Source organism: Chiloscyllium plagiosum, unplaced genomic scaffold, assembly GCF_037043375.1.
Source record: "Chiloscyllium plagiosum isolate Xiang-an unplaced genomic scaffold, Cpla_swu_hap1 HiC_scaffold_17, whole genome shotgun sequence".
In the NCBI taxonomy this organism is placed as follows: domain Eukaryota; kingdom Metazoa; phylum Chordata; class Chondrichthyes; order Orectolobiformes; family Hemiscylliidae; genus Chiloscyllium; species Chiloscyllium plagiosum.
In genome coordinates, this window is record NW_028270155.1 from 474,190 (window position 1) to 762,547 (window position 288,358).

The following is a 288,358-nucleotide window of genomic DNA, read 5'->3' on the forward strand; positions in this document are numbered from 1 at the left end:
ACTATATTCATTTTCAATGGCCAAAATTGGCTAGCGGACTTATGAGACCATGCCTTCTACAGTGTGACAGTACAGAGAGTCCAGATTCATTATGTAAATGTAAGGAAACATTGAGGACCACATGGAGGCTCAAGGCTGCCTGAGTAATTTCACTGTTTTACTCAATGTGTAGATAAAAACAAGTTCATTTGGACAAGTTTAATTATCCAAAAGACCTTCCTTCCCAGTGGCACTGGTCTGCTGCAAGCATAGATATGTACAGTACTTTAGCACAAAGTTTTAGAATAACATAATTAAAGGAACAGTTTCAGGTCACTTACCTAGTTTGCTGGTTTAAGTGACAATACTGTGCTCATTTCAGTCCTCCTGTTCCAACTGCAAAAGTGGGAGGAATGCTGCCCCAGGATTGGAAGATATTACACCAATTACAGGAATAACACCAGAACCAGCTAGCATCATTTGTTACCAAGATCTTTTAAATCAAATTACAAAACTATATGCTCCAAAATTAAAACTGTTATCTTCACAGTAAAAACAATCAAAAAATTGTGAAGTTCCAGAATAATAAAAAGGCACATTTGGCAACAAACAGCAATATTGGGAGATCTCTGTTTCACAATGTGACGCTGAATAACATACATTAGATTCCTCCCATTCTAACAAGAGCTCTGGCCTCCCACCAGGCCTGATCTTTTTGCTTTTGCAGGTTACATTTTCCAAGATGCAGCAATGGTCTTTGGTTTTGATGAATGCATGAATCCAAAGATTTTTCCTGGCACTTCATTATTCACACTAGCAGTCCCATCCGGGTCACTTTGGCTGAGAGAAATGAATGTATAACAAAGACAGCAGGCTTTGGACACGAATGCAAATCCAGATGCTGGAAAAGATAGAAAATTGTGGGTTATTTACAGAAAACAGCAAAGATTGAAATCTACAAGAAAGCAAGAAAAGTTGGGTGGAGAATGATCAATACAATTACAAAACTGTGTAATATGTACAAGCTATTTCAGCCCAATCACTCCATACTGGCATTAATGCTCCATCTAAGCCTCCTTCCACCTTTCCCACTTTGCATAGAACATAGAAATGTACAGAACAGGCCCTTCGGCTCATGATGCTGTGCCGAGGATTAGTCCTAATCTAAAATAAAATAACCTAACCTACACACCCCTCAACTCACTGCTATCCCATGTGCATGTCCAGCAGTCGCTTAAATGTCCCTAAAGACTCTGCTTCCACCACCACAGCTGGCATTGCATTCCACGCATTCACAACTCTCTGCGTAAAGAACCTTCCTCTGACGTCTCCTCTATACATTCCTCCTAATATCTTAAAACTATGACCCCTTGTGCCAGTCAATCCTGCCCTGGGGAAACGTCTCTGGCTATTGACTCTATCCGTGCCTCTCATTACTTTGGATACCTCAATCAGGTCACTTCTCTTTCTCCTTCTCTCCAGCGAGACAAGTCTGAGCTTACTCAACCTTTCTTCGTAAGACACGCTCTCCAGTCCAGGCATCTTGGTAAACCTTCTTTGCACCCTCTCCAAAGCCTCCATATGTTTCCTATAATAGTGATGAGAACTGGACACAATATTCCAAGTGTGGTCTCAACAGGGACTTGAAGAGCTGCAGCAAAACTTCAGGACTCTAAACTCTATTCTCCTGTTAATGAAAGCCAAAACACCATATGCTTTCTTAACAACCCTATCCACTTGGGTGGCAACTTTGAGGAATCTATGTACTTGCACACCCAGATCCCTCTGTTCCTGCACACTGCCAAGAATCCGGTCTTTAATCCTATATTCAGCATTCGAGTTAGACCTTCCAAAATGCATCACTTCGCATTTATCCAGGTTGAACTCCATCTGCCATTTCTCAGCCCAGCTTTGCATTCCTGTCTATGTCGCGCTGCAGCCTGCAGTAGCCCTCTATACAATTAATGGCACCTTGAACCTTTGTGTCATTGCCAAATTTACTAACCCACCCCTCAACCTCCTCATCCAAATCATTTATAAAATCTACAAAGAGCAGAGGCCCAAGAACAGAGCCCTGCAGGACCCCACTCATCACTGACCTCCAGGCAGAATACTTTCCATCTACAACCACTCTCTGCCTTCGGTCAGCCAGCCAATTCTGAATCCAGATAGCCAAATCTCCTTGTATCCCATACTTCCTGACTTTATGAATGAGCCTGCCATGGGGAACCTAATCAAATGCCTTGCTGAAGTCCATATACACCACATCCACTGCTCAACCTTTGTCGACCTGTCTTGTCACCTCCTCAAAGAACCCAATAAGATTTGTGAGACATGACCTGCCCCTCACAAAGTCATGCTGACTGCCTTTAATCATGCTATGCTTTTCCAATTAGTCATAAATCCTATCCTCAGAATTCTTTCCACAACCTTGCTGATCACAAATAGAAGACTGACTGGTCTGTAATTGCCAGGGATTTCTCTATTCCCCTTCTTGAAAAGAGGAACAACATTCACCTCCCGCCAATCCTCTGGTACTACTCCCGTGGAAAGTGAGGAAGCAAAGATCTTCGCCAGCAGCTTAGCAACCTCCTTTCTCGCTTCCCAGAGCAGCCTAGGATAAATCTGGTCTGGCCCTAGGGACTTAGCAATCTTAATGTTTGCCAAAATTTTCAGCACATCAACTTCATCAATCTTGATCTGGTCAAGCCTGTTTCCCAGCTCCTCAAAGTTCTCATTCACAACAAAGTCCCTTCCCTTAATGAAAACTGAAACAAAAAACTCATTTAGGACTTCCTCTATCTGCTCAGACTCCATGCACAAGTTCCCTACACTATCCCTAACCGGCCCTACCTTCTCCCTGATCATTCTCTTATTCCTCACGTATGAGTAAAATGCCTTTGAGTTCTCCCTAATCCGTCCTGCCAAGCCTTTTTTGTGTGCCCTCTTGGGTCTCCTCGGTCCATTACTGAGCTCCTTTCTAGCAAGCCTGTAATCCTCTAAAGCTGTGCTAGATCCTTGCTTCCTCCACCTTATGTAAGCTGCCTTCTTCCTTTTGATGAGAAGCTCCTCTGTTCACGTCATCCAAGGCTCCTTAATCTTACCCCTTCTTACCTGTCACAGAGGAACAAATTTGTGCATCACTCGCAACAACTACCCTTAAACAGTCTCCACATGTCTGCTCTGCCCTTTTATGTGGAACAATTGCTCCCAGTCTGTATTTCCCAATTCCTGTCTGATAGCGTCATAGTTTCCTTTTCCCCAATTAAATATCTTCCCTTGGTAACTGCTCCTTTCCCTCTCCAAGGCTATGGTAAATGTGAGGCAGTTGTGGTCACTGTCACCAAAATGTTCTCTCACTGTAAGATCTGACACCTGTCCAGGCTCGTTGCCGAGCACAAAATCCAAAATGGCCTCTCCCCTTGTCGGCCTGTCTACATACGGAGTAAGGAAATCATCCTGAACACACCTGACAAAAACAGCTCGATCCAAACCATCTGCACTGAGGAGGTTCCAGTCAATATTGGGAAAGTTGAAATCACCCATAACAACAACCCTGCTACATCTGCATTTTTCCAGAATATGACCGCCTATGAGTTCTTCAATCTCCCTACTGCTATTAGGGGGGTCTGTTGAAAACCCCTAATGCACTGACTGTTCCCTTGCTGTTCCTAACTTCCACCCATCCTGACTCAGTAGACAAACCTTCCTGAACAACCTTCCTTTAGTTTCTGTAGCTGTGATGCACTCCCTGATTAGCATTGCTGCACCCCCTCCTCTTTTTCCACCCTCCCTGTTCTTTTTAAACGTTCTAAACCCTGGAACATTTAGCAACCCTTCCTGCCTCTGTGAAACACATGTCTCTGTTATGTCCACGACAAAGTCCCAAGTACTGATCCATGCTCTAAGCTCATCACTCTTATTTCTGACACTCCTTGCATTAAAACAGACACACTTTAACCGATGCCTTTATTTCATCATGTGAAAAGCCTTCCTGATAGATTCACTACATCCTGTCACTGCCCCATCTACAACTACTCCCCTCTCAGATATGTAGCTCTGATTCCCACACTCCTGCCAAACTAGTTTAAACCCTCCCGAACCACACAAGCAAATCTCCCACCCAGGACTCTTGTTCCCCTCCAGTTCAGGTGCAACCCGTCCTTCATGTACGGGTCCCACTTTCCCCAGAAGGTATCCCAATGGACTAAGTATCTGAAACTCTCCCTCCTGCACCAGCCTCGCAGCCAGGTGTTAACCTGCACCCGCTGACTGTTCCTCATCTCACTATCTCGTGACACTGCTAACAAACCCGAGATCACTACTCTACTTGACCTGCTCTTCAGCTTCCAACCTAGCTCTCTGTAGTCACTTTTCAGATCCTAAATCCCTTTCCTAGCTATATCATTAGTGCCAAAATGTACCATGATTTCTAGCTGCTCACTCTGCCCCTTCAGAATCCTGTAAACCTGATCAGCGACACCCCGGATCCTGGTACTAGGGAGGCAACATAACTTCTGGGAATTCAGTTCCTGACCACAAAATCTCCTGTCAATCTGTCTAACTATTGAGTCCCCTACCACTAGCGCTTTTCTATTCTCCCCCTTTCCCTTCTGAGCCTCAGTGCCAGAGACCTGACAACTATGGCTTTCCCCTGGTAGGCCATCCCCACCAGCAGTATCCAAAACAGTATACTTATTGATGAGGGGGACATCCATAGGGGATGCCTACTCTATCAGTTGGTTCCACCCCCGACTGTAACCCAGCTGTCCTTATCCTGTGTCTGAGGAGTGACCACCTCCCTGTACATCCTCTCAATTTCTCCCTCAGCCTCCTTGCTGATCCGCAGTTCATCCAGCTCCAGTTCCCTAACTCGGTTTTTGAGGAGCTGGAGTTGGGTGCACTTCCCGCAGATGTCCATAAAAATGATGGAAATGACATCACCAACCCAAGGAAGCCCAAACACAAATAGAAAGCGGGCTACATCACCAGTGCTTCATCCTGAGGCTCACTGAAGATGTTACCTAGTATGGTGATGAAATGTCTGAAAACAAACCTTCCAGCTCAGCAAGCAAACCTACATCCAGGTCTTTAAAACAATGAGAAAGCTTGGTAAGGCCAATACAGACAACAAGCTTCCATTCGTGAAGCAGATCTGAACCAGCAAGTCACAGAATCCCTTCAGTGCAGAAAGAGGCCATTTAGCCCATTGACACTCCACCAGTCATCCAAAGAACACCAACCCAGACCCACCCCCTCACTCTATACCTATAATCCCATCATTTCCATAGCTAATCCACTGAACCTGCACATCTCTGGACACTACAGACAATTCAGCATGGTCAATCACCTCACCTGCACGTCTTTGGACTGTGGGAGGAAATCCATGCTGACACAGGGAGAATTTGCAAACACTACATAGATAGTTACCCAAAGTTGGAATCAAACCTAGGTCATCTGGTGCTATTCGGTAGCAATGTTAACTACTGTGTCACCCAATCAACATAAATTAAACATAAATCAATCCATTCAAGAATTCACAGGAACATCTTTACCCAGAGTATGACAACGATTAGCACAGGGATTGCTGATGTAATGGCACAGATACACTTAATGGAGAAGTTGGATCTTTTACGTTTGCCTGAGGGACATGTGGATCAATCTTTCTTTCCATGATAAACCAAACCTTACATTCCAACTTATGTTCATGGTGCCAATTTGCACTTAGTCTCTAAAGTGCTCCACCTCTTATCTGTTCCAATGATAATGGTTTAACAATGACCTATTTGCTTGAGCTCAATGAGCAAGTGTTCCTTATAATAATTCATCACTGTACTCCAGATAATATCAACTCTCATACTGAACTCTACAGATTTTCAGAAACTCCTCAGAACTGTGCACAAGCTTGCAAATTTCACTGACCGTTTGTGTCGGCAATTGTTCCTCCAAGCCGGTTAGGCCATATCATACCCCCACTGACGTTTCACGAGAGTTCCCATCTTTAGGGCATGAATCACTGGCTCAGCCAGCATTACTTGCCCATCCTTACTCAATCTTGAGAAGGTGGTGGGGAGCTACCCTTTAGAACCACTTGTATAGGATATCCCCAATGCTGTTAGGGAAAATTTCCAGCTTTTGGAAGGAATAGCAATACATTTTCAAGTCAGGATGGTGTTTGGCTTGGAGAGAATCTTGCAGACACTGGTGTTCCCATCTGTCTGCTTTCTTTGAGCTTCATGATGGTAGCGATTGCAGGATTGGATGGTGCTCGGAAGCCTGAGTGAACTTTTTACAGCACATCTTGTATGTGGACAAACATATGGCAATACATTGTGATTAAATGTATACACATTGATGTGAAAAACAGAACGGCAGATTATTTAATTGGTGATATACTGGGAAATGTAAATGTACCATTACATCTGGATGTCATTGGTCACTAGTCACTGAAATTAAATACAGTCAGGTGCAGCAAGTAATAGGAAGGCAAATGGTGTATTGTTGTTCTTTGCAAGAGGATGAGAGTTCAGAGGAAGGGATGTCTTTCTGTAGTTATGCAGGCCTTGGTGAGACCACACCTAGAGCAGTGTTTTGTAGTCTCTACCTAAGAAAGAATATTTTGTCATAGGAGGAGTCCAGTGGAGGTTGACACTGTGGGTGTCATGACTGTTCAACAGGGCTTGTATTAGAGTTTAGAAAAATGAGAGGGAGTCAGATTGAAACAAACTTCTAACTAGTCTGGACAGGTTAGATGCAAGGAGGATGTTATCTCTGGTTGGGGAGTCTATAATCAAGGATCACAGAGGGCATTCAGTACTGAAATGAGGAAAAACTTCTTCACTCGAAGGGTGGTCAACGTTTGGAATTCTTTACCATGGAAGATTGTGAAGGCCAGGTCACAGAGTATATTCAAAAAGAGATTAATACGCTTTTAGATTTTAAAATGAATCAAGGGGTTCTGGGTGAATGCAGTAATATGGCATTGAGATAAAGGATCAGCTATGATCGTATTGAATGGCTAACAGCTGCTGCTAGTTTCTAATGCTGTAGATGGAACACTACTGCCACTGCATATCGTTGGTGAAGGAGTAAATGTTCGTGGATGTGATACTAATCAAATCGGCTGCTTTGTCCTGAATGGTGTCAAGCTGGAGAACACTTTTAGAGCAGCACCCATCCAGGGAAGTGGGAAATATTCCAACACTCTCCTGACTTGTGTTTTTTATGGTTGATGGAAAGGTTTTGGAGAGACCAGAAAATTGCAGAGAAATTGAACAATTGTTTTGTATATGCTTTACCAGCAAGACACACATTTTCACACAAGTTAATACTGGGGCTAAAAAGAGTCAGGAAAGTGCCAGGTAATGACAGTCTCATGAAGAGACTGTCACTTCTTCACATTCACTGGCATTGCCATCATTGAATACGCCTATCAATGCGCTTTGCCACTGAACTGGAACAGCCCTGTGAATATTGTCACTGTGAAGAGCAGGGCAGAAACTGAGAATTCTATGGTGAGTAAATCACTTTGTGTGTCTCCAGGATTCCAGGCTTCTGACCTGCTCTTGTATCCATTGTATTTATACAGTCAGTCCTGTTTCTGATCAATTGTGACTTGTAGAATGTTAATACTAGGGGATTCAGTTTTGGGAAAGCCCTTGAATGTTAGGATTAGATTGCTTCTTACTGAAGATGGTCACTGCTGCACTTGGGAAATGAATGTTACTTGCCATTTGTCAGCCCAAAGCTGAATATTGTTCAGGTCTCACTGCATTTGGATATTAACTGTTCAATATCTGAAGACTCACAAATAGTGAACATTATGCAATCAGTGAACATCCCAACCTCTGACCTGATGATAGAGGGAAAGTCACTGATGAAGCAGCTGAAGATAGTTGGGTAGATGCCAGGGTTGGAGCTGTACTGGAACACCTTTATGAAGAGTGTTTCAAGTTTTGCAGCACAAATCTGCCATATTATTGCCACAAAGCTGCATGGCTTCAATCAGCTGCTCCAAGAATCTGCACACAGCAGGCATCAGGGTCCTGCCGATCTGAGAGATTTTGGCCAACAAAATTTTCCATAAATGACCTTTCCTTCTGGAAAAAACTCATCCATAGGATATGTCCTTTCCTGGATAAGGCAGCAGTTACTGCTCTTCCTTGAATGCAGTGAAGGAAAATGATGGTCACCTGTATTCTTGAACCATTGCTGTGCTTGAGGTGCAGGTACAGACACAATGCCCTTAAGGAGGGGAGAGAATTGCAGGATTTTGACCCAGTGACAGTGAAAGAACACCAATATATTTCCAAGTCGGGACGGTGAATGGCTTGGGGGGAAACTTGCAGGTGTTGCTTTCCTCATGTATCTGTTGCCCTTGTTCTTTGAACATAGAACATAACAGCACAGTACAGGCCCTTCAGCCCTCGATATTGTGCCGACCTGTCATACCAATCTATAGCCCATCTAAGCTACACTATTCCATGTACGTCCATATGCTTGTCCAATGACAACTTAAATGTACTTAAAGCTGGTGAATCTACTACCATTGCAGGCTCTCCCTGTTCACCCCACCTAACCCTCTGATTATCTTATATGTCTCTATTAAGTCACCTCTCAACCTTGTTCTCTCTAACGAAAACAGCCTCAAGTCCCTCAGCCTTTCCTCGTAAGACATTCCCTTTATACCAGGCAACATCGTAGTAAATCTCCTCTGCACCCTTTCCAAAGCTTCCACATCCTTCTTATAATGCGGTGACCAGAACTGTACACAATACTCCAAGTGTGGCCGCACCAGAGTTTTGTACAACTGTAGCATAACCTCATGGTTACAGAACTCAATCCCTCTATTAATAAAAGCTAAAACACTGTCTGCCTTCTTAACAACCCTGTCAACCTGGGTGGCAACTTTCAAGGAACTGCTATACCTCCCACAATCCCATTCTTCTGCATTTTGTACAATATCCTACTGTGGCAAACCTTAACGAACGCCTTGCTGAAATCCATATACACCACATATGGATTACTCTCATCTACCTGTTTGGTCACATTCTCAAAGAACTTTTGGAAGGTGCTGTGAATGAGCCTTGATGGGTTGCTGCAGTGCATCTTGCAGATGGTGTGTACTGCTATGTTGAGTGTCTATGTCAGAAACAATGACTGTGGAAGGTGGTGGAATGGGATGCCGAACAAACAGATTTTATCCTGGATGGCGTGGAGCTTCTTGCGTCTTATAAATGGATGACAGACACTGGAGACACACAAAGTGAGTTACTCACCAAAGAATTCCCAGTTTCTGCCCTGCTCTTCACAGTGACAATATTCACAGGGCTGTTCCAGTTCAGTGGCAAAGCATATTGATAGGCGTATTCAATGATGGCAATGCCATTGAATGTGAAGAAGTGACAGTCTCTTCATGACTCTTTTTAGCCCCAATATTAACTTGTGTGAAAATGTGCGTCTTGTTGGTAAAGCATATACAAAACAATTGTTCAATTTCTCTGCAATTTTCTTATTTTCCATGATAATTTATTTCATCTCTGCCTTTGAAAGATCAACAGTTATTTTAGCTTTCAAATTACTTGGAAAGATTTAGGGGAGAGGGCAGCACGAAGCAGAAAACATGGAGCCGCCGGTCTCATCCTATGGAGGAATTAAAGTCAAAAATCAGATTTTACAAAACTATACTCACCAGCTCTCCTTCTGGCCCCCCAAAGTCCAAATAAAGCATCCTGATCCCATCATCAGCCGACATTTTCAATCTTTCAAATGGATACTGGAAAAGGGGGCTGGATGAACCTCCAGTCGAGTTGTTGTGGGACATCACAAAACCACTTTCATAATGAATGACCAGTTTTACGTCCTGTCCATTCCAAGTACATCCTGCTTAAAAAATATATAAAATGATCACTGCAGGTCTTGTTTTTGACAGTGTCAATGATCAGACATCTTGATCAGTTCCTGGGGTGGACTGTGTGGATTCAATAGCTAAACAGGGATAATTACATTGGCTCCTAAATTATTAAACTTACTAGATGGTAAAACTTAAGTTAGTTATCAAAAAAACAAAGGGATGGTTTAGAGGAATTATCTTACATGAACAGCTATTCAAATAGAGTTATATAGTCATACAGCATGATCCAACCTTGCTGAACCTTCCAGCTCAGCGAGCAGATCTACATCCAGAACCTCAACCTGAGCGACAAATCTTCTCAAAGCTCTCTAGTATGGTCCAACTTGCTCAGGTCAACCAGGCATTCTAATCTGACCTAGTCCCATTTGTGAACATTTGGCCCATATCCCTTGAAATCCTTCCTCTTAATTTACTCATCCAGGGGTCTTTTAAACATTGTGATGGTACTCACCACTTCCTCTGGCAGCTCATTCCATACATGTACCACCCTCTGTGTGAAAACGTTGCTCCTTAAGTCCCTTTTATATCTTTCCCCTCTCACCCTAAACATATGCACTCTTGTTCTGGACTCCCCCACTCCAGGGAAAAGACTTCGATTTACCCTATCCTTGCCCTTCATGATTTTATAAACCTCTATAAAGGTCACTCCTCAGTCTCTAACGCTCCAGAAAAGAAAAGTGCCAGCTTATTCAGCCTCTCCCTATAACTCAAACCTTCCAGTCCCAGCAATATCCTTGTAAATCTTTTCTGCACACTCTCAAGTTTAACAACATCCTTCCTACAGCAGAGCAACCAGAACTGAACACAGTATTCCAAAAGTGATCTCAAAAGTATCCTGTACAGCTGCAACATGACCTCCCAACCCCTATACTCAATGTTATGACCAATGAGGGAAAGGACACCAAATACCTTCTTCACTATCCTATCTACCTGCATCCCAAAGTCTCTTCGTTCGGCAATAATCCCCAGGACCCTACCATTAACTGTTTAAGTGTTGCCCAGGTTTGTCTTAACAAAATGCAACACCTCACATTTATTGTAATTTAACTCCATCTGCCATTCCTCAACCCATTGGCCCATCTGCTCAAGGTCCTATTGTATTCTGATATAATCTTCTTCACTGTGCACAACACCTCCAATTTTGGCATCGTCTGTAAACTTACTAACCGTACCTCCTATACTCATATAGAACGTAGAACATTACAACGCAGTACAGGCCCTTCCCCCCTCAATGTTGCACCATCCTGTGAAACCAATCAGAAGCCCATCTAATCTACATTATACCATTGTCATCCATATGCCTATCCAATGACCATTTAAATGCCCATAAAGTTGGCGAATCTACAGCTGTTGCTGGCAGTCCGTTCCACGCCCCTACTACTCTGAGTAAAGAAACTGCCTCTGACAGCTGTCCTATATCCAGCACCCCTCAATTTTAAGCTATGTCCCCTCATGCTAGCCATCACTATCCTAGGAAAAAGACTCTCCCTGTCCACCCGACCTTACCCTGATTATCGGATATATCTCAATTAAGTCACCTCTCAACCTTCTTCTCTCCAACGAAAACAGCGTCAAGTCCCTCAACTTTTCCTTGCAAGACTTTCCCTCCTAACCAGGCAACATCCTGATACATCTCCTCTGAACCCTTTTCCAAGCTTCTACACCCTTCTCATAATGCAGTGACCAGAACTGCACACAATACTCCAAGTGCGGCTGCACCAGAGTCTTGTACTTCATGGTTCCAAAACTCAATCCCTCTACTAATAAAAGCTAACACACTGTACACCTTCTTAACAGCCCCATCAACCTGGGTAGCAACTTTCAGGGATCTATGTACATGGACACCAACATCTCTCTGCTCATCTACACTACCAAGAATCTTACCATTCGCCCAGTACTCTGCATTCCTGTTACTCCTTCCAAAGTGAATCACCTCACACCTTTCTGCATTGAACTCCATTTGCCATGTGTCAGCCCAGCTCTGCAGCTTATCTATGTCTCTCTGTAACCTACAACATCCTTCAGCACTATCTACAACTCCACTATCTATTAACCCACCCTTCTACACCCTCGATCCAGGTTGTTTACAAAAATGACAAACAGCAGCGGACCCAAAACAGATCCTTGCGGTACACCACTAGTAACTCAACTCCACGGTGAACATTCCCCATCAACCACCTTCTTTCCCATCAATCTGCCTTCTTTCAGCTGGCTAATTTCTTGTCCAAACCACTAAATCATCCTCAATCCAATGCCTCCGTATCTTGTGCAATAGCCTATTGTGAGGAACCTTATGAAACACCTTACTGAAATCCATATACATCACATCCACCTGTTTGGTCACCTTCTCAAAGAACTCAATAAGGTTTGTGAGGCACGACCTGCCCTTCACAAAACTGTGCTGACTATCCCTAATCAACTTATTCCTTTCGAGATGATTAGAAATCCTCTTATAACCTTTTAAAACACTTTACCCACAACCGAAACCAGGCTCACAGGTCTATAATTTCCAGGGTTGTCTCTACTCCCCTTCTTGAACAAGAGAACATTTGCTATCCTCTGGTCTTCTAGTACTATTCCTGTAGACAAATGATGACAAAGATCAATGCAATCTCCTCCCTGGCTTCCCAGAGAATCCTAGGATAAATCCCATCCACATCTAGTGCGGTTTGAAAAATCTAGGATTTTAACCCAGTGACAAGTGAAGGAACTGCAATATAGTTCCAAGTCAGAACAATGTGTGGCTTGGATGGGAATTTGCAGGTGGTTGTGCTCCAATCTATCTGCTTCCTTGTCCTTCTAGATGGCAAAGGCAACATGGTTTGCTGCAGGGCATTTTGTTGATGATACGTACTGTTGTCACCATGAGTCAGTGGGGATGAATGTGGATGGTGTTTAATGGGATGCCAATCAAGTGGGCTGCTTTGTCCTGTATGGTGTTGAGCTTAGAGTGTTGTTGGAGCTGCATCATCCAGGCAAGTGGGTTGGGAGGTTGTTCAACATATTTGACTTGTGCCTTGGACAGATAATGGAGAGACAGGAGGCAAGTTACTCACTGCAGAATCCTTAGCCTCCGACCTGCTCTTGTAGTGACAGTATATATATGGCTGTTCCAATTCAGTTTGCGGTTAACAGAAACTCCCAAGAGGTTATTAATAGAGAATTCAGCAATGAAAATGTCTCTGAATATAGAGGAGTAAGGGTTAGATTCTCTTACTGGAGTTGGTTATTACCTGGTCTTGTGCGATGCGAATATTTCTTGCTATTTAAAGATCAGCCTGAGCTTGAATATCGTCCAGGTCTTTCTGCATTTGGACCTAAGCTGCTTTCATATCTGAGGAGTTGAGGATGATGCTGTACATTGTGAATTCAGCAACAGACATCTCTACTGTTGGTCTTATGAAGGGAAAGTAATTGATGAAGCAGCTGAAAATGGTTCAGCCAAGATCCTGAAGAATTCCTGCAGAGATGTCTTGAAGCTGAGATGACTAACCTCCAACAGTCATGACCATCTTCCTTTGTATCAGGAACAACTTCATCCAGCGGAGAGCTTTCACCTCAATTCAAAATGGCCTCAGTTTTGTTATGGTTCTTTGATGCCCCATGGGGTTAAATGCTGCCATGATGTCAAGGGCAGTTATTCTCACATCACCTCAGGAATACAGCTTTATGTCCATGGTTGGCCACAGCTGTCAGGAGAAAGTGGTCCTGGCAGAAGCCAAACTAAGTGGTGAATAGTAGGTCACTGACAATGTTATCAAACAGGAATGACGCCTTCCATCACGTTACTAATAATCAAGAGTGAACTGATGGGGCAGTAATGAGTGGAATCTGTTTTTTCTGTGGACCAGATATCTCTGGTAGTTTTGTAACTGTTCTAGAAAAGACTGGCCAGTGACAAGGCCAGTTCTGAAGCATGTCTTCAGTACTATTGCTGAAATATTGTGAGAGCCCAAAGTATTTGCAGTATCCAGGTCTTCAGCCATTTCTTGATATCACGTGAAATGATTTGAATTAGCTGAAGACTAGCATGTTACGATCAGTGCTGATAGCACAGCAATGAGTTTGCCTAGTTTGTCGTCTACAGTGAGGACTTTGAGAGCTCACGCTAATGCCAAGTCCCACACCAGGACAAATAGCCAGATCTCATTGTCAGCTGCCTTCATGGTTGCACACGATGAAGATATGCCTCCTGTGGTGCATTTGTTTATCATGACATTTAATATTTTAAAACAATTATGACATTTTGTAAACTGTAAACTGAAAATGCTCGACATTTTCATGTCAGTTTATATGAGTTATAAAGTATTAATATACAGAGTGAGGAACGAGAGAGTTGATAAGAGACAGATAGAGTACACAGGTCAGAGAAAGTTTCTGATTATTTGTGGTGCCTCTTATTAGCTTATCCAAATTACTAAAGTTACCCAAATTTAAAAAGAGGAGCAAGGAAGTACAGACCAGCGAGTCTGACTATTGACAGTGGAGAAAATGCTAGAGTCCATTATCAAGGACTTTATAGCAGCGCACTTGTGGAATTACACACAGTATGGATTTACAAAAGGGAAATCGCACTTGACAAATCTAATAGAATTCTTCAAGGATGTAGCAAGTTGAGTCGATCGGGGGAAACCAGAGTACATAGCTTTTTGGATTTTCTGAAAGCTTGACAAAGCCCTGCATAATAATATGTAAAGTTAAAGTGTTTGGGATTGGGGGTACTGCATTGAGATGAATAAAAAATGGTTAGGAGACTGGAAAGAGAAGGAATAAATGGGTCTTTTTCTAAATGGCAGGCAATGACTATTGGTTGTTACTAGGAGACAGCTATGCACAATATAAGTTAATGATTTAGATGAGGAAACTAAGTGTAATACCTCAAAATTTGCAGATGACACAAAGTTGGGTGGGAGGGTGCGCTGTGAGGAGGATGCAGAGATATTGCAGTGTGATTTGAGTAAGCTCAGTGAGTGCACAAATGCAGTACAATGTGGATAAACGTGAGGTTATCTAATTTGGGTACAAAACTAGAAAGGCAGACGTTATTTAAACAGCTGTAAATTGACAGAAGAGAAATGTTTCAAGAGACCTGGGTGCCTTTGTGCATTAGTCAATGCAAGTAAATGTGCAGGTGCAGCTGGTAGTAAAGACAGCAAAACGTGAGAGGATCAGAGTTCTGGAACCAGGATGTCTTTCTGCTATTATACAGAGCATTAGTGAGGCCACACCTGAAATACTGTGCGCAGTTTTGAGCTCCTTATCTGACTAATGATATTCTGGCTTTGGAGGGAGTGCAGCAAAGATATACCAAATTGATTCCTGCGCATGCAGGACTAACAGAATCTAAAGAGAGATTGAATCAATTAGGATTATACCCACTGGAACTTAGAAGACTGAGGGGGATCTCAGAATCTATAAAGTTCTAACAGGACAGACAGGTTAGATGCAGGAGGATGTTCCTGATTGTGAGCAAGTCCAGAATCACGGGTCATAGCTTAAGGATAAAAGGTAGAATATTTAGGACTGAGAAGAGGGGAAATTTCTTCACCCAGAGAGTGGCAAGCCTGTGGAATTCTCTACCAGAGAAAGTGCTTGAGGCCAAAACATTATGCGTTTTCAAGGAGGTAGATATAGCACTTCTCGCTAAAAGGATCAAGGAAAATGGGGATGAAGGTGGGATGTGGGTATTTAGCTTGATGGCCATTGTTATGAAGGTGTAGGTGTGTACTGTACCTTTAAGAGACAGGGGAGGCTAGCAAGGACTGACCGAAAGCACAGAATGTGCTGAACAATTTAAAAATGTAACATTTGGTTGAAACAAGTTGCTGGAGTTGCGATGCCACAGAACAAATTCAAATTCAGTTTAAATAATGCTCCAGTTACCAAAATCCAATTGAATTTGAATTTTACTGTTTGGTATGTCATCAAACCAATTAAATGATCCGCTGTTTTCAGGTATAAAACTAGACAACTTCAACAGTTAGGGGGAGAACAGTCAAGAGCACCAATAAACAGACAGCTAGCTGAATAGCTCTCTAAAAGGTATCTTTAAGAAATCCGTGCAGCAGAACACTGAAGTCAACCTAGAGGAACTGACAGAGAATGTTCAACATCCGAAGATGATAACTGGGTTTGAACTGATTTTTGCTGTAAATTTAAGAGGAAATTTATTGGACCAGTATTGTAGAGGGGGAAGGTAAAAGATAAGTTTAAGAGAAAGGAATTGTAAAAAACTGTTGCTTTAATGTTCTCTGTGGGAGTTAAATAATAAAATTGTTAATTTTTAATTTGAATAGTGACACCTGGGGTGGTTCTTTGCCTCTTGAAATATAACAGATTATGGTGAGAGGTGAGCTTTTCTGTGTGCCAGGTTTAAATTAGCTGGGGGGGAGGGGCGGGCCCATGTTGTCACGGTTTGGAGGCTCTTGTCCAGGATTTCAACAGTTTGGGGACTCTTGTCTGGGATTTGAACAGATTTAGACAGATCCAGTCTGAGATTTGGACAGATTTGAATAGATCTGGGGTACGAGAAAAGCCCAGTAGACTTAAACACTGGCCAGTTAGTCGGATGCTGCGTGATCTGCTGTGTTTTTCCAGCACCACTCTAATCTAAACATTGACCGGTTCGTGTCCTAGATCGCTAAATAAAATGTAGACTCAGAGTCATAGAGATGTACAGCATGGAAACGGACCCTTCGGTCCAACCCGTCCATGCCGACCAGATATCCCAACCCAATCTCGTCCCACCTGCCACACCCGGCCCATATCCCTCCTAACCATTCCTATTTATAAAGGTGAGACAATTTGTGTAATTTCTGTTACTTGTGGTTGATTAAATTAAAAGTGAGAGATTTAGCTCTTAAAATGGCTCAAGAGGTTCTGGCATTTGAAGATGATTCCCAAATTTGCCAAGCAAGTTCAGAAAGAAAAGACCATACCCCTAGAATTACCAAAGAGGTTAGAATTGGGTTCAACTAAGGACAGAAGTAAAGCTGAAATTTTAAGGGTATTACTCAAACACTTAGGTGTGTCAGAGAATCAGACAAGTGCAACAGAGTTAGAAAACTTAAATTACAATTGAGGAAAATGGAGTTAGAAGACAAACAAAGAGAGAGGGAAGGAGAGGCAGAGAGAGAAACAGAAAGGGGGTGCTTGGGAAGAAGAGAGAGAAGATTCTTAGCTGAGCAGATAGAGAGAGAATTTGAACTTGACAAGTTGTGACTTAGGTTAAAATCTTCGAGGGTAAAGTGAGGGCTGCAGATTCCTGAAGAAGGGCTTATGCCCGAAACGTCAATTCTCCTGTTCCTTGGATGCTGCCTGACCTGCTGCGCTTTTCCAGCAACACATTTTCAGCAAGTTGTGACTTAGTCAGCAAAATCAAGTTTACAGGATGGAAATTAAAAGAGAAGGTAGTGACATGTAGAAATATGTCAAAACTCTGCCACATTTTCATGAGAAAGATGTTGAAGCCTTCTTTATTTCATTTGAAAAATTGGCTAGGCAGATGGAGTGGTCTGAGGATTTATGGGTAATGCTAGTTCAGACTAAACTGGTAGGCAGAGCTAGTCAGGCATTTGCCACACTGTCAGATGAGGGGTCAAGAGATTATGAAGAGGTTAAACAGACTATTTAAGCGCTTATGAATTGTTACCAGAAGCGTATAGACAGTGGGTCAGAAACATAAAGGAGGAACCAGATCATATAAATGTTGAGTTCGAAAAACTTAAACATAGTCATTTTGATAGAAGGGTGCGGGCCTTAAAAATATGTAAGGCCTATGAGGCTCTAAGAGACATTATTCTGCTGGAAGAGTTTAAAAACTCACTTCCACAGATGATAAGAATTCAGGTGGAGGAACAAAGTTCAGGAAGTGAGAAGGGAGCAGAATTAGCAGAGTACATGTTGGTGCACAAGACAAGCTTCCTGTCAGAATTTCATTCAGTGAGGGATAGAAGTTGGGAGCAGGGGAGATCCTGGTAAGAGTTTACCACAGGTTAAAAAAATAGCCCAAGAGGGTGAAAAGCCTCAGGTGTTTCCACTGTGGTAAAGTGGGACACAAAGTCACAGTGTTGGTTGTTAAAGAAAGGCACTGTGGGAAAAGATGTGGTAAAAGAAGCTAAGCCAATGGCATGAGTGAAAGTAGTAAAGGAAACCCAAGAGCAGCTGAGGAACTGCAGGGCAATGCACAGCCTCGCCAGTGGCAGGGTACGCAGTTAGTGCCTGATCTCCATAAAGAATTCACCTCTGTGGGTAAATTTTACTCAAAGGACAGGGGAAGAGGGCAAGAAGTTGTTACAATTTGGAGAGATACAGGATCTAACCAGTCTCTAATAGAAGGAGATGAGTGAATTTGCAATCTTTCTGATCTGAGTGTAGTAATTTGTGGGATAGATGGACAGAAATTTGGCATTCCCACATATAAGTGCTAATTCAAGACTGGGCAAGTAACAGTGGGAGTGATTGACAGAGTGTCAGTTCCAGTAATTCAGTTTGTTCTTGGGAATGATTTAGCAGGGTGCAAGGTGGGGGTAACACCCCTTGTTGAGGAGAAGCCCAAGGAAGACCAAGAAAATGAGTTTAAAGAAAAATATCTTGGTATTTTCCTAGACTGTATAATAAGATCCCACTATCATAAGGTACAGCACGAAGCAAAAACTAAAGAGAAAGATGAAGGAGTTGAGGTTTAGTTAGCGGACACCCTGTTTGATGTAATGGGCAGGAAAAATCTGAACAGGCAGACAGTCAGACAGAAGTGTTTAGTCCTGAAAACCTAAGGGACTGGCAACAGCAAAACAAGACGAAAGAATATATCTATGTGGATACATACTCCAAAAAGGAGGCAGAAAATACTCCTGAGAGTTATTTTCTGAAAGATAGAATCCGAAGACAAAAATGGAGACCATGACAGGTTAGTGCAGAGAAGAAATAGGCTGAAGTGCACCAGATTGTCTTGCTGGTAGCATACATACAGGTAGAGTTACGGGTAACACATGTAGGAGGTCACCTAGGTGTACAAAAGACTCAGGCTAAGGTAGGAAAACATTTTTATTGGCCCGGAATGTGGTTAGCTTTTGCTGTACATGTCAAATGGTAGGTAAGTCACAGGTGGTAATAAAACCAGCATCTTTGTTGCCAATTCCTGTATTTGAAGCATCTTTCGTGCAGGTTATAATCGATTGTGTAGCTCCCCTCCAGAGAACTAGAAGAGGGGAAGGACTGGAGAAACAGGCCTTAGTTGCTGTCCAGCAGAGTGAGAAATCAAATCCAGATGTTGTGGATTTTGACATATCTCAAAAAAGTGTTAAAAATGAAGAAGTTCTTGAGGAGTGGGACAGGATGGTATGCTATCTGTCTCAGGAGCAAAGAATGCATTTGAAAGATTTGCTATTGTAGGAATCAGATGGGAAGGGCTAATGCTATCATACATGAGGTAGACACAGGGAATGCTATTCTGATTAAACAGCACCTCTATCGGTTTAATCCTTTCAAATCCAGACAGATCCAGAAGTGATCCTTGCTCGACGAGGATATTATCAAACCAAACCAGAGCAAGTGGAGTTCGCCGATCGTCTTAGTTCCCACACCAGACGGGACTCATTGATTTTGTGTGGATTATTGGAAGGTCAACAACATTACAAAATCAGACTCCTATCCAATTCCTAAATTGAAGGACTGCATAGAGAAAGTTGGACAAGCCAGTTACATCACCAAGTTGGACTTACTGCGTGGTTACTGGCAGGTACCTTTATCAGAGACAGCAAAAGAAAGTTCTGCATTTGTAACCCCAAATGGGCTATATCAATTCAAAGTGATGCCCTATGGAATGAAGAAAGCACTCACCACATTCCAAAGACTCATGAACAGAGTTGTGGCTGGGCTAACAAACTGTACAGACTATTGATGATGTAGTGATCTTTAGTAAGCCCTGGAAAGATCACATGATACAGCTGGCAGAACTCTGAACGACGAGAAGCAAAACTGGTAATAAACTTAAACAAAACTGAATTAGCAAAAGCAGAGGTGATGTTCTTGGGATTTAACATCGGTCATGGAAGGTTGCCATCGATGCTAGTGACATCGGAGTTGGAGCTGTACTCCTACAGGAAAATCATGATGGAATCGAACTGCCGGTTGGTTACTTTCCAAAGAAATTCAACATCTACTAGAGCAAATACTCCACAATCGAAAAAGAACTATTGAGTTTGGTACTGGCCTTACAACATTTTCACATGTACGTCATTTAAAGACAAGAACAGAAGACTATTTCGATGGAGTCTTAAGTTACCGACTTTTAATTTACAAATCGTATATGTTGCGGGTCATAAGAATGTAATCGCAGATGTGCTATCACAGATTTAACGGAAATGGTATTGGTGAGATTGGTAGCTATTCAATGTTATATATATGTTGGAAGAAGTTAATATAAACTTAGATTAAAGTCATATATCATGGTAATGTGGTTAAGAAATCGAAAAAATCTCAAGCCATCTTTTCATTATGATGGTTCATTTTTTCTTAAGCAGAGGTATTGTGAAGGTGTAGGTGTGTACTGTACCTTTAAGGGAGAGAGAGGAAGCTAGCAAGGATTGACTGAAAGCATAGTGTGCTGAACAATTTAAAAATTTAACATTTGTTTGAAACAAATAGCTGGAGTTGCATTGCCATGGAACAAAAACAAATTCAAATTTGGCCAGTTTAAATTATGGCTCAGATCCAAAATCCAATTGAATTTGAATTTTACTAATTGGGGTGACATCAAACCAATGAAATTATCCGATGTTCTGCAGTATAAAAGTGGACATTTTGAACAGTTAGGAGAGAACTGTAAAGAGCACCAATAAACAGACAGCAAGCCAAATAGCTCTCTAAAACGTACCTGTCTTTAAGAAATTTGTGCAGCAGAACACTGAAGTCAACCTAGAAGAATCTACAGAGAATGTTCAACATCTGATGACGATAACTGGGTTTGAATTGATTTTTGCCATAAATTTAAGAGGGAAATTATCAGAGCAGTATTGTAGAGCGGGAGGTAAGAGATAGGTTTAAGAGAAAGGAGTAGTAAATAGCTGTTGTTTTAATGTTCTCTGTGGGACTTAAAGAATAAAACTGTTAATTTTTAATTTAAATAGTGACATCTGGGATAGTTCTTTGCCTCTTGAAATAACAGATTACGGCATGAGGCGAACATCTCGGTCAGATTTAAATTAGTAGAGGGGTTTACCCCGTGATGTTATTGTCATCCATGGTCGTGTTGACCGGTACAGCAGGTTCAAGGGCTTGAACGGCCTACTCATACCTTCTATGTTTCTATATCTGTCCTGGTTCTATCGTCAGAGTCATACAGCACGGAAATGGACCCTTTGGTCCAACCAGTCTGTGCCGAACATGAGACCCTTCCTTTTTCTGACATATTAATTCTCATACCTTGAGAAACAGGATATATTTTCAAAGTTTGCATGTAATACAAAGCTTATTGTTTGGAAACTGAAGCAGATAGTGCAGAATTTCTAAAATGTCAGACAAGTTGGTGGAATGGGCAGACAGGCAGCAGAAGAAATTCAATATACTTAATTTTGATGATAAGGAACATAAAGGGCACAGCTCTAAAGGGCACGGAGCAGAGAGACACGAGTTTTATATGTAGAAGTGATTACAGATGATAGAACAGGTTGACAAAGTACTTAATGCTTTATTTTAGGATATAAAGTAAAAGGACAAGATGGTTATGTTGAATAATGTAAGAAACTAGTTCAATCTCAACTGGAGGTTGTCCCCCGGTCTGGGCACTACACATTAAAATGGATGTGAAAGCATTTGAGAAAATAGGGAAGATTCACAAAGAATGATTCACAGGATGAGGAATATCAATGATGAAGATTGACAGAAGTAGAACTTGCTCCTTTGGTCGAGGAGTAGGTGTCAGAGATATTCAAACTCTGAAGGGGCGTGGACAGATAGGGAGAAACTATTCCTGCTTGTCAAAGGATCTAAAAGAGTACAGAACAAAGAAAATTTACAGCGCAGGAATAGGCCCTTCAAGCCTGAGCCCATCCAAATCTACTGTCTAAACATGTCACCCAACTCCTATGTATCCCTCTGCTCCCCAGCTACTTGTGCATCTGTCCAGAAGCATCTTAAATGAATCTACCGTGCCTGCCTCTATCACCTCTGCTGGCAACGCGTTCCAAATACCCACCACCTTCTGTGTGAAGTACTTGTCGTGTGTATCCCCCTTAAACTTTCCACCTCTCACCTTCAAAGCGTGACCTCTTGTTATTGAATCCTCCACCCTGGAAAAAAGCTGGTTTCTATCCACCTGATCTATATCTTCATGATTTTGTAAACCTCAATCAGATTCCGCCCTCAATCTCCTTTTTTCTAATGAAAACAAACCTAACCTACTCAACCTCTCTTCATAGCCAGCACCTTCCATACCAGGCAACATCCTCGTAAATATTTTTCGACAGTGTTCACTAGAGAAAATGAAAATGTTGGCGAGGAAGATACAGAGATACTTGAATCTAGACTAGAAGAGATTGAGGTTCACAAGGAAGAGATATTAGAAATACTGCAGTGTGTGAAAATAGACAAGTCCCCTGGGTCAGATGGGATCTACCCTCGGATCCTCTGGGAAGCAAGGGAAGAGATTGCCGAGCCTTTGGCATTGATCTTCAAATCATCGTTGTCTACAGGTATAGTGCCTGAGGACTGGAGGATAGCAAATGTGGTTCCCTTGTTCAAAAAGGGTCGTAGAGACAACCTTGGTAATTACAGACCAGTGAGTCTCACTTCAGTTGTTGGTAAAGTGTTGGAAAAGGTTATAAGAGATAGGATTGATAACCATCTAGAAAAGAATAATCTGATCAGGGACAGTCAGCACGGTTTTGTGAAGGGTAGGTCGTGCCTAACGAATCTTATTGAGTTTTTTGACAAAGTGACCAAACAGGTAGATCAAACCGATTGATGTGGTGTATATGGATTTCAGCAAGGCGTTCGATAAGGTTCCCCACAGTAGGCTATTATACAAAATGCGGAGGATTGGGATTGTGGAAGGCATAGCAGTTTGGATCAGTAATTGGCTTGATGAAAGAAAACAGGGTTGTAGTTGATGGAACATGTTCATCTTGGTGTCCAGTTACTAGTGGCGTACCGCAAGGGTTGGTGTTGGGTTCACTGCTGTTCGTCATTTTTATAAAGGACCTGGATGTGGGCTTAGAAGCGTGGGTTAGTAAATTTGCGAACAATACTAAGGTCAGTGGAGTTGTGGATAGTGACGAAGGATAGAGTAGGTTGCAGAGAGACATAGATAGGATGCAGAGCTGGGCTGAGAGGTAGCAAATGGAGTTTAATGTGGACATGTGTGAGGTGATACACTTTGGCCGGAGTAATCGGAATGCAAAGTATTGGGCTAATGGTAGGATTCTTGGGAGTGCAGATGAGCAGAGAGATCTCGGTGTCCATGTACACAGATCCCTGAAAGTTGCCACCCAGATTGACAGAATTGTTAAGAAGGCATACAGTGTTTTGGCCTTTATTAATAGAGGGATTGAGTTCCGGAACCAGGTGGTTATGCTGCAGCTGTACAAAACTCTGGTACGGCCACACTTGGAGTATGGTGTACAGTTCTGTTCACCGCATTATGAGGAGGATGTGGAAGCTTTGGAAAGGGTGGAGAGGAGATTTACTAGGATATTGCCTGGTATGGAAGGAATGTCTTACGAGGAAAGGCTGAGGGCCTTGAGGCTGTTCTTGTTAGAGAGAAGAAGGTTGAGAGGTGACTTAATAGAGACATACAAGATAATCAGAGGGTTAGATAGGGTGGACAGGGAGAGCCTTTTTCCAAGTATGGGGACTGCAAACACGAGGAGACGCAACTTTTAAGTGAGGGGAGATAGGTATAAGACAGATGTCAGAGGTAGTTTCTTTACTCAGAGAGTAGTAAGGGTATGGAATGCCCTGCCTGCATTGGTAGTAGATTCGCCAACTTTAAGTGCATTCAAGTCATCATTGGACAGGCATATGGACGTACATGGAATAGTGTAGGTGGGATGGGCTTCAGATTAGTATGACTGTTTGGCGCAACATCGAGGACCGAAGGGCCTGTACTGCACTGTAACGTTCTATGTTCTACGTAAACCTTCTCTGCATCCTCTCCAAAGCGTCCACATCCTTTTAGTAATGTGGCGACCAGAACTGTACACAGTATTCTAAATGCGGCCGAACCAATGTCTTGTACAATTTTAACATGACTTGCCAGCTCTTCTACACAATACCCCGTCCAATGAAGGCAAGCATACCATATGCCTTCTTGACCACTCTATCCACTTGTGCAGCAACCTTCAGGGTACAATGGACCTGCACTCCCAGATCTCTCTGCTCATCAACTTTTGCCAAGGCTCCTCCGTTCATTGTATAATTCGCTCGAGAATCAGTTTTGCCGAAATGCATCACCTCACATTTGTCTGGATTGAAATCCATCTGCCACTTTTCCGCCCAACTCTCCAGTCTATCTATATCCTCCTGTATTTTCTGACGGTCCCTTATGCTTTCTGCTACTCCACCAATCTTTGTGTCATCTGCAAACTTGCTGATCATACCAACAGTTCCCTCTTCTAGATTATTTGTGTATATTACAACAGTGGCCCCAACACTGACCCCTGCGGAACACCACTGGTCACCTTTCTCCATTTCGAGAAACTCCCTTCAACTACTACTCTCTGTCTCCTGTTGCTCAACCAGTTCTTTATCCACCTAGCTAGAACACCCTGCACACCATGTGACTTCACTTACTCCATTAGTTTACCATGGGGAACCTTATCAAACGCCTTACAAAAGTCCATGTAAATGACATCAACAGCCCTTCCTTCATCTATCAACTTGGTCACTTCCTCAAAGAACTCTATTAGGTAAGGCACGATCTCCCCCGCACAAAACTATGTTGCCTATCACTGATAAGCAAACTCTTTTCTAAATATAAATAGATCCTATCCCTCAGTACCCTCTCCAACAACATTCCCACCACCGAAGTCAGGCTCATTGGTCTGTAGTTACCCTGAATATCCCTACTACCCTTCTTGTACAGGGGCACATGAGCAACCTTCCAGTCCTCCGGCACCTCACCTGTGTTTAAGGATGCCACAAAGATATCTGTCAGGGCCCCAGCTAATTCCTCTCTCACCTCCCTCAGCAACCTGGGATAGATCCCATCTAGCCCTGGGGATTTGTCCACCTTAATAACCTCTAGCCTACCCAACACATCTTCCCTACTTATGTCAACATAATCCAGACTAATCAAACTTCTATCTCTACACTCATCATGTTCCTCTCCTCAGTGAACACTGATGCAAAGTAATCATTCAGAATCTCACCCATTCTCTCAGGTTCGACACACAGCCTTCCTTCATTATCTTTTAGTGGACCAATCTAGCAAGCGGGTAACTTTCTCTAGTTACCCGCTTGCTTCTTATAAAAGAATAAAAGGCTTTCGGATTCTCCTTACTAAAGCTATTTCATGACCCCTTTTAGCCCACTTGATTCCTCGTTTAAGACGTGTCCTACTCTTCCGATATTCCTCTAGGGCCCGTTCTGTTCTTAGCTGCCTAGACCGTATGTACGTTTCCCTTTTCCTCTTGGCTAGTCATAAGATTTCTCCTGTCATCCACGATTCATGAATCTTGACCTTCCTATCCTTTGCCTTCAATGGGACATGCCTATCCTGCACTATCTTTGAAAGCCTCCCGCATCTCAAATGTTGACTTCCCTTCAAATAGCTGTGTCCAATCCACATTTCCGAGCTCCTGTCTAATTTTGATATAATTGGCCTTGGTCCAGTTTAGTACTCTTCCCTTAGGAACCACTCTCTTCTTTATCTACGAGTATTCTAAAACTTACAGAATTGTGATCACTGTTCCCAAAGAAATCCCCCACCGCAACTTCCACCACCTGTCCTGGCCCGTTCCCCAGTACCAGGTCCAAGATGGCCCCTTCCCTCATCAGACTCTTGACATACTGCTCTAGAAAACTCTCCTGGATGCTTCATACAAATTTTACCCCATTCAGACCTCTGACGCCAAGTGTATCCCAGTCAATGTTGGGAAAATTAAAATCTCACATCACCACTACCCTATTGCCTCTACATCTTTCCATAATCTGTTTATCTATTTGTTCTTCTACCTTACGCTCCCTGTCGGGAGGCCTGTAAAACAGCCCCAACAATGTAACTGCACCCTTATTTCTCAGCTCCACCCATAATGCCTCACTACCCAACACCTCCATAGTGTCCTCCTTTAGCACAGCCGTGATACCATCCCTGACCAGCAATGCAACTCCAGCCCCCCCTATACTTCCCTCCGTCCTGTCGGAAACATCTATATCTTGAAACATTTAGTTGCGAATCATCATGCCCTTCCTTCAACCAAGTCTCTGAGATTGCAATAATGTCATACTCCCAGGCACCAATCCAAGCCCTAAGTTCATCTGCCTTACACAATATACTCCTTACATTAAAGTAGATGCATTTCAGGCCACCAGTTCTTTTGTGTTCACCTGCTCTCTGCCTACTCTTCCCTTTTTTAATGCTATCTTCATGATTCTCAGTCTCCAGTTTCCACCTCGCTGCCTACTTGTTTTCTCTTCTGGATCCCAGTCCCCTGCCACATTAGTTCAAAACCTCCCCAACAGCAGTAGCGAAAACAGGTGTACAGTAAATGACAAAAGCCACAAAAGAAAAAACTTCTTTACATAGTTTCTGGTCAAGATTAAGAATGCACTGCCTGGAAGTTAATGGAGACAATTTCAATTGGGGTATTTAAAAAGGCAGTAGATTCATTTGAAAAGAAAGATGTTCAGGGTTACAGGGAGGAGAAGGACAATGGTATGAAATGGAATGCTCATTTAGAGAACCGGTGCAGACATGCTGGACTTCTATATTGTGACAATGCTTCGATGTGGTGAAAGTGATCAGCACCTCCAAGAGAATGGAGTCAATAGCTCGTTTCATGCACAAAGTGAACATGGGGCATGAAGGAGAGCACCAGAGGATTAGAATAGGGCAGGAAGGGGGACTCGGCACGATGGCAGCGATTCTGTAGAACTGCTGTGGACAGCTCTGCCTCACAGCCAAGGCATACTGGTGTTTTTTGCCATCCCTGGCCAACTTATGTGGTGGAATTATTAGTTTAAAACCTTACAGAACACATATTTGGTCATATTTGGGAGTGGGAAGGATGCCAAAGGGAAAAGGAGCAAGTAAACAGCAGCAGGGAGGACACTCCCCTGCAGCACCTACCACACCAGAGACTGCAGCAGCAGCAGCCTCTCCTGAACCCCCGGGGACCTGACAGACTCACAGGAATTGGCTGCGGCGATGGAGAGACTTACCTTGAAAGTTGGGGCTGTGATTGAGGAAATCCGTGGGGAGATTTGTGCCCAGGTCCAATCCATCGCATCCATGCTGCAGAAGCATGAGCAGGAGATCCAGGGCATTGGGGAGAGGTTGGAGGAGGTGAAGGGTCGAACTAAGGCCTCGGAAGCTGCGATGGAGTCCTCATCCAATGGGATCCAGGTGCTGGAGCGAGAGGTGCAGACCTTGCGAGACCATATCGACGACCTTGAAAATCAAGGTCAGAGGATAAATCTCCGAACTGTAGGGCTCCCTGAAGGTGAGCAGCCAGTCAGCTTCTTTGAAAGCTGGCTGCTGAAGTTTTTGGGCCTTCACATTTGAGTCCAGCAGGCTTCAGATTGAAAGGGCGTATTGGGTTACAGTGCACAGGTCAGGGCCGGTGCAGCGTTCCCGCTCAGTCCGAGTGCACTTCCATTCATAGGGACAAGCAAAAAGTCATAGAAGCTTCTAGATTACTGGGAAATGATCCGCAGGCACTGCTGTACAAGGGGTAAAAAATAATGTATTTCTAGGATTCCTTAGCAGCTTTAATTCGAAAGAGGAAGTCCTTCGATGAAGTTAAAAAGAGGCTGAGGAACCTGGGCATCCAGTACTCCATGAGATACCCCGCAGTGCTCCATTTCAGCCACAAGGACTCAGTTTATACATGAGACTCAGCGGATAAAGCTAAAAACTTTGTAGACACTTTAAAATAGACGGACTGGCCTGAAGAATACGGTTAATGTTTGTTCTCTTTTCCTTCTTTCCCCATGTTTTCCCTTTGTTTTATTCCTTTCTTTCTCCCTAATAATTTTGATTTTGGAAAGGGGGAAAAAACTTGGAATAAGTTGTTCCTTTTTTTTTTAAATACCTGGATTTTCTGATGGGAAGTTTTGTGGATGTTTTGTTGTTTCTCCCCCTTTTTTTGGTTTGTTGTTTCTCTTTTAGTCACAAGTCGGGGTGACATGAAGCCAGGGATGGGTGGAGTGCTCATCCTGACTTGGTCTTTTTTTTCTGTTGATTTAAGGATCATCTCCTTGTTTTTTTTCTCTGGCCTAAGGCTGGGGCACAGTGCGGGTTTGAAGGAGGGGATGGGTAAGGCGAGTGCTCCCTGTGGGCAGGGGGAATGAGTCCTCCATTCAAGATTTTATAGTTGGTTTTCTTTGTAGTAATAGTTGTTTATAGTTATGATAGAGTAGTTTTTGTATATATAATTCTTCGACTCTATGAATCGACGCTTTGTAAGCAGGATTCTCCCTCCCAGGGGTTCAAGGGTGTCTCAAAGGGGATATGGCTAAGTGTCTTATTAAATGGTGCAGCTGGGACATTAAGGGAAGTCATTTGCCTGTTAAAAGGAAAAAAAGTGCTTTCTAGCCTTAAGGGGGAAAGGGTTGATATCGCTTTGTTGTGGGGAAACCCATCTTGACAATGGGGAACACCTGAAATTACAACAGGGGGGTTATGACAGAGTATTCTTTTCTACTAAAAGTTGGGGAGTGGCGGTACTTATCCAGAAAAATCTTCCGTTCACATTATTAGAGCAGGTGAAAAATGAGCAGGGACAGTTTGTGATACTTAAAGCCCTGACACATGGGGAGGAATATGGCATTTTAAATGTCTACTGACCTCCATTGCATCCCCTCAAAGTTTTGATTAATGGTTTCTCTAAGTTGACTTATGCGAGGAGTTGAGGCTGGTGGATATTTGGAGACGTCTTCGCCCTACCAGCAGGGACTTCACTTTCTTTCAAACCCACATAAATGTCACAGGAGGATTGACCTCTTTCTGGCTCCCTTGGCCCTTTTGGATTAGATTATGGGTTGTAAAATTGGAAATATAGCTACCTCTGATCACGCAGTAGTATATTTGGAGGTTAAGGCCAAGAGTGGAAGGACTAGGTTTGCGGCACTGGCATTTGGATCCACTACTCCTTAAGGATTCCAAATTTGTGGAATACCTCATGAAGGAGTTTCAGGAATTTTTGACTATCAACTCAGACATGGCTAGTAGTCAGTCTATGCAATGGGAGACTGCTAAGGCCTTTGCTAGGGGCTTAGCTATTTCCTGTTCACCTAGCCGGAAACGACAGAAGGAACAGCAGCGTTTACTCGAGACGCGGTTGAAAGCCTCAGAGGTGGCACATTTTCGCGGCCTTCGGTGACTAAGCTACAGCGGATCATGGCCCTTCAGGCTGCCTTAAATTCAATACTGACACAAACCACAAAGAAAGAACTTGCTTTTGTTAGACAAAGGCTGTTTGAATATGGGGATAGATTAGATTAGATTAGATTACAGTGTGGAAACAGGCCCTTCGGCCCAACAAGTCCACACCGACCCGCCGAAGCGAAACCCACCCATACCCCTACATTTACCCCTTACCTAACACTACGGGCAATTTAGTATGGCCAATTCACCTGACCCTGCACATCTTTGGACTGTGGGAGGAAACCGGAGCACCCGGAGGAAACCCACGCAGACACGGGGAGAACGTGCAAACTCCACACAGTCAGTCGCCTGAGGCGGGAATTGAACCCGGGTCTCTGGCGCTGTGAGGCAGCAGTGCTAACCACTGTGCCACCGTGCCACCCACAAAGCCCATAGGCCAGGGAAGTATTTAGCATACCTGACTAGGAAAAATCGTGCTCCCCAATCCATTACTGCAATCAGAGACAGCGCCGGCATCCTTACATACGATGCTAAAAAGATTAATGAGGCTTTTCGGAGCTTTTAGTCTGAACTGAATCGGTCTGAAGGTTGCGAGGACAGGAGGGCTAAAATGAGACCTTATTTTAAGAACCTGGATCTCCCAGGGGTGACCTTGGAACAGGCCTCTCTCCTTAATGCCCCTTTGACAGTTCAGGAAATACAGGAGGCAACTAAGCAACTTTAGAGTGGGAAAGCACCTGGCCCGATGGTCTCTCGGATGAGTTTTATAAGGAGTTTATAGGGATTCTGTCAGGGCCGATGTTGGAGATGTATAATCACTCACATATGCATGAATGCCTACCACCATCTTTGAGAGAAGCTAATATTTCCTTAATTCTTAAGAAGGGGAAGGTTCCTTAGGATTGTGCCTCATACAGGCCCATCTCTCTATTAAATTCAGATTTCAAGATTCTGTCCAAGATCCTGGCACTGACATTGGAAAGGGTGTTGCCCCATATTGTTAAAGAGGACCAGACAGGCTTTATAAGGGGCCGTAGGTCCTCTAATAATATTAGAAGTTTGCTAAATATAGTCCAAATTTGTCAGCAATGATCGATTGAGGGGTTGGTGATTTCCTTAGATGCAGGGAAGCATTTGACCGGGTGGAATGGCCATATCTTTTTTAGAACAGTTTGGGTTGGGTGGGGTCTTTGCTAGGTGGGTGGAGGTTTTATATCACCACCCCCTGGCCGTGGTCATCACCAACAGGGTGAAGTCTGGGAATTTTAGGATTGGTAGGGGTAGTCGGCAAGGCTGCCTCCTCTCACCATTGTTGTTTGCGTTGGTGATAGAGCCACTAGCAGAGGCCATTCGTCAGAACGTCCACATAAACGCTCCAGAAGCAGGATCGAGGGCACACAAGATTACACTGTATGCAGATGATGTCCTTCTGTTTTTGATCGAACCCAATGACCTCCGTACCCCATTTGATACAACGTATCAATACATTTGGGGCTATTTCAGTAAATAAGATTAACTTTGCAAAATCACGAGGCTATGCCTTTGGGGAACCTTAAGGATGTGCCAGAAGTTGAAGGTGGCCCTCAGTTCCCTTTTAAGGGTCACAGGCAGGGTTCCGGTACCTAGGCATTTTTAATACCCCCAAGTTTGATCTGTTATTTCGTACTAACTTTGCTCACTTGTTCGACAATATTATTAGGTGAGATATCCAGAGATGGGAGGCTCTTCCAATTTCATGGCCGGGCCAAATATCTCTCATTAAGGTGAATGTTCTTCCTCTTTTGCTTTAACCCATGCGTATGCTTCCTATAGTGTTTCCCAGGTCAATGCTGTGGAAGCTTATGGAATGGTTTGGTTCCTTTGTCTGGCAATAGTGGGCAGCCCCTCATCAAATTTACTAAATTGCAGTTGCCTCGAGGGGGAGGAGTTGATTTCCCAGACACCAGGAGGTATCAAACGAGTTCCCTGCTGTCCTTTGTCTGCGATTGGGTCGGTAATGATCCAAACTCAATATGGCTGGATATTGAGGCTCCCAGGCAAAGTGCCCTCTTATTAACCTGTTGTTCATGGATAGGATGAGGCCAGTTATGGACCATTGCCAGAACTCCATTGTCATTAGTACAGTCAAGGCATGGAGGGCAATGTCAGAGTGAGGGTTGTTTATCCAAGACTTCACCACTTACACCTATAGTTGGCATGCCAGGGTTCCGACCAGGGATGATGGACTCAGGGTTCAAACCATGGGCAGCAAGAGGAGTTTCTAGTTTGGGAGACTTGGTTGAGGGGGAGATTATGATATCTTTTGAGCAACTGAGATTGAAATACGGGTTACCCAGCAGAGATCTTTTCCATTTTTTTTCAGGTTAGGGATTTCATCCAGAAAAAGACTACGTTTCTCGCTAAGCCCTATAAGCCTGAAACATTACACAAGCACCCTTTCGGTTAGTGCCCTCTATCGCCTGCTGGGTGGCAGGACCTGGCAGGATAGTAACTGGTTATGTGAAGTCTGGGAGCAAGAGCTAGGAGTGGAGATCTCTTCTGAAACATGGGAGAACATATGGGAGAATACTCGAAAGATCTCAATCTGTAGTAGGACATGTGCTACACAGTTAAAAGTTCTGCACAGGGCTCATCTGGCGCCAGACTGTCTGGCTAAGTTTAAAAAATGGGCATCTTCAGTGTGCCCCAAATTAAAATAAGTACAGGTACTCTTACCCATTGCTTCTGGACATGCCACAGGCTCCGTGTTTATTGGAGCGCTGTGGTGGGAGAGATAGGGAGGGTTTTGAGGACTGAAGTCAAAGTAGACCCAATATCTCTCCTCTTAGGTCTACCGAATTTACCATCTTTAGACGGGCATGGGAAGTAACTATTTAATATTCTTGCACACTGTGCAAGGAAGAATATTCTGATTAACTGGATGTCTGAGAACCCGCCGGGCTTGCTGAGACGACAGAAATTAATTATGGAGCACCTTCCCTTGGACTCTCTTTTTGTTTACAAACATGGTGCAACACACAACAGACCATTTTTTATAAGACATGGCAGCCCTACTTGAGTTATTTGGATATAGATTTGTCAGTTATCTTAACTAGGGCGTTTGTTTAACCAGGATGGTTAGGTTTGTCAAGCCCTGGGCCCTGGAGGGGGGTCTCCTGACTTAATACGGTATATATACAATGCTCCCGTTCTTTTGTTTTGGAGCTTTGCGCTGAGCATAGCTGTTCTGTATTCTAAGGTTTTTTTTTTATCTATTAGTTATTTACTGATTTATTGGTGTTGCTTTGCACAATGTTAGGGTTTGTTTTGTATTATAGGGTAGGTTAATAGTTCGCAGACAGTAGTTGTAGAGTAATTTGAGGTTTTTCTTTTTATTATACTGATATTTGTTATTGATTGTACTTTTCAATAATTTAAATGCTTGTAAAGTTAAAAAAAATTTGCTAATAAATATATTTACAAACCAAAAAGGGCAGAAGCATCTGAACAGAACAGATAGTGACAAAGGAGATTATGTGCCCTTCACACTGGAAATGAAAGTGGAAGAGGAGGAATTTGATACAAGTCAAACATGAAATGTGGAATTGAGGCGACGTACTGGCTTGACTAATTCATTGGTTACTAAGTGGAAAGCTAATAGACTTAATGGCAAATGATCATAAGAAGAAATAGAAATAGAAGGGCAGATGAGCTTAGGGAGGGAATTACAGAGCAGAGACCATACATCACCAAAAAATGGCTCTATTAAAATTGGGGTCTGCTCAAAAATCCAGAATTACTGATATGATGGACAAGAATTTCAAAAATGGCTCCTGGCTTAGCAACTTCTCAACATTAATCACAAAGCAGTGGTAAGCAGGACCTGGTGCAAATTAGGACTGCAGCAGCAATAGTTTGAATGAGATAAGCTTGACACAATGAAAAAGATGGGAAGCTGATCAGGAAAGTATTGAAATAGTCAAATCTCAATATAACAATGGCATGAACAAGGGTTTCAGCAGAGCTGTGAAGGTGGTGAGGAAATGCAAGGGAGGTAATGGTAAGCAGTGTTGCTGCTGGAGAGGAATACAACATCAACAGTACAACAGATGATATTCTCTGTGACCTGTAAGATCATTTGATTAGATGCTTCAGAGATTATGAAAACTGCTTTTATCACAGCTTTCAGTACACAAGATAACTCAAAATAACACTGCCTGTCATTAAAGTAAAACCTCCACTGAATAATTATAGCTGAGATCAAATGTCCTGAGGTTCAGAACTCATGCACAAAGACCCACTCACCAAACCCACACACTAGCCTTGTCGCCATGGTGATACGAGAACACACCCAAACCTCCCACACTGATGAAACACATGGTGATCACCACTCAGAACACATACCCAACGTCACCTCTTTAATCAGCTCCGAAGCACTATGGCAGCCTTGGACAAGCATCCGTGTCCATGTTGACAGATCCCGGTGAGTCTCCACACGGAAAACATGCATTTCAATGCCTTGTCGTGACCCAGTTCTTGTCGCAAATGATAGATCGGAACTAATGCTTGGGGATCCTCGTGCTGACCCTGAGTGAACCAACCTGAGAAACAGGGAAAGAAAAATGGACATCAACATAGCAGAAAGTTAAGTATCTTAGACCAAACCATCTTCAGCTGTTCACCAATGACCCACGTTCCAACATAAGGTCAGGAATGGGGATGTATGCCAATATATGAACCACCCAGCACCATAATCAGGTACTGTAATAGTCCTTGGTCATATAGAGGCACATACGAAGTAACATTCATGCTATACAATTGCTGGACAATGGGCATCACTAAAAAACACTAATCTGATCGCTGGCCCTTAACATTCATTGGGATTACCATCACTGAATCCTTCACGTTCAACGTTCTGAGGGTTATCATTGACCAGAAACTGAAATAGGCAAGTTACATAAGTATAATAATCCAATCTGCAGAGAATAGAACTTTACAGTTTAGCGAAAGTAGGAGTTCAGTGAAGGGAGGGTGCTATTTCTTGTAGTAGGCTTTGCATGGTGAGGAAGGAGTGGTAACATCCAGTGTCAGACACAGCCCAAGTGTATAGCTCAGGGACTTTATAGGCAGCATGGAAATTCAGTGCAGAGGGGAAGAGATGCACTTTACTTGCCTTTTTTTGGACTCTTAGTTTGGAATATCATTTTTAAACAGGATAAATTCAAGTCCAGGATTGTGGGCCCAGCATAAAACGAGTGACACAGGAAAACTGGAAGAAGAAACAAGGTAAATGAGCTTGTACTATAGATTGAAATTGGTGCATATGCTGTTGTGGGCATCACAGAGATGTAGTTGCAAGGGGATCACGACTAAGAACTAGTGGGCAGCAAAGTGGCTAAGAAGCTAGCACGGCTGCCTCACAACTCCAGGGACAGGGGTTCCACTCTAGTCTTGGGCAACTGTTTTTGTGGAGTTTGCACATTCTCCCAGTGTCTGCGCACGGTTCAGCAGAGTGCTATGTTTTCTCCCACAGTCCAAATATGTGCAGATTAGGTTGTTTGGCCATCGAAATTGTCCAGACTGTGGTTCAGGGACGTGCTGGATAGATGGGTTAGCCATGGCGAATGTGTTGTCAACAGTACAGGGTAGGGGCTGGGTTAGGTGAGATGCTTTTTAGAGGATTGATGTTGATTTAGAACATAGAACAATACAGCACAGAACAGGCCCTTCGGCCCACGATATTGTGCCGAACATTTGTCCTAGTTTAAGCACCCATCCATGTACCTATCCAATTGCCGCTTAAAGGTCGCCAATGATTCTGACTCTGCCACTCCCACAGGTAGCGCATTCCATGCCCCCACCACTCTCTGGGTAAAGAACCTACCCCTGACATCTCCCCTATACCTTCCACCCTTCACCTTAAATTTATTTCCCCTTGATTTGATAGGTTGAACGGCCTCTTTCAAAATTTCTGTGGGAATTTTATGTTTTTTAATATCCAAGGATACATGTTCTATCAAGAGGATAGGCAGCAGTGGTGGGGCTGCTTGCTATTAGGAAATAACATTAAATTGATATGAAGAATTAATTTAGGGTAGGACAGTGTAGAATTTGTATATATACATTTGAAGAACTGGAACAGAGAAAAGACCCGGATGGGAGTTGTACACAGGCCTCCTAGCAGTAGACTCAGATATACATTACGAAAACAGACCCTTCAGTCCAACTTGTCCATGCCGACCAGATATCCCAACCCAATCTAGTCCCACCTGCAGCACCCAGCCCATATCTCTCCAAACCCTTCCTATTCATATACCCATCCAAGTGCCTATTAAATGTTGCAATTGTACCAGCCTCCACAACTTCCTCTGGCAGCCAATCCACACACGCACCACCCTGTGTGGGGAAAAAATTGCCCCTTAGGTCTCTTTTATATCTTTCCCCTCTCACTCTAAACCTAAGCCCTCTAGTTCTGGACTCCCCCACCCCAGGAAAAAGACCGTGTCTATTTATCCTATCCATGCCCCTCATGATTTTACAAACCTCTACTGTATAAAGTCACCCCTCAGCCTCCGACGCTCCAGGAAAAACAACCCTAGCCTATTCAACCTCTCCCTATAGTTCAAATCCTCCAACCCTGGCAACATCCTTGCAAATTCTGGATTAGTGGCGCTGGAAGAGCACAGCAGTTCAGGCAGCATCCGAGCAGCAGTAAAATCGATGTTTCAGGCAAAAGCCTTTCATCAGGAATCATTGTTTTTACCTAACATCCTTGCAAATGTTTTCTGAAGGCTTTCAAGTTTCACAACATCCTTCCAATAGAAAGGAGACCAGAATTGCATGCAATATTCCACGCCTAACCAATGTTCTGTACATCCAGAACATGACCTCCCAATGCCTGCACTCAATACTCTGACCAATGAAGGAAGGCATACCAAACGCCTTCTTCACTATTCTATCTACCTGCGACTCCACTTTCAAGGACCTATGAACCTGCAGTCCAAGATCCCTTTGTTCAGCAACCGTCTACAAGATTTTTTTTTTTAAAAGAAGCTTGTGGTAGAGGGAACAGGCAATTCTGGATTTGGTGACATCTAACGCTGCAGACTTAATTGGGAAGCTTAAGGTAAAGGAACCCCCAAGAGTGCAGTGACCATAATATGATGGAATTCAGTTAGCGAGGGAGAAGCTTAAATCAGATGTAATGGTATTACAATTGAGTAAAGATAATAAAGACATGAGGGAGAAGCTGGCCAGAGTTAATTGGAAGGGGAGCCTAGCAGGTAAGAGAGTGGTGCAGCAATAGCAAGAGATTCTGGAGGTAATTCAGGAGGCACAGTAGAAATTCATCCCAAGGAGTATTGAATCATGCTAAGGGAAAGAAGGCAACGATGGCTGACAAAGAAAGTCAGGGACAGTATAAAAACAAAAGAAATAGCATACAATGTGTTGAAGACTAGTGGGAAGCCTTTAAAAGCCAGAGGGCAACTAAAAATAGCAATAAGAGAGGAGAAGATGAAATATGAGAATAAGCTACCCTGTTACAAAAAGATGATTGTAAGTGGTTTTATTGATATATAAAAAAGGTGAGAGAGACACAATTGGATCACTGAAAAATCAGGCTGGAGAAGTGGAACACTGCACAAAGAAATGGCAGAGGAATTGTACAGACACTCTGCATCAAACTTCATGGTGGAAGACACCAGTAGCAAACCAGAACTCCAAGAGAGTCAGGGGAGCAAGAAGTGAAGAGATAATGCTAGGGAAGCTGAAAGGTACAAACGTCTGGGAAGGCTTTGATGTTGATCTTTCAGGAAACATGAATTATAGAGGGTGCCAGAGAACTGGAACATGTCTAACATAATACCCCTGTTCAAGGGGAGGCAGACAGAATATGGGAAATGATCTGACCTCAGTTGTTGGTAAGGTTTTAGACTCTATTATGAAGTATGATAATGCAGTGTACTTGGAAGTGCATAGTAAATTAGTGCTGAGTCAACATGGCTTCGTCAAGGGGAGTCGAGAGTGTGGTGCTGGAAAAGCACAGCAGGTCAGGCAGCATCCAAAGGGCAGGAGAATTAACGTTTTGGGCATAAGCCCTTCATCAGGAATGAGGCTTGTAGGCCGGGGGCATGCTGAGACTTGAATGGGGTGGGGGGTTGCTGGGGATAAAGTAGCTGAGAATGCAATAGGTAGATGAAGGCGGGAGAGAAGGTGATAGGTCAGAGGGGAGGACTGAGCGGATAGATGGGAAGGACGATGGACAGATCAAGAGACAGCGCTGAGTTGGAGGCTCGGGTCTGGCATTAGGTAGGGGTATGGGAAATGAGGAAACTGGTGAAATCCACATTAATCTTGTGTGACTACAGGGTCCCAAGGCGGAAGATGAGGCATCTTCCTATCTGACCTATTACTTTCTCCCCCACCTTCATCTACCTATGTAGTTGTATCTAAATGCACATAGCAGCCCGAATAAAATTACTGAATTAACAGCACATATAGAGACACATGGATATGATACTGTGCCAATTACTGAGACGTGACCACAAGGAACGCTTCATCAGAGCTGAGGGGAAATGTATGCTTGCGCTCTCTCCATAGATGTTGCCTGACCCGCTGTGATTTCCAGCATTTTTTGCTAATAGTACAGATTCCAGCATCTGCAGTAATCTGCTCCTGCTTGAGGTTTTTGTTCATTTTTGATAGTAAGGGAAGCAGTTTGCCATTTTGGTACTGAAGCAACGTTTACACCAATGGTGTGACTAGTGCATTAGTGGGGCTTAGTTATCAGCATATTCCTCCTGTCACATTTATTGCACTCTTCAGACCTGGTTGCTAGCAGTGGGTGACTCTGAGTGGGCGATGACCACAGGTCTCTGTTCCATGGGACGCTGTTGTAAAGCAGCATGTCTTTATCAGTAAGGACGACCACCACCGGCTTCCAGTGCTGCCTTCCACCTTCAACTTTCTGCTGCAAAACAAAGAAAACCCCATTGCTGAATAAGCACGAGATCCTGACTTTGCAACCTAACCCACCACCCAAACAGGACTACACACTGTCTGGGAGCTTCTCTCCCTAACTGTCAGGCACTGGGAAATCTAACACTTGTGTACCAAGGCACTGCTCTCCTCAACACAAGAACACTGTAGACTGAATCCTCAGACACCAATCAGTTCTCAACCCCATCATAGGTCTAAACAGAAATGAGCACAGCTGTAATGGGTGGAGCTTGGAATCAAGGGCCAAGATGAGAGCACTTCTGATGGCAACACACACATTGAATTATAAGACTTTAGAAAGGATTCAGAAAATATTTTAAGAACATTCCAGAGCTGGGATCTTCAATTACATGGATAGAATGGGGAAGCTGGGGTGGGTCTGCCCAATGAGAAGGCTGAAAGGAAACTTGATGGAGGGATGAGAATAGAAAGAAACTGTCACAATTAGCAAATGGGTACCAACTTAAAATGACTGACAAGAGAAAAACAAGACACTTTTTTATGTTAGTATCTCAAGCATTCTGCCTGTGGGCATGGTGGAGGCAGATTCAATTAATTTTAGAAAAGGTTTTGGATAATTATCTGAGGAGAACAAAATTGCAAGATTATATAGAGAGGGGTATTAGATGAGCTGCTTCTGTAGCCAGTTGGCACAGACACAACAGGCCAAATTAGGAAATAAAATTAAATTGATATTAAGAATTAATTTAGGGTAGGACAGTGTAGGATTTGTATGGATACAGGAATGAAGAGCATGAGTAGACCATTCTGTCCTTCAAGCCTGCTTTACCATTCAATAAGATCATGGTTGACCCCACTATTATCTCAATTCTCCCTTTCTGTTTGCTTTCTCCCATAACCCTCAAATTCCTCGATCATCAAAAATCCATCACTCTCATTCAAATCAATTGATTGATTCAGCCTCCATTGCTCTCCAAGGGAAAAAAAAGAGATTAATAAATCTTCAGAGGAAAAAAAAATCCCTTTTCTATGTTAAAAGGGAGATCTCTTACTCTTAAATTGTGTTGCCAGATTTAGTTTCCCTTACAAGAGGAAACATCCTCCAGGTATCCAAACTATGCAGTCTCCTTAGAATTTTATACATTCCAATATACATTTTCAAATCAAGCAGAGTCAGCATGGCTTTATGAAAGAGAAATTGTATCTGACTAATTTATTGGAATTTGACAGGAAATCACAACCAGGGTAGATAGAGGGGAATCAGTAGATGTGTTGTATTTGGACATCCAGAAGGCATTCAATAAGGTCCCTCACAAAAGATTAAGCCATAAGAACCCACGATGTTGGAAGAACTACATTGGAGTGGACAGAGAACGGCTCATTGGCATGGAGCAGCAAGTAGGGATAAGGGGCTCTTTTTCAATTTGGTGAACTTTAACCAGTGAGATTCCACAGGGATCAGTGCTGGGACCTCAGCTGTTTATAATATATATTAATGACTTGGAGGAGGGAAGTGAATGTATTGTAGCCAAATTTGCAGAGCAGAAAATTAGGTGAAAAAGCAAGTTGTAAAGGGATACAGAGTTTACAGAGAGATCTTGCTAAGTAGCAAAAAGTTAGCAAATGGAGTGTAATGTAGGAAAATGTGAAGTTTAACCGTGTTATTTAAATGCAGAAAGCTGCGACACAAGCTGACTTGGAGGGACTTGTGCATGAAATACAAAGCTAGCACACAGGTACAGCAGGTATTCAGGAAGGCTAATGGAATATGGGTCCTTATTTTAAGGGGTTGGAGTACAGAAGTTAGGAAGTCCTACTACAACTGCACAAGGTGCGAGTGAGACCATATCTGCAGTTCTGTAAGCAGTGTTGATCCTCTTATTTAAGAAAAAGATAACATTTCATTGGAGGCAGTCCACAAAAGGTTCATGAGGATGAAGGATTGCTTTACAAGCAAAGGTTAAACAGTTGGGACTGTACTCACCGAAGTTAAGAAGAATCAGGGTGATAGAGTCATCGAGTCATAGAGATGTACAGCATGGAAACAGACCCTTCGGTCCAACTTGTTCATGCCGACCAGATATCCCAACCCAATCTAGTCCCACCTGCCAGCACCCGGCCCATATCCCTCCAAACCCTTCCTATTCATATACGCATCCAAACGCCTTTTAAATGTTGGAATTGTACCAGCCTCCACCACATCCTCTGGCAGCTCATTCCATACACGTACCACCCTCTGCGTGAAAAGGTTGCCCCTTAGGTCTCTTTTATATCTTTCCCCTCTCACCCTAAACCTATGCCCTCTAGTTCTGGACTCCCCGACTCCAGGGAAAAGACTTTGTCTATTTATCCAATCTATGCCCTTCATAATTTTGTAAACCTCTATAAAGGTCACCCGTCAGCCTCCAACGCTCCAGGGAAAACAGCCCCCGCCTGTTCAGCCTCTCCCTGTAGCTCAGATCCTCCAACCCTGGCAACATCCTTGTAAATCTTTTCTGAATCCTTTCAAGTTTCACAACATCTTTCAGATAGGAAGGAGACCAGAAGTGCACGTAATATTCCAACAGTGGCCTAACCAATGTCCTGTACAGCCACAACATGACCTCCCAACTCCTGTACTCAATACTCTGACCAATAAAGGAAAGCATACCAAACGCCTTCTTCACTATCCTATCGACCTGCGACTCCACTTTCAAGGAGCCATGAACCTGCACTCCAAGGTCTCTTTGTTCAGCAACACTCCCTAGGACCTTACCATCAAGTGTATAAGTCCTGCTAAGATTTGCTTTCCCAAAATGCAGCACCTCGCATTTATCTGAATTAAACTCCATCTGCCAATTCTCAGCCCATTGGCAAATCTGGTCCAGATCCTGTTGTAATCTGAGGTAACTGTCTTCGCTGTCCACTCCACCTCCAATTTTGGTGTCATCTGCAAACTTACTAACAGTACTTCTTATGCTCGCACCCAAATCATTTATGTAAATGACAAAAAGTAGAGGGCCTAGTACTGATCCTGTGGCACTCCACTGGTCACAAGATAGAGAATTCTTAAGGGGCTTGACAGGATAAATGCTGCGAGGTTCCAGACTCTCCCAGAGGGCACAGTCTCAGAATAAAGGGGCACCAATTTAAAGCTGAGTTGAGGCAGAATTTCTTCTGAGGGTTCACAGTCTTTGGAACTCCTTGTCACAGTAGCTGTGGGGCCAGAGTCCTTGTGTATATTTAAGACAGACAAGTTCTTGATCAAGGGGAAATCAAGGGTTACAGGTAAAAGGCAAGAAAGTCGACATGAGAAATGCTGGATCAGCTTGATCCAGTTGAAAGGCAGAGCAGGCTCATGGATCCAAACCATGTTTTCCTGTTCCTAATTTTGATGCTCTTAATGAGGTCCATCTTTCATTCTTCTAAACTCCAATGGATTGGATACAGGGCCAAGTTGCTGGTTGTTTCTTTAACTTTTCCTTGCTTTACTCTCTCGGCTTCTGCAATGAATACCCCCTCACCTTTTCAGGAGAAATAATAACAATGGTAATATCACTGGATTGATAATCCAGAGGCCAGAGGAATGAGGGAAGCAAAGGTTTACTGGAAAGAAGGAATGGAAACAGATGAATATTAATAAACAAGGGTTGTAGAAACCAGTGCCACTGAAAGCTGACATAATCTACATCCCTAGGTACTAAATGTAAGTGATCACAGAAACAGTAGATTCTGGAATTGTTCTGGTGGATTGGAGAGTTTGAAGAGTAAACTCAAATGTTTATCGCACAGAAGGAGGGCACTTGCCCCATTATGCCTGTGTTAAAGATCTGACGACCCTAACCCATTTTCAGATGGCAACGAGTATCCAAATAATGCTCAGAAGTTAAGAGTTTCAGTCCACCCTCTCAGGCGGTAAGTTCCAGACACCCACCACCCTCAGTAAAAAAAAAAAATGTTTTCAACTGTCTTCTTAGCCTTCTCTGTCTTAGCTTAAATTTATGCCCCCGGTAAGTGATTCCTCTACTAATGATCGTGTCCCACCTCCTGAGGTCCACACACAATCATTGCTGCCTCAACATATCCAATCTTCTCTCATAGCTTCTTCAGGTTTCCTGCTAAAATGACTGAACTGACATTTTTCTTCAGTTTATCATGACTGATGTAATTGTAACCCAAAATTATGCACCCTCATTATACAAAGAAGTGGTCGCATTGGAGAGAGTGCAGAAGCGATTTACAAGAATGGTTCCAGAAATGAGAAACTTCAGCCATGAAGGAAGATCAGAGTTGGAACTGTTCTCCTTGGAGAGAAGGTCGAGAGGAAATTTGGTAGAGCTTGCTAAAATCACGAGTGGATTAGACAGAGTATCGGGAGAAGCTATTTCCTCTTGTAAAAAAGGAAAATTAGGGGGCAGAGATTTAAGCCACATGCAATGTGATGTGAGAAAAACAATTCACAAAGCAAGTTGTTCAGGTCTTGAATGTACTGCCTGGAGATGTGGTGGAAGCAGATTCAACTGAGGCATTCAAAAGGGAACTAAACATTTCTTTTGGATAGTAAGAGTGTGAAGGGATATGGGGAAAAGGCAGGAGATTGACAGAAGATAAGAGAGGTAGTGCAGGCCCCCATTTGTGTGTGCATGCCACTGTGTCAAATGTCTTGGAAATCCGTGTACTCTAGAAAATTAAACACTATTTCCCCATTAGAAATCTATGCTGTCTATTCCTTATCAACCTACCTTTTTCCATGTTATTACTAATTCTACCCGAAGAATTGTTTCTAGAAATTTCCCTGCCACCGAAGTTAAACTAACTGGTCTACAATTGATGGCATTTTTGAACAAGGTTGTAATATTTGAAATTCTCTAGTCTTATGGCACTCTTCTAACAAGTGCAGGAAGACTGAAATATTATTGCCCCCACAATATCTATCCTCACTTCCTTTAAAATTCTCAACCTAACCGTAATAAGAGTACCACTTGCAACAGCTTCTATTCCTGTTCCTGCATACACCGTAAAGGATTTACTGTTACCTCCCTTCTCCTTCTATTTCTTATTTCAGTCCCTAATCTCCCAAATTCCTTTCACTGGTAATCAACATTCCCTTTAGATTTTTCTTCCTCCTGCCTGAACCTCCCAGCTCTATGCTCAGAAGTGGCTTATGGAAGTACAAGTTATGCAATGGCATGATGACTGCCACATTGGGGGCTTTCCAATGATTCAGGGGACTGAGCAACTTAGAGGGAATGCTGCTGACAACCATCTTGAAACTAAATCAGACCGCTTCAAACCTTGGAGTCACATATGCAGAGCCCTTAAGAGGAAAATAAATAACCAGTGGTCAAGGGCCACTGCTGCACTAGCAACCCACAGGAAAACAAAAGAAAAAAAAAAAGAGTTCCAGCAAGCAGATTCCATGGAGTGAGGATAAAAGCAAGGAAGCTGGTTTATTTCCACTGCCAGACACCAGAGGGACAGAGCAGATAAACACCAGTGTCCTGCTCCCATTCTACACTGGTATCACCTCAGATACCCTACCAGTAGTCACAGCCTGCTTCCAAACTGGCGCATTTATCAATGTGAATTTGAAGTGTAACACAAGGTAACCCAGAGTCAGAATATAGTAGAACAGGACTGTATTCAGCCAGTCATGTTGCTAGGTTACTGGAATAATGAGGTTCCCAAGCAGTAATACTATATAAACCAAGTCATGATTAGATGTGGAAACAGGCCCTTTGGCCCAACAAGTCCACACCGACCCGAAGCGCAACCCACCCAGACCCATTCCCCTACATATACCCCTTCACCTAACACTAGGGGCAATTTACCATGGCCAATTCACCTAACCTGCACATTTTTGGACTGTGGGAGGAAACCGGAGCACCCAGAGGAAACCCACGCAGACACGGGGAGAACGTGCAAACTCCACACAGACAGTTGCCTGAGGCGGGAATTGAACCCGGGTCTCTGGCGCTGTGAGGCAGCAGTGCTAACCACCGTGCCGCCCACTCTCCAACTTCAACCTAACACACATCTTGACTTTAGAAGCCAATAAGTAGCAACCTGAGAATTCTCTACCTGCTCAGCCAGCCAGCCAATATGCTGTATGGCCCTGCCACTTGGGTTAAGCAGCCCATTCAGCTCCAACAGTGCCTGAGGGATCAGCGCCGTGATAGTCGTGTGAATGGCTGTGAACCAAGCATGTGTAGCAACAGCATCCTTGCTCCGCAGAATGATTACATGCCTGCCATCAGGGGAGTGCAGTTCAAATAACCTGTGGGAATGACAAATAGGAAACAGAGGGTCAGAACCAGAAGACAGTTGCCTGTTTTTCTGAATAAAAAGAACTTAAAACAATAAAATATTCATGCGTGGCACAATGTGTATCAGTGTGAGAATGGGGGCTTGGGTACGTCAGAGCATGGTCTTATCAAGTGTCTTCTGGAAATCCAAAAACATAAAACATAAGTATAGTAGTAAAACATTCAGTCTGTCAAGCCAGTTCTGCTACTCTGTACAATCACGGTTGACTCTACACTTCAATGTCTTACTCACTCCATTCCCATAACCCTCCACGGAACTGGTAATTAGAAATCTATCAATCTCTTCCTTAAGTGTACTCAAAGACAGGGCCTCTACAGCCCTCTGAGATAGAGGGTTCCAAACACCCATAATAAAACAAAATCTCATCTGGATGCAAATAGCAGTCTCCATATTTTTAAATTGTACTCCCTCTACGGCAAGAATATCATTCCTGAGATAAGGAGACCAAAACGTCTCAGTACTCAAGGTGCAGTCAAGCTCCCACACAACCAAAGATTTCACTATTTCTACACTCAAATCATCTTGCAATGAGGCATATATTCCAATAGACTTCCCAATAGCTTGCTGCTGCATGATAGCCTTCATTGACTTATCAACAGGGATACAAAGGTCACTTTGCATACCTACACTTTCAACTTGTTACGAGTCAAGAAATAGTTTGGGCATTTCTGATACCAAAGTGACTCACAACAACTTTGGTTGACACAAAAAAATGGGAACAGGAATAGGCCGTTCAAGTCTGCTCCACCATTCAATATGATCATGGCTGATTGTACATCACAATACCCTGTTCCTGCTTTCACTCCATACCCTTTAACCCCCTTAATCCAAGGAACAATCTACATCCACTTGTTTAAAGCATTAAATGTTTTGGTCTCAATCACTTTCTGTGGTAGAGAATTCCACAGCTTACCTCCCCCCACACCTCTCTGGGTGAAGAAATTTTTCATTTCAGTCCTAAACAGAATACCCCATATCTTTAGACTGGGGCTCATAATCCTGGACTCCCTTGCCATGGGAAATATCTGTCGTGCATTTACCTTATTTAGCCTGGTTAGATTTTTATAGGTTTCCAAGAGATTCCCCCAACTGCTGCCCCCTCCCCCAATTCTTCAGACCTGTCATCTAGAAATCAGTCTGGTAAACCTCTCTTCATAGCCAGAACAGTCTTCGTCAGATAAGGAGAATAAAACTCCACACAAGACTCGAGGTGTTAATCACCAAGGGCCCGCATAATTATTTTTATATTCATTCGTGGGATGTGGAAGTAGCTGGTTGGGCCAGCATTTATTGTCAGTCTCTAGTTATCACAAGGTGGTGGTGAGCTACCAACTTAAATGTTGCAGTCCATGTGTTGTAGGTAGACCCACTTTGCCCTTATGGGGCTTAATTCCAGAATCTTGACCCAGAGACTGTGAAGGAGCAGCGATGTATTTCCATGTCAGGATGGTGATTGGGTTGGAGGGAAACTTTCAGATGGTGGTGTTCCCATTAATTTGCTGCTCGTGCCCTTTTAGATGAAAGTGGTTGCAGGTTTGGAGGGTTCTGTCTAAGATGCTGTAGGGCACCTTGTAGATAGCAGTGTGTACTAAGCATTGGTGGTGGAGAGAGTGGTGCTTATCAATGTGGTGGCAATTAAGCAGACTGCTTTTTCCTGGATGGTGTCAAGCTTCTTGACCGTTGTTAGAGCTGCATTTATCTCGACAAGTGAGGAGTATTCCATCACACCTGACTTTTGGAGTAAAACATTCATGAGCCTGTAGCCCAATCCTCTCACTCTGAAGGCCAACATACTATTTTCCTTCTTAGTTGCCTACTGCACCTACATGCATACATTCAGCAACTGGTGCACGAGGATAGGTTTTCTTGCACTTCCCCAAGATGTCAGAGTGTCCATTAGACCATATGAAATAAGCACAGGAGTAGACTTTTCAGCTCCTGAGGCCTGCTCCATTATTTAATGAGATCATGGCTCATCCGACAACCCTCACATCGACTTTCCTGCCTTTTCCCCATTAAACACTGAACCCTTTACTGATCAAGAATCTCCCTCAGTTTTAAACATATGCAAGCACTCAGCCACACCAGCTCATAGTGGCATGGAGTTCCAAAGACTTTCAAACTCCAGAAGAAATCCTCATCTCAGTCTTAAATTGACAGCCCTTTATTCTGAGACTATGCCCTTTGGTCCAAGAATCTCCCATGAGGGGAAACATTCTCTCATCATTCAGCCTGTCAAGCTCCTTAAGAATCCTATACCTTTCGATGAGATCACCCCATTCTTCTAAGTTCTAATGGGCAGAGTCCCAACCTGTTTAACCTTTGCTCATAAGACATTCCCTTCATAATAGGGATCATCCTAGTGAATGTTGTCTGAACTGCTTCCAATGAAATGATATCTCCCCATCAGTAAGGGGACCAAGAGGAGGTAATGACCTAGTGGTATTAATCACTGGACTACAAACCCAGAGACGCATGTTCTGCGTACCCTGGTTCAAATCACCTCATAGCAGGTTGTGGAATTTGAATTCATTAGAAATCTGAAATTAAGAGTCCAATGATGATCATAAATCCATTGTTAATTTTTTTTTTAAATCCACTTGGTTCACTAATGTCCTTTAGGGAAGGAAACTGCTGTCCTTACCTGGTCTGGCCTACATGTGACTCCAGATGCACAGCACTGCCCTCTTGGCAATTAATGCTGTTCTGCCAGCAGTGCTCTCAGCCCATGAACAAATTTTAAAAACCTGTTCACAGCATTCTGTTGCACCTTATACAGTTGCAATAGGAGTTCCCTATTCTTACATTCCAATCCCCTTGAAATAAGGACCAACATTCTATTAGCCTTCCTGAGTGCTAGCTTTCTGTGTTTCATGCACAAGCACCCCACAGTCCCTTTGTGTTGCAGCTTTTGTCCATTTAAATAATTCTGTTCTTTGTTCTCATGTCTAAAATTAAAAACCTGACATTTTCCCATATTACACTCCATTTGCCAACTTTTTGCCCATTCACACAACCTATTAATATCTCTAAACTACATACCTCTGACAAGTTGCCTTTCCACTTGTTTGTGTGTTGTCTGTAAATATGGCTGCAGTACATTTACTTCCTCCCTCTAACTCATGAATACATGTTGGTCTACACAGAGGTCATAAATGTCTACAAGATCCTTTTCTCTTCACCCTTTCCCAATCCATCACCTATAACAAAATACAGTGTACTAATCTCATAGATAAAAGCAACATGTGATCTGGTATCAACTGCCACTTGGAGAATAAAGATACCATTCTCATGTGTGTAATCTCTCTTGAAAGGCCTACATCAATTTTTAGGCTATGTGCTCCCTATACCACCCCTATTTCGAGACTCTTTTTCTCTCCATTTACACTGGTTTAAACATTTAAAGGTAACAAAACAATCATCTCAATCTAAGTTTCAGGGAATGCAACTTATGTTGTATGAACTTTCCTTGTAATTTAATCCAGAATCCAAGTATTATTTAGTAAACAAATTCTACTCTCTCTAAGGTCAACATCTCATTCCTGAGGTTTAGTGGCCAGAACTAGTCAGTGACTCCCAGTGTGGTCTTAACAGAGCTTTAAAGCATGACTTCTATCAATTTGTACTCCATTCTCTAGATTTAAATGTCAGTATTCCATTCATTTTCTAAATTATTTCTGTATATCTTCATGATACTTTAATGTTTCATGTACCTGGACCCCAAAAGACCATTTGGGCCACCAATATTTCTACCTTTTAAATGACTTAGTAAACATCCAAAGCGGATGACTTCACACTTGCCAAATTGAAATTCATTTACACAATTGTGATCATTCATTTTATATCTCTTTGCAACTTTATGTTTCTATCTACTGCTTACAATGTTATATTTTCTATCCTTAAAAGGAAAAATTTTCTTCCATAAAACCATGCTAACCTTATGGAATTGTGTAATGTTTAAGTGTGGTATTACAACAAGCTTAATAACAACATTTTCTGAACAATTAATATTATTGCCAATTGGCCTGTAGTTCCATTTTCTATTAGTCACAATGTAGCTGCATCAATGACAGAACCAGGGGTGGGATACATCATACAAAAAAACAGAATGTAATCTAGCTCATACATTTCATCAGCCTAATTGAAACTGACATTTTTGATCACTTATTGTGATTAAGCATTCAACCTGCTCTCTGGATTAGGCATGCTCAGACTCCTTGTGATGTAGCACATCTTCAGCGGAAAAATCTTGCTGTCTTTGGCACTGTGATTTGGAGAACTGGAGCCAGCAGCTCCGAGATATGGAGAATGAGGAGGTAGACTATCCCATGCCAGGTCTGCTATCAATGAGGGCTTTTTCAAGTATGGCATCACTTCCTGGATATAAGTGACTGCAAGAGAAAGGTCACAGATCAAGCACAGGCAATAATTTAAACCATTCCTTTCTCAATTCTGCTGACTAAAACAGTGAGAGCAAGTGAACATTTACAAGGTGCTATTTCTATGGAAGCTACGGCGGCACGGTGGCACAGTGGTTAGCACTGCTGCCTCACAGCTCCAGAGACCCGGGTTCAATTCCCATCTCAGGCAACTGTCTGTGTGGAGTTTGCACATTCTCCGGTGTCTGCGTGGGTTTCCTCAGGGTGCTCCGGTTTCCTCCCACAATCCAAAAATGTGCAGGTTAGGTGAATTGGCCATGTTAAATTGCCCGTAGTGTTAGGGGTAAGGGTAAATGTAGGGGTCTGGGTGGGTTGCGCTTCGCCGGGTCGGTGTGGACTTGTTGGGCCGAAGGGCCTGTTTCCACACTAAGTAATCTAATCTAATCTAATATAGCAAATATTTATACACAAAATTTTCCCAGTGCAAACAAAATGCTACATTAGATGTTATCAACATTGTTCAATCAGGACAGGATGTAGCAAGAGACAGATATAACCGCAAAGTCCAATTCTGACAGCATTCTCCATCACCAGCACTATTTCAACCTTCAATGTTTAAAACTTCACATCTTTGTTTAAGTGTGCTCTGCAGATGTCTGAATCCCAGCTACACACCAATAACAATGGAAAACAAAATAAGGCAGCACTGCACTATCAGAAGGGCAGCACAATGCTGCATCATTTTGCTGGGCCTTGGAAAGCAACATTTGCAGAAAGAGGTGGAGGAACGGGCTACAAATGTTTGGGGAAGGGGTGCCCACGAATGAAAGGAGGACTGTGTATGAAATGGGGGGCTGCCATGACATCAGGCGAAATTTAATGCCAAGTGAATGAAGTTACTTTGGTCCTGACAAAACCTCAGTTTTGTTCAATCACCAACAAACAAGGTAAAGGTCAAAGAATTGCAATCAGCATATCAAACAGGATGAAAAGCAAGAGAAGCCACTGACACCTCTGAACTGTGAATCGAGTTGCTACTTGACCAGCCTTTGGGAGCGGCATGGAGCCAAGGTACATTATACAAAGTTACAGGATTCACAAAAATAAACCAGCAATAACTACACATATGGTGACAGCACAGGAAATATCTGCTCAGTTTGCTTTCAAATTTATCCTAGCAAATTAAATACCAGTTAGAACAGAGAGCTCTGTATAGTAATTAATAAGACTAAAACCATGTTCATTTGAGGAATGTACTTCAACAGGAAGTGATTAATTATAGGCTGAAACAGTCTAACATGCATTTACAAAAAGTCTTCAATCAGAATACTTTTCTGTTGGATGCAAGAGCTTAGAAGGCGCAGATGCTAGCTCAGTTTTCAGATACCACTGCGCTAGAAATAAAGTGATAAAGATTAAATTACAACAGAAATAATCCACAGCCTGTTCAGAGTCTAAGGGTACAGAATAGGTCTTTTAGGACAGAGAACGAGGAAACATTTCACCCAGAGAGAGGTTCGTCTGTGAAATCCTCTGTCACATGAAGTCGTTAAGACCAAAACATTGAAAGTTTAAGAAGTAGTTAGATACAGTCCTCAGAACTAAAGGGATTAAATATAGGGACAATGCAGGAACAGGATAGGATACGGAGTTGGGTGATCAGCCATGATCACAGTGAGTAGCTGAGTGGACATAAATGGACAAAAAGGTACAGTTAGTAAGTTTGCAGATGACACCAAAATTGGAGGTGCAGTGGACAGCAAAGAGAGTTACCTCAGATTACAATAGGATCTGGACCAGATGGGCCAATGGGCTGAGAAGTGGCAGATGGAGTTTAATTCAGATAAATGTGAGGTGCTGCATTTTGGGAAAGCAAATCTTAGCGGGACTCAAACACTTAATGGTAAGGTCCTAGGGAGTGTTGCTGAACAAAGAGACCTTGGAGTGCAGGTTCATAGTTCCTTGAAAGTGGAGTCGCAGGTAGATAGGATAGTGAAGGCAGCGTTTGGTATGCTTTCCTTTTTTGGTCAGAGTATTGAGTACAGGAGTTGGGAGGTCATGTTGTGGCTGTACAGGACATTGGTTAGGCCACTGTTGGAATATTGCGTGCAATTCTGGTCTCCTTCCTATCTGAAAGATGTTGTGAAACATGAAAGGGTTCAGAAAAGATTTACAAGGATGTTGCCAGGGTTGGAGGATCTGAGCTACAGGGAGAGGCTGAACAGGTGGGGGCTGTTTTCCCTGGAGCGCGGATGCTAAAGGGTGACCTTATAGAGGTTTACAAAATTATGAGGGACATGGATAGGATAAATAGACAAAGTCTTTTCCCTGGGGTAAGGGAGTCCAGAACTAGAGGGCATAGGTTTAGGGTGAGAAGGGAAAAATATAAAAGAGACCTAAGGGGCAACTTTTTCATGCAGAGGGTGGTACATGTATGGAATGAGCTGCCAGAGGATGTGGTGGAGGCTGGTACAATTGCAACATTTAAGAGGCATTTGGATGGGTACATGAATAGGAAGGGTTTGGAGGGATATGGGCTGGGTGCTGGCAGGTGGGACTAGATTGGGCTGGGATATCTGGTCAGCATGGACGGGTTGGACCGAAGGGTCTGTTTCCATGCTGTACATCTCTATGACTTTATAAATGGGGCTTTTCTTATTCCTATTTTTAATGTTTCTATTAAGCCTAACCACACAAAATCAGCATTGATCCTTGCTTGAGCACATAGTTTCAATCATTTATCCTGCTTCCATATCCTTTCCCAATCCAATATTTAACCTTATTTCCATGTTGACATTTTCTGTCTCAGTACTGTTGTCTGAAAATAGCAATATGCCTGACAAATGAAAAATATGGGAGACTGCATAAGATCCTGAGAAATAACAGCAATCCCCACTCAAAAAGATCATGGCCGAATTGCTCTCGGCTTCAATTGTACACTCCCATCTATTTTTCACAACCCTCAAAAATATAACTCAGCTTTGATAAATTCAGATTTCGGAATCATTATGGTTCAGAGGAGGTTATTAAGCTCTTCATGTTTTCACCATCTCTACAAATGAACTTGACTAAAGGGCATTTTGCTGCATTTCCCATGTAATGTTCATCTCATGACCTTGAACAAATGTGTATCCACCAGTCAGTGCTATTTCTTCTAATATCAGATTTACTTTTTTTGCAAATCACTTGACAACTGTGCCCTCTCAACCTGTCTAGAACACAGTAGTACAGCACAGGAACAGGCCTTTTGTAACAAAGTATCATGATGCTGTTCTCAACTAATTAGATCTGTCTACACATGGCCCACGTCTCTTTATTTCCTGCCGGTTCACATGTCTGTCAAAATGTCTCTTAAACTTTGCTATCATTAGATTAGATCCCCTACAGTACGGAAACAGACCCTTCGGCCCAACAAGTCCAACCCGACCCTCCGAAGAGCAACCCACCAAGACCCATTCCCCTACCTTGTGTTTACCTATGACTAAGGCACCTAACACTGGGCAATTGAACATGACTGATTCATCTGACCTGCACATCTTTGGAATGTGGGAGGAAACCCAGGCAGACACGGGGAGAACGTGCAAACTCCGCACAGACAGTAGCCCAAGGCTGGAATCGAACCCGGGTCCCTGGCGCTGTGAGGTAGCAGTGCTAACCACTGAGCCATATCTGCATCTAACACCTCCCCTGGAAGCACATTGCAGGTACCTACTAAAACACTTTTGTCCTTCTCACCATAAACGTATGCCCCATAGTATTTGACATTTACACCCTGGCTCACTGACTATCCACCCTACTCTGCATCTCAATTTTTATATACTTCTATCAGATCCAGCTTTTGAATGTATCTCTCTCAACCCTTCCTCGTCAAATGTTGTAATTGTATCAGACTGATCCACTTCCTCTGGCAGCTCATTCCGTACAAAGACCACCCTCTGTATGAAAATGTTGCCTATTAGGTCCCTTTTTTAAAAAATATATCCCCTCTCACCTTTACACCTATGCCCTCTAGTTTTGGACTCTCCTACCCCAGGAAACAGACTTTGAGCATTCACTCTATCCATGCCCCTCATGATTTTATAAATTTCTATACGGTCACTCCTCAACCTCTGACGCTCCAGGGAAAATAGCCCCAACCTATTCAGCCTCTCCCTATGTCTCAAGCCCCCAACCCAAGCAACATCCTTGTAAATTCTTTCTGAACCCTTCCAAGTTTGAAGACAGGTTGTGCCTGTTGAAGCTTAGGAAAATGAGAGATTATGTCAAATTCTGAGGGATGTATGTCAAGATGATGATATTTCTTGTAGGGAAATCTTTAACTAGGAACCCCCAACCCTGACCCCCCACCCCCCAACCCCACTCCGTCAAAATCCCCACCCCTTGCCCCCGCCCACTCTCCAGGGCAGCCAGACTGGACACCAACAACAAAACCGCGGCTGACTTTTGGGGAGTAAGTCTCCAAATAGAGCGAGCGCACACCCACAAACAAAAACACAACTTTTTACTGCAAACTTTTGACAGGTTCCACCTTTGCCCTGTACTGTTGGAGAGATTAACTGGGGAAGGGGGGGGGGGGTTAGGGTACACACCTGGGTAGAACTCCAGGGAAAGTATGTGGGGACAGAGAGAGGGCGGGAGGTCAGTCACTTGGAGATGGTGCCTGGGCTCCCATCAATCCAGGACTGTTCTCAGCAGCGTTTCAGTAAGCCGAGATCACTTTTAATCACTGTAAACAAAAGACACGATCAGTGTTGGAAACACATCTTTGATGTAATGTTTCAAGATCTCCTTCGGATAATCTGATATTTGAATAATCAAGATTCCTCTTTAATCTGTCTGTTCTTGTATTGTATCTCAGCTAAAATAAAAAGGCAACTATCACCGTGCCTTCTTAACCATCTTTTCTACCTACCCCACTACCTTCAGGGATCTATGAAATGCACAAAGTCTCCGAACGTCACTATGTTCCACAGTCTTACCATTCAGTTTAATCTCTAATCTTGCACCCTCCCCATGTTTCCTCTGGGTGCTCCAGTTTTCTCCCGCAATCCAAAGATGTGCAGGTTAGGTGAATTGGCCATGCTAAATTGCCCATAATCAGGGGTAAATATAGGGTAGGGGAATGGGTCTGGGTGGGTTACTCTTCGGAGGGTCAGTGTGGACTTGTTGGGCTGAAGGGCCTGCTTCCATACTGTAGGGAATCTAATCTAGTTTCCATGTCACCCACAAACTTATGTCTAAATCATTAACATACACCAAAAACAGCTAGGTCCACAGCACCAAGCCCTGAGCAATCGACTAGAAACAACCTTCTACTCACAGAAATATCCCTTTCCCATTATAGTCAGCTTCCAGCCTGCCAGCCAATTTTAGATCCAACATACCATTTGTTTCAGATCTCATGATCTCTTCCCTGACCACCTGCCATTAACTTATCAAAAGCCTAGCTAAGATCATGCAGACATACCAAATGATTACACTCAACAACACTCCAGGCTACCTCTTCAAAAAATTAAAATCAAATTTGTCAAACACAAGCTTTTGCTAATAAATCCATGTCACCAATCCCTGAATAACCTGTTTCTTGCGAAGTGCAGATATATTTTGTGCCTCAATTCTTTCTAATTGCTTCCCCAGCACTGGGATAAGACTGGCCAACCTGTAATTTCCTTGCCTAACTTTTCCTTTTTTTGAAGGGTGGAACTACGGTCCCGTTCCTCCCTCAAAGCAAAACACTCAAGTGACACAGTATGGTTTTACCTCCATTTTTATTCCAGGTCCTGGAGAGTGAGAGAACAATTGCCCATGTGCACAGGGCAATGAGTTCATGGTATTCTCTGGAATACCAGTTTCTCAATTAACTATATAGTCATTTTACAGGGAGGAGCATCCAGATAAGGCAACACACATTAATTGGGTGACTGTTACAAATCAACGAGTATCAATAGTAAAGATTAAGCTATCTATTGTTATATAAAGAATAACTGACTTCACATAATGAATGCCTTTCACCTTGTTAAACTGACCTCACAAACTGAATGCTACCTCATCTTGTTAAATGCCTCTACATAATGAATGCTTTTCCACCTTATTAACCCATTACCCATGTCTTCAGCACCCAATTGTTAACCGCAAGTTCTTATCTGATCTGAGCTGTGCTCAGCTGAACCTCTTGTTTCACAAAACTCAGAACGTAATGCTTTCCCTGCCTGCTTATACCTAATGCACATTCTCATTCCCACCTTTTATCATGAGAACCAATGGCATTACCAGCTTTCATAAGACTCTGACAGCCAATATTTAAACAAGTTATCGATAGTATACAATGATTATAACAAAAATTATTAGTTTGTTACAGTAAATAGAATTTGAAGAATTCTCCCATGTGGAAAAAAATTCCACCAGCAGAGTTCTTAAATCCACAGTCCTTAGCGACCACTCCATCCCCTCCAAGTCAAGTGAAAACAAGCCAAAATCTCCTTTAGTAAAGTTCAACCTGAAAACAAAATCCAGTCTGTCCTTGTGCATCACTCCACGGAGAAATCTGATTTCTTGGATAAGGGCAGTTAAATACTTCACAAAACTGACGAGACTTCCATCCTTGCAAAGATGCTTCAGGTGCAGGACACCAGTGCAACAGCTGCAACTGCAGGCAAGGAGAATGCAGCATTCCTTGCTGCTTCTGCTTCGACTCTGCTGTTAAATGTAACAAAGCCAATTGGCTGCTGTGATGTTAACTTGATCAGTGAACCTTCATATTCTTTAAATGATTGAAAGACAAGGCAAAGTTCACGTGGTTTAATATCCGTAGGAAGGCCACTGACAAAAAGTGTACTGACCTCCTCTTTATTGTCGTTAGCTTCTTCACTTTTCATGCTCATGACTGAGGAGCTGATTGATCAGGTTGTGGAGGGGTGGGCGGTGGTCCAAAGGTGTGCTTTACAAGTGAATGGAGAAACTCGAAAGACTATGTTAGCTGCTGAAAGTATCTTTGCATTTCCTCTCTCATTCCCTCCTTGCGAGGGTAGTTATCAGCAGGAAGACAGTCACACATAACTACATTAAATTGTAGTTCTTTGAATATTAGAAGTCTGTTACTCTGTTCACTATATATGACATTATCAAATTTTATGCAATCCATTAACTTCTAAATTGCACTGCCTAATCAATTCAGTCAATTATAAACAACAGTCAATGGTCCTAAAATCAAACCCTACGGTGCTTCATTCAGGTTATTCAAAAATTATTTTCCTTTAATAAATTGATATTTGGCTAATGCGAAAGCAGTCAGGAAAGGTATTTCAAAAGTCTGGTACAGCAAGAAAACAGCAAAAATGTTTCCTGTGCTTTAGCAATTGAAAAGGCAGTTCCAGTTCAGATTTAAATCTTAAATATTTGTGGGAAACAAATGCTGAATGTTTTAAAATATGTTCTCCAAATGAAACTTCCCAAATAAAAACAGCCGAAATTACAGTTGCAATTTTGGTAGAGATCAACATTCTTGAAGAGGGGGCAATGAAGTCTTAACAATAATTAACAGAACTGAAACAGCTCAGCCTCAAGTTCTAATATTCTCTAGAAAATCTTAGCAAAACATCAAACAAAAAACGCACTCTTCTTTTTGTGAACACTTTGTATTAAAAACACAGCAAAGTTATTTTAATCGAATACTCTCAACTGGCTAAAGCCATGACTTCTGACCCAACTGTTTTTTTTTTAAAAACAGGCATTGTAAAATTTCAAACAAATCAGGGGCTCAAGGCACTCAATTTGTTTTAAAGTTACATGTTTGATAATTTTAAAAAAGGACATAATGTTGTACAATTTAAATTTAAAAACAAAATCTGCCCCATTACATAGCCCACAAAACACACTGAATGGAGATCCTAATTCAAACAAGGAAAAACACTTACTTAAAAGGTTTTTCCTGAATCAGGATCTTAAACCAAAAATTTTAAACATCAAACATTCTCAGCACAGCACAATTTACAATGAAATGTTCCTTTTTTAAACCAAGTATTAGCACAACTTAATTTCAGTGTTTTCTCTTTTTTTTTTGCATCCTCTCATTGAAATTACACTTATAAAAAGAGAATGCCCTTGTAGTGGACCACATGAAGCCACAATCCAAACCACACACCTCCTCCAGAACAAAGACTCTGAGCCTTTCTTACTTTACTCTTCACTGGTGCTTGAATCCCACTTAAACACAGAGAACCCGAATCCCACTTAAAAAGCGAGCTCGAAGCTCACTTACACACAGAAAGCTCGAACCTCAGCACAGTGAGAGTACTTGAACCTCAAATCAACCCACCCAGTAGATTCAAACCCCAGTACCACACAGAGGCCTCGAACTTCAATCACACCCCCTTCACCACAATGCAACACAGAGGACTCTAACCTCAACCAAACCCACCCCAGGGGGCTTGAACTCCAGTACCGCGCAGAGGACTTGAACCCCAATTAATCCCCTTCCCCACAATGCAGCACAGATGACTTGAACCTCTGTCTGCCAGTACGCTTGCGAAACTGTCAGTCAATTGAACTAATTACCCTTCCGTAGAATAGAGAGCAATTGACGGGGGGGGGGGGGGATCGTCTCTGCACACAGGAATACCAACATGGACCAATGTTTAAAATCTTACCTCGTGGGCCCATTCGTCACGTGACACCGATGTTCCAGGCGGCCGCTGACACCATCCGATCGTAACTATCCGTTTGGATCCCACTGACTATGCCAATATTGTTGTCCCATTTCCCCCCCTTAGTCAAAGCAAAACGCTCAGAGACACAGTATAGTTTTACCTCTCATCTTTATTCGGGCTCCTGGAGGGAGAGAGAATGATTGCTCATGTGCACAAAGACATGAGTTCATGGTCCTCTCTGGAACAGCAGTTTCTCAATGAACTATATAGTCATTTTACAGGGAGGAGCATCAGATAATGCAACATACATATTAATTGCAATGGTCACCCAAATAATAAGTATCAATGAATAAGTGACTTCAAATAATGTATACTTTTCACCTGGTTAAACTGATGTCACGCACTGAATCTTGTTAAATGGCTCTACATAATGAATACTTTTCCACCTTGTTAACCCATTATGCTTGCATCCAGCACCGAATTGTTAACTGCAATCTCTTATCTGATCTGAGCGGTGCTCAGCTGAACCTCTTGTTTCACAAAACACAGAACTTAACACTCTCCCTGCCTGCTTTTACCGAATACACATTCTCATTCTCTTCACAGTCACAAATTTGATCTGTACTTTTGGTATTTCCTCACTGACTGCCTCCAACTGCTCTGACAGTTTTATCTGCAAGTTGCAACTCCCACCCCACCATTGCCAAATTGATATTATAGAATCATACAGTAGAGAACAGGCCCTTTGACCCATCAAGCCTGCACTGACAAAAAGCTACTATAAACCTACACCAGCTCCATTTTGCAGCACTTGGCCCATTGTTGGTATGATCAGCAAGTTTGCAGATGACACAAAGATTGGTGGAGTGGCAGAAAGCATAAGGGAATGTCAGAGAATACAGGAGGATATACGTAGACTGGAGAGTTGGGCGGAAAAGTGGCAGATGGCTTTCAATCCAGACAAATGTGAGGTGATGCATTTAGGCAAGACTAATTCTAGAGCGAATTATACAATGAATAGAAGAGCCTTGGGGAAAGCTGATGGGCAGAGAGATCGGGGAGTGCAGGTCCATTGTACGCTGAAGGTTGCTGCACAGGTGGATAGAGTGGTCAAGAAGGCATACAGTATGCCTGCCTTCATCAGACAGGGTATTGAGTATAAGAGCTGGCAAGTCATGTTAAAATTGTACAAGACATTGGTTCGGCTGCATTTAGAATACTGTGTACAGTTCTGGGCGCTACATTACCAAAAGGATGTGGATGCTTTGGAGAGGGTGCAGAGAAAGGTTACGAGGATGTTGCCTGGTATGGAAGGTGCTAGCTATGAAGAGGTTGAGTAGGTTAGGTTTATTTCCATTAGTAAAAAGGAGATTGAGGGGGGACCAAATCGAGGTTTACAAAATCATGAAGGGTATAGACAGGGTGGATAGAGACAAGCTTTTTCCCCCCCAAGGTGAAGGTTCAATAACAAGAGGTCATGCTTTCAAAGTGAGAGGTGGAAAGTTTAAGGGGGATACATGTGGCAAGTACTTCACAGAGAGGGTGGTGGGCGTTTGGAACACGTTGCTAGCAGAGGTGGTAGAGGCAGGCATGGGAGATTCATTTAAGATGCGTCTGGACAGATGCATGAGTAGTTGGGGAGCAGAGGGATACAGAAGCTTCGGAATTGACCGACAGGTTTAGACAGTACATTTGGATCAGCTCAGGCTTGGAGGGCCAAAGGGCCTGTTCCTGAGCTGTAAATTTTCTTTGTTTTATTATCTTGGTAAAATTAAATTTCCTCAAGTTGAATTTGAAAACAACAGAAATGCAAAATTAAGAGTCCAATGATGAATCTAAAACTAAGGGTTACTGTTTAAAACGGTCACCCATTTAAAATAGAAATCAGACAAATTTCTTTGCTGATAGAACTTTGAGTCTTTGGCCTCTCATCCTGAAAAGATGAGGAAATAGAGTTCAAAGTTTGAGAGAAAATTTGTAGCTCGGGTGCTCGTTGTTGTGGTTCTGTTCGCCGAGCTGGGAATTTGTGTTGCAGACGTTTAGTCTCCTGTCTAGGTGACATCCTCAGTGCTTGGGAACCTTGGAAGTAGAGTCCTTGAAAATGTTTAAGGCTGAGATTGATAGATTTCTGTTCAATGGGTTAATAGGTTACCAGGGGCAAGAGAAAATGTAGATTGACGATTACCATCAGATCAGCTGTGATGTTATTGAATGGAAGAGCAGACTCATGAAGTTGAATAGCCTAATCCTGCTCCTAATTTGTCCATAAAGAATTATATTGGTAGATTTAGATATTAAAAAAAAAGACAGGCAGCGGCTCAAGTGGAATATAAACTTTAGCACCTCCAGGTTGATTGCTGTATATTGTTTTATGCAATACATTTTTCCCTTAGGGTGTAGGTTTGCTCGCTGAGCTGTAGGTTTGATATGCAGATGCTTCATTACCTGCTAGGTAACATCATCAGTGGCGACCTCCAAGTGAAGCGAAGCTGTTGTCGCCTGCTTTCTATTTATATCTTTCTCCTGGATGGGGTTCCTGGGGTTTGTGGTGATGTCATTTCCTGAGGGGTTGATAGATGGTATCTAGATCTATGTGTTTGTTTATGGTGTTGTGGTTGGAGTGCCAGGTCTCTAGGAATTGTCTGGCATGTCTTTGCTTAGCCTGTCCCAGGATAGATGCGTTGTCCCAGTCAAAATGGTGGTTTATTTCATCCGTGTGTAGGGCTAGGGAGGGTCATGTCTTTTTGTGGCTAGCTGGTGTTTGTGTATCCTGGTGGCTAACTTTCTTCCTGTTTATCCTACGTAGTCTTTGTGGCAGTCCTTGCATGGAATTTTGTAGATGACGTTGGTTTTGTCCATGGGTTCTACTGGATCTTTTAAGTTTGTTAGTTTTTGTTTGAGAGTGTTGGTGGGTTTGTGTGCTACTAGGACTCCGAGAGGCCTTAGTAGTCTAGCTGACAATTCTGAAACTTCTTTGATGTATGGTAAGGTGGTTAGGGTTTCTGGCTGTGTTTGGTCTGCTTGTCGTGGTTTGTTCTTGAGGAATCTGCGCACTGTGTTTTTTGAGTAGGTAAAAACAATGACTGCTGATGCTGGAAACCAGATTCTGGATTAGTGGTGCTGGAAGAGCACAGCAGTTCTGATTTCAAAGCTTCTTGGATGCTGTGTTTTTTGAGTATCCGTTCTTCTTGAATACGTTGTTTGGTGGTTTTCCTCTGTTTTTTGAAGTTCGTCTGTGCTGCAGTGTGTAGTGGCTCGTTGGAATAGTGTTCTGATACAGCTTTTTTTGTGTGTATTGGGATGGTTGCTGGTGTAGTTAAGTATTTGGTCAATGTTTGTCGGTTTTCTGTATGCGCAGGTTTGTAGTTCTCAGTTGTCCTTTCTTTCGACTGTGACGTCCAGGAATGCGAGTTTATTGTCGGTTTCTTCCTCCTTTGTGAACTTTATGCCTGTGAGGGTGTTGTTGATGATGTTAAATGTCTCTTCTATCTTGTTTCGTTTTGTGATGACAAAGGTGTCATCCACGTAGTGGACCCAGATTTTTGGTTTGATGGTTGGTAGGGCTGATTGTTCTAGTCTTTGCATTACCGCTTCTGCTATGAATCCTGATAGCGGAATCCCATGGGTGTGCCGTTGGTTTGTTTGTAGACTATGTTGTTGAAAGTGAAGTGGGTGGTGAGGCACAGGTCCACTAGCTTCATGATGTTTTCGTTGGTAATGTGATTGATGGTGGTTGGTGTGTACGTGATGGTCTCTTCTAAAAGTGTGGTAAGTGTTTCCTTTGCTAGGTCGATGTTGATGGAGGTGAACAATGCTGTTACATCGAATGAGATCATTGCTTCGTCTTCCTCTATTTTAGTGTTTTTGATGATTTTTAGGAATTCCTGGGTGGAGTGGATGGAGTGCTGTGACTCTTCTACTAGGTACTTCAGTCTTGCGTGTAGTTCTTTGGCCAGTCTGTAAGTTGGTGTTCCGGGTAGTGAGACTATGGATTTTTGGTAGTCCGTAGAATCGTGGGGTGTTGGTCCCGTCGGGTTTCATTTTCTGGAATTCCGTATTGTATAATTGTCCGGAATTGTGTAATTTTCTTCGGAGATATGTAATTTTGTTTCCTAGTTGTGGGGTCGGGTCTAGCGCCACCTTTTGGTAGGTGTTGGAGTCTGCGAGTAGTGCATTGGCTTTCTCGATGTAGTCCCTTCTGTTCAGAAAAAAACCACCACTTCGACTTGGACAACACATCTGTCCTGGGATAGGCTAAGCAAAGACATACCAGAGAATTCGTAGAGGCCTGGCACTCCAACCACAACGCCATAAACAAACACACAGATCTAGATACCTTTGAGGAGAAAGTGAGGTCTGCAGATGCTGGAGATCAGAGCTGAAAATGTGTTGCTGGAAAAGCGCAGCAGGTCAGGCAGCATCCAGGGAACAGGAGAATCGACGTTTCGGGCATAAGTCCTTCTTCAGGATCTAGACACCATCTATCAACCCCTCAGAAAATGAACAGGAAATGACATCACCACAAACCCCAGGAACCCCATCCAGGACAAACATATAAACAGAAAGCAGGAGACAACAGCTTCGCTTCACTTGGAGGTCGCCACTGATGATGTTACCTAGCCAGGTAATGAAACATCTGGATATCAAACCTACAGCTCAGCGAGCAAACCTACACCCTAAACCTCAACCTGAGCTACAAACCTTCACAAACCTTGCACATTTTTCCCTGTTGGATCCTTAGGTTATTCTAATCACTTCTTGGTTTAGTTTAGATTATGCTCAGTATGAACTGGTTGGACCAATGGATCTATTTCCAAGCTCTATGACTTTACTTGTCATTCCTGACAACGCCCCTCCTCCAAGTCCCTCCTCCCTACCTTTTATCTTCTCCTGCTGAACACTCTCTGCTCATTCCTGAGTCTTCTTCTTGACCTCTCCGCCTCCACCCTACTCCGACCTATCACCCTCACCTTGACCTCTTTCCACCTATCACATTTCCAACGCCCCTCCTCCAAGTCCCTCCTCCCTACCTTTTATCTTCTCCTCCTGAACACTCTCTGCTCATTCCTGAAGAAGGGCATGTGCCCGAAACGTCGAATCTTCTGTTCCCTAGATGCTGCCTGACCTGCTGTGCTGTTCCAGCAATAAAGTTTCAGCTTCAGGAAGATACACAATGCTCACAAATTCTACGTGTAAAGCTAAACTCGAGAACAACCCAGCTCACATCAGCATTTGCACAATGTAAACCAGCCCAGAAGCCAGTTCAGAAACGTGTCAAGGCTTCATCCCTCTATACTCAGATAGTGACAACACATCGCCTTCAAATTAAGATTTGAATAATTAAATTATCCTTTTACTTCTTGTGGAAGAGGACTCTGCAGACCACTCTCTTCCCGGGGATACACTCCCTTCTCACCCCATCCACGACGATCCGGACCCTCACCCGGAGCCCCCACCCCAATCCCTCGCTTACCCTCCAGGGTCACCTCCCTTCCAGCCTTCTTCAGGGCCTGTACGGCCTGGTCGTGTGTCGCCGCCCGGAGGTCACTTCCGTTCACCGTCAGGATGGCATCTCCCACGAATAAGGCGCCGGTGCGCTCGGCCGCGAGGCCCCGGAATATCTTGGAGATGAGGATGGGCATTCGGTTTTCGCGGCCGCCCTTGATGCTGATACCAAGGCCACCGGCTTCCTGCTTCACCACCCTCACGGTACGGACCTGCTCGGTCAGCCCCGGGCTCGGTTTCGGGCTGCCGATCTCCGGAGGTACAAGATCCGCGGCACCTCGGCCCGAACTCCCGGATCCAGGCCCCGCCGGGCTCATGTGGACTGGACCCGGGCTGGAGCTCCGTGGCCGCGGGGAACCATTGGACAGACCGTCCCAGTCCCCATTCTCCGAGTCCTCGCTGGTCAGCTTCAAGCCATCAGCTCGCAGCTCGGCCACGACCCGGAGCCACCCGCGGTCCCGGACGAAAAGCTCGAGCGGCCCGGACCGAACCGACAGCCCCGCCGCCATCGCCTCCAGCCCACTAGCCAATAGGAGCAGGGCACCGGGCGGCCAATGGGATTAGTGCATTGGTCAGCCAATGGGGTTAGTGCACTGTCAGCCAATGGGAATAGTGCACTGGCCGTCCAATGGGAATAGTGCACTGGCCAGCCAATGGGGTTAGTGCACTGTCAGCCAATGGGAATAGTGCACTGGCCGTCCAATGGGAATAGTGCACTGGCCAGCCAATGGGAATAGTGCACTGGCCAGCCAATGGGAATAGTGCACTGGCCAGCCAATGGGAATAGTGCACTGGCCAGCCAATGGGAATAGTGCACTGGCCAGCCAATGGGAATAGTGCACTGGCCAGCCAATGGGAATAGTGCAATGTAGACAATGGTAAAAATCGCACAAGACCCAGTTACAGTCCAACAAGTTTATTTGGCAGTACCAATACAGTACTTGCTTTCGGAGCACTGCTCCTTCGTCAGCTATCTGCTGTTGCGTGATATTTAACTTTGTTAATCCAGTCCAACACCCACACTTCCACATCACAGCCAAAGGGAAACAAACCAAAGAACTGCGGCTGCTGGAAATCAGAAATTGCAAGACACACTTGGCAGGTCTGACAACAGAGTCATAGAGATGTGCAACACGGAAACAGACCCAAGTCGTCCATGATAACCAAATATCCTAAATTAATCTCGACCCATTTGAGACCAGAAAACATGGGAGCAGAGATTAGGCCATTCAGCCAATCAAGTGGGCGGCACGGTGGCACAGTGGTTAGCACTGTTGCCTCACAACACTAGAGACCTGGGTTCAATCCCCACCTCAGGCGACTCTCTGTGTGGAGTTTGCATATTCTCCCTGTGTCTGCTTGGGTTTCCTCTGGATGCTCCGGTTTCCTCCCACAGTCCAAAAATATGAGGTTAGGTGAATTGGCCGTGCTAAATTGTCCGCAGTGTTTGGTGTAGAGGTAAATGTAGGGGAATGGATCTGGTGGAATGCGGGTCGGTGTGGACTTGTTGGGCTGAAGGGCCTGTTTCCACGCTGTAAGTAATCTAAAAAAAAAGTCTACTCCACCATTCAATCATGGCTGATAAGTTTCTCAACCCTATTTTCCCACTTTCTTTCCAAAACCCTTGATCCCCTTTACAGTCAAGAACCTATCTCCGTCTTAAATGTACTCAATAACCTGGCCTCCACAGCCTTCTGTGGAAGTGAATTTCACAGATTCACCTCTCTCTGGCTGAAGAAGTTTCTCCTTATCTCTGTTCTAAAAGGCCTTCCCTTTACTTTAAGGCTGTCCTTCAGATATTAGTCTCTTCAACCAATGGAAACATCTTTCCAACATCCACTCGTCCATGCCGTTCAGTATTCTATAAGCTTCAGTTAGATCCCCCCTCAACCTTCTAAACTCCATGGAGTAGAGACTAGAGTCCTCAAATATTCCTCATATGTTAAGCTGTTCATTTCTGTGACGTGACTCCAGGGTCAGTACATCCTTCCTGAGATATGGGGCCCAAAACTGCAGACAATACTCTACATGTGGCCTGACTAGAGGCTTATAGATCCTCAGAAGGACATGCCTGCTTTTATATTCAAGGCTTCTTCAAATGCTATAGGAAGGATAGAAAGGGAAGCAAAAGAGGAGGGGGAGTGGCATTTTTGATAAGGGATAATATTGCAGCTGTGCTAAGGGAGGATATTCCTGGAAATACATCCAGGGAAGTTATTTGGTTGGAACGGAGAAATAAGAAAGGGATGGTCACCTTATTGGGATTGTATTATAGACACCCCAATTGTCAGAGGGAAATTGAGAATCAAACTTGTAAGGAGATCTCAGCTATCTTGTAAGAATAATAGGGTGGTTATGGTAGGTGACTTTAACTTTCCAAACTTAGACTGGGACTGCCATAGTGTTAAAGGTTTAGATGGAGAGGAATTTGTTAAGTGTGTACAAGACAATTTTCTGATTCAGTATGTGGATGTACCTACTAGAGAAGGTGCAAAACTTGACCTACTCTTCAGAAATAAGGCAGGGCAGGTGACTGAGGTGTCAGTGGGGGAGCACTTTGGGGTCAGTGACCATAATTCCTGTTCCGTCACTATTTTAAAACTAATAGAATTATTGTTTCTGGCCCCAAAGTGCTCCCCCACTGACACCTCAGTTACCTGCCCTGCCTTATTTCCCAAGAGTTCTTGCCTAATACCGTAAAAATTGGCCTTTCTCCAATTTAGAACTTCAACTTTTAGATTTGGTCTATCCTGTTCCATCACTATTTTAAAACGAATAGAATTATGGTCACTGACCCCAAAGTGCTCCCCCACTGACACCTCAGTCACCTGCCCTGCCTTATTTCTGAAGAGTAGGTCAAGTTTTGCACCTTCTCTAGTAGGTACATCCACGTCCTGAATCAGAAAATTGTCTTGTACACACTTAACAAATTTCTCTCCATCTAAACCTTTAACACTCTGGCAGTCCCAGTCGATGTTTGGAAAGTTAAAATCCCCTACCATAACTACGCTATTATTCTTAGAGAGAGCTGAGGTCTCCTTACAAGTTTGTTTCTCAATTTCCCTCTGACTATTAGGGGGTCTATAATACAATCCCAATAAGGTGATCATCCGTTTCTTATTTCTCAGTTCCACCCAAATAACTTCCCTGGATGTATTTCCAGGAATATCCTCCCTCAGTACAGCTGCAATATTATCCCTTATCAAAAAGGCCACTCCCCCTCCTCTCTTGCCTCCCTTTCTATCCTTCCTGTAACATTTGTATCCTGGAACATTAAGCTGCCAGTCCTTCCCATCCCTGAACCATGTTTCTGTAATTGCTATGATATCCCAGTCCCATGTTCCTAACCATGCCCTGAGTTCATCTGCCTTCCTGTTAGGCCCCTTGCATTGAAACAAATGCAGTTCAATTTATTAGTCCTACCTTGTCCTTGCCTGCCCTGTTTGACTCACTTCTGTTCTCAGCTGTACCTGTCTCAGATCGATCTCTTTCCTCACTATCTCCCTGGGTCCCACCCCCCCCCACCTTATCAAGATTCTGGAATCCATTGTGAAGGATGAGATTTCTTAATATTTGGAAGTGTATGGTAAAATAGGGCAGAGTCAGCATTGATCTATCAAGGGTAAGGTCATGCCTGACAAATTTGCGAGAAATCTTTGAGGAAATAATCAGCAGATTAGACCAAGGAGAACCAATGGATGTTACCTACCTGGACATCAAGAAGGCCTTTGACAATGTGCCGTGCAGGATGCTACTGAGTAAGATAAAAGTAAATGGTGTTAGAGGCAGAATGCTAGCATAGATATAAGCTTGGCAGAAAGCAGAGAGTAGGGATAAAAGGGGCCTTCTCAGGGTGACAGCCAGTGGCCAGTGACAAGTGGTGTTCTGCAAGGCTCAGTGTTCAGACTACAACTTTTCACTTTATGTATAAACGATCTAGATGAAGAAACTGAGGGCATTCTGGCTAAGTTTGCAGATGATACAAAGACAGATAGGGGACAGGTAGAATTGAGGAGGTAGGGAGGCTGTAGATAGATTTGGACAAGTTCGGAGAGTGGGCAAAGATGTGGCTGAGGGAGCACAACATGGGAAACTGTGAGGTCATGCACCTTGGTAGGAAGAATAGAGGGATGGACTGCTTTCTAAATTAAGAAGTCTGGAGTGCAAAGAGACTTGAGAGTTCTAGTCCAGGACTCTCTCAGGGTAAGTCAGTAGTTAGCATGGCAAATTCAATAGTGTCATAGAGATGTACAGCATGGAAACAGACCCTTCGGTCCAACCCGTCCATGCTGACCAGATATTGCAACCCAATATAGTCCCATCTGCCAGCAACCGGCCCATATCCCTCCAAACCCTTCCTATTCATATACCGATCCAAATGCCTCTTAAATGTTGCAATTGTACCAGCCTCCACCACATCCTCTGGCAGCTCATTCCATACATGTACCACCCTCTGCATGAAAAAGTTGCCCCTTAGGTCTCTTTTATATCTTTCCTCTCTCACCCTAAACCTATGCCCTCTAGTTCTGGACTCCCCAACCCCAGGGAAAAGACTTTGCCTATTTATCCTATCCATGCCCCACATAATTATAAGGTCACCCCTCAGCCTCCGACACTCCAGGGAAAGCAGCCCCAGCCTGTTCAGCCTCTTCTTGTAGCTCAGATCCTCCAACCCTGGCATCATCCTTGTAAATCTTTTCTGCACCCTTTCAAGTTTCACAACATCTTTCCGATAGGAAGGAGACCAGAATTGCACGCAATATTCCAACAGTGGCCTAACCAATGTCCTGTACAGCCACGACATGATCTCCCAACTCCTGTATTCAATACTCTGACCAATAAAGGAAAGCATACCAAACACCTTCTTCACTATCCTATCTACCTGCGGCTCCACTTTCAAGGAGCTATGAATCTGCACTCCAAGGTCTCTTTGTTCAGCAACACTCCCTAGGACCTTACCAATAAGTGTATAAGTCCTGCTAAGATTTGCTTTCCCAAAATGTATCACCTCGCATTTATCTGAATTAAACTCCATCTGCCACTTCTCAGCCCATTGGCCCATCTGGTCCAGATCCTGTTGTAATCTGAGGTAACCCTCTTCACTGTCCACTATACCTCTAATTTTGGTGTCATCTGCAAACTTACTAACTGGACCTCTTCTGCTCGCATCCAAATCATTTATGTAAATGACAAAACGTAGAGGGCCCTGCACCGATCCTGTGGCACTCCACTGGTCACAGGCCTCCAGTCTGAAAAACAACCCTCCACCATCACCCTCTGCCTTCTACCTTTGAGCCAGTTCTGTATCCAAATGGCTAGTTCTCCCTGTATTCCATGAGATCTAACCCTGCTAATCAGTCTTTTGAAAGCTGATTTGAGGCAGATATTCACAGGTAAAGGGATGGCTGGAAAATGGGAAGCCTTCAGAAATAAGGTAACAAGAATCCAGAGAAAGTATATTCCTGTCAGGGTGAAAGGGAAGGCTAGTAGGTGTAGGGAATGCTGGATGACTAAAGAAATTGAGGGTTTGGTTAAGAAAAAGAAGGAAGCATATGTCAGGTGTAGACAGGATAGATCGAGTGAATCCTTAGAAGAGTATAAAGAAAGTAGGAAGAGGGAAATCAGGAGGGCAAAACAGGGACATGAGATTGCTTTGGCAAATAGAATTAAGGAGAATCCAAAGGGCTTTTACAAATATATTAAGGACAAAAGGGTAACTAGGGAGAGAATAGGGCCCCTCAAAGATCAACAAGGTGGCCTTTGTGTGGAGCCACAGAAAATGGGGGAGATACTAAATGAATATTTTGCATCAGTATTTACTGTGGAAAAGGATATGGAAGATATAGACTGTAGGGAAATAGATGGTGACATCTTGCAAAATGTCCAGATTACAGAGGAGGAAGTGCTGGATGTCTTGAAACAGTTAAAGGTGGATAAATCCCTAGGACCTGATCAGGTATACCCGAGAACTCTGTGGGAAGCTAGAGAAGTGATTGCTGGGCCTCTTGTTGAGATATTTGTATCATTGATAGTCATAGGGGAGGTGCCAGAAGACTGGAGGTTGGCAAACGTGGTGCCACTATTTAAGAAGGGTGGTAAGGACAAGCCAGGGAACTATAGACCAGTGAGCCTGACCTCGGTGGTGGGCAAGTTGTTGGAAGGGATCCTGAGGGATAGGATGTACATGTATTTGGAAAGGCAAGGACTGATTAGGGATAGTCAACATGGCTTTATGCGTGGGAAATCATGTCTCACAAACTTGATTGAGTTTTTTGATGAAGTAACAAAGAAGATTGATGAGGGCAAAGCAGTAGATGTGATCTATATGGACTTCAGTAAGGCGTTTGACAAGGTTCCCTATGGGAGACTGTTTAGCAAGGTAAGATCTCTTGGAATACAGGAGAACTAGCCACTTAGATACAGAACTGGCTCATAGGTAGAAGACATAGGGTGTTGGTGGAGGGTTGTTTTTCAGACTGGAGGCTTGTAACCAGTGGAGAGCCACAAGGATGCCACATAAATGATTTGGATGCGAGCATAAGAGGTACAGTTAGTAAGTTTGCAGATGACACCAAAATTGGAGGTGTAGTGGACAGCGAAGAGGGTTACCTCAGATTACAACAGGATCTGGACCAGATGGGCCAATGAGCTGAGAAGTGGCAAATGGAGTTTAACTCAGATAAATGTGAGGTGCTGCATTTTGGGAAAGCAAATCTTAGCAGGACTTATACATTTAATGGTAAGGTGCTGGGGAGTGTTACTGAACAAAGAGACCTTGGAGTGCAGGTTCATAGCTCCTTGAATGTGGAGTCGCAGGTAGATAGGATAGTGAAGAAGGTGTTTGGTATGCTTTCCTTCATTGGTCAGAGTATTGAGTGCAGGAGTTGGGAGGTCATGTTGTGGCTGTACAGGACATTGGTTAGGTCACTGTTGGAATATTGCGAGCAATTCTGGTCTCCTTCCTATCCGAAAGATGTTGTGAAACTTGAAAAGGTTCAGAAAAGATTTACAAGGATGTTGCCAGGGTTGGAGGATCTGAGCTACAGGGAGAGGCTGAACACGTTGGGGCTGTTTTCCCTGGAGCGTTGGAGGCTGAGGGGTGACCTTATAGAGGTTTACAAAATTATGAGTGGCATAGATTGGATAAACAGACAAAGTCTTTTCCCTGGGGTCAGGGAGTCCAGAACTAGAGGGCATAGGTTTGGGGTGAGAGGGGAAAGATATAAAAGAGACCTAAGGGGCAACTTTTTCACGCAGAGGGTGATACGTGTATGGAATGAGCTGCCAGAGGATATAGTGGAGGCTGGTACAATTGCAACATTTAAGAGGCATTTGGATGGGTATATGAATAGGAAGGGTTTGGAGGGATATGGGCCGGGTGCTGGCAGGTGGGACTAGATTGGGATATCTGGTCGGCATGGACGGGTTGGACCGAAGGGTCTGTTTCCTTGCAGTACATCTCTATGACTCTATGTTGTAGAACCTACAAGTAGAAGAGATAAGGTTATAGGCTACTGATGTAGTGAGTGGGAGGAAGACATTTTATTGACATAGCGAGTGGTAACAACATAGAACCTGTTGCCTGTAAGCATGGCAGAAGCAGAATCAGTGACGTCAAAAGTGAATTAGATACACACTAAGAAAATAAAGTTATGAGGCCACTTCAATCAAATCAAAGCATTAATTAATTGGATTGCTGAAGAGATTCAACATGGAGTTGGTGAACCAAAGTTAACAGGAATTGAACAAAGGAATTAGTGCTCAAAGTGTGTTAATATGGACTTTGCAAGTTGAATGGTCCTCTTCAGTACTTTAAAAACTATCGAAGGGTTGGCTAACTTAGTTAGCCAGATAGAAAGTTTGTAGTGCAGAGTGACACCAACAGCGCAGGTTCATTTCTCATGGTGACTGAGGTTACTACACAGGTCCCACTTTCTCAGGTTCACCTGATGTGTGGTGACCCTCTAATGAGACAGCAGCCTATGGTCCACTAGGATTATGGCAACGTTACCTTTTACCGAACTCTCAATGCCTATGCAGTCATAACTTTTAGATTGTAGCCTGTCTAAAGCTACAATATCTATCATGGATGTTCTACTCCCATCATGTCTTCTTGGCTCCCTGTTACTTAATGCATTGCATTTGAAAACAATGGATGTAGATTTGCTCGCTGAGCTGGAAGCTGTTTGAATGAGAAAGCAGGAATTATCAGCAGGAATTCGCCCGAAGGCCCACTGAAGATGTTACCTAGAAGGGTGACGAAACATCTGGAAATTAACTTTCCAGCTCAGCAAGCAAACCTACATCCAGAACCTCAACCTGAGCTACAAATCTCAAAACTCACTAAGACCTATGGGCGCAATACATTTGAAAACAATGTTCCGACATTATGTGGCTTTTCCCTCCTGATCACAATCAACACCACCTGCCCAGTCATCCAGAAATCTCTACCTCATTATCCATTCTAATGTTGCAGCACATCTAGTTTGTTGCACCTTCTCTCCCACTTCACTTTTGGCTACAAACACCAATCAGGCTTTATTGTCATTTGAGTCCCTTAATCTAAAGTTTCCTTAAATCAATACCCTGAATTGAGTCCTCCTATTCCAACATTTCACTTTAACAGCAAAAATTAATTTAAGACAGTCTGGCTTCACTTTACAGGAAAGCCCGTTGCACTCACACCACTGGAACATACCATGACTCAGCTGCATTATTCCATAAGCTTGGTACTGCTGTGGAATGGTGTGCATGAACAGAGTTCAGGTTTCAATGATGGATTTATATTGCACCTTTAATTCAGGCGCTGCACAGAGCAGAAAAATAAGACATAGCATACATACATCATCCTGTGACAAATACATTAAGCTGGTTTAATTTGAATTGACATAACAAGTGAACTTTGTAACTCCTCCACAACACCCTGTAATACAATGGGACACTTGGAGAGATTTCATTGGCAGGATTGAAAGGTCATTCAGAGTTGATTTAGTATCCTTGCTCCTTTAGACTAAATTCAGACTATTTGTGGGAAGACAAAGTGGATCAATATTTGCCAGTGGCCACATACGTTGTTTGAGTTTGACACAGCATTTATTTCAAATAAAATATTACAGGTTTGTAACTCCAATGTAACATTTAGAGGACAATCCAGGGAGCAATCTGGAAGATCTTAAAAAAAAATAAAAGGGAACCAGCAGTAACTTGATTCATTTACGTGGCAAATTTCCTCTGTCGGACTGGTGCAGGTAATTGCATATTGATCTCCATAACAGGACGTTCCACCACCACAAGGCAACCATCAAACAGAAGTTCAACGTGCATTAGAGGCTGCAGAGAGAGAAGATAATGTTCAGGGGATCTGACCATATGCAGAACACATCTATAGTTGAATGCAAAACATTACTCCAGAACAAAAAAAAACAAGATACAGGACAAATACCAATTCTTTGGCTTGTGTCTGTCTCAGAACAAACCTGTCTCTGGACCACGATTGTGTCTTAGTTTCAGAATAACCCTGGATGGTGCCTAAAATAGACTTCAGTTCCCTTTGTTCAGTGTGGAACATTGAGTCAGTAGGTGGTAAAGGGAAGACAAATGGAGACACTGTTCTCTCATTCCCCAACATAAGTTATACCAAACTCCAGCTAATTAGAGGAATAAATTACTAAAGATGCTGGAAATCACAGCAGATCACACAACATCCATGGAGAGAGAACAAGCTAATGTTTCAAATCCAGATGACTCTTCATCAGCAGAAAGGTTTAGTTTTGTGAAACCTTCAAAACAGGAAAGTTTGGTTAGAAATTTGAAAGTTATTATAACTGAGAAAGCTTGGGCTTTCAGAATGTTTGTTTTGCACGGTCCATTAGTTGCATCAGACAGTCCCTTAAAGACTGATGTGCAACTGTGCAGTGAGTGGACAGGGAGCATGAGATATATAGTTGTCTTTCACAGAGGTTCGTACTTAGGACTATTTCAACTTTTGATATGTACTAATGATCTAAGCATATATATGGCATAAGTTCAAGATTTACAAAATAATACATTTCTCGGTCTTATGTCATGAACAACAGACTTTAGGAAGATTGCAGCTCAACACTATTTTATCAAGGAGGAGAAAGTGAGGTCTGCAGATGCTGGAGATCAGAGCTGAAAATGTGTTGCTGGAAGAGCGCAGCAGGTCAGGCAGCTTCCAGGGAACAGGAGAATCGACGTTTCGGGCATAAGCCCTTCTTCAGGATTCCTGAAGAAGGGCTTATGCCCGAAACGTCGATTCTCCTGTTCCCTGGATGCTGCCTGACCTGCTGCGCTCTTCCAGCAACACATTTTCAGCACTATTTTATCAAGGGCAAGATTGGATGGACAACAAACACTGGGCCGGTAAGTAACACCATATACTCTGAAATTTTTTTTAAAATGACCCACAAAAGTTAAGAGTTGAGAAATGATTTATTTTTAACAGGAATTAGAAGTTGCAATAGAAAATAAACGAAAATATAAACTCCAATTATGCTGTATGACTCTCTCTCTATCCGGTGTCTTTCACAACCTCAGATCATCCTAGAATGAAATACTTTGAATTGTGATTTTGGAAACATGGCAGCCAATTTGGGCATAGCAAAAAATCCCACAAACTGTAATGTGATAATGACCAGATAATTTATTTTTATTGCATTGATTGAGAGATAATTATTGGCCAAGCCGAGAGATAACTTAGGAGATGTACAGCACGGAAACAGACTTTGGTCCAAACCCGTCCATGCCGACCAGATATCCCAAACCTCATCTAGTCCCATTTGCCAGCACTTGGCCCATATCCCCTTAAACCCTTCCTATTCATATATCCATCTCGATGCCTTTTAAATGTTGTAATTGTACAAGTCTCCACTACTTCCTCTGGTGGCTCATTCCCCACCCTCTGCGTGAAAACATTGCCTCTTAGGTCTTTTTAAGTTTTCCCCCTCTCACCCTAAACCCATGCCTACCAGTTCTGGACTCCCCCATCCCAGGAAAAAGACTTCCTCTATTTATCCTATCCATGCCCCTCGTGATTTTATAAACCTCTATAAGGTTACCCCTCAGCTTCGAACGCTCCAGGGAAAACAGTCCCAGCCTGTTCAGCCTCTCCTTGTAGCTCAAATCCTCCAACCCTGGCAACATTCTTGAAAGGATTCAGAAAAGATTTACAAGTTTCATAATATTCTTCTGATAGGAGGGAGACCAGAATTGCATGCAATATTCCAAAAGTAGCCGAACCAGTCCTGTACAGCCGCAACATGACCTCCCAACCCAAAGACTCAATGCTCTGACCATTAAAGGAAAGCATACCAAACACCTTCTTCACTATCCTATCTACCTGCGACTCCACTTTCAAGGAACTATGAACCTGCACTCCAAGGTCTCTTTGTTCAGCAACACTCTCTAGGACCTTACCATTAAGTATATTAGTCCTGCTAAGATTTGCTTTCCCAAAATGCAGCACCTCACATTTATCTAAATTAAATTCCACCTGCCACTTCTCAGCCCATTGGCCTTTCTGATCAAGATCGTGGTGTAATCTGAGGTAACCTTCTTTGCTTTCCACTACACCTCTAATTTTGATGTCATCTGCAAACTGACTGACTATACCTCTTATGTTCACATCCAAATCATTTATATAAATGATGAAAAGCAGTGGCACACCACTGGTCACAGGCCTCCAGTCTGAAAGGCAGCCCTCCACCACGACCCTCTGTCTTCTACCTTCGAGTCAGTTCTCCCTGTATTCCATGAGATCTGACCTTGCTAACCAGTGTACCATAAGGAACCTTGTTGAACGCCTTACTTAAGTCCATATTGATCACATCCACTACTCTGCCCTCGTCAATGTCTTTGTTACTTTTTCAAAAAACTCAATCAAGTTTGTGAGACATGATTTCCCACGCACAAAGTCATGCTGACTATTTCTAATCAGTCCTTGCCTTTCCAAATATGTAAACCCTCAGGACTCCCTCCAACAACTTGCCCACCACGCGTATCAGGCACACTTATCTATAGTTCACTGGCTTTTCCTTACCATCTTTCTTAAGTAGTGGCACCAAGTTAGCCAACCTCCAGTCTTCCAGCACCTCACCTGTGCCTATCGATGATACAAATATCTCAGCAAGGGACCCAGCAATCACCTCTCTAGCTTCCCACAGAGTTCTAGGGGACACCTGATCAGGTTCTGGGGATTTATTCGCTTTTATGCATTTAAGACATCCAACACCTCCTCCTCTGTCATATGAACATTTTTCAAGACGTCACCATCTATTTCTCTGTTCTCATTCAAAATACTGTCATTATGTACTCATAAGAGGGCAGAGGAGACCTCTCCTTAACATGTCATTCAAAAGACAGCAGCACCCTGAGAACTCTACTGAACAGTCAGCCGAGACCTTTGTGCTTAAGTTCAGAAGAAAAAAATTGAAACCTTCAAAGGGGAGAGTGCTACTAATGTTTCAATTTTAAAAGGTATGAAGGAATTGAAAGACCGGAGGGTGAACACAAATATTTGAAGTTGGCAAGACAAGTTGTTTTAAGAAAAAACACATTCAGGATATTTACCAATGACTGACAAAGCAAGAAAGTATTGTTTAAGTAAATGATAGAACTTTAACAATCAATAGCTAGTCCTCATCTGAAGTACTGTTCAGTTTTGGGCATCACATTCTGGGAAGAAAATCAAGACCATGGACTGGATGCAGAGCGCCAGCAATGAGAGACTGCAGAATCTGGGATTGTTGTCCACCATGTACAAAGATTAAAGGGTCTCAATGGCACGGACAGAGGACAAGAGCAGCTCACATCTGAAACATCAAATGGCCAGTTTCTGTGCAGGAATGTTGCCACGTCCCTTAGATTTTACCTTGAATTTCTTACAAATTTTGAATGCATGTTCCTCAGCTTTGCGGGCTTTTCCAGAGAGACGTTTCAGGATCGATTGGTTATGAAGATTTGATTGTTCATTTGGAAGACGCTGGGGGGGGTTGGGGGGGAGAAAAAGATCACCAGTAGTTAATCTCAGAAGAATCTCAAAGTATAACAGTAAGTAAACAAGGTGAGGAGAAGGGGGAAAGTGTGGGCAGGGAATGGGTGGTCAGGAGATTATATCCATGTATTCAAGAGCTGCAATCTGCTGGTTTGGACTGGGCAGGGCGTTACTAGTAAGACTGGAGGCTGCATATTCTGGCTAGGACACTTACCAACAACTGGTCAATAATACAGAACATGTATGTATCATGAAGGATAATCTGTGTGGTCAGTTTAGGGTTAAAGGTCACGTGTGTGACAGGCGTATCCCGTTCAAGCCAGTGTTGGTGCAATCCCTGTTGCTGCAGTGCACGACTCCACTCAGTGTACTTTTTCTCACTGATGCTGAATTCAAAAATCTGAGAAAATAAAAATGTGGATCATCATAAATGGTGATTCAGCCTCTTGGTCTGTCAGCCCTTTGGTAGATCTATTCAATTATCATCAACACCTCTCAACTCTCTTTTCTGAGCTGTGTGAATCATTTCACTTAAATTATAACCTAGTTCCCTTCTGAAAGTTCTCATTGAATTTGCTTCTACCACCTTTTCCATTTTAGGTTTCAACTCAGTATGTAAGATAATGTTTCCTTAAGTCAACTCTGATTCTTTTGAGAATAATCTTAAACATGCACCCTCTGGATCCTTCTGCCACAAGTAAATTTCTCCTTATTCATGTTATTCAAAATGTTGGCTACTCTAAACGTATTTCCTCTCTGGACAATGACCCTGAAGAGTCTGTTTCTGTGCTGTACATCTTTATGACTCTATGACCCCAGCTTTTCCAGTCTCTTCACATTAGCTATTCCCCTACCTCTGGTGCCATTCTGGAACTCCTTCCCTAACAGCATTCTGGGTTTACCTACACCATGTGGACTACAGCAGTTCCAGAGGCAGTTTGTCATTACTTTTTCTGGAGCAACTAGGGATGGGCAAAAAGTACTGGCTCAGCCAGTGATATTCTCATCTCATCAATTAATTTTTAAAAATTCAAATACATCTTCTCTGCATCCTCTCCAAGGATTTGACAACCTTCCTGAAGTATAGTGCCCAAAATTGGACACAATACTTCAGTTGAGGCTAAATGTTTTAAAGAACTTCATTGTGGGCGGCACGGTGGCACAGTGGTTAGCACTGCTGCCTCGTAGCGCCAGAGACCCGGGTTCAATTCCCGCCTCAGGCGACTGACTGTGTGGAGTTTGCACGTTCTCCCCGTGTCTGCGTGGGTTTCCTCCGGGTGCTCCGGTTTCCTCCCACAGTCCAAAGATGTGCAGGGTCAGGTGAATTGGCCATACTAAATTGCCCATAGTGTTAGGTAAGGGGTAAATGTAGGGGTACGGGTGGGTTTCGCTTCGGCGGGTCGGTGTGGACTTGTTGGGCCGAAGGGCCTGTTTCCACACTGTAATCTAATCTAATCTAAAAATCTCCTTACACTTCTATTCAGAAAATCCAGGATTCATGTCTTTACCTTCAAAGGTTCATGGCATTCTTCCAAAAAGCTGATGTCCAGAATTAGAACAATACATACAGTTACGGTCTAATAAGCGTTTTGAAAAGATTTAGCTGAACCCTTTACTTCCGTATCATGCCATTATTACTATCCTATTGGCTTCTTTTAAACAGCCTTCCCAGCTTGTTCTACCACCTCAAGGGGCTGCTGTCCATCCACCACCAAGTCTTTTAAAGTTGCACTTTATTGTATCACCTCTCCACATTCTTCTGCCCAAAATGCATCACTGTATAGTTTCCTGCAATCAATTTCATCTGTCACGCATTTCCTGTCTTGATTGTCCATGTCCTCCTGAAGTCTGTTACTTTACTTTTTTACTGTTTAGAACATTTCCGAGCTCAGAGTTGGAAATATTTTAAATTATACCCTTATAATCATGTCCTGGTCATTAATAGATATTAAGTGGAGCAATATCCTAATACTGAACCCTGAGGAACACTTTTCTTTCTGTTCCTTACCAAATGTAGCATCTACACAGTGCTGTTCCCCATCATCCTTTTAATTTGTGGACAGAGAATTTCCACAGAAATCTGAGTACAAAATATGATAGCAAGGTCCATAGTTTGGATTATTTCACAGTGCTGACAATAAGGTGCAATGTTAAATACACTTTGCTCCATTGGGTCATACCTGGTGATCTGTGTGGACAACGATCAGATTGTTGGTATGTGGATTAATGGCAATAGCAGTAGGGAGATGATTATAGACTGGAACTGTGCAGTGATTCTGGAAGGAAGAGGAATTCATCAGTGCAAAGAACCAAAGGCCTGACCAACAGACACCCCACTATCCTCCCAGGCCAACATCATCTCTTCCTCCCCTTCCTGCTCCCATTTGATGCCACACCCTTTCCTCCCTCCAGACATAACTTCTTTTCAAATCCCATGTCAACAACTGATAGCCCCTGCCTGAATACCTCTGTATGCGAGCACCAACCTCAGCTTTACCCTCACTCAATCCAGACCCAGCATTACCCCAACACACTCACACCTCCAGACCCAGCAATGCTCTCACTCACCCAGAGCGGCATCACCCTTTATCACTACCTCCTAGCTTTTGTATCTATATCCCTTGATTTTCCATCGGTATCATCCCATTCCCATTGATAGCAGATGTCACCATCTGGGCCTTGAGCTGTCTGACCTTTGTGACTGGATTTCATCTCTATCATCTCAATAACTGAGCATGGTTCGCTGCCTGCCCTAGGCACTTACATTTATCTGAGGCCTCTGGTTCCTACCTTTAGTTGCTTCAAATTATAGACATTGATTTCACAGTCATAATTTGCAGCTGCCAGCCAGTTGCCATCAGCACTTGCTGCCAACAGGTAGACAGGTTCGTGGGAATCTACAATAGGCAAAAGAGATTCAACAGCTATTCAAGATAAAAAGCCCAATGATAGGTATAAATAATTAAAACACAAGTAAACCAAGAAGTCAATTGAAGAAAGACAGAATCTCTTTAACGAACACAGTGATTCAGTGCACTGCAGCACAATGAGTATCAGCATCCTCAGGAATTGCATCCTAGTTACAATCAGCAGCCTCAGGATCTACGTCCTAGTTAGTTAGCACCTTCAGGAAGTGAATCTCACCGAGATTCAGCATCATCAACAACTGTCTCCCACAGAGAGCCAGCATCTTGAGGAATCATATACCAGTCAGGGTCAGCACCTTTCAGTCCCTACTTGCTTCAAGAAGGCCACCATGATCCCAGTACCATAGAAACCTCACGCAACGTGCCTCTAACCTCCATAATTATGAAGCACTTCGAGATGTTAGTCTTGGCTCATATCAACTCTAGTCTCCCAGCTTGCCTTCATCCCTTGCAATTGGCCTACTGCCACAACAGGTCCATGGCAGAAGCCATCTCCCTGGCCCTACACTCATCCCTGGAACATCTAGATAATAAGGACACAAATATCAGGTTTATACTTGTTGACTACAACTCTATCTTCAACATGTAATTCCAATCAAACAAATCTTCAAACTCTGATGCCCAGGGCTCTGCTCCACCCTCTGCAATTGTATCCTTCAACAGACTGCAATCAGTGAGAATAGGCAACACCGCCTCCTCCAGGACAATGCTTAACACCAGTGCCCCGCAAGGTTACTTACTCAGCCCCTTACTATATTCCCTGCACATATCTGAATGTGGTCAAATTTTGTCCTAACTAAATGTACAAGTTTGCCGATGATACCACTGTTGTAAGCCAGTTCTCAAACATGATGGGACAGAATACAGGAAAGAGACGGTGTGGTTAGTTGTGTGATGCAAAGATAATCTTTCTCTCAATGTCAGCAAACAAAAGAGCTGGTCGTTGACTTCAGGAAGGTGGAGGGCACGCCCCTATTGATTTCAATGGGGCTGAGCTGGAGGCAGTCGCAAGCGTTAAGCTCCTAGGAGTGACAATAACTAACTGTATCTCCTCGTCCACCAACGTTGATGCGATGATCAAGAAAGCACAACAGCACCTCTACCTTCCCAGGTGGATAAGGAAATTTGGCATTTCATGAAGTCGCTTACCAGCTTTAATCGATGCACCATAGAAAACATTCTATCCAGGTGCATCACAGCTTGGTAGGGCAAGACAGTAAGAAACTACATAGTGTTGTGAACAGAGCCCAGTCCATCATACAAGCCAGCCTCCCATCCAGTCGCTCCTTGGGAAGGCAGCCAACATAATCAAAGACCTCTCCCACCTCAGTTACAATCTCTTCCATCGGGTAAAAGATACAAAAGCTTAAACACATGTACCGACAGATTCAAGAGCAGCTTCTTTCCCAATGTTATTAGACTTCTGAATGAACTGCTCAAATTTCAAATTTAATGTCGACCTCACACTTTCACCCATAACATTGAATTCCTCACTCTGTTCTATTACCATTATGCATTCTGTATGGTATGATCTGTCTATACTACATGCAAAACAAAACTTTTCATGGTACCCAGGTACATGTGACAATAATAAATCAAATCAAATCAATTTCCCAGTGAGTGTCAGCACCTTCAGGAATTATCTCTCAGTGGAAGTTGGGAACAATGCAGGAAAACCCTGACATTATTCTGTCCACTGGATGTAGAATCCTAATTACCATGGAATTACACACTAATTAATTGTACAGAAGGAACTATCTTGACACTGTGGTGAATGACTTAACCAAAAGTGGACAAGTTCCTATGACCAAGTTTAGAGATCACAATTTTTACATCTGAACACCAAGCTATTGACTGATTGCAATGATTGGTGGCATTTTGCAGAGGAAAACTCACCAGACTTAGGCGTGAGAATGTGTCCATGCTTGGAATTAAGCATCACCAGATCCACAACCTGGATATGACTATGATCTAAGGCAACAAACAGTTTGGTGGAATCGGCAGAGAACAACAACTGATGAGCTGGCTGCTGCACCTTCAGAAATCGTGAAGCCTGCAGGAAGGGAGAGAGACAAAATGTGATTAAAAAACATGTTAGCAACTGAAAATCATTCGTACACAGGCCAGCTGGATCACCCCATTTCACTCCTGCATCCTGATCTTGCTTTCACTTACCCACATGCATGCACATATCATAAACATCCAAATCCCCATAACTCAAATCACAGGAAGAAAACACACCTTCCACTATTAATCCCTAGTTTACAAACCCCTGGATAGCTGACCTACCGCATGAATTATGACACTGTCATTTTCATACTGTACTTGATAGAGACGGACTCTGCAAATGTTTGAGAAAGCAATCCAGGTTCCACATGGAGACAGTGCACAGCACCGAATGTGATCACAACCCTATAAAAGAAAAATAACAAAACAAAATCACTCATTGGAGTAGAAATTCATTGGAGAATGAGTGACGATTATAGTGACACATGGAGATCCCGAGGAGAGTTGTGAGGGCAGATGCAGAAACAATGTTTTCACCATGAAGGGATCCAGAGCGTGAGATACAGTTTCAAAAGATGGGGGTATCCCATTTAAGATGGAGATGATGTGGAATTTCTTCTGAGAAGGTCTTTAGTTTTGGAATGTTTTTTCAGAGAGCTGATGAGGTTGGGTCATTGAATATATACAAAGCTGAATTAGATTTTTGATCTGCAAGAGAGTCAGGCAAGAAAGTGGAGTTCAGGCAATATGAGATCAGCCATGATCGTTTTGAATGGTGAAGCAGATTTGTGGGGTTAAATGGCCTACTCTTGCTCCTAATTCACGTGATCATCTGACCCCAGTGTTTCGGGGCTGACTCACATAGTAAGCCCTGCGTACATAAATCGCTTGTACAGTGAGGCCTTCTAGCTTCAATTTTAGGGGAGAAATCAGTCTCTTGTAATGTGAGCATGTTGTTTATTAAATAGGAACACAAAGGTGTACAGCCTTGAGGCTCGTTAGACTGGACAGAGTTTAAAACTTCCACCGCTAATATCAACATCAAAAACCTTCAGTTCCTCCCACACACCTTGTTCTTTAATTGCAATAGTTTCTCTGGCTTTTTGCTGATTGGAAGGCTATCTCCAGGAATCCCTGCATACAGTGAGAAACAGAAAAATCACATGAGATGAAATGAAAACAAGTTCACATAGACTGGAAATAAACATCTGCACTCAAGTCTGCACTAAAATCACGTCTCATTTAGACAGATCCATGGGCAGCACGGTGGCACAGTGGTTAGCACTGCTGCCTCACAGTGCCAGAGACCCGGGCTCAATTCCCGCCTCAGGCAACTGTCTGTGTGGAGTTTGCACATTCTCCCGTGTCTGCGTGGATTTCCTTCGGGCGCTCTGATTTCCTCCCACAGTCCAAAAATATGCAGGTTAGGTGAATTTACCTAGTGTTAGGTGAAGGGGTTAATGTAGGGGAATGGGTCTGGGTGGGTTGCTCTTCGGAGGGTCGGTGTACACTTGTTGGGCCGAAGGGTCCGTTTCCACACTGTAAGTAATTAATCTAATCACAACAGATAAACTAGTATCAAAATGGGCCAAGAGGCAAATGTATTTTTAATGGTGACATAAGCAAACCTCAAGGCTTTAAGTGTATCGAAGGTGCAAATTGTATGGGATATGTATTCTATTAAAATTCATTTCTTTTTGTATCCAATTATAATTATAGAAGCCATCAATAAAAGTGCTCACAACACAATTGAGTTCAATGTAGAATTTGGAAGCAAAAAACATGAATCTACTAAAATTTTAGACTTGATTAAGGCTGATTTTAATACACAGATTATTCACATCATTTACTTGGATAATGGCATTGTAACTCAGAGAACCAGGTATGTAATGGTTGCTGGGTGGTTATTTTCAAAGTTGTCTTGGAATAAGAGTAGGTTTGATGCAGGGCTTTAAATACTGACTCAAAACAGTTTGGTAGTTACAGCTAGAGTCAGACACAGGAAGAAGGGCTAATGCCCGAAACGTCGATTCTCCTGTTCCCTAGATGCTGCCTGACCTGCTGCGCTTTTCCAGCAACACATTTCCATCTCAGACACAGGAAGACAGTGAAACAGAGTGAGTCAGAATCAGGCTCAATACAAGGTAAGTTCTGTTAGTGGTATGCTGAGAAGGCTATTTATTTGATGTAGATGTGCCGAGAGTGAATTCCCAACAGCAACTGGCTGTATCTGTGAAGTGAGAATCCAAAAAAGTCCTGGGGGTCGACGGTTGGTGCCACTGAGCAAGATCAGAGCTCAGGAAAAGAAAAAAATCCAGGGACAGGACTAGCTTGGTGAAGCTAACTGTATGTGAAAAGCTGGAGTTGTGTCTGTGAGTAAATGCCAGATTCTGCAGTTTTCAGAATTTAGGAAAATACAGTCCAATAATTCAGGGCACTCCGAAAGACTAAGACTATTCTCTATAGAAAAGAATAGGTGACCATCATGGTTTTGACAAATGGAGAAGACAGAAGGGTCAACTGTTAGAGAACACAAGTATAAAGCAGTTGGTAAAAGAATGGGAACTGAAATGAAAAAAAAAACTCGTGATTTTGTTTATACTATCTTTAAGTGTGATGAAACCAGACTCAAAAGAAGTTTGAAAGGGAAGTGGATAAATTCTTGAAGGGACAAATTTATACGTTTATAGTTTTCTGGATATCATTTTTTTAAAAACTGACAAAAACATGATTTGGTCAATGGACTCTTGTTTTATATATTCTACAACTCCAGTCATGCAAAAACTTTTCATAATTTTTTAAAGTTACTTAGATCCTCCCTCCGTAATACTGCACCAAGAACAACACCCAGGGCATCAACAGGGCAATGTTGCATGGTAACATTGTACTCAGGACATCAGTTAACATTATGCCAACTATACCAGTGGCATTCAGCACTATTGCTGTTTTACTTCAGTTTACTATTGTGCAGTATTGCATTTCCAATTCGTCAGTACACTGTTCTTTGTTAAGTGTCTGGACAGCAAGTTAAATTTGCATTGTTCCTGAAAGCTGTTTATTCACAGCACACTTTATAAAATATAATTGTTTACCTGAACTCCCTGGGCTGCCCAATCGCCACAACTCAAGTTGGTCTGGGAACTGAAACAGGAGTAGATTTGCCTTCCGGCTGCAACAAACCAGGTTTCGCTGTGAAGAGATCAAAGGATTGATTTGAAGAGTTATTAAGACCATAAGAAATAGAGGTGAAAGTAAGGCCATTTGGCCCATCGAATCCATTCTGCCATTCAATCATGGCTGATGGGCATTTCAACGCCACTTACCCGCACTCTCCCCATATCCCTTAATTCCTTGAGAGATGGCTTGGAGAGGGTGGACGCTAGGAAATTGTTTCCGTTAGGCGAGGAGACTAGGACCCATGGACACAGCCTTAGAATTAGAGGGGGTAAATTCAGAATAGAAATGCGGAGACATTTCTTCAGCCAGTGAGTGGTGGGCCTGTGGAATTCATTGCCACAGAGTGCAGTGGAGGCTGGGACGCTAAATGTCTTCAAGGCAGAAATTGATAAATTCTTGATGTCACAAGGAATTAAGGGCTACAGGGAGAATGCGGGTAAGTGGAGTTGAAATGCCCATCAGCCATGATTGAATGGCGGAGTGGACTCGATGGGCCGAATGGCCTTACTTCCGCTCCTATGTCTTATGGATTAAGAATTTATCAATCTCTGCCTTGAAGAAATTTAACGTCCCGGCCTCCATTGCACTCCGTGGCAATGAATTCCACAGGCCCACCATTCTCTGGCTGAAGAAATGTCTCCTCATTTCCGTTCTAAATTGACCCCCTCTAATTCTAAGGCTGTGACAATGAGTCCTAGTCTTCCCGCCTGACGGAAACAACTTCCCAGCATTCACCCTTTCTAAGTCATGCATTATCTTGAAAATTTCTATTAGATCTCCCCTCAACATTCTAAACTCTAATGAATACAATCCCAGGATCCTCAGCCATTCATCGTATGTTAGGCTTACCATTCCAGGGATCATCCGTGTGAATCTCTGCTGGACATGCTCCAGTGCCAGTATGTCCTTACTGAAGTGTAGGGCCCAAAACTGGACACAGTATTCCAAATGGGGCCTAACTAGAGTTTTATTAAGTCTCAGTAGCACATCACTGCTTTTACATTCCAACCCTCGAGATAAATGACAACATTACATTTGCTTTCTTAACCATGGACTCAACCTGCAAGGCAACCTTTAGAGAATCCTGTACTAGCACTCCCAGATCGCTTTGTACTTTGGCTTTATGAATTTTCTCACCGTTTATAAAATAGTCCATGCCTGTGTTCTTTTTCCCCAAAGTGCAAGACCTCACATTTGCTCACATTGAATTTCATCAGCCATTTCTTGGACCATTCTCCTAAACTGTCTAAATCTTTCTGCAGCCTCTCCAGCTCATCAGAACTACCTGTGTGTCCACCTAACTTCGTATCATCAGCGAACTTCACCAGAATGGCCCCAGTCCCTTCATCCATATATAAAGTGAACAGCTACAGCCAAAACATTGAACCCTGCGGGACACCGCTTATCACCACCTGCCATTCCGAAAAAGAACCTTTTATCCCAACTCTCTGCCTTCTGTCTGACAGCCAATCCTCAATCCATACCAGTAGCTCACCTCGAACATCATGGGCCCTGACCTTACTCAGTAGCCTCCCATGAGGCACCTTGTCAAAGGCCTTTTGGAAATCTAGGTAGATAACATCCACTGGGTTTCCCTGGTCTAACCTACTTGTTACCTCTTCAAAGAATTCTAACAGGTTTATCAAACACAACTTCCCATTACTAAATCCATGCTGACTTGTTCTAATTTGGCCCTGCACTTCCAAGAATTTAGAATCTCATCCTTAATGATAGATTCTAGAATTTTACCTACAACCAAGGTTAGGCTAATCGGCCTATAATTTTCCATCTTTTGTCTTCATCCTTTCTTGAACAAGGGGGTTACAACAGTAATTTTGCAATCATCTGGGACTTTTCCCTGACCCCAGTGATTTTTGAAAAGACTCCGCTATTTCTTCAGCCACCTCCCTCAGAACTCTAGGATGTAGCCCAATCAGGCCACAGATTTATCAATTTTTAGACCTTTTAGCTTTTCAAGTACTTTCTCTTTTGTAATGGCTGCCATTACCCAAATAAAGGATAGTCAGCATGGTTTTGTGAAGGGCAGGTCGTGCCTCACAAACCTTATTGAATTCTTTGAAAAGGTGACGAAGGAGGTTGATGAGGGGAAAGCGGTAGATGTGGTATATATGGATTTTAGTAAGGCGTTTGATAAGGTTCCCCATGGTAGGCTACTGCAGAAAATACGGAGATATGGCATTGAGGGTGAGTTGGAGGTTTGGATTAGGAATTGGCTGGATGGAAGAAGACAGAGGGTAGTAGTTGATGGCAAAGTTTCTTCATGGAGTGCCGACACTAGCGGTGTTCCGCAAGGATCTGTTTTGGGACCATTGCTGTTTGTCATTTTTATAAATGACCTGGAAGAAGGGTTAGAAGGTTGGGTGAGCAAGTTTGCGGATGATACGAAAGTCGGAGGAGTTGTTGACAGTGAGGAAGGATGTGGCAGGTTACAGCAGGATATAGAGAAGCTGCAGAGCTGGGCAGAAAGGTGGCAAATGGAATTCAATGTAGCTAAATGTGAGGTGATTCACTTTGGGAAGAATAACAAAAAGATGGGGTACTGGGCTAATGGTCGGATACTTGGTAGTGTGGATGAGCAGAGGGATCTTGGTGTCCATGTACACAGATCTCTGAAAGTTGCCACCCAGGTAAATAGTGCAGTGAGGAAGGCATATGGCGTACTGGCTTTTATTGGTAGAGGAATTGAGTTCCGGAGTCCTGAGGTCATGATGCAGTTGTATAAAACTCTGGTGCGGCCGCATCTGGAATATTGTGTGCAGTTTTGGTCGCCATACTATAGGAAGGATGTGGAGGCACTGGAACGGGTGCAGAGGAGGTTTACCAGGATGTTGCCTGGTATGGAAGGAAGATCGTATGAGGATAGACTGAGACACTTGGGGCTATTTTCATTAGAGAAAAGAAGGTTTAGGGGTGACTTGATTGAGGTGTACAAGATGATTAGGGGGTTAGATAGGGTTGACAGTGTGAACCTTTTCCCGCGTATGGAGTCGGGTATTACAAGGGGGCATAGCTTTAAATTAAGGGGGGGTAGATATAGGACTGATGTTAGGGGTAGGTTCTTCACTCAGCGAGTCGTAAGTTCATGGAATGCCCTGCCAGCAGCAGTGGTGGACTCTCCCTCTTTATGGGCATTTAAGCGGGCATTGGATAGGTATATGGAGGATAGTGGGTTAGTATAGGTTAGGTGGGCTTGGATCGGCACAACATCGAGGGCCAAAGGGCCTGTACTGCGCTGTATTGTTCTATGTTCTATGTTCTACCCCTTGACTCTCCTTAATTATTGGGATATTACTCATGTCTTCCACTGTGAAGACTGACACAAAGTAAGTTCTTCAGCTATTTCCTGATCTCCCATCACTAGCCTTCCTGCATCAATTTGGAGCGGCCCAATCTCTACTTTTGCCTCTCGTTTGTTTCTTATATATTGAAAGAAATTTTGCTTTGACTGATTTTACAAAGCACTGTCCACAAAATATCAGGTAACACTCGCGCTATTATGGGGAGGTGACAGCCTCGTGGTATTAGTTGGACTATTAGTCCACAGATCCTGGTGTCGTTCTGGGATCAGGGTTAGAATTCTGCCATGGCAGATGGTGGAAGTTGAATTCATTAAAAATCTAATAATGACAATGACACCATTGTCAATTGTTGGAAAAACCTATCACTAATGTCCTTTAGACAAGGAAACTACCATCCTTCCCGACTGTGACTCCAGACTGACAGCAATGTGGGGTTGAGACTTAATTGTCCTGGACAATTGGGGATGAGTAATAAATGGTGGTCTGGCCAGTTATGCCAACATCCCTTGAAGAAATAAAAGAAAAAAAATTTCTGCTTTTTGTTCCCCAATTCTTCTGAAGGTTGTACTCTAACTGGAGTTGTGTCTGACCTCCTACAATCTTAAACTCAAGTTGAGTCATAATGGCACAGTTGGAGGCATTAAATTCATCAACTCAATATCAGCTCTGCACAGCAAGCCAGTCTCATTCTCTCACTCAATCCCTGCAGTCTCACAAATTTATTTCCTTTCAGTGCCCATCCAGTTTCCTTTCGATATAATTGAACCTCTCCCCATCCACCAATTCCATAGGCAGTGCCTAATAAGCAGCATGTTCCGGTAAGTTACTGGTTGCTGTTTAAAGAAGGTAATTTTTACATTGTCCCTTCATCTCTTGTTCAAGACCGTTAATCTGTGTTCCCTGATCCTTGCACCTTCAGCCAACAGGAAAGTTCAACTTCTTTCTACCTTTTCCAAGCCTGTCATAATCTTGTACAATTTCAGTAAATCCACTTTCGATGTCCTATGCTCCAAACCAAATACAAATATAGATCTATTAGCAATAGGCAGCATGATTTTGTGCAGGGAAGGTTGTATCTCACAAATTTAATTGAGCTTTTTGAGGAAGTAACAAAGATGATTGGTGAGGGCATGGTGGTTAATGTCTATAAGGATTTTAGCAAGGCCTTTAACATAGCAGACTGATACAAAAAGTGAAGTCACATGGAATCTGCAGCTAACTGGTAAGATTGATGCAGAACTAGCTTATCACAGAAGACAGAGTGTAGCGGTAAAAGTATGGTTTTAATAACTGGAAATCTGTGACCAATGGTGCTCTTCAGGGATTAATGCTGCTGTAATATATATATAACCTAGGGGAGAATGTGGGAGGCCTAATCAGTAAGTGCAGATGACACAAAGGTTGGAAAGCTGCGGACAGTGAGGAGGATAGCCAGAGGATACAGCAGAATATGGATACGGAGGCATGGGCAGAAAATAGGAGATGGTGTTTAATTTGGACAAATGAGAGGTGATGCATTTTGGGAGATCTAATGCTGGTGGGAAGTATACAGGAAATGACTGAACCCTTAGAAGCATCAATTACAGAGGGGCCTAGGTGTGCAGGTCCACAATTCCCTGAGATATGAAAAGCAAGTTTTTCTACACAGAGGGTAGTAAGTGCCTGGAATGCACTGCCAGAGGAGGTAATGTAGGCAGGTATGGTAATTACATTTAAGAGGCATTTTGACAGGCAGGAAAGAATAGGCAGGAAATAGAAGGATACAGACTGGGTAGAGGCAAAACGTTTTGAGTTGAGGAAGGTGTGCTATGTTGGTGCTGTCTAGAGGACCAAATGGCCTGTTTTTGTGTTATACTGTTCTTTTACAAGTCTGTCATAATCTTGTACACTTAAATCCACTTCCTCTCTCCTGTGCTCCAAAAAAACCCCAACTTCTGCAACCTAATCACTTTGATTGAATGATTGATTTATTGTTATGTGTACCAAAGTACAGTGAAAAGCTTTGTTTACAATCAGTACAAGGCACAGGCAGATCATAGTAAGCAAAGATATAAAGATCAGAGTTTGTAAAAAGACTCAGAGACATACAGTTACATTTCACAGGGAGGCGCTAGGCAAGATCAATGTTAGGTCAGCATTATTTGAAGCTACAGAGTTTATTCATCAGTCTAATAATGGCCGGGAAGAAGTTGTTCCTGAACGTGCTGGTGCACATGTTCAGGCTTCTGTATCTTCTGCCTGAGGGAAGAGATTGTAGGAGATCATTGCTAGGGTGCGATGATGTTGGTAGCCTTTCCACAGCAGCGAGACATGTAAATGGGATCCATGGATGGAAGGTTGACTTCTGTGATGTTCTGGGCTGTGCATTCAACCTTTTGTTGTTTCTTACTGTCCTGGGCAGAGTAGTTGCCTTACCAGGTTGTTATGCACCCAGACAGTATGCTTTCAATGGTGCATCTGCAGAAGTTTGAGGGTCATTATGGAAATGCCAGATTTCCTGAGCTGCCTGAGGAAGAAGAGGTGTTGATGTGCCTTTTTGACCATTGTATCTAAGTGGGAAGTCCAAGAGAGGTTGTCGGTTATCGTCACTTAGAGGAACTTGATGCTTTCCACCCTCTCAACCTCAGTTCCAATGATGTAGATAGGGATTTGTTCTTCTCCTTTCTTTCTGAAGTTAATGATCAGTTCTTTAGTTTTGCTGATGTTGCGCCATGTCACTAAGCCCTTTATCTCCCTTCTGTATTTTGACTCGTCATTGTTAGATATCTGTCCTACTATGATGGCATTATCAGTGAACTTGTAAGTGGCATTTGTTTAGAATATGGCAACACAGTCTTGGGTGTACATGGAGAACAGTAGGGTGCTGAGGATGCATCCTTGGGGGGCTCCAGTCTTGAGTGTTATTGTGGAGGAGATGCTGTTATCTGTTTTCACTGATTGCAGTCGGTGGGTCAGAAAGCTGAGGAGCTATAATCCACAATTCCTTGAATCATTCTAGTTTTTTAAATTTACTCATTCATAAAACATGGTCGTTGCTGGCTGGCCAGCACTTATTGTCTATCCTTAGCTGCCCTTGAGAAGGTGTTTGTGAACTGCCTTCTTGAATTGCTGCAGTGCACTTGCTGTAGGTTGACCCACAATGCCCTTACCAACACCTCACCTCTGTCCAAGGCCCCAAAGGATCCTTCAACATCCGACCGAAATGTACCTGTACTTCCACACACATCAGCTACTGTATCTGTGCACCTAATGTGGTCTCCTCCACATCGGGGAGACAGGATGCCAACTTGTGGATCATATCAGAGGACATCTCTGGGACACCTGCACCAACCAACCCAACCACCCGTGACCGAACACTGTACCTCCCACTCCACCAAGGACATGCAGGTCCTGGGCCACTTCCATCACCAAACCCTACCATTCGACGCCGGGAGGAAGAACGCCTCATATTCTGCCTTGGGATCCTGTAATCACAGAGGATCAATGTGGATTTCACCAGTTTCCTCATTGACCCAGTGCCAGCGAAGAAACAGTGTTTATTTCCAAATCAGAATGGTGAATAGGTTGGAGGGAAACATGCAAGTGGTGGTATTTCCATGTATCTGCTTCCCTTATTTTTCTAGTTGGAAGTTGTCATAGGTTTAGAAGGTGCTATCTAAGGTGTTTTGGTGAATTTCTGCAGTGCATTTTGTGGATAGTACACATTGCTGCTACCAAACATCAGCGGTGGAGGGAGTGGACACTTGTGGGGGTGGTGCTAATCAAGCACGTGGCTTTGTCCTGAACAGTGTCAGGCTTCTTGAGTACCATTAAAGCTGCATCCATCCAGGCAAATGGGCAGTATTCCATCACACTCCTTATGGCTTGTGCTTTGTAAATGGTGGACAGGCTTTTGACGTCAGGCCATAACTAACTCCCTGGGAGAAGTGAGGACTGCAGATGCTGGAGATCAGAGTCAAGAGTGTGGTGCTGGAAAAGCACAGCAGGTCAGGCAGCATCTGAGGAGCAGGAGAATCGACATTTCAGGCATGAGCCCTTCTGAGCCGGTGGGGGCTGAGAGATAAATGGGAGGGGGTGGTTGGGCTGGGGGGTGGGAAGTAGCTAGGAAGGTGATAGGTAGATGAAGGTAGGGGGAGGTGAAAGGTCGGAGAAGAGGGTTGAATGGATAGGTGGGAAGGAAGATGGACAGGTCAAGAGGGCGGTGCCAAGTTGGAGGATTGAGCATGTAATAAGGTGGAGTGAGGGGAAATGAGGAAACTGGTAAAATCCACATTGATCCTCTGTGATTACAGGATCCCAAGGCAGAATATGAGGCGTTCTTCCTCCAGGCCTCAGATGGTAGGATTTGGCGATGGAAGTGGCCCAGGACCTGCATGTCCTTGGTGAAGTGGGAGGTACAGTGTTTGGCCATGGGTGGTTGGGTTGGTTGGTGCAGGTGTCCCAGAGATGAACTCTGAGATGATCCATAAGTTGGCATCCTGTCTCCCCAATGTAGAGGAGACCACATTAGGTGCACAGATACAGTAGCTGATGTGTGTGAAAGTACAGGCAAATTTCAGTTGGAGGTTGGAGGATCCTTTGGGGCCTTGGACAGAGGTGAGGTGTGGGTGCAGGTTTTGCACTTCTTGTGTTGGTAGGGTTAGATGCCAGGAGTGGGGTGAGGGCTAGTGGGGGCCATGTGGATCTGACAAGGGAGTCGTGCAGACCTCTCCATGTTGTGGTTCTGTTCGCCGAGCTGGAAGTTTTTGTTGCAAACGTTTCGTCCCCTGGCTAGGCGACATCATCAGTGCTTGGGAGCCTCCTGCGAAGCGCTTCTTTGATGTTTCCTCCGGTGTTTATAGTGGTCTGTCCCTGCCGCTTCCGGTTGTCAGTTTCAGCTGTACGCTGTAGTGGTTGGTATATTGGGTCCAGGTCGATGTGTTTGTTGATGGAGTTTGTGGATGAATGCCATGCCTCTAGGAATTCCCTGGCTGTTCTCTGTCTGGCTTGCCCTATGATAGTAGTGTTGTCCCAGTCGAATTCATGTTGCTTGTTGTCTGCGTGTGTGGCTACTAAGGATAGCTGGTCGTGTCGTTTCGTGGCTAGTTGATGTTCATGTATGCGGATTGTTAGCTGTCTTCCTGTTTGTCCTATATAGTGTTTAGTGCAGTCCTTGCATGGTATTTTGTACACTACATTAGTTTACAATGTGATGGTACAGAGAACACCGAACGGAGAATTCACTACAAGGGTATACAGGAAAGCCACACACACAGACCAAGTCCTAAACTATGAAAGTAACCACCCCAACACACACAAACGAAGCTGCATCAGGACACTATTCAAAAGGGCCACAACACACTGCAGTACACCAGGACTGCAAAAAGAAGAAGAGGAACACCAAGACAAGGTATTCGCCAAAAACAGATACCCGCGCAACTTCATCAACAGATGCCTAAGAGAAAGACCACGGAACGAGGACATACCACAACCCAAAGGACTAGCCACACTACCATACATCAGGAGCATCTCGGAACTGACAGCCAGACTACTGCGACCCCTAGGACTCATAACGGCACACAAACCAACAGCCACGCTCAGACAACAACTCACCAGAACGAAGGACCCGATACCCAACATGAGCAAGACGAATGTAGTGTACAAAATACCATGCAAGGACTGCACTAAACACTATATTGGACAAACAGGAAGACAGCTGACAATCCGCATACATGAACACCAACTAGCCACGAAACGACACGACCAGCTAACTGGACCACACCTCCTCCCACCCTGCCTCATGTAAAAATGCCATTCTTTATTCCCATTTCCTCCACCTCTGTCGCATCTGCTCCCAGGAGGACTAATTCCACCACAGAATATCCCAGTTGGTCTCCTTCTTCAAAGACTGCAACTTCCCCTCCCATGTGATCGACGATGCCCTCCAGTGCATCTCCTCCACTTCTTGCATCTCCACCCTTGAACCCCACCCCTCCAACCGCACAAGGATTGATCCCTCAGGTCCTTAACTTCTACTCCACCAACCTCTCAATACATAGCATCATCCTCCGCTACTTCTGCCACCTACAAACAGACCCTCCACCACAACAAATATATTTCCCTCCCCACTGCTGTCAGCATTTCGGAGAGACCATTCTCTCTGTGAATCCCTTGTTAGATCCATGCACCCCACCAGCCCACACCCCACTCCTAGCACCTCCACCTGCCAACGCAAGTGCAAAGCCTGCACCCTTACCTCACCCCTCACCTCCGTCTAAGGCCCCAAAGGATTCTTCCACATCAGACATAAATTTACCTGTACTTCCACACACATCATCTATTGTATCCGTTGCACCTGATATAGTCTCCTGTACATCGGGAGACAGGACGCCAACTTGCAGATCGTTTCAGAGAACATCTCTGGGACACCCAACACAATCACCTGTGGCCAAACATTTCAACATGCAGGTCCTGGACCCCCTCCATCGCCAAACCCTTACCACCTGATGCCTGGAGGAAGAATGCCTCATCTTCCACCTTGGGACCCTGCAACCACATGGGATCAAAGTGGATTTCACCCGTTTCCTCAGTTCCCCTTCCCCCACCTTATCCCAGTTCCAACCTCCAACTTGGCACCGCCCTCTTGACCTGTCCATCTTCCTTCCCACCTATTCATTTCACCCTCCTCTCCGACCTACCACCCCCTCCCGGCATTCATCTACCAATCACATTCCCAGCTACCTCCCCCCTCCCCCCCCAATTTATCCCTCAGCACCTGGCCCACAAGCCTCATTCCTGATGAGGGGTTTATGTCCAAAACATAGATTCTCCTGCTCCTTGGATGCTACCTGATTTGCTGTGCTTTTCCAGCACCACACTCTCGACCATGAGTTATTCCCTGAAGCATTCCTAGCCTCTGACCTGATCTTGTAGCCACTGGGTTTATTTGCTGAGTCCAGTTGAGTTTCTGGTCAATGGTAACACCAAGGATATTGACAGTGGCGGATTCAGTGATGGTTACACCATTGAATGTCATGGAGTGGAGGTTAGATTGTCTCTCTTTCATGATGGGCATTGCCTGGCATTTGTGTTGCATGAGTATTTCTTGCCACTTGTTCCGACAATACCAGGCTTGGGCTGACCTTGTTGCATTCGGACATGTACTGCTTCAGTATCTGAGGAGTTGCAAATGACCTCATGATGGAAGGAAGGTCATCGATGAAGCAGCTGAACATGGTTGAGCCTAGGATATTACCCTGAGGAATTCCTGCAGAGATGTCCTGGAGGTGAAATGACCTAACCCCCGACAATCACAATCATCTTCTTAAAGCCCCCCTGATGAAGGGCTTATGCTCGAAACATCGATTCTCCTGCTCCTCGGATACTGCCTGACCTGCTGTTCAAAGTTTGTGAGAAGATTTGTAGCTCGGGTGCTCGTTGTTGTGGTTCTGTTCGCCGAGCTGGGAATTTGTGTTGCAGACGTTTCGTCCCCTGTCTAGGTGACATCCTCAGTGCTTGGGAGCCTCCTGTGAAGCGCTTCTTTGATCTTTCCTCTGGCATTTGTAGTGGTTTGAATCTGCCGCTACCGTTTGTCAGTTCCAGCTGTCTGCTGCAGTGGTCGGTATATTGGGTCCAGGTCGATGTGCTTATTCAATCAATCAATAAGCACATCGACCTGGACCCAATATACCGACCACTGCAGCGGACAGCTGGAACTGACAACTGGAAGCAGCAGATTCAAACCACTACAAATGCCAGAGGAAAGATCACAGAAGCGCTTCACAGTAGGCTTCCAAGCACGGAGGATGTCACCTAGACAGGGGACGAAACGTCTGCAACACAAATGACCTGCTGTGCTTTTCCAGCACCACACTCCTGACCATCTTCTTAGGTCAGGTATGACCCCAACCAGAGAGAGAGTTTACCCCATTTCTCACTGATTCTCATTTTGCTCGGGTTCTTTGATGCCACACTTAGTCAAAGCAGCCTTGACGTTAAAGGCCATTACTCCCACCTTACCTCTAGAATTCAATTCTTCTGTCCATGTTTGAACTAAGGCTGGAATGAGTTAGGGAGCTGAATGGCCCTGGCAGAACCCAAACTGGGTGTCAGTGAGCAGTTTATTGCTCAGCAGATGCTGCTTCATAGCATTATTGATGACATCTTCCATCACTTTACTGGTGATTGAGAGCAGAGTGATGGGGCAGTAATCGACTGCGTTGGATTTGTCCTGCTTTTGTGTACAGGACATATCCTGGCAATTTTCCATATTATTGAGGAGATGCCAGTACTGAGAGAGCTTGGCTAAGGGAGTGGCAAGTTTTGGAGCAGAAGTCTTCAGTACTATTGCCGGAACTTTGTTAGGACCCATAGCCTTTGCACTGTCCATTTCCCACAACCATTTCTTACACCCATGGAGTGAATTAAATTTGCTGAAAACTAGTATTGGTATTGCTGGGAACTACTGGAGGAATTTGAAATGAATCATCATTTGGCATTTCTGGATGATGATTGCTGCAAATGTTTCAGCCTTTTGCACTGATGTGTAAGGTTCTTCCATCATTGAGGTGAGGGATATTGTGGAATCTTCTCCAATAGTGAGTTGCTTAATTGTCCACCACTGTTCACACCTGGATGTGGCAGGACTGCAGAGCTTAGATATGACCCAACTGTTGTAGGATCATAACACAGAAGCATAGAAAACCTAATCTGCACCCTCTCTAAGATGCTCACATCCTGCCTAAAGTGTAGTGATCAGAAATTGTTGTAATATTCATTTATGTTCTAACCAATTCTTTGTAAAGATTCAACATAACATCTCTATGTGATTCGTTCCTCTTTTTATGATGTCCAACATCCCATTGGCCTGGGTAACCAAACTCTCAATATTTCTTTCAACAATCTCTGTTCCTTTGCAGCTGCACAGTCTTCAGAATTATGTCATTCATTTCATAGACAATAGATGCAGGAGTAGGCCATTCTGCCCTTCGAGTCTGCACCACCATTCATTATGATCATGGGTGATCATCCTCAATCAGTATCCTGTTCCTGCCTTATCCCCATAACCCTTGATTCCATTATCCTTAAGAGCTCTATCCAACTCTTTCTTGAAAGTATCCAGAGACTGGGCCTCCACAGCCTTCTGGGGCAGAGCATTCCACACACCCACCACTCTCTGGGTGAAGAAGTTTCTCCTCAACTCTGTTCTAAGTGGCCTCCCCCTTATTTTTAAGCTGTGTCCTCTGGTTTGGGACTCACCCATCAGCGGAAACATGCTTCCTGCCTCCAGAGTGTCCAATCCTTTAATAATCTTATACGTCTCAATCAGATCCCCTCTCAGCCTTCTAAACTCAAGCGTATACAAGCCCAGTCGCTCCAATCTTTCAACGTAAGATAGTCCCGCCATTCCGGGAATTGACCTCGTGAACCTATGCTGCACTCCCTCAATAGCCAGAATGTCTTTCCTCAAATTTGGAGACCAAACTGCACACAATATTCCAGGTGCGGTCTCACCAGGGCCCTGTACAGCTGCAGAAGGACCTCTTTGCTTCTACACTCGATTCCTCTTGTTATGAAGGCCAGCATGCTATTAGCCTTCTTCACTGCCTGCTGTCCCTGCATGCTTGCTTTTATTGACTGATGTACAAGAACACCTAAATCTCTTTGTACTGCCCCTTTACCTAACTTGATTCCATTTAGGTAGTAATCTGCCTTCCTATTCTTGCCAAAGTGGATAACCACACATTTATCCACATTAAACTGCATCTGCCATGCATCCGTCCACTCACCTAGCCTGTCCAGGTCACCCTGTATTCTCCTAACATCATCCTCACAATTCACCCTGCCACCCAGCTTTGTGTCATCAGCAAATTTGCTAATATTACTTTTAATACCTTTATCTATAGCATTAACGTATATTGTAAAAAGCTGCTGTACCAGCACTGATCCCTGTGGTACCCCACTGGTCACCGCCTGCCATTCTGAAAGGGAGCCGTTTATCACGACTTTGTTTCCTGTCAGCCAACCAATTTTCAATCCATGTCAGTATTTTGCCCCTAACACCATGTGCCCTAATTTTGCTCACTAACCTCCTATGTGGGACTTTATCAAAGGTTTTCTGAAAGTCCAAGTATACTACATCTACTGGATCTCCCTTGTCCATCTTCAGAGTTACATCCTCAAAAAATTCCATAAGATTAGTCAAGCATGATTTCGCCTTCATAAATCCATGCTGACTCTGACCTATCCTGTTATTGCTATCCAGATGTGTCATAATTTCATCCTTTATAATTGACTCCAGCATTTTTCCCACCCCTGAGTTCAGACTAACTGGCCTATAATTCTCTGTTTTTTCTCTCCCTCCTTTCTTAAAAAGTGGTACAACATTAGCCACCCTCCAATCCGCAGGAACTGATCCTGAATCTATAGAACATTGGAAAATGATCACCAACGCATCCACGATTTCTAGAGCCACCTCCTTCAGTACCCTGGCATGTAGACCATCAGGTGCTGGGGACTTATCAGCCTTCAGACCGAACAGTCTCTCCAACACCATTTCCTGCCTAATATAAATTCCCTTCAGTTCAGGTCCTTCAGCCACTATTAACTCTGGGAGATTGGTCGTGCCTTCCCCAGTGAAGACAGATCTAAAGTACCAATTCAATTCTTCTGCCATTTCTTTGTTCCCCGTAATAAATTCACCCGTTTCTGTCTTCAAGGGCCCAATTTTAGTCTTAACCATTTTTTTTCTTTTCACATACCTAAAAAAGCCTTTACTATCCTCCTTTATATTTTTGGCCAGTTTACCTTCGTACCTTATTTTTTCTTTGCATATTTCCTTTTTAGTTATCCTCTGTTGTTCTTTAAAAGCTTCCCAGTCCTCCGATTTCCCACTCATCTTTGCTATGTTATACTTTTTCCCTTTTGTCTTTATATGGTCCTCAACTTCCCTCGTCAGCCACGGCCACTCCTGCCTTCCCTTAGGATCTTTCTTCCTTTTTGGAATGAACTGATCCTGCATCTTCTGCATTATACCCAGAAATACCTGCCATTATTGTTCCACTGCCATCCCTGCTTGGGTATTGCACCATTGAACTTTGGCCAGCTCCTCCCTCATAGCTCCATAGTTCCCTTTGTTCAACTGAAATATTGTCACTTCCGATTCTAACCTCTCCCTTTCAAACTGCAGATTAAAGCTGATTGTATTATGGTCACTCCCTCCTAATGGCTCCTTTACTTCGAGGTCCCTGATCAAATCCGGTTCATTGCACAGCACCAGATCCAGAATTGCTTTCTCCCTGGTAGGCTCCAGTACAAGCTGTTCTAAGTATCCATCTCAGAGGCACTCCACAAAGTCCCTTTCTTGGGGTCCAGTACCATTCTGATTCTCCCAGTCTACCTGCATGTTGAAATCCCCCATAACAACTGTAGTAATATCTTTGCAACAGGCCAATTTTAGCTCCTTATTCAACTTACACACTACATTCAGGCTACTGTTTGGGGGCCTGTAGATAACTACCATTAGGGTCTCTCTACCCTTAGAATTTCTCAGCTCTATCCAAACTGACTCTACATCCCCCGATTCTAGGTTCCCCCATGCAAGGGACTGAATTTCATTCCTTACCAACAGGCCACCCCACCCCCTCTGCCAGTCAGTCTGTCCTTATGATAGCATGTATAGCCTCGAATATTCATTTCCCAGGCCCTGTCCACCTGAAGCCACGTCTCAGTTGTCCACACAACATTGTAACTGCCAATTTCGAAATGAGCCTCAAGCTCATCCACCTTATTTCTAATGCTTCGTGCATTCATATATAATATTTTTAATTTGTTACTCCCCTCACCCTTCCTCTCAATCCCTATTTCACCTCACCTTACGGCATGATCCTTTTTTGAGTTTTCAGCTCCATTGATTCCGTTGTCTTTCTTGACTTCTCTTGTTCTAACTTTCCCTTTAACTTCCTTCTTAAATTTCCAGTTTGTCCCCTCCCCCCACTATTTAATTTAAACGCAACTGTGTTGCAGTGGCAAACCGACCTGCCAGAATGCTGGTTCCTCATCTATTAAGGTGCAACCCCTCCCTCTTGTATAATTTATCCTTACCGCTAAACATAGCCCAGTGATCCAAGAATTTAAATCCTTGCTTCCTGCATCACTTCCCCAGCCACACATTCAAGTCCATTATCTCCCTGTTCCTGTCCTCTCCAATCCGAGGAACTGGAAGCAAACCGGAGATAACCACCTTGAATGTTCTGCTTTTCAGCCTTAGAACATAGAACATAGAAGAATACAGCGCAGTACAGGCCCTTTGGCCCTCGATGTTGCGCCGATCCAAGCCCACCTAACCTACACTAGCCCACTATCCTCCATATGCCTATCCAATGCCCGCTTAAATGCCCATAATGACGGAGAGTCCACCACTACTACTGGCAGGGCATTCCATGAACTCACGACTCGCTGAGTAAAGAACCTACCCCTAACATCTGTCCTATACCTACCCCCCTTAATTTAAAGCTATGCCCCCTTGTAATAGCTGACTCCATACGTGGAAAAAGATTCTCACTGTCGACCCTATCTAAACCCCTAATCATCTTGTACACCTCTATCAAGTCACCCCTAAACCTTCTTTTTTCCAATGAAAACAACCCCAAGTGCCTCAGCCTTTCCTCATACGATCTTCCTACCATACCAGGCAACATCCTGGTAAACCTGCTCTGCACCCGTTCCAGTGCCTCCACATCCTTCCTATAGTATGGCGACCAAAACTGCACACAATACTCCAGATGTGGCCGCACCAGAGTCTTATACAACTGCTACATGACCTCAGGACTCCGGAACTCAATTCCTCTACCAATAAAAGCCAGTATGCCATATGCCTTCTTCACCGCACTATTTACCTGGGTGGCAACTTTCAAAGATCCCTCTGCTCATCCACACTACCAAGTATCCGACCATTAGCCCAGTACCCCATCTTTTTGTTACTCTTACCAAAGTGAATCACCTCACACTTAGCTACATTGAACTCCATTTGCCACCTTTCTGCCCAGTTCTGCAGCTTATCTATATCCCGCTGTAACCTGCCACATCCTTCCTCACTGTCTACAACTCCTCCGACTTTCATATCATCCGCAAACTTGCTCACCCAACCTTCTAACCCCTCCTCCAGGTCATTTATAAAAATGACAAACAGCAATGGTCCCAAAACAGATCCTTGCGGAACACCGCTAGTGACGGAACTCCAAGATGAACTTTTGCCATCAACTACTACCCTCTGTTTCTTCCAGCCAGCCAACCCCTAATCCAAACCTCCAACTCACCCTCAATGCCATACCTCCGTATTTTTTGCAGTAGTCTACCTTATCAAACGCCTTACTAAAATCCATATACACCATATCTACCGCTTTCCCCTCGTTCACCTCCTTAGTCACCTTCTCAAAGAATGCAATAAGGTTTGTGAGGCACGACCTGCCCTTCACAAAACCATGATGACTATCCTTGATCACATTATTCCTATCCAGATGTTCATAAATCCTATCCCTTACAATTCTCTCTAAGATTTTGCCCACAACAGAAGTGAGACTCACCAGCCTATAGTTACTAGGGTTATCCCTACTCCCCTTCTTGAACAAGGGAACCACATTTGCTCGCCTCCAGTCTTCTGGCACTACTCCTGTAGACAAAGAGGACATAAAAATCAAGGTCAATGGCTCTGCAATCTCCTCCCTTGCTTCCCAGAGAATCCTAGGATAAATGCCATCAGGCCCAGGGGACTTATCTATTATCACCCTTTCCAGAATTTCCAACACCTCTTCTCTACATACCTCAAAGCCATCCATTCTACTTAATTGTGACTCAGTATTCACATTGACAACAATGTCCTGTTCCTGAGTGAATACTGACAAAAAGTATTCATTCAGTGTCTCCCCAATCTCTTCAGCCTCCACACGCAACTTCCCACTACTATCCTTGACTGGACCTATTCCTACCCTAGTCATTCTTTTATTCCTGACATACCTATAGAAAGCCTTAGGGTTTTCCCTAATCCTACCAACTAAGGATCTTTCATGTCCCCTCCTTGCTGCTCTTAGCTCTCTCTTCAGGTCCTTCCTGGCTACTTTAGAACTCTCAATCGCCCCAATTGAACCTTCACGCCTCATCTTTACATAGGCCGCCCTCTTCCATTTAACAAGGGATTCCAATTCCTTATTAAACCACGGCTCCCTCACACGACCCTTTACTCCCTGCCTGACGGGTACATACTTATCAAGGACACTCAATAGTTGCTCCCTGAACAAGCTCCACATATCAATTACGCCCTTGCCTTGAAGCTTACCTTTCCAAGCCACACATCCTAAGTCATGCCTCACCGCATCATAATTTCCCTGCCCCCAGCTATAACTCTTGCCCTGTAGTGCACACTTATCCCTCTCCATCACTAGAGTAAAAGTCACCGAATTGTGGTCACTGTCCCCAAAGTGCTCACCTACCTCTAATTCTAACACCTGGCCTGGTTCGTTACCCAGAACCAAATCCAGTATGGCCTCACCTCTTGTTGGCCTATCTACATATTGTGTCAGGAAACCCTCCTGCACACATTGGACAAACACTGACCCATCTAACGAACTTGAGCTATAGCGTTCCCAATCAATATCAGGAAAGTTAAAGTCCCCCATAACAACCACCCTATTACTTTCACTCTTCTCTTGAATCATCCTCGCAATCCTTTCTTCTACATTTCTAGGACTATTAGGAGGCCTGTAAAAAAACTCCTAACAGGGTGACCTCACCTTTCCTATTCCTAACCTCAGCCCAAACTACCTCAGATGGCGAGTCTTCATCCCTTGTCCTTTCCACAGCTGTAATGCTATCTTTGACAAGCAATGCCACACCTCCCCCTCTTTTACCCCCACCTCTGACCCTACTAAAACATTTAAACCCTGGGACCTGCAACAGCCAATCCTGTCCCTGTTCTACCCATGTCTCCGTAATAGCCACAACATCGAAGTCCCAGGTACCAACCCACGCTGCAAGTTCACCTACCTTATTTCGTATACTTCTTGCATTGAAGTATACACACTTCAAGCCACTTTCCTGTTTACAGGCACCCTCCTTTGAAATTGATGCCATGTTCCTAACCTCCCTACACTCCAGGTCCTGCACCCTAAAGCTACAGTCTGGGTTCCCATGCCCCTGCAGAGTTAGTTTAAACCACCCCCAAGAGCACTAGCAAACCTCCCACCAAGGATACTGGTGCCCCTCAGGTTCAGGTGTAGACCATCCTGTTTATAGAGGTCCCACCTTCCCCAGAAAGAACCCCAGTTATCCAAAAACCGGAATCCCTCCCTCCTGCACCATCCCTGTAGCCACGCATTTAACTGTTCTCTCTCCCTATTCCTCGACTCTCTATCACGTGGCACGGGTAACAAACCAGAGACAACAACTCTGTTTGTTCTAACTCCGAGCTTCCAACCTAGCTCCCTGAAAGCCTGCCTAACATCCTCAGCCCTCCTCCTACCTACGTCGTTGGTGCCAATGTGGACCACGACTTCGGGCTGCTCCCCCTCCCCCTTAAGGACCCGGAAAACACGATCAGAGACATCACGTACCCTTGCACCTGGGAGGCAACATACCAAACGTGAGTTTCTCTCGTTCCCACAAAACCGCCTATCTGTGCTCCGAACTATCGAGTCCCCAATTACTACAGCTCTGCTCTTCTCCACCCTTCCCTTCTGAGTAACGGGGACAGGCTCCGTGCCAGAGGCTTGAGCCCCGTTACTTACCCCTGGTAAGTCCCCCCCCCCCACAAGTATCCAAAACGGTATACTTGTTCTTGAGGGGAACGGCCGCAGGGGGTCCCTGCACTGGCTGCTTCCTCCCAGTCCCCCTCACTGTCACCCATCTATCTGCAATCTTTGGAGTTACTACTTCCCTAAAGCTCCGATCTATGACCCCCTCTGCCTCCCGAATGATCCCAAGTTCATCCAACTCCAGCTCCAGTTCCCTAACACGGTCTTGGAGGAGCTGGAGATGGGTGCACTTCCTGCAAGTGTAATCAGCAGGGACGTCCATGGCATCCCTCACCTCAAACATGTTGCAAGAGGAACATTGCACTGCCTTCACTGCCATCCCTCTGAAAGTAACCTTCAGAGTTCTCTGAAGTCCCGCTGTAGAATGTCCCTCCTTTTCTTCCCGACAGCATTTGTGCCAACATGCATTTTCTGGCTCTTCACCTTCGTCCTTGGGGATTTCCTGCACCCTGACTGTGATGTCCTTAATCCTGGCACCATCCGCAAATCCCGCCTGTTGCCGCAGAAACCCCTTTCAGTCCCTCTCACTATGGAGTCCCCTATTACCACAGCTCTATGTGATGTCTGACTCCTCAGCTCTGCCTCCACGCCAATTTCTGATTGGCAGACCTGACCGCCTCTCGGACTGGCAGTGACGTCTGTCTCTACAGTTTCTAAGAGATTCAACCTGTTTCTGACAGGTACTTCTCTTGGGGTCTCTTGCACTCTTCTCATCTCTGCCTTCCTCATCGTCTTTTCCCTTCTACTCTCTTCTGGTATGCTCGGTGTAATAACCTCGCTGAAGGTCCTGTCCAGAAAGATCTCGTTCTCTCGGATGAGCCTGAGGTCATCTAGTTCTTTCTTAAGTGCTGCAATATGCTCTGTCAGAAGCTGAACGTGTACACCCTTTCCGCAGTTATACAAGCCAGCTACACCAGAGTCCCTAACCTCTCACATCATGCATGCAGTCCACAGAATCAGCTTGGCAGTCATGTCTTCACCCTCTTCAACTGTGGTGTAATCACTTCTCTCAACTTCTTCCTATCGCTTTATCAAAATACATCACTTTACACTTAAGACTCATAGGGATGTACAGTATGGAAAAAGACCCATCGGTCCAACCCGTCCATGCCGACCAGATATCCCAACCCAATCTAGTCCCACCTGCCAGCACCAGACCCATATCCCTCCAAACCCTTCCTATTCATATACCCATTCAGATGCCTCTTAAATGATGCAATTGTACCAGCCTCCACCACTTCCTCTGGCAGCTCATTCCATACACGTACCACCCTCTGTGTGAAAAAGTTGCCCCTTTTGCCTCTTTTATATCTTTCCCCTCTCATCCTAAACCTATGCCCTCTAGTTCTGGACTCCATGAACCCAGGGAAAAGACCTTGTCTCCTTACCCTAAATTCCAAATGATACTTGTTTGTCTATTCTAATGCTAAGTCCAATTGCAATCAATTGCTATTATCCTCACTGTCAGACATATCTCCAAGTTTATCATCAAATTTTGAAATTTTACCCTGTTTTAAAAAATTGTTGGAAAAGCTCCGCAGGTCAAGGGAGGTTAGTCAAGCATCTGTGGAGAGAAATCAGAGTTAACATTTCAGGTTGAGTGTCCCTTCCTCAGAACCTCACTTGACCTGCTGAGCATTTCCAACAATTTCTATTTTTATCTCTGATTTACAGTATCCACAGTTTTCTTGGTTTTTAGTTCGGATTGTCATTGGGCACACAGAATGACTCATTTGTGCGTACTGGAAGCTACACATGTTCACACATTCTTTGTAGGAGACAAGAATTTATTCATATCTTGCTGCTTTTTGCCCTTACTGCAATGGTTACAGTGATGTCAATCCCTGTTGCATTTTGCATACCAATACTCGAATCAGAGGATACCTACCTGTTTAGGTTTAATCACTGTGGGGCGGCACAGTGGCACCGTGGTTAGCACTGCTGCCTCACAGCACCCAGGTTCGATTCCAGCCTCAGGCAGCTGTCTGTGTGAAGTTTGCACATTTTCCTCGTGTCTGTGTGGGTTTCCTCTGGGTGCTCCAGTTTCCTCCCACAATCCAAAGATGTGCAGGTTAGGTGAAATGGCCATGCTAAATTCCCCATAGTGTTCAGGGATATGTCGGTTAGGTGCATGGGTCAGGGGTAAATGTAGGAGAATGGGTCTGGGTGGGATACTCTTCAGAGGGCCGGTGTGGACTTGTCCGGCCAAAGAGTCTGTTTACACACAGTACGGATTCTAATTAATCAGCGAACCAAGATTGACAGTTAACAGTTCCCACTAATTTGCCATGATAATCAACAGTCTTCTTGTGCTCTATAAATTGCTTTCCTTTCCTAAATCTGGTTTTCGCACATCAGTCCTGATTAGTGCAAGATGAAAACATACACATCAAAAAGCAGTGATTCCAGCAGTGATCCTTGAGAACATACTGTTTCCCATCCTCCAGTCTGATAAACAATCCTTTACCACAGTTCCCTGTTTAGTTTGAAGCCAATTTTGTATCTAAGCGGACATTGACTCTCCTCAATTTTGTTAAATGTTATTTTTACAAAGACTTTCTAAAAATTAATTTCGACAACATTCACTGCACTACCTTCATCAACCTGTTACTTCAAGAAAAATAAATTAAGGTTAGTCAAGCATAGTCCAGCTTTTACAAATCTATACTGCTTAAAGTAACTCAAACTACTCCAAGCACCTGTTCTTCTACCCTCTGAATGTTTATAAAACCTTATGCACCATTTATCCACTGCTAATTATAAACTGACCCCAGCCTGTATCTGTTAGCAATAATAGAGGCTCATTACTACAGTTTCCCAATCCCCTCCTGCAAACATTTACAGACTATGACTGCATTTATTCATGAGCTCCACAGTCCAGAGTACAAATTGGTACTCCATTTCTTGATCAATGTGGTGGAGTAATTGGGTGCGGATAGAAACAGCTCACAGCACCTGCAGTAAACACTTACGTGTGGGAAGAGGATTTTGCGGAGAGCAGCTTCGTATGACTTGGTTTCCACAAGGTCCATCAGGGGACGAATGACAAGCTGGGCATCCAAACCTTACCCAGAAGAAAGGAGGAAAGGAGTTGAGGTAAAAATTCCACTGCGTAGCTCATCTAACAGAAAAGATTTTATCCACTCACCACCCGAGATAAGCGCAGACTTGGTATGAATGACAGCCCTCACATCATGGGAATGATGTTTAAAAGTCTTCGTACGAACCCATTGAGTATCAACAGCTCCTGACTTTACTGCAATCAGCTGAAATTGGACAACAGTTCCCTCAGAGGTTCCAGCAACAATGCTGTCTTCAGTCTGCAGAAAGCAAAATTCCCATCAGCAGAGTGTAGAACACAGCTTGCCTTTGATAAAGTCCCACATAGCTGAAAATGTGTTGCTGGAAAAGCGCAGCAGGTCAGGCAGCATCCAGGGAACAGGAGAATCGACGTTTCGGGCATAAGCCCTTCTTCAGGACGTCGATTCTCCTGTTCCCTGGATGCTGCCTGGCCTGCTGCGCTTTTCCAGCAACACATTTTCAGCTCTGGTCTCCAGCATCTGCAGTCCTCACTTTCTCCTTAAAGTCCCACATAGGAGGTTAGTGAGCAAAATTAGGGCGCATGGTATTGGGGGCAAAATACTGACTTAGATTGAAAATTGGTTGGCTGACAGAAAACAAAGAGTAGTGATAAACAGCTCCATTTCGGAATGGCAGGCGGTGACCAGTGGGGTACCACAGAGATCAGTGCTGGGACCGCAACTTTTTACAATATACATTAATGATATAGAAGATGGTATTAATAGTAAAATTAGCAAATTTGCTGATGAGACTAAGCTGGGTGGCAGGGTGAAATGTGAGGAGGATGTTAGGAGATTACAGGGTGACCTGGACAGGTTAGTTGAGTGGACAGATGCATGCCAGATGCAGTTTAATGTGGATAAATGTATGGTTATCCACTTTGGTGGCAAGAACAGGAAGGCAGATGACTACCTAAATGGAGTCAAGTTAGATAAAGGGGCAGTACAAAGAGATCTGGGTGTTCTTGTACACCAGTCAATGAAGGCAAGCATGCAGGTACAGCAGGTAGTGAAGAAGGCTAATAGCATGCTGGCCTTCATAACAAAAGGGATTGAGTATAGAAGCAAAGAGGTTCTTCTGCAGCTGTACAGGGCCCTGGTGAGACCGCACCTGGAATACTGTGTGCAGTTCTGGTGTCCAAATTTGAGGACAAATCTGGTGTCCAATATGGTGTCCAAATTTGAGGAAAGACATTCTGGCTATTGAGGGAGTGCAGCGTAGGTTCACGAGGTCAATGCCTGGAATGGCAGGACTATCTTATGTTGAAAGATTGGAGCAACTGGGCTTGTATACCCTTGAGTTTAGAAGACTGAGAGGGGATCTAATTGAGACATATAAGATTATTAAAGGATTGGACACTCTGGAGGCAGGAAACATGTTTCCGCTGATGGGTGAGTTCCGAACCAGAGGACACAGCTTAAAAATAAGGGGTAGGCCATTTAGGACAGAGATGAGGAGAAACTTCTTCACCCAGAGAGTGGTAGGTGTGTAGAATGCTCTGCCCCAGAGGGCAGTAGAGGCCCAGTCTCTGGATTCGTTTAAGAAAGAGTTGGATAGAGCTCTCAAGGATAGTGGAATCAAGGGTTATGGAAATAAGGCAGGAACAGGACACTGACTGAGGATGATCACCCATGATCATAATGAATGGTGGTGCAGGCTCGAAGGGCAGAATGGCCTACTCCTGCACCTATTGTCTATAACGTGATGGTGAACAGATATTAAAAGTGAGTCAGCTGCCACTCGAACAGCAACAGAGACTGACAATACAAAGATCTGCTCTCACCTGGTTCACTGAAAGTGTCAGCACGTCACATTTAGTGACCGGATGTGTTTTCAGCAGAGTTTCTGTCTGCCAGTCCCAGAACTGTATTTTCCCTGCTGAATCTGCACTCACGATGGAGTAATTGCTGAGAAAACAGAGACTCCATACCACACATTCTCGCCTGATCGAAACCGCTTCACCACGATCAACAAAAATACGACGTGTGCAATGACCTGGAGAGATAAGGAATAATTAACTGGCATGAGTAGAGAAATCTGGAGGAAGCAAGATTCATGTAAATGCCATAGTCTGAAGCACAGGCCCAGGGCAGAAAAAGTACCGCAGAAACACTGGGCAAACACAAAAACAGAGTGATCTAACACTTTTTAAAAAAAAACTATTTAGCTTGGCTCTCAGTGAAGCTGAGTTGGTTTGAGTGCACCTCAACTTTTTTGAGTTTCAACAGGAGACAGGAGCCGCCAAAAAGAAGAAACAAAAGAAGAGGAGGGAAGGAGGTAGCAATGTGATTCAGAGCCCTATCAATAAGACGCACTGCTATAATTCACCCAGCATTTCTTAAACCTATGACCATTACAGCTGAGAAGCAGCACAGAGTCAGAGTTGTACAGCACGGAAACAGACCTTTCGGTTCAACCCGTCCATCCTGACGAGATATCCCAACCTAGTCTAGTCCTATTTACCAGCACTTGGCCCATATCCCTCCAAACCCTTCCTATTCATATACCCATCCAGATGCCTTCTAAATGTTGCAATTATACCAGCCTCCACACTTCCTCTAGCAGCTCATTCCATACACGCATCACCCTCTGCATGAAAAAGTTGGCCTAGGTTCTCTTTTATATCTTTCCCCTCTCACCCTAAACCTATGCCCTCTAGTTCTGGACTCCCCCACCCCAGGGAAAAGACTTCCTCTATTTATCCTATCCATGCTCCTCATGATTTTATAAACCTCTAGAAGGTCACCCCTCAGCCTTTGACGCTCCAGGCAAAACAGCCCCAGCCTATTCAGCCTCTCCCTGTAGCTCAAATCCTCCAACCCTGACAACATCCTTGTAAATCTTTTCTGAGCCCTTTCACGTTTCACAACATCTTTCTGATAGGAGACCAGAATTTCACACAATATTCCAAAAGTGTAGATTACAGTGGTGCTGGAAAAGCACAGTAGGTCTGGCAGCATCCGAGGAGCAGGGAAAAATCGACATTTTGGGCAAAAGCCCTTCCTCAGGAATTCCTGATGAAGGGCTTTTGCCCGAAGTGTCGATGTTCCTGCTCCTTGGATGCTGCCTGATCTGCTGTGCTTTTCCAGCACCACTCTAATCTCGACTCTGGTTTCCAGCATCTGCAGTACTCACTTTTGCCTATATTCCAAAAGTGGCCTAACCTATGTCCTTTATAGCTGCAACATGACCTCCCACCTCCTATACTCAATGCTCTGACCAATAAAGAAAAACATATCAAACGTCTTCTTCACTATCCTATATATCCTACGACTCCACTTTCAAGGAGCTATGAACCCGCACTCTAAGGTCTCTTAGTTCAACAACACTCCTCAAGACATTACCATTAAGTACAAGTCCTGCTCTGATCTGCTTTCCCAAAATGCAGCACCTCACATTTATCTAAATTAAACTCCACCTGCCACACCTCAGCCCATTTGATCAAGATCCCATTATGATCTGAGGTAACCTTTTTCGCTGTCCACGACACCTCCAATTTTGGTGTCATCTGCAAACTTACTAACTATATCTCCTATGTTCACATCCAAATCATTTATATAAATGACGAAAATAGAGGACCCAGTACTGATCCTTGTGGCACTCCACTGGTCACAGGCCTCCAGTCTGAAAAGCAACCCTCCACCACCACCACCACCACCCTCTGTCTTCTGCCTCTGAGCCAGTTCTGTATCCAAATGGCTAGTTCTCCCTGTATTCCATGAGATCTAACTTGCTAACCAGTCTCCCATGGAGAACGTTGTCGACCGCCTTATTAAGTCCATATAGATCACATCTACTGCTCTGCCCTCATCAATCCTCTGTTACTTTTAAAAAAAACTCAATCATGTTCGTGAGACATGATTTCCCACGCACAAAGGCCATGTTGACTATCCCTAATCAGTCCTTGCCTTTCTAAATGCATATACATCTTGTCCTTCAGGATTCCCACCAACAACTTGCCCACCACCGATGTCAGGCTCACCGGTTGATAGTTGTCTGTCTTTTCCTTACCACCTTTCTTAAATAATGGTACCACGTTAGCCAAGCTCTAGTCTTCTGGCACCTCACCTGTGACTATTGAGGATACAAATATCTCAGTAAAAGGCTTAGCAATCACTTCCCTAGCTTCCCACAGAGGTCTAGGGTACACCTGATCAGATCCTGGGGATTTATCCACCTTTATGCATTTCAAGACATCCAGCACTTCCTCCTCTGTAATATGGACATTTTTCAAGATGTCACCATTTATTTCCCCACATTCTATATCTTCTATGTCCTTCTCCACAGTAAATACTGATGCAAAATACTCATTTTGCATCAGTTTCTTCCCCCATCTCCTGCGTCTCCACACAAAAGCTACCTTGCCGATCTTTGAGGGTCCCTATTTGCTCCCTCGTTACCCTTTTGTCCTTCATGTATTTGTAAAAACCCTATTTGCCCTCCTGATTTCCCTCTTAATTATACTCCTACTGCCTTTATATTCTAAGGATTCTCTCAATCTCTCCTGTCTATACCTGACATACACTTCCTTCTTTTTCTTAACCAAACCCTCAATTTCTTTAGTCATCTAACATTCCATATACCTACCAGCCTTTCCTTTCACCCTAACAGGAATATACTGTCTCTGCACTCTTGTTATCTCATTTCTGAAGGCTTCCCATTTTCCAGCCATCTGCCCCCAATCAGCTTTTGAAAGTTTTTGCCGAATACCATCAAAATTAGCCATCCTCCAATTTAGAACTTCAACTGTTAGATCTGATCCATCCGTTTCCATCAATATTTTAAAACTAATTGAATTATGTTCACTGGCCCCAAGGTGCTCCACCACTGACACTCCAGTCACCTGCCCTGCCTTATTTCCCAAGAGTAGGTCAAGTTTTGCACCTTCTCTAGTAGGTATGTGCACATACTGACTCAATGTTTTCTTATATATGCTTAACAAATTCCTCTCCATCTAAACCTTTAACACTTTGGCAGTCCCAGTCAACGTTTGGAAAGTTAAAATCCCCAACCATGACCACCCTATCCTTCTTACAGTTAACGGTGATCTCCTTACAAATTTGTTTCTCAATTTCCTGCTGACTATTAAAGCACCTATAATACAATTCCAATAAAGTGATCTTTCCTTTCTTATTTCTCAGTTCCACCCAAATAATGTCCCTGGATGTACTTCCAGGAATATCCTCCCTGAGTACAGCTGTAATGCTATCCCTTATCAAAAACGCTACTCCCCCTCTTCTCTTGCCTCCCTTTCCATCCTTCCTGTAGCATTTATATCCCGGAACATTAAGCTGCCAGTCCTGTCCATCCCTGATCCACATTTTTGTAATTGCTATGATATTCCAGTCCAATGTTCCTAACCTTGCCCTGCATTCATCTGCCTTCCGTCTTAGGCCTCTTGCATTGAAATAAATGCAGTTTAATTTATCAGTCTTACCTTATTCTCTACTTTGTCCCTGCATACCCTGACTGACTCACTTCTTTTCTCAACTGTACAGTCTCAGATTGATCTCTTTCCTCACTATCTCCCTGGGTCTCGGTTCCCCCCCCACCTTACTATTTTAAATTCTCCCGAGCAGCTCTCGCAAATCTCCCTGCCAGTATATTAATCCCCTTCCAATTTAGGTGCAAACCAACCCTATTGTACATGTCACTTCTACCCAAGAAGAGATTCCAATGATCGAAAAATGTGAATCCTTCTCCAATACACCAGCTCCTCAGCCACACATTCATCTGCTCTATCTTTCCATTCCTACCCTCACTAGCTCGTAGCACCGGGAATAGTCCAGATATTACTACCCGTGAGGACCTGCTTTTTAAATTCCTGTCTGACATTCTATAATGTCCCTTCAGAATCTCATCGCTTTCCCTTCCTTGGTCATTGGTACCAATGTGGACAATGACCTCCTGCTGGTCCCGTTCCCTTTTGAGAACTGGTGGCCATCTGTCTGTGTCTCCGACTAGAGAGTCCCCTAACACAATCGATCGTTTGGAACCCGATGTACCCCTCATTACATTAGAGCCTGTCTCGATACCAGAAACTTGGCTGGTCGTGCTACATTTCCTTGAAAGTCCATCACCCGCTACATTTTCTAAAACAGCATACTTGTTTGAAATGGGGACAGCCACAGAAGACTCCTGTACTGCCTACCTACCTCTCCTACCTTTCTTGGAATTAGCCCATCTACCTAACTGTATGTGCAGCTTTTCTCCCTTCCTATAATTGCCATCCATCACACCTCTGGCTCTTGTAAATTCCTCATTGCCTCTAACGGTCTTTACAACCAATCCATTTGATCTGACAGGATTCACAACCAATGACATTTATTGCAGATATAATCCTCAGTAACCCATAAACTCTCTCAAAACTCCCACATCCGACAAGAACAGCATATCACTCTACTCAAAGTTTGTGAGAAGATTTGTAGCTCAGGTGCTCGTCGCTGTGGTTCTGTTTGCTGAGCTGGAAGTTTTTGTTGCAAAAGTTTCGTCCCCTGTCTAGATGACATCCTCAGTGCTTGGGAGCCTCCTGTAAAGCGCTTCTGTGGTGTTTCCTCCGGCATTTATAGTGGCCTGTCCCTGCCGCTTCCATCAACAAACTCCATCAACAAACACATCGACCTGGACCCAATATACCGGCCACTACAGCGGACAGCTGAAACTGACAACCGGAAGCGGCAGGGACAGGCCACTATAAATGCCGGAGGAAACACCACAGAAGCGCTTCACAGGAGGCTCCCAAGCACTGAGGATGTCACCTAGACAGGGGACGAAACGTTTGCAACAAAAATTTCCAGCTTGGCGAACAGAACCACAGCATATCACTCTACTCAAGGCCATTTTGCTCCTTCCAATCTACAGACCCAGAAAATAGCACCGTCTTATTGCTCTACAAAACACTGCTCCAAGCTAACTTAATACTTATGGCTTATATTTTTAAAATTTGATCAAGAGACAGATTTCAATAAAACATAATCAAGAAAGAACCCATTCTACTCACTATTATGGATTTACAGCAAGGTTATACTTAAAACTATTCACTTATCTGTTTCTGTGCTGTGACCTCTCCCAAACAGGTTCCTCCAAGATCAGTTCTGAATTACGCTGTTTGTGCATTTTTCCAAGACACACTACGATGTCCAGTGATACATGAATTCAAACAGCAAATGCAGCAACTGCGCAGATTGACTGCTGTGTCAGTTAGCAGTGTAGGTTTCTTTCTCTCTCTCCCTTACAGACTATGTGCTCACTGCCCTTGTCTGTCTTTCTCCCTTTTAAAAGTGCCACTGTTTTGACTTTGGGAATACCACCACTGCCAAGTCACAAACAATCCCAATTTGGATGTATACATTATCTTTTCACTCGCCACTCATGGGGAAGCTCGAGAGGTGTTTCCAGTGGAAACAACATTTGGATGTTCCTCTTAATCTGGCTCTTAAATCATGCAGGGAGGTAAAGGGAAAGGGTGATATTTCTGACTGAGCAGCCCACAAGTGTCTGAAACACAAGAATTTTCTTGCTTCTTCTACATAATAAGATATGCCACTGTCAACATTTTATACAAGTTTGAGCAGTCTCAAACCATTTTAGGATGCAGACAGCTACTTGCTTGGAACAAGGATCAGTTCCCCTGTGAGGATGTTGGAAGGATCATTGTGGCTTTGGAAAAGTTGTCCATTCAAGTGATTTTGGGTAATTTTAAGACAGCATTATGAGACACATTTGTGCGCACTTTAAAAAGTGGGACAAAAATAAAACTGCAGATGCTGAAATCCAAAGTCCTTCTTCAGGACTGAAGGGTTACACCCAAAATGTCGACTTCCCCACCTCCTGAAGCTGCCTGGCTTGCTGTGTTCTTCCAGGCTCCTGCCTGTCTACTTTTAAAAAGTGAGGGCATTTGTGGTAACTTGCTGACATTGCCAAAATTGACCTTCAACAACACTTGTATGTGTAATGCCTTAACTAGGAACATGACACTGTTCCACATACATCACCATCTGTATAACTATGTAAAATCCCAATCAGACCACCAAAATGACCAATTTGCATGACTGACTGCTATTCAGGACTAAAACAATTCAAACCATAACCGTGAGTAATAGTGAGTGTCAAGTGTTATCTGCACGATGATAACAACTTTCAGCTCTCGAACAAAACACCATCTAATTAATAAAGATGCTGCTGCAGGACTCTTAGCTAATATTCCAGACAGTAAAATTCAGAGAGAACATTCCTACATGAGAATTCGACAGAGACAGGTGTTCCTGATGCATGAATTCGAATGAGACGGCATTCCTGAAAGAAGATCAGTGGAGAGGGCATTGAGCATTCCTGAAGACATATTCTAGTTGCAATTTTAGGAGACGAAATTCCACTTTTTTGCTATATAAGGAGGACTTTATTTTATTTGAACAGCATACAATTAGGATTTTCTTTTATTGGGGACTAGTTAGGGAATTGTTCGGTTTGTTTGTGATTCTGTTAATTTGTTCATTGTTGGAGTTTAGGTGTGCTTTAGATCTCTAAAAATTACCACCCAGGTTGATAGGGTTGTTAAGAAGACACACGCATGTTAGGTTTTATTGGTAGAGGGACTGAGTTTCAGAGCCATGAGGTCATAATGCAGCTGTACAGAACTCTAGTGCAACCAAACTTGGAGTATTGTGTACAGTTCTGGTCACCGCTTTATAGGAAGGATGTGTAAATTTTGGAAAGGGCTCAGAGGAGATTTATTAGAATGTTGCCTGTTATTGGGGGGGGGGGGGGGGGGGGGGGGGGGGGAGGTCTTACGAGGAAAGGCTGAGGCACTTGAGGCTGTTTTCATTCAAGAGGAGGTTGAGAGGTAACTTAATTGAGACATATAAGATAATCAGAGGGTTAGATAGGGTGGACAGTGAGAGCCTTTTTCCTCAGATGGTGATGGCTAGCACGAGCGGACATAGCTTTAAATTGAGGGGTGACAGTGCTGTAATGTTCAATGTTTTGGTTCATTAATATGTAAATCCCAGAACTTCTTTTAAGTCACATTCTCGAGATAATTTAAGGTTTTATATTTTTTAAAAAAGTGACATCTTTGCTCAGATAATGCATTAAAGGTGTGAGGTTAGAGTCTGTCTGTATCCCATGAGGACAGCCTAAACCGGGAACTTGGGTTCATGTCGCACGACAGGTGACCTCACTACACACTCTCATAGACCCTCTCTCATACACATGCTCTCTCTGATGCGCACGCGCATGCACACACCCCTACACACTCACACACCCTCTCACAGCTTATACTCCATCACACAAACTCTCATGCACACACAAACTGAAATTGTATGTTAATCTTAAGGAAGTCCTGAACTTGGCCTCCCAAGTCTCTTTGTGCTTCAGATTTCTGAAGGTTTTCCCTATTTAGAAAATAGTCTACTCCTGTATTCTTCCTATCAAAACATGTAACTTTATACTTGCCAAACTGTATTCTATCTGCCACTACTTTGCCCACTCACCTAGTATGTCCAAGGCCTTCTGCAGTCTTCCCACTTCCTCAACAATACCTGCCCCTCCACCTTTAGGTCATCTGCAAACGTGGCAACAATGCCAAGTTCCTTCGTCCAGACCATGAATTTAGAATGTGAATAGGTGTGGTATATTGTCAAGGGGCCAGATTTTTTTGAAATTAGATCTGGCGAATGCCTATATGCAACTTGAATTAGCAGATAGGTCAACATCTTTTTGACTATTAATATCTACATGAATCTTCAATTTCATAAGGTGGCTTCTGGTCCTTCTCCAACTCTTGGAATATTCCAATGGGTGATGAACTGAACGTTTTAAGGCAAGGAGTAGTGTATTATCTGGATTTCTTTTATTTTTACACAGGATGTAGTGTCCCTGGCAAGGCTGGTTTGTTGTCCATCCCCAGTTGCCCTTGAACTGAGTGACTCTCTAGACCATTAGAGGGCAGTTAAGAGTCCACCAATTGCTATGGGTCTGGAGTCACATTTAGGCAGACCAGATAAGACTGGTAGATTTCTTTCTGTAAAAGAACATTTATGAACCAGACAAATTTTCATGACAATCACTAGTAGACTAGCTTTCATAGAACCCCTACAGTGTGGAAATGAGCCCTTCGGCTCAACAGGTCCACACCGACCCTCCAAAGACCCATTCCCCATTACTCTACATTTACCCCTGACTAACATACCTAACCTACACATCCCTGAGCACTGTGGCCAATTTCCCATGGCTAATTCACCTAACATGCACACCTTTGGACTGTGGGAGGAACCAGAGCACCCGGAGGAAATCCATGCAGACTCGGGGAGAATGTGCAAACTCCACACAGTCATCAGAGGCTGGAATCAAACACGGCGCTGTGAGGCAGCAGGGCTAACCACTGAGCCACCCAAATGCTGCTTTATTCATTCAGATTTTATTGAATTTGAATTTCACGATCTGCCATGGTGAGATTCACACCTATGTTCCCCAGAGCATTAGCCTCAGCCTCTATATAATTATTTCAGCTCCAAATAGAGACACACATACTGATTAACTGAAGAAGGTACTCCAGCATTTCGAAAAGTATACAGTTTGTGCGAAACAATTTAAATCTGCTGCCATATCTGAGTTTTGCCAGTTATTTTGGTTTTTTTAACACCTCTTTTGTTCTAGACAGTAGTAATTAAAAAGAAAAGAAAAATAAAGTAACCATTTTTGTGATTACATAAACATTTGCATTTCTGGTATAGTTTGCGCAGAAGTGGAGCTTGATTTTCTGGCCATCCTCACATCAGGGTGGTAACAGTTTAGATTAGATTCCCTACAGTGTGGAAACAGGCCCTTGGTCCAACAAGTCCACACCGACCCTCCGAAGAGTAACCCACCTAGAGTCATTTCCCTCCGAGTAATGCACCTAACACGATGGGCAATTTAGCATGGCCAATTTATCTGACCTGCAGGTTTTTGGACTGTAGGAGGAAACCGGAGCACCTGGAGGAAACCTACGCAGATGGGGGAGAATGTGCAAACTCCACACAGATAGTCACCCGAGGCTGGAATCAAACCTGTACGTCATGCCACCTACTTAGTCAATTAGTTAATTAATTTCATAAATAAATGAAAAACAAGAAATGTATACGAGTTGCACGAATTTTGAACATTTGCGTAACATATTAGTTAAGAAGAAAGCAATAGCACCCTCTTGTTATTATTTGTATATATTGTGTAAGCTAGTTTGTTCTGTGTGACTTGTCATGTACTGCACTTCCATATCTCACAACTTACCAGACTTCACATCTAGAACTTGGATAACATCCAGTGATCCTGTTGCAATCATTGTACCTGACTTGTGCCAAGCCAAAGAAAGTACACGACCTGCCAGACAGAGAAGGAAAGAGAAGTCCATTAAACTTTATTACTGCTAACTCATCAAATCTTATGCTACATAGACAAACTGTTACACTCTATGAAAAATGCCAGCTCTTTCAATGAATTACTTTCCTGTGCTTTCCCATAGCCCTTCAATTCTTAAGTAATAGAGGTCAAAAACACTGATCAGCTCATCTAACTAGCGCACCTATATCCTACTCACCACTTACCAACCCACCAACTTTTGCATTCAGCTCAAACTTACTGATCAATACTCCTACATTCAAGTCTAAATCATTTACATAAACCATAAACAAGGGCCTCACTGATTTCTGCAGAATCCCTCTGGGCACAGGCTGCCAGTCACAAACACACCCCTCAATCATCACCCTGTGCTTCCTGCCATTCAGCCAATTCTGGGTACAATTTGCCAAACTTCCTTGGATCCCATGGGCTCTTACCTTTGTTATTAGTCTCACAGTCAAGATCTTATTGAAAGCCTTGCCGAAACCTAAGTAGACTACATCAAAAGTATTGCCTGCATCTACACACCTGATTACCTCCTCAAAAAATTCAATCGTTGATCAAACATGACCTCCACATTACAAATCCTTGCTGATTGTTCTTAATTCATCCCTGCCTCTCAAAGAACAGAATAATGCTGTCCCTCACAATTGCTTCCAATCGTTGACTCACCAATGAGTTTAGACTGATGGCCTATAGTTTTCTGATGGCCTCTAGTTTATCCCTTGCTCACTTCTTGAACAATGGTATCACATTGGCTTTCCTCCAATCTCCTGTGGCCAGAGAGGGACTGAAAATTATTGCCAGTACACTCTTTGTTTCACTCAACAATCTGAAATACGCTTTCTCTAGCTCTGAAGATTGATCTGCATTTAAGTCTGTGCGGGTTCCTGAAGAAGGGTTAATGTCCGAAACGTCGATTCTCCTGTTCCCTAGATGCTGCCTGACCTGCTGCGCTTTTCCAGCAACACATTTCCATCTCTGCATTTAAGTCTGTCAGACTATCTTCTCTGGGAGAAAGTGAGGACTGAAGATGCTTGGGATCAGAGTTGAGAACCTTGGTGCTGGAAAAGCACAGCCAGTCAGGCAGCATCCAAGGGGCAGGAGAGTCAATGTTTCAAACATAACCTCTTCATATTTCCTGATGAAGAGCTTATGTTCAAATCGTTGAATCTCCTGCCCCTCGGATGTTGCCTGACCAGCTGTGGTTTTCGAGCATCATACTCTTTGAGACTAGCTTCCCTGTTGATGCTAATTTCTTTAAGTAGGAGAATGAGGTTCAGAAAGATGTCAGGCGTGATCGAATGGTGGAGCAGGCATGATGGGCCAAATGGTCTAATTATACTCCTATAATCTTATGGTCTTACTCTTTCTACCTGATTTCTATATGTGTATTGTCCCTCTAATGAGTGAACACTGACACAATGTATTCATTTGGAACCCCATCTATGTCCTCTGGTTCCATGAGCAAATTACCACTGTGATCTTTAATGAGCCCTACTCTCTCCCTTATTATCCTTTTACTCAATGTTTTTGCTTCTTTATCCATAGTACTTTACTTTCTCAGAAACCAATTACTTGTCTAAATACAATTTCCCTTTCACAAAACCATGTTGATCCTGTGTGGTTATCTTGAAATTGTTTGAAATACTTGCTATGTGATTTTTACTAATAATTTTTAACATTTTCATTGTATTAAGCTAACTCCCCTATAGTTTCCTGCAATAGGGATACTGTTTTCCCCATTCTCCTGCTTTCTCTCCTTAACTTTTGATCCCATTAGTAATCAAGAACCCAACTATCTCTGTCTTAAATACAGTGAAAAAATTGGCCCCCACGGCCTTCGGCAGTCACGAGCTCCACAGAAATTCCTCCTTATTGTTTTTGAAAAGTTGAGTTACATTGGAATTTTTCAGTCTAAAAGAACTATCCCCATATCTAGGGGTTTTTGGAAAGTTGAAAACAAAAGCATCAACTAGTAACTTCTTTTAAGAACCTAGGATGAAGTCCGTTAAAACACAGGAACTAGTTGGAGTTATGGGCTGACAATCTGCTGATTGTAATTTTATTCAGGTCCTCCCTCCTTCCATTTTCCAACCTACTGCTAAATGTGGGATGCTACTTGTATCTTCTATATCGAAAAAATTCTGATTTATTCATACCGAGGTTTTCTATTTCTGCAAGTACTATAAACTTACATTATACAGGTGTCAGATCTCACGGTGGGAGAGCACTTTGGTGAAAGTGATCACAACTGCCTCACATTTACCATAGCCTTGGAGAGTGAAAGGAGCAGTTACCGAGGGAAGATATTTAATTGGGGAAAAGGAAATTATGACGCTATCAGACAGAAGTTGGGAAGTACAGACTGGGAGCAATTGTTCCACAGAAAGGGCACAGCAGACACGTGGAGACTATTTAAGGAGCAGTTGTTGCAAGTGATGCACAAATTTGTTCCTCTGAGACAGGTAAGAAGGGGTGAGATTAAGGAACCTTGGATGACGAGAACAGAGGAGCTTCTCGTGAAAAGGAAGAAGGCAGCTTACATAAGGTGGAGGAAGCAAGGATCTAGCACAGCTTTAGAGGATTACAGGCTTGCTAGAAAGGACTGAGGAGAGCCAGGATTAGATTAGATTACATTACAGTGTAGAAACAGGCCCTTCGGCCCAACAAGTCCACACCGACCCGCCGAAGCGAAACCCACCCATACCCCTACATTTACCCCTTACCTAACACTACGGGCAATTTAGCATGGCCAATTCACCTGACCCTGCACATCTTTTGGACTGTGGGAGGAAACCGGAGCACCCGGAGGAAACCCACGCAGACACGGGGAGAACGTGCAAACTCCACACAGTCAGTCGCCTGAGGCGGGAATTGAACCCGGGTCTCAGGCGCTGTGAGGCAGCAGTGCTAACCACTGTGCCACCGTGCCGCCCACAAGGGGGCACAAAAAAAGGCTTGGCAAGAAGGATTAGGGAGAGCCCAAAGGCATTTTACTCATACGTGAGGAATAAGAGAATGATCAGGGAGAAAGTAGGGCCGATCAGGGATAGCGGAGGGAACTTGTGCGTGGAGAATGAGCAGATAGGGGAAGCCCTAAATAAGTTTTTTGCTTTGGTTTTCCCCGAGGAAAGGGAACTTGTTGTAAATAAAAACTTCGAGGAGCTGGGATACAGTCTTGACCAAATCAAGATTGATGAAGTTGATGTGCTAGAAATTTTGGAAAACATTAAGATTGATAAGTCCCCAGGGCCAGACCAGATTTATTCTAGGCTGCTCCGGGAAGCGAGAAAGGGGGTTTCTAAGCCACTGACAAGGATATTTGCCTCCTCACTCTCCACAGGAGTTGTACCGGAGGATTGGAAGGAGGCAAATGTTGTTCCTCTTTTCAAGAAGGGGAATAGGGAAATCCCTGGCAATTACAGACCAGTCAGTCTTACATCTGTGGTCAGCAAAGTTTTGGAAAGAATTCTGAGGGATAGGATTTATGATTATTTGGAAAAGCATAGCGTGATTAAAGGCAGTCAGCATGGCTTTGTGAGGGGCAGGTCATGCCTCACAAATCTTATTGGGTTCTTTGAGGAGGTGTCAAGACAGGTTGGTGACGGTCGAGCAATGGATGTGGTGTATATGGACTTCAGCAAGGCATTTGATAGGTCTCCCCATGGTAGGCTCATTCATAAAGTCAGGATGTATGGGATACAAGGAGATTTGGCTGTCTGGATTCAGAATTGGCTGGCTGACAGAAGGCAGAGAGTGCTTGTAGATGGAAAGTATTCTGCCTGGAGGACAGTGTTGAGTGGGGTCCCGCAGGGCTTTGTTCTTGGGCCTCTGCTCTTTGAAGCTTTTATAAATGACCTGGATGAGGAGGTTGAGGGGTGGGTTAGCAAATTTGCAGATGACACAAAGGTTGGAGGTGTCGTTGATAGTATAGAGGGCTACTGCAGGCTGCAGTGCGACATAGACAGGATGCAGAGCTGGGCTGAGAAATGGCAGATGGAATTCAACCTGGATAAATGCGAAGTGATGCATTTTGGAAGGTCTAACTCGAATGCTGAATATAGGATTAAAGACAGGATTTTTGGCAGTGTGCAGGAACAGAGGGATCTGGGTGTACATAGATTCCTCAAAGTTGCCACCCCAGTGGATAGGGTTGTTAAGAAAGCATATGATGTTTTGGCTTTCATTAACAGGGGAATCGAGTTTAAGAGCCGCGAGGTTTTGCTACAGCTCTACAAGTCCCTGGTGAGACCACACTTGGAATATTGTGTCCAGTTCTGGTCACCCTACTATAGGAAAGATATAAAGGCTTTGGAGAGGGTGCAAAGGTTTACCAGGATGCTGCCTGGACTGGAGGGTTGAATAAGCTTGGACTTTTCTCTCTGGAGAAAAGGAGGACGAGAGGAGACCTGATCGAGGTATCCAAGGTAATGAGAGGAATAGATAGAGTCAATAGCCAGAGGCTTTTCCCCAGGGCATGATTGACTGGTACGAGAAGTCATAGTTTGAAGATATTAGGAGGAAGGTATAAAGGAGACATGAGAGGTAGGTTCTTTACGCAGAGAGTTGTGAATGCATGGAATGTGGTGGTGGAAGCGAAGTCATTGGGGACAATTAAGCGACTGCTGGACATGCACATGGATAGCAGTGAGTTGAGGGATGCGGAGGTTAAGTTACTATATTTTACATTAGGATTAAATCTCGGCACAACATCGTGGGCCAAAGGGCCTGTTCTGTGCTGTACTTTTCTATGTTCTATATTATCTTGCATCAAAAATGCATTAATTGGCTCCTCCCTACATTAAAATTAATTTGCAATGTGACTACTCATTTCATTAGTCTGTTCATGGTTATTCTTTTGATTCATTCACAGCATGGAACTTAGTGAACTTGATGTGTTGTTATAATAATCTAGTTGTTTCACCATTGTTATTATTGATAGAAGCTTTCTATTCCAGATTCCTGACTTTAAATTTCACAGCTGCCCTAGTGGGTTTCAAACTTCTGTCTCCAGGTGATGAGATCAGGACTCTGGATTAATAACATAACTGCAAGATATTGTTGGAAGAGAGACATGCTGATGAAGCTTTTTGACTTGCATTTAATCAGGACGGTATTACAAGCACCAAATCTCAAATGTACTAAAACACCTATTGATCATTCAGAGTTGACTTGCTTATTTGTAACTTAACCAAAAGGTTTGGCTAACTGTTTCCTGGTGCATTCTCCGTAGCAACAACTTGATCGAGTCCACTTACCAATCAATTAGCACCTACATTTCTCATGCAGTTTAATTTGTTATTCTCCTTGAGTTCTGGTATTTTTGTTGTTCTGTACTGTTGAATGCCAGACAAAAGCCTTTGACAGTATGTCTTTTTTTCAACCATACACAACTTCTGTACTACTAAGTACGTACACTCCAAAATTTATGTACATTTCTCAGGCACGTGCCAAGTTGCAGTCTCTATTCGTAACTTACTACTATTGACTATTGTTGCAAAGTTGGGTAGAGTAATTGTAGCTTGGAAGACAGCAAGTTCAAATTTGGATTTTGTAAAATTGTGAAGTTGTGAAAATATTGTGTGGTTCCTTTAAAAGCTGGTGTTTTATCAGTGCTTAAAATGGATGTTTGTGTGCAGCAGCTCAAGTTTGCAGGTGCACAGAGAGCCTGAAATGAAACTTTTATATCGCAAGGCCGTACAGTTAGCAGGCCAAGCAGTCTTTAGTCAAGACAACAAGTTTTAGGTTTAGCCAATCAATTTGAATCAGGCCCTTAGATATCAAAAACCTACCAACTTTAAATCTGATGATTTTGGCAACCTAGGACCAATCCGATTGTAAAAATACGAATGGGTCATCAAGGGTACAAAAGAAGGGGGCAGTTGAAAAATTGGCGGAGCTAACTGCCATCCTGCCAGAGTTAACAGCTCTCAAGAGAGAACTTGTTCCTCACAGTCATTTACCTATTACAGAAAGTACCATCCAAATAAGAATGGTACCAATGACGAATAAACAGCAGAGAAGATATTCCTGACAGAAGAGACAGAAGGCAGCACAGAAAAATTCATAAGACATATTATCTGGCTGTAATTTCCAGAAAATAAATGCTATTTTTTTGGTACATGAGTGGGATTTATATTTGTTGGAACAACATGTTTTATTCAGGAATAGGTAATAGTAAGAAGGGATTTATTTGGTTTGTTAATAGTTTAGTTAATTTGCTCACTGTTAGAGAGTTAGATAAATAAGTTGTCACTTGTTGTGTCAAGGATTTATTTAATTTAACCACTAAAAGTTGCTGAACAGTGGGTTACACTGCTTTTCACACATTATAGGGAGAGGTGTTCCTCTCTGGATGTTTTAGTTTTAGTTCTCAGATGGGTGGATGAGGGGTCAATCTCCATTTTATAACATATGAATACTAACATGTGACATTGAGACAGGGTGGTCAGCACCTGACCCTCTGGCCAATTGTGCTGTTAGGCTTAGGATCACTGATATCACAAAAGATGAGACTCATTGCTTCAAACCTTTTTGACGATCTAGATTTCTCTCAAACTGAAGTTTTCCTGGAAGAATTTCAAATAATTTGACTGAGCCATCTTCACATCCGACCTACAGGTAACAGAGACATGTAGCCATTAATGACCTATGTACATACCACTGGACCAGAATCACATTTAGATTTGGCAATCAAATTAAAATAAAACCTTTCAGTTCATAAATTCACAGTAGATAAAAGCTTTGAAGTGAAAGAAAAAAAGATATTTTGCAGACAGTCACTTGAAATCAGATTTTTAAAGAAATACTCTTGGAAATGAAATAAATTTTCCTCATATTCTTTGAATCCGACCTTCTCACCATCATAAAGTCAGATGTGGGGATATTCGTTCATGATTGTACAATGTTCAACATCAACACCTCCGGCATTGAAGCAGTTCATGGCCATACCCAGCAAAGCCTGAGCTTGGGCTCACAAGTGGGAAATAATATTGGTACCACATAACAATAACCACATCTAAAAAGAGAAGATCTAACTAATGCCCTTGATATTAAATGGCATTTCCATCACTGAATCCCCCACCATTAACATCCTGAGGACTACCACTGATCTGAACCTGAACTGGACCAGCCATGTAAATCATCTCCTGGTTCCATAAATTGTGCCCTTACAGAGCAGAAAGTAACACCAGTGGAACACAGTCCACTTGTCTGGATGAGTGCAACAACACTCTAAGAAATTCAACATGAACCAGTACAAAGTAGCCTGCTGGACTGGCATGTCATCTAAAATGTTCAACATAGTCCTCCACCATCATGTATAGTAGTAGTTGTGTATATGATCTACAAACTGCACTGCAACTACTCACCAAAACTCTTAAGACAGCAACTTCCAAACCCACAACCAAGAACAGAACTTTCTGAAAAGGCTCAGCAGGGCTCGCAGCATCGAAACCAGAGTTGAAAAATGTGATGCTGGAAAAACACAGCAGGCTAGGCAGCATCTGAGGAGCAGGAGAATCGACGTTTCGGGCATAAGCCCTTCTTCAGGAATGAGGAATGTGTCCCAGCATCGGTAGTCCTCACTTTCTCCTAGCATCAAAACCAGAGTCAATGTTTCAGATCTGGTGACCCTTTCTCAGAACTACTGAGCTTTTCCAGAAATTTCTGTTCTGATTGACAGCGTACACAGTTCTTTCGATTTTTGTTCTTCCAAATTCACAACTTCTACCAGTTAGAAGAACAAGAGAACACTTAAACACGCAAGTTTTATATGACCAGAATCTGCCCCAGCTGGACTTAATGAAACATGAGAAAAAACTTCAAAAACCATGCAACAAAAAGTCTATCCTCAGTACATATATAGGGTGGTCCCTAGTTTGTCAACACGTTCTGTTCTTGAGTCTGTCATAGAGATGTACAGCATGGAAACAGACCTTTCAGTCCAACTTGTCCATGCCGACCAGATATCCCAACCCAATCTAGTTCTATCTGCCAGCACCCAGCGCATATCCCTCCAAACCCTTCCTATTCATATACCCATCCAGATGCCTCCTAAATGTTGCAATTGTACTAGCCTCCACCATTTCCTCTGGCAACTCATTCCACACACACACTGCCCTCTACATGGAAAAAGTTGCCCTTTAGGTCCCTTTTATCTTTTTCCCCTCTCACTCTAAACCTATGCCCTCTGGTTCTGGACTCTGCCACCCCAGGGAAAATACCTTGTCTATTTACCCTATCCATGTCCCTCATGATTTTATAAACCTCTATAAGGTCACCCCTCAGCTTCTGACGCTACAGGGAAAATAGTCCGGACCTGTTCAGCCTCTCCCTATATCTAAAATCTTCCAATCCTGGCAACATACTTGTAAATCTTTTCTGAACTCATTCAAGTTTCACAACATTCTTCCGATAGGAAGGAGACCAGAATTGCACGCAATATTCCAACAGTGGCCTAACCAATGTCCTGTATAGCTGCAACATGACCTCCCAACTCCTGTACTCAATATCCTGACCAATAAAGGAAAGCACACCAAACGCCTTCTTCACTATCCTATCTACTCCACATGCAAGGAACTATGGACCTGCACTCCAAGGTCTCTTTGTTCAGCAACACTCCCCAGGACCTTACCATTAAATGTACAAGTCCTGCTAAGATTTGTTTTCCCAAAATGCACCACTTCGCATTTATCTGAATTAAACTCCATCTGCCACTCTTCAGCCCATTGGCTCATTTGGTCAACCTGAGGTAACCGCCTTTGCTGTCCACTACACCTCCAATTTTGGTGTCATCTGAGATCCAACCTTGCTAACCAGTCTCCCATGGGGAACCTTGTGGAATGCCTTACTGAAGTCCATATAGATCACATCTACTGCTCTGCCCTCATCAATCCCCTTTGTTACTTCCTCAAAAAACTCAATCAAGTTTGTGACACATGATTTCCCATGCGCAGAGCAATGTTGACTATCCCTAATCGGTCCCTGCCTTTCCAAATACATGTACGTCCTCTCCCTCAGGATTCCCTCCAACAACTTGCCCACCACTGACATCAGGCTCACTGGTCTCTAGTTCTTTGGCTTGTCCTTACCAAAATTCCTAAATCGTGGCACCATGTTAGCCAACTTCCAGTCTCCGGCACCTCACCTGAAACTACTGATGATACAAATATCTCAGCAAGAGGCCCAACAATCTCTTCCCTAGCTTCCCATAGAGTTCTAGGTTACACCTGATATGGTCCTGGGGATTTATCCACTTTTATGCGCTTCAAGACATCCAGCACTTCCTCCTCTGTAATATGGACATTTTTCAAGATGTCACCATCTATTTCCCTACATTCTATATCTTCCAAGTCCTTTTCCACAGTAAATACTGATGCAAAATACTTGTTTAGTATCTCCCCCACCTCATGCGACTCCACAAAAAGAATGCTTTGCTGATCTTTGAAGGGGCCTATTCTCTCCCTAGTTATCCTTTTGTCTTCAATATATTTGTAAAAACCTTTGGATTCTCCTTAATTCTATTTACCAAAGCTATCTCATGTACCATTTTTGCCCTCCTGATTTCCCTCTTAAGTATACTCTTCCTTCCTTTATACTCTAAGGATTCACTTGATCAATCCTGTCCATACCTGACATATGCTTCCTTCTTTTTCTTAACCAAACCCTCAATTTCTTTTGTCATCCAGCATTCCCCACACCTACCAGCCTTTCCTTTCAGCCTAACAGGAATATACTGTCTCTGGATTCTCGTTATCTCATTTCTGAAGGCTTCCCATTTTCCAGCCGTCCCTTTACCTGCGAACATCTGCCCCCAATCAGCTTTTGAAAGTTCTTCCCTAATACCATCAAAATTAGCCTTTCTGCAACTTAGAACTTCAACCTTTAGATTGGGTCTGGCTTTTTCCATCACTAGTAGGTACATCCACGTACTGAATCAGAAAGTTTTCGTGTACATGCTTAGCAACTTCCTCTCCATCTAAACCCTTAACACGATGGCAGTCCCACTCTACATTTGGAAATTTAAAATCCCCGATCATAACCACCCTATTATTCTTACAGATAACATATCTCCTTACAAATTTGTTTCTCAATTTCCACTAACTATTAGGGGGTCTATAATACAATCCCAATCAGGTGATCATCCCTTTGTTATTTCTCAGTTCCACCCAAATAACTTCCCTGGATGTATTTCCAGGAGTATCCTCCCTGAGTACAACTGTAATGCATCTCTTATCAAAAACACCACTCTCCCTCCTCTCTTGCCTCCCTTTCTGTCGTTCCTGTAGCATTTGTATCCTGGAACATTAAGCTGCCAGTCCTGTCCATCCCTGAGCCACATTTTTGTAATTGCTATGGTATCCCAGTCCAACTTGGGATATCATAGCAATTGCCCTGAGTTCATCTGCCTTCCCTGTTAGACCTCTTGCATTGAAATAAATGCAGTTTAATTTATCAGTGTTACCTTGTTCTCTGCTTTGTCCCTGCCTACCCTGATGGTTTGGCTCACTTCTTTTCTCAACTGTACCAGTCTCAGATTGACCTCTTTCCTCACTATCTCCCTGGGTCCCACCACCTTACTATTTTAAATCCTCCCGAGCAGCTCTCACAAATCTCCCTGCCAGTATATCAGCCCCCTTCTAATTTAGGTGCAATCCAACATTCTAGTACAGGTCACTTCTACCCCAAAAGAGATTCCAATGATCCAAAAATGTGAATCCTTCTCCCATACACCAGCTCCTCAAGGCATGCATTAATCTGCTCTATCCTCTTATTCCTACCCTCATTGGCTCGTAGCACCGGGAATAATCCAGATATTACTACTCTCGTGGACCGTCTTTTTAAATTCCAGCCTCTCTGAATTCTCCCTTCAGAATCTGAACCTTTTCCCTTCCTACCTCGTTGGTTCCAATGTGTACAGTGATCTCTTGATGGGTCCTCTCCTCCTTGAGAACACTTTACACCCTGTCTGAGGCATTCTTGATCCTGGCACCAGGGAAGCAACGCACCATTCTGATTTTTCACTCCTGGCCACAGAAATATCTGTCTGTGCCTCGGACTAGAGAGTCCCCTAACATGATCGATCTCTTGAAATCTGATGTACCCCTCATTGCATTAGAGCCAGTCTCAATACCAGAAACTTGGCTGTTCATGCTACATTCACCTGAGAATCCATCACTCCCGACACTTTCCAAAACAGCATACTTGTTTGAAATGGGGATAGCCACAGTAGGCACGACCTGCCTACCTCTCTTACAGTCACATAGATGGGTTAAATCTAGGAAAGGTATCTGCAACTATTCTCCCTTCCTATAACTACTATCGATCACACCCTCTTGTAAATTCCTCATTGCCTCTAACTGTCTCTCCAACCATTCCATTCGAGCTGACAGGATTTGCAACCAACGACATTTATTGCAGATACAATCTTCAGTAACACAAACTCTGCCTAAACTCCCACATCCAACAAGAAGAACATAGCACTCTACTACAGGTTATTTTTGCTTCTTCCAATCTGCAGACCCAGAAAATAGCCCCGTCTTATTCCTCTGCAAAACACTGCTCCAGGCTAATTTAACACTTACTTTAATATCTCTCTCTCTTGCACTGACCTTACCATGTGCTGCCTTTGTCTGTTCCTCTCCCTGTTAAAAGTGCCATTGTTTTGACTTTTGTTTTCTCCAAAGTTCCAAAACAATGCAACAACATATAAAACAGTAATTGCTGTTCCTGGAATTTGAGGAAATCACCTCCAACACCAAAGATACCTCAAACAAAGGAGCAGCTGTTACAGCCAGAAATGTTTCCCATCCCCCATCTCTGTATTTACTGTGTAGCATGTGATTTCATTTGAGAGTTATTACAACAGTAATTAACTTTCCAAATTGTTAGCAAATGAAATTTTTTTAAAAATTCATTTATGGGGTGTGGGCTTCTCTGTACAGGCTAGCATTACTATCCATCCTTAAGCGAGAGATAGGACAGCGAAGGAGGGGTGAGGGGAGTAAAGAGAGAGGGGTTGTAGAGGAGGGAAGTCAGAGGGGCAGGGAGGAGAGAAGCTAGCTCTGGTGGAGGAGAGAAGAGAAAGAGCAGTGCTGAGGGGATGGAGGGGGAGAAAAGAGAAAGAGAGGTGGGGGAGGGAAGACGAGATAGCAGTGGGGGAAAAGAGAAAGAGGGGCAAGGGTGGGAGTGGGGAGAGATTGGGGGTGGGAAGTAGAGAGGGAGGCTTGATGAGGGGTGAGAAGGGGGCTGGGTGGGGTGAGAAGACACAGACGGGCTGGGGTGAGGACATGAGAGAATGGAGCTGGGGAAAAGAAAAAGAGAGAGGGGCTGATGGAGGGAGCCCGGGGAAGGAGAGTGACAGAGATGATCCAGGTAATTGTAGACCAGTGAGCCTTACATCTGTTGTAGGAAATGTTTTGGAAAGGATTATAAGAGATAAGATTTATAATCAGCTCGCAAGCAACCATGTGATTGCAGATAGTCAACATGGTTTCATCAAGGGCAGGTCATCTTTCACAAGCCTCATTCAGTTTTTTGAGAAGGTGACTAAGCATGTGGAGAAGGATAGGGCAGTTGGCGTGGTGTATATGGACTTCAGTAAAGACTTTGATAAGGCTTCACATGGTAGGCTGTTGGAGAAAACAGGGTGATTTAGCAGTTTGGATTAGAAATTGGTGATCTGTATGAAGGCAGCGATTGGTGGTTGATGGAAAATATTCAGCCCGGAGTCCAGTTACTTGTGGTGTGACACAAGGATCTGTTTTGGGACCACTGCTGTTTGTCATTTTTATAAACGCAGGCATAGGTGGATGCGTTAGTAAGTTTGCAGATGACATTAAAGTCGGTGGAGTAGTGCACAGAGTGGAAGAATGTTGCAGATAGCAGGGGGACTTGGATAAACTGCAGAATTGGGCTGAGAGGTGGCAAATGGAGTTCAACGCAGATAAATGAGAGGTGAATAACAGGAAGGTAGAATACTGAGTTGATGGAAAGATTCTTGGTAGTGTGGATGTGCAGAGGGATCTTGGAGTCCACATACATAGATCCCTGAAAGTTGCCTGCCAGGTTGATAGTGCTGTTAAGGCGGCATATGGTGTGTTAGGTTTTATTGGTAGAGGGATTGAGTTCTGGAGCTGTAATGTCATGCTGCAACTACACAAAACGCTAGTGCGGGCGCACTTGGAATATTGTGTATAGTTCTGGTCGGCCCATTACAGGAAGGGTGTGGAAACATTGGATAAGGTGCAGAGGAGATTTACCAGGATGTTGCCTGGTCTGGAGGGAAGGTCTTATGGGAAAAGGCTGAGAGACTTGAACCTGTTCTCAATGGAGAGAAGGCAGCTAAGAGGGGGTCCAGCATCTGCAGACCTCACTTTCTCCTCCAGCTAAGAGGGGGATCTGATAGAGACATACAAGATGATCAGAGGATTAGATAGGGTAGACAGTGAGAGTCTTTTTCTTAGGATGATGAGGGAGAATAGCTACAAATTGAGTGGTTTAAGACAGATATTGGGGGGTGGGGTGGAGTGGAGAAGGGCCAGGAGTGGCAGGTCAAAGAATGGCCTTGGGGAGCGGGGGTGGGGGTGGCCCAATGGAAGACATGAGTCAGAGGCAGAGAGGGAGGGGGTGGGGAGAATGTGGGAACAAGCCAAGGGGGACTTGGTGGGCGGAGAGAAGAGAGAAGTGGGGTGGAGGTAACAGAGAGGCCAGGGTTGTGGGCAGGGGATACAAGAGAAAGAGAGGGGCTGGGAGGTGGAGAGGAGAGAAGAGAGAGAGCAGGGCTGAGGGGAGGGAGCAGGGAGAAGAGAAAAGGACTGTGTGTGTGGGGGGAAGCAGAGAGACAGACTGGTGAGGTGGGGGGTAGGATAGGGAGAGATGAGAGAGGGATGGGAGCTTGGTGGGTGGAGAGAAGAGAGAAGTGGGGGTGGGGGGGTAGGAAAGAGAGAGGGGCCGTGGGGGGGATAGAAGAGAGAAAGGGGCTGGGTGGGGTTGGGGACAAGAGAGTTTGCGGCCAGGTTGAGCCAGGGGAAGATGAGAGACAGACAGAGGGGTGGAGGACAGAGAATGAGTGGCAGGGGCTGGGAGTGGGAAGAGGGGTGGGAACTCGGTGGGGGAATACAAAAAAGACCTTGGGGTGGGAGACAAAGTGTGACAGAGAGAGAGAGAGAGAGAGAGAGAGAGAGAGAGAGAGAGAGAGAGAGAGAGAGACACACACACACACACACACACACACACACACACACACACACACACACACAGAGAGAGAGAGAGAGAGAGAGAGAGAGAGAGAGAGAGAGACAGACAGAGAGATACACACACAGATACAGACAGAGAGAGTCAAAGAGAGAGAGATACACACAGACAGACATAGAGAGAGAGAGAGAGAGAGAGAGAGAGAGAGAGACAGACAGACAGACAGAGAGATACACACACAGATACAGACAGAGAGAGTCAAAGAGAGAGAGATACACACAGACAGACATAGAGAGAGAGAGAGAGAGAGAGAGAGAGAGAGAGAGAGAGAGAGAGAGAGAGAGAGAGAGAGAGAAGAGAGAAAGAGAGAGAGAGAGAGAGAGAGACACACACAGAGAGAGAGAGAGAGAGAGAGAGAGAGAGAGAGAGACAGACAGAGAGATACACACACAGATACAGACAGAGAGAGTCAAAGAGAGAGAGATACACACAGACAGACATAGAGAGAGAGAGAGAGAGAGAGAGAGAGAGAGAGAGAGAGAGAGAGAGAGAGAGAGAGAGAGAGAGAGAAGAGAGAGAGAGAAGAGAGAGAGAGAGAGAGAGAGAGAGAGAGAGAGACACACACAGAGACGCAGAGAGAGAGAGAGACAGGGGACTGGAGGGTGCGGAAGCAGCGAGACACAGATGAAAGTGAGGACTGCAGATACTGGAGATTAGAGTCGAGAGTGTGGTGCTGGAAAAGCACAGCCGGTCAGGCCACATCCAAGGGGCAGGAAAATCGACATTTTGGGATAAAGCCCTTTATCAGGAATGATGCTTTTGGGTCAGGGGGCTGAGAGATAAATGGGAGGGAGTGGGGCTGGGGATACGGTAGCTAAGAATGCAATAGGTAGATGAAGTTGAGAGAGAAGGTGATAGGTTGGAGAGGAGGGTGGATTGGATAGATGGGAAAGATGATGGACAGGGCAAGAGGGTGGTGCCGAGCTGGAGGCTTGGGACTGGGATATGGTGGGGGAGGGGTATTGAGGAAACTGGTGAAATCCACATTAATTCCATGTAGTGTTGCACTTCCTGCGGTGGTAGGGGAAGGTGCCGGGAGTGGGGCAAGGGTTAGTGGGGGAGCGTGGATCTGACAAGTGAGCCATGGAGGGAATGGTCTCTCTGAAATGCTGATAGGGGTGGGGAGGGAAATATATCCCTAGTGGTGCAGTCTGTTTGTAGGTGACAGACGTGGTGGAGGGTGAGGCAATGTGTACGGAGATTGGCGCAGCGTAAGTTGAGGATGGAAGGCAAGGATGGGGGTGGGGTGGGGTTCTGTCCTTCTTGCGTTGAGAGGGGTGGGGTTCAAAGTTTGGGCGAAGATTTGTAGCTCGGGTACTCGTTGTTATGGTTTTGTTCGCCGAGCTGGAAGTTTTTGTTGCAAACGTTTCGTCCCCTGGCTAGGCGACATCATCAGTGCTTGGGAGCCTCCTGCGAAGCGCTTCTTTGATGTTTCCTCCGGTGTTTATAGTGGTCTGTCCCTGCCGCTTCCGGTTGTCAGTTTCAGCTGTCCGCTGTAGTGGTTGGTATATTGGGTCCAGGTCGATGTGTTTGTTGATGGAGTTTGTGGATGAATGCCATGCCTCTAGGAATTCCCTGGCTGTTCTCTGTCTGGCTTGCCCTATGATAGTAGTGTTGTCCCAGTCGAATTCATGTTGCTTGTTGTCTGCGTGTGTGGCTACTAAGGATAGCTGGCCGTGTCGTTTCGTGGCTAGTTGGTGTTCATGTATGCGGATTGTTAGCTGTCTTCCTGTTTGTCCTATATAGTGTTTAGTGCAGTCTTTGCATGGGATTTTGTACACTACATTCGTCTTGCTCATGTTGGGTATCGGGTCCTTCGTTCTGGTGAGTTGTTGTCTGAGCGTGGCTGTTGGTTTGTGTGCCGTTATGAGTCCTAGGGGTCGCAGTAGTCTGGCTGTCAGTTCCGAGATGCTCCTGATGTATGGTAGTGTGGCTAGTCCTTTTGGTTGTGGTATGTCCTCGTTCCGTGGTCTTTCTCTTAGGCATCTGTTGATGAAGTTGCGCGGGTATCCGTTTTTGGCGAATACCTTGTATAGGTGTTCCTCTTCTTTTTGCAGTTCTGGTGTACTGCAGTGTGTTGTGGCCCTTTTGAATAGTGTCCTGATACAGCTTCGTTTGTGTGTGTTGGGGTGGTTACTTTCATAGTTTAGGACTTGGTCTGTGTGTGTGGCTTTCCTGTATACCCTTGTAGTGAATTCTCCGTTCGGTGTTCTCTGTACCCTCACGTCTAGGAATGGGAGTTGGCTATCCTTTTCTTCTTCTCTCGTGAATCGGATTCCTGTTAGTGTGGTGTTGATGATCCGGTGTGTTTTTTCTATTTCCGTGTTTTTAATGATTACAAACGTGTCATCGACATAACTAACCCAGAGTTTGGGTTGAATTTGTGGTAGGACTGTTTGTTCTAACCTTTGCATAACTGCCTCTGCTATGAGTCCCGAGATTGGTGATCCCATGGGTGTTCCGTTGATTTGTTCATATATCTGGTTGTTGAATGTGAAATGTGTTGTGAGGCACAAGTCCAGTAGTTTAAATATGCCGTCTTTGTTGATAGGTTCAGCGTCCTGTTTTCTGTTCTGTATGTCCAGTAGGTTGGCTATTGTTTCTCTGGTTAGGGTTTTGTCAATCGAAGTGAACAGTGCCGTCACGTCGAATGATATCATGGGGTGGGGTTCAAGGGCAGAGGTGCAGGAAGCGGAGGAGATGCGCTGGAGGGCATCGTCGACCACGTGCGGGGGGAAATTGCCATCTTGGAAGGAGGCAGCTATCTGGCCTGATACCTGCCCTTCACCTCTTCATTTCTAACTGTCGCCATGACGTAGACTGCCTCAACCTGTCCACCACCACATCCCCCCACCCCCACTCAAACCTCCCACCCTCGCAACGTGCAGCCCTGGGGATTGTTGTTGAACAGACAAACATGAAAATGCAGGTTCATAGTTCCTTCAAAGTGGCATTGCAGGTGGAAAAAGGGTCGTGAAGAAAGCATTTGGTAGGCTGCCTTCATTGGTCAGAGCGTTGACTACTGAAGTTGAGACATCATTTTGCAGCTGTACAAGACATTAGAGTATTACACACAATCCTGATCTCCATGCTATATGAAAAATGTTATTAAACCAGGAAGGGGAGAGACAAAAATTACAAGGACGTTTCTGGGACTGGAGGGTTTGAGTTATAAGGATGCTGGAACTTTCTTCCCTGGCATTCCAGTGACTTTACAGAGGTTTATAAAATTTTGAGGGACATAGATAAGCTGAATAGTCAGGGTCTTTTTTCCAGGGGTAGGAGAGTCCAAACCAGAGGGCATAGGTTTAAGGTGAGAGGGGAAAAATTTACAAGGGACCTGAGGTGCAACTTTTTCACAGAGGATGGTGTATGTATTGAACAAGCTGCCAGAGGAAGTGGAGGAAGCGGGTACGATTACAACATTTAAATGACATTTGGAACATGAATAGGAAAGACTCAGAGGGAATTTAGGATACATGGTTGGCATGGATGAAGTGGACCAAAGGGTCTGTTCCTATGACTCTAGGTGGCACACAGAAGGCTTCTAAGTAAGAACCCACAGAGTTAAGGTAGAGGCATGGATAGAGCATTGACTGACTGGCAGAAGACAGAGTAGGGATAAAAGGGATCTTTCTCAGGATAGCAGCTTGTGACTAATGGAGTTCTACAGAGATCAGTGTTGGGACCACAACCGTTCACATTATACATTAGTAATGTGGACAGAGGAACTCAGGCTATTGTTGGTAACTTGCAGATAACACAAAGATAGGTGGAGGGACACAGGTAGTGTTGAGGAAGCAGGGTGTTTGCAGAATGACTTGGACAAGTGGGCAAAGAAGTGACAGATTGAATACAATGTGGTAAAGTGTGAGGTAATACATTCTGGTACGAAGAATAGAGACACAGACTATTTTCTAAATGGGGAAAGGCTTTGGAAATATGAAGCATAAAGGGGCACGAGTCCTTATTCAGAATTCTCAAAGTTAACATGCAGTTTCGGTTAGCCGTTAGGAAGGCAAATGTAATGTTGGCATTCATTTCAAAAGGGCTAGAAAACAGGAACAGAAATGTACTGCTAAGACTATACAAGGCTTTGGTCAGGCCACATTTAGAATATTGTGATCAGTTTTGGGCCTAGTATCTAAGGAAAGATGTGCTGGTGGTGGAGGGGGCCACGAAAATGTTTATAAGAATGATTCTAGGAACGAAGAGATTGTCATTTCAGGAACGATTCAGGATTCTGGATCTGTACTCAGAGTCACAGATGTACAGAATAGAAACAGACACAGACCCTTCGGTCAACTCGTCCACGTACTTCAGCTATCCTAAAGTAATCCGCGGGTAGTTCTCCTATAACACCATATTTGTGCTCCCATGAGACATGTTATAGAAAATCATGCAATAGAAAAAAATGGGGCCTATGGGAAAAACAGGGTTAGAACCTCCAATAATACGAGTAAAAATCAAATCAAAAATAACATTTAGTCTAACACAAACAAAAGTACAGTCAAAGTAAATTTTGACCTCTTGCAACTGACTTGTTGTATGGTACTGTATAGTGCAACGCATTAGAATTTTCATCTGATAACTTCCGATTGGCATCTACACCTGCTGGCTACACTACATTCTAGCCAGTCTTCGAATCCCATCGAATGGCAACACTGCACAAGTCAGATCCCAGAATGAAACCTGCCTAGATTGATCATGGACTGAATCTTAATTTCTTTTGCTATATGTCAGTTTTGTCAAGTTTTCAGAAGGTTTCACAGCATGATGCGCAGGGACATCTATCATCTTATTTTACAAAATCCACCTGATTTATTACCCAGCCCATCCTTTGGTGCCCCTCTCACATATTCTAGCACCATCATACACAGAACATAGAAAAGTACAGCACAGAACAGTCCCTTCAGCCCACGATGTTGTGCCAAGGATTATTCCTAATCTAAAATAAAATAAGCTAACCTACGCATCCCTCAATTCACTGCTGTCCATGTGCATGTCTAGCAGTCACTTAAATGTCCCCAATGTCTCTGCTTCTACCACCATCACTGGCAACGCATTCCATGCATTCACAACTCTCTGCGTAATGAACCTACCTCTGACATCTCTTTTATACGTTCCTCCTAATATCTTAAAACTATGATCTGTCGTGTCAGTCAATCCTGCTCTGGGGTAAAGTCTCTGGCTATTGACTCTATCCATGCCTCTCATTACCTTGGATACCTCGATAAGGTCACCTCTCTTCCTCCTTCTCTCCAGACAGGAAAGTCTGAGCTTTGTCAACCTCTGTTCATAAGGCAAGCTCTCCAGGACAGGCAGCATCCTGGTAAATCTTCTTTGCACCCTCTCCAAAGCCTCCATATCTTTCCTATAATAGTTGACCAGGACTGGACACAATATCCCAAGTGTGGTCTCATCAGGGCCTTGTAGAGCTGTAGTAAAACCTCGCAACTCTTAAACTCGATCCCCCTGTTAATGAAAGCCAAAACATCATATGCTTTCTTAACAACCCTATCCACTTGGGTGGCAACTTTGAGGAATCTATGCACTTGAACACCAAGATCCCTCTGTTCCTCCACATTGCCAAGAATCCTGTCTTTAATCCTATATTCAGCATTCCTGTTCAACCTTCCAGATGCACCACTTTGAATTTATCTAGGTTGAACTCTATGTGCCATTTCTCAGCCCAGCTCTGCATCCTGTCTATGTCGTGCTGCAGCCTGCAATAGCCCTCGATTCGATCAACGACACCTCCAACCTCTGTGTCATCTGCAAATTTACTAACCCATCCCTCAACCTCCTCATCCAAGTCATTTATAAAAACTACAAAGAGCAGAAGCCCAAGAACAGATCCCTGCAGGACACCACAAACCTCCAGCCAGAATACTTTCCATCTACAACAACACTCTGCCTTCTGTCAGCCAACCAATTCTGAATCCAGACAGCCAAATCTCCTTGTATCCCATACCTCCTGACTTTATGAATGAGCCTACCATGGGGAACCTTATCAAATGCCTTGCTGAAGTTCATATACTCCACATCACTGCTCGACCGTCGCCAACCTGTCTCGCCACCTCCTCAAAGAGCTAAATAAGATTTGTGAGGCACGACCTGCCCCTCACAAAGCCATGCTGACTGCCTTTAATCACGCTATGTTTTTCCAAATACTCATAAAGCCTACCCCTCAGAATTCTTTCCAAAACCTTGCTGACCACAGATGCAAGACTGACTGGTCTGTAATTGCCAGGGATTTCCCTATTCCCCTTCTTGAAAAGAGGGGCAACATTCGCCTCCCACCAATCCCCTGGTATGACTTTCATGGAGAGTAAGGAAGCAAAGTATACCATATGCCACTTCCAAAACAACTCCTCACTTCCTGGATATCCCAGAATTGACCAACATCCATGGTGCAGCACCATCTTTAAAAAGATATTGTGCACCCAGACAAGAACTGTCAATCCGGAGCTGCCCAAAACTGTTCCTAACATTGGCCCTAATTGTTGCAGACAATGGAAAATTGGTGCCCCTCTTTGTGGGCAGGGGACATGGAGATGCAGCTGATGGGGATAGGGTGGTGCAAAGGCAGGATATCCTTTTCTTCCAGGCCAGAGGACACCATTTTACTGGAAGCATGCCAACCTGGACCAGGGTTACCGTTCAGGCCAGTGCAGTCTCAGCTATCCAAAGGAATGCACAGAATGTAAGAAAATCAATGACCTTCTCCACTCTGCCAGTGAAAGTGCCACTATCTTTTTGTTGAAACCTCGCACTTACTCTATCTCTGCTACTGTACCCATGATTTCCTGCAAGATCTTCCCCGCTCTCTCTCATCCTCGCTGACATCTGACCCTGACTAACCCTGAATCTCTTCATAGCCTACTCTCACTCTCAGGATATCTCCACACATGCACCAAAACTAACAGTGTGCCATTCTTCTTTCTCTTCCTCACCCACCATGTGCAGTTTCCTGACTCTGACCATTCTGAGCAGCTGACTGACCATGTCCAAGCCTCTGTACTGGTACTTTTTCTGCAATTAGTAACTACAGCGATTAGTCACTGAAACAGAATCACATGAGTTTGTAGATATTCTTTAATATTTAAACATTTTTTAAACGAGAGAAAAAAACTCTCAATACAAACAACAAAGCAAAATTTCAAAATGCTCCTCAACACTGTCCTTTTACGGTTAGTCAATTCCAGTGAAATTTCACCCTTATCTCAATTTTAAGCTTTTAAATTAACAGATTGCTCCCAGCCTCTTGTCCTCAGGTTGTAAAGACATTTTCACGGTGCTTTTTCAAGTCCATGAGCATAAACATTTCACAATACCTTTCATGAAACTCTTCATGAGAAGGTGAATGAGAGGACTGACCCCATGATGCTGAGGCAGAGTCCAGTTCTCCACACACAACACCTCGTGCTGGGGATGAGAACTGCTTAACAGCAAATGGGAGCTCACTTTACAAAACAAAACGGTTGGCTAATCACAAACTGCATTACAGACAACCTTTCTCCAATAGCCTTAAAATTATACCCCCTCGTGGTAGACATTTCCGCTATGGGAAAAACATTTCTGGCTATCCACTCTATCTATGCCTCTCAACATCTTGTAAAACTCTATCAAGTCACCTCTCATCTTTCTTCACTCCATTGAGAAAAGCCCTAGCTCTCTCAACCTTTCTTCATAAGACATGCCCTCTGGTCCACGCAGCATCCTGGTAAATCTCCTCTGCACCCTCTCTAAAGCTTCCACATCTTTCCAATAATGAGGCAACCAGAAACGAACACAATATTCCAAGTGTGGTCTAACCAGGAGTCTATAGAGCTGCAGTGTAACCTCGCAGCTCTTAAATTCAATCATTCGGTTAATGAAAGCTGACACACCATATGCCTTCCTTACAACCCTAACAACTTTGGTGGCAACTTTGAGGGACGTATGGACATAGACCCTAAGATCCCTCCGTTCCTCCACTCTGTCAAGAATCCTGCCTTAAATGCTGTATTCTGCAATCAAATTTGACCTCCCAAAGTGAATGACTTCACACTTTTCCAGGTTGAACTTCATCTGCCTCTCCTCAACCCAGTTCTGCATCCTGTCAATGTCCTGTTGCAACCCACAACAGCCCTCCACACTATCCACAACTCCACCAACCTTCATGTAATCAATAAACTTAACAACACCCCCTTCCACTTCCTCAATCAAGCCATTTATAAAAATCACAAAAAGCCGAGGTCCCAGAACCAATCCATGCACCACCACCCTCTATCTTCTATGGGCCAGCCAATTCTGTATCCAAGCAACCGGATTTACTTATCCAATACCTCCTTACTTTGAATGAGCCTGCCATGGGGAACCTTATCAAATGCTTTGGTAGGTCAATGTACATGACATCCGCTGCGTTACCTTCATCAACATCACAACCTCAAAGAAGTCAATAAAGGTTTGTGAGGCATGACCAGCCCCTCACAAAGCCAGGCTGACTATCTCCAATCAAGCTATGGAGGTTTGGATGTAGGTTTACTCGCTGAGCTGGAAGGTTTGGTTTCTGATGTTTCATCACCATACCGGGTAACATCATCAGTTAGCCTCCGGATGTGTTTAGGGTTCCTTGGGTTGGTGATGCCATTTCCTGTGGTGATGTCATTTCTTATTCTTTTTCTCAGGAAGTGGTAAATGGGATTCAAGTCAATGTGTTGTTGATAGCATTCCAACTGGAACTCTATCCTTCTAGGAATTTCCACGCATCTCTGGCTTGTCCTGGGATGTTGTCCCAGCTGAAATGGTGTTCTTCTTCATCTGTTTGTAAAGATACTAGTAAGAGTGGGTCATGTCTTTTTGTGGCTAGTTAATGTTCATGTATCCTGGTGGCTACGTTTTCTGTCTGTTTGTCCAATGTAGTGTTTGTTACAGTCCTTGCACGGTATTTCGTAAATTATATTAGGTTTGCATACAGATAACAAGCAAAGAAACCCAAGCATATAAATAGAAAGCAGGGATTTTCAGCAGTGCTTTGCCTGAGGCCCACTGAAGATGTAGACACTGGTTTGAAGTTCCCCATTAGCTGTTCGTTCTACTCCAACATCTCGGAATAGCAGTTTGTTGTTGTTTTCCCTCCTCTTTAGTGAATTTTATGATGATGTTACCTAGTATGGTAACAAAACATCTGTAACCGAACCTTGCAGCTCAGCGAGCAAACCTACATCCAGAACCTCAACCTGAGCTATAAATCTTCTCAAAACTCACAAACTATGATTTTTCAAATATTCATAAATCATGTCTCTCAGAATCCTCTCCAATACTTTGCCCATCATTGACATAAGACTAACTGGTCTGTAATTCCCAGGATTATCCCTATTCCATTTCTTGAACAAGAGAATAACAGTTGCCACCCTCCTAATCATCTGGCACTATTCCATTGGACAGTGGGGAAGCAAAGATCATTGCCAAAAGTGCAGCAATTTTTTCCCTCACTTCCTGCAGAACCTAGGGTATATACCGTCTGCAGTATATCCTCCTTAACATCAACCTGTTTTAGCATATCAGTGTGTCTCGTGCTGTCCTCAAAAACATTAAGGTCCCTCTCAATAGTGATTACTGAAGCAAAGTATTCATTAAGGACCTCCCCTACTTCCTCTGACCCCAGGCAGAAGTTCCCTCTACTATCCATGATTGTCCCTACCCCACGTCCTCCCCCTCCCCCCCCACGTCCTTCCCACCCCCCTCCCCACGTCCTCCCCCCCCCCACCCCCACGTCCTCCTCCCACCCCCACGTCCTCCTCCCCCCCCCACCCCCACGTCCTCCTCCCCCCCCCACCCCCACGTCCTCCTCCCCCCCCCATCCCCACGTCCTCCTCCCCCCCCCATCCCCACGTCCTCCCCCCCCCCCCATCCCCACGTCCTCCCACCCCCCCCATCCCCACGTCCTCCCACCCCCATCCCCACGTCCTCCCACCCCCATCCCCACGTCCTCCCACCCCCATCCCCACGTCCTCCCACCCCCATCCCCACGTCCTCCCCCTCCCCCACGTCCTCCCCCTCCCCCACCCCCATCCCCACGTCCTCCCCCTCCCCATCCCCACATCCTCCCCCCCCTCCCCACGACCTTCCCCCCCCCTCTCCCCACGTCCTGTCCTGTCCTCCCCCCCCCCGCTCCCCCCGTCCTCCCCTCCCCCCTCCCCACGTCCTCCCCATATAGGCTTGAACTATACCACTTTTCTTTCAATATCATTGGATCAAAATTCTATAATTCTCTTCATAACAGCAGTGTGGATATATCCGTTATACATGAACGGCAGAATTTTGAGAATGGGGCCATCTTCTCCATGGCAATTAGGGATGGGCAAAATAAATGCTGACTGCCTACATCCTACTAATTAATTTGAAAATTACCCATACTCTTGGGACAGGTACAGCATAGGAGTAGATACAGTGTTAAGCTGTATCCCGCTACACTATCCTCCATCCAACACAGGTACAGAAAAGGTTTTCCACACATTGTTAAGATCTCTTCAATTTTGCCAAAGGAACATTTTTATCATCATGACTCCCAGTGGACTCCCTGCCAACTTTTAAATATTTTGTTTTGAACATGATTACGCTGTACTAACCGCCAGATAAGTCTCCTCACAGTTACAGCTCATGCACCAAAGAGGGCCTCCAAAAGCATCCAGCCTGTACTGCGGACATAGTCTCTGTAAGTCAAACTCAATGATTTCTCCATTCAATCCAATACTCAGAAGTCGATTATCACCAATCCAGCTGATTGCTTCGATGGACCGATTGTCATTTCCTGCAATCACCTATAAAGAGAAAAGGTCCCAATTAATTAATAGCATCTTGTTTCAGTATCCTTCAGCGTATCTACGGTCTGTTGTGGGAATCACACGACAGGGCATAAGTATATTTTCTGTAATCGCACCAAAGTGTGGGGTAGGCGGCAGGGTTCGAGGTTAATGGACCGCTGTTGAGTGGGGGCGAGGTACCTTTTCCTGGCAATGGTTCCAGCTGAAGCGGAAGATTTCCAGGCTCCCGTCCTGTCGAGCCAGGGCCAGGCGCTCCCCGTTCCTGGACTGGGCCAAAGCGCGGATTCCGCTCGGAACAAAGTTAAAGAAGCGGACCCGATGGAGCAGGAACTCGCCCATCCTACACTCAGACGGAGACTCAGGCGTCTTTCAGATTTCTGATAATGGACGGGTGATAAGTTTAAAAGCCGGTCTCCTCGCGGGCCGCATGCGTTCACCCCTCACCCGGAAATAAATCCGAAGGCGGAAATGGTGTAGAGGTGGCTGTGTGGCGGGAAGATGGTTCAAATCGTAGTGCACGCGAGCCCCCGGTAACGGCCGCGGCTCATCCCGTCCTCCCCTCCCCCTCGCCCCGCCCCGCCACGTCCTCACCCCCCCCCCCACGTCCTCCCCCTCCCCCCCCCACGTCCTCCCCCTCTCCCCCCCCCCCACGTCCCCCTCCCCCCCCCCACGTCCTCGTCCTCCCCCTCCCCCCACGTCCTCCCCCTCCCCCCCCCCACGTCCTCCCCCTCCCCCCCCCACGTCCTCCCCATCCCCCCCCCCACGTCCTCCCCATCCCCCCCCCACGTCCTCCCCCTCCCCCCCCCACGTCCTCCCCCTCCCCCCCCACGTCCTCCCCATCCCCCCCCCACGTCCTCCCCCTCCCCCCTCACGTCCTCCCCATCCCCCCCCACGTCCTCCCCCTCCCCCCTCCCCACGTCCTCCCCCTCCCCACGTCCTCCCCCTCCCCACGTCCTCCCCCTCCCCACGTCCTCCCCCCCCCCCCACGTCCTCCCCCCCCCCCCACGTCCTCCCCCCCCCCCACGTCCTCCCCCTCCCCCCCCCCCCACGTCCTCCCCCTCCCCCCCCCCCACGTCCTCGCCCTCCCCCCCCCCCCCACGTCCTCGCCCTCCCCCCCCCCCCCCAACGTCCTCGCCCTCCCCCCCCCCCCACGTCCTCGCCCTCCCCCCCCCCCACGTCCTCGCCCTCCCCCCCCCACGTCCTCGCCCTCCCCCCCCCACGTCCTCGCCCTCCCCCCCCCCCACGTCCTCGCCCTCCCCCCCCCCACGTCCTCGCCCTCCCCCCCCCCCACGTCCTCGCCCTCCCCCCCCCCCCACGTCCTCGCCCTCCCCCCCCCCCACGTCCTCGCCCTCCCCCCCCCCCACGTCCTCGCCCTCCCCCCCCCCCACGTCCTCCCCCTCCCCCCCCCACGTCCTCCCCCTCCCCCCCCCACGTCCTCCCCCTCCCCCCCCCACGTCCTCCCCCTCCCCCCCCCACGTCCTCCCCCTCCCCCCCCCACGTCCTCCCCCTCCCCCCCCCCCACGTCCTCCCCCTCCCCCCCCCCCACGTCCTCCCCCTCCCCCCCCCCACGTCCTCCCCCTCCCCCCCCCCCACGTCCTCCCCCTCCCCCCCCCCCCCCACGTCCTCCCCCTCCCCCCCCCCCCACGTCCTCCCCCTCCCCCCCCCCCCACGTCCTCCCCCTCCCCACGTCCTCCCCCTCCCCCCCCCCCACGTCCTCCCCCTCCCCCCCCCCCACGTCCTCCCCCTCCCCCCCCCCCACGTCCTCCCCATCCCCCCCCCCACGTCCTCCCCCTCCCCCCCCCACGTCCTCCCCCTCCCCCCCCCCACATCCTCCCCCTCCCCCCCCCCACGTCATCCCCCCCCCACGTCATCCCCCCCCCACGTCCCTCCCCCCCCCACGTCCCTCCCCCCCCCACGTCATCCCCCCCCCACGTCATCCCCCCCCCACGTCATCCCCCCCCCACGTCATCCCCCCCCCATGTCATCCCCCCCCCCATGTCATCCCCCCCCCCACGTCATCCCCCCCCCCCCACGTCATCCCCCCCCCCCACGTCATCCCCCCCCCACGTCATCCCCCCCCCCCACGTCATCCCCCCCCCCCACGTCATCCCCCCCCCCCCACGTCATCCCCCCCCCCCCACGTCCTCCCCCCCCCCCACGTCCTCCCCCCCCCCCCCACGTCCTCCCCCCCCCCCCACGTCCTCCCCCCCCCCCCACGTCCTCTCCCCCCCCCCCCATCCTCTCCCCCCCCCCCCACGTCCTCTCCCCCCCCCCACATCGTCCTCCCCCCCCCCCCCCCACGTCGTCCTCCCCCCCCCCCCCACGTCGTCCTCCCCCCCCCCCCCACGTCGTCCTCCCCCCCCCCCCCCACGTCGTCCTCCCCCCCCCCCCCCCCCACGTCGTCCTCCCCCCCCCCCCCCCCACGTCGTCCTCCCCCCCCCCCACGTCGTCCTCCCCCCCCCCCCACGTCGTCCTCCCCCCCCCCCCCACGTCGTCCTCCCCCCCCCCCCCCACGTCGTCCTCCCCCCCCCCCCACGTCGTCCTCCCCCCCCCCCCACGTCGTCCTCCCCCCCCCCCCACGTCGTCCTCCCCCCCCCCCCCACGTCGTCCTCCCCCCCCCACGTCGTCCTCCCCCCCCCCACGTCGTCCTCTCCCCCCCCACGTCGTCCTCCCCCCCCCCCCCCCCCACGTCGTCCTCCCCCCCCACGTCGTCCTCCCCCCCCCCCCCCCGTCGTCCTCCCCCCCCCCCCCCCCCGTCGTCCTCCCCCCCCCCCCCCCACGTCGTCCTCCCCCCCCCCCCCCCCACGTCGCCCTCCCCCCCCCCCCCCACGTCGTCCTCCCCCCCCCCCCCCACGTCGTCCTCCCCCCCCCCCCCCACGTCGTCCTCCCCCCCCCCCCCCACGTCGTCCTCCCCCCCCCCCCCCCACGTCGTCCTCCCCCCCCCCCCCCCCACGTCGTCCTCCCCCCCCCCCCCCACGTCGTCCTCCCCCCCCCCCCCCACGTCGTCCTCCCCCCCCCCCCCCCCACGTCGTCCTCCCCCCCCCCCCCCCACGTCGTCCTCCCCCCCACGTCGTCCTCCCCCCCACCCCCCCCCCACGTCGTCCTCCCCCCCCCCCCCCCACGTCGTCCCGTCCTCCCCCCCCCCCCCCCCCACGTCGTCCTCCCCCCCCCCCACGTCGTCCTCCTCCCCCCCCCACGTCGTCCTCCCCCCCCCCCCACGTCGTCCTCCCCCCCCCCCCACGTCGTCCTCCCCCCCCCACGTCGTCCTCCCCCCCCCCCCCCCACGTCGTCCTCCCCCCCCCCCCCCACGTCGTCCTCTCCCCCCCCCCCCCCCCCCCCACGTCGTCCTCCCCCCCCCACGTCGTCCTCTCCCCCCCCACGTCGTCCTCCCCCCCCCCCCCCCCCACGTCGTCCTCCCCCCCCCCCCCCCCACGTCGTCCTCCCCCCCCACGTCGTCCTCCCCCCCCCCCCCGTCGTCCTCCCCCCCCTCCCCCCCCTCCCCCCCCTCTCCCCCACCTCCTCTCTCCCCCCCCCACCTCCTCTCTCCCCCCCCCACCTCCTCTCTCCCCCCCCCACCTCCTCTCTCCCCCCCCCACCTCCTCTCTCCCCCCCCCACCTCCTCTCTCCCCCCCCCACCTCCTCTCTCCCCCCCCCACCTCCTCTCTTCCCCCCCCCCCACCTCCTCTCTTCCCCCCCCCCCCACCTCCTCTCTTCCCCCCCCCCCCACCTCCTCTCTTCCCCCCCCCCCCCACCTCCTCTCTTTCCCCCCCCCCCCACCTCCTCTCTTCCCCCCCCCCCCACCTCCTCTCTTCCCCCCCCCCCCACCTCCTCTCTTCCCCCCCCCCCCACCTCCTCTCTTCCCCCCCCCCCCACCTCCTCTCTTCCCCCCCCCCCACCTCCTCTCTTCCCCCCCCACCTCCTCTCTTCCCCCCCCCCCCCCACCTCCTCTCTTCCCCCCCCCCCCCCACCTCCTCTCTTCCCCCCCCCCCCACCTCCTCTCTTCCCCCCCCCCCCCACCTCCTCTCTTCCCCCCCCCCCCCACCTCCTCTCTTCCCCCCCCCCCACGTCCTCTCTTCCCCCCCCCCCCCCACCTCCTCTCTTCCCCCCCCCCCACCTCCTCTCTTCCCACCCCCCCACCTACCCTTCACTTCTTCACCCCACTCCCCCTCTCTCTCTCCCTGCTCCTCCTCGCTCTCACTCACTCACTCTCTCTCACACACACACACCCTGCTCCCTCCCCTCTCTCCACCCTTCAATCCAGCTTCTCAATCTTTAACTCTTTGTCACATTTGTCAGCCCCTTCGTTCCAACATTCTCTAGGTCCCACTCCCTCTCTCTCGGCCACACCCAGACTTTTCATGTTTCATTTTGCTTTCAGTCTTGATGATGATGGTGGTGGTTTTGCTCCTGAGTGGCTGTTGCTGGAACTTCAGGGAGAAATCGAATCCCGAAACCACAGTGGCCTAGCTGGGAATCTGATGGGAGAACTGCACTTCAGCAAGGAGGTGAGAGTGGACAGCCACATTGCCAAATCCCCCTCCCCAAAAACCCAACTCTCTATCATCCTTTCCAAGTCAAGATGCGATATAGAGAATGCAGCATGAAATGTGTCCTAGACCTGTGAAGACGATAGTTGAGAACATGTTATCAGATTTTTCAGGGAGCATATTGAAGAAAGGGAGTTCTTTTAACTGCTTCATTACTCATTTCCCTTTTCTACAAGCTACATATAATCTGAGACAGTTGAGTACTGAAGTGAGTCAAACAGTCAGGGCCGGCAGGGACAAGGTAGGACTAATAAATTAAACTACATGTATTTCAATGAAAGGGGCCTAACAGGGAAGGCAGATGAACTCAGGGCATGGTTAGGAACATGGGACTGGGATATCATAGCAATTACAGAAATATGGCTCAGGGATGGGCAGGACTGGCAGCTTAATGTTCCAGGATACAAATCCTACAGGAAGGGTAGAAAGGGAGGCAAGAGAGGAGGGGGAGTGGCCTTTTTGATAAGGGATAGCATTACAGCTGTACTGAGGGAGGATATTCCCAGAAATGCATCCAGGGAAGTTATTTGGGTGGAACTGAGAAATAAGAAAGGGATGATCACCTTATTGGGATTGTATTATAGAGCCCCCAATAGTCAGAGGGAAATTGAGAAACAAACTTGTAAGGAGATCTCCGCTCTCTGTAAGAATAATAGGATGGTTATGGTAGGGGATTTTAACTTTCCAAACATCGACAGGGGCTGCCATAGTGTTAAAGGTTTAGATGGAGAGGGATTTCTTAAGTGTGTACAAGACAATTTTCTGATTCAGGAAGTGGATGTACCTACTAGAGAAGGTGCAAAACCTGACCTGCTCTTGGGAAATAAGGCAGGGCAGGTAACTGAGGTGTCAGTGGGGGAGCACTTTGGGGCCAGCGACCATAATTCTATTTGTTTTAAAATAATGATGGAAAAGGATAGACCAGATCCAGAAGTTGAAGTTCTAAATTGGAGAAAGGCCAACTTTGACGGTATTACACAAGAACTTTTAGAAAGCTGATTGGAGGCAGAGGTTCGCAGGTAAAGGGACAGCTGGAAAATGGGAAGCCTTCAGAAATGAGATACCAAGAATCCAGAGACAGTTTATTCCTGTCAGGGTGAAAAGAAAGGCTGGTAGGTATACGAAATGCTGGATGATTAAAGAAATTGAGGGTTTGGTTAAGAAAAAGAAGGAAGCATGTGTCAGGTATAGACAGGATAGATCGAGTGAATCCTTAGAGTATAAAGGAAGTAAGAGTATACTTAAGAGGGAAATCAGGAGGGCAAAAAGGGGACATGAGAGAGCTTTGGCAAATAGAGTTAAGGAGAATCCGAAGGGTTCTTAAAAATACATTAAGGACAAAAGGGTAACCAGGGAGAGAATAGGGCCCCTCAAAGATCAACAAGGCGGCCTTTGTGTGGAGCCGCAGAAAATGGGGGAGATACTAGATGAATATTTTGCATCAGTATTTACTGTGGAAAAGGATATGGAAGATATAGACTGTTGGGAAATAGATGGTGACCTCTTGCAAAATGTCCAGATTACAGAGGAGGAAGTGCTGGATGCCTTGAAATGGTTAAAGGTGGATAAATCCCCAGGACCTCATCAGGTGTACCCGAGAACTCTGTGGGAAGCTAGAGAAGTGATTGCTGGGCCTCTTGCTGAGATATTTGTATCGACGATAGTCACAGGTGGGGTGCCGGAAGACTGGAGGTTGGCAAATATGGTGACACTGTTTAAGAAGAGCGGTAAAGACAAACCAGGAAACTATAGACCGGTGAGCCTGACGGTGGTGGGCAAGTTGTTGGAGGGAATCCTGAGGGACAGGATGTACATGTATTTGGAAAAGCAAGGACTGATTATGGATAGTCAACATGGCTTTGTGTGTGGGAAATCATGTCTCACAAACTTGATTTTTTTTTGAAGAAGAAGTAAGAAAGAGAATTGATGAGGGCAGAGCAATAGATGTGATCTATATGGACTTCAGTAAGGTGTTCGACGATGTTCCCCATGGGAGACTGATTAGCAAGGTTAGATCTCATGGAATGCTGGAAATGTGCTGCTGGAAAAGCGCAGCAGGTCAGGCAGCACCCAGGGAACAGGAGAATCGACGTTTCGGGCATAAGCCCTTCTTCCTGAAGAAGGGCTTATGCCTGAAACGTCGATTCTCCTGTTCACTGGGTGCTGCCTGACCTGCTGCGCTTTTCCAGCAGCACATTTCCAGCTCTGATCTCCAGCATCTGCAGACCTCACTTTCTCCTCATAGATCTCATGGAATACGAGGAGAACTAGCCATTTGGATACAGAACTGGCTCAAAGGTAGAAGACAGAGGGGGGAAGACAGAGGGTTGTTTTTCAGACTGGAGGCCTGTGACCAGTGGTGTGCCACAAGGATCGGTGCTGGGTCCTCTACTTTTTGTCATTTACATAAATGATTTGGATGTGAGCATAAGAGGTACAGTTAGTAAGTTTGCAGATGACACCATAATTGGTGGTGTAGTGGACAGCGAAGAGGGTTACCTCAGATTACAACAGGCTGTGGACCAGATGGGCCAATGGGCTGAGAAGTGGCGGATGGAGTTTAATTCAGATAAATGCGAGGTGCTGCATTTTGGGAAAGCAAATCTTAGCAGGACTTATACACTTAATGGTAAGGTCCTAGGGAGTGTTGCTGAACAAAGAGATTTGGAGTGCAGGTTCATGGCTCCTTGAAAGTGGAGTCGCAGGGAGATAGGATAGTGAAGGAAGAGTTTGGTATGCTTTCCTTTATTGGTCAGAGTATTGAGTACAGGAGTTGGGAGGTCATGTTGTGGCTGTACAGGACATTGGTTAGGCCACTGTTGGAATATTGCATGCAATTCTGGTCTTCCAATTGGTAAGATAAGACCATAAGACATAGGAGTGGAAGTAAGGCCATTCGGCCCATCGAGTCCACTCCGCCATTCAATCATGGCTGATGCGCATTTCAGCTCCACTTACCAGCGTTCTCCCCGTAGCCCTTAATTCCTCGAGACAACCAGAATCTATCAATCTCGGCCTTGAAGACATTTAGCGTCCCGGCTTCCACTGCACTCCGTGGCAATGAATTCCACAGGCCCACCACTCTCTGGCTGAAGAAATGTCTCCGCATTTCTGTTCTGAAATGACCCCCTCTAATTCTAAGGCTGTGTCCACGGGTCCTAGTCTCCTCGTTTAACTGAAACAATTTCCTAGCATCCACCTTTTCCAAGCCATGTATTATTTTGTATGTCTCTATTAAGTCTCCCCTTAATCTTCTAAACTCCAACGAATACAATCCCAGTATCCTCAGCCGTTCCTCATATGTGAGACCTGTCATTCCAGGGATCATCCGTGTGAATCTCCGCTGGACACGTTCCAGTGCCAGTATGTCCTTCCTGAGGTGTGGGGACCAAAACTGGACACAGTACTCCAAATGGGGCCTAACCAGAGCTTTATAAAGTCTTAGTAGTACATCTCTGCTTTTATATTCCAACCCTCTTGAGATAAGAGACAACATTGCATTCGCTTTCTTAATCACGGACTCAACCTGCATGTTTACCTTTAGAGAATCCTCGACTAGCACTCCCAGATCCCTTTGTGCTTTGGCTTTATTAATTTTCTCACCATTTAGAAAGTAGTCTATGCTTTTATTCTTTTTGCCAAAGTGCAAGACCTCGCACTTGCTCACGTTAAATTCCATCAGCCATTTCCTGGACTACTCTCCCAACCTGTCAAGATCCTTCTGTAGCCTCCCCACTTCCTCAGTACTACCTGCCTGTCCACCTAACTTCGTATCATCGGCAAACTTCGCTAGAATGCCCCCGGTTCCCTCATCCAAATCGTTAATATATAATGCGAACAGCTGTGGCCCCAGCACCGAACCCTGCGGGATACCGCTCGTCACCGGCTGCCATTCTGAAAAAGAACCTTTTATCCCAACTCTCTGCCTTCTGTTAGACAGCCAATCCTCAATCCATCCCAGCAGCTCACCTCGAACACCATGGGCCCTCACCTTGCTCAGCAGCCTCCCGTGTGGCACCTTATCAAAGGCCTTTTGAAAGTCTGGATAGACCACATCCACTGGGTTTCCCTGGTCTAACCTACTTGTTACCTCTTCAAAAAATTCCAACAGGTTTGTCAGGCATGACCTCCCTTTACTAAATCCATGTTGACTTGTTCTAATCAGACTCTGCTCTTCCAAGAATTTAGAAACCTCATCCTTAATGATGGATTCTAGAATTTTACCAACAACCGAGGTTAAGCTGATTGGCCTATAATTTTCCATCTTTTGCCTTGATCCTTTCTTGAACAAGGGGGTTACAACAGCCATCTTCCAATCATCCGGGACCTTTCCTGACTCCAGTGACTCTTGAAAGATCTCAACCAATGCCTCTGCTATTTCCTCAGCCACCTCTCTCAGAACTCTAGGGTGTATCCCATCAGGGCCAGGAGATTTATCAATTTTAAGACTTTTTAACTTTTCTACCACTATCTCTTTCGTAATGGCAACCATACTCAACTCAGCTCCGTGACACCCTTTAATCTTTGGGATATTACTCATGTCTTCCACTGTGAAGACTGACGCAAAGTACTTGTTAAGTTCTCCTGCTATTTCCTTATCTCCCATCACTAGGCTTCCTGCATCAGTTTGAAGTGGCCCAATGTCTACTTGTGCCTGTCGTTTGTTTCTTATGTACTGAAAGAAACTTTTACTATTATTTCTAATATTACTGGCTAGCCTACCTTCATATTTGATCCTCTCCTTTCTTATTACACTCTTTGTTATCCTCTGTTTGCTTTTGTATCCTTCCCAATCTTCTGATTTCCCACTGTTCTTAGCCACTTTATAGGATCTCTCTTTTTCTTTAATACATTTCCTGACTTCCTTTGTCAGCCAAGGTTGTCTAATCCCTCCCCGGTTAGTCTTTCTTTTCTTGGGAATGAACCTCTGTACAGTGTCCTCAATTATACCTACAAACTCCTGCCATTTTTGCTCTACTGTCTTCCCGGTTAGCCTCTGCTTCCAGTCTATTTTAGTCAGTTCCTCTCTCATGCCCTCATAATTACCTTTATTCAACTGTAACACCATTACATCCGATTTTGCCTTCTCCCTTTCAAACTCCAGACTGAACTCTATCATATTATGGTCGCTACTTCCTAAGGGTTCCCTTACTTTAAGATCTTTTATAGAGTCTGGTTCATTGCAGAGCACTAGGTCCAGAATAGCCTGCTCTCTTGTGCGCTCCATGACAAGCTGTTCCAAAAAGCCATTCTGTAAGCATTCCATGAATTCCCTTTCTTTAGATCCACTAACAACATTATTTACCCAGTCCACCTGCATATTGATGTTGTGAAACTTGAAAGGGTTCAGACTTGTTGACAGTATAGAGGGCTGTTGTAGGCTGCAGCGGGACATTGACACGATTCAGAGATGGGCTGAGAGGTGGCAGATGGAGTTCCACCTGGATAAATGCGAGGTGATGCATTTTGGAAGGTAGAATTTGAAAGCTGAGTACAGGATTAAGGATAGGATTCTTGGCAGTGTGAAGGAACAGAGGGATCTTAGGGTGCAGGTACATCCCTTAAAATGGCCACCCAAGTGGACAGGGTTGTTAAGAAAGCATATGATGTTTTGGCTTTCATTAACTGGGGGATTGAGTTTAAGAGTCGTGAGATCTTGTTGCAGCTCTGTAAAACTTTGGTTAGACCGCACTTGGAATACTGTGTCCAGTTCTGGTCGCCCTATTATAGGAAAGATGTGGATGCTTTGGAGAGGGTTCAGAGGAGGTTTATCTTATGAAGAGAGTTTGACTGAGCTCGGACTTTTTTCATTGGAGATAATGAGAGACATAGAGTGGATAGCCAGAGACTATTTCCCAGGGCAGAAATGACTAACGCGAAGGGTCATAGTTTTAAGTTGGTTGGAGGAAAGTATAGAGGGAATGTCATAGGCAGGTTCTTTACACAGAGTTGTGAGAGCATGGAATGCGTTGCCAGCAGCAGTTGTGGAGGCAGGTTCATTGGGGACATTTAAGAGGCTCCTGGACATGCATATGGTCACAGAAATTTAAGGGTGCATACATGAGGATCAGTGGTCGGCACAACATCATGGACTGAAGGGCCTATTCTGTGCTGTACTGTTCTATGTTCAGAGAAGATTTACAAGGATGTTGCCAGGGTTGGGGGATTTGAGCTATAGGGAGAGGCTGAACAGGCTGGGCTGTTTTCCCTGCAGCGTCAGAGGCTAAGGGGTGACCTTATAGAGGTTTATAAAATCATGAGGGGCATGGATAGGGTAAATAGGCAAAATCTTTTCCCTGGGGTCGGGGAGTCCAGAACTAGAGGGCATAGGTTTCGGGTGAGAGAGGAAAGATATAAAAGAGATCTAAGGGGCAACTTTTTCAGAGGGTGGTTCGTGTATGGAATGAGCTGCCAGAGGATGTGGTGGAGGCTGGTACGATTGCGACATTTAAGAGGCATTTGGATGGGTACATGAATAGGAAGGGTTTGGAGGGATTTGGGCTGGGTGCTGGCAGGTCGGACTAGATTGGTTTGGAATATCTGGTCGGCATGGACGGGTTGGACCAAAGGGTCTGTTTCCATGTTGTACATCTCTATGACTCTATATATGGTCATAATATGCTCTCTGCAGGAAAAGGAACAGCAAAAGAAACAAGCTAGTAGCAGAGGGAGAACTCGAGCTTTTTGCTACAGCAGAGCAAGAGCGAGAACTATCAACTTCAAAAGCCAATTCCAAATCCCAAGTGAAAGCAAATCTAAAACCTAGGTCTGTGTGAGCCTGACTCCACCCACTCATGCTGCATTTTTCTAATAAAAGAAAACTGAGTTCAAAACTGTTCACCCATTGCTTCTGAAGCAGACATTCCAGCACCACTGTGGCAACGCCTCCCTGCAAAAGAAACAGCACAGAACACATCTCTCTTAAAGACACAGTAACATCACAAAAGTAACTAAATTCCGTCTACTGCAATTTTGCTCACCCATTCGACATGTCAATATTGCTTTGTCACCAATGGATAGTATTCTGCAAATCTCAAACTGAGCCAGTGTGGCTCCGACCACACTGAAGAAGCTATTCACCATTCAGGACAAAGCAGTCCATTTAATAGTTACCCCCTCCATCAACTTCACTACTTAGTCCCTCCACCACTGATACACAGTAACGGAGTGGATCCCATCTGCAAGATACACTGCAGCAATTTACTGAGACTCCTTAAACAGTGCCTTCTAAATTCATGACCTCTACCATATAGAAAGACGCCGAGAGGAGATGCATGGGAACACCACTATCTGCAAGTTCTCCTCCAGGCCACAGACTATTGTGATTTGGAATTATATCATCATTCCTTCACTGTCATTGAGTTAAAGTCTTGGACCTCCCTTCCTAACAACCTGCTCACCATCACTTTTCCAAAGGCCATTAGGCATTGAAACATAGGGTTACTCCTGCTCTTATCTTCTGTCGGCCCCTTCAAAAGTGCTTTGTCATTTATTTTGATCATGGCTGATCATCAAACTCAATACCCTAATCCTGCCCTCCCCCACATCCCTTGATCCCTTTAGCCACAACACCTATATCTACCTCTTGAAAACACTTGTTTTGGCCTCAACTACGTTCTGTGGTAGTAAATTCCACAGGCTCACCATTCTGGTGAAGAAATTTCTCCTAATTTTCCTCCTAAAATATTTTTTGTAATCCCTCGTTCTGGACGACTCCACCATCAGGGGTATCCTCCTGCATCTAACCTGTCTAGCCCTGTTCGTATTTTATAGGTTTCTATGAAATCCCCTCTCATTCTTTCAGTCTCCAGTGAATACAAGCCTAATCAATTGAACCTCTCCTTCTACATCAGTCCTGCTACCCCAGGAATCAATTTGGTAAAACTTTGTTGCACCCGCTCTATGGCAAGAACATCCTTCCTCAGCTACCAAAACTGTACACAACATTTTGGGTATGACTACCAATGCCCTGTATAATTGAAACAAGACATCCCTTGTTCCTGTACCTAACCAGGGAATCCATAGTCCTCTGAACAAATAACAAAAAAAAAGCTTGTCTGAGTGTTTAGTTACTCTCTCCCAACTAAGTGTGTGTAACTCCGTGCCATACCTGACTATGTTTGGCACTTGCCTGGGATATTCCTGTTTGTTGTTTCAATCTTTACTATGGAGTTATAGCAACCTGTATTTGATATTGCGGATTAATAAATTGTCTTATTCTGCTGTTTTCTGAGTTGAGTAATCTCTGGTGCATTTATTTCCCTCTTTCCCATTCCCAGGGTGTGCCAATACTTATAGTTGGCCATCACATTCTTTACGGTAAAGTCACCCGCTTGGAAAGACCATTTGTAGTGCTCGTGAAGCAGACTGGTGCGAGAGCAGGAGCCGAAAGACCAATGGAAACTGAAGTAGCTGAACAAGAAGTGAGTGAAGGAAGCATTTTATGCGACTACCTAGTCTCCGCAATCATCAAGAAAAAGATCATTTTCAAAACCCGTCCAAAGCCCATTATCACTAATGTGCCTAAAAAGCTGTAGTCGGAACATGTTCATTGACGCTGTTTGACAGGACTCTTCCTCAGCAGCACATCTTCATATTGAGGTGACTGAATACTGGATATCAAATGATGTTGCTCATGTTTGTGGCTTTCACAATTCTTGTGGCATTTTGTTATGAGACTTTACCTTGAAATAGGTGAATGAATCTGTGTTTAATGCAGAATCAATTGCAAACTTTGTTAATATATTTTTATATATATATACTTCCTGTTTTAGTTTTACTTTCTCATTGTTAATACAGCAAATATTTTATTGACCGGCACCTTTGGGACCAAGAGTGTATCAGTCGATCAAATATTCTAGTTGATCAAGAGGTCCACATAATTAATGTAAAAACACTCACTAAGTAATAGAAATGTAATGCAGCAGGTATAAACATCGCTGTTATACTTTATTTCCAGCATAATTAATTTAGATAATGTAAACAAAATTTACAAGCAGAGAGCCATCTCACTTGCATCCTTCAACTGACTATTCAGATATTGTGGTGATTATGATAATACAATAAACTTCTGGTATTTCAGGGATATAGTTTTATGGTTTATCAAGAGTGCCAGCTCATTAGGTGCTGGTTAAAGCAAAGTTTGCTGTGTGTTCATAGGAAATGTGAAGTTTCTTTTTTGGTGATTTAAAGACCTGCAAGGAGAGGAAATCTTTTTAAGGATATTCACTGATTTCCAGCAATATAGCAAATGAAAATATATAACCTGTGTTGCCTTGGGTCATAACATTAGCGTAAGTTTCACACTGGAACCTGTGCTGGGTAGCTCCCTTACCCCAACTTCTAGTCCTGGAGAAGGCTTAATCTCTAAAATCTGCCGCTTTCGGTTGTCAGTTCCAGCTGTCCGCTGCAGTGGCCGGTATATTGGGTCTAGGTCAATGTGCTTATTGATTGAATCTGTGGATGAGTGCCATGCCTCTAGGAATTCCCTGGCTGTTCTCTGTTTGTCTTGTCCTATATTAGTAGTGTTGTCCTAATCGAAATCATGTTGCTTGTCATCTGAGTGTGTGGCTACTAAGGATAGCTGGTCGTGTCATTTCGTGGCTTGTTGGTGTTCATGGATGCGGATCGTTAGCTGTCTTCCTATTTGTCCTATGTAGTGTTTTGTGCAGTCCTTGCATGGGATTTTGTACTCTACATTGGTTTTGTTCATGCTGGGTATAGAGTCCTTCGTCCTGGTGAGTTGTTGTCATGCTTGACTAATCTTCTGGAATTTTGTGAGGATGTAACTCTGAAGATGGACGAGGGAGATCCAGTAGATGTAGTGTACCTGGACTTTGAGAAAGCTTTTGATAAAGTCCCACATAGGAGGTTAGTGAGCAAAATTAGGGCACATGGTATTGGGGGCAAAGTACTAACTTGGATTGAAAGTTGGTTGGCTGATAGGAAACAAAGAGTAGTGATAAACGGCTCCATTTCGGAATGGCAGGCAGTGACCAGTGGGGTACCGCAGGGATCAGTACTGAGGCCGCAGCTTTTTACAATATATTAATGATATAGAAAATGGTATTAATAATAACATTAGCAAATTTTCTGATGATACTAAACTGGGTGGCAGGGTGAAATGTGATGGAGATGTTAGGAGATTACAGGGTGATTACAGGCTGGACAGGTTAGGTGAGTGGGCAGATGCATGGCAGATGCAGTTTAATGTGGATAAATGTATGGTTATCCACTTTGGTGGCAAGAACAGGAAGGCAGTTTATAGTAAATGTCATCCGTGTTGATTCGGTCGCCCGAGATAGAAACGGAGAGATCTCGGAAGGGGAGGGAGGAATCTGAGACGGTCCAGGTGAATTTGAGGTCAGGGTGGAAGGTGTTGGTAAAGTGGATGAACTGTTCATCCTCCTCGTGGGAGCACGAGGCAGCGCCGATACAGTCATCGATGTAGCGGAGGAAAAGGTGGGGGGTGGTGCCAGTGTAGTTGCGGAAGATGGACTGTTCCACATATCCTACGAAGAAGCAGGCATAGCTGGGGCCCATGCGGGTGCCTATGGCTACTCCTTTCGTTTGGAGGAAGTGGGAGGATTGGAAAGAGAAGTTGTTCAGGGTGAGGACCAGTTCAGTCAGTCGAAGGAGGGTGTCAGTGGAAGGGTATTGGTTGGTACGGTGGGAAAGGAAGAAGCGGAGGGCTTTGAGTCCTCCACCATATGGAGGATAGTGGGCTAGTGTAGGTTAGGTGGGCTTGGATCGGCGCAACATCGAGGGCCAAAGGACCTGTACTGTGCTGTATTTTTCTATGTTCTATGTTCATCAAAGGAACAGGAGAATCGATGTTTCGGGCATTAGCCCTTCTGCTGGAATGTCCCGAAACGTCGATTCTCCTGTTCCTTTGCTGCCTGACCTGCTGCGCTTTTCCAGCAACACATTTTTAAGCTCTGAACTCCAGCATCTGCAGTCCTCACTTTCTCCCAGTCGAAATGGTGTCCTTCCTCATCCATATGTAAGGATACTAGTGAGAGAGGGTCATGTCCTTTTGTGGCTAGTTGGTGTTCATGTATCTTGATGGCTAATTTTCTGCCTGTGACCAATGAGTGTTTGTTACAGTCCTTGCACGGTATTTTGTAAATGACATTAGTTTTGCTTGTTGTCTGTATAGGATCTTTCAAGTTCATTAGCTGCTGTTTTAGTGTGTTGGTGGGTTTGTGGGCTACCATGATGCCAAGGGGTCTGAGTAGTCTGGCAGTCATTTCTGAGTAGTCTTTGATGATTTGAGCTACAAATCTTTGCAAAACTTGCTACTGGGGAAGTAACAGTGGGAGTGATTGACAGTGTGTCAGTTCCAGGAATTCAGTTTGTTCTTGGGACTGATTTGGCGGGATCCAAGGTGGGAGTGACACCCTTATTGTGGAGAAGACCTCTGGGTACGAAAGACTCAGGCTAAGATTCAAAAACATTTTTATTGGCCTGGAATGTCCAAGGATGTGGTGAACAGAGGGGCCTTGAGTTCAGATGCACGGTTCTCTCTCTGAAAATAGATTCACAGGTAGACAGCATTGAAGAAGTCTTTTGGCACAATGGCCTTCATCAGTCAGGACATTTGAGTATAAAGTTGGGAAGTTATGTTGCAGTTATACATGACATTAGCAAGGCTGCACTTGGAGTATTGTTCAATTTTGGTCACCTTGCTATAGGAAGGATGTTATGAAACTAAGAAGTGTGTAGAAAAACTTAACAAGAATGTTGTCAGGACTCCGGGTTCTGAGGGAGAGGTTGGACAAGCTGGGATGTTTTTCCTTAGAGTTTAGGAGACTGAGGGGAAATCTTAGAGGTGTACAACATCATGAGAGGCATGGGTAGGGTGAATGCACTCAGTCTTTTTCCCAGGGTTGAGGAAACTAGGATTAGAGGGCATCAGTTTAAGGTTAGAGGAGGAAGAATAAAAGGGAACCCGAGGGCAACATTGGTACACAGAGGGTGATATGCATATGGAATGAGTTGCTAGTGGAAGTGGTTGAGGCAGGTACATTAACAACATTTAAAAGGCATTTGGAAAAGAACATGGATAGGAAAGGTTTAGAAGGATATGGGCCAGATGCAAGGATATGGGGTTAGTGTGGTTGGACATTATGGTTAGCATGCATCAGTTTGGCCCAAAAAGGGTCTGTTTCTGTGCTGTAAGACTGAAATGTGAGGCTAATTAGCTTGTATTGTTTACCTTTATCCTCTCCCTTTTTGAGTTAGGGTGAATACTTGGGTAGGCACTTGAAATGTCTTAATTTAAGATTATAGGTCAAGTGCTGAAAAGTAGAACAAGTGTAGATTTAGAGTGATCTTTTATTGGTGTAGGCTTGATGGGCCATAGGACGACTTGTGTTCTGCATAATTCTTGACTACCTCATAAGCAGCTCTTAAGATCCTAAATTTCTGGGATTTGATCACACTCGAACAGGTTCTACAATGTAGACATTATAATGATGAAATTATTCAGGAAATTCTAGATATTAGTGCTTTATCTTGACCCATAGATATTGTCTGACCTGCTGATTGTTCCAATGTTTTTGCTTCTTGTATCAGGTCAGACTTGATGATTGAATTGAATTGGACAAACCAACAGTAAGATTCAAGTATTAAATCTTTATTTTGTTAAAAGTTAATATAAAACATAAGAATTTAAAACCCCAAAGCAACTGTAAAAAATAAATAGAGGTTTAGGTTACAGACCAGGAATTACATTCACTGTTTCCCCAATGTGCATCTGAGTATAATTACTTTACAAGCACTACCATGGATTTTCACTGCAAATGTTGGACAGTGTTTTCAGTTAAAATCCATTCACCTGCAGTAAGTGATTCTGAGATGCTTTATTAAATACAGATTTTGGCAAACATTCATATAAAAATAAAATAAGTTACATTTTAGAAAAACAGAGCAATATTGTGAACAAGAGTAGTTTGTTTTCCCTGAAATGTAACTGTTTCATGGCCTGTGGGAACCTCAGTAGAACCAGTAAAAAAACAGCAACTATGATCTAATAATAGATTAGGAGATGTGCTAATGTTTGGCTGTGAATAGCACACCTATTTCATACTAATACACAATATTCACCCCTCCCTGAGATGTCAACACACCTTCATCCCATCAAACTGTGGTAACATTCACCCATATGCTGACTGTCTGTGTGGAGTTTATACATTCTCCCCGTGTCTCCGGGTGCTCCGGTTTCCTCCCACAATCCAAAAGATGTGCAGGTCAGGTGAATTGGCCATGCCCGTAGTGTTAAGTGCATTAGTCAGGGGTAAATATAGTGTAGGGGAATGCGTCTGGGTGGGTTACTCTTTGGAAGGTTGGTGTGGACTTTTTGGGCTGAAAGGCCTGTTTCCAGACTGTAGGTAATCTAATCTAATCTTATGGTGTTCTGCTGTGGAAGTTAAGTATTGCTGAGAAAGGACACATTTTGACTAAGCTTTTCATCTTACACTCAACAGGACAATTTAGAAGAATACCAATTTAAGGGGAAAACTGACGTTTATACTGTGTATTAATATATGTTGCCTCCTGTACACATATACGCCTCACTGAACCTAGTTGACAATCCTAAAACAGTAGTCAACATAATTTTTTTCACATTTGGGATTATTCAGCAAATGCAGTCCAGCTGCTGAATCACATTGAATGTTGGATATTGTGTTGAGTTTTGCAAACACGGGTTAGTTGGTTACAGTTAGTACCTTGCTTATTGTGAATACCTGAAGTGACGTGCTATTTGATATTGATATACTAGATTTTGGGATGCACATCTTGCATACCATAAAAGACATAGAAACAGAAATTATGCCATTCGACCCATCGAGTCTGCTCCGCCATTCAATCATGGTTGATAGGTTTATCCCCATAAGTTCTTGATTGCAAAGGGAATCAAAGTTTATCTATCTCTGTCTTAAATATACTCAATAACCTGGCCTCCACAGCCTTCTGTGACAATGAATTCCGTAGATTCATCACTCTCTGGCTAAAGACAGTTCTCCTTATTTCCGTTTTAAAGGGTCTTCCATTTACTCTAAGGCTGTGTCCTCAGGTCCTCCCCTCTCCTGCCAATTAAAACATCTTCCCAACATCAACTCCACTCATCCTTCTAAACGCCTTTGAGTACTGCCCCAAAGTCCTCAAAATTTCTTTGTATGTTAAACCTTTAATTCTGGAGATCATTCTCATGAACCTCTTCTGGACCCTCTCTCCAGGGCCATGACATCTTTCCTGAGGTTTTGGGCCTAAAATTGCTCACCGTACTCTAAATGTGGTCTGACCAGAGCTTTATAGACCATCAGAAATACATCACTGCTTTTATATTCTAGTCCCCTTGAGGTGAATGACAACATTGTATTTGCCTTCCTAACTATCAACTCAACCTTCAAGTTTACCGTAAGAAAAACCTAGGACTCCCAAGTGCCTTTGCACTTCAGATTTCTGAATTTTCACCCTATTTAGAAAATAGTCCATGCCTGTATGCTTTCTATCAAAGTGCATGATCTCATACAATTTTCGAAAGTATTTCATCTGCCACTTCTTTGCCCATTCTCCTAACCTGTTTAAATCTTTCTACAGCCTCCCCACCTCCTCAATATTACCTGTCCCTCCATCTATCTTTGTAACACCTTAGACAGAATGCCCTCAGTTCATACATCCAGATCAGTGCTGTATGAAGTGAAAGATTGTGGACCCAACACCAACCCCTGTTGAACATTAGTCACTGGCCTGCATCCTGTGAAGGATCCTTTTATCCTCACTCTCTGCCTTCTGCCAGACAGCCAATCTTTTATCCATGCTAATGCCTGGCCTTAAACCCTGGGCCCTTATCTTGCTCAGCAGCCTCCTTGGAGACACTTTGTCAAAGGCCTTCTGGAAGTCCAGATAGATAACATCCATTGGTTCTTCTTGGTCTAACCTCAAAGAATTCTAACAGAATGTCAGGCATGACCTCCCCTTAATTAAACCATGCTGACTTTGCCCTATTTAAACATGGCATCACACTGGCCCTGAACTTGTTATAGCACATTACTCAATTGTGTGAAAGGCAGAGCATCTTTTTGGCCTGACAGTAGTATCAATTTAGTGCTGAACACCACTCATGTTGCTACTATATAGTAACAGCATTAAACAGATAGCTTCAACTGTTACTTAAATATCTGAGGTAGACCGGGTAACTCTTCAGGACCAAAAGTGATGGCCTAGGAAGCTGTTGTTTTTAAAATATTCAGCAGAAAATGATCTAGTTAAGACAGGCATTAACTTTTAGCATGTCTTCTCATTTCAGCATCAGGTTTTAAAGGTGAACAAATGTCTCAGGTCCCATTGATAATTTGCCAATAAGGCCAATCTTATAGCATATAGGACTCACAATGTAAACTGTCTAGTGAAGTTGGTTTGCAATGGACGGTAGTAGAGAAGCCCTTGGCTGATTTCTCAGCAAGGATCTCATGGAAAGCTCATTTGATAGTTCCTCCAATCACATTTCACTTGTCAATCACAATTTGCTCTTCTACAGTGTGATGAGTGGAAGATGAAAAGCTTTGACAAAATGTATCTTTTTTAAAACACTACTCAAGTCATAGAGTACTACAGCACGGAAACAGATCCTTCGACCCAAATTAGTCCATGTTGATCATGGTGCTCACTCAGCGAGTGTCAATTGTCTGCATTTGGTCCATATCCCTCAAAATCCTTTCCATCCCTGTACCAATTCAAATTTTTTTTTAAAAAGTGGAGATGGTACATAGCTCAACCACTTTCTCCAGTAGCCCATTCCATATATGCACTACTTTCTATGAGAAGAAGTTCCCCTCTCATCATAAACCTGTGCTCTCTAGTTTTTCAATTCCCCATCCCTGGGAAAAAGACTATATGCAAGTCCTATACTATCAAACAACTACTTGCAATGGAAATATTGTTCCATGCAATTTTTAAAACATTTACGTTATTGTTTATTAAACAAGTAAAAATTACCAAATTGGAATTAAAATATTGCTCCTGGACTCCTCAGCAGTGGCTTTGACGTTGTCAAAAGCCCTAGTGGGCGGCATACATGCAGGTAGTGCCATAGAGTAGGCAGTCCCTGTGTGGCTTTGTGACAGCACGACCTGGGCTTCAGGCCTCCAAGAAGACCAGTTCACAATGCTCTTGCTTGTGACCACATGGTTTGACTACGATACCCAAGTAGAGGCCAAGCAGCAGCAGCCAGTAACAGGCATATACAGTGGAGCCAATAATGAGGAAAGGCCATTCAGTGTCAGCTAGTGCCTGCTGGCTCTCCCGGTAGATGGTGTAACCCAAACCCCCAGACAACACGGCAAACCAGACAGATACAGGCAGCAGACCCACAAGGTTAACAACAAGCTTGCGCCGGCCTGATGTTCCCCAGCCAGGCCGGTTGATGGTAAGCAGGGCAAAGAGCTTTGCGGGCAGGAGACTGGTCATATACAACAGTGAGTAGAGGGACAGGAAGAGCATTTGTGCCGATCCCCTGAGCAGGCAAGCAAAACCAGCCTTCAGCACCCCCACCCCTTGCACAGCCAGCAAAAACAGCAGAATGTTCCACATCCGTCCCCTGTAGAAGAGGTGCAGCACAGTGCCTGTCAGGAAGAAGGGGAAGAAACCACTGACCACGGCCTCATATGTCATCCATGGGTGGTGCTTATGGAAGCAGAGTGCACCATACAGCCACTCACGAAAGTAAGATTTACTCCAGCGGGTCTGCTGGTTGAGCCAGCGAAGATAACGGCTTGGCGTCTCAGTCAGGCAGCGGGAGCGGGCTGTATATTTTGTCTTGAAGCCAAGGCCCAGTACTCGATTGGTGAGGTGTCGATCATCTCCAAAGCTGCACTTGGAGCCCAGAAACTGCTGGTTATACCAATCACACAGGAAAAGCCGCAGCAGGGGGTTGCGATACATGCCCAACGGTCCACTTATGCACTGTACACAACCGAAGTAGGATTGACATGCCCGCTCCACGTTAAAGGCCATCCAATAACGGACACTGCTTAGGAAGGAGATCCATGAGTCATACAGGTTTAGGATCTGTAGACAGACAACGGAGACAAGGGTTATACTGCACTGGCTCACAAGGCCCCAAATTACTGCAAAGAGCACTGAAGGGATAACAGCTATTTGGGGATGGGAAGGTGTACAGTTTAATGGGGACAACACTGGTAGGTGATGGCTAATAACAATAGATAAGGGCGAGAGACTGATTAATGGACACCAAGGAGGAGACTTTTGAAAACTGGAGGGACTGGTTAATGGAGTATGAGGGGAAGATTAAGTAGATATTTTTAATCAATCTCTTCAGAGATGTTATTACTCATGTTTGGAGCAAATGGGACTTGAATCCAGGCCTTCGGAATCACAGGTAGGAACACTATCATCATGCCACAAGAGCCCTGGGAAGACTGAGTTTTAGGCAACAAATGCCCAGAAACAGTCAGAAGCCAGAGAGGTTATAATGGGGAGCAAAGACATGGCAGAAAGATTGGACACATACTCTGGTTCAGTCTTCACAAAAGAGGGAACAAATAATCTACCTGAAATGTTAGGGAACCAAGGCTCCAGTGAGAATGGAATTGAAGGAAATTAGTATTAGAAAGAAAACGGTGCTGGGGAAATTAATGGGATTAAAGGCTGACAGATCACCAAGGCCTAATAATTTACCCCAGAGTACTAAAGGAAGTGGCCCTGGAAATATTGGATACATTTTGTACACATCATCCAAATTCTATAGACTCTGGACAAATTCCTAGAGATTTGCGAATAGAAAATGCAACCTCACAATTTATAAAGGGATGGAAAACAGAGAATTACAGACCAGTTAGTCTAACATCAGCAGTGGGGAAAAATGTTACAGTTTACTTTAAAATACATGATAATGGAACATTTGGAAAGGCATTAGGATTAGAACATTGGACAAAGCCAGCATAGATTTATGAAAGGCAAATCATGCCTAACAAACTACTGAAGTTTTTTGAGGATATAACCAGAAAAATAGGAGAATCGGTGAATGTGTTGTATTTGGATTTTCATAAGGCTTTTTGTTAAAGCAAATGGGTTGGGAGTAATATATTGTCATGGATTGAGAATTGGTTCATAGATGGGAAACAGAAAGATGGAATAAATGGATCCTTTTCCAAGTGGTAGGCACTGACTGCTGGGATAAAGCAAGGCTCAGTGCTTGGAACCCAGCTATTTAAAATATATATTAATTACCTGGAAGAGGGAACCAAATGCAACATTTTCAAATTTGCTGATGACACAGAACTGGATGGACTTATAAGTAGCGAGGAAGAGGTGAGAAGACTTCAAGTGATTTATACAAGTTGAGTATGTGGGCAAACACATGGTAGATGCAATATAATATAGTTAAATGTGAAGTTATAAACGTTAGTGTGAAAAACAGAATCGACTACCGTTATTTAAATGGAGATATATTGGGAAGTATAGACATACAAAGGGATCTGGGTGTCCTTGTACACTAGTTAGTGAAAGTAACTGTTAGGACCTGCTGCGCTTTTCCAGCAACACATTTCCAGCAAAGTAACTGTTAGGCAAATGGTATATTGGTCTTCAGTCTTTCTAATTGCTTGCTGCACCTAAGAGGATATGAGTTCAGAAGTAGGGATGTCTTACTGCAGTTATGGAGGGCCTTGGGAAGACTACACCTGGAGTAATGTGTTTTGGTCTCTCTAAGGAAAGGAAATACTTGCCATAGAGGGAGTGAAGTGGAGGTTTACTAGGCTGATACTGGGGATGGCAGAACTATCTATGAGGAGAGATTGGTTCAATTGGGCCTGTACGCATTAACGTTTAGAAGGAGAAGAGCTCTCACATTAGATTTATGAAGAATGTTTTCCTCGTTGGAGAGTCTAGCACCACGAGGCACAGTGTAGGGATATGGGGTAGACCAGTTAGGACTGAGATGAGGAAGAACTTAACTCAAAGTGTAGAGAACCTGTGGAATTTTATACCATAGAAGTTGTGGAGGCCAAGTCATATATTAAGATGTATGGGGAGAAAGCAGGAATATGGCATTGAGGTAGAGGATCAGTCCTTTTTCTTTTGAATGGTGCAGCAGGCTGAAAGAGCTAAATGATCTACTCCTGCTCCTAGTTTCTAAGAGGCACAGTTGGTATAATGGAGAAAATTAGAGGAGACGTGTTAATGAGCACATGAGTAGAAGACATTATTAAGGCAAGGGAAGATACTGGTTAAAAGGAATAACAGGATGGAAAATGAATAATAGGGATAGCAGGGGAGACTGATAAATGGGCTAAAAACCACATTTCTTGCAAACATGAAATAAGGACAGAAAAGGCTTGATGTGCAGAAAGAAAGCACAACTTGCTTTTACAGTCATTTTAAACTATAATTGAAGTTGTCATTTAAAAGATAAACACCAAAGTGGAGATGACGCCTTAATAGCACTTTCCTGGACTGGTCAATCCAGGGGACCCAGGTTCAAATTCCACCATGGCAATTTAGCAAATTATGCAATTGAAAGCTAGTTCAGTAATAATGGCCAAGATATTATCACTGATTCTCATTAAGACCCTTTTTTTAACAAATAACTTTTAAGGAAGGAAATGTAGAATCCTTGACTGGGCTGCAGGTAATTCCAGACTCACAACAACATGTTTGACTCTTCACTGCCATCTGAAAAGGCCTAGCAAGCCACTTGGTTACACAAAACCACTGCAGAAAATTCAAACCAGGTGGAGTACAGTGGTTGAATAAGGTGACTCACCACCAACACTTCTCAAGAGCAGTTAAGGTTGCCTGCAATGATATTATCCCATGACGGATTAAATTTTAAAAAAACTCAAAGGAGGAGATATTAACAGAATAACTGGAAGGTTGGTTTTAAAAGAAGAAAGTTTGTTGAAGAGGTTTAAGGAGAGAATTCCTTGAATTTGACTTTCTTCTTTCCATTAAATTGTGGCTCATTAGCTGGATGTCAGACTGGGAGTTAGACAATACAGAAGTGAGTGAAGTGGTATCGAATGTTAGTGTAATGTGGAAGTTGTCCTATTTGCAAAGAGGGACTGAGGATAAATCTACAGGAATTTCAGAAATATTGGTTTTGGAGTACTCCAACCAGGCCTATCATCAATGTTTGTTTTCCTGCATCTAGGCCATTTCATCTGAGTAAAACCAAGTGAATAAGAGAAAGTGAGGACTGCATTTGTTGGGGAGTCAGAGTTGATAAAGTGTGGCACTGGAAAACGCACAGCAGGTCAGGCTGCATCCGAGGAGCAAGAGATGTTTTGGGCATAAATCAACTTTCTTGCTCCTCGGGTGCTGCCTGACCTGATGTGCTTTTTCCAGCGCCACACTTTACCAACTAAAACAAAGTGAGTGCAATCTCACTGAGTTAGAGCACAGTTGAAATCTTAGGGAGTTTAGTGAGGCATGAGATAGTGGGAGGGTTGGGTTGGAATTAATACACATTTAAAAATACACAGGAAATGTTGCTCGATGTAAGTAATTCCCAGTGAAGCGTGGAGTTAACTAGTCCCTCCCACCTGGGAAGCAAGCCAGATCTTACACCAGTCCACCCCATCTGGGATGGTTTACAAAAACTCCAGCTTTCAGTCCAACTTCAGGGAGTTTGTTTCCAGCCTATTGTAGAACTTTCTCACAGTCAGATAGAGGGAATCTACTCAAATTATCACAGTCAGAGACTAACAGGAATTTGTACCAACCTGCACATCCCCACCAACTGCCCCTACACTGGGGTCTCCATCCAGGACTCTCACCATCTCTGCAGTGCAGGCTGGATCCAATACTGTGTCTGAATCACACACCTAAGGAGAAATGCCAGATGGAAAGTCACTCATTTCCAACTTGGTTCTGAGGGCTGAAATAATACCATGATGAGCATTAAGAAAAGTTAATCACTTGGATAACCTACTGTGCCTTTCATGCTCTTTAAGTCACAATCATGATGAGGATGCTGGATTGGTACACTTCAGCCCCTCCACTATTTGGCTCCTGTCACTTTTCAGTTACACCTGAGTTAGGTATAGAGGAAATCAGCTGGCGTTCTTGCTCTATGTTAGCTTTCATTACAAGATAATTGCAGTATGAGTGTAAGAAAATCATCCTGCAGTTATATTAGGCTTGTTGAGACCTCATTTGGCGTATTTTGTACAGTCTCTTTGCCTAATGAAGAATGTACTTGTTTTTGAACAATAGTTTAACAGTCTGATTCTGGAAAACAGATTGCTGTTTTGGGAGAGGCCACTGAGCAAACTCTATATTCTATGGAGTTTATGGCAGATGATCTTATTGCAATACATAACATTTTGAAAAAGCTTAACAGTAATGCTGAAAGGCTGCTTTTCCCAGTCAGTGAGTCTCAAACTCATGCTAGTGGGCAGCATTTTCCCACCTTAGTTTTATTCTGGATGTCAGTTCTTTTAAGTAAAGAGCACATTGGATGAAGAAGTTCCTCCTCAACTCAGTCCTAGATCTCCTCCCCTTTATTTTGAGGGTATGCCCCCCAATTCTAGCTTCACCTGCCACTGGAAGCAACTTCCCTGCTTCTATCCTATCTATTCTCTTCATAATTTTATATGTTTCTGTAAGAGCCCCCCCGCCGCCCCCGTATACTTCCACATTCCAGTGAGTACAGTCGTAGTCTACGTGGTGGGCGGCACGGTGGCACAGTGGTTAGCACTGCTGCCTCACAGCGCCAGAGACTCGGGTTCAATTCCCGCCTCAGGCGACTGACTGTGTGGAGTTTGCACATTCTCCCTGTGTCTGCGTGGGTTTCCTCCGGGTGCTCCGGTTTCCTCCCACAGTCCAAAGATGTGCAGGGTCAGGTGAATTGGCCATGCTAAATTGTCCGTAGTGTTAGATAAGGGGTAAATGTAGGGGTATGGGTGGGTTGCGCTTCGGCGGGTCGGTGTGGACTTGTTGGGCCAAAGGGCCTGTTTCCACACTGTAAAGTAATCTAATCTAATCTAATCAATCTCTCCTCATTAGGAGTAATCAAGTAATCTTATCTTTGTGAGGTTGCAGCAAGAGACAGTGACAACAAGAGTTTTCAAGCATAGTACAGATAAAGTTTATTCTACTTTCAGCAAAGAAACAAGTGTACATTCGTTTGACTGTTCATAGAATCCCTACAGTGTGGAAACAGGCCCTTTGGCCCAACAAGTCCACACTGACCCTCTGCTATATAAAGAACTTACCTCGACGCCAACGGTCTTTTCGCAGCAGAGAGCGGCGGGAGCTGGGAGGAAGTTCAGGCGGAGCGCAAAGCCGGTCGGGAAGGTAAGTGATTGCTATTAGAGTGGGTGAGTTCTAAACCCCAGGTCCTACAAAGTAGGGTCTCCCTCCCTCCTCCTCTAACCTAAATTAAGGGTCCACAGACTTACTACAAAAAGAGGGTCTAAGGAAGTTTGGATCGAAGAGTGAGGCTTCAGCTCAGGAATCTTTGACAAGGAGGTTGAGTGAAGTGATTACGTCACAGTTGAAGAGGGTGAAGACATGACTGCCCAGCTGGTTCAGTGCGCTACGTGCTTGATGTGGGAGGTCAACGACTCTGGTGTGTCTGGCTCGGAGATGTGTGGGAAGTGTGTGCACATTCAGCTATTGACCGAGCATATTTCAGGGCTGATAAAAGAACTCGAGGACCTTAGGCTCATCCGAGAGAACGAGATCTTTCTGGACAAGACCTTCAGCAAGGTTATTACACCAATCATGCTAGAAGAGAGCAGATGATGAGGAAGGCAGAGAGGAGACAGGTGCAAGAGACCCCGGGAGAAGTACCTGTCAGGAACAAGTTGAAGCTTTTGGAAAAAGTAGAGACTGATGACACTGCCAGTTCGCAAGGCGGCCAGGTCTGTCAATCAAAAGTTGCCGCAGAGGTAGAGCGGAAGAGTCGGACATCACAGAGAGCCGTGGTAATAGGGGACTCCATCGTGAGAGGAACTGACCGGGGTTTTTGTGGCAGCAGATGGGATTTAAGGATGGTGTGTTGCCTTCCTAGTGCCAGGGTGAAAGACATCGCAGACAGAGTGCATGAAATCAAGGACGAGGGTGAAGAGCCAGAAGTGGTGGTATATATCGGCACAAATGATGTCGGGAAGAAGAGGAGGAACATACTACAGATGGACTTCGGAGAACTAGGAAGAAGGCTGAAAAGCAGACGTCCAAGGTGGTTATCTCCGGTTTGCTTCCAGTTCCTCGGGCTAGTGTGGCCAAAAACAGGGAGATAATGGACTTGAACGTGTGATTGGGGAACTGGTGCAGGAAGCAGGGATTTAAGTTCTTGGATCACTGGGGTATATTTTGTGGTAACCATAAATTCTACAAGAGAGACGGTTTGCACCTTAATAAATTAGGGACCAGCATTCTGGCAGGCGGGTTTGCTACTGCAACACAGCTACGTTTAAACTAAGTAGCGGGGGGGGGAGGGGAGGGGACAAACTGGATGTTTAAAAAGGAAATTGAAGGGAAAGTTAGAACGAGAAGTCAAGAAAGACAACTGTATCAATGAGGCAGAAAACTCGGAAAGGGATCATGCTGTAAGGTTGAGTGAAATAGGGGTTGATGGGAAGGATGAGAGCAGTAACAAATTAAAAATACTATACATGAATGCACGAAGCATTAGACATAAGATGGATGAGCTTGAGACTCTTTTGGAAATTGGCAGATATGATATTGTGAGGATAACTGAGACGTGGCTTGAAGTGGACAGGGCCTGGGAAATGAATATTCAAGGCTACACGTGCTATCGTAAGGACAGACTGACGGGCAGAGGGGGTGGGGTGGCCTTGTTGGTAAGGGAGGATATTCAGTCCCTTGCGCAGGGGGACCTAGAGTCAGGGGATGTAGAGTCAGTGTGGATAGAGCTGCGAAATACCAGGGGTAAAAAGACCCTCTTGGGAGTCATCTACAGGCCCCCAAACAGTAGTCTGGATGTCGGATGTAAGTTGAATCAGGAGCAGAAATTGGCCTGTCGCAAAGATGTTACTACAGTTGTTATGGGGGATTTCAACATGCAGGTAGACTGGGAGAATCAGGATGGTATTGGACCTCAAGAAAGAGACTTTGTGGAGTGCCTCAGAGATGGATTCTTAGAGCAGCTGGTGCTGGAGCCGACCAGGGAGAAGGCAATTCTGGATCTGGTATTGTGTAACGAACCAGAATTGGTCAGAGACCTCGAAGTGAAGGAGCCATTGGGAAGTAGTGACCATAATACATTAAGCTTCAATCTGCAATTTGAGAGGGAGAGGGTACAGTCGGAAGTGACAGTACTTGTGTTGAATAAAGGGAACTATGGAGCTATGAGGGAGGAGCTAGCCAAAGTTCAATGGTGCAATATCTTAGCAGGGATGCCCGTGGAGGAACAATGGCGGATATTTCTGTGTATAATGCAGAAGTTGCAGGTTCAGTTTATGCCTAAAAGGAAGAAAGATCCCAGGAGGAGGCATGGGCGGCCGTGGCTGACAAGGAAGTTAAGAAACATATAAAGTTAAAAGAGAAAAAGTATAACATAGCAAAGATAAGTGGGAAAACTGAGGACTGGGAAGCTTTTAAAGAGCAACAGAGGATTACTAAGAAGGAAATACGCAGAGGAAAAATGAGGTACGAAGGTAAACTGGCCAATAATATAAAGGAGGATAGTAAAAGCTTTTTTAGGTATGTGCAAGGCAAAAAAATGGTTAGGACTAAAATTGGGCCCTTGAAGACAGAAACAGGGGAATATATTACAGGGAACAAAGAAATGGCAGAAGAATTAAATGGGTACTTCAGATCTGTGTTCACTGGGGAAGACACAAGCAATCTCCCTGAGGTAACAGTGGCTGAAGGACCTGAACTTAAGGGAATTTATATTTGCCAGGATTTGTTGTTGGAGAGACTGTTAGGCCTGAAGGTTGATAAGTCTCCGGGGCCTGATGGTCTACATCCCAGGGTACTGAAGGAGTGGCTCGGGAAATCATGGATGCGTTGGTGATTATTTTCCAGAGTTCGATAGATTCGGGGTGGGTTCCTGAGGATTGGAGGGTGGCTAATGTTATACCACTTTTTAAGAAAGGTGGGAGAGAGAAAGCAGGAAATTATAGACCAGTTAGTCTGACCTCAGTGGTGGGAAGGATGCTGGCGTCTATTATAAAGGATGAAATTACGGCACATCTGGATAGTAGTAACAGGATAGGACAGAGTCAGCATGGATTTATGAAGGGGAAATCATGCTTGACTAATCTTTTGGAATTTTTTGAGGATGTAACTCTGAAGATGGACGAGGGAGATCCAGTAGATGCAGTGTACCAGGACTTTCAGAAAGCTTTTGATAAAGTCCCACATAGGAGGTTAGTGAGTAAAATTAGGGCGCATGGTATTGGGGGCAAAGTACTAGATTGGATTGAAAATTGGTTGGCTGATAGAAAACAAAAGGTAGTGATAAACGGCTCCATTTCGGAATGGCAGGCAGTGACCAGTGGGGTACCGCAGGGATCCGTGCTGGAACCGCAGCTTTTTACAATATATGTTAATGATATAGAAGATGGTATCAGCAATAACATTAGCAAATTTGCTGATGATACAAAACTAGGTGGCAGGGTGAAATGTGATGAAGATGTTAGGAGATTACAGGGTGACCTGGACAAGTTAGGTGAGTGGGCAGATGCATGGCAGATGCAGTTTAATGTGGATAAATGTATGGTTATCCACTTTGGTGGCAAGAACAGGAAGGCAGATTACTACCTCAATGGTATCAATTTAGGTAAAGGGGCAGTACAGAGAGATCTGGGTGTTCTTGTACACCAGTCAATGAAGGCAAGCATGCAGGTACAAGCAGGTAGTGAAGAAGGCTAATAGCATGCTGGCCTTCATAACAAGAGGAATTGAGTATAGAAGCAAAGAGGTGCTTCTGCAGCTGTACAGGGCCCTGGTGAGACCACACCTGGAGTACTGTGTGCAGTTCTGGTCTCCAAATTTGAGGAAAGACATTCTGGCTATTGAGGGAGTGCAGCGTAGGTTCACGAGGTCAATTCCTGGAATGGCGGGATTACCTTACACTGAACGACTGAAGCGACTGTGCTTGTATACCCTTGAGTTTAGAAGACTGAGAGGGGATCTGATTGAGACATATAAGATTATTAAAGGATTGACACTCTGGCAGCAGGAAACATGTTTCCACTGATGGGTGAGTGCCGAACCAGAGGACACAGCTTAAAAATACGGGGTAGACCATTTAGGACAGAGCTCAGGAGAAACTTCTTCACCCAGAGAGTGGTGGCTGTGTGGAATGCTCTGCCCCAGAGGGCAGTGGAGGCCCAGTCTCTGGATTCATTTAAGGAAGAGTTGGATAGAGCTCTCAAAGATAGTGGAATCAAGGGTTATGGAGATAAGGCAGGAAAAGGATACAGATTCGGAATGATCAGCCATGATCATATTGAATGGCGGTGCAGGCTCGAAGGGCTAAATGGCCTACTCCTGTACCTATTGTCTATTGTCTATTGAAGAATAACTCACCCAGATCCATTCCCTTACCCTATTATCCTGTATTTATCCCTAATAATGCACATCCCTGAACACTATGGGCAATTTAGCATGGCCATATCACCTAATCTACACATCTTTGGACTGTGGGAGGAAACCAGAGCACCCGGAGGATACCCTCGTAGACACAGGGAGAATATGCAAATCCCACACAGAGGCTAACCACCAAGCCACAATGCCACCCCGTGCTGGTTGTGTCAGAGAGGCTTTGTTAGACATTACTTCAGATTTGTTTCAATATTCATTTGTGACTGTTTTTGAACTTGTTCACATTCTCTTTCACATTCTGAATACAGCATTCCAAACAGGCATTATGTGTTCAACACTGAGTTCTGGAGTAAGTATTAATGACAGTGATTATTGATGTGATAATATGGCAAGCCGTCTTCTTTAACCACTGCAGCCCATGTGCTGTTAACTGGATGGCCATCCACAATGACTAAGAACATTTAGCCCATAAAAGTACTGACATAGTCAACGTGTAACTGAGACCAGGATTCACCTAACCATTCCCATGAATATGGGGGAGCTGTTGGCAGTAATTTTTATCCTTGATGGCACTGTGGGCATTGCCCCACCAGGCCACCAGATGTAACTTCTGACCAACATCTGCATTTTGGAAACGCCCGGATGACCCTGATGAAGTTCAGCCAGTATCTGGCAGTGACCTTTGCTCAGGACAATCACTCTTGCACCTCATAATACTATGCAATCCTCTAATAAGATCTGATCTCTCTGGGTCCAATAATGTTTCAATTCTGGTTGTGGTGGCCCGTTAGTTTCCTTCCTCACCACCAGCTGTTTCAGTTTTACCAGAACCATATCTTTCTGCACCAGCTGTGACTGGAAGGGTCATAAAGATGTACTGCACAGAAACCGACCCTTTGGTCCAACTCCTCCATGCCGACGAGATATCCTAAATTAAGCTAGTCCCACCTGCCAGCACCTGGCCCATATCCGTCTACACCCTTCCTATTCATTTACAAATCCAGATGCCGAATCAATGTTGTAATTGTACCAGCCTCCACCACTTCCTCTGGCAGCTCATTCCATATACGCACCATCCTCTGTGAAAAAAAGTTGCCCCTTAGGTCCCTTTTAAATCTTTCCCCTCTCATCTTAACCTAAGCTCTCGAGTTCTGGACTCCCCCACCCTGGGGAAAAGACCTTCCCATCCATGCCCCTCATGATTTTATAAACATCTATAACATCACCCCTCAGCCTCCAACACTCCAGGGAAGATAGCCCTAGCCTATTCAGCCTTTCCCTATTGCTTCAATCCTCCAATCCTGGCAATATCCTTGTAAGTATTTTCTAAACCCTTTTAGGTTTCACAACATCCATTCAGGGAGACCAGAATTGCACACAATATTCCAAAAGTGGCCTAACCAATGTCCTGTACAGCCACAACATAACCTTCTAATTCCTATACTCATTGCACTGACCAATAAAGGAAAGCATATCAAACGCCTTCTTCACTATCCTATCTACCTGCGACTCCACTTTCAAGGAGCTATGAACCTGCACTCCAAGGTCTCTTTGTTCAGCAACACTCCCCAGGACCTTACCAAAATGCAGCATCTCACATTAATCTAAATTAAATTCCATCTGCCACTCCTTGGTCCATTCGCCCATCTGATCAAGGGACTGTTTTACTTTGAGGTAACCTTCTTCACTGTCCACTACACCTCCAATTTTGGTGTAAACTGAAAACTTACTAACCATACCTCCTATGCTCACATCCAAATCATTTACATAAATGACAAAAAGCAATTGACCCAGCACCAATCCTTACGGCACACCATTGGTCACAGGACTCCAGTCTGAAAATCAACCCTCCAACACCACCCTTTGTCTTCTAGCTTTGACCCATCCCTGCATTCAAATGGCTAGTTCTTTCTGTGTTCCAAGTTCCAACCTTGCTAACCAGTCTACCATGAGCAACATTGTTGAACACCTTACTGAAGTCCACATAGATCACATCTACCGCTCTGCCCTCATCAATCCTCTTTGTTACGTCTTCAAAAAACTTAATCAAGTTTGTGAGACATGATTTCCCACGCACAAAGCCACCTTGACTATCCCTAATCAGATCTTGCTTTCCAAATACACGTAAATCCTGTCCCTCAGGATTCTCTCTAATAACCTGCTCACCACTGACGTCAGGCTCATCAGTCTATAGTTCCCTGGCTTTTCCTTACTACCTTTCTTAAATAGTGACACAACGTTAGTCAACCTCCAGTCTCTGGCTCTTCACCTGTGGCTATCAATGATACAAATATCTCAGCAAGGGGCCCAGCAATCACTTCTCTAGCTCCCATAGAGTTCAAGGGTACACCTGGTCAGGTTCTGGGTATTTATCCACCTTTAAGCATTTTAAGCAATCCTGCACCTTCTCCTCTGTAATATGGACATTTTTCAAGATGCCGCAACTTATTTCCCCATGTTTTATATCTTCCATACCCTTATCCACAGTAGACACTGATGCAAAATATTCATTTAGTATCTCTCCCCCAACTTGTGCTATTCCACACGTAGGTGGCTTTGCTGATCTATTCTCTCCCTAGTTACCCTTTCGTCCTCAATGTGTTTATAAAATCCATTTGGAATCTCCTTCACACTATTTGCTAAAGCTATCTCACTGTCCCCTTTTGCCCTCCTGATTTCTCTTCTACTGCCTTTATACTAAAGATTCATTTGATATGTGCTTCCATTCTCTTGACCAAAATCTCAATTTCTCTGGTCATACACCTACACCTACCAACCTTGCCTTTCACCCTAACAGGAACATAACTGTCTCTGGACTCTCATTATCTCATTTTTAAAGATTTCCCATTTTCCAGCTGTCCCTTTACCTTCAAACATCCGCACCAATCAAACTTTGAAAGTTCTTGCTTAATACTGTCAAAATTGGCCTTCCTCCAATTTATCGCTTTAACTTTTATATCCGGTCTATCCTTTTCCATCACTATTTTAAAATTAATAGAGTTATGATTGCTGGCCCCAAGTGCTCCCTCACTGACACCTCAGTCACCTGCCCTGCCTTATTTCCCAGAAGGTGGTCAAGTTTTGCACCTTCTCTAGTAGGTACATCCACATACTGAATCAGAAAATTTTCTTGTACACACTTAACAAATTCCTCTTCTACCCCAGAAGAGATTGCAATGATCCAAAAATGTGAATCTGTCTCCCCTGTTCCAGTTCCTCAGCCATGCATTCATCTGCTCCATCCTCATATTCCTACCCTCACTAGATCGTGGCACCAGGAGTAATCCAGATATTATTACCCTTGAGGACCTCCTTTCTAAATTCCCGCCTAATTTCCTATATTCTGTCCTCAGAAACTCATCCTTTTCTTGTCCTATGTCATTAGTTCCACTGTGTACAATGATCTCCTGCTGGTTCCTCTCCCTTTTGAGAATATTCTGCACCCTGTCTGAGATATCCTTGATCCTGGCACCAGGGAAGCAACACACCGTTCTGATTTCTCGCTGCCAGCCTCTGACTAGAGAGTGCCCATCACAATCAATAGTTTGCAACCTGGCGCATCCCTTATTACATTAGAGCCAGTCTTGGTACCAGAAACCTGGCTATCTGTGCTACATTTTCCTGAGTCTCCATCACACCCTACATTTTCCAGAACACCATATATTGTTTGAGATGGGGACAACCAGGAGACTCCTGTACGATCTGCCCTCTCACCTACCTTTCCTAGAGGTAATCCATCTACCTGACTGTATCTGTGGCTTTTCTCCCTTCCTACAACTGCCATCTGTCACACCATCTAGCTCCTGTAAATTCTTCATTGTCTCTAACTGCCATAGAGTCCTACAGCATGGAGACAAGCCCTTTGTCCCAAACTGGTCCATGCCAAACAAAATGTTCATCAACACTAACCTCATTTCCCTGCACTTGGCCCATATCCTTCTAAACCTTTCCTATCTGTGTACTTGTCCAATACCTTCTAAATGTTATTAATGTACCCGCCTCAACCACTTCCTCTGGCAACTCATTCCATATGCGTACCACCCTCCATGAAAAAAAGTTGCCCCTCAGGTTCCCTTTTATTCTTTCCCCTCTAACCTTAAACTGATGCCCTTTAATCCTCGATTCCCCAACTCTGGGAAAAAGAATTAGTGCATTCATCCTACCCATGCCTCTCATGACCTTATACTCTTCCATAAGAACGTAGAACATAGAACATAGAAGAATACAGCGCAGTACAGGCCCTTTGGCCCCTCGATGTTGCGCCGATCCAAGCCCACCTAACCTATACTAACCCACTATCCTCCATATACCTATCCAATGCCTGCTTAAATGCCCATAAAGAGGGAGAGTCCACCACTGCTACTGGCAGGGCATTCCATGAACTCACGACTCGCTGAGTGAAGAACCTACCCCTAACTTCAGTCCTATATCTACCCCCCCTTAATTTAAAGCTATGCCCCCTTGTAATACCCGACTCCATACGCGGGAAAAGGTTCACACTGTCAACCCTATCTAACCCCCTAATCATCTTGTACACCTCAATCAAGTCACCCCTAAACCTTCTTTTCTCTAATGAAAACAGCCCCAAGTGTCTCAGTCTTTCCTCATACGATCTTCCTTCCATACCAGGCAACATCCTGGTAAACCTCCTCTGCACCCGTTCCAGTGCCTCCACATCCTTCCTATAGTATGGCGACCAAAACTGCACACAATATTCCAGATGCGGCCGCACCAGAGTCTTATACAACTGCATCATGACCTCAGGACTCCGGAACTCAATTCCTCTACCAATAAAAGCCAGTACGCCATATGCCTTCCTCACCGCACTATTTACCTGGGTGAACATAGAACAATACAGCGCAGAACAGGCCCTTCACCCTCGATGTTGTGCCAACCCGTGAACTAATCTAAGCCCATTCCCATACACTACCCCATCATCATCCATGTGCTTATCCAAGGATTGTTTCAATCTCCCTAATGTAGCTGAGTTAACTACATTGGCGGGCAGGGCATTCCACGCCCTGAACACACTCTGGATGAAGAACCTGCTTCTGACATCTGTCTTAAATCTATCACTCCTCAATTTGTAGCTATGCGCCCTCGTACAAGCTGACATCATCATCCAAGGAAAATGACTCTCACTGAAGAAGGGCTTATGCCCGAAACGTCAATTCTCCTGTTCCCTGGATGCTGCCTGACCTGCTGCGCTTTTCCAGCAACACATTTCCAGCTCTGATCTCCAGCATCTGCAGACCTCACTTTCTCCTCAAAGACTCTCACTGAATACCCTATCTAATCCTCTGATCATCTTGTATGTCACTATCAAATCCCCTCTTAGCCGCCTTCTCTCCAATGAGAACAGACCCAAGTCTCTCAGCCTTTCCTCACAAGACCTTCCCTCCAGATCAGGCAACATCCTGGTAAATCTCCTCTGCACCTTTTCCAATGCTTCCAGATCCTTCCTGTAATGGGGCGATCAGAACTGCATACAATACTCCAAGTGAGGCTGCACTAGCGTTTTGTATAGTTGCAGCATGATATTGCGGCTCTGGAACTCAATCCCTCTATCAATGAAACCTAACACACCGTATGCCTTCTTAACAGCACTATCAACCTGGGTGGCAACTTTCAGGGATCTATGTACATGGACTCCAAGATCCCTCAGGCACATCCTCACTACCAAGAGTCTTTCCCTTGATCCAATATTCCGCCTTCCTGTTATTCTTCCCAAAGTGCACCACCTCACATTTATCTGCATTGAACTCCATTTGCCACCTCTCAGCCCAATTCTGCAGTTTATTCAAGTTCACCTGCAATCTGCAAAATTCTTCCACACTGTCCATTATTCCACCGACTTTAGTATCATCTGCAAATTTACTAATCCATCCACTTATGTCTGCGTCCAAGTCATTTATAAAAATGACAAACAGCAGCGGTCCCAAAACAGATCCTTGTGGCACACCGGACTCCAGGCTGAATATTTTCCATCAACCACCACTCGTTGCCTTCTTACCAAAAGCCGGTTTCTAATCCAAACTGCTAAATCACGCTCAATTTCATGCCTCTGCATTTTCTCCAACAGCGTTCCATGTGGAACCTTATCAAAGGCTTTACTGAAGTCCACGTGCACCACGTCAACTGCCTTACCCTCATCCACTTGCTTGGTCACCTTCTCAAAAACCTCAATGAGGTTTGTGAGACACGACGTGCCCTTGACAAAACCGTGTTGATTATCTGCAATCAAGTTGTTGCTTGCTAGATGATTATAAATTCTATCTCTTATAATCCTTTCCAAAACATTTCCTACAAAAGATGTAAGACTCACTGGTCTATAACTACCTGGGTCATCTCTACTGCCCTTCTTGAACAAGGGCACAATATCTGCAATCCTCCAGTCCTTTGGTACTAAACCTGTAGGCAATGATGACTCAAAGATCAAAGCAAAAGGTTCCAACACCTCCTCCCTAGCTTCCCAGAGTATTCTCAGATAAATCCCATCCAGACCAGGGGCCTTGCCTACTTTTATTCCTTCTAGAATTGATAACACCTTCTCCTTATTAACCTCAATCCTTTCTAGTCTAATATCTCGTATCTCATCCCTCTCCTCGACAATATTTTCCTTTTCCTGAGTGAAAGCAGATAAGAAATATTCATTTAGCACCTCTCTGATTTCTACAGGGTCCAAACACAACTTCCCACTTCTGTTTTTGACAGGCCCTATTCCTAACCTAATTATCCTTTTATTCCTCTCACACCTATAGAAAGCTTTAGGGTTCCCCTTTATTCTATTTGCTAAAGACTGCTCGTGTCCTCTCTTTGCTCTTCTTAACTCTCTCTTTAAATCCTTCCTAGCTGATCTGTAAATCTCCATCGCCTCATCTGAACCATCTCGCCTCAAAGCCACATAAGCCTCCCTCTTCTGCTTAACAAGAGATGCAATTTCCGTAGTGAACCACGGTTCCCTTACCTTAACACTTCCTCCCTGCCTGACAGAGATATATCTATCAAAAACACGCAATATCTGTTCCTTAAACCAGCTCCACATTTTGAGTGTCCCTATCCCTGCATTTTGCTACCCCATTCTATGCCTCCCAAGTCTTGCCTAATTGCATTATAATTGCCCTTCCACCATCTATGACTCTTGCCTTGTGGCATGTACCTATCCCTTTCCATCACTAAATTAAATGAAACCTAATTATGGTCACTCTCTCCAAAGTGCTCACCTACCATTAAATCAGACACCTGGCCTGGTTCATTACCAAGTGCTAATCCAGTGTGGCCTCCCTCTTGTTGGCCCTTTAACAAAATGTTAGAAAACCCTCGTGTACACATTGGACAAAAACTGGTCCATCCGACGTACTAGAGTTATAGCATTTCCAGTCAATTTTGGGGAAGTTAAAGACCCCATAATGACCACCCTATTCCTTTCACTCCTGACCAGAATCGTTTTGCCAATCCTCTCCTCCACATCCCTGGGACTTTGCAGAGGCCTATAAAAAAAACTCCCAGCAGTGTGACCTCTCTTCTCCTATTTCTAACCTCAACCAATACCACCTCAGTAGACGAATCCTCATCAAAAGTTCTTTCAGTCACCATTATACTGTCCTTGACTAACAAAGCTACACTTCCCCCTGTTTTACCGCCTTCCTTGATCTTAATGAAAGATCTAAACCCTGGAACCTGCAACATCTATTCCTGACCTTGCTCTATCCATGTCTCCGAAATGGTCACAATATTGACGTCCCAGGTACCTATCCATGCTGCAAGTTCATCTATCTTATTCTGGATAATCCTGGCATTGAAGTAGACACACTTCAAACCAGCTTGCTTTCTGCCAGCGCACTCCTGTGACCGTGAAATCCTGTCCATATCCTCCCTACGCTCATCCTCCAGTGTACTGGAACTACAACACAGATCCTCATCCCCCTGCAGGCTTACAGTAGGACAAAAGGTTGGCACAACACCAAGGGCCAAAGGGCATGTACTGTGCTGTACTATTTTATGTTCTATGTTGTAGCTCTGTAGAACTTTAGTTGGGTCACATTTAGAATATTGTGTACAGTTCTGGATGCCACACTACCAGAACAATGTAAAGGCTTTGGAAAGGGTACAGAAAAGGTTTGCCAAAATGTAGCTTGGTTTGGACGGTAGGAGCTATAAGGAGAGATTGGAGAAATTTGATTCGTTTTCATTTGAACCTTGGAGGCTGCGGGGCAACCTGATTGAGATACAAAACTACGACAGGCATGGACAGAATGGATAGTCAGAGTCTTTTTCTCAGGGTAGAAATATCAGTTATTAGAGGGCATAAGTTAAAAGTAAAAATGAGAGAATGTACAGGAGATGTGTCAGGTAACCCTTTTACACAGAGGGTATAAGTCCCTGGACTGCACTGCCAGAGGAGGTGGTGGAAGCAATGCTTAAGAGGCATCTTGATTGATACATGTGTCGGCAGTGAATAGAGGGATACAGACCATGCAGAGGCAAGGGGATTTTAGTTTGAAAGGCGTCATACATTGGTGCAGGTCTTTTTAAGTCCGATTTCCCTTTCGTAAATCCATGCTGGCTCTCTCTAATCCTGCCACTGTTTTCTAAATGCTCAGCTATTACTTAATTATTTTCAAATCATCTGTAGTATATTACCAACTCACGACAAGAGGGTGATCGATCTACAATTCCTGTTTTCTCTCTGTCTCTCTTTTTAAATAGAGAGTCATAGAGTCATACAGCATGGAAGTAGACCCTTCGGTCCAACCCGTCCATGCTGACCATTATTCTAAACTAAACTAGTCCCACCTGCCTGTGCTTAGCCCATATCCCTCCAAACATTTCTTAATCATGTCATTATCTAAATGTTTTTTAAACTTTGTAACTGTACCCACACCCCTGACTTCCTCCAGAAGTTCATTCTGCACATGAACCACTCTCTGTGTATAAAAATTGCCTTTTTAAATGTTTCACCTCTTACTGTAAAAATATGCCTCCTAGCTTTGGACTCCCCCACCCTATGGAATACATCCTTGCTATTCATCTTATCTATGTCCCTCATGATTTTATAAAGTCTCTATAAGGTCACCCCTCAGTCTCCTGCACTCCAGTGAAAAAAGTCCCAGCCTATCCAGTCTATCTTTATAACTTAAACCTTGCATTCCTGGCAAACATCCTTGTAAACATTTTCTTAACCCTCTCCAATTTAATAATATCCTTCCTATAGCAGGATGACCAGAACAATACAGAGTACTCCAGAAGAGGCCTCGCCAACATCCTGTACAACCTCAACATGACATCCCAACCTCAACATGACATCCCAACCTCAACATGACATCCCAACCTCAACATGACATCCCAACCTCAACATGACATCCCAACCCCTATAATTGTCTATTGTCTATAATCAAAGTCTGAGTAATGAAGGCAAGCGTGCTGAATGTTTTCTTAGCAACTCTGTTTATGTGAGATGCAAATTTCAAAGAATTATCTACTTGAACTTTAGGTCTCTCTGTTCTACAACATTACCCAAGGCTCTACCATTAATTGTATATGTCCTGTCCTTGCTTGCTTTATCAAAACGCAATACTTCACATTTATCCAAATTAAACTCCATCTGCTACTCCTCAATTAACCCAATTGATCAAGATCTCTTTGAAACCTTCTTCCCTGTTAACTATACCACCAACTTTGATGTCATCTGCAAACTTACTAACCATGTCTCCTAAATTCTCATCCGAATTGCTTATATCAATGAACTCATTGAATGTTCTTGTGCCTCACTCACCTAGAAAAGTGGGAAGTAAATCAAACTAATTTGTGCCTTGACTTTGGTAGATAGTTTTTGGGGAGTCAGCAGGTGAATCACTTGCTGCAGAATGGGTTGAGGCAGGAAGGTGAGTTGGCATGTGATTGACACATTGGTAACCTTCAGCAGTTACAGTCAAGTGAATGACAGAAAAGAGGGCAGGGTGAGATGAATGTGCAAGAAGGATGAATGAGAACTGTCTGTGTCATCAGTTTCCAGGAGTTTCTCTTGAAACTGAGAGCCTCTGATAGGATGATCTCAGGTTGCTGTTTCTCTATTTAAATTATGAACTCTTTACATTACAAGATGTCTGTGGTTTAAACTGTCTCCTTTAACCTTAGATCAGCCAAAGAATTCTGAAAGCATCCCAGCACACAGACACAACTGTGTGACCTGGCTACTATAGGAAAGAAACTCAAACAGAATTGAAGTATCATGTAACAATATTCTCATCTTGTTTCAGCACTTTAAAGAAAAGGGGCACCTGCTTTATGAGGCACAGAGAGAGAAAGCAACTCCTGTTGTGTAGGGTCCAAAGCAGCTACTGCTGTGAAGAAACAGTATTTGTAAGAATTGTTTTTGTTCAAAAGGGAACAGAATAGAAGGGATGTTTGGAGATTTAAGGAAGGGGTTGCCTGAAGTGAATCTCAGTGGTGGATGTTTGATTCACTCAGATTGAGTCTTCCAGACTAATGTTCTTGGGACACCGGAAGTTGGACTCAAGCAAGACAAGGGGTGGTGAGTCTGCTTGAGAGCAGGGACTAACATTAGACATGTCCTTGTAAAGTTGTTTGAGAAATTACTTTTTAAAAAAGTTATTGGTCTCTGTGAGGATCATGGAACCATCCAGGTTGTGTGTTATTTTCATGCTGTTCTGACATCTTTCTGTGCATCTGCCACTTGTGATTTGATGAGCTGTAGGTACAATAGGGAAGGAGAAAGTGAGGTCTGCAGATGCTGGAGATCAGAGATGGAAATGTGTTGCTGGAAAAGCGCAGCAGGTCAGGCAGCATCCAGGGAACAGGAGAATCGACGTTTCGGGCATAAGCCCTTCTTCAGGAATGAGGAAAGTTTGACCAGCAGGCTAAGATAAAAGGTAGGGAGGAGGGACTTGGGGGAGGGGCGTCGGAAATGTGATAGGTGGAAAGAGGTCAAGGTGAGGGTGATAGGTCAGACTGGGGTGGGGGCGGAGAGGTCGGGAAGAAGATTGCAGGTTAGGAAGGCGGTGCTGAATTTGATGGATTTGACTGAGACAGGGTGGGGGGAGGGGAAATGAGGAAACTGGTGAAATCCGAGTTCATCCCTTGTGGTTGGAGGGTTCCTAGCCGGAAGATGAGGCGTTCTTCCTCCAATCGTCGTTTCGCTGTGGTCTGACGATGGAGGAGTCCAAAGACCTGCATATCCTTGGTGGAGTGGGAGGGGGAATTGAAATGTTGAGCTACAGGGTGGTTGGGTTGGTTGGTCCGGGTGTCCCAGAGGTGTTCTCTGAAACGCTCCGCAAGTAGGCGGCCTGTCTCCCCAATATAGAGGAGGCCACATCGGGTGCAAAGGATGCAATAGATGATATGTGTGGAGGTACAGGTGAATCTGTGGCGGATATGGAAGTTTCCTTTGGGGCCTTGGAGGGAGGTGAGGGGGGAGGTGTGGGCGCAAGTCTTGCACCTCCTGCAGTTGCAGGGGAAGGTGCCAGGAGTGGAGGTTGGGTTGGTGGGGGGTGTGGATCTGACGAGGGAGTCACGGAGGGAGTGGTCTTTACGGAATGCTGACAGGGGAGGGGAGGGAAATATATCCTTGGTGGTGGGGTCTGTTTGGAGGTGGCGGAAATGGCGGCGGATGATGCGCTGTACATGGAGGTTAGTGGGGTGGTAGGTGAGGACCAGTGGGGAGGTCCTTCTTCAAGGACCGCAATTTCCCCCCCGACGTGGTCGACGATGCCCTCCACCGCATCTCTTCCACTTCCCGATCCTCCGCCCTTGAACCCCGCCCCTCCAACCGCCACCAGGACATAACCCCACTGGTCCTCACCTACCACCCCACTAACCTCCATGTACAGCGCATCATCCGCCGCCATTTCCGCCACCTCCAAACGGACCCCACCACCAAGGATATATTTCCCTCCCCTCCCCTATCAGCATTCCGAAAAGACCACTCCCTCCGTGACTCCCTCGTCAGATCCACACCCCCCACCAACCCAACCTCCACTCCCGGCACCTTCCCCTGCAACCGCAGGAGGTGCAAGACTTGCACCCACACCTCCCCCCTCACCTCCCTCCAAGGCCCCAAAGGAAACTTCCATATCCGCCACAGATTCACCTGTACCTCCACACATATCATCTATTGCATCCTTTGCACCCGATGTGGCCTCCTCTATATTGGGGAGACAGGCCGCCTACTTGCGGAGCGTTTCAGAGAACACCTCTGGGACACCCGGACCAACCAACCCAACCACCCTGTAGCTCAACATTTCAATTCCCCCTCCCACTCCACCAAGGATATGCAGGTCTTTGGACTCCTCCATCGTCAGACCACAGCGAAACGACGATTGGAGGAAGAACGCCTCATCTTCCGGCTAGGAACCCTCCAACCACAAGGGATGAACTCGGATTTCACCAGTTTCCTCATTTCCCCTCCCCCCACCCTGTCTCAGTCAAATCCATCAAATTCAGCACCGCCTTCCTAACCTGCAATCTTCTTCCCGACCTCTCCGCCCCCACCCCAGTCTGACCTATCACCCTCACCTTGACCTCTTTCCACCTATCACATTTCCGACGCCCCTCCCCCAAGTCCCTCCTCCCTATCTTTTATCTTAGCCTGCTGGACCAACTTTCCTCATTCCTGAAGAAGGGCTAATGCCCGAAACGTCGATTCTCCTGTTCCCTGGATGCTGCCTGACCTGCTGCGCTTTTCCATACAATAGGGAAGCCCCATATAGCATGAGTGGAATATTATTGTCCTGACAAGGCTTTTTAAAATTGCTCAGTAACAAGGTCAATTTGCTTTTCATTGCTAGGAAAGTTGCTGGGCATGTATGCATACCACCCCCAAGAAAAGTGGGAAGAAGTGAGAACAATTTAGTATTCCCGTCCAATGTCATTTTTTTCTAATTTTCACAGACTACTCTAAGCATTCCAAAACTGCTTCCAAGGGCTTGGTAACAATATCATCAGTCTCAGGGTAAGGTATTATCAATTTAGATCTGTAATGAGGAGAAATTTCATCATTTAGAGGAATCTTTAACATTCTGTGTCCCAGATTCTGAACCTGGAACTCTCTCCCTAATGACATTTTGGATGTACCTACACCAAATGGACTGCAGTGGTTCAAGAAGACTAATCACCACCACCTTCTCTAAGGCAACCAGGGATGGGCAATAAATACTGGTCCAGACAACATGTCCACATCCCATGAGTGAAGTAAAAAGAAATGAGTTGTAGATATTCTGTCATTGAGTGCATTTTAAACTAAAAATAATAGATGATTTAACCGATTTGTTATGACATACCTTTGAAGCAGGTGGGATTTGATTTCCTAGCTTAAAGTTAGGGAGACTACCTCTATGCCACAAGAGCTTCCAAAAGACTGTGATTAATAATTGAGAAAATAAACAGTAATTAAGAAATTAATGGTACCAGTTTTGACAAAATGCTGCAATGAGATGGTATCCATTCCAGAATGTTAAAGGTAGTGTTCAGGAACATTGCAGATGCTCTAATTGTGACCCCCCAAAATCCTCCTGCTTTGGGAACTGCTTTAGATTTTAAATTTCACCTGTCATTCCACTGTTTAAGACATTTGAGGAAGGAAAACCAGAAATTGTTGGAAGTTAACAACAGCAACACATAACAGTGCTAGAGAAAATCCATCAATTCCCAAAGAAATTTGCCTCAACTATATTTAAGGGAAGAGCATAACTTCAAGCCTGCTGCCAGTATGTCAACCCCACCTGTATATAATCCACGGAATCCCCAAGTGCGGCGAATGCTGTGTACATCACCTCTCGCTTCCCTCCCCACTTCTGCATGATGCAAGAGAATTTAGACTGAGTAACGATTTCCTCCACCCTCCTCTTGCCCTCACTGAAGGTAATGTAAGTCTCTCCAGTTCCCTTCTCGTGGTAATTACTCTTCCAGACATAGGAGCCAGTGTTCTCCAAACCCATGAGCTCATTGAATATCTCCATCATGTAAATGTCCTCCTCGCTGTTGCCATCAATGACCATCACCACCTTGAGATTGGGATATGCAATCCGCTTCACTGATGTCAGACATTTTTTGAGATAATCTGGGTCCTCCTGGTAAGCGGCAATACAAAGAGCAACTGACTTGGTAAATTTGAGGGGTCGATTCTCCTTCCTCATCCTCCTATGCTCCAAGAAGGCAAAGAGACTCTGAATGAAAAGATGTAGAGCGAGGATGGCTCCATACAGCCCGAAAGACAGGTGGTAATTCTCGGTGTAGCCAAACTGATATCCCTTCACATAGGTGCAGGTAATGGCCCCCAACACTGACAAAGCAAACAAGGTGCTTGCTATGATTCGGAGGATGGTACACAGTCTCTCACAGGACATGTCTGTAACAGAAAAAACAATCAGCAAAGACAAAGCTAGCCAGGGAATATCCAGCTTTAGTGTGGAGTAGTCAGGGTCCTAGATGTAAATAAAGTTTATAGCACTGAATCACACCATTTGATCTAATTAGGCCTGCTCCACTCAAATATCCTCCCAGCCTTAATGCATCAACACTATTCATTTCAACCTCACCATGTGATGTGAACTTGCACATTCTCACAAAAGTCTGGATAAAAAAGTTTTTCCTCAATTCCCTATTTGATTCCTTGATGGTTATCTTTTATCGATAATTTCTCATTATGCTCTTGGTCACAAGTCTAGTCTATTAAAATCTTCCATCATTTTAAATGCCTCTAAAGGATCTTTAAAATAGATGCAACTGTAAAATATTTGCTTAAAAATACTTTCCCTGCTTCTCCAAATTGATTTTCTACCCCCATCCCACACAAAGAAATGCAAACAGACTGTTCCCAGCCTTAATCCTTTCATATCTGTCCTAAAAAAGCTATTTCTCCAAAGGCTAATAGTATTCACACTCATCACCAACCCCAACCTTGGCTATCGCCTCCCTTTTGGCCCCTAGCCACCTACATCCACCTCAAGACACCGGTAAATCTTGGTGTACAAAGCATAGTTTCAAAATTTGCAGATGGTACAAAACTCAGAAGCATTGTGAACTTTGAGGGTGATAATGTAGAACTTTAAAAGGACATACAGAGGAACTTCGATTATCCAAACGTCGATTATCCAAATTTTGGATTATCCGAACATGACTGCAAGGTCCCGATGCTTGGCTAAACTGTGTTATCCGTCATTCGATTATCCAAACAAAATACTACCCGCTGTATCATTCGAATAATCAAAGTTCCTCTGTGTACTGGTAGGTGGAATGGGCAGCAGATGAAATTTAATGCATGGTAGTGGAAAGTTGTGCGTGGAGTCAGAGGAGATAGGGGAAGTGCTAAAAGAATACTTTTCGTTGGTATTCACACTAGAAAAAAACAATGTGGTTGAGAACAATACTGAGATACAGGCTACTAGAGAGATGGGGTTGAGGTACATAAGGAGGAGGTGTAAAGTAGAAAGTGTGAAAATAGATAAGTCCCCTGGGCTGGATGGGATTTATCCTAGGATTCTCTGGGAAGCCAGGAAGGAGATTGCTGAGCCTTTGGCTTTGATCTTTATTTCGTCATTGCCTACAGGAATAGTGTCAGAAGACTGAAGGATAGCAAATGTTGTTCCCTTGTTCAAGAAGGGGAGTAGAGACAATTCTGGAAATTATAGACCTGTGAGCCTTACTTTGGTTGTGGAAAGGGTTATAAGAGATAGGATTTATAATCATCTAGAAAGGAATAAGTTGATTAGGGGTAGTCAACACGGTTTTGTGAAGAGTAGTTTATGCCTCACAAACCTTATGGAGTTATTTAAGAAGGTGATCAAACAGGTGGATGAAGGTAGAGCAGTTGATGTGGTGTATATGGATTTCAGTAAGGTGTTTGATAAGGTTCACCACAGTAGGCTATTGCCAAAAATATGGAGGCATGGGATTGAGGGTGATTTAGCGGACCAGAAATTGGCTAGCCGAAAGGAGACAGAGGGTGGTGGTTGAGGGGAAATGTTCATCCTGGAGTCAGTTATTAGTGGGGTACCACAAGGATCTGTTTTAGGTCCACCCTGTTGTTTGTCGTTTATATAAATGACCTGGATGAGGGCATAGAAGGATGGGTTAGTAAATTAGCAGACGATGCTAAGGTCGGTAGAGTTGTAGATAGTGATGAAGGATGTTGTAGGTTACAAAGAGACATAGATAAGCTGTAGAGCTGGGCTGAGAGGTAGCAAATGGAGTTTAATGTGGAAAAGTGTGAGGTGATTCACTTTGGAAAGAGCAACAGGAATGCAGAGTACTACGCTAATGGTAAGATTCTTGGTAGTGTAGATGAGCAGAGAGAAGTAGGTGTCCAGTTACAAAGTTCCCTGAAAGTTACCATCCAAGTTGATAGGGTTGTGAAGAAGGCATATGGGGTATTAGCTTTTACTGGTCGAGGGATTGAGTTTTGGAACCGTGAGATCATGCTGCAGATGTACAAAACTCTGGTGCGGCCAGAGTTAGAGTATTATATACAGTTCTGGTCACCGCATTATAGGAGGAATGTGGAATCTTTGGAAAGGGTTCTGAGGAGATTTACCAGGATGTTGCCTGATATAGAGGGAAGGTCTTACGAGGAAAGGCTGAGAGACTTGAGGCTGTTTTTGTTAGAGAGAAGAAGGTTGAGAGGTGACTTAATTGAGACATATAAGATAATCAGAGGGTTAGATAGGGTGGATAGTGAGAGCCTTATTCTCTTGATGGTGATGACTAGCATGAGAGGACATAGCTTTAAATTGAGGGGCGATAGCTATAGGACAGATAGATGTCAGAGGTAGTTTCTTTAATCAGAGAGTAGTAGGGGCGTGAAACACACTCCCTGCAATAGTAATAGAACATAGAAAAGTACAGCACAGAACAGGCTCTTTGGCCACGATATATGTGTCAAGGAGTATTCCTAATCTAAAATAAAATAACCTAATCTACGCACGCCTCAATTCACTGCTGTCCATGTGCATGTCCAGCAGTCGATTAAATGTCCCTAATGACTCTGCTACCACCACCATCACTGGCAACGCATTCCATGCATTCACAACTCTCTGCGGAAAGAACCTACCTCCGATGTCTCCTCTATTCCCTCCTCCTAATATCTTAAAACTACGACCCCTCGTACCAATCAATCTTGCCCTGGGGAAAGGTCTCTGGCTATTGACTCTATCCATTCCTCTCATTACCTTGGATACCTCTCTTCCTCCAACTCTCCAGAGAGAAAAGTCCGAGCTTAGGCAACCTCTCTTTGTAAGACAAGCTCTCCAGTCCAGGGAGCATCCAGGTAAACTTTCTTTGCACCTTCCCTAAAGTCTCTGTATCTTTCCTATAATAGGGAGACCAGAACTGAACACAATATTCCAAGTGTGGTCTCACCAGAGTCTGGTAGAGCTGCGGCAAACTCTCGCTGCTCTTAAACTCTATCCCCCTCTTAATGAAAGCCAAAACACCATATGCTTTTGTAACAACCCTATCCATTTGGGTGGCAACTTTGAGGGATCTATGCACTTGATCACCAAGATCCCTCTGTTCCTCCACAAGAATCCTGTCTTTAATCCTATATGCAGCATTCAGGTTGGACCTTCAAAAATGCATCAATTCACATTTATCCAGGTTTAACTCCATTTGCCATTTCTCAGCCCAGCTCTGCATCCTGTTGATGTCGCACTGTAGCCTGCAATAGCCCTCGATACTATCAACGGCACCTCCAACTTAATCCACCCCTCAACCTCCTCATCCAAGTCATTTATAAAAACTACAAAGAGCAGAGGCCCAAGAACAGAGCCCTGCAGGACACCACTCACCTCAGGACAGAATACTTTCCATCTACAACCACTCTCTGCCTTCTGTCAGCCAACCAATTCTGAATCCAGATAGCCAAATCTCCCTGTATTCCATACCTCCTGACTTTATGAATGAGCCTACGATGGGAACCTTATCAAATGCCTTGCTGAAGTCCATATACACATCCACTCCTCGACCTTCGTCAACCTGTCTTGTTACCTCTTCAAAGAACTCAACAAGATTTGTGAGGCATGACCTGCCCCTCACAAAGCCATGCTGACTGCCTATAATCACTCTATGCTTTTCCAAATAGTCATAAATCCTATCCCTCAGAATTCTTTCCAAAACCTTGCTGACCACAGGCGTAAGACTGACTGGTCTGTAATTGCCAGGGATTTCCCTATTCCCCTTCTTGAAAAAAGGAACAACATTCACCTCCCTCCAATCCTCCAGGACGACTCCCGTGGAGAGTGAGGAGGCAAATATCTTAGCCAGCGGCTTAGCAACCTCCTTTCTTGTTTCCTGAAGCAGCCTAGGATAAATCTGGTCTGGCCCTGGGGACTTATCAATCTTCATGTTTGCCAAAATTTCTAGCACATCATCTTCATCAATCTTGATCTGGTCAAGCCTGTTTCCCAGCTCCTCAAAGTTCTCATTCACAGCAAGGTCCCTTTCCTTAGTGAAAACCGAAGCAAAAAACTCATTTAGGGCTTCCCCTATCTGCTCTGACTCCATGCCCAAGTTCCCCATGCTAGCCCTGATCGGTCCTACCTTCTCCCGGATCATTCTCTTATTCCTCATGTATGAGTAAAATGCCTTTGGGTTCTCCCTAATCCTCCTTGCCAAGTCTTTTTCATGCGCCCTCCTGGCTCTCCTCAGTCCATTTCTGAGCTCCTTTCTAGTAAGCCTGTAATCCTCTAAAGCTGTGCTAGATCCTTGCTTCCTCCACCTTACGTAAGCTGCTTTCTTCCTTTTGACGAGAAGCTCCTCTGTTCTTGTCATCCAAGCTTCCTTAATCTCACCCCTTCTTGCTTGTCTCAGAGGAACAAATTTGTGCATCACTCGCAACAACTGCTCCTTAAATAGTTACCATATGTCTGTTGTGTCCTTTCTGTGAAACAATTGCTCCCAATCTGTACTTCCCAAGTTCTGTCTGGTAGCATCATAATTTCCTTTTCCCCAATTAAATATCTTCCCTCAGTAACTGTTCCTTGCCTCTCCAAGGCTATGGTAAATGTGAGGCAGTTGTAGTCACTGCCACCAAAGTGTTCTCCCACTGCGAGATCTGACACCTGTCCTGGCTCATTACCGATCACCAAATCCAAAATGGCCTCTCCCCTCATCGGCCTGTCTACATACTGAGTAAGGAAACCCTCCTGAATACACCTGACAAAAACGGCTCCATTCAATTCATCTGCACTGAGGAGGTTCCAGTCAATGTTTGGAAAGTTGAAATCACCCATGACAACAACCCTGCATTTGTCCAAAATCTGCTGGCTTATGTATTCTTCAATCTCCCTACTGCTATTAGGTGGTCTGTAGAAAACTCCCAGTGTGGTGGCTGCTCCCTTGCTGTTCTTAACTTGCACCCATACTGACTCAGTAGACAAACCTTCCTCCACAACCTTCGTTTCTGTAGATGTGATGCACTCTCTGATTAGCAATGTTACACCCCCTCCTCTTTTTCCAAGCTCCCTTTTAAATGTTCTAAACCCTGGAACATCTAGCAACCATTCCTTTCCCTGTGAAACCCACGTCTCCGCTATGGTCACAACATCATAGTCCCAAGTACTGATCCATACTCTAAGTTCATCACTCTTATTTCTGAAACTCCTTGCGTTAATGCAGACACACTTTAACCGATTCCTTTGTTTCATCACGTGAAAAACCTTCCCGCCAACTTTGAGGGCATTTAAATAGTCACTGGACGAGAATGGAATAGTGTATGTTAGATGGGCTTCAGATTGGTTTCACAGGTTGCTGCAACATTGAGGGCCAAAGGACCTGTACTGTGCTGTAATGTTCTATGTTCTAATGTATAGAGGTGTGAAATTATTCATTTTAGTAGGAAAAGCATGGAGAAGTGGTTCAAAGTAATGCAAAAGATAGCATCCTTAGTCTTATCATTATGGGTATAGAATATAAAAGCAAGGAGGTTATGTTAAACCTCTTTAAAACACTGGCTTCAACTAGATTATCGCATCTGGTTCAGGACACTCCACTTAGTCCACGAGGAAAGTTGTGAGAGAAGGTACAGAAAAGATTCATGAGAATTGTTCCAAGAATGAAGAACTTCAGTTACATAGAATGATTGAAGAATGATCGGATTGATTTTCTTGGAGAAGGTTGAGAGGAGATTTGATAGAGGTGTTCAGATTCTTGAGGAATCTGGCGTGTGCAGAAAGAGAAACTGTTCCTATTGGTGAAGGATCAAGAATATGGAATGGTGTGTAGAAATAGAGAGAGCAAAAAATGCAGAAATAGAGGGACTAAAGAATAGGAAGGAAGAGCTTGCGTAAATAGAGTAACAGTTATTAAAGAGATTGAATAGACTCATTGTTTTTCTCAGAGCAGAAGAAATTGAGAAGGGACATAATTGAGACAAAATTATGAGGGATATTGATGGGGTAAAGGAAGAAACTTTTCTCCTTGATAGAGGGATCAATAACTAGGGGCACAGATTTAAGGGAAGGGGCAGGAGATTTAGAGATACGAGGAAAACCTTTTATCACCTAAAGGATGGTGAGAATATGGAACCCACTGCCTGTAAGGATGGTAGAGGTAGGAACTCTCGTAACATATAAGAAGTATTTAAATATGCGCTCATGATGCCAAGGCAGTCAAGGCTATGGACTAACTGCTCAAAAATGAGATTTAAAATGTTTTTGGTTGTTTTTGATCAACGAAAATGTAATAGATCAAAGGGCCATTTCTGTGTTGCAGATCTTTATGATTCTATTCCTGCCCTCAAATCTTTCCATTACAGCTCCCAATCTCACTATGCCAACTCCCAGATTCTTTAGCCTGTACACTTTTGCTCTATCACTCAATTTATTTCTTCATACTCTCTTTCTATTGTGCTTCTTCTCTCTTTATCCCAGCAGTTGGTTTCTCTACAGCTGCCTCTCTATTATTGTGTTATTTTCTAGTTCTATTCTCTCCTACTCCACATGCACACACAATTTCTGTGAACGCTCCATTTCACTTTTAACATTTTTAATGGTTTTTTAAATAGTCTACTTCAATGTTTCTCTCTCTCTCTCTCTCTCTCTCTGTACTCCTGTAAGGAAATGGTGTAGTGGCGATGTCATTGGTCTAGTAATCTTGACCTGGGTGATGCGCTGAAATCCTACCCCTGGTAGATGTTCAAATTTTAATTCAATTTAAAAAGGTCTGGAATTAAGATCTACCCAAAGACCATTGTCTTAAAACTCCATTTGATCCATTAATGTCCTGTAGGGAAGTAAATCTGCCATCTTTACACAGTTTGACCTACATGTGACTCCAAATCCAGAGCAATATCTTTGACTCTAAACAGCCTTCTGAATAACTTCAGATCAAGGGGTGTATTTTAAAGGGTACTTGGGTATTGCTGGCCAGCTAGCATTTATTTCCTGTCCCTAGTTGCCCTTGAGAAGTTGGAGTGAGCTGCCTCTTTGAACCATTGCAGTCAATGTAGGTAGACCCACAATGTCCTTAGGAAGGGAATTCTAGGATTTTGAGCCAGCAACAGTGAAGGATCAGCAACATATTTCCAATTCAGGATGGTGAGTGGTTTGGAAGGGAACTTGAAGGTGGTGGTATTCCCATGTATCTGCTGCTCTTGTCCCGGTAGATGGAAGTGATCATGGGTTTGGAAGGTGCTATGTAAAGAGCCTTGGTGAATTTCTTTAATGCAACTTACAGATTTATCGATTCATTCAGCTTAGATCAGGCCCTTTGAGTCTGCACTGATATAACTACCACTAAAGATGGACTAATCCCAATTTCCTGTACTTGTTCCATGTCCTCAAATGTTATGATATTTGATGTGCTCGCCCAAACATTTTTTAAAGCTTGTAAGGTTTCTGAACTCCACTACCTTCCTAGGCTATGCATTCCGGATTCTCACCATCTGCTGGTGAAAAGGCTTTTTTGTCACATGCTGTCTGAATTTCCTGCCCCTTACCCTAAAACTATGCACTTTCATGATTGACCCCTCAACCATGGGGAACAGCTGCTCTCTATTCATCCTGTCCGTGTCCCTCATAACCTTATACACCTCAATCATGTCCACCGTCAGTCTCTCTGCTCTAGAGAAATAATCCAAGCCTACCATAGTCAGTTGAATCTCAGATGGCAACGATGACTACCAGACAGGAGGTGGAAGACCTGGAAAAATGGTGCACTGAGAACAGCCTAGTTCTCAATGTCAGCAAAACCATGGAACTCAGTATTGACTTTCGGTAGGATGTTACTCATGCCCCCCTGCACATTAACAGCACAGAGGTGGAACGAGTGAAGAGTGTCAATCTCCTGGGAGTGGTCATCCACAACAAGCTTTCTTAGACTTTTCATGTGGATGCACTAGTTACAAGGGCCCAACTACGTCTCTTCTTCCTCAGGCAGCTGAGAAAATTTGGCATGACGGCGAGTACCCTTGCCAACGTTTATAGGTGCGCCATTGAAAGCATTTTGTCTGGATATATCACTACCTGGTATGGCAACTATACCATTCAAGATCGGAGATGGTTACAGAGAGTGGTGAACTCGGCCTGGACAATCACAAAGGCCAACCTCCCATTGATAGAATCCATCGACCAGGCCCACTGTCAAGGAAAGGCCTTCAGCATTCTCAAAGATCCATCCCACCCTAGCTATGTTTTTCTACAACCTCTACCATCCAGGAGAAGGTACAGAAACCTGAACACACGCACCAGCTGGTTTTGTGACAGTTTTTACCCTCCTGTTGTTAGAATCCTGAATGGACTCTCAAACTCCTAGCATTCGCCTGTACCTGTGTTTTTCTTTTTGCCGCTGTTTATCTATTATTTACTTATCTATGCTATTTAACTCTGTGATCTGCCTGTATTGCTCACAAGACAAAGCTTTTCACTGTGCCTCAGTACATGTGACAATAAATTCAATTCAATTCAATTAGCCAACCCCCAGGCTTCTAGCACCACACCTGTGGCTATCGACGATCCAAATATCTCAGCAAAGGGCCCAGCAATCAATTCCCTAGCTTTGTGCACAGTTCTAGCTTATACCTGATCAGGTTCTGGGGATGTATCCATCTTTATGTGTAAGTATGTAAGTTAGCTCGCTGAACTGGAAGATTTGTTTTCAGACGTTTCATCACCATACTAGGTAACATCATCAGTGAGAGTCTCCGGTGAAGTGCTGGTGGTATGTCCTGTCTCTCTATTTATAGGTCTTGGTTTCTTAAGATAGTTGATGTCATTTCTGGGTTTTTTTCCAAGCAAGGTTGTTAGGGTCTAAATCTATGTGTTCATTGATGGAGTTCTGGTTAGAATGCCATGCCTCTAAGAATTCTCATGTGTGTCTTTGTTTCATTTGTCCTAGGATCAGTGGTGTCCTTAGTTGTCTATATGCATGGAAATTTGTGATAGTGGGTGGTTGGTGGCTAGTTGGTGTTCGCGTATCCTGGTGGCAAGTTTCCTACTAGTTTGTCTGATATAGTCTTTTTTATAGTTCTTGCATGGTATCTTGTAAATGACGTTAGATTTGCTGGTAGTGTCTAATGGATCCTTTAGTCTCATTATTTGCTGTTTAAGTGCGTTGGTAGGTTTGTGGGCTACCATGATGCCAAGGGGTCTGAGTAGTCTGGAAGTCATTTCTGATAGGTAAAAACAATGACTGCAGATGCTGGAAACCAGATTCTGGATCAGTGGTGCTGGAAGAGCACAGCAGTTCAGGCAGCATCCAAGGAGCTTCGAAATCGACGTTTCAAGCAAAAGCCCTTCATCAGGAATAAAGGCAGTGAGCCTGAAGCGTGAAGAGATAAGCTAGAGGAGGGTGGGGTGGGGAGAGAGTAGCATAGAGTACAATGGGTGAGTGGAGGAGGGGATGAAGGTGATAGGTCAGGGAGGAGAGGGTGGAGTGGATAGGTGGAAAAGGAGATAGGCAGGTAGGACAAGTCCGGACAAGTCATGGGGACAGTGCTGAGCTGGAAGTTTGGAACTAGGGTGAGGTAGGGGAAGGGGAAATGAGGAATCTGTTGAAGTCCACATTGATGCCCTGAGGTTGAAGTGTTCCGAGGCGGAAGATGAGGCGTTCTTCCTCCAGGCGTCTGGTGGTGAGGGAGCGGCAGTGAAGGAGGCCCAGGACCTCCATGTCCTCGGCAGAGTGGGAGGGGGAGTTGAAATGTTGTGCCACGGGGCAGTGTGGTTGATTGGTGTGGGTGTCCTAGAGATGTTCCCTAAAGCGCTCTGCTAGGAGGCGCCCAGTCTCCCCAATGTAGAGGAGACCGCATCAGGAGCAACGGATACAATAAATGATATTGAGGAATGTGCAGGTAAAACTTTGATGGATGTGGAAGGCTCCTTTAGGGCCTTGGATAGAGGTGAGGGAGGAGGTGTGGGCGCAGGTTTTACAGTTCCTGCGGTGGCAGGGGAAAGTGCCAGGATGGGAGGGTGGGTTGTAGAAGGGCTGGACCTGACCAGGTAGTCACGGAGAGAACGGTCTTTGCGGAAGGTGGAAAGGGGTGGGGAGGGAAATATATTCCTAGTGGTGGGGTCTGTTTGGAGGTGGCGGAAATGTCAGCAGATGATTTGGTTTATGCGAAGGTTGGTTGGGTGGAAGGTGAGCACCAGGGGCGGTCTGTCCTGGTTACGGTTGGAGGGGTGGGGTCTGAGGTGCGGGATGCGGACGAGATGCATTGGAGGGCATCTTTAACCACGTGGGAAGGGAAATTGCGGATTCTAAAGAAGGAGGCCATCTGGTGTGTTCTGTGGTGGAACTGGTCCTCCTGGGAGCAGATCCGGCGGAGGAATTGGGAATACGGGATGACATTTTTGCAAGAGGTAGGGTGGGAAGAGGTGTAATCCAGGTAACTGTTGGAGTTGGTGGGTTTGTAAAAAATATCAATGTCAAGTCGGTCGTCACTGATGGAGATGGAGAGGTCCAGGAAGGGGAGGGAGGTGTCAGAGATGGTCCAGGTAAATTTAAGGTCAGAGTGAAATGTGTTGGGAAGTTGATGAATTGCTCAACCTCCTCGCGGGAGCACGAGGTGGCGCCAATGCAGTCATCAATGTAGCGGAGGAAGAGGTGGGGAGTGGTGCCGGTGTAATTACGGAAGATCAACTGCTCTACATAGCCAATAAAGAGACAGGCATAGCTGGGGCCCATACGTGTGCCCATGGCTACCCCTTTGGTCTGGAGGAAGTGGGAGGATTCAAAGGAGAAATTGTTAAGGGTGAGGACCAGTTCGGCCAAACGAATGAGAGTGTCAGTAGAAGGGTACTGCTGGGGACGTCTGGAGAGGAAAAAACAAAGGGCTTGGAGGCCCTGGTCATGGCGGATGGAGGTGTAGAGGGATTGGATATCCATGGTGAAGACGAGGCGTTGAGGGCCGGGGAAACAGAAGTCTTGGAGGAGGTGGAGGGCGTGGATGGTGTCTCGAACGTATGTGGGGAGTTCCTGGACTAGGGGGGATAGGACAGTGTCGAGGTAGGTAGAGATGAGTTCAGTGGGGCAGGAGCATGCTGAGACAATGGGTCGGCCAGGGTGGTCAGGCTTGTGGATCTTGGGAAGGAGGTAGAACCGGGCAGTGTGGGGTTCCCGGACTATGAGGTTGGAAGCTGTGGGTGGGAGATCTCCTGAGGTGATGAAGTTCTGTATGGTCTGGGAGATGATGGTTTGGTGATGGGGGTGGGGTCATGGTCGAGGGGTCAGTAGGAAGAGGTGTCCTCGAGTTGGCGTTTGGCTTCAGAAGTGTAGAGGTCAGTGCGCCAGACTACCACTGCGCCCCCTTTATCCGCTGGCTTGATGGTGAGATTGGGGTTGGAGCAGAGGGATTGGAGTGCTGCGCGTTGTGAGGGTGAGAGGTTGGAGTGGGGGAGAGGGGTAGACAGGTTGAGGCAGTTAATGTCCCGGCGGCAGTTGGAAATGAAGAGGTCGATGGCAAGTTATAGGCCAGCGCGGGGTGTCCAGGTGGATGCAGTGTGTTGGAGGGTGGGCGAAGGGGTCCTCGGAAGGTGGGTGGGAATCCTGATTGTATAAGTAAGCTCGGAGGCGGAGGCGACGGAAGAATTGTTTCAGGCACCCACCACCCTCTGCGTGAAGAACTTTTCACGCACAACTCCCTTAAACTTTTCTCCTCTCACTTTGAACTCGTGGCCCCCAGTAATTGAGTCCCCCACTCTGGGAAAAGCTTCTTGGTATCCACCCTATCTACACCTCTCATGATTTTGTAGACCTCAATCAGGTCCCCCCCCAACCTCCATCTTTCTAATGAAAATAATCCTCATCTACTCAATCTCTCTTAATAGCTAGCACCCTCCATACCAGGCAACATCCTGGTGAACCTCCTCTGCACCCTCTCCAAAGCATCCACATCCTTTTGGTAATGTGGCAACCAGGACTGTATGCAGTATTCTAAATGTGTCCAAACCAAACTCTTATACAACTGTAACACGACCTGTCAACTCTTGTACTCAATACCCCGTCCGATGAAGGAAAGCATGCGATATGCCTTCTTGACCACTCTACTGACCTGCGTTGCCACCTTCAAGGTACAATGGACCTGAACACCCAACACTCTCTGTACATCAATCTTCCCCAGAGCCTTTCCATTTACCGTATAGTTTGCTCTGGGATTGGATCTTCCAAAATGCATCACCTTGCATTTGCCTGGATTGAACTTCATCTGCCATTTCTCTGCCCATCTCTCCAATCTATCTATATTCTGCTGTATTCTCTGACAGTCCCCTTCACTATCTGCTCCTCCACCAATCATAGTGTTGTCTGCAAACTTGCTAATTAGACCAATTATACCTTCCTCCAGATCATTTATGTATATCACAAACAACAGTGGTCCCAGCACTGATCCCTGTGGGTCACCACTGGTCACAGTTCTCCATTTTTAAAAACTCCCTTCCACTGCTGCCCAGCCAGTTCTCTATCCATTTAGCTTGTACACCCTAGACCCCATGCAACTCCACTTTCTCCATCAGCCTACCAGGAGGAACCTTATCAAACGACTTACTGAAGTCAATGTATACGACATCTACCGCCCTTCTCTCATCAATCAACTTTGTAATTTCCTCAAAAATTCTATTAAGTTGGTAAGACATGACTTCCCTGTGCAAAACAATGCTGTCTATCACTTATGCGCCCATTTTCTTCCAAATGGGAATATATCCTATCCCTCAGTATCTTCTCCTGCAACTTCCCTACTAATGATGTCAGGCTCACTGGTCTATAATTACCTGGACTATCCCCGCTAACCTTCTTAAATAAGGTGATAATTCCTTTCTTATTTCTCAGTTCAAACTAAATCTTCCCTAGATGTATTCCCAGGAATATCGTCCCTATGTACAGCTGTAATATTATCCAGAATCAAAAACGCCACTCTCCCCCTTTTTTGCCTCCCTTTCTATCCTTCCTATAGCATTGTACCATGGAACAATTTGCCAGTCCTGTCCATCCCTGAGCCACGTCTCTATAATTGCTATGATATCCCAGTCGCATGTTCCCAAACATGCCCTGAGTTCATCTGCCTTCCCTGTTAGGCCTCTTGAAATAAATGCAGTTTAATTTATCAGTTCTACCTTGTTCTCTGCTTTGTTCCTGTGTGCCCTGACTGTTTGACTTGCTCGTTTTCCTAACTGTACCAGTCTCAGACTGATCTCTTTTCTCATTATCTCCCTGGGTTCCAACCCCCTCCACCACCTTACTAGTTTAAATCCTCCTGAGCAGCTCGAGAAAACTTCCCTGCTAGTGTATTAGTCCCCTTCCAATTCACCTGCAATCCAGGTCACTTCTACTCCAGAAGAGATTCCAAAGATCCAAAAATGAGAATCCTTCTCCCCTGTACCAGTTCCTCAGTCATGCGTACAGCAGCTCTATCCTCCTATTACTATCCTCACTAGTTAATGGCACCAGTAGTAATCCAGATTTTACTACTCTCAAGGACCTCCCTTTTAAATTCCTCCCTAATGTTCTATATTTCTCCTCAGAGTCTCGTCCTTTTCTCTTCCTTTGTCATTAGTTCCAATGCGTACAACGAACTCCTGCTGGTCCCTCTCCCCTTTGAGAATATTCTGCACTCTCTCTGAGATACCCTTGATCCTGGCACCAGGGAGGCAATACACCATTCTGATTTCTCACTGACAGCTGCAGAAACATCTGTGCCTCTGACAAGATAGTCCCCTATCATAATTGATCGCTTCGAGCCTGACATACCCTTCATTTCATTAGAGCCAGTCTTGGTACCAGAAACCTTGCTGTCTGTGCTACATTCCCCTGAGAGTCCCCCATGACACCCTATATTTTCCAGAAGAGCATACAGTTTGAGATGGGGACAGCCACAGGAGACTCTTGCATTACTTGCCTCCCTGTCCTACCTTTCCTGGCGGTAACCCACCTACCTGACTGTATCTGTGGTTCTTCTCCTGTCCTACTGCTGCAATCCATCACACCCCCGAGCTTCTGTAAATTCTTCATTGCCTTTAACTGTCACTCCAACCAATCCATACGATGCAATCGGATTTGCAACCAAACCCACCTCCTGCACTCATAATCATCAGTAACATGGAAACTCTCCTTAATCTCTGACATCTGACAGGAAGAACACATTACTAAACACCATCTTTGCACCTTAACTATCCACAGACTCAAAAAATAGCAGTCTTACTGCTCTAAATACACTGCGGCAGGCTAACTTAGTAACTTTGTTTTACATTTTTAAAATTTAATCAAGAAATAGATCTCAATAAAACATATAATCAAAAAGACCCTATTCTACTACCTATTGCAGCTTTACAAAATAAACAATAAGATTACACTTAAAAAGGCACTTAGCTGCTCCCCTGCTGTGAGCTGTCCCACACAGGTTTCTCCATGGTCAGCTGTGAATGTTGCTATTTGTTAATTTTTCTTAGATGAACTCTGATGTCCAGAGATACTTGAAATAAACAGCAAAAGCAGTAGCTGTGCAGATTCACTGCTGGTCAGACAGCAGTGTAGGTTTCTTTCTCCATTTGAATCACTTCCCGTGTGGTCACTGCCAGTGCCTGTGTCCATCTTCCTTTTTAAAGTGCCATTGTTTTGATCATTTTTTCCCAAATTTCCAAAACAATGCAACAGCTTATAAAACAATAATTATTGTTCTTAGAATTTGAGGAAATTAGCTCCAACACTGAGAATACCTCAAAGAAGGAGCAGCTCTTTTATAGCCACATCTTTTTTTCTGTCCTCCCTTGCTGCCTTAATTATCCAATTCACACACTTTACAGACGTCAACAATCTGTGAATAATTGCCCCAGATCCCTTTGTTCCTCTAAACTATCCCCCCACATTTTCACCTATATCTTTTATGCATATAACAAACAATAAATGTCCCGATATTGAATCTTGTGGTACACTAGCCTCCAGTCACTCAAACAGCAGCCTACCACTACCCTCTGTGTCCTATGGCAAAGCTAGTTTCTGATCCATCTCGCCAAGTTTCCTTCAGTTCTGTGTGCTTGAACCTTCTCAATCAGTCTCCTATAAGGGACCTTGTCAAAAAGTTCTATCTTCTAAAAGCTTTGCTAAATCCATATAAATTACATCAACTGTGGGCGGCACGGTGGCACAGTGGTTAGCACTGCTGCCTCACAGCGCCAGAGACCCGGGTTCAATTCCCGCCTCAGGCGACTGACTGTGTGGAGTTTGCACATTCTCCCCGTGTCTGCGTGGGTTTCCTCCGGGGGCTCCGGTTTCCTCCCACAATCCAAAGATGTGCAGGTAAGGTGAATTGGCCATGCTAAATTGTCCGTAGTGTTAGGTAAGGGATAAATGTAGGGGTATGGGTGGGTTACGCTTCGGCGGGTCGGTGTGGACTTGTTGGGCCGAAGGGCCTGTTTCCACACTGTAGTGTAATCGAATCTAATCGAATCTGAACTTCCCTCATGCACACACTTGATCACATTTTCAAAACATGTACCAAATTTGTAAGGCATGACCTCCCTCTGACAAAGCCATGCTGACTATCCCTAATTAAAGTGTACCTTTCCACGTGGATATTAATTTGCTTCTTCAGAATTTTCTACAATACCTTCCCTACCACTGACACAAGAATCACTAGTCTGCAATTTCCTGGTTCATCTCCACCAACCTCTTAAAAGGTGGAACCACATTAACCATTCTCCGGTCCTCTGGCACTTCCCCCATGGCCAAAGATGAATTAAAATTTTATGTCAGAGTCCTTACAACTTCCTGCTCCACCTCCCACAGCAGCCTGGGATACAGTTCATCTAAGCCAGGAGATATGTCCGTTTTTAAGCCTGTCAGAGCCTCCAATACTTCCTCATTTCCTATATGAAACTGTGCAAGTTCCCCACAGTCTCTTTTCCTGAATTCTGTACCTATGTTCTCCTTTTCCAGAGTGTAGACTGAAGTATTCATTTAACGCTCTTCCAATATCCTGTGGCTTCATACACAGGTTGCCCTTTGGTCCCTAATGGCCTTATTCTTTCCCTGGTTAATCTCTTCCCTTTAATGTATTTATAAAGTATTTTAGGTTTCTCCATAATCCTGTTCACAAGTCCATTTATAAACCCCCTTATTTACCTTCTAATTGCTTTCTTAAGTTCCCTCTTCTACTTCCTGTGGGACCACAGCTGAATTGCTCTGTTTGGACATGCTAAAAGCCTTTTCTTAGAACATAGAACATAGAACATAGAAGAATACAGCGCAGTACAGGCCCTTGGGCCCTCGATGTTGCGCCGATCCAAGCCCACCTAAACTACACTAACCCACTATCCTCCATATACCTATCCAATGCCCTCTTAAATGCCCATAAAGAGGGAGAGTCCACCACTGTTACTGGCAGGGCATTCCATGAACTAACGACTCGCTGAGTGAAGAACCTACCCCTAACATCAGTCCTATATCTACCCCCCCTTAATTTAAAGCTATGCCCCCTTGTAATACCCGACTCAATACGCGGGAAAAGGTTCATACTGTCGACCCTATCTAACCCCCTAATCATCTTGTACACCTCAATCAAGTCACCCCTAAACCTTCTTTTCTCTAGTGAAAACAGCCCCAAGTGCCTCAGTCTTTCCTCATACGATTTTCCTTCCATACCAGGCAACATCCTGGTAAACCTCCTCTGCACCCGTTCCAATGCCTCCACATCCTTCCTATAGTATGGCGACCAAAACTGCACACAATATTCCAGATGCGGCCGTACCAGAGTCTTATACAACTGCATCATGACCTCAGGACTCCGGAACTCAATTCCTCTACCAATAAAAGCCAGTACGCCATATGCCTTCCTCACCGCACTATTTACCTGGGTGGCAACTTTCAGAGATCTGTGTACATGGACACCAAGATCCCTCTGCTCATCCACACTACCAAGTATCCGACCATTAGCCCAGTACCCCATCTTTTTGTTATTCTTCCCAAAGTGAATCACCTCGCACTTAGCTACATTGAATTCCATCTGCCACCTTTCTGCCCAGCTCTGCAGCTTCTCTATATCCTGCTGTAACCTGCCACATGCTTCCTCACTGTCAACAACTCCTCCGACTTTCGTATCATCCGCAAACTTGCTCACCCAACCTTCTAACCCCTCTTCCAGGTCATTTATAAAAATGACAAACAACAATGGTCCCAAAACAGATCCTTGCGGAACACCGCTAGTGACGGCACTCCATGAAGAAACTTTGCCATCAACTACTACCCTCTGTCTTCTTCCATCCAGCCAATTCCTAATCCAAACCTCCAACTCACCCTCAATGCCATATCTCCGTATTTTCTGCAGTAGCCTACCATGGGGAACCTTATCAAACGCCTTACTAAAATCCATATATACCACATCTACCGCTTTCCCCTCATCAACCTCCTTCGTCACCTTTTCAAAGAATTCAATAAGGTTTGTGAGGCACGACTTGCCCTTCACAAAACCATGCTGACTATCCTTGATCACATTATTCCTATCCAGATGTGCATAAATCCTATCCCTTACAATTCTCTCTAAGACTTTGCCCACAACAGAAGTGAGACTCACCGGCCTATAGTTACTAGGGCTATCCCTACTCCCCTTTTTGAACAAGGGAACCACATTTGCTATCCTCCAGTCTTCTGGGACTACTCCTGTAGACAAAGAGGACATAAAAATCAAGGCCAATGGCTCTGCAATCTCCTCCCTTGCTTCCCAGAGAATCCTAGGATAAATGCCATCAGGCCCAGGGGACTTATCTATTTTCACCTTTTCCAGGATTTCCAACACCTCTTCTCTACATACCTCAAAGCCATCCATTCTACTTATTTGTTCCTCAGTATTCTCATCGACAACAATGCCCTGTTCCTGAGTGAATACTGAAGAAAAGTATTCATTCAGTGTCTCCCCAATCTCTTCCGCCTCCACACGCAACTTCCCCCTACTATCCTTGACTGGACCTATTCCTACCCTAGTCATTCTTTTATTCCTAACATACCTATAGAAAGCCTTAGGGTTTTCCCTAATCCTATCTACTAAGGACCTTTCATGTCCCCTCCTTGCTGCTTTTAGCTCTTCTTCCTTATCCAGTCCTGAATTGTCCTAGAAATCCTGGGTTCTCTGAACTTATTGCTCCTACAGTTCCCTCTACAGGGTACATGTTGGACCTGTACTCTCTCCAGCTCCTCTATGAATGCTGCCCCTACCCCCCATTGCTGCACTGTACAGTTGCACGGCAGGAGCTGTTCTCAGTCTACTTTGGCCAGATCCTGCTTTATTTTAAGAAAATCTGCCTTCCCCCAATTCCAAAGTTGTATTTTGCAGGCCATCATTTTCCTTGTCAGGAAACAAATTTGAACCATACTGTGTTGTAGCAGCTGTTGCCTGAATGTCCCCCCACTGCCACATTGAATACTTGTCCAGCTTCTTTACCTAGAACTAGATCCCGCACTGCGCCATCCCTTGTTGAGCCTTGTATTGATTAAAAAAAACTCTCCTGGGTATATTAAAAAAATCCATCCTGTCTAAAGCCTTAACACTATGACTATCCCCTAGTAGAATTACCCAATTATTATTGCATACCTCTGCCAACATCCTACATATTTGCTCCTCTATTTTCTGTTGATTCTTTGGGGACCTATCATACACTTACCATAAAGTAGCTGCCCCCTTAATATTCCTAAGTTCTATCTACAAAGCCTCATTTGAGAATCCTTCCAAGATATCATCTCTCCATATTGCAGTAATTGACTCCTTAATTAACACTGCTACACAATGCCCTTTTTTATACCCTCCTCCGTCTCGCCTAAAGATCCTACATCCCAGAATGTTAAGTTGCCAATTCTTGTAGATAGTACACATTGCTGCTCCTAAATATCGATGGTGCAGGAAGTGGATGTTTGTGAATGTGGTGCCAATCAGGCAAGTTGTTTTATTCTGAATGGTATTAAGGTTCTTGAGTGTTATTGGAGCTGCACCCACCCAGTCAAGTGGAGAATATTCCATCACACTCCTAACTTGTGTCTTGTAGATGGTGGACAGGTTTTGGGGAGTCAGGAGGTGAGTCACTCACTGCAATATTCCTAGTCTCTGACTACTCTTGTAACCATTGTTTATGTGATGAGTCCAGTTAACTTTCTGATCAACAGTAGCCAAACATTTGTTCATAGTAGGGGATTCAATGATGGTAACATCACTGAGGTCAAGGGGTGATGGTTAGATTGTATCTTATTGGAGATGATGTTTGCTTGGCTTTTGTGTAGCACAAATGTTATTTGGAATAATGGATGGGCAATAAATGCTGGCCCAGTCAGATGCCCACATCCCATGAACGAATAAAAAAAGTTGGAAATTCACTTTTTCCATCGCTTCCAGCAGACATATTATTTCTACACTCACCATTTGCACTTTCTTTCTCTGTTTTTCTGCTCCCCTGCTCTTTCTACTCCAAAACACACAATTTCTGAATTCCCTCCCTAATCTCACTCACTAATCCATTACTTATGTTTTCTATTTCTCTATTTTGCTCACTCTTTCTATTCTAACATCTATTTTCTTGATTTTCACATGACCTCTCTATTTCTGCACTCAATTTCACTATTTCTGTACCTTTTCTGTCATTTTTTTCACTCTTTCTCAATTCTAGCACACTTTTTCGACACGTTCCCTCTGCATTTCAGGACTTCCTCTCTGTTTCTGTGCACTCTCTCTCATACACTTTACTGACCCCCTTTCTTTTTCTGCTCTCACCCTGTATTTCAATTCTCACTTTCTTTATTTCTGCAATCCCTTTATTTCTGCGACCTCCCGCACACCCCCTCCCCATTTCAGGACACGGATTCTCTCTGTTCCTGTACTCACTCTCATGTGAACATACAAACAAGGCACAGGAGGAGGCTACTCAGCCTTTTTGAGTCTGTCAAGCCATTCAATAAGGTAACGGCTGATCTGATTTAACCTCGACTCCATAAGATTCCCACACTCTCTGTTTCAGCACTTGCTTTCTCTATTTCTGCCTTTACGTTTTCTATTACTGTATCCTTTTTCCTACACTCCCTCTATTCTAATACAGAATCTCTCTCCATTACTGCTATCTCTCTATTTCTGCATTCTGTCTATTTCTGCAGTCTTTCTCTAGTGATTAAGGTTCTAGCTACAAGATTGGGGACCTAAGAGTAGACCATTCAGCCCCTAAAATCTGCTCTGCCATTCTAGACTATCCACCTCCTGGCCATATTCCAGCATTATTTTGATATCCTTTGAGGTTATTAATGATGAGAAATGTATTAATTTCTGTCTTAAACTTCCTCAGTAACTGAATTTCCAAGACCCTCTACAACCCTAGAAAATTACAAAGAGTGAAGACATTCTTCCTTACGTGAATCCTAAATTGAATCTGAAATTGTGTCCCGATTCTTGGCCACGCCATCAGCAGAAACATTCCACTGCATCTACCTTGTCTAGCCTTTTAAGAATGTTGTACGTTTCTCTGAGATCTTCTAAATTCCAGACAATAGAAGCTCAGTTTCCTCATCTCTCCCACAGTCCCTTCATGCCTCGGATTAGGATGGAGAAGGTGAGGAGGTGGCTTTCATTGGAGCTATGGAGATTAAAGGGCGATTTGACCGAAGGGTATAGGAATTTGACAGGTTTAAAACGGAGTGGGGCGCAGATTCGGCAAGTGGTACAAGGAATTGTGAGAGGAACTTTTTGATACGGTCACTGGCAATGCCTTGGAACTCGCTGGCTGGAGATGGGAACATGGATTTCCCAAGAAAGCTTGGATAGACTTAAATGAAATACCAGTCCAGAGCCTCCGGGAATTGAAGGACTGAGTGGATTGTTGCGGCGGGAGGCAGCATAGACTCAAGGGGTTGAACAGGCTCCTTCAGTGAGTCCCTTTTAATGAGTCGCCCTGTCTCTGTATTCCTGTACAAACGGCGATCCTATTTCTGTGATGGGCTGCCCCGGGAGTTGGTTGGGGTTTGGTTGTCCCTCTTCCCCCCCAGGGCAGTGCCTCGGGACAAAGCCGGAGTCACCTCCGAGGGTGGGGAAGCTGCACCCGGGGATCGGTCTCCCTTCCTCAGTCACCGTCAACTCCCGAATTAACCTCTACCTGCAGCCCCAGAGCAATTCCCGCCCGGTTCCGGGGGGAGAGGAGAGCTCCGTGCCGCTGTCCGCACTCACCTTCGCCCGCACCGGCGCCCGGCTCCTACAGCAGCGATCACCGACGATCCAGCCGATCGGATCGTCCTCCCTCAGTCAAACAGCTCCATCCCCGCCTCACCGGTATAGGTAGGAGGGAGGGGGTGGGGGGAGAGAGGGAGGGGTGGGGGCACAACCAGCCGGGGAAACAGAAAGAGAAAGGCAGTGAGGGTGGGGCTGAGGGAGCCGGGGAGAGAAAGGCAGAGGGTGGGGTTGCAGAGGTGTATAAAGAAACAGACAAATGAAAGGGAAATGAGGGAATGTGACAGAACACGTGAAGGGAAGAGATAGAGCGAGGGGAGAAGCAAAGGACAGGGGTCAGTAATCAAAAATGATTGGTAAAAGAACGAGTTACCGTTTGAGGAAAGCGTTTTCTCAGTCGAAGCGGAGCCTCTGTTGAAATAATGATGCAGCATTCCTTCCACACAGCACTAAACCACCAGGCTAGAACAACTCCAAATTAATAGCTTTATATTAAAACAGCTGCGGAATAGAGTACGACAATGGGATTAATCTGGCATTAATACAGGTTTGTAAAAAGAGAATGAGACACAGGGATTAGTTTATGAGAGACCGTAAAATCATAAAACATTGGAGCCGAAATTGGCTATTCAGCCCATCGAGTCTGCTCCACATTTCAGAGAGGTGACTGACTGTGTGGAGTTTGCACATCCTCCCTGTGTCTGCGTGGGTTTCCTCCGGGTGCTCCGGTTTCCTCCCACAGTCCAAAGATGTGCAGGTCAGGTGAATTGGCCATGCTAAATTGCCCGTAGTGTTAGGTAAGGGGTAAATGTAGGGGAATGGGTGGGTTGCGCTTCGGCGGGTGGTGTGGACTTGTAGGGCCGAAGGGCCTGTTTCCACACTGTAATCTAATCTAATCTAATTGTGGTTGATCAGACAATCCTCAATTTCACTCTTCTGCATCTTCCCCATAACCCTTGTATTCCTTACTTATTAAAAGCGTCTCTCAGCCTCGAATATTTTTAATGAGTACCTTGACAAAAATTTTCTCAGATTCAATAGCCTCTGAGAGAAAATAACGTTGTTCTCATGAGAGAAAATGCTGGAAAATCTCAGCAGGTCTGGCAGCATCTGTAAGGAGAGAAAAGAGCTGACGTTTCAAGTCTAACTGACCCTTTGACAAAGCTAAAGAAAGGGAGAAATAGGGAGGTATTTATACGAGGCTGAGAGAAGGTGAGTCCTGGCTCCAGAAGCAAAGGTAGCACTAAAGAGGTGATAATGACAGTGCATAGAGAGATTATAGGGAGATTAGGAGCTGTGAATGACCAAGGCTGGAGCTGGTGCTATGGGAGCAACGAATGCAATTGACCAAATTGAAAGAGGTACAAGTGAAACGCTGCTTAATCTGAAATGAGTGTTTGGGGCCTTGGATGGTGAGCATGGAAGAGGTAAAGGGGCAGGTGTTGCACCTTCTGCGATTGCATGGGAAGGTACCGTGTGTGATGGGAGAGGTGTTAGGTCTGATGGGAAGTTGCTGTGTGTGATGGGAGAGGTGTTAGGTGTGATGGGAAGGTGCTGTGTGTGATGGGAGAGGTGTTAGGTGTGATGGGAAGGTGCCGTGTGTGATGGGAGAGGTGTTAGGTGTGATGGGAGAGGTGTTAGGTGTGATGGGAGAGGTGTTAGGTGTGATGGGAGAGGTGTTAGGTGTGATGAGAGAGATGTTAGGTGTGATGGGAAGTTGCTGTGTGTGATGGGAAGATGCCGTGTGTGATGGGAGAGGTGTTAGGTGTGATGGGAAGATGCCGTGTGTGATGGGAGAGGTGTTAGGGGTGATGGGAAGGTGCCGTGTGTGATGGGAGAGGTGTTAGGTGTGATGGGAAGGTGCCGTGTGTGATGGGAGAGGTGTTAGGGGTGATGGGAAGGTGCTGTGTGTGATGGGAGAGGTGTTAGGTTTGATGGGAGAGGTATTAGGTGTGATGGGAAGTTGCTGTGTGTGATGGGAGAGGTGTTAGGGGTGATGGGAGAGGTGTTAGGTGTGATGGGAGAGGTGTTAGGTGTGATGGGAGAGGTGTTACGTGTGATGGGAAGTTGCTGTGTGTGATGGGAGAGGTGTTAGGTGTGATGGGAAGGTGCCGTGTGCGATGGGAGAGGTGTTAAGGGGTGATGGGAAGGTGCTGTATGTGATGGGAGAGGTGTTAGGGGTGATGGGAAGGTGCTGTATGTGATGGGAGAGGTGTTAGGTGTGATGGGAAGTTGCTGTGTGTGATGGGAGAGGTGTTAGGTGTGATGGGAAGTTGCTGTGTGTGATGGGAGAGGTGTTAGGTGTGATGGGAAGGTGCTGTATGTGATGGGAGAGGTGTTAGGTGTGATGGGAAGGTGCCGTGTGTGATGGGAGAGGTGTTAAGGGGTGATGGAAGGTGCTGTATGTGATGGGAGAGGTGTTAGGTGTGATGGGAGAGGTGTTAGGTGTGATAGAGGAGTGGACTAGATTGTCCTGGAGGGAACGATCTCTGCGGAATGCAGACAGGGGGAGGGAAGGAAAGATGTTTAGTGGTAACATCGTGTTGGAGTTGGCGAAAATGGCGGAGGATTATTCTTAGCATGTGAAGGCTGGTGGGGTGAAAGGTGAGAACAAGAGGGACCCTATCCTTGTTCTGGGAGGATTGTGGCGCGGGAGATGGACTGCACGCTGTCGAGAGCCGTGTCAACAACTGTAGGTGAGACCACGGTTGGAGAAGGAGCACATATTAAGAGCACCACTTTGGAAAGTGGCCTCGTCGGAACAAATGCGGCAGAGGCAAAGGAGCTGAGAGAAAGGGATAGAGTCCTTACAGGACGTAGGGTGAGAAGGGCTGTAGTCCAGATAGCTTTACCTCTTCCATGCTCACCATCCAAGGCCCCACTCATTTCAGATTAAGCAGTGTTTCACTTGTACCTCTTTCAATTTGGTCTACTGCATTCATTGCTCCCAATGTGGTCTCCTCTATATCGAAGAGACAAAATGCCGACTGGGTGATCGCTTTGCTCAGCACCTTCGGTCTGTACGCAATCAGGTCACGGACCTTCCCGTGGTTTACCACTTCCACACACAATCCTGCTCCCACGCCCACATGTCTGTCCTTGGCCTGCTGCAATGTTCCAGTGAAGCTCAACACAAACTGGAGGAACAGCATCTCATCTTCGGACTAGGTACGTTACAGCCTGCCAGTCTCAACACTGAATTCAACAACTTCAGATGATTATCCCATCTCGACCCCTCTGTTTTCATTCTGCTCCGGAATTTTATTTTATTTATCCTTTTTAATTTTTTTTTCATTGTTCTGTACCTCTTATTTCTTGATTGTCTCTCTTTCTCTCACTCCCCACTCTCTCGTCACCTTTTTCCTCTCCTCTTCCCCCTTTGCGACCCTTCTCCCCTGTTTTCCATTTTGCCTCTGCTTCACCCATCTCCCCCATATTTTGTCACAAAGCACCGGCTTCAGCCTTGGTCATTCACAGTTTCTAATCTCCCTATAATCTCTCTATGCACTGTCATTGTCACCTCTTTATTGCTACCTTTGCTTCTGGAGCCATGACTCACCTTCTCTCAGCCTCGTATAAATAACTCCCTATTTCTCCCTTTTTTTTAAACTTTGAAAAAGGGTCAGTTAGACTCGAAACGTCAGCTCTTTTCTCTCCTTACAGATGCTGCCAGACTTGCTGAGATTTTCCAGCATTTTCTCTTTTGGTTTCAGATTCCAGCATCTGCAGTAATTTGCTTTTATTAAATTTGTTCTCATTTTGTTCTTATTCAGACGATGCCCACTGGTCCTATACTCTCCCATAAAGGGAAACAACCCCTCCACATCTACCCTGTTAAACGAACACCTAAGAATCTTAGATGTTGCAATGAGGTTGCCTCATTCTTCTAAACTCCAATAAGACCCAAACTACTGGACATATTAATCTCTTCACCTGGAGGCCCACTGTCAATGTTACCTAGTAGGGTGATGAAACATCTGGAAATGAATCTTCCAGCTCAGTGAGCAAACCTTCATTCATATTAGTCTCTTGTCATGAGGTAGTCCTTCCCTTGTGTATATCTCCTCAGCTTGTACCTCCTCAAATTTATTACAGTTCTTTGTCAGGCATAACATTTCCTTATGTGAAGCCACATCAATTCTGTTTGATTATGTATTTCTAAACGCTTTGCCAATACATTCTTTTTAATAAACTCTGTAACATGTTCCCAATGACAGATGTTAAGTTAACTGATCTAAAGTGGGTGGCACGGTGGCACAGTGGTTAGCACTGCTGCCTCACAGCGCCAGAGGCCCGCCTCAAGCGACTGACCGTGTGGAGTTTGCACATTCTCCCCATGTCTGCGTGGGTTTCCTCCGGGTGCTCCAGTTTCCTCCCACAGTCCAAAGATGTGCAGCTCAGGTGAATTGGCCATGCTAAATTGCCCGTAGTGTTAGGTAAGGGGTAAATGTAGGGGTATGGGTGGGTTGTGCTTCCGCAGGTCGGTGTGGACTTGTTGGGCCAAAGGGCCTGTTTCCACACTGTAATATAATCTAATCTAAATTACTTATTTATTGTCTCGCTTTCTTTTGAATAAGAGTTACACTGGCAGCTTTCCTATCCTCTGAGATTTAGTAAACACTTCATCAAATTGGAAAATTGTGACAATGGCCTAGTTGAAAATACGGATGTTGAGCAACTTAATAGTAAAGTGGTGGATAAAGAAGAGCTATAAAAAAAGACTGGCAGCACTTCAGGTACAGAAGTCACTAGGTCCAGATAGGGTTTAACCTAGATTGCTAAGAGAAGTTAGGGAGCAAATTGTGGAGCTATTGATAGACATTTTTCGGGCCACTCTGAACACAAGATTAGTCCTGTGGGACTGGAGGATTGCAAATGGGACACTATTCTTTAAGGAAGGGACAAAGAATAACCCAGGAAACTACAAATCCATCAGCTTGACATCAATAGTGGGAAAACTACTGGGGACCATAATACGGGGTATGGTATATATACACTTAATAATTTAATATGAATTAACAATGGAGTTCTTAACGAGGTGACACAGGCGTGGATGAGGGTAGGGATTGGGTACTGAGAGTCATAGAGATGTACATCATGGAAATAGACCCTTTGGTCCAACTCGTCCAAGCTGACCAGATTTCCCAATCCAATCTAGTCCCATCTGCCAGCACCCGGCCCATACACCTCCAAACCCTTCCTATTCATATACCCGTCCAGATGCCTTTTAAATATTGCAATTGTACCAGCCTCTACTACTTCCTCTGGTAGCCCATTCCACACACACACACACACACCACCCTGTGCGTGAAATGGTTGCCCCTTAGGTCTCCCCTCTCATCCTAAACCTATGCCCTCTTGTTCTGAACTCCCCCACTCCAAAGACTTCTCTATTTATCCTATTCATGCCACTCATGATTTTATAAACCTCAAAAAGGTCACCCCTCAGCCTTCGATGCTCCAGGCAAAACAGTCTCTCCCTATAGCTCAAATCCCTCAACCCTAGCAACATCCTTGTAAATCTTTTCTGAGCCCTTTCAAGTTCCACAACATCTTTCTGATAGGAAGGAGACCAGAATTGCACACAATATTCCAAAAGTGGTCCAACCAATGTCCTGTACAGCCGCAACATGACCTCCCAACTCCTGTACTCAATACTCTGACCAATAAAGGAAAACATATCCAACAGCTTCTTCACCATCCTATCTACCTGCGACTCTACTTGCAAGGAGCTATGAACCTGTACTCCAAGGTCTCTTTGCTTAGCAATACTCCCAGGACCTTACCATTAAGCGTATAAGTCCTACTCTGATTTGCTTTCCCAAAATGCAGCACCTCACATTTATCTAAATTAAACTCCATCTGCCATTTCTCAGCCCATTGGCCCATCTAATCAAGATACCATTGTAATCTGAGGTAACCTTCTTCACTGTCCACTACACCTCCAATTTTGGTGTCACTTGCAAACTTACTAACTATACATCTTATGCTCATGCCCAAATCATTTATATAAATGACACAAAGTAGTGGACCCAGCACCGATCCTTGTGGCACTCCACTGGTCACAGGCCTCCATTCTGAAAAACAACCCTCTACTACCACCCTCTGTCTTCTACCTTTGAGCCAGTTCTGTATCCAAATAGCTAGTTCTCCCTGTATTCCATGAGATCTAATCTTGCTAATCAGTCTCCCATGGGGAACCTTGTCGAGTGTCTTATTGAAATCCATATAGATCACGTTTACCACTCTGCCCTCATCAATCCTCTTTGTTACTTCTTCAAAAAACTCAATCAAGTTTGTGAGACATGATTTCCCACGCAAAAGCCATGTTGACTATCCCTAATCAGTCCTTGTCTTACCAAATACATGTACATCCTGTCCCTCAGGACTCCCTCCAACAACCTGCCCACCATCGACGTCAGGCTCACTGGTCTATAGTTCCCTGGCTTGTCCTTACCACCTTTCTTAAACATGGCACCAAGTTTACCAACCTCCAGTCTTCCAACACCTCACCTGTGATTATCAATGATAAAAATATAATACAGTGCCACATATCAAATTAGAAATGTTTGGGATTGGTGGGTCCTTGTCAGCATAGATTAGAAGTTGGCTAAAAGATAGGAAACAGAAGGTAACTATAGATGAACATTCCTCAGATTAGAGACGGGTCAAAAATAGCATTCGCCCAGGGATTGGTGTTGGGACTTGTGCTTTTTCTGATTTATGTAAATAATTTAGGGGGGGGAGGGTTGAGGGCAAAATCTCCAAATTTGCAGTTGATACAAAGCTCGGGAGAATAATGAATTGTGAGGATAATGCTGAGCGACATTGGCAAATTGGCCAAATGGGCAGACACCTGGCAAATGAAATTCAATGCAGAGAAATGTGAGATAATTCATTTTGGAAGGAAAGAAAACATGGGGAGGCAATGCAAACTCAATGGTACAACTTTGAGGGGAGTACTGGAGCAAAGGGACCTGGGGGTTCATGGTCATGATTCTCTGAAGATGAATTTGTTGTTGAAAAGCTCAGAGGATCCTTGGGTTTAGAAACACAGGCATACAGTATAAAAGCAAGGAGGTGATGCTACACCTCTACAAATCGCTGGTCAGACCATGTTTGGAGTATTGTGTTCAGTTCTGGGCATCTTATTTAAGTAAGGATGTTAAAACCCTGGAGAAAGTTCAAAGGAGATTTACGAACATGATACCAAGAATTAAGGATTTTAGATAAAAGGAAAGATTAGAGATATTGGGTTTATTCTCCTTGAAGCAAAGAAAGTTAAGAGGTGACCTTATTGAGGTGTTCAAAATTATGAACAATTTTGCCAGAGTATAGAAGGATATTGTCTTTCCACTAGTTGGTAAATGAGTAAAAAGTGTCACAATTTCAAGATTGTTAGCAAGAGAGCTTTTTTTATTATCATTCAATCATGGGATGAAGATGTGCGAATCAGGTGAATTAGATATACTAAATTGCCCATAGTGTTCGGTGCATTAATCAGGGATAAATGTAGGGAAAATGGATATGGGTGGGTTATTCTTCAGAGATTCAGTGTAAACTTGTTGGTCCAAATAGCCTGTTTCCACACTGTTGGGAATCTAATCTGATGAGGGCATCACTGGCCAGGCCAGCATTTATTGCCAATTCCTAATTGTCCAGAGGGAAGTTTGAGAGTCAACCACATTGCTGTGGGTCTGGAGTTGCATGTAGGGCAGACTAGGTAAGAATGGCAGTTTCCTTCCCTAAAGGGCATTAGTGAACCTGATGAATTTTCCCAACAATCAGGAATGGATTCATGGTCATCATTAGAGTCTTAATCCCAGAATTTTAAAATTGAATACAAAATCCAGCAACAGCCACAGCAGGATTTGCACCAGACCACATTACCTGGGTCTCTGGATTAACAATCCAGCAATAATACCACCACTAGACTATTGCCTCCCCAAGCTAGGAGCAGGTTGATGGAAACTTCTTTACATAGAGAATTGTTAGGATTTGGAATGTGCTGCCTGGGAGAGTGGTGGAGGCAGATTCCATAGAATCCCTTCAGTTTTGGAAGCAGGCCAATTCAGCCCATCGAGTCTACACCCACCCTTCGAACGGCATCCCCCAGATGCAATTTAGCATGACCAATCCAACTAATCTGCCACCTTTGGATTGTGGGAGGAAACCAGAGCACTCATGTGAAACCTACGCAGATGTGGGGAGCACATGCAAACGCCTGAGGCTGGAATCGAACGGGTCCCTAGTGCTGTGAGACTGCAGTGTTAACCACAAGCCACCATACTGCTACATAGGAGGTTTCAAAAGACATCAAGCTATATATTTGAAAGTGATGAATTTAGAAGATTACAGAGATTAGGCTGGAGAGTGGAACTAGCTCAGTAGCTCTGTTGGGACAGACACAATGGGTCGAATGTAAAATTCCATGATTTCATGACTTTCCCAAAATCTAAAGATTCTTGGAGAATTATGACCATTACATCCACTATCGCTGTAGCTCCATCCCTTAAAATTCCATCAGAGGCCCTGTGGAATTCACGACAACAGAAAAAGTGGCTTTCAAGGCTAAGACATTGTTTGATTGCAAGAAGTTGGTGATAGCATTTGGGGCTTAACAAATCAAAGGCTAGGGAGAAATCCAGGAACCAACTATTAAGTTGGAAGCTCAGCTATGATCATAATGAATGGCGAAGCAGGCTTGAAGGGCTTGCTCCAATTTTCTCTGTTTCTATGTTCTGAATAGATGGTATCTGTAGCAGTTTCACACAATCCAGCTGTTCAAGTCCAGCTACACCACTGATATCAACCCAACTCATCAGTCTACTTTTGATCATCAGTGGGGCGGCACGGTGGCACAGTGGTTAGCATTGCTGCCTCACAGCACCAGAGACCCGGGTTCAATTTCCGCCTCGGGCAACTATCTGTGTGGAGTTTGCACAATCTCCTCTGGGTGCTCCAGTTTCCTCCCACAGTCCAAAGATCTGCAGGTTAGGTGAATTGGCCATGCTAAATTGCCTGTAGTGTTAGGGGAATGGTTCTGGGTGGGTTGCTCTTCGGAGGGTTGGTGTGGGCTTGTTGGGCCGAAGGACCTGTTTCCACACTGTACGTAATCTAATCTAATCTAAACCAATGGAAGGGTCATCAGCAATACTTTCAAGCAGCACTTGCTTAGCCATAACCTGTTCATTGGCACTCCGTTTTGGTTCCACCCATCTCCTGCCATCATTACAGCCTTGGTCTAAACATGGAAAAAAGAGAGCTGAATTCCAGGGAAGAGTTAAGAGTGAATGCCCTTTACATTAAAGCTACATTTGACTAAGCATGGCAATGGGAATCGGAGGGCAACTCTCTGCCAGTTGGAATCATATCTGGCACAAAAGAAGATAGTTATGGTGGTTGGAGGTCTGACATCTCAGCTCCGGGACACCTCTTTAGGAGTTCCTCAGAGTCCTAGGCTAAACCATCCTCAGCTGCTTCATCAATGATCTTCCCTCCATCATAACATCAGAAGTGGGGATGTTCACTGATCATTGCATAATGTTCAGCATCATTTGTGATTCCTCAGACACTGAAGGAATGTTCAAGAGCAGCAAGACTTGGATAATATCCAAGTTTGGGTTGACAGAATAACTATACCAATCACAGTAATGTAGGATTATTACAGTGATTTATTCAGTAACATGATCCAAAGATGTAATGGAGGGATTTGTTCATATTGATCCATACTCTTGCATGATGTTGTCAGAGCTTCTTGCTGCTAGTAGAGCCATGCATGATGGCAGTGTTGAGATTGATGGGATAAAAAGTGTAATGGATTGGATCCTCAATGGCAGAACAGGAGAAGGGAAACAGTTTCTCTCCAACTGTAAAGGTAGAACAGTCAGTAGTAACGAGGTGATCCCTTTCATCACAGTTTGACATGTTACTGAAATCTGGTCACCAACCCATAAAGATCATATCAATAATGTGCTAAGTGTTTATAACATATTTTCATTTAGGAATTTAGATTTCCAACAAGGGGTAAAAACGTGTGTTGTTTCAATTCTGTGAAGGTAAATTTTTATTTAAGAGATCAGAAAGTAACTTGAAACAGCGAACTAAAGACATAATTTGGCCACCTATGAGGAAAAAGGAAGCATAGACGAGCTAAGAAAAAAGGAAGGTTAAGGTCTAGATGACTGAAGATAGTTGAAGCTCTGGGAGAATATCTAGAATGTAGGACCAATCTGAAAGGAGATATTAAGAGGGCTAAAAGGGATGATAGAGTCATAGAGATGTACAGCATGGAAACAGACCCTTGGGTCAAACCTGTCCATGCCGACCAGATATCCCAACCCAATGTAGTCCCACCTGCCAGCACCCGGCCCATATCCCTCCAAACCCTTCCTATTCATATACCCATCCAAATGCCTCTTAAATGTTGCAATTGTACCAGCCTCCACCACATCCTCTGGCAGCTCATTCCATACACATACCACCCTCTGCATGAAAAGATTGCTCCTTAGGTCTCTTTTATATATTTCCCCTCTCACCCTAAACCTATGCCCTCTAGTTCTGGACTCCTCGATCCCAGGGAAAAGACTTTGTCTATTTATCCTACCCATGCCCCTTATAATTTTGTAAACCTCTATAAGATCACCCCTCAGCATCCGATGCTCCAGGGAAAACAGCCCCAGCCTGTTCAGCCTCTCCATATAGCTCAAATCCTCCAACCCTGGCAATATCCTTGTAAAGCTTTTGTGAACCCCTTCATGTTTCACAGCATTTTTCCGATAGGAAGGAGACCAGAACTGCACGCAATATTCCAACAGTGCCTAAACAATGTCCTGTACAGCCGCAACATGACGTCCCAACCCCTGTACTCAATATTCTGACCAATAAAGGAAAGCATACCAAAAACCTTCTTCATTATCCTATCTACCTGCAACTCTACTTTCAAGGAGCTATGAACCTGCACTCCAAGGTCTCTTTGTTCAGCAACACTCCCTAGGACCTTACCATTAAGTGTGTAAGTCCTGCTAAGATTTGCTTTCCCAAAATGCAGCACCTCGCATCTATCTGAATTAAACTCCATCTGTCACTTCTCAGCCCATTGGCCCATCTGGTCCAGATCCCATTGTAATCTTAGGTAACCTTCTTTGCTGTCAACTACACCTCTAATTTTGGTGTCATCTGCAAACTTACTAATTGTACCTCTTATGCTCGCATCCAAATCACTGGTCTATAGTTCCCTGGCTCGTCCTTACCGCCCTTCTTAAACAGTGGCACCACGTTTGCCAACCTCCAGTTTTCCAGCACCTCACCTGTGACTATCGATGATATAAATATCTCAGCAAGAGGCCCAGCAATCACTTCTCTAGCTCCCACAGAGTTTTCAAGTACACCTGATCAGGTCCTGGGGATTTATCCACCTTTACCCGTTTCAAGACATCCAGCACTTCCTCCTCTGTAATCTGGACATTTTGCAAGATGCCACCATCTATTTCCCTACAGTCTATATCTTCCATATCCTTTTCCACAGTAAATACTTATGCAAAATATTCATTTAGTATCTCCCCCTTTTCTGCAGCTCCACACAAAGGCTGCCTTGCTGATCTCTTGAGGGGCCCTATTCTCTCCCTAGTTACCGTTTTGTCCTTAATATATTTGTAAAAGCCCTTTGGATTCTCCTTAATTATATTTGCCAAAGCTATCTCATGTCCCCTTTTTGCCCTTCTGATTTCCCTCTTAAGTATACTCTTACTTCCTTTATGCTCTTCTAAGGATTCATTTGATCTATCCTGTCTATACCTGACATATGCTTCCTTCTTTTTCTTAACCAAACCCTCAATTTCTTTAGTCATCCAGCATTCCCTATACCTACCAGCCTTTCCTTTCAACCTGACAGGAATATACTTTTTCTGGATTCTTGTTATCTCATTTCTGAAGGCTTCTCATTTTCCAGCTGTCCCTTTTACCTGCGAACATCTGCCTCCAATCAGCTTTCGAAAGTTCTTGCCTAATACCGTCAAAATTGGCCTTTCTCCAATTTAGAACTTCAACTTTTAGATCTGGTCCATCCTTTTCCATCACTATTTTAAAACGAATAGAATTATGGTCGCTGGCCCCAAAGTGCTCCCCCAATAACAACTCAGTCACCTACCCTGCCTTATTTCCCAAGAGTAGGTCAAGTTTTGCACCTTCTCTAGTAGGTACATCCACATACTGAATCAGAAAATTGTCTTGTACACACTTAACAAATTTCTCTCCATCTAAACCTTTAACACTCTGGCAGTCCCAGTCGATGTTTGGAAAGTTAAAATCCCCTACCATAACTACCCTATTATTCTTACAGAGAGCGGAGATCTCCTAACAAGTTTGTTTCTCAATTTCCCTCTGATTATTAGGGGGTCTATAACACAATCCCAGTAAGGTGATCATCTCTTTCTTATTTCTCAGTTCCACCCAAATAATTTCCCTGGATGTATTTCTGGGAAATCCTCCCTCAGCACAGCTGTAATGCTATCCCTTATCAAAAAGGCCACTCCCCCTCCTCTGTTGTCTCCCTTTCTATCCTTCCTCTGGCATTTGTATCCTGGAACATTAAGCTGCCAGTCCTGCCCATCCCTGAGCCATGTTTCTGTAATTGCTATGATATCCCAGTCCCCGTTCCTAACCATGCCCTGAGTTCATCTGCCTTCCCAGTTTGGCCCCTTGCATTGAAATAAATGCAGTTTAATTTATTGGTCCTATTTTGTCCCTGCCTGCCCTGGATGTTTGACTCGCATCTGTTCTCGACTGTTCGACTGTACCAGTCTCAGATTGATCTTTTTCCTCACTATCTCCCTGAATCGCGCCCCCCCCCCCCCCCCCCCCCACCCTACAAGTTTAAATCCTCCCAAGCAGTTGTAGCAAATTTCCCTGCCAGTATATTAGTCCCCTTCCAATTTTGGTGCAATCGGCCTTCTTGTACAGGTCACTTCTACCCCAAAAGAGACTCCAATGATCCAAAAATGTGAATCCTTCTCCCATACACCAGCTCCTCAGCCATGCATTCAACTGTTCTATCCACCTATTCCTGCTCTCACTAGCTCGTAGCACTGGGAGTAATCCAGATATTACTACTCTTGAGGACCTCCTTTTTAAATTTCTGCCTAACTCTCTGTAATCTCCCTTCAGAATCTCAACCTTTTCCCTTCCTATATCGTTGGTTCCAATGTGGACAATGACCTCTTGCTGGCCCCCCTCTCCCCTGTGAGAACATTCTGCACCCTCTCTGAGACATCCTTGATCCTGGTACTAGGGAAACAATACGCCATTCTGCTTTTTCTCTGCTAGCCACAGAAACGAGTGGTCATGAAATTTCTTCAGCAAAAAATATTAAGGAAAATCTCAAAGCCTTACATTCATATATAAGGAGCAAGAGGGTAACGATAGAAAGAGTTGGCCAATGCGAGCACAAAGGAGGAACATTATGCGTGGAGTCAGAGAAAGTGGGTGAGATTCTTAACGTACATTGCATTAGTATTCATCAAGGAGAGGTACATGAATATTGAGGTTAGGGGTAGATGTTTGATTATTCCAGGTCAAGTCGACATAAGGAGGGAGGAGATGTTGGGTATTCTAAAAGGCATTAAGGTGGATAAGTCCCCAGATCCAGGTGGGATCTATCCCAGGATACTGAGGGAAGTGAGAGAGGAAATAGCTGGGGCCCAACAGATATCTTTGCAGCATCCTTGAGCATGGGTGAGGTCCCAGAGGACTGGAGAACTGTTAATGTTGTCCTCTTGTTTAAGAGGTGTAGCGGGGATAATCCAGATAATTATAGACTGGTGAGCCTGATTTCAGTGCTAAGGAAGCTGCTGGAGAAGATACTGAGGGATAGGACCTATTCCCATTTGAAAGAAAATGGGCTTATCAGAGATAGGCAACATGAGTATGTAAGTTAGCTCGCTGAGCTGGAAGGTTTGTTTCTGGACATTTCATTACCATGACTAGGTAACATCATCACTCAGAGTCTCCGGTAAAGCACTGGTGAAATGTCCTGTCTCTCTATCTATAGGTCTTAATTTCTTAAGGTGGGTGATGTCATTTCTGGTTCTTCTTTTCAAGGGAAGGAGCTGGGATCTCAGTCAATGTGTTTATTGATGGAGTTCTGGTTAGAATGCTATACCTCTAGGAATTCTCACGCATGTCTTTGTTTTGCCTGTCCAAGAATGTGTACGTTGTCCCAGTCAAAGTGGTGTCCTTCTTTGTCTGTACATATCGAAACTAGTGATAGTGGGTCATGTCCTTTGGAGGCTAGTTGGTGTTCATGTAGCCGGGTGGCAAATTTCCTGCTTGTTTGTCTGCTGTAGTGTTTTTTTAAAACAGTTCTTGCATGGTATTTTGTAAATGACATTAGTTTTGCTGATAGTATCTAATGGATCCATTAGATACTATTAGTTGCTGTTTAAGTGTGTTGGTAGGTTTGTGGACTATCATGATGCCAAGGGGTCTGAGTAGTCTGCAAGTCATTACTTTACATCAAAGACATAACAGAAATGTGGCTATAGTTTTTGATTGCGTTGTGTTTGCTTGTTTGGATTGGTTTCTGAGGAATCAGCGGATTGTGTTTATTGGGTACCCGTTTTTCTTGAAAACACTGAATGGATATTTTTCTTCTGCTGATGCTGCTGCTTAGTCATGGTCATGAAGTGTCTGAAAACAAACCTTCCAGCTCAGCGAGCTAATTTACATACTTATCGACCTGAGCTACAAATCTTCTCAAAAATTGAAAGGTGACATGGTTTTGTGCAGGAAAGGTCATGTCTTACCAATAGAATTCTTTGAGAAAGTGACAAGGTTGATTGATGAGGGAAGGGCTGCAGATGTCATATACATGGACTTCAATAAGGCGTTTGATAAGGTTCCCCCTGGTAGGCTGATGGAGAAAGAGAAGTTGCATGGAGTCCAGGGTGTACTAGCTAGACAGATAAAGAACTGACTGGGCAACAGGAGACAGACTGTAATAGTGGAAGGGAGTTTCTCAAAATGGAGAACTGTGACCAGTGGTATTCTACAGGGATCTGTGCTGGGACCACTATTGTTTGTGATATATGTAAATGAGCTGGAAGGTATAGGCAGTCTGATTAGCAAGTTTGCAAAAACTTTTGGAGGAGCAGATAGTGAAGGGTACTGTCAAAGATTGCAACAGAATATAGATAGATTGGAGAGTTGGGCAGAGAAGTGGCAGATGGAGTTCAACCCAGGCAAATACAAGGTGATGCATTTTGGAAGATCCAATTCAAGAGCAAAATATACAGTGAATGGAAAAAGCCCTGGGGAAAATTGATGTACAGAGAGACTTGCCGGTGTTCAGGTCCATTGTACCATGAAGGTGGCAACGCAGGTTGATAGAGTGGTCAAGAAGGCATATGGCATGCTTTCCTTCATTGGAAAGGATATTGAGTACAAGAGATGGCATGTCATGTTACAGTTGTGTAAGACTTTGGTTCAGCCACATTTGGAATACAGCATACAGTTCTGGTTGCCACATTACCAAAAGGATGTGGATGCTTTAGAGAAGGTGCAGAGGAGGTTCACCAGGATGTTGCCTGGTATGGAGGGCACTAGCTATGAAGACAGGTTGAGTAGATTAGGATTATTTTCATTAGAAAGACAGAGGTTGGGGGGGGGGACGGGGACGGGCGGGGACCTGATTGAGATCAACAAAATCATGAGAGGTATAGACAGGGTGGATACCAAGAAGCTTTTTGCCAGAGTGGGGGACTCAATTACTCGGGGTCACGCGTTCAAAGTGAGAGGGGAAAGTTTAAGGGAGATATAAGTGGAAAGTTTCTTATGCAGATGGTGATGTGTTTCTGAAACGTGTTGCCAGGGGAGGTGGTAGAGGCAGGCACGGTAGTGTCATTTAAGATGCATCTAGACATACATTTTAAATATATGAATGGGCAGGGAGCAGAGGGATACAAATCCTTATAAAATAAGTGACATGTTTAGATCAAGGATCTGGATCGGTGCAGGCTTGGAGAGCCGAAGGGCCTATTCCTGTGCTGTAATTTTCTTTGTAATTTCACAGATTAACTGTACAGCAGCATACGTGTTGTTTGAATTGATGAAGTATTTATGTGTATATTTTTATGACATACAGAGAATACAGATCAGAGGCCATTGATAGTTTGAGTTGCATTTAGAATCAGGTTTCAGTTCAGAAGAAACAGGCTTTCAGTATAGAAAAGTTTTGCCTCAATAGAAGTCTGTGAACTTTCCAAACTGAGAGATTTTGTGCAGAAGCTTTTAAGGCGTTAGATCTGTCAGGAGGTTTAGGCCATCAGAACTGGAAATTAGTTTCTAGTCCATTAAAATAGGATAGAATCATCTCAATAAGAAATTAAAGAATTAAGATAGGAGTGACACTTCATTGAGATTGGGTATCTGTAAAATGTTTTGCTGGGGTAATATTGAGCTGAAATTGTGTTGCTGGAAAAGCGCAGCAGGTCAGGCAGCATCCAAGGAACAGGAGAATCGACGTTTTGGGCATAAGCCCTTCTTCAGGAATGAGGAAAGTGTGTCCAGCAGGCTAAGATAAAAGGTAGGGAGGAGGGACTTGGGGGAGGGGCATTGGAAATGTGATAGGTGGAGGGAGGTCAAGGTGAGGGTGATAGGCCGGAGTGGGGTGGGGACGGAGAGGTCAGGAAGATGATGGGGTAATATTGAGATTTTGTTTTGCTGTTTATGTTAAGATCTTGCTAATCGATAGCTTTTTTAAATTTCTTTTTCTGTGACATAAACATCTATTTGTTTGTTGAAGAACATCATCAGCCTTGTGAATATCTTCAGTGAATAACCACCATAGTAGACTCATAGAAGTACAGAAGGAGGAGCTTATGGTCACTGAGTCTGTGCCAGTCAAAAACAACTAACTATTCCAATCCAATTTTCCAGCACTTGGTCCATAGCCTTGTATAGCTTGGCATTGCAAGTGCACAACTAAATAGTTTTTAAATATTAAGAGGGTTTCTGCCTCTACTACCCTTTATAGGCAACAAGTTCCAGATTCCCATCACCAGATGGGTGAAGCAAACTTTCCTCACATCCCCTCTAAACCACCTGTCCCTTACATTTAATCAATGCCACTGGTCATTGACCCTCCACCAAAGAGATAAGTTCCTTTCTGTCTATCCTACTTATGTCTTTCATAATTTTATACATCTTAATCATAACCACCTCACAATCTCCTCTGCTCCAAGGAAAACAACCCCAGTCTATCCAATCTTTTTTTTATAACTAAAACTTTCCAGTCCAGACAACATCCTGGTAAATCTCCTCAGATTCCTCTCCTGTATTATCACATCCTCTTATAATGTGGTTTCCAGAACTACACACAATAACACTAGCTGTGGCCTAAACAAATTTTTATATAGTTCCAGAAGAACCATGTCCTCGGCAATGATTGGACCTTCACCTGCATACATCATAAACAATCTGCTGGTCAAGGATAGGCTAAATAGGCCCCAGTGGGTTGGCAAGCAATGAGTACAATCTTTCTAAAATCTTCACTCATGAAGAAATGACAAAAGATTTTGGAGTAGTGGTTTCCATCATACTACAATCCAGGAAGTTTAAGTTAACAAACTTTGAATCTCCTCCGGGCTGTGCACTGTTTTCTTTACTTTTTATCCTCAACATGAATATTTCTTGATCAGATTATACTGACATAATGCTCTTAAAATGTGATGATAGGGTACTTGTAGCTCACCTCAGGATTAACCAAGTAAACAACAGGAAATCAGGGAGAGGTTTGTAAATTGGTGTGATAAAAATTCTCTTAAATTGAACAAAAGCAAGAAGAAAGAGCTAATTATAGACTTGATGAAGAAGCCAGTTAGTGATATTGTAGTTTTAAGGACCTATAACGTAGACACTGAAAAGTTACTAACCGTAAGTATCTTGGTGTCAAAGTGGATGATAAGTTGATTTAGAGAAAATACAGAGCTATCATGGGCAAGGGACATACATGATCATACTATCAAAGAAGATCAAAAATCATTTCAAGTTGATTTCACAATCATGAAACCCATTTGTATGATTGTCGTGAGAGTGCTATGCTAGGGTCATACAGCAAAGAGAGGCCCTTCATCAGCGGGTCTGCGCCAACCTATCTACACTAAAACAAAGAACAGCTTAGGAACAGGTCATTCAGCCTATCAAGTTTGTATCAACACATGACTCCTTTCTAAACTAAAAACCTTTTGCCTCTACCCTGTTCATATCCCTCTATTCCCTGCTTATTCATGTCTCTGTCAAAAATCCTCTTAAATGTTGCTGTTGTGTCTGCTTCCACCATCTCCACTGGCAGCACATTCCTGGTACTCGTCATCCTCTGTGTAAAAAAAACTTGCCTTTCACGTCTCCTTTAAACTTACCCCTTTTACCCATAACCTATGCCCGTAGTCATTGACACCTCTACCCTGGGGGAAAAAGACTGATTATCCATTCTATTCATGCCTCTTATAATTTTGTGAATTGCTATCAGGTTGTCCCTCAGCCTCCAACGTTCAAGTGAAAACAAATCAAGTTTGTGCACTCTCTCCTACAATTAATACGCTCCAAACCAGGCAACATCCTGGTAAACAGTTTTTGTACTTTCTCCAATATCACCACATCATTCTGGTAGTGTGGTGACCAGAACTGTACACAATATTACAAATGTGGCCTAACCAAAGTTCTATATAGCTACAACATGACTTGCCAATTTTTATACTCTACACCCCAACCAATGAAGGCAATCATGCCAGATGTCGTTTTGAACACCACATCCACTTGTGTGGTCACTTTCAGGGAACCTGTATACCCACATCCTTTTGCATGTTCTGAAGAAGGATCACTGGATCCAAAACAATAACTCTGATTTCTCTCCACAGATACTGGCAGACCTGCTGAGTTTTTCCACCAATTTCTTTTATCTTCTGTATGTTAATGCTTCTAAGGGTTCAGCCATATACTATATACTTCCCTTCTGCATTAGACTTTTAAAAATGCATCACCAAGCATTTTTCCAGGTTAAATTTTATTTGCCATTTCTCCCCCAAGCCTATCTATATCCTGCTGTATCCTCTGGCAATCTTCAGAAATATCCATGGCTCCCCCAATCATTGTGTGGTCCACAACTTACTAACGAGACTACTCACGTTCTCCTCCAAATCATTTATATATATATTACAAACAGGGGTCCCAACACTGATACCCAATGGAACACCACTGGTTACAGATCTTCAGTCAGAAAAACACTCTTCCACTGCTACTCTCTGTCTTCCATGGCTAAGACAGTTCTGTATCGACCTTACCAGTTCATTGCAGATGCTGTATGATTTCACCCTATGTATCAGCCTGCCAAGAGGGACCTTGTCAGAGACCTTGCTGAAGACCATGTAGACAATGCCCACCACGCTGCTGTCATCAATCATCTTTGCCATTTCCTCACAAAACTTTGTAAGGCATGACCTCCCTTGTACAAAACCATGCTGCCTATCACTAATGAGTCCATAAGTTTCCACATGTGAGTAAATCATATCCCTAAAAAATCTTCCCAATAACTTCCCTATCACGGACAGAAGGCTCACAGGCCTGTAATTTCCCAGATTATCCCAGTTTCCCTTCTGAGACAAAGGAAAAACATTGGTTATTCTCCAGTCCTCTGGAACCTCTCCTTTGACTAAACAGAATACAAAGATTGCATATGAAGCCCCAGCCATTTTCTCCCTCGCTTCACTTAGTAATCTGTGGGATAGATTCTATCTGACCCTGTGCACATACTGACCTTAATGCTTTTCAAAATATCCAACGCTTTTTTTTATATCGACAAACCCTAGATTATCAACATTCCTCTCTCTACACTCACCATCCACTATGTCTTCCTCCTTTGTGAATACTGATACAAAATATTTGTTAAAGACCTCATCCACTTCCTCTGGCTCCATGCATGAATTTTTTCCTTTGTCCTTGAGTGAACCTACCCTTTTCCCTAGATACATTCTTGCTCTTACATATGTATAAAACACCTTGGAATTTTGTTAATTCTGTTTGCCAAGGACATTTTATGGACCTTTTTAGCCCTCCTAATTCCTTATTTGAGTTCTTTCCTGCTTTATTTATATCATTTGATTTGGACAGGTTGGGCGAGTGGGCAAATCAATGATAGATGCAATATAATTTGGATAAGTGTGAGGTTATTCACTTTGGAAGCAAAAACAAGGTGGCAGATTACTACCTGAATGGCTGTAAAAAGAGAGGGGAGTATGCCGTGTCCTTGTGCACCAGTTGCTAAAGGTAAGCAGGTGCAGCAGGCAGTAAAAAAGGCAAATGGTATGTTAGCCTTCATTGCAAGAGCTTTCAAGGACAGGGATGTGTTGCTGTTATACAGGGCCTTGGTGAGGCCACATCTAGAATATTGTGTGCAGTTTTGGTCTCCTTATCTGAGGAAGGATGCTCATGTTCTTGTCCACTTTTAAGCCTAGCAAACCTCCCAATACTTCATAACTCTCTCTGTTAAAGAACCTCACAATCCCTCTTCCTAAATTCTGTACCAAGATCCTCCTCCTCCAAATATGAAATATTCATTTAACAAACTACCAATCTGCTCTGGCTCTGCACACAGATTGACTCTTGGTTCCTACTCTTTCCCAGGTTATCCTCTTCCTCTTAATGTACTTATACAATATCTTAGGATTCTCCCTAATCTTACCCACCAGTGTTTTTCTCATGCCCCCTTTTTGCTCTCCTAATTGCTTTCATAAATTCCCCTCTGCACTTTTTGCACTAGAATCTATGAGCTCCTAAACTCAATTGTGCCCTTCTTAGTAAGAACCTTTAAAATGAGCTGATGTATGGGTGATGATATGCATTCAAGGTGGGACTTGCTGATTATTCCAATTACACTAATAGTTTTAATATATATTTTAATTAAAGTTACATTTTTGTGAGAAGAGCAACTTTTTCCCCTGTTCTGAACTATTTAACAAACAAATAACATGTCTATAATTAATTTCTTTATGGACAATAAATTCAGAATGGAGTGAACTGATATGTAGAACCTGGTACATCTAGTTACCTCAGAAAAACAAAATACAGGAAATCTGAAATAAAAGTAGAAAATGCTGAAAATGCTCAGCGGGTCAGGCAGCATCAGATGAGAGAGAAACAGAATTAATATTTTAAGACTATGATCTTTCATCAGAACCATTTGAATGAAGGCCACTGACTTGAAATGTTAAGCCAGTGCTGCCAAACTTTTAAGCAATGTGGCTCCATTTCATAACTTTAAAAATTGGCATAACCCCTCTGAGAGAGCAGGGTTTTTAACTGACAGTAATTTTTTTAAAGGCAGTCTTCCAATGGGCTTTTTGGAGCAGGAATTGGACCTCAAGGATCAGTCAATTAACCTATGCTCCATCGTTAAAAAAGGGAGAATTTCAAGGAACCTCAGAATTGTTACATTCAGTGGATTATAGCAACTATCACTAACTTGGAACATAATTGCTGGTTGTGGCTTAGTTTGTGAAGCCCTGTATAAATTCTTTCTCTCTCTCCACAGATCCTGCTTGACTCCCTAATTTATCTTAATTTTAGTTAATAAACAATAATTGCATCGCACCAAATGATGGTAGGATACATATTAAACACTTAATCAGTCATCTGTGCTGTTGACCTTTTTGTGATCTTCAGGCTCCAGAATTTCACATTCCATATTTGTTCTTGTTTTGCTTCCTCTTCCTGTATATCTCATTGTTTATCCCACTCCTCACTGGCTGTGACTTTTTAAAGCTTGTCAATTTGGCATCATGAATGAGTCACGCTGAAATTTGAAAGTGCATTTTTATGTATATGTGCATTGTACATAGTTAAATGCTTCATCATCTCATTTGTAATTATATATAGACGGATGAATGAGATTTCCACTGTCCCCACTTGCTGTCTAGCCAAACTACATGCAAAGAGAATGGGTTTGTGAGAATCAGTGGGGAAAGACCCACTGTTGAGCTTAATTGTACACTGTTACTGTAAAGAGATGTGAAAGGTCAAACCCTTCCTATTAACCCAGCTACCAGTACCCTATTCAGTAAAGATGGTGACAGAAATGCAATCTCCTCTACTGGCTGCAATTAACATTAACTAAAACTGCCAGTCACACAGTCATCATAAGAAAACTCATCTTCCTGGAACATTTGGAGAGAATGTGCAACAAGTGAACAAATTCAATCATGCCTGCCCCTTATCGTGCTTCATACTGAAGTGTTAGGCTTACAACAAAAAAAAGACTAAATGTGGTTTGGTATTACTGGAGTTCCATCATAGTCTTAAAGGTGGATTTGAAAAATATTCAAATTGGTTGATCCCAAAGTTCAGTACAAAGAGGTTCTGGCACCTTCTGTTATGGAAGAATGACTATTTTTTTCTGCAGTTTTTCCTCTGGGAACAGAAATCTCCTGACGATATGGTCCAGTTCCTCTAGTGCAATCTGTGCATGCAATACCACTACTTCATCTTCATCAGTCTGGTTCACATACTTTAACAATCGATAGAGATCTCGTAGAACTTCATCCAGAATCTGCAGCAATGAAGACAGCAGGATTAACTCAAAATAATTGAATACACAGAAATAGGAAGAGACAGGTCAAACTCCTAATAGCCAGCTAATGAAGGATGAGTCCAGAACTAACCTGTCAATAGATTTAAACCAAGTAAAAAGAAAACATTACAAGTATATAGTTCATAACTCAGCCTCATCCCAATGCCAGTAAGTGTCTCTTTATACCTCTTTGGTAAATTCACTACGAAAACTGTCTTTATACATGATCAAGCAACAATCTAATTAATGACCTCTGTTAGAGTCCTTGCTGATTTTTCATTATTTTTATTTTATTCTTTTATGAATTTTGGTTTGGAGCTGTGAATTGAGAACTGCAAGCTGAAAATGAACTTTGGACTGTGGGCAACAGCTTGTATTAAAAATGGAACAAAGAACAAACAAGCTGTTGATTGTTTGTGAGGTGAGACCTTGATCTGAATTGCAGGTTAATTCTTGATCCAAAAGGTTCTATGGGACTAGTTATTCAAATGCCTAATTAGGAACCATTGGGGTAAATGTTGAAGGTCTTTGAAGGTTTTAATTTTACTGTGTTGTAAATACAGAGATCGGGAGATTGATTTAATTTGGCTGTATGTCTCAGTGTTACAACACCTGGAACTGAATATAATTAACCACAAGACCAGAAACTACAATACAATTAACAGAGTGAGAGGCTCAAATCCATATTAGCACTGAGAGATACAAAGAAAGGGAGAGAATCAACTCCATAACAAAAAAATCCTCCATCTCCCCACAACACCTCTCCCTCAGACAGTACTTTCCTCTTCTACTTTCCCCAAAGTATTTTACTCATAACTCCAGCCACACTGAATCTACACTCTAGTCCCTCTCCAATAAGGGAATACTCCATTTCTTGGAAGACAAACTCTGCTCTTTACTTCCACCTTAACCCACTGCTGCTTATCCCCAACTCTCTCTCCCAGCTCCACCCTTCAACCAAAACCTCCTGTTTCCTTTTACATGGCTAATGCTGCTTTCCTGACAGGGCTGGATCAGTAAAATGTCTGAGATCAGGTCCAGGTTATACAATTACAATTTCACCAGTTCAGCAGCTTGAAAGAGTCATTGCACTAGGATCGCAGTGAATTCGACTTGACTGAACATAGGTTTTTTTGTAGACCGTACAAGAACTAACATTAGGCAACCCAACAAACAGACACCTAATCATTAACTGACAGAAAACTCCTGCCACATCTGAAGTTTCACCTGTGAAAGTGGGTGAAGGAACATAGGACCAGATTCAGGAGAGCTATTGGGGGGGGGGGGGGGGGCGAGGAACAGGACGAGAAGGGTACGGGGTGAGGAAGTGTTGGGGAGATGAAGAGGGTGGGGAGGGCAAGGAGAGGGGAAGAGGGTCAGGAAAAGAAAAGAGGGAAGGCTCGGGGGAGGAGTTGGGGAGACAAGGAGGAGATTGGTGGGAAGAATGGGAGAGGGAGAAGGGAGAGGGAAGGCAAGTGGGAATGAGAAGGGAATAAGAAGTCAAGTGGAAGAAGTGGAGGTCAAGGGGTTGGGATAGGGGAAGGGAGAGACAGGAAGACAGCAAGGCGAGTGCAAAGAACTGACTGGAAGGAGAAGGGTAGAGGACAGAGTGAGGGAAAAGGAGGAAAGAAAAGAGGGGTAGAAAGGGGAAGACAGAGGGAGCAGGGAGCTAACAGGGAGGGAGGGAGGGGACGATGTTATGGGCCAAACTTGAGAACCTCAGAATATACTAAGAGGATAACCTAGACACAAACTTTTTCTTATTTTAAAGGCAAGTTCCAGTCGTTGTGTTCCAGATGTAATTCGATTGATCAAAACGACCAGATTTCAAGCAAAACACACTTTATTCATACACTATAGTTAAAATACAATAAAGGTAGGAAGGTGATGGCCCAGTGGTATTATCCCTGGACTGTCGACCCAGATAACATTCTGGGGACCTGGGTTCGAATCCTATCACAGCAGATGGTTAAATTTGAATTCAATATGAAGGAAGGGCTGTTGATGTCATATACATGGATGTTATCTACCTAGACTTCCAAAAGGCCTTTGATAAGGTGCCACACGGGAGACTGCTGAGCAAGGTGAGGGCCCATGGTGTTCGAGGTGAGCTACTGGTATGGATTGAGGATTGGCTGACTGACAGAAGGCAGAGAGTTGGGATAAAAGGTTTTTTTTCGGAATGGCAGCCGGTGACAAGCGGTGTCCCGCAGCTGTTGGGGCCGCAGCTGTTCACATTATATATTAATGATCTGGATGAAGGGACTGGGGGCATTCTAGCGAAGTTCGCCGATGATACAAAGTTAGGTGGACAGGCAGGTAGTACTGAGGAAGTGGGGAGGCTGCAGAAGGATCTAGACAGTTTGGAAGAGTGGTCCAGGAAATGGCTGATGGAATTCAATGTGAGCAAATGCGAGGTCTTGCACTTTGGAAAAAAGAATACAAGCATGGCTTACTTTCTAAACGGTGAGAAAATTCGTAAAGCCAAAGTACAAAGGGATCTGGGAGTGCTAGTTGAGGAGTCTTTAAAGGTAAACATGCAGGTTGAGTCCATGATTAAGAAAGCGAATGCAATGTTGTCATTTATCTCAAGAGGGTTGGAATATAAAAGCACTGTTGTGCTACTGAGACTTTATAAAGCTCTGGTTAGGCCCCATTTGGAGTACTGTGTCCAGTTTTGGGCCCCACACCTCAGGAAGGACATACTGACACTGGAGCGTGTCCAGCGGAGATTCACACGGATGATCCCTGGAATGGTAGGTCTAACATATGAGGAATGGCTGAAGATCCTGGGATTGTATTCATTGGAGTTTAGAAGATTAAGGGGCCATCTAATAGAAACTTACAAGATAATACATGGCTTGGAAAGGGTGGACGCTAGGAAATTGTTTCTGTTAGGCGAGTAGACTAGGACCCGTGGACACAGCCTTAGAATTAGAGGGGGTAAATTCAGAACAGAAATGCGGAGACATTTCTTCAGCCAGAGAGTGGTGGGCCTGTGGAATTCATTGCCACAGAGTGCAGTGGAGGCTGGGACGCTAAATGTCTTCAATTGATAAATTCTTGATGTCACAAGGAATTAAGGGCTATGGGGAGAATGCGGGTAAGTGGAGTTGAAATGCCCATCAGCCATGATTGAATGGCGGAGTGGACTCGATGGGCCGAATGGCCTTACTTCCGCTCCTATGTCTTATGGTCTTATGATCATTGGCTGATGGCACAGTGGTTAGCACTGCTGCCTCACAGCACCAGAGACCTGGGTTCAATTCCCACCTCAGGTGAGTGACTGTGTGGAGTTTGCACATTCTCCCCGTGTCTGCGTGGGTTTCTTCCGGGTGCTCCGGTTTCCTCCCACAGTCCAAAAATGTGCAGGTTAGGTGAACTGGCCATGCTAAATTGCCCATAGTGTTAGATGTAGGGGAATGGGTCTGGGTGGGTTGCACTTCGGCAGGTTGGTGTGGACTTGTTGGGCCGAAGGGCCTATTTCCACACTGCAAGTAATCTAATCTAAAAAAAAATGTAAGTCCTGGATGAAGTTGTTGATGGAAAGGACATTGTTTACATCTAAAGATTAATTTTCACTGAGTGCTAGTTACTGACTACTGGTTGCTGTCTCTTTATGAATGTTAAATTGCCACCAGAGTCTGTAATTATTATTAAAATAGAGGAACTAGATTAGACATAGATGATACAGAAACCTCTTTCAGCACTACTGGGAACACCCCCAGACAGGATAGCACTGTCTTAGTATTGCAGTAGAATGTCAGCAAACCCAAATCTCTGCAAGCAGGTACTATGAGCTTTCTTCAGAGAATCTAACACCACATAGTTGATTATTGCCCCTTCCTTTTGCTGCAATAAAGATTTAAACTGTAAATGACTTCCCTTACCTGGAATGTCTTTTCACTGAGTCCACGGAGTAAGAGAGTGATGACATGAACTGCAGCTCGACGCACCTCAGATTCCCGTTCTGTCTTCACAATGGCTGTAAGACATTCTGTCACCTGGAAGGAAGTTTCAGAGACAATGAGTGACTTTATGTAGGCAGCAAGGAACTGTTGTCAGGCCTCCAGGAAGAACTCATACATTTTCCCAGTATTGAGTGCCATGCTGAAGCCAGGTTGATCATGACTGAAAATTCATTTTCTCAAAGCAGCTCCCTGGAACCTAGTGCATCAGCAATCTAGGTCAGTGCTCACAGCAGCAAACATCACACACTTTAGATCATATTTTGGATTATTATTATACCGTCCTTGTTGGTTTTGGTATATTAATTTGGAAGCATAACAAGGCCATTGAGAGACTCCGAAGAGATTCAAGATGATACCAGGATCGATACAACAGTAATAAGGCTAAGCAGTGAGTCATTTATGACACTACATGGGCCACAGGTGGGGGTGTAAGAGAAACATTGAGGGAATCTGCAGTTGAGGAAAAATGAAGACACGTTGGAAGTGATATCGTGGAAGGACCAAGGCGCAGGCAGAAGGATTAGTTTAATTTGGTGTCATAGTGGGCTGAATGTCCCTTTCCTGTATTTTAAGGTAACATCATTGAAATAGATAAAGTTGAGTTGGAGGAACTGGACAAGTGGACTGCAGTCCTTTCAGGGAAAGCAGAATGTGAAAGCATTTAGTTGAAAAAGCCCTTGACAGCCCATTTCCCTGAATTCTGCCCTTAGCTTCACCCTCCCTCCCGAAACCACAATAGGATTCCCCTTGTTCTCACTTACTATCTCCAGCATGATGCAATCATCAAAGTTTGTTTGTAAGACCTTCCAACAATCGATGGCTGACAGTAATTCAATTTTATCAGCAAGAACACTGATGGATTGTGAGAATTCATCAAATTCAGTGGCCAAAAAAAGTTCCCTTTTGTCCTTTCGAAATACAGTGCCATTTATTAAGTTGTGTTGTCTTTTGTGTAAGTGTTTTTGCTTTGATATTAAAAGGAAATGTGGTTCTAATTCTGAATTATAGCTTTGTTATTAACCAGTTTTGTAATTTGATTATAGAAATAAATCTTGTTTTGTAATAATTGGATTTTTTTGAGTCAATTAAAGAAACCTCGTGAAAATTCCTTCTATTGTGGACAGCAGCACTACAAAAGAGAAAAATGGCCATTTTGGTGATTGAATCACAACATTTACAATAGTGTAGTACTGCAGAACTTTAGTATTGCTGGAAAAAGACATTTTGTCAAAGATGTTTTTTTCTTGCACTCACCAGAACAATTTACAAGTATAACAATTCAAGTGGAAAACCAACATTAGTTGCGATTGGGCAATTAGGCAACATTTGCTGAATAATCCTGAATGTGCAAAGGATTATGCTAACAAGCAATTTGGGATCAGACAGGCAGGAGGAGGGAAGAACACAGCAAGCCAGGCAGCATCAGGAGGTGCAGAAGTCGACCTTTCGGGTGTAACCCTTCTTCAGGAATGGGGATGGGTGTGGGGGGGAGCTGTAGATAAAGGGGGTGGCAGTGGCAGGGTGGTGAAGTGGGGATAGGTGAAGACAGGTAGTTGGTACAACCTGGTTGGTTAATGGGAGGTTTGAATCCGGGTGGTGGAGTGGAAGGGAGGGGGAGGGGCTGCCGAAGGGAAGTTATTTGAAATTGGAGAACTCCAGGCTGTAGGCTGCCCAGGTGGATGGTCATGTCAAAAAAGGTGTGGTTGAGGGAATGAAAATGGGTGGAGACTGGGAGGTCCGGTCTGCCCCTGTTGGTCTGGCTGCCACGCTCGGTGAATTATTCCCTAAGTTTATGTTGTGAAGTCTTTGTGATTGAGGATAAAGCGGATGAGTTGTAGGACGGTGTTCGGAAATTGGCAGTTGTTGGTGTTGAATACTGAGGCTGTTGCCGCGATGCCATCATTGTGGGGGATGCTGGTGTAGAATGCGGAAACATCCATTGTGACGAGGAATGTTCCTGATTTGAATGGTCCATGGGTGCTGAGTTTCTAAGAAATCCATAGTGTCGTGACAGAAGCTGGGGATCCCCTGCATGTCGAAGGCTTCAAGATGCCTTCGACCTAGCCAGAGACGTTCTCACACAGGGTCCCATTGCCTGAAACGATGCGATGTCCTGGTGTATCGGCTTGGTGTACCTTTGGAAGGCAGTAGAAGTCGCCTATGCGAGAAGTACGTGGGATGAGGGTGAATAGGAAACTCTGAAGGACTGGATCCAAAGTCCTGATCAATGTTTTTATTTCACTGGTGTGTTTTTTGGTTGGATCACTTACAGTTAACCTGAGAATGTAACTTTTTATTCAAGTTTTGTGATTTACATATGAAAGAAGTGAAACTATCATGATCTTCCTAACAGATGAGAGACTTAACAAATAATCTAGACATTTTTCAATGTATAATTTCAGTTACATCACACTGTAAACTTTTAGTATAAATTTTGTGTCTTACAATTGTGTACTCCACAACCACCTGATGAAGGGGCAGCGTTCCGAAAGCTAGCGCTTCCAATTAAACCTGTTGGACTATAACCTGGTGTTGTGTGATTTTTAAACCTTGTATACCCCAACACCGGCATCTCCAGAAAGTGAAGGAGAAGGTGATAGGTTGGAGAGGAGCGTGGAGCGGATAGATGGGAAAGGTGATGGACAGGTCAGGAGAGCAGTGCCGAGTTGGAGACTTGGGACTGGAATAATGTGGGGGGAGTGGAAATGAAGAAACTTGAAATCCACATTGCTCGCACGTGGTTGCAGGGTCCCAAGGTGGAATATGAGGCGTTCTTCCTCCAGGTGTCGGGTGGTAAGGATTTGTTGATGGAGGGGGCCCAGGACCTGCATGTCCTTGACGGAGTGGAAGAGGGAGTTGAAGTGTTAGGCCACGGGGTGGGGAGTTGGTTGGTGCGGGTGTCCCAGAGATGTTCTCTGAAACAATCTGTAAGTAGGCGTCTTGTCTCCCTGATGTAGAGAAGATCACATTGGGTGCAATGGATACAGTAGATGACATTGTAATCCAGAATTAGAACAACATCCCCTTTTAATATCAAAGTAAACACACAAATCACAAAAGATAACTCAATAGATGGCATTTAGAAAAGACAAAAAAACACTTTATTGTGCACTGGTCTGAAAATCAAAACGCAGAATTTAATGAATTCTCATAATCCATTGGTTTTCTTGTTGATAAAAATGAATTTCTGACCGCCATAGACTATTGGAAGGTCTTCTAAGTAAGCTTTGGCTTGGACAGAAATTAGTCTGATTCCATGTCTTTGGAAATCATCTCAATTCAACTTCTCAGGGTTTACAAGGTAGTCAAGAGACCGAGATCTGAAAAGCTGGTCAGATTTCAAGTCCATAAGAAAGAGTTTCTCTACATATTTAAAAAGGGAAAAAGTACAAAGTGACTATCGATCCTAAAGAAAGTAAATTGGTGGAATGAATATTTGAAAATAAGGAAACGGCAGAAGAATTGAACACTTCTTTTGCATGTCTTCATTCTAGAGAATATAGGCAACATCCCAGAATTAGGCAATATGAGGAAACGGAAGGGAGGAAGAAAGAAATTACAATAATCAGGCAAGTGATACTAAGCAAATTGTTGGAGCTGTGAGCTAACAACTATCTAGATCTTGATGGTCTTAATCCTAGAGTCTTAAATGCAGTAGGCTAGTGAGATAGTTGACGTGTTGGCCACAATTTTTCCAAAACCTACTAGATTTGGGGGGAGGTTCCTCTAGATTGGAAGATAGCAAATATAACTGCATTATGCAAAAAGGGACTCAGACAGAAAGCAGGAAATCCAGACCAGTTAACTTAAAAGTTGTCATAGGAAATTAGAGCTCATATTAAAGATGTTATAGCAGGATATGTGGAACAATCCAAGGTAATCATGTAGAATTAACCTGGTTTTGTGAAAGGGTAAATCATGTTGAACCATCTGTTGGAGTTGGAGAGTCAAAATCATACAGCACAGAAACAGACCCTTTGGTCCAAACAGTCTATGCCAACCTTAAGCCCAAATTAAACTAGTCCCAGCTGCCCGCATTTCACCCATTACCCTCCCAACATTGCTTATTCATGTACTTATCTAAATGTCTTTTAAAAGTTGTAACTGTCCCCGCAACCACCATTTCCTGTGCAAGTTCATTCCACAGATGAACCTCTTGCTGTGTAAAATAATTGCTCATGTCTTTTTAAAATCTTTCTTCTCTCACCTTAAAAATATAGCCCCTAGTTTTGAAATCCCCCACCTGAGGGAAAAGACATCTACCATTCATGTTATCTATATCCCTCATGATTTTATAAACCTCAATAAGGTCACCCTTCAACTTCCTACGCTATAGTGAGAAAATGTCCCAGCCTCTTCCCATAACTCAAACCTTCCATCCCTGGCAACATCCTAGTAAATCTCTTCTGAACCCTCTCCAGCTTAATATCCTTCCTATAACAGGGAGACTTGAACTGGATACAGTAACTCAAGAGGCCTCATCAACTTCCTGTACAATCTCAACATAACTTCCCAATTCCTATACTGAAAGATCTGTGCCAAGAAGGCAACCTTAAGAAGGTTAGATGCCTTCTTAACCACGCTATCTATATGTGATGCAAACTTCAAAGAATTATATACTGGAACCCCTCAGTCTCTCTGGTCTATAACACTGCCCAAGGTCCTATTTTTAATTGTATAAGTCTTGTCTTTGCTTGTTTTACCAAAATGCAATACCTCACATTTACCCAAGTTAAATTGCATTTGCCATTCTTCAATCCATTAACCCAATCGATCAAGATCTCTTTGTAATCTTACATAACCTTCTTCATTGTCCACGATACCACCAATCTTGGTGTCATCCACAAATTTACTAACCATGCTTTCTACATTCTCATTTAAATCATTTACATAAATGACAAACAAAAGTGACCTAGCACTGATCCCTGTGGAACACGTTGGTCACAAGCCTCCAGTCTGAAAAACACCCCTCTGCCATCACACTCTGTCTACTACTCTTAAGCCAATTTTGCATACAATTGGCAAGTTCACCTTGAATCCCACGTGATCTAACTTTACTAATTAGTTTATCATGTGGAATCTTGTCAAAGACTTTAGTAAAGTCCAAGTAAACAAGGTCTACCGCTCTGCCCTCATCAATCTTCTTGGTTACTTCCTCAAAAAACTCAATAAAGTTTGTGAGACACAATTTCCCTTGCACAAAACCATGCTGACTATCCCTACTTATTTCTTGCCTCTCTAAACACACATAAATCCTATCTTTCAGAATTATCTCCAACAACTTATCCACTGTTGAAGTCAGACTCACAGGTCTATACAGAGAAACTTTGATTATCTGAGCGACACAGGCAATTGAGTGCCGGATAATCGAATGCTGGATAACATAGTTTAGCCAAGCATCGGGACCGTACAATCTTGGTCGGATAATCGAAACTCAGAGTCGAGGTTCCTCTGTAGTTCCCAGGCTTTTCTTTGCATTCCTTCTTAAACAAAGGCACAATATTAGCTACTCTCCAGTCATTCGGCACCTAACCCAATCTACAGATAATACAAATATTTCTGCAAGGAGCCCCACAATTTACTCCCTAACCCCCCACAAAGACCTGGGATACACTAGATCAGATCCCAGAGATTTATCCACTTTTATATTTTCCAAGATTTCCAGCAATTCCTCTTTTGTAACGTGAATTGTTTTCAAACATCAATAGTTATTTCCCTGAGTTCTCTGGCCTCTATTTCTTTGTCCACAGTAAAAACTGATGCAATACATTCATTTAATATCTCTCCCTTCTTCTGAGGTTCAACACAAAGATGACCTCTTGAACTTTAATGGGGCCTACACTCTCTCTCAAGTTGTTCTTTTGCTCTTAATGTATTTGCAGAATCTCTTTGACTTATCTTGAACCTTATTTGCTAAAGCTATTTCATTTCTTCTCTTTGCCTTCCTGATCTCACTTTTAAGAATGTCCCGACCCTCTCTATACTGTTTAAGAACTGTATTTGAATACAGTTGTTTATATCTAATCTATGATGCTTTTTTATTCTTGACAACAGCCTCAATATCTTTATTCATTCATTGTTCTCTAATCCAATCAGCCTTACCTTTCACTCGAACAGAAACATAATGATTCTCAACTCTCGTTATCACATTTTTGAAAGTCTCCCACTTCTCAGACATACCTTTATCTGCGAACAGTCGACTCCAATCAACTTTTGAAGTAATGTGTTGTGGCTAAAGGGGAATATAGAAAATAGGAGCAGGAATACACCATTCGGCCTTCTGAGCCAGCTCAGTCATTCATTATGATCATGGCGGATCATCCATCTCAACATTCCCCATATCCCTGATCCCAAAGAATTATAACTGCTTGAAATTATTCAATATTTTGGCCTTAACTGCTTTATGTTGGACAGAAACTAAACAAAAAAATTAATGTACATGGGATTTGGAATGGTGTATTGTGATGGATGGATAGAAAATAAATTGGCAGATAAGAAACAAAGAGTAGAAGCAAATTGTTCTTTTTTTCTGTACAGCAGGCAGTAACTAGTTGGGTGCTGAAGGGAATAGTGCTAGGACCACAGCTACTCACAATATATGGTAATAATTTGGATAAGGGAACTGAATGTAATATCTCTAAATTTGCAGATAACACAAAGCAAAGTGGGGGGGCGGGGGGGGAGGGTGAGCTGCGAGGATGATGCAGAGATGCATGGACTTGGGGATGTTTGTGCATGAAACATAGAAAGTTAACACACGGGTGCAGTAGGCAATCAGGAAGGTTAATGGAATGTTGGCCCTTATTTCAAGAGAGATGGAATCTAAAAGTTGGGAAGTCTTTCTGCAACTGTACAAGGTGCTGGTGAGACCACATCTGGAGTATTGTGAGCAGTTTTGGTCCCCTTATTTAGGGAAGATATAAGTTAATTGGGGAGCCTGTTCAAAGAAAGCTCACTAGGATGATCCCTGGTATGGAGGGATTACGAGCAAAGCTTAAACAGGTTGGGATTGTACTCAATGGCAATCTCATTGAAACATAAAAGATTCTTAAGTGGCTCGACAGGGTAAGTTGTTGGAGATAATTCCCTCTTTGAAGAGTCTAGAACCAGAGGACATAGTCTCAGAATTAAGGGTGATCATTTAAGACTGAGATGAGGAGAAAATTCATCTCTCAGGAGGTTGAGTGTCTTTGGAACTCCTTGCCACAGAGAGCCGTGGGGCCACAATCCTTGTGTATAAAGCTGAGTTAAATCGATAGATTCTTGAAGAGTAGAGGAATCAAGGGTTATGGGGAAAGGGCAGTAAAATGGATGTGAAGAATGTGAGATCAACCATGATCCTATTGAATTGCAGAGCAGATTTGAGGGGCTCAACAGCTTACTCCTGTTCCCATTTCTTATGATCTTATGCTTCAGTGTAATTTTGACAAGTGCTTGAGTAGGCAAAAACATGACAGAAATATACTGTGAATAAATATGAAGCTATCCATTTCGGTAGCAAAAACAGGAAAGCAGATTATTATTTCAATAGCTATAAATTGAGAGAGGGGAAAGTGAAAATAGACCTAACTGTCCAAGTACATCAGTTGCTGAAGGTGAGCATACAGGTACAGCAGCCAGTACAGAACACAAATAGTACGACGGTCTTCATACTGAGAGGATTTGAGTACAGGAACGAGGATGTTTTGCTGCAATTACACAGGCCCTTGATGAAACCACACCTGGAATACTGTGTGCAGTTTTAATCTCCTTCACTGAGGAAGGATGTTCTTGTTGTACAGGGAAGGTAATTAAGGTTCACCAGACTGATTCCTGGTTCTCATAGAAACCTATAAAATGTTAACTTGACTAGACAAGGTAGATGCAAGAAGGATGATCCCAAAAGCAGGGAGTCTGGAACCAAGGCCATAGTCTAAGGAATCAGGTAAACTATTTAAGACTGAGATGTGGAGAAATTTCTTCACCCAGAGAGGGGTAGCCTGTGGAATTTGCTACTACAGGAAGCTACTGATGCCAAAATGATTGAGGAGAAATTGGTGGCTTCAATCTACATATCGATTGGACTAACCAAACTGGCAGCAATGTGAAGGAGGAGGATTTCCTGGAAATGTATGAGGGATGGTTTCCTCGATCAATATGTCGAGGAACCAACGAGAGAGCAAACCATCCTAGATTGGATTGTAATGAGAAGGTTTAATTAGCATCAATGTGGTGAGAGATCCTTTGGGGAAGCTGACCATAATATGGTAGAGTTCTTCATTAAGGTGAAGTGTGACACAATTAAATGTGAAACTAAGGTCCTGAACTTAAAGAAAGCTAACTTTGATGGTATGAGGCATACATTGGCTAGAATAAGCTGACCAAGGATACTTAAGGGGTTTGATGGTAGATAGGCAATGGCAGACATTAAAGAACACGTGGATGAACTTCAACAACTATACATCCCTGTGTGGCATACAACAGGGAAGGTGGCTCAATCATGGCTAACAAGGGAACTCAGGGTTAGTGTTAAAGCCAAAGAGGATGCACATAAATTGACCAGGAAAAGCAGCAAACCAGAGGTTTGGAAGGACTTTAAAATTCAACAGAGGAGGACAAAGGGTTTAACTCAAATAGGGAAAATAGAACATGAAAGTCTGCTTGTGGAAAACATAAAAACTGACTGCAGAAGCTTCTGTAGATAAGTGAAAAGAAAAAGACTGAAGACAAATGTCGGCCCCTTGCAGTTAGAATTAAATGAATTCATATTAGACAACAAAGAGATTGCAGGATTTGTCTTCACAAAGGAGGACACAAATAACCTTTAGGAAATGCTGGGAGTCAGAGGGTCAAACACAAAGGAGGAACTGAAGGAAATCCTTGTTAGTGAGGAAATGGTATTGTGGAATTTGATGGAATTAAAACCTGTTAAGTTCCCCAGGGCCTGTTGCTCTGCATCCCAAAGTACTTGAGGAACTGGCCCAAGAAATAGAGGCGGCATTGGTAATCATTTTCCAGCATTCAACAGATTCTGGAAGAGTTCCAATGGACGAGAGTGGCTAATGTAACTCCACTCTCTAAAAAAAAAGAAAAAATGGGGAAATTATAGTCTGGTTAGCCTGATATCAGTGGTGGAGCAAATGGGGGAGTCAATCATTAAGGATGTATTATCTTAGCATTTGGAAAGTGGTGAGGAAATCAGTCCTAGTCAATATAGATTCACTAAAGAGAAATCATGCTTGACAAATCTTCTGGAATTTTTTGAGAATGTGACCAGTAGAGGTTAGGAAGGAAATTTAAGCTCATGTATTGGAGGTAATGTACTGACATGGATACAGAATTGGTTGCCAGGCAGGAAGCAGAGAGTTGGAATAAACGGGTCCTTTTCAGAATGGCAGGCAGTGACAAGTGGGGTACCATAGGGTTCAGTGCTGGGACCTCAGCTGTTCACAATAATCATTAACGATTTGGACGAAGGAATTGAATGTAATATCTCCGAATTTGCAGATGACACGAAGCTGGGTGGCACTGTGTGCTTTGAGGAGGATGCTAAGAGGCTGCAGGGTGACGTGGACAGACTGGCTGCATTGTCAAATACTTGACAAATGAAATATAATGTGGATAAATGTGAGGTGATCCACTTCGGTCAGAAAAACAGGAAGGCAGATTATCTGAATAGTGGCAGTTTAGGAAAAGGTGAGACCTGGGTATCATGGTGGAACAATTGTTGAAGATTGGCATGCAGGTGCAGCAGGCAGTGAGGAAAGCTAATGGCATGCTAGCCTTCATAGCAAGACAATTTGAATAAATGAGTAATGATGTCTTGCTGCAGTTATACAGGGCCTTGGTGAGGCCACACCTGGAGTATTGTGTGCAGTTTTAGTCTCTATCCTGAGGAAGGACATTGCTATTGAGGAAATCCAGTGAAGGTTCACCAAATTGATTCCTGGGATGGCAGGACTGAAATATGAGGAAAGACTGGATTGACTGAGCTTGTATACCTGGAATTTAGAAGAAGTGGGGGAGTATCTCATGGAAACATATAAAATCCTGATGGGACTGGACAGGCTAGGTGCAGTAAAAATGTTCCCAATGTTGGGGAAGAATAAGGGGTAGGCCATTCAAGACTGAGATGAGGAAGAATTTCTTCACTCAGTTATGAACTCGTGGAATTCTCTCCCACAGTAAATTGTTGGGGCCAGTTCATTAGATATATTCAAGAGGGAGCTGGATGTGATCCTTGTGGCTAAAGGGATCAAGATGTATGGGACGAGGATGGGAATGAGATACTGAAATTGCACGATCAGTAATGAATGGTGGTGTAGGTTTGAAAGGCCGAATGGCCTACTCCAGCACTTACATTCTATGTTTCTATGTGAAAGCATTTGGGGCCAAATATGGGGGAAAAGCAGTAACAGGCTACTGATCTGCATGTTCAGCCATAATTATAATGAATGATGGAGCAGGCTCAAAGGGACAAGTGGCCCACTCCTGTTTTGATTTTCTATGTTTATGGAACACTTGGAGGTGCTAAAGTTAGATTTCCAGAAAACATTGAAGTGTTACACCAAAGACAATAAAGGTTCATTACATATAGAAATCTCAAATTATGATTCATGCATGAGGATCCCCAAACCTGCAATTTTGTGCAGTTCTTCCCTATTTAAATAATAATGAGCTCTTAAATTCTTCCCACCAACATGCATAACATCACACTTTTCCTATGTTATATTGTACCTGCAAACGTTTTGCTCACTTGCTTATTCTGCCTACATCTTCAGTAGACTCATCCTCACTACTTACCTTCCCATCTATTTTTGTGTCATCTGCAAACTTGGCCACAGAACATTCACTTTCCTTATCCAAGTCATAAATACATATTGTGAATAATTGTGGCCCCAATATTGATTTCTGTGCCACTCCACTGGTTACAGGTTGCCATCCTGCAAATATCCCTATTTTCCCAACTCTCAGTCTTATATTAGTGAACTAATCCTTTGTCCAAACCAATATATTACTCTCCACATCATATCTTAATAAAGTAACCTTACACGCAATATTTTACCTAAGGCCTTTTGGCAATCACCTTAAATCTGTGCTGAAAATGTGTTGCTGGAAAAGCGCAGCAGGTCAGGCAGCATCCAGGGAACAGGAGAATCGACGTTTCGGGCATAAGCCCTTCTTCAGGGCTTAAATCTGTGCCCCTAGTAACTGACCTTTCTGTTAGGGGAAACACTCTATCCAACCCCCTCTCATTATAGACCATAAGACAGAGGAGCAGAAATTAGGCCATTCAGCCCATTGACTCTGCTCCACCATTCAACCATTGCTGATAAGTTTGTCCACCCCATACTCCTGCTGTTGCCCTGTAACCCTTGATATTCAAGAACCTATCTATTTCAATCTTAAATATACTTAATGACCTGGCCTCCACAGCCTTCTGTTGCAGTGAATTCCATAGATTCACCGCTCTCTGGCTGAAGAAGTTTCTTCTGATCTCCATTTTAAAAAGGTCTTTCCTTTTTACTCTAAGGCTGTGCCCTCAGGTCCCAGTCTCTCCTATCAATGGAAACATCTTCCCAACATCTGCTCTGTCCAGGCCATTCAGTATTATGTATGTTTCAATTAAATCACCCCTCATCCTTCTAAACTCGAGTATAGACCCAGAGACCTCAAATGTTCCTCTCATGTTAAGGTTTTCATTCTTGAGAGTATTCTTGTGAATCTCCTCTTGAGATGCTCCAAGGCCAGTACATCCTTCCTGAGATATGGGGCCCAAAACTGTGCACAGCACTCCAAATCTGGTCGGACCACAGCCTTCCAGAACTTCAGAAATACATCCCTATTATATTCAACTCCTCTCAAAATAAATGCCATAAGTGCATTTGCCTTCCAAACCATTGACTCAACCTGCAAATGTACCCTGAGTGAATCCTGGATTAGAATTCCCAATCCTCTTTTCACTTTAGTCTTCTGAATTTCCTCCCCATTTAGAATATAGTCCATGCTCTATTCTTCCTACCAAAATACATGACCTCACACTTTCTCTGCCATTCTTTGCCTACTTTCCTAACCTGTCCAAATCTTTCTGCAGCCAGGCTGCCTCCTCAATGCTGCCTGTCCCTCCACCTATCTTTGTAACTTCTGCAAACTTAGCCAGAATGCCCTCAGTTCCTTCATTTAGATTGTTGATGTATAAACTGAAAAGTTGCAGTCCCAAAACTGAGCCTTGCGGAACACCACTTATCACCAGCTGCCATCCTGACAAGGACCCTTTTATCGCACTCTCCGCTTTCTGCCAGACAGCCAAGCTTCTATCCAAGCTAACACGTTGCCTCTAACACCATGGGGCCTTATCTTATTCAGTAGCCTCCAGTGGGGCAGCTTGTCAAAGGCCTTCTTGAAGTCCAGGTAGATTACATCCATTGACTCTCCTGGGTCTAACCTGCTCATTACTTCCTCCAAGAATTCCAGAAGATTTGCCAGGCATGACCTCCCTTTGACAAAATCATGCTGACTTTGCCTTATTTTACCATACATTTCCAAGTATTCAGAAATCTCATCCTTCACAATGGTCTCCAAGATCTTACTCATGACCGAGGTTAGGCTAATCATTCTATAACTTCCCTCTTTTGCATACTCCCTTTTTATACATGTGTCACGTTGGCAATTTTCCAATCCTCCGGGATCCTTCCTGATTCGAGCGATTCCTGAAAGATCACCACCAACATCTCCACTATCTCTTCAGCTATCTCCCTTACAATTCTGCGGCATAGTCCATCTAATCCAGGCAATTTATCCACCTTCAAGCCATTCAGTTTTTCGAGCACCTTCTCCCTGTTGATGGCCATCATACTCAGCTCTGCTCCTGCACTCTGACTTTTTGGGATATTATTTGTGTCTTCCACCGTGAAGATTGACACAAAGTAGTTATTCAGTTCCTCAGCTACTTTCCTTGTTCCCCACTACTGTCTCACCAGCTTCATTTTCCTGCAACTCAATGTTCACTTTTGCCTCTCTTTGCCCTTTGTATATCTAAAGGAAGTCTTAGAGCCTTCCTTTATATTACTGGTGCTGGAAATCAGTTATAGAGATGAAGGGCTTTTGCCCAAAACGTCGATTTTCCTGCTCCTCGGATGCTGCCTGAAATGCTGTGCTTTTCCAGCACCACTCTAATCTAGAATCTGGTTTCCAGCATCTGCAGTCCTTGTTTTTACCTCCTTTATATTACTGGCTAGCTTACCCTCATATTTAATTTTCTCCCTCCTTATTACTTTTTTTGTTGCTCTCTGTTGATCTTTGTAAGCTTCCCAATTCTCTGGTTTTCCACATTACAAGGGAACCTTGATTATCCGAATATCAATTATCCAAATACCGGGTTATCCCAAGGGAATCTCAAGGTCCTGACAGAAACATTACGTCATAGAGCTGTTTCAACCCTGATCACGTCTTTTGTTTACAGGTACAATGATTAAAAACGAACTTGGCTCACTGAAATGCTGCCGAGAACAGTCCTGGATTGATGGGAGCCTCGGCGGATGGAGATCGGGGCGGAAGCAAACGGAGGGGCGGTGTTGGACGGGTTGGGGACAGGGTCTCGCTGTGTGCTGCTGCCTAGTCTCCTGAACGGGGAGCAGACTTCACAAAAAATAACTGAACTCCCGTCCTCCCTCACTCTCTCCTCCCACGCTTTCCCTGGAGATTTACACAGGGGTAAACCCTAAACCCCCCTTCCCCAGATAGTTTCTCCAACATAGTCCTACGCAGGGCAGAGGTGGAACCATCAAAAAGTTGTGTGTGCGCGCGTGTGCGCTCTATTTGGAGACTTACCCCACAAAAGGCCGCAGCAGTCTTACTGCTAGTGTACAGTTTGGCTGCCCCAGAAGGCGGGGAGGGATGGGGAATGAGGGGGGGCAGATTGGATGGGGGCGCAGATGGGTGGGAATGGGAGCGGATGGAGATCGGGGCGGAAGCAAACGGAGGGGCGGTGTTGGACGGGTTGGGGACAGGGTCTCGCTGTGTGCTGCTGCCTAGTCTCCTGAACGGGGAGCAGACTTCACAAAAAACTCTGAGCCCCAGAGAAAATCCACCCCCCCTTCACAGCTCCTTCAAGCCCGGACTGTGCCCCAGCTTTGGGCAAAAATAAATAAGTAAACAATGTGATGATCCTTAAATCAACAAAAGAAGACAAAGGCAGGATAAACCTTCCGCCCATCCCCAGCTCTATGACAACCCCAATTATGATTGAAAACAATATTACAGGAACAACGTATTCCAAGATTTCTTTTAAAAAATTATTAGGGAGAGAGGAAAAAAGGGAAAAGAAAACAACACAGGGTAAGAAGGAAAAGAGGACAAACATTAACCATATTCTTCAGCTCAATCAGACTATTTTCAAGTGTCCACGAAGTTCTTGGTTTTATCTGCTGATAAACATATAAACTGAATCCTTGTGGCTGAAATGAAGCACCAACGGGTACCTCATGGAGTACTGGATGCCCAGGTTCCTCAGCTTCTTCTTAACTTCATCAAAGGATTTCTTCTTTCGAATTACAGCTGCTGAGCAATCTTGAAAAAACATAATTTTGCCCCTTGTGCAGCAGTGCCTGTGGATCTTTCCCCAGTGATTTGGAGGCTTCTATCACCTTTTGCTTGCCCCTGTATATGTGGAAGTGCACTAGGACCGAGCGAGGGCGCTGTACCAGTCCGGATCTGTGAACTGCTCCCAATAGGCCCTTTCAATCTGCTGCCGGCCGCACGATTGAAGGCCCAAGAACTATGGCAGCCAGGGTTCAGAAAAGCTGACTGGCTGCCCACCTTCTTGACCCTCCAGAAGCCTGACAATTCGTTGATTCATCTACCGACATCGATTTTTGAGGTTGCCAACTTGATCTCACAAAGCCCATACTTGCTGTTCCAGGGTCTGGATCCGTCCAGACGAGGACTCGATCACCGCTTCAGAGGCTTTGGTTGAGCCTCCGCCTCCACCTCCTCCATCTGCGCCCTGAGGCCCTGGAGCTCCAGTTCATGCTTTTGCAGCATGGATGCGATGGGTTGGATCTGGGCATGGATCTCCTTGATCGCAGCCTCAAGCTTCACGGTGAGTCTTGCCATTGCTGCCACCAATTTCTACGAGTCCGTTAAGTCCCTCGGGGGTTCGGGAGAGTCCACTGGCGTGCCCGGTGCTGCAGGTGTGACATCCCTGCTGCTGTTTATTCGCTCCCTTTCCGTTTGGCATCCCTTCCACTCCCAAGTATTAACAAATGTGTGTTCCCAAGGTTTTACATGAACAATTCTCTCATAAGAGTTAGTCAGGGATGGCAAAAAATACCAATATGCCGTCCACGGCAGTTCTACTGAATCGCCGCCATCTTGTTGAGTCCCCCACCATACGCCTTCTTAACAACGCTATCAACCTGGCTGGCAACTTTCAGGGATCTATGGACATGGACCTCAAGATCCCTCTGTTCCTCCACACTGCCAAGAATTCCTCCTTTAACCTTATATTCGGAATTCAAATTCGACCTTCCAAAATGAATCACTTCACACTTTTCCAGGTTGAACTTCATCTGCCACTTGCCAGCTCAGTTCTACATCCTGTCATTGTCCCATCGCAAACTACAACAGCCTTCCACACTATCCACTAACCTTCATGTTATTAGCCAATTTACTAACCGACCCTTCCATTTCCTCATCCAAGTCATTTATAAAAATCACAAATTGCTGTTCCACTGTCTTACCTGCTAGGGTCCTCAAACAGGGTAAAAACAATGACAGCAGATGCTGGAAACCAGATTCTGGATTAGTGGTGCTGGAGGAGCACACCAGTTCAGGCTGCATCCGAGGAGCAGTAAAATCGACGTTTTGGGCAAAAGCCCTTCATCAGGAATACAGGCAGAGAGCCTGAAGGGTGGAGAAATAAGTGAGAAGAAGGTGGGGGAGAAAGTAGCATAGAGTTCAATAGGTGAGCGGGGGAGGGGATGAAGGTGATAGGTCGGGGGGGGGGGGGGGGAGGGGGGGAGTGGAGTGGATAGGTGGAAAAGGAGATAGGCAGGTCGGACAAGTCATGGGGACAGTGCTGAGCTGGAAGTTTGGAACTGGGGTGAGGTGGGGAAGGGGAAATGAGGAAACTGTTGAAGTCCACATTGATGCCCTGGGGTTGAAGTGTTCTGAGGCGGAAGATGAGGCGTTCTTCCTCCAGGCATCTGGTGGTGAGGGAGTGGCGGTGAAGGAGGCCCAGGACCTCCATGTCCTCGGCAGAGTGGGAGGGGAAGTTGAAATGTTGGGCCACAGGGCGGTGTGGTTGACTGGTGCGGGTGTCTCGGAGATGTTCCCTAAAGCGCTCTGCTAGGAGGCGTTCAGTCTCCCCAATGTAGAGGAGACCGCATCGGGAGCAACGGATACAATAAATGATATTGGTGAATGTGCAGGTAAAACTTTGATGGATTGGAAGGCTCCTTTAGGGCTTTGGATGGAGGTGAGGGAGGAGGTGTGGGTGCAGGTTTTGCAGTTCCTGCGGTGGTAGGAGAAGGTGCCAGGGTAGGAGGGTGGGTTGTAGAGGGGCGTGGACCTAACCAGGTAGTCACAGAGGGAACAGTCTTTGCGGAAGGTGGAAAGGGGTGGGGAGGGAAATATATCCCTGGTGGTGGGGTCTGTTTGGAGGTGGCGGAAATGTCGGCAGATGATTTGGTTTATGCGAAGGTTGGTAGGGTGGAAGGTGAGCACCAGGGGCGTTCTGTCCTTGTTACGGTTGGAGGGATGGGGTCTGAGGTCGGAGGTGCGGAATGTGGACGAGATGCGTTGGAGGGCATCTTTAACCACGTGGGAAGATAAATTGCGGTATCTAAAGAAGGAGGCCATCTGGTGTGTTCTGTGGTGGAACTGGTCCTCCTGGGAGCAGATACGGCGAAGGAATTGGGAATAAGGGATGGCATTTTTGCAGGAGTATGGGAGTCCGTGGGTTTGTAAAAAATATCAATGTCAAGTCGGTCGTCACTGATGGAGATGGAGAGGTCCAGGAAGGGGAGGAAGGTGTCAGAGATGGTCCAGGTAAATTTAAGGTCAGGGTGGAATGTGTTGGTGAAGTTGATGAATTGCTCAACCTCCTCGCAGGAGCACGAGGTGGCGCCAATGCAGTCATCAATGTAGCAGAGGAAGAGATGGGAAGTGGTGCCGGTGTAAGTACGGAAGATCAACTGTTCTACATAGCCAACAAAGAGACAGGCATAGCTGGGGCCCATACGGGTGCCCATGACTACCCAGGGTCCTCAAACAGTCAATTCTATCCAGGTCCACCCTCATGCCTCTGTACTTGCCTTTATTCAGCTGTAATACCATTACTTCTGACTCTATCTTTTCCCTGTCATTCATTCATGATCACTGCCTCCAAAGGGTTCCTTCACATTAAGCTCTCTTATCGAGTCTAACTCACTACACAATACTAAATCCAGTATTCGCAGTAGTGTCACCATGGACATCCAGTCCCTGTACACCTCCATCCCCCATCACGAAGGACTCAAAGCACTCCGCTTCTTCCTTTCCCGCCGTACCACCCAGTACCCTTCCACCGACACCCTCCTTCGACTGACCGAACTGGTCCTCACCCTGAACAACTTTTCTTTCCAATCCTCCCACTTTCTCCAAACAAAAGGAGTAGCCATGGGCACCCGCATGGGCCCCAGCTATGCCTGCCTCTTCGTAGGGTATGTGGAACAATCCATCTTCCGCAACTACACTGGCCCCACCCCCCATCTTTTTCTTCGCTACATTGATGACTGTATCGGCGCTACCTCGTGCTCCCACGAGGAGGTTGAACAGTTCATCCACTACACCAACACCTTCCACCCCGACCTCAAATTCACCTGGACAGTCTCGGACTCCTCCCTCCCCTTCCTAGACCTTTCTGTTTCTATCTCAGGCGACCGAATCAACACGGACATCTACTACAAACCTACCGACTCCCACAGCTACCTGGACTACACCTCCTCCCATCCTGCCCCCTGTAAAAACGCCATCCCATTCTCCCAATTCCTTCGTCTCCGCCGCATCTGCTCCCAGGAGGACCAGTTCAAAATACGTACAACACAGATGGCCTCCTTCTTCAAGGACCGCAATTTCCCCCCCGACGTGGTCGACGGTGCCCTCCACCGCATCTCCTCCACTTCCCGCTCCTCCGCCCTTGAGCCCCGCCCCTCCAACCGCCACCAGGACAGAACCCCACTGGTCCTCACCTACCACCCCACCAATCTCCATGTACAGCGCATCATCCGCCGTCACTTCCGCCACCTCCAAACAGACCCCAGCACCAAGGATATATTTCCCTCCCCTCCCCTATCAGCTTTCCGTAGAGACCACTCCCTCCGCGACTCCCTTGTCAGATCCACACCCCCCACCGACCCAACCACCACTCCCGGCACCTTCCCTTGCAACCGCAGGAGGTGCAACACTTGCGCCCACACCTCCCCCCTCACTTCTCTCCAAGGCCCCAAGGGAAACTTCCATATCCGCCACAGATTCACCTGCACCTCCACCCACATCATCTACTGCATCCGCTGCAGCCGGTGTGGCCTCCTCTATATTGGGGAGACAGGCCGCCTACTTGCGGAGCGATTCAGGGAGCACCTCTGGGCCACCCGGACGAACCAACCCAACCAACCTGTGGCACAGCATTTCAACTCCCCCTCCCACTCCACCGAGGATATGCAGGTCATTGGACTCATCCACCGCCAAACCACAACAACCCGACGGTCGGAGGAGGAGCGTCTTATCTTCCGACTGGGAACCCTCCAACCGCAGGGGATGAACTTGGACTTCACCAGTTTCTTCATCCCCCCTCCCCCCACCTTGTCTCAGCCGGATCCTTCCAGCCCGGCACCGCCTTCCTGACCTGCAGTCTTCTTCTTGACCTCTCCGCCTCCACCCTACTCCGACCTATCACCCTCACCTTGACCTCTTTCCACCTATCACATTTCCAACTCCCCTCCTCCAAGTCCCTCCTCCCTACCTTTTATCTTCTCCTGCTGAACACTCTCTGCCCATTCCTGAAGAAGGGCCTGTGCCCGAAACGTCGAATCTCCTGTTCCCTGGATGCTGCCTGACCTGCTGTGCTGTTCCAGCAATAAAGTTTCAACCTAAATCCAGTATTGCCTGTTCCCTAGTGGGCTTCACCACGAGATGCTCCATTAAGCCATCTCGTAGACTTATTCCAGAAATTCCTTTTCTTGCAATCCACTACCAACCTGATGTGTTAGAGATTTTAATAACCTCTCCTGAATTCTGCATTCTTACCTCCTCCTTTAATTTAGGTTTTTTCATTTCCTCTATAACTCTTCTCCCTGCTCCTCTGACACACCCCCCATCCCCACCAACACCACCCCTTTAGTTTAAAACCATGTCTACATCCCTAGATTTGCGATTTGCTAGGACCTTGGTACCAGCACAGTTCAGAAGAAGACCATCCCATCAGAACAGGTCCCTTCTTCCCCAGTACTGGAGCCAATATCCCATGAATTCAAACTCATTTCTCCCACACCAATCTTTGAGTCATGCATTTACCTGCTTCATTTTATGGACCCTGTGCCAATTAGCTCGTTGCTCAGGTAGTAATCCAGAGATTATTTTGTACACCTTGATTAAGTCAATCCTCAGCCTCCTCAAGTCTAAGGAAAACAACCCTTTGCCTATTCAATCTTTTCTCATAGCTGCAATTTTCAAGCCCATGAAACATTCTTGCAAATCTCCTCTCCACTGTCTTTAAAGCAATCATGTCCTTTCTGATATGGGCTAACCAGAACTGTACAAAAAACCTCCAGCTGTGGCCTAAACAGTGTTTGAGATAGGATTAGCGTTACATTCTTGGCCTTGTATTCAATATGTTTGCCTAATGGCTGAAAACATCCCACATGCCTTAGAGTCATAGAGATGTACAGCATGTAAACAGACCCTTCCGTCCAACATGTCCATGCCGACCAGATATCCCAACACAATCTAGTCCCAACTGCCAGCACCCGGCCCATATCCCTCCAAACCCTTCCTATTCATATACCGATCCAAATGCTTCTTAAATGTTGCAATCGTACCAGCCTCCACCACTTTCTCTGCTAGCACATTCCATACACGTACCACCCGCTGTGTGAAAAAGTTGCCCCTTAGGTCCCTTTTATATCTTTCCCCTCTCACCCTAAACCTATGCCCTATAGTTCTGGACTCCCCCACCCAAGGGAAAAGACTTTGCCTATTTATCCTATCCATGCCCCTCATAATTTTGTAAACCTCTAAGTCGCCCCTCAGCCTCCGACGCTCCATGGAAAACAGCCCAAGCCTGTTCAGCCTTTCCCCATAGCTCAAATCCTCCAACCCTGGCAACATGCTTGTAAATCTTTTCTGAAGTCTTTCAAGTTTCACAACATCTTTCTGATGGGAAGGAGACCAGAAATGCACTCAATATTCCCTCAGTGGCCTAACCAATGTCCTGTACAGCTGTGACCAATAAAAGAAAGCATATCAAACGCCTTCTTCACTTCCTATCTTCCTCCTCTGTAATATGGACATTTTGCAAGGTGTGACCATCTATTTCCCTACAGTCTATATCTTCCATATCCTTTTCCACAGTAAATACTGATGCAACATACTCATTTAGTATCTCCCCCATTTTCTGCGTCTCCACACAAAGGCTGCCTTGCTGATCTTTGATGGGCCCTATACTCTCCCTGCGAACATCTGCCTCCAATCAGCTTTCGAAAGTTCTTGCCTAATACCGTCAAAATTGGCCTTTCTCCAATTTAGAACTTCAACTTTTAGATCTGGTCCATCCTTTTCCATCACTATTTTAAAACGAATAGAATTATGGTCGCTGGCCCCAAAGTGCTCCCCCAATAACAACTCAGTCACCTACCCTGCCTTATTTCCCAAGAGTAGGTCAAGTTTTGCACCTTCTCTAGTAGGTACATCCACATACTGAATCAGAAAATTGTCTTGTACACACTTAACAAATTTCTCTCCATCTAAACCTTTAACACTCTGGCAGTCCCAGTCGATGTTTGGAAAGTTAAAATCCCCTACCATAACTACCCTATTATTCTTACAGAGAGCGGAGATCTCCTAACAAGTTTGTTTCTCAATTTCCCTCTGATTATTAGGGGGTCTATAACACAATCCCAGTAAGGTGATCATCTCTTTCTTATTTCTCAGTTCCACCCAAATAATTTCCCTGGATGTATTTCTGGGAAATCCTCCCTCAGCACAGCTGTAATGCTATCCCTTATCAAAAAGGCCACTCCCCCTCCTCTGTTGTCTCCCTTTCTATCCTTCCTCTGGCATTTGTATCCTGGAACATTAAGCTGCCAGTCCTGCCCATCCCTGAGCCATGTTTCTGTAATTGCTATGATATCCCAGTCCCCGTTCCTAACCATGCCCTGAGTTCATCTGCCTTCCCAGTTTGGCCCCTTGCATTGAAATAAATGCAGTTTAATTTATTGGTCCTATTTTGTCCCTGCCTGCCCTGGATGTTTGACTCGCATCTGTTCTCGACTGTTCGACTGTACCAGTCTCAGATTGATCTTTTTCCTCACTATCTCCCTGAATCGCGCCCCCCCCCCCCCCCCCCCCCCCACCCTACAAGTTTAAATCCTCCCAAGCAGTTGTAGCAAATTTCCCTGCCTGTATATTAGTCCCCTTCCAATTTTGGTGCAATCGGCCTTCTTGTACAGGTCACTTCTACCCCAAAAGAGACTCCAATGATCCAAAAATGTGAATCCTTCTCCCATACACCAGCTCCTCAGCCATGCATTCAACTGTTCTATCCACCTATTCCTGCTCTCACTAGCTCGTAGCACTGGGAGTAATCCAGATATTACTACTCTTGAGGACCTCCTTTTTAAATTTCTGCCTAACTCTCTGTAATCTCCCTTCAGAATCTCAACCTTTTCCCTTCCTATATCGTTGGTTCCAATGTGGACAATGACCTCTTGCTGGCCCCCCTCTCCCCTGTGAGAACATTCTGCACCCTCTCTGAGACATCCTTGATCCTGGTACTAGGGAAACAATACGCCATTCTGCTTTTTCTCTGCTAGCCACAGAAACGAGTGGTCATGAAATTTCTTCAGCAAAAAATATTAAGGAAAATCTCAAAGCCTTACATTCATATATAAGGAGCAAGAGGGTAACGATAGAAAGAGTTGGCCAATGCGAGCACAAAGGAGGAACATTATGCGTGGAGTCAGAGAAAGTGGGTGAGATTCTTAACGTACATTGCATTAGTATTCATCAAGGAGAGGTACATGAATATTGAGGTTAGGGGTAGATGTTTGATTATTCCAGGTCAAGTCGACATAAGGAGGGAGGAGATGTTGGGTATTCTAAAAGGCATTAAGGTGGATAAGTCCCCAGATCCAGGTGGGATCTATCCCAGGATACTGAGGGAAGTGAGAGAGGAAATAGCTGGGGCCCAACAGATATCTTTGCAGCATCCTTGAGCATGGGTGAGGTCCCAGAGGACTGGAGAACTGTTAATGTTGTCCTCTTGTTTAAGAGGTGTAGCGGGGATAATCCAGATAATTATAGACTGGTGAGCCTGATTTCAGTGCTAAGGAAGCTGCTGGAGAAGATACTGAGGGATAGGACCTATTCCCATTTGAAAGAAAATGGGCTTATCAGAGATAGGCAACATGAGTATGTAAGTTAGCTCGCTGAGCTGGAAGGTTTGTTTCTGGACATTTCATTACCATGACTAGGTAACATCATCACTCAGAGTCTCCGGTAAAGCACTGGTGAAATGTCCTGTCTCTCTATCTATAGGTCTTAATTTCTTAAGGTGGGTGATGTCATTTCTGGTTCTTCTTTTCAAGGGAAGGAGCTGGGATCTCAGTCAATGTGTTTATTGATGGAGTTCTGGTTAGAATGCTATACCTCTAGGAATTCTCACGCATGTCTTTGTTTTGCCTGTCCAAGAATGTGTACGTTGTCCCAGTCAAAGTGGTGTCCTTCTTTGTCTGTACATATCGAAACTAGTGATAGTGGGTCATGTCCTTTGGAGGCTAGTTGGTGTTCATGTAGCCGGGTGGCAAATTTCCTGCTTGTTTGTCTGCTGTAGTGTTTTTTTAAAACAGTTCTTGCATGGTATTTTGTAAATGACATTAGTTTTGCTGATAGTATCTAATGGATCCATTAGATACTATTAGTTGCTGTTTAAGTGTGTTGGTAGGTTTGTGGACTATCATGATGCCAAGGGGTCTGAGTAGTCTGCAAGTCATTACTTTACATCAAAGACATAACAGAAATGTGGCTATAGTTTTTGATTGCGTTGTGTTTGCTTGTTTGGATTGGTTTCTGAGGAATCAGCGGATTGTGTTTATTGGGTACCCGTTTTTCTTGAAAACACTGAATGGATATTTTTCTTCTGCTGATGCTGCTGCTTAGTCATGGTCATGAAGTGTCTGAAAACAAACCTTCCAGCTCAGCGAGCTAATTTACATACTTATCGACCTGAGCTACAAATCTTCTCAAAAATTGAAAGGTGACATGGTTTTGTGCAGGAAAGGTCATGTCTTACCAATAGAATTCTTTGAGAAAGTGACAAGGTTGATTGATGAGGGAAGGGCTGCAGATGTCATATACATGGACTTCAATAAGGCGTTTGATAAGGTTCCCCCTGGTAGGCTGATGGAGAAAGAGAAGTTGCATGGAGTCCAGGGTGTACTAGCTAGACAGATAAAGAACTGACTGGGCAACAGGAGACAGACTGTAATAGTGGAAGGGAGTTTCTCAAAATGGAGAACTGTGACCAGTGGTATTCTACAGGGATCTGTGCTGGGACCACTATTGTTTGTGATATATGTAAATGAGCTGGAAGGTATAGGCAGTCTGATTAGCAAGTTTGCAAAAACTTTTGGAGGAGCAGATAGTGAAGGGTACTGTCAAAGATTGCAACAGAATATAGATAGATTGGAGAGTTGGGCAGAGAAGTGGCAGATGGAGTTCAACCCAGGCAAATACAAGGTGATGCATTTTGGAAGATCCAATTCAAGAGCAAAATATACAGTGAATGGAAAAAGCCCTGGGGAAAATTGATGTACAGAGAGACTTGCCGGTGTTCAGGTCCATTGTACCATGAAGGTGGCAACGCAGGTTGATAGAGTGGTCAAGAAGGCATATGGCATGCTTTCCTTCATTGGAAAGGATATTGAGTACAAGAGATGGCATGTCATGTTACAGTTGTGTAAGACTTTGGTTCAGCCACATTTGGAATACAGCATACAGTTCTGGTTGCCACATTACCAAAAGGATGTGGATGCTTTAGAGAAGGTGCAGAGGAGGTTCACCAGGATGTTGCCTGGTATGGAGGGCACTAGCTATGAAGACAGGTTGAGTAGATTAGGATTATTTTCATTAGAAAGACAGAGGTTGGGGGGGGGGACGGGGACGGGCGGGGACCTGATTGAGATCAACAAAATCATGAGAGGTATAGACAGGGTGGATACCAAGAAGCTTTTTGCCAGAGTGGGGGACTCAATTACTCGGGGTCACGCGTTCAAAGTGAGAGGGGAAAGTTTAAGGGAGATATAAGTGGAAAGTTTCTTATGCAGATGGTGATGTGTTTCTGAAACGTGTTGCCAGGGGAGGTGGTAGAGGCAGGCACGGTAGTGTCATTTAAGATGCATCTAGACATACATTTTAAATATATGAATGGGCAGGGAGCAGAGGGATACAAATCCTTATAAAATAAGTGACATGTTTAGATCAAGGATCTGGATCGGTGCAGGCTTGGAGAGCCGAAGGGCCTATTCCTGTGCTGTAATTTTCTTTGTAATTTCACAGATTAACTGTACAGCAGCATACGTGTTGTTTGAATTGATGAAGTATTTATGTGTATATTTTTATGACATACAGAGAATACAGATCAGAGGCCATTGATAGTTTGAGTTGCATTTAGAATCAGGTTTCAGTTCAGAAGAAACAGGCTTTCAGTATAGAAAAGTTTTGCCTCAATAGAAGTCTGTGAACTTTCCAAACTGAGAGATTTTGTGCAGAAGCTTTTAAGGCGTTAGATCTGTCAGGAGGTTTAGGCCATCAGAACTGGAAATTAGTTTCTAGTCCATTAAAATAGGATAGAATCATCTCAATAAGAAATTAAAGAATTAAGATAGGAGTGACACTTCATTGAGATTGGGTATCTGTAAAATGTTTTGCTGGGGTAATATTGAGCTGAAATTGTGTTGCTGGAAAAGCGCAGCAGGTCAGGCAGCATCCAAGGAACAGGAGAATCGACGTTTTGGGCATAAGCCCTTCTTCAGGAATGAGGAAAGTGTGTCCAGCAGGCTAAGATAAAAGGTAGGGAGGAGGGACTTGGGGGAGGGGCATTGGAAATGTGATAGGTGGAGGGAGGTCAAGGTGAGGGTGATAGGCCGGAGTGGGGTGGGGACGGAGAGGTCAGGAAGATGATGGGGTAATATTGAGATTTTGTTTTGCTGTTTATGTTAAGATCTTGCTAATCGATAGCTTTTTTAAATTTCTTTTTCTGTGACATAAACATCTATTTGTTTGTTGAAGAACATCATCAGCCTTGTGAATATCTTCAGTGAATAACCACCATAGTAGACTCATAGAAGTACAGAAGGAGGAGCTTATGGTCACTGAGTCTGTGCCAGTCAAAAACAACTAACTATTCCAATCCAATTTTCCAGCACTTGGTCCATAGCCTTGTATAGCTTGGCATTGCAAGTGCACAACTAAATAGTTTTTAAATATTAAGAGGGTTTCTGCCTCTACTACCCTTTATAGGCAACAAGTTCCAGATTCCCATCACCAGATGGGTGAAGCAAACTTTCCTCACATCCCCTCTAAACCACCTGTCCCTTACATTTAATCAATGCCACTGGTCATTGACCCTCCACCAAAGAGATAAGTTCCTTTCTGTCTATCCTACTTATGTCTTTCATAATTTTATACATCTTAATCATAACCACCTCACAATCTCCTCTGCTCCAAGGAAAACAACCCCAGTCTATCCAATCTTTTTTTTATAACTAAAACTTTCCAGTCCAGACAACATCCTGGTAAATCTCCTCAGATTCCTCTCCTGTATTATCACATCCTCTTATAATGTGGTTTCCAGAACTACACACAATAACACTAGCTGTGGCCTAAACAAATTTTTATATAGTTCCAGAAGAACCATGTCCTCGGCAATGATTGGACCTTCACCTGCATACATCATAAACAATCTGCTGGTCAAGGATAGGCTAAATAGGCCCCAGTGGGTTGGCAAGCAATGAGTACAATCTTTCTAAAATCTTCACTCATGAAGAAATGACAAAAGATTTTGGAGTAGTGGTTTCCATCATACTACAATCCAGGAAGTTTAAGTTAACAAACTTTGAATCTCCTCCGGGCTGTGCACTGTTTTCTTTACTTTTTATCCTCAACATGAATATTTCTTGATCAGATTATACTGACATAATGCTCTTAAAATGTGATGATAGGGTACTTGTAGCTCACCTCAGGATTAACCAAGTAAACAACAGGAAATCAGGGAGAGGTTTGTAAATTGGTGTGATAAAAATTCTCTTAAATTGAACAAAAGCAAGAAGAAAGAGCTAATTATAGACTTGATGAAGAAGCCAGTTAGTGATATTGTAGTTTTAAGGACCTATAACGTAGACACTGAAAAGTTACTAACCGTAAGTATCTTGGTGTCAAAGTGGATGATAAGTTGATTTAGAGAAAATACAGAGCTATCATGGGCAAGGGACATACATGATCATACTATCAAAGAAGATCAAAAATCATTTCAAGTTGATTTCACAATCATGAAACCCATTTGTATGATTGTCGTGAGAGTGCTATGCTAGGGTCATACAGCAAAGAGAGGCCCTTCATCAGCGGGTCTGCGCCAACCTATCTACACTAAAACAAAGAACAGCTTAGGAACAGGTCATTCAGCCTATCAAGTTTGTATCAACACATGACTCCTTTCTAAACTAAAAACCTTTTGCCTCTACCCTGTTCATATCCCTCTATTCCCTGCTTATTCATGTCTCTGTCAAAAATCCTCTTAAATGTTGCTGTTGTGTCTGCTTCCACCATCTCCACTGGCAGCACATTCCTGGTACTCGTCATCCTCTGTGTAAAAAAAACTTGCCTTTCACGTCTCCTTTAAACTTACCCCTTTTACCCATAACCTATGCCCGTAGTCATTGACACCTCTACCCTGGGGGAAAAAGACTGATTATCCATTCTATTCATGCCTCTTATAATTTTGTGAATTGCTATCAGGTTGTCCCTCAGCCTCCAACGTTCAAGTGAAAACAAATCAAGTTTGTGCACTCTCTCCTACAATTAATACGCTCCAAACCAGGCAACATCCTGGTAAACAGTTTTTGTACTTTCTCCAATATCACCACATCATTCTGGTAGTGTGGTGACCAGAACTGTACACAATATTACAAATGTGGCCTAACCAAAGTTCTATATAGCTACAACATGACTTGCCAATTTTTATACTCTACACCCCAACCAATGAAGGCAATCATGCCAGATGTCGTTTTGAACACCACATCCACTTGTGTGGTCACTTTCAGGGAACCTGTATACCCACATCCTTTTGCATGTTCTGAAGAAGGATCACTGGATCCAAAACAATAACTCTGATTTCTCTCCACAGATACTGGCAGACCTGCTGAGTTTTTCCACCAATTTCTTTTATCTTCTGTATGTTAATGCTTCTAAGGGTTCAGCCATATACTATATACTTCCCTTCTGCATTAGACTTTTAAAAATGCATCACCAAGCATTTTTCCAGGTTAAATTTTATTTGCCATTTCTCCCCCAAGCCTATCTATATCCTGCTGTATCCTCTGGCAATCTTCAGAAATATCCATGGCTCCCCCAATCATTGTGTGGTCCACAACTTACTAACGAGACTACTCACGTTCTCCTCCAAATCATTTATATATATATTACAAACAGGGGTCCCAACACTGATACCCAATGGAACACCACTGGTTACAGATCTTCAGTCAGAAAAACACTCTTCCACTGCTACTCTCTGTCTTCCATGGCTAAGACAGTTCTGTATCGACCTTACCAGTTCATTGCAGATGCTGTATGATTTCACCCTATGTATCAGCCTGCCAAGAGGGACCTTGTCAGAGACCTTGCTGAAGACCATGTAGACAATGCCCACCACGCTGCTGTCATCAATCATCTTTGCCATTTCCTCACAAAACTTTGTAAGGCATGACCTCCCTTGTACAAAACCATGCTGCCTATCACTAATGAGTCCATAAGTTTCCACATGTGAGTAAATCATATCCCTAAAAAATCTTCCCAATAACTTCCCTATCACGGACAGAAGGCTCACAGGCCTGTAATTTCCCAGATTATCCCAGTTTCCCTTCTGAGACAAAGGAAAAACATTGGTTATTCTCCAGTCCTCTGGAACCTCTCCTTTGACTAAACAGAATACAAAGATTGCATATGAAGCCCCAGCCATTTTCTCCCTCGCTTCACTTAGTAATCTGTGGGATAGATTCTATCTGACCCTGTGCACATACTGACCTTAATGCTTTTCAAAATATCCAACGCTTTTTTTTATATCGACAAACCCTAGATTATCAACATTCCTCTCTCTACACTCACCATCCACTATGTCTTCCTCCTTTGTGAATACTGATACAAAATATTTGTTAAAGACCTCATCCACTTCCTCTGGCTCCATGCATGAATTTTTTCCTTTGTCCTTGAGTGAACCTACCCTTTTCCCTAGATACATTCTTGCTCTTACATATGTATAAAACACCTTGGAATTTTGTTAATTCTGTTTGCCAAGGACATTTTATGGACCTTTTTAGCCCTCCTAATTCCTTATTTGAGTTCTTTCCTGCTTTATTTATATCATTTGATTTGGACAGGTTGGGCGAGTGGGCAAATCAATGATAGATGCAATATAATTTGGATAAGTGTGAGGTTATTCACTTTGGAAGCAAAAACAAGGTGGCAGATTACTACCTGAATGGCTGTAAAAAGAGAGGGGAGTATGCCGTGTCCTTGTGCACCAGTTGCTAAAGGTAAGCAGGTGCAGCAGGCAGTAAAAAAGGCAAATGGTATGTTAGCCTTCATTGCAAGAGCTTTCAAGGACAGGGATGTGTTGCTGTTATACAGGGCCTTGGTGAGGCCACATCTAGAATATTGTGTGCAGTTTTGGTCTCCTTATCTGAGGAAGGATGCTCATGTTCTTGTCCACTTTTAAGCCTAGCAAACCTCCCAATACTTCATAACTCTCTCTGTTAAAGAACCTCACAATCCCTCTTCCTAAATTCTGTACCAAGATCCTCCTCCTCCAAATATGAAATATTCATTTAACAAACTACCAATCTGCTCTGGCTCTGCACACAGATTGACTCTTGGTTCCTACTCTTTCCCAGGTTATCCTCTTCCTCTTAATGTACTTATACAATATCTTAGGATTCTCCCTAATCTTACCCACCAGTGTTTTTCTCATGCCCCCTTTTTGCTCTCCTAATTGCTTTCATAAATTCCCCTCTGCACTTTTTGCACTAGAATCTATGAGCTCCTAAACTCAATTGTGCCCTTCTTAGTAAGAACCTTTAAAATGAGCTGATGTATGGGTGATGATATGCATTCAAGGTGGGACTTGCTGATTATTCCAATTACACTAATAGTTTTAATATATATTTTAATTAAAGTTACATTTTTGTGAGAAGAGCAACTTTTTCCCCTGTTCTGAACTATTTAACAAACAAATAACATGTCTATAATTAATTTCTTTATGGACAATAAATTCAGAATGGAGTGAACTGATATGTAGAACCTGGTACATCTAGTTACCTCAGAAAAACAAAATACAGGAAATCTGAAATAAAAGTAGAAAATGCTGAAAATGCTCAGCGGGTCAGGCAGCATCAGATGAGAGAGAAACAGAATTAATATTTTAAGACTATGATCTTTCATCAGAACCATTTGAATGAAGGCCACTGACTTGAAATGTTAAGCCAGTGCTGCCAAACTTTTAAGCAATGTGGCTCCATTTCATAACTTTAAAAATTGGCATAACCCCTCTGAGAGAGCAGGGTTTTTAACTGACAGTAATTTTTTTAAAGGCAGTCTTCCAATGGGCTTTTTGGAGCAGGAATTGGACCTCAAGGATCAGTCAATTAACCTATGCTCCATCGTTAAAAAAGGGAGAATTTCAAGGAACCTCAGAATTGTTACATTCAGTGGATTATAGCAACTATCACTAACTTGGAACATAATTGCTGGTTGTGGCTTAGTTTGTGAAGCCCTGTATAAATTCTTTCTCTCTCTCCACAGATCCTGCTTGACTCCCTAATTTATCTTAATTTTAGTTAATAAACAATAATTGCATCGCACCAAATGATGGTAGGATACATATTAAACACTTAATCAGTCATCTGTGCTGTTGACCTTTTTGTGATCTTCAGGCTCCAGAATTTCACATTCCATATTTGTTCTTGTTTTGCTTCCTCTTCCTGTATATCTCATTGTTTATCCCACTCCTCACTGGCTGTGACTTTTTAAAGCTTGTCAATTTGGCATCATGAATGAGTCACGCTGAAATTTGAAAGTGCATTTTTATGTATATGTGCATTGTACATAGTTAAATGCTTCATCATCTCATTTGTAATTATATATAGACGGATGAATGAGATTTCCACTGTCCCCACTTGCTGTCTAGCCAAACTACATGCAAAGAGAATGGGTTTGTGAGAATCAGTGGGGAAAGACCCACTGTTGAGCTTAATTGTACACTGTTACTGTAAAGAGATGTGAAAGGTCAAACCCTTCCTATTAACCCAGCTACCAGTACCCTATTCAGTAAAGATGGTGACAGAAATGCAATCTCCTCTACTGGCTGCAATTAACATTAACTAAAACTGCCAGTCACACAGTCATCATAAGAAAACTCATCTTCCTGGAACATTTGGAGAGAATGTGCAACAAGTGAACAAATTCAATCATGCCTGCCCCTTATCGTGCTTCATACTGAAGTGTTAGGCTTACAACAAAAAAAAGACTAAATGTGGTTTGGTATTACTGGAGTTCCATCATAGTCTTAAAGGTGGATTTGAAAAATATTCAAATTGGTTGATCCCAAAGTTCAGTACAAAGAGGTTCTGGCACCTTCTGTTATGGAAGAATGACTATTTTTTTCTGCAGTTTTTCCTCTGGGAACAGAAATCTCCTGACGATATGGTCCAGTTCCTCTAGTGCAATCTGTGCATGCAATACCACTACTTCATCTTCATCAGTCTGGTTCACATACTTTAACAATCGATAGAGATCTCGTAGAACTTCATCCAGAATCTGCAGCAATGAAGACAGCAGGATTAACTCAAAATAATTGAATACACAGAAATAGGAAGAGACAGGTCAAACTCCTAATAGCCAGCTAATGAAGGATGAGTCCAGAACTAACCTGTCAATAGATTTAAACCAAGTAAAAAGAAAACATTACAAGTATATAGTTCATAACTCAGCCTCATCCCAATGCCAGTAAGTGTCTCTTTATACCTCTTTGGTAAATTCACTACGAAAACTGTCTTTATACATGATCAAGCAACAATCTAATTAATGACCTCTGTTAGAGTCCTTGCTGATTTTTCATTATTTTTATTTTATTCTTTTATGAATTTTGGTTTGGAGCTGTGAATTGAGAACTGCAAGCTGAAAATGAACTTTGGACTGTGGGCAACAGCTTGTATTAAAAATGGAACAAAGAACAAACAAGCTGTTGATTGTTTGTGAGGTGAGACCTTGATCTGAATTGCAGGTTAATTCTTGATCCAAAAGGTTCTATGGGACTAGTTATTCAAATGCCTAATTAGGAACCATTGGGGTAAATGTTGAAGGTCTTTGAAGGTTTTAATTTTACTGTGTTGTAAATACAGAGATCGGGAGATTGATTTAATTTGGCTGTATGTCTCAGTGTTACAACACCTGGAACTGAATATAATTAACCACAAGACCAGAAACTACAATACAATTAACAGAGTGAGAGGCTCAAATCCATATTAGCACTGAGAGATACAAAGAAAGGGAGAGAATCAACTCCATAACAAAAAAATCCTCCATCTCCCCACAACACCTCTCCCTCAGACAGTACTTTCCTCTTCTACTTTCCCCAAAGTATTTTACTCATAACTCCAGCCACACTGAATCTACACTCTAGTCCCTCTCCAATAAGGGAATACTCCATTTCTTGGAAGACAAACTCTGCTCTTTACTTCCACCTTAACCCACTGCTGCTTATCCCCAACTCTCTCTCCCAGCTCCACCCTTCAACCAAAACCTCCTGTTTCCTTTTACATGGCTAATGCTGCTTTCCTGACAGGGCTGGATCAGTAAAATGTCTGAGATCAGGTCCAGGTTATACAATTACAATTTCACCAGTTCAGCAGCTTGAAAGAGTCATTGCACTAGGATCGCAGTGAATTCGACTTGACTGAACATAGGTTTTTTTGTAGACCGTACAAGAACTAACATTAGGCAACCCAACAAACAGACACCTAATCATTAACTGACAGAAAACTCCTGCCACATCTGAAGTTTCACCTGTGAAAGTGGGTGAAGGAACATAGGACCAGATTCAGGAGAGCTATTGGGGGGGGGGGGGGGGGCGAGGAACAGGACGAGAAGGGTACGGGGTGAGGAAGTGTTGGGGAGATGAAGAGGGTGGGGAGGGCAAGGAGAGGGGAAGAGGGTCAGGAAAAGAAAAGAGGGAAGGCTCGGGGGAGGAGTTGGGGAGACAAGGAGGAGATTGGTGGGAAGAATGGGAGAGGGAGAAGGGAGAGGGAAGGCAAGTGGGAATGAGAAGGGAATAAGAAGTCAAGTGGAAGAAGTGGAGGTCAAGGGGTTGGGATAGGGGAAGGGAGAGACAGGAAGACAGCAAGGCGAGTGCAAAGAACTGACTGGAAGGAGAAGGGTAGAGGACAGAGTGAGGGAAAAGGAGGAAAGAAAAGAGGGGTAGAAAGGGGAAGACAGAGGGAGCAGGGAGCTAACAGGGAGGGAGGGAGGGGACGATGTTATGGGCCAAACTTGAGAACCTCAGAATATACTAAGAGGATAACCTAGACACAAACTTTTTCTTATTTTAAAGGCAAGTTCCAGTCGTTGTGTTCCAGATGTAATTCGATTGATCAAAACGACCAGATTTCAAGCAAAACACACTTTATTCATACACTATAGTTAAAATACAATAAAGGTAGGAAGGTGATGGCCCAGTGGTATTATCCCTGGACTGTCGACCCAGATAACATTCTGGGGACCTGGGTTCGAATCCTATCACAGCAGATGGTTAAATTTGAATTCAATATGAAGGAAGGGCTGTTGATGTCATATACATGGATGTTATCTACCTAGACTTCCAAAAGGCCTTTGATAAGGTGCCACACGGGAGACTGCTGAGCAAGGTGAGGGCCCATGGTGTTCGAGGTGAGCTACTGGTATGGATTGAGGATTGGCTGACTGACAGAAGGCAGAGAGTTGGGATAAAAGGTTTTTTTTCGGAATGGCAGCCGGTGACAAGCGGTGTCCCGCAGCTGTTGGGGCCGCAGCTGTTCACATTATATATTAATGATCTGGATGAAGGGACTGGGGGCATTCTAGCGAAGTTCGCCGATGATACAAAGTTAGGTGGACAGGCAGGTAGTACTGAGGAAGTGGGGAGGCTGCAGAAGGATCTAGACAGTTTGGAAGAGTGGTCCAGGAAATGGCTGATGGAATTCAATGTGAGCAAATGCGAGGTCTTGCACTTTGGAAAAAAGAATACAAGCATGGCTTACTTTCTAAACGGTGAGAAAATTCGTAAAGCCAAAGTACAAAGGGATCTGGGAGTGCTAGTTGAGGAGTCTTTAAAGGTAAACATGCAGGTTGAGTCCATGATTAAGAAAGCGAATGCAATGTTGTCATTTATCTCAAGAGGGTTGGAATATAAAAGCACTGTTGTGCTACTGAGACTTTATAAAGCTCTGGTTAGGCCCCATTTGGAGTACTGTGTCCAGTTTTGGGCCCCACACCTCAGGAAGGACATACTGACACTGGAGCGTGTCCAGCGGAGATTCACACGGATGATCCCTGGAATGGTAGGTCTAACATATGAGGAATGGCTGAAGATCCTGGGATTGTATTCATTGGAGTTTAGAAGATTAAGGGGCCATCTAATAGAAACTTACAAGATAATACATGGCTTGGAAAGGGTGGACGCTAGGAAATTGTTTCTGTTAGGCGAGTAGACTAGGACCCGTGGACACAGCCTTAGAATTAGAGGGGGTAAATTCAGAACAGAAATGCGGAGACATTTCTTCAGCCAGAGAGTGGTGGGCCTGTGGAATTCATTGCCACAGAGTGCAGTGGAGGCTGGGACGCTAAATGTCTTCAATTGATAAATTCTTGATGTCACAAGGAATTAAGGGCTATGGGGAGAATGCGGGTAAGTGGAGTTGAAATGCCCATCAGCCATGATTGAATGGCGGAGTGGACTCGATGGGCCGAATGGCCTTACTTCCGCTCCTATGTCTTATGGTCTTATGATCATTGGCTGATGGCACAGTGGTTAGCACTGCTGCCTCACAGCACCAGAGACCTGGGTTCAATTCCCACCTCAGGTGAGTGACTGTGTGGAGTTTGCACATTCTCCCCGTGTCTGCGTGGGTTTCTTCCGGGTGCTCCGGTTTCCTCCCACAGTCCAAAAATGTGCAGGTTAGGTGAACTGGCCATGCTAAATTGCCCATAGTGTTAGATGTAGGGGAATGGGTCTGGGTGGGTTGCACTTCGGCAGGTTGGTGTGGACTTGTTGGGCCGAAGGGCCTATTTCCACACTGCAAGTAATCTAATCTAAAAAAAAATTTAAGTCCTGGATGAAGTTGTTGATGGAAAGGACATTGTTTACATCTAAAGATTAATTTTCACTGAGTGCTAGTTACTGACTACTGGTTGCTGTCTCTTTATGAATGTTAAATTGCCACCAGAGTCTGTAATTATTATTAAAATAGAGGAACTAGATTAGACATAGATGATACAGAAACCTCTTTCAGCACTACTGGGAACACCCCCAGACAGGATAGCACTGTCTTAGTATTGCAGTAGAATGTCAGCAAACCCAAATCTCTGCAAGCAGGTACTATGAGCTTTCTTCAGAGAATCTAACACCACATAGTTGATTATTGCCCCTTCCTTTTGCTGCAATAAAGATTTAAACTGTAAATGACTTCCCTTACCTGGAATGTCTTTTCACTGAGTCCACGGAGTAAGAGAGTGATGACATGAACTGCAGCTCGACGCACCTCAGATTCCCGTTCTGTCTTCACAATGGCTGTAAGACATTCTGTCACCTGGAAGGAAGTTTCAGAGACAATGAGTGACTTTATGTAGGCAGCAAGGAACTGTTGTCAGGCCTCCAGGAAGAACTCATACATTTTCCCAGTATTGAGTGCCATGCTGAAGCCAGGTTGATCATGACTGAAAATTCATTTTCTCAAAGCAGCTCCCTGGAACCTAGTGCATCAGCAATCTAGGTCAGTGCTCACAGCAGCAAACATCACACACTTTAGATCATATTTTGGATTATTATTATACCGTCCTTGTTGGTTTTGGTATATTAATTTGGAAGCATAACAAGGCCATTGAGAGACTCCGAAGAGATTCAAGATGATACCAGGATCGATACAACAGTAATAAGGCTAAGCAGTGAGTCATTTATGACACTACATGGGCCACAGGTGGGGGTGTAAGAGAAACATTGAGGGAATCTGCAGTTGAGGAAAAATGAAGACACGTTGGAAGTGATATCGTGGAAGGACCAAGGCGCAGGCAGAAGGATTAGTTTAATTTGGTGTCATAGTGGGCTGAATGTCCCTTTCCTGTATTTTAAGGTAACATCATTGAAATAGATAAAGTTGAGTTGGAGGAACTGGACAAGTGGACTGCAGTCCTTTCAGGGAAAGCAGAATGTGAAAGCATTTAGTTGAAAAAGCCCTTGACAGCCCATTTCCCTGAATTCTGCCCTTAGCTTCACCCTCCCTCCCGAAACCACAATAGGATTCCCCTTGTTCTCACTTACTATCTCCAGCATGATGCAATCATCAAAGTTTGTTTGTAAGACCTTCCAACAATCGATGGCTGACAGTAATTCAATTTTATCAGCAAGAACACTGATGGATTGTGAGAATTCATCAAATTCAGTGGCCAAAAAAAGTTCCCTTTTGTCCTTTCGAAATACAGTGCCATTTATTAAGTTGTGTTGTCTTTTGTGTAAGTGTTTTTGCTTTGATATTAAAAGGAAATGTGGTTCTAATTCTGAATTATAGCTTTGTTATTAACCAGTTTTGTAATTTGATTATAGAAATAAATCTTGTTTTGTAATAATTGGATTTTTTTGAGTCAATTAAAGAAACCTCGTGAAAATTCCTTCTATTGTGGACAGCAGCACTACAAAAGAGAAAAATGGCCATTTTGGTGATTGAATCACAACATTTACAATAGTGTAGTACTGCAGAACTTTAGTATTGCTGGAAAAAGACATTTTGTCAAAGATGTTTTTTTCTTGCACTCACCAGAACAATTTACAAGTATAACAATTCAAGTGGAAAACCAACATTAGTTGCGATTGGGCAATTAGGCAACATTTGCTGAATAATCCTGAATGTGCAAAGGATTATGCTAACAAGCAATTTGGGATCAGACAGGCAGGAGGAGGGAAGAACACAGCAAGCCAGGCAGCATCAGGAGGTGCAGAAGTCGACCTTTCGGGTGTAACCCTTCTTCAGGAATGGGGATGGGTGTGGGGGGGAGCTGTAGATAAAGGGGGTGGCAGTGGCAGGGTGGTGAAGTGGGGATAGGTGAAGACAGGTAGTTGGTACAACCTGGTTGGTTAATGGGAGGTTTGAATCCGGGTGGTGGAGTGGAAGGGAGGGGGAGGGGCTGCCGAAGGGAAGTTATTTGAAATTGGAGAACTCCAGGCTGTAGGCTGCCCAGGTGGATGGTCATGTCAAAAAAGGTGTGGTTGAGGGAATGAAAATGGGTGGAGACTGGGAGGTCCGGTCTGCCCCTGTTGGTCTGGCTGCCACGCTCGGTGAATTATTCCCTAAGTTTATGTTGTGAAGTCTTTGTGATTGAGGATAAAGCGGATGAGTTGTAGGACGGTGTTCGGAAATTGGCAGTTGTTGGTGTTGAATACTGAGGCTGTTGCCGCGATGCCATCATTGTGGGGGATGCTGGTGTAGAATGCGGAAACATCCATTGTGACGAGGAATGTTCCTGATTTGAATGGTCCATGGGTGCTGAGTTTCTAAGAAATCCATAGTGTCGTGACAGAAGCTGGGGATCCCCTGCATGTCGAAGGCTTCAAGATGCCTTCGACCTAGCCAGAGACGTTCTCACACAGGGTCCCATTGCCTGAAACGATGCGATGTCCTGGTGTATCGGCTTGGTGTACCTTTGGAAGGCAGTAGAAGTCGCCTATGCGAGAAGTACGTGGGATGAGGGTGAATAGGAAACTCTGAAGGACTGGATCCAAAGTCCTGATCAATGTTTTTATTTCACTGGTGTGTTTTTTGGTTGGATCACTTACAGTTAACCTGAGAATGTAACTTTTTATTCAAGTTTTGTGATTTACATATGAAAGAAGTGAAACTATCATGATCTTCCTAACAGATGAGAGACTTAACAAATAATCTAGACATTTTTCAATGTATAATTTCAGTTACATCACACTGTAAACTTTTAGTATAAATTTTGTGTCTTACAATTGTGTACTCCACAACCACCTGATGAAGGGGCAGCGTTCCGAAAGCTAGCGCTTCCAATTAAACCTGTTGGACTATAACCTGGTGTTGTGTGATTTTTAAACCTTGTATACCCCAACACCGGCATCTCCAGAAAGTGAAGGAGAAGGTGATAGGTTGGAGAGGAGCGTGGAGCGGATAGATGGGAAAGGTGATGGACAGGTCAGGAGAGCAGTGCCGAGTTGGAGACTTGGGACTGGAATAATGTGGGGGGAGTGGAAATGAAGAAACTTGAAATCCACATTGCTCGCACGTGGTTGCAGGGTCCCAAGGTGGAATATGAGGCGTTCTTCCTCCAGGTGTCGGGTGGTAAGGATTTGTTGATGGAGGGGGCCCAGGACCTGCATGTCCTTGACGGAGTGGAAGAGGGAGTTGAAGTGTTAGGCCACGGGGTGGGGAGTTGGTTGGTGCGGGTGTCCCAGAGATGTTCTCTGAAACAATCTGTAAGTAGGCGTCTTGTCTCCCTGATGTAGAGAAGATCACATTGGGTGCAATGGATACAGTAGATGACATTGTAATCCAGAATTAGAACAACATCCCCTTTTAATATCAAAGTAAACACACAAATCACAAAAGATAACTCAATAGATGGCATTTAGAAAAGACAAAAAAACACTTTATTGTGCACTGGTCTGAAAATCAAAACGCAGAATTTAATGAATTCTCATAATCCATTGGTTTTCTTGTTGATAAAAATGAATTTCTGACCGCCATAGACTATTGGAAGGTCTTCTAAGTAAGCTTTGGCTTGGACAGAAATTAGTCTGATTCCATGTCTTTGGAAATCATCTCAATTCAACTTCTCAGGGTTTACAAGGTAGTCAAGAGACCGAGATCTGAAAAGCTGGTCAGATTTCAAGTCCATAAGAAAGAGTTTCTCTACATATTTAAAAAGGGAAAAAGTACAAAGTGACTATCGATCCTAAAGAAAGTAAATTGGTGGAATGAATATTTGAAAATAAGGAAACGGCAGAAGAATTGAACACTTCTTTTGCATGTCTTCATTCTAGAGAATATAGGCAACATCCCAGAATTAGGCAATATGAGGAAACGGAAGGGAGGAAGAAAGAAATTACAATAATCAGGCAAGTGATACTAAGCAAATTGTTGGAGCTGTGAGCTAACAACTATCTAGATCTTGATGGTCTTAATCCTAGAGTCTTAAATGCAGTAGGCTAGTGAGATAGTTGACGTGTTGGCCACAATTTTTCCAAAACCTACTAGATTTGGGGGGAGGTTCCTCTAGATTGGAAGATAGCAAATATAACTGCATTATGCAAAAAGGGACTCAGACAGAAAGCAGGAAATCCAGACCAGTTAACTTAAAAGTTGTCATAGGAAATTAGAGCTCATATTAAAGATGTTATAGCAGGATATGTGGAACAATCCAAGGTAATCATGTAGAATTAACCTGGTTTTGTGAAAGGGTAAATCATGTTGAACCATCTGTTGGAGTTGGAGAGTCAAAATCATACAGCACAGAAACAGACCCTTTGGTCCAAACAGTCTATGCCAACCTTAAGCCCAAATTAAACTAGTCCCAGCTGCCCGCATTTCACCCATTACCCTCCCAACATTGCTTATTCATGTACTTATCTAAATGTCTTTTAAAAGTTGTAACTGTCCCCGCAACCACCATTTCCTGTGCAAGTTCATTCCACAGATGAACCTCTTGCTGTGTAAAATAATTGCTCATGTCTTTTTAAAATCTTTCTTCTCTCACCTTAAAAATATAGCCCCTAGTTTTGAAATCCCCCACCTGAGGGAAAAGACATCTACCATTCATGTTATCTATATCCCTCATGATTTTATAAACCTCAATAAGGTCACCCTTCAACTTCCTACGCTATAGTGAGAAAATGTCCCAGCCTCTTCCCATAACTCAAACCTTCCATCCCTGGCAACATCCTAGTAAATCTCTTCTGAACCCTCTCCAGCTTAATATCCTTCCTATAACAGGGAGACTTGAACTGGATACAGTAACTCAAGAGGCCTCATCAACTTCCTGTACAATCTCAACATAACTTCCCAATTCCTATACTGAAAGATCTGTGCCAAGAAGGCAACCTTAAGAAGGTTAGATGCCTTCTTAACCACGCTATCTATATGTGATGCAAACTTCAAAGAATTATATACTGGAACCCCTCAGTCTCTCTGGTCTATAACACTGCCCAAGGTCCTATTTTTAATTGTATAAGTCTTGTCTTTGCTTGTTTTACCAAAATGCAATACCTCACATTTACCCAAGTTAAATTGCATTTGCCATTCTTCAATCCATTAACCCAATCGATCAAGATCTCTTTGTAATCTTACATAACCTTCTTCATTGTCCACGATACCACCAATCTTGGTGTCATCCACAAATTTACTAACCATGCTTTCTACATTCTCATTTAAATCATTTACATAAATGACAAACAAAAGTGACCTAGCACTGATCCCTGTGGAACACGTTGGTCACAAGCCTCCAGTCTGAAAAACACCCCTCTGCCATCACACTCTGTCTACTACTCTTAAGCCAATTTTGCATACAATTGGCAAGTTCACCTTGAATCCCACGTGATCTAACTTTACTAATTAGTTTATCATGTGGAATCTTGTCAAAGACTTTAGTAAAGTCCAAGTAAACAAGGTCTACCGCTCTGCCCTCATCAATCTTCTTGGTTACTTCCTCAAAAAACTCAATAAAGTTTGTGAGACACAATTTCCCTTGCACAAAACCATGCTGACTATCCCTACTTATTTCTTGCCTCTCTAAACACACATAAATCCTATCTTTCAGAATTATCTCCAACAACTTATCCACTGTTGAAGTCAGACTCACAGGTCTATACAGAGAAACTTTGATTATCTGAGCGACACAGGCAATTGAGTGCCGGATAATCGAATGCTGGATAACATAGTTTAGCCAAGCATCGGGACCGTACAATCTTGGTCGGATAATCGAAACTCAGAGTCGAGGTTCCTCTGTAGTTCCCAGGCTTTTCTTTGCATTCCTTCTTAAACAAAGGCACAATATTAGCTACTCTCCAGTCATTCGGCACCTAACCCAATCTACAGATAATACAAATATTTCTGCAAGGAGCCCCACAATTTACTCCCTAACCCCCCACAAAGACCTGGGATACACTAGATCAGATCCCAGAGATTTATCCACTTTTATATTTTCCAAGATTTCCAGCAATTCCTCTTTTGTAACGTGAATTGTTTTCAAACATCAATAGTTATTTCCCTGAGTTCTCTGGCCTCTATTTCTTTGTCCACAGTAAAAACTGATGCAATACATTCATTTAATATCTCTCCCTTCTTCTGAGGTTCAACACAAAGATGACCTCTTGAACTTTAATGGGGCCTACACTCTCTCTCAAGTTGTTCTTTTGCTCTTAATGTATTTGCAGAATCTCTTTGACTTATCTTGAACCTTATTTGCTAAAGCTATTTCATTTCTTCTCTTTGCCTTCCTGATCTCACTTTTAAGAATGTCCCGACCCTCTCTATACTGTTTAAGAACTGTATTTGAATACAGTTGTTTATATCTAATCTATGATGCTTTTTTATTCTTGACAACAGCCTCAATATCTTTATTCATTCATTGTTCTCTAATCCAATCAGCCTTACCTTTCACTCGAACAGAAACATAATGATTCTCAACTCTCGTTATCACATTTTTGAAAGTCTCCCACTTCTCAGACATACCTTTATCTGCGAACAGTCGACTCCAATCAACTTTTGAAGTAATGTGTTGTGGCTAAAGGGGAATATAGAAAATAGGAGCAGGAATACACCATTCGGCCTTCTGAGCCAGCTCAGTCATTCATTATGATCATGGCGGATCATCCATCTCAACATTCCCCATATCCCTGATCCCAAAGAATTATAACTGCTTGAAATTATTCAATATTTTGGCCTTAACTGCTTTATGTTGGACAGAAACTAAACAAAAAAATTAATGTACATGGGATTTGGAATGGTGTATTGTGATGGATGGATAGAAAATAAATTGGCAGATAAGAAACAAAGAGTAGAAGCAAATTGTTCTTTTTTTCTGTACAGCAGGCAGTAACTAGTTGGGTGCTGAAGGGAATAGTGCTAGGACCACAGCTACTCACAATATATGGTAATAATTTGGATAAGGGAACTGAATGTAATATCTCTAAATTTGCAGATAACACAAAGCAAAGTGGGGGGGCGGGGGGGGAGGGTGAGCTGCGAGGATGATGCAGAGATGCATGGACTTGGGGATGTTTGTGCATGAAACATAGAAAGTTAACACACGGGTGCAGTAGGCAATCAGGAAGGTTAATGGAATGTTGGCCCTTATTTCAAGAGAGATGGAATCTAAAAGTTGGGAAGTCTTTCTGCAACTGTACAAGGTGCTGGTGAGACCACATCTGGAGTATTGTGAGCAGTTTTGGTCCCCTTATTTAGGGAAGATATAAGTTAATTGGGGAGCCTGTTCAAAGAAAGCTCACTAGGATGATCCCTGGTATGGAGGGATTACGAGCAAAGCTTAAACAGGTTGGGATTGTACTCAATGGCAATCTCATTGAAACATAAAAGATTCTTAAGTGGCTCGACAGGGTAAGTTGTTGGAGATAATTCCCTCTTTGAAGAGTCTAGAACCAGAGGACATAGTCTCAGAATTAAGGGTGATCATTTAAGACTGAGATGAGGAGAAAATTCATCTCTCAGGAGGTTGAGTGTCTTTGGAACTCCTTGCCACAGAGAGCCGTGGGGCCACAATCCTTGTGTATAAAGCTGAGTTAAATCGATAGATTCTTGAAGAGTAGAGGAATCAAGGGTTATGGGGAAAGGGCAGTAAAATGGATGTGAAGAATGTGAGATCAACCATGATCCTATTGAATTGCAGAGCAGATTTGAGGGGCTCAACAGCTTACTCCTGTTCCCATTTCTTATGATCTTATGCTTCAGTGTAATTTTGACAAGTGCTTGAGTAGGCAAAAACATGACAGAAATATACTGTGAATAAATATGAAGCTATCCATTTCGGTAGCAAAAACAGGAAAGCAGATTATTATTTCAATAGCTATAAATTGAGAGAGGGGAAAGTGAAAATAGACCTAACTGTCCAAGTACATCAGTTGCTGAAGGTGAGCATACAGGTACAGCAGCCAGTACAGAACACAAATAGTACGACGGTCTTCATACTGAGAGGATTTGAGTACAGGAACGAGGATGTTTTGCTGCAATTACACAGGCCCTTGATGAAACCACACCTGGAATACTGTGTGCAGTTTTAATCTCCTTCACTGAGGAAGGATGTTCTTGTTGTACAGGGAAGGTAATTAAGGTTCACCAGACTGATTCCTGGTTCTCATAGAAACCTATAAAATGTTAACTTGACTAGACAAGGTAGATGCAAGAAGGATGATCCCAAAAGCAGGGAGTCTGGAACCAAGGCCATAGTCTAAGGAATCAGGTAAACTATTTAAGACTGAGATGTGGAGAAATTTCTTCACCCAGAGAGGGGTAGCCTGTGGAATTTGCTACTACAGGAAGCTACTGATGCCAAAATGATTGAGGAGAAATTGGTGGCTTCAATCTACATATCGATTGGACTAACCAAACTGGCAGCAATGTGAAGGAGGAGGATTTCCTGGAAATGTATGAGGGATGGTTTCCTCGATCAATATGTCGAGGAACCAACGAGAGGGCAAACCATCCTAGATTGGATTGTAATGAGAAGGTTTAATTAGCATCAATGTGGTGAGAGATCCTTTGGGGAAGCTGACCATAATATGGTAGAGTTCTTCATTAAGGTGAAGTGTGACACAATTAAATGTGAAACTAAGGTCCTGAACTTAAAGAAAGCTAACTTTGATGGTATGAGGCATACATTGGCTAGAATAAGCTGACCAAGGATACTTAAGGGGTTTGATGGTAGATAGGCAATGGCAGACATTAAAGAACACGTGGATGAACTTCAACAACTATACATCCCTGTGTGGCATACAACAGGGAAGGTGGCTCAATCATGGCTAACAAGGGAACTCAGGGTTAGTGTTAAAGCCAAAGAGGATGCACATAAATTGACCAGGAAAAGCAGCAAACCAGAGGTTTGGAAGGACTTTAAAATTCAACAGAGGAGGACAAAGGGTTTAACTCAAATAGGGAAAATAGAACATGAAAGTCTGCTTGTGGAAAACATAAAAACTGACTGCAGAAGCTTCTGTAGATAAGTGAAAAGAAAAAGACTGAAGACAAATGTCGGCCCCTTGCAGTTAGAATTAAATGAATTCATATTAGACAACAAAGAGATTGCAGGATTTGTCTTCACAAAGGAGGACACAAATAACCTTTAGGAAATGCTGGGAGTCAGAGGGTCAAACACAAAGGAGGAACTGAAGGAAATCCTTGTTAGTGAGGAAATGGTATTGTGGAATTTGATGGAATTAAAACCTGTTAAGTTCCCCAGGGCCTGTTGCTCTGCATCCCAAAGTACTTGAGGAACTGGCCCAAGAAATAGAGGCGGCATTGGTAATCATTTTCCAGCATTCAACAGATTCTGGAAGAGTTCCAATGGACGAGAGTGGCTAATGTAACTCCACTCTCTAAAAAAAAAGAAAAAATGGGGAAATTATAGTCTGGTTAGCCTGATATCAGTGGTGGAGCAAATGGGGGAGTCAATCATTAAGGATGTATTATCTTAGCATTTGGAAAGTGGTGAGGAAATCAGTCCTAGTCAATATAGATTCACTAAAGAGAAATCATGCTTGACAAATCTTCTGGAATTTTTTGAGAATGTGACCAGTAGAGGTTAGGAAGGAAATTTAAGCTCATGTATTGGAGGTAATGTACTGACATGGATACAGAATTGGTTGCCAGGCAGGAAGCAGAGAGTTGGAATAAACGGGTCCTTTTCAGAATGGCAGGCAGTGACAAGTGGGGTACCATAGGGTTCAGTGCTGGGACCTCAGCTGTTCACAATAATCATTAACGATTTGGACGAAGGAATTGAATGTAATATCTCCGAATTTGCAGATGACACGAAGCTGGGTGGCACTGTGTGCTTTGAGGAGGATGCTAAGAGGCTGCAGGGTGACGTGGACAGACTGGCTGCATTGTCAAATACTTGACAAATGAAATATAATGTGGATAAATGTGAGGTGATCCACTTCGGTCAGAAAAACAGGAAGGCAGATTATCTGAATAGTGGCAGTTTAGGAAAAGGTGAGACCTGGGTATCATGGTGGAACAATTGTTGAAGATTGGCATGCAGGTGCAGCAGGCAGTGAGGAAAGCTAATGGCATGCTAGCCTTCATAGCAAGACAATTTGAATAAATGAGTAATGATGTCTTGCTGCAGTTATACAGGGCCTTGGTGAGGCCACACCTGGAGTATTGTGTGCAGTTTTAGTCTCTATCCTGAGGAAGGACATTGCTATTGAGGAAATCCAGTGAAGGTTCACCAAATTGATTCCTGGGATGGCAGGACTGAAATATGAGGAAAGACTGGATTGACTGAGCTTGTATACCTGGAATTTAGAAGAAGTGGGGGAGTATCTCATGGAAACATATAAAATCCTGATGGGACTGGACAGGCTAGGTGCAGTAAAAATGTTCCCAATGTTGGGGAAGAATAAGGGGTAGGCCATTCAAGACTGAGATGAGGAAGAATTTCTTCACTCAGTTATGAACTCGTGGAATTCTCTCCCACAGTAAATTGTTGGGGCCAGTTCATTAGATATATTCAAGAGGGAGCTGGATGTGATCCTTGTGGCTAAAGGGATCAAGATGTATGGGACGAGGATGGGAATGAGATACTGAAATTGCACGATCAGTAATGAATGGTGGTGTAGGTTTGAAAGGCCGAATGGCCTACTCCAGCACTTACATTCTATGTTTCTATGTGAAAGCATTTGGGGCCAAATATGGGGGAAAAGCAGTAACAGGCTACTGATCTGCATGTTCAGCCATAATTATAATGAATGATGGAGCAGGCTCAAAGGGACAAGTGGCCCACTCCTGTTTTGATTTTCTATGTTTATGGAACACTTGGAGGTGCTAAAGTTAGATTTCCAGAAAACATTGAAGTGTTACACCAAAGACAATAAAGGTTCATTACATATAGAAATCTCAAATTATGATTCATGCATGAGGATCCCCAAACCTGCAATTTTGTGCAGTTCTTCCCTATTTAAATAATAATGAGCTCTTAAATTCTTCCCACCAACATGCATAACATCACACTTTTCCTATGTTATATTGTACCTGCAAACGTTTTGCTCACTTGCTTATTCTGCCTACATCTTCAGTAGACTCATCCTCACTACTTACCTTCCCATCTATTTTTGTGTCATCTGCAAACTTGGCCACAGAACATTCACTTTCCTTATCCAAGTCATAAATACATATTGTGAATAATTGTGGCCCCAATATTGATTTCTGTGCCACTCCACTGGTTACAGGTTGCCATCCTGCAAATATCCCTATTTTCCCAACTCTCAGTCTTATATTAGTGAACTAATCCTTTGTCCAAACCAATATATTACTCTCCACATCATATCTTAATAAAGTAACCTTACACGCAATATTTTACCTAAGGCCTTTTGGCAATCACCTTAAATCTGTGCTGAAAATGTGTTGCTGGAAAAGCGCAGCAGGTCAGGCAGCATCCAGGGAACAGGAGAATCGACGTTTCGGGCATAAGCCCTTCTTCAGGGCTTAAATCTGTGCCCCTAGTAACTGACCTTTCTGTTAGGGGAAACACTCTATCCAACCCCCTCTCATTATAGACCATAAGACAGAGGAGCAGAAATTAGGCCATTCAGCCCATTGACTCTGCTCCACCATTCAACCATTGCTGATAAGTTTGTCCACCCCATACTCCTGCTGTTGCCCTGTAACCCTTGATATTCAAGAACCTATCTATTTCAATCTTAAATATACTTAATGACCTGGCCTCCACAGCCTTCTGTTGCAGTGAATTCCATAGATTCACCGCTCTCTGGCTGAAGAAGTTTCTTCTGATCTCCATTTTAAAAAGGTCTTTCCTTTTTACTCTAAGGCTGTGCCCTCAGGTCCCAGTCTCTCCTATCAATGGAAACATCTTCCCAACATCTGCTCTGTCCAGGCCATTCAGTATTATGTATGTTTCAATTAAATCACCCCTCATCCTTCTAAACTCGAGTATAGACCCAGAGACCTCAAATGTTCCTCTCATGTTAAGGTTTTCATTCTTGAGAGTATTCTTGTGAATCTCCTCTTGAGATGCTCCAAGGCCAGTACATCCTTCCTGAGATATGGGGCCCAAAACTGTGCACAGCACTCCAAATCTGGTCGGACCACAGCCTTCCAGAACTTCAGAAATACATCCCTATTATATTCAACTCCTCTCAAAATAAATGCCATAAGTGCATTTGCCTTCCAAACCATTGACTCAACCTGCAAATGTACCCTGAGTGAATCCTGGATTAGAATTCCCAATCCTCTTTTCACTTTAGTCTTCTGAATTTCCTCCCCATTTAGAATATAGTCCATGCTCTATTCTTCCTACCAAAATACATGACCTCACACTTTCTCTGCCATTCTTTGCCTACTTTCCTAACCTGTCCAAATCTTTCTGCAGCCAGGCTGCCTCCTCAATGCTGCCTGTCCCTCCACCTATCTTTGTAACTTCTGCAAACTTAGCCAGAATGCCCTCAGTTCCTTCATTTAGATTGTTGATGTATAAACTGAAAAGTTGCAGTCCCAAAACTGAGCCTTGCGGAACACCACTTATCACCAGCTGCCATCCTGACAAGGACCCTTTTATCGCACTCTCCGCTTTCTGCCAGACAGCCAAGCTTCTATCCAAGCTAACACGTTGCCTCTAACACCATGGGGCCTTATCTTATTCAGTAGCCTCCAGTGGGGCAGCTTGTCAAAGGCCTTCTTGAAGTCCAGGTAGATTACATCCATTGACTCTCCTGGGTCTAACCTGCTCATTACTTCCTCCAAGAATTCCAGAAGATTTGCCAGGCATGACCTCCCTTTGACAAAATCATGCTGACTTTGCCTTATTTTACCATACATTTCCAAGTATTCAGAAATCTCATCCTTCACAATGGTCTCCAAGATCTTACTCATGACCGAGGTTAGGCTAATCATTCTATAACTTCCCTCTTTTGCATACTCCCTTTTTATACATGTGTCACGTTGGCAATTTTCCAATCCTCCGGGATCCTTCCTGATTCGAGCGATTCCTGAAAGATCACCACCAACATCTCCACTATCTCTTCAGCTATCTCCCTTACAATTCTGCGGCATAGTCCATCTAATCCAGGCAATTTATCCACCTTCAAGCCATTCAGTTTTTCGAGCACCTTCTCCCTGTTGATGGCCATCATACTCAGCTCTGCTCCTGCACTCTGACTTTTTGGGATATTATTTGTGTCTTCCACCGTGAAGATTGACACAAAGTAGTTATTCAGTTCCTCAGCTACTTTCCTTGTTCCCCACTACTGTCTCACCAGCTTCATTTTCCTGCAACTCAATGTTCACTTTTGCCTCTCTTTGCCCTTTGTATATCTAAAGGAAGTCTTAGAGCCTTCCTTTATATTACTGGTGCTGGAAATCAGTTATAGAGATGAAGGGCTTTTGCCCAAAACGTCGATTTTCCTGCTCCTCGGATGCTGCCTGAAATGCTGTGCTTTTCCAGCACCACTCTAATCTAGAATCTGGTTTCCAGCATCTGCAGTCCTTGTTTTTACCTCCTTTATATTACTGGCTAGCTTACCCTCATATTTAATTTTCTCCCTCCTTATTACTTTTTTTGTTGCTCTCTGTTGATCTTTGTAAGCTTCCCAATTCTCTGGTTTTCCACATTACAAGGGAACCTTGATTATCCGAATATCAATTATCCAAATACCGGGTTATCCCAAGGGAATCTCAAGGTCCTGACAGAAACATTACGTCATAGAGCTGTTTCAACCCTGATCACGTCTTTTGTTTACAGGTACAATGATTAAAAACGAACTTGGCTCACTGAAATGCTGCCGAGAACAGTCCTGGATTGATGGGAGCCTCGGCGGATGGAGATCGGGGCGGAAGCAAACGGAGGGGCGGTGTTGGACGGGTTGGGGACAGGGTCTCGCTGTGTGCTGCTGCCTAGTCTCCTGAACGGGGAGCAGACTTCACAAAAAATAACTGAACTCCCGTCCTCCCTCACTCTCTCCTCCCACGCTTTCCCTGGAGATTTACACAGGGGTAAACCCTAAACCCCCCTTCCCCAGATAGTTTCTCCAACATAGTCCTACGCAGGGCAGAGGTGGAACCATCAAAAAGTTGTGTGTGCGCGCGTGTGCGCTCTATTTGGAGACTTACCCCACAAAAGGCCGCAGCAGTCTTACTGCTAGTGTACAGTTTGGCTGCCCCAGAAGGCGGGGAGGGATGGGGAATGAGGGGGGGCAGATTGGATGGGGGCGCAGATGGGTGGGAATGGGAGCGGATGGAGATCGGGGCGGAAGCAAACGGAGGGGCGGTGTTGGACGGGTTGGGGACAGGGTCTCGCTGTGTGCTGCTGCCTAGTCTCCTGAACGGGGAGCAGACTTCACAAAAAACTCTGAGCCCCAGAGAAAATCCACCCCCCCTTCACAGCTCCTTCAAGCCCGGACTGTGCCCCAGCTTTGGGCAAAAATAAATAAGTAAACAATGTGATGATCCTTAAATCAACAAAAGAAGACAAAGGCAGGATAAACCTTCCGCCCATCCCCAGCTCTATGACAACCCCAATTATGATTGAAAACAATATTACAGGAACAACGTATTCCAAGATTTCTTTTAAAAAATTATTAGGGAGAGAGGAAAAAAGGGAAAAGAAAACAACACAGGGTAAGAAGGAAAAGAGGACAAACATTAACCATATTCTTCAGCTCAATCAGACTATTTTCAAGTGTCCACGAAGTTCTTGGTTTTATCTGCTGATAAACATATAAACTGAATCCTTGTGGCTGAAATGAAGCACCAACGGGTACCTCATGGAGTACTGGATGCCCAGGTTCCTCAGCTTCTTCTTAACTTCATCAAAGGATTTCTTCTTTCGAATTACAGCTGCTGAGCAATCTTGAAAAAACATAATTTTGCCCCTTGTGCAGCAGTGCCTGTGGATCTTTCCCCAGTGATTTGGAGGCTTCTATCACCTTTTGCTTGCCCCTGTATATGTGGAAGTGCACTAGGACCGAGCGAGGGCGCTGTACCAGTCCGGATCTGTGAACTGCTCCCAATAGGCCCTTTCAATCTGCTGCCGGCCGCACGATTGAAGGCCCAAGAACTATGGCAGCCAGGGTTCAGAAAAGCTGACTGGCTGCCCACCTTCTTGACCCTCCAGAAGCCTGACAATTCGTTGATTCATCTACCGACATCGATTTTTGAGGTTGCCAACTTGATCTCACAAAGCCCATACTTGCTGTTCCAGGGTCTGGATCCGTCCAGACGAGGACTCGATCACCGCTTCAGAGGCTTTGGTTGAGCCTCCGCCTCCACCTCCTCCACCTGCGCCCTGAGGCCCTGGAGCTCCAGTTCATGCTTTTGCAGCATGGATGCGATGGGTTGGATCTGGGCATGGATCTCCTTGATCGCAGCCTCAAGCTTCACGGTGAGTCTTGCCATTGCTGCCACCAATTTCTACGAGTCCGTTAAGTCCCTCGGGGGTTCGGGAGAGTCCACTGGCGTGCCCGGTGCTGCAGGTGTGACATCCCTGCTGCTGTTTATTCGCTCCCTTTCCGTTTGGCATCCCTTCCACTCCCAAGTATTAACAAATGTGTGTTCCCAAGGTTTTACATGAACAATTCTCTCATAAGAGTTAGTCAGGGATGGCAAAAAATACCAATATGCCGTCCACGGCAGTTCTACTGAATCGCCGCCATCTTGTTGAGTCCCCCACCATACGCCTTCTTAACAACGCTATCAACCTGGCTGGCAACTTTCAGGGATCTATGGACATGGACCTCAAGATCCCTCTGTTCCTCCACACTGCCAAGAATTCCTCCTTTAACCTTATATTCGGAATTCAAATTCGACCTTCCAAAATGAATCACTTCACACTTTTCCAGGTTGAACTTCATCTGCCACTTGCCAGCTCAGTTCTACATCCTGTCATTGTCCCATCGCAAACTACAACAGCCTTCCACACTATCCACTAACCTTCATGTTATTAGCCAATTTACTAACCGACCCTTCCATTTCCTCATCCAAGTCATTTATAAAAATCACAAATTGCTGTTCCACTGTCTTACCTGCTAGGGTCCTCAAACAGGGTAAAAACAATGACAGCAGATGCTGGAAACCAGATTCTGGATTAGTGGTGCTGGAGGAGCACACCAGTTCAGGCTGCATCCGAGGAGCAGTAAAATCGACGTTTTGGGCAAAAGCCCTTCATCAGGAATACAGGCAGAGAGCCTGAAGGGTGGAGAAATAAGTGAGAAGAAGGTGGGGGAGAAAGTAGCATAGAGTTCAATAGGTGAGCGGGGGAGGGGATGAAGGTGATAGGTCGGGGGGGGGGGGGGGAGGGGGGGAGTGGAGTGGATAGGTGGAAAAGGAGATAGGCAGGTCGGACAAGTCATGGGGACAGTGCTGAGCTGGAAGTTTGGAACTGGGGTGAGGTGGGGAAGGGGAAATGAGGAAACTGTTGAAGTCCACATTGATGCCCTGGGGTTGAAGTGTTCTGAGGCGGAAGATGAGGCGTTCTTCCTCCAGGCATCTGGTGGTGAGGGAGTGGCGGTGAAGGAGGCCCAGGACCTCCATGTCCTCGGCAGAGTGGGAGGGGAAGTTGAAATGTTGGGCCACAGGGCGGTGTGGTTGACTGGTGCGGGTGTCTCGGAGATGTTCCCTAAAGCGCTCTGCTAGGAGGCGTTCAGTCTCCCCAATGTAGAGGAGACCGCATCGGGAGCAACGGATACAATAAATGATATTGGTGAATGTGCAGGTAAAACTTTGATGGATTGGAAGGCTCCTTTAGGGCTTTGGATGGAGGTGAGGGAGGAGGTGTGGGTGCAGGTTTTGCAGTTCCTGCGGTGGTAGGAGAAGGTGCCAGGGTAGGAGGGTGGGTTGTAGAGGGGCGTGGACCTAACCAGGTAGTCACAGAGGGAACAGTCTTTGCGGAAGGTGGAAAGGGGTGGGGAGGGAAATATATCCCTGGTGGTGGGGTCTGTTTGGAGGTGGCGGAAATGTCGGCAGATGATTTGGTTTATGCGAAGGTTGGTAGGGTGGAAGGTGAGCACCAGGGGCGTTCTGTCCTTGTTACGGTTGGAGGGATGGGGTCTGAGGTCGGAGGTGCGGAATGTGGACGAGAT

General features: G+C 44.3%; 5 protein-coding genes and 1 long non-coding RNA gene across 11 annotated transcripts in view; 1 reads left to right on the forward strand and 5 right to left on the reverse strand.

Annotated features, from left to right (window-relative positions):
- Nucleotides 1-457: 457 nt before the first annotated feature.
- sntb2 (syntrophin, beta 2) lies at nucleotides 458-63,722 on the reverse strand. 2 transcript variants are annotated; one of them, XM_043706460.2, is made up of 7 exons: nucleotides 63,182-63,722; nucleotides 48,871-49,075; nucleotides 44,439-44,634; nucleotides 38,246-38,388; nucleotides 33,822-34,018; nucleotides 9,671-9,861; nucleotides 458-880 (listed from the first exon to the last, which is right to left on the reverse strand). In XM_043706460.2, exons 1-7 carry the CDS (start codon nucleotides 63,720-63,722, stop codon nucleotides 788-790), a joined length of 1,566 nt encoding a protein of 521 aa, XP_043562395.1. In that variant the 3' UTR covers nucleotides 458-787. The 2 variants fall into 2 exon arrangements, with proteins under 2 accessions (XP_043562395.1, XP_043562394.1); XM_043706459.2 differs by having other exon boundaries at nucleotides 9,671-9,864.
- Nucleotides 63,723-71,985: 8,263 nt separating this feature from the next.
- Nucleotides 71,986-143,412, reverse strand: utp4 (UTP4 small subunit processome component). Its single transcript, XM_043706465.2, has 16 exons — nucleotides 143,149-143,412; nucleotides 142,774-142,965; nucleotides 124,432-124,516; nucleotides 117,791-117,880; nucleotides 108,306-108,517; nucleotides 106,590-106,761; nucleotides 106,414-106,505; nucleotides 84,252-84,348; nucleotides 82,229-82,293; nucleotides 81,442-81,564; nucleotides 81,049-81,205; nucleotides 79,016-79,122; nucleotides 78,406-78,501; nucleotides 76,440-76,625; nucleotides 76,103-76,213; nucleotides 71,986-72,543 (listed from the first exon to the last, which is right to left on the reverse strand). The coding sequence occupies exons 1-16, from the start codon at nucleotides 143,305-143,307 to the stop codon at nucleotides 72,427-72,429; spliced, it is 2,061 nt and encodes a 686-aa protein (XP_043562400.1). The 5' UTR covers nucleotides 143,308-143,412; the 3' UTR covers nucleotides 71,986-72,426.
- Nucleotides 143,413-143,417: 5 nt separating this feature from the next.
- On the forward strand, nucleotides 143,418-156,600 carry chtf8 (CTF8, chromosome transmission fidelity factor 8 homolog (S. cerevisiae)). The gene is made up of 3 exons (XM_043706466.2): nucleotides 143,418-143,498; nucleotides 147,347-147,473; nucleotides 155,795-156,600. Exons 1-3 carry the CDS (start codon nucleotides 143,467-143,469, stop codon nucleotides 156,050-156,052), a joined length of 417 nt encoding a protein of 138 aa, XP_043562401.1. The 5' UTR covers nucleotides 143,418-143,466; the 3' UTR covers nucleotides 156,053-156,600.
- A 3,531-nt stretch (nucleotides 156,601-160,131) lies between these two features.
- On the reverse strand, nucleotides 160,132-209,824 carry has3 (hyaluronan synthase 3). Its single transcript, XM_043706468.2, has 4 exons — nucleotides 209,686-209,824; nucleotides 187,802-188,427; nucleotides 168,263-168,364; nucleotides 160,132-164,588 (listed from the first exon to the last, which is right to left on the reverse strand). Exons 2-4 carry the CDS (start codon nucleotides 188,423-188,425, stop codon nucleotides 163,659-163,661), a joined length of 1,656 nt encoding a protein of 551 aa, XP_043562403.2. The 5' UTR covers nucleotides 188,426-188,427; nucleotides 209,686-209,824; the 3' UTR covers nucleotides 160,132-163,658.
- A 20,789-nt stretch (nucleotides 209,825-230,613) lies between these two features.
- On the reverse strand, nucleotides 230,614-237,020 carry LOC148147268 (uncharacterized). Its single transcript, XR_015759905.1, has 2 exons — nucleotides 236,191-237,020; nucleotides 230,614-232,279 (listed from the first exon to the last, which is right to left on the reverse strand). It is a non-coding gene; the product is annotated as an uncharacterized LOC148147268 (long non-coding RNA).
- A 28,905-nt stretch (nucleotides 237,021-265,925) lies between these two features.
- Nucleotides 265,926-288,358, reverse strand: part of tango6 (transport and golgi organization 6 homolog (Drosophila)) — a 207,085-nt gene continuing 184,652 nt past the window's right edge. For 3 of the 5 annotated variants that reach the window (XM_043706470.2, XM_087995640.1, XM_087995641.1), the window contains exons 17-18: nucleotides 271,503-271,616; nucleotides 265,926-267,591 (exon numbers count right to left, since the gene is read on the reverse strand). In XM_043706470.2, the coding sequence (XP_043562405.2) occupies nucleotides 267,415-267,591; nucleotides 271,503-271,616 (291 nt within the window). In that variant the 3' untranslated portion in view covers nucleotides 265,926-267,414. The remainder of the gene's footprint in view (nucleotides 267,592-271,502; nucleotides 271,617-288,358) is intronic. The other 2 variants (XM_043706471.2, XR_015759906.1) reach the window with 2 other exon arrangements.

Bases quoted from the DNA above. Each gene is read 5' to 3' on its own strand.
- sntb2 (XM_043706459.2), bottom strand. From the start codon at position 63,722: ATGGCGGCGGGGCTGTCGGTTCGGTCCGGGCCGCTCGAGCTTTTCGTC. The intron at 44,635-48,870 runs GTTGAATGCTTA...TCATTCCCACAG, and splicing joins ATGCCTAATCCAGAGAGCAG to GTTATTTGAACTGCACTCCC. The intron at 38,389-44,438 runs GTAGAGAATTCT...TTTGTTTTGCAG, and splicing joins TTGGCTGGCTGGCTGAGCAG to CAGAAAGTTGAAGGTGGAAG.
- utp4 (XM_043706465.2), bottom strand. From the start codon at position 143,307: ATGGGCGAGTTCCTGCTCCATCGGGTCCGCTTCTTTAACTTTGTTCCG. The intron at 106,506-106,589 runs GTGAGTGGATAA...CTTCTGGGTAAG, and splicing joins GTCTGCGCTTATCTCGGGTG to GTTTGGATGCCCAGCTTGTC. The intron at 81,206-81,441 runs GTAGGTCAGCTA...CCCTTCCTGCAG, and splicing joins ACAGTGTCATAATTCATGCG to GCTTCACGATTTCTGAAGGT.
- chtf8 (XM_043706466.2), top strand. From the start codon at position 143,467: ATGGTTCAAATCGTAGTGCACGCGAGCCCCCG. The intron at 143,499-147,346 runs GTAACGGCCGCG...TTTTGCTTTCAG, and splicing joins GTAGTGCACGCGAGCCCCCG to TCTTGATGATGATGGTGGTG. The intron at 147,474-155,794 runs GTGAGAGTGGAC...TCCCATTCCCAG, and splicing joins AACTGCACTTCAGCAAGGAG to GGTGTGCCAATACTTATAGT.
- has3 (XM_043706468.2), bottom strand. From the start codon at position 188,425: ATGTCCTGTGAGAGACTGTGTACCATCCTCCGAATCATAGCAAGCACC. The intron at 168,365-187,801 runs GTGGGGTTGACA...ATTTCTCCTTAG, and splicing joins ATTCCGTGGATTATATACAG to GTGTGTGATTCAGACACAGT. The intron at 164,589-168,262 runs GTTGGTACAAAT...GTCTGTCTACAG, and splicing joins CAGTTGGTGGGGATGTGCAG to ATCCTAAACCTGTATGACTC.